This window comes from Scyliorhinus torazame, chromosome 5 (genome assembly GCF_047496885.1).
Source record: "Scyliorhinus torazame isolate Kashiwa2021f chromosome 5, sScyTor2.1, whole genome shotgun sequence".
Lineage (NCBI taxonomy): Eukaryota > Metazoa > Chordata > Chondrichthyes > Carcharhiniformes > Scyliorhinidae > Scyliorhinus > Scyliorhinus torazame.
In genome coordinates this window covers 182,286,764-182,575,121 of record NC_092711.1, presented here as the reverse complement: position 1 = coordinate 182,575,121, position 288,358 = coordinate 182,286,764, and positions in this window count along the sequence as shown.

The window sequence follows — 288,358 nt, the reverse complement described above, 5'->3', positions numbered from 1 at the left end:
TGACTGCACCCTTCTTATTCCTGATCTCTACCCATATAGCCTCACTGCCCTCTGAGGTGTCCTCTCGCTGTATAGCTGTGATACTCTCCTGAACAAGTAGCGCAACTCCGCCTCCCCTTTTACATCCCCCTCTATCCCGCCTGAAACATCTAAATCCTGGAACGTTTAGCTGCCAATCCTGCCCTTCCCTCAACCAGGTCTCTGTAATGGCAACAACATCATAGTTCCAAGTAGTAATCCAAGCTCTAAGTTCATCTGCCTTACCCGTAATGCTCCTTGCATTAAAACATATGCACTTCAGGCCACCAGACCCGCTGTGTTCAGCAACTTCTCCCCGTCTGCTCTGCCTCAGAGCCACACTGTCCATATTCCCTAGTTCTCCCTCAACGCTCTCACCTTCTGACCTATTGCTCCCGTGCCCACCCCCCTGCCATACTAGTTTAAACCCTCCCGTGTGACACTAGCAAATCTCGCGGCCAGGATATTTATGCCTCTCCGGTTTAGATGCAACCCGTCCATCTTATACAGGTCACACCTGCCCCGGAAGAGCTCCCAGTGGTCCAGATAACCGAAACCCTCCCTCCTACACCAGCTGTTTAGCCACGTGTTTGTCTGCTCTATCTTCCTATTTCTAGCCTCACTGGCACGTGGCACAGGGAGTAATCCCGAGATTACAACCCTCGAGGTCCTGTCTTTTAACTTTCTGCCTAGCTCCCTGAACTCCTGCTGCAGGACCTCATGCCTCTTCCTGCCTATGTCGTTAGTACCAATATGTACAACGACCTCTACCTGTTTGCCCTCCCCCTTCAGGATTCCCTCTACCCGTTCGGAGACATCCTGGACCCTGGCACCAGGGAGGCAACATACCATCCTGGAGTCTCTTTCGCGTCCACAAAAGCGCCTATCTGTTCCCCTGACTATAGAGTCCGCTATAACTATTACTCTTCTGCGCTTTGACCCTCCCTTCTGAACATCAGAGCCAGCCGTGGTGCCACTGCTCTGGCTGCTGCTGTTTTCCCCTGATAGGCTATCCCCCCCCGACAGTATCCAAAGGGGTATATCTGTTCGAGAGGGGGACAACCACAGGGGATTCCTGCACTGACTGCCTGCCCTTTCTGGTGGTCACCCATTTCTCTGCCTGCACCTTGGATGTGACCACACTTACATAACTGCGATCTATGACGCTTTCCGCCACCTGCATGCTCCTAAGTGCATCCAATTGCTGCTCCAACCGAACCATGCGGTCTGTGAGGAGCTGCAGTTGGGTGCACTTTCTGCAGATGAAGCCATCCAGGACGCTGGAAGCCTCCCGGACCTGCCACATCTCACAGTCAGAGCACAGCACCCCTCTAACTGACATTGCGTCAATTAATTAAAATTAAAATTTGTCTTTTTTTTTTATAAATACTTTTTTTTTTTAAATTACAAAGTTACTGTCAACTATCTGTTTCCTAGCACTAGATTTCTAATAGAAATGCGATAGCTAACTATAATATCCTCCGATCTCTGGCTTAGATATCCTCTAAATTATAATTAAGTTATTATGTTTAATTAGTTCCCAAATAGTCAAAAAAATTTAGGTTAGAATCCCAACCAGCCACTCAGGTCACAGCTTTTCTGTCCCCCCCGACACACACAATTTGAAAAAAGGTATAAAAGTAAAAATCACTTGCTTACCTTCTGAGATGTTCTCAGGTTCTCTCGCTGACAGAGACTGCTCCTCCACCTCCAATCCTTGGCCTGCACAATGCTAATAATATATAATATAATATGGCACTTACCTTACACCAATGGGTCTTATTATTAGGTTAGAGGAGGAGGGTGGGTGGGAGACACTACACGTGTAGTGTCTCGGGTTTCCTCTCCACCAGAATTTATTGGGGGGGGGGGGGGGGGGGGGGGGGACTTGCCAGAGGTCGAACTTCCGGTTCCCGCCGAAATCCAATGGGCTGCTCCTGTAAAGGTAAGAGCTTTTAAACTAACTACTCACCTCCCAGAAGGCCCCTGCGCACCGCTGCCGCCGAAATCCAAAGGGCTGCTCCTGTAAAGGTAAGGTTTTTAAACTCACTACTCACCTCCAAGAAGGCCCCTGCGCACCGCTGCCGCCGAAATCCAATGGGCTGCTCCTGTAAAGGTAAGAGCTTTTAAACTAACTACTCACCTCCCAGAAGGCCCCTGCGCACCGCTGCCGCCGAAATCCAAAGGGCTGCTCCTGTAAAGGTAAGGTTTTTAAACTCACTACTCACCTCCAAGAAGGCCCCTGCGCACCGCTGCCGCCGAAATCCAATGGGACCAAGTCTAGTGAATTTTGGTAAATTATCACTAGTGCATTTGCAATTTCCCTAGCCATCTCTTTTAGCACTCTGGGATGCATTCCATCAGGGCCAGGAGACTTGTCTACGTTTAGCCCCATTAGCTTGCCCATCACTACTTCCTTAGTGATAACAATCCCCTCAAGGTCCTCACCTGTCATAGCCTCATTTCCATCAGTCAATGGCATGTTATTTGTGTCTGCCACTGTGAAGACCGACCCAAAAAACCTGTTCAGTTCCTCAGCCATTTCCTCATCTCTCATTATTAAATCTCGCTTCTCATCCTCTAAAGGACCAATATTTACCTTAGCCACTCTTTTTTGTTTTATATATTTGCGGAAACGTTTACTATCTGTTTTTATATTCTGAGCAAGTTTGCCCTCATAATCTATCTTACTCTTCTTTATAGCTTTTTTAGTAGCTTTCTGTGCTCCCTAAAGATTTCCTAGTCCTCTAGTCGCCCATTAATCTTTGCTACTTTGTATGCTTTTTCCTTCAATTTGATACTCTCCCTTATTTCCTTAGATATACACGGTCGATTTTCCCTCTTTCTACCGTCCTTCCTTTTTGTTGGTATAAACCTTTGCTGAGCACTGTGAAAAATCGCTTGGAAGGTTCTCTACTGTTCCTCAACTGTTTCACCATAAAGTCTTTGCTCCCAGTCTACCTTAGCTAGTTCTTCTCTCATCCCATTGTAATCTCCTTTGTTTCAGCACAAAACACTAGTGCTTAATTTTACCTTCTCACCCTCCATCTGTATTTTAAATTCCTCCATATTGTGATCGCTCCTTCCGAGAGGATCCCAACTATGAGATCCTGAATCCATCCTGTCTCATTACGCAGGACAAGCTCTCCGACCGCTTGTTCCCTCGTAGGTTCCATTACATACTGTTCTAGGAAACTATCGCGGATACATTCTGTAAACTCCTCCTCAAGGCTGCCTTGAACGACCTGGTTAAACCAATCGACATGTAGATAAAAATCCCCCATGATAACTGCTGTACCATTTCTACTGTGTGGAACTATGTGGAATGTTCTCATGAGAAGGTGGCGGGATATCCCATGGTGAGGGGCGCAATCAGATTGACGGTGGAGCAACGATTGGTGAAATGGCATCGCCCTGCGCAGTAATAATTCGGCCATTCTGTGAACTTTGCTCAGCAGCAATGCACAGAGTTAAGGGTAAACCATGTGCATGGCAAAAAATGTGCCTGGCGTTTCCTGCTGGGATCTCTCTTGGCGTCTCAATCGTTAGCCCTATTCATTCGCGGCTGAGATGCTGATATTGCAAATATAAGTTGCATGTGAAGCATAATAGATGGAAATGTAAAAATGGGAATAAATGGCAGCAGATTAATTAAATGGGAAAAACTTGGACAAAAGATGATCGAATTGGAAAAACATGGCATTATCCGCGTTGTGCCTGAATATGATGGAGTAGCCTTAATTTCATTTTTACAATGCTCTTTTTGCTGTCTAATTAGCTTTGTTATGTATGTACGCACAACACCTGAGAAAGATAAACGGTTCCTGCACAGAAAGAGACTCCTCGGCCCTTCACGTCTGCACTGCCCGCTGCATTCAGTTCATCGAGTCTCATTCACCCATACCTTTCCCTTTCGCAAATATATATTTTCACATCAGCTGATAATCTAATGTTGTTTTGAAAGCCGCTACAAAGCCTGCCACCACCACAATCTCATACAGAGAATAACATAGAGAAGTGATTTGTCCTCTCTTGACCATTGCTTCACTTGTCTACAGCATTAAATCGGTCTCCTCTACTGTTCAATCGTTCTGCTGAGGGCAGCAGGTTCTCCCGCTCTGCTCTGCACAGACCTGTACTGAATTGATAACCTATTTCAAATATTCCCTCAACCATTTCATCACGATGACCTAACGGCAGTTTCTCCAATATTGCCTCGTACCTGAAGTCACTTGTTTGTGGAGACATTTTTCGCAATCTTTCCAATGCCCATTCAACAGCTATCAACACCAATAAAAAACGGATGTCCAGATATAGATAATATTACTTCATTATTGTGCAGCCAAAACATTGAATGCATTTGAAAAGTATGCAAATGTTAAATTACATTTCGATTATTGAGAATATATTTCTTTCGACCGAGGTGTCTTTCCCGTCTAACCGCCACCTCCGCATTATTATATCAGCTCTTGTCTCTTCACGCCCAGATAATCGCCTCAGGACCAGAAAATGAATGTCCATACATTTTGTTCAATGTGATGACATTGTTGTGGTTCAAGAATGTAATTTATCTATCCTTCTCTTTAATGCAGCAAATTTAGTCGCGATTGTGATCCTGTCCAGAGGAAAATGCGGGCTGTCGGTATGTATCACTCGATACCTTGTCTCCATGGCAGTGACGGGTCTCCTTATTTTCACAGCTGTGATATTAAATCGCATTAGTGGCATTTATTTTCATGGCAGCTTCTTGTCCATCACGCCTGTGTGTAGCCTGAGCATTGCGCTAACTTACGCTGCCAGAGTGAGTTCCGTCTGGTTAACAGTCACTTTTACGTTTGATCGATTTGTGGCCATATGCTGCCAGATGCTGAAAATAAAGTACTGTTAGGAGCAAACGGCGTCTGTGGTGATACGGACTGTCTGCACACTGGGCTGTTTAACCAATATCCCCTGGTACTTTATACAAGTGCCTATTTACATAGTTGACAATGTCCCCTGGTATTGCAGACTGAAGGACATCCGTTATACTTCACTCTTTTGGACAGTATATGACTGGTTCGACCGTATTTTGACCCCGTGTGCTCCGTTCACTCTTATTCTTCTGCTGAACGCTCTGATCGTCAGGCATATTCTAGCAGCCAGTCGAGCCTGGACGACACTCCGTTCAGAAAGCAACAGGGAAAAGCAGAGTGACATAGAGATGGAAAATCGGAGAAAGTCCACCGTTTTACTCTTCACCATCTCTGGAAGTTTCATTGTGCTTTGGATGACGTATGTTGTACAGTTCGTATATGTGAGAATTACAAATGATTATAACATCAAAAGCTTCAATGATCCCAAATTTATTCTCCAGGAGTCCGGAAACATGTTTCAACTCCTTATTCCATTTATTTATGCAGCAATTCAGAAGAAATTCAGAGAGGAGTTGCAAAATGCTTTCGAATATTCCATTATTAAATTAATTATACAGAAGAAATAACACAGTCCAAGAGTTCAACTTCTTCTTTAAAACTAATAATTGACTCATGTCTTCACAGCAAAGGAAAGAAAAATGATTAGTCTGTAATTCATTTCAATTACTGTGAATTTTTCCCAAATGTAACCACACCATATAAAAGTGTTAAATTAAGAAACTATGACTGGATTCATATTTTATGTTTTATTTATATTCACCAGGTGATCACAACTTTCTCATATCGGGCATACAATGACCACAATTCACCAACAAGTGATTTTCATGTCTAAGTTGAAGACGGATGGCCCATTGGAGATACAAATGTCACATTTCTGACAGGTCACTCCACACTGCCAGTGATGGAAATGTCTCAATACATTGACAATATCCTTCATGTGGGAATGATTTTAACACCAACATTTGCTGAGAGATCAACATCAATTTCACAGTCATTGAACAGGAATATTGGCTTTGGGTTTTCCTGCTTTTATAAAAATGTATTTCCTGAATGTGGATCGGGTGGAGGTGTGGGTTGAAGTAGGGTGCTCTTTTCAAGAGCCTGTGCAGACTAGATGGACCGAATGGCCTCCTTCTGCACTGTAAATTCTGTGATTCTATGAACTTTCCCTATATTAACTGGGACTCACTTAGTGCTAGGGGGTGGATCGGGCAGAGCCTGAAAGGAGATTCCAGGAGGGCTGTTTGAAAAAGTATGTAGATAGTCCAACTAGAGACGGCGACGTCCTGGACCTGGTACTGGGGAATGAGCCCGGCCAGGTGGTCGATATTTCAGTAGGAGGCACTTCGGGAACAGTGACCACAATTCAGTAAGCTTTCATGTGCTGATGGATAAAGACAAGCGTGGCCCTCAGGTGAAGGTGCTGAATAGGGGGAAGGTTGATTGCAACAATATTAGGCAGGAACTGAAGAATGTAAATTGGGGGCAGAATGTTTGAAAGCAAACAAACATCTAGCATGTGGAAAGCTTACAAATGTAAGTTGATAGGAATTCAGGACCGGTGAGTTCCTGTAACAGTGAAGGATAAGCATGACAAATTTAGGGAACATTGCTTAAGGAGAGATATTGTGAGCCTAGTCAAAAAGTAAAAGGAAACAATTGTCAAAGCTAGGACGCTGGGAATACACAAAGCAACTGTGGAATTGAGGAAAGTATAAACAACTTAAGCAACGTGTCAGGAGGGCTAAAGGGCTTCACTAAAAGTAATTGTCCAGCAAGATTAAGGAAAATCCCAAGGTTTTTAACACATATAGAAAGAGAAAGATGGTAGCCAGGTGGAGGGTTGGCCCACTCAAGGACAGGGGAGGGAATCTATGCGTGGAACCAGAGGACACGGGCGAGGTATTAAATTAATACTTTGCGACAGTATTCATCAAAGAGAAGGACTTGGTGGATGATTAGGCTGGGGAAGGGTATGAAGATAATTTGGGTCATCTTGAGATCAAAGAGGAGGAGGCATTGTGGCCTTGAAAAAATGGAGATAGACACGTTTCCCTGGGGCCCTTTGGGATATACCCCAGAATACAGAAAGAGGCAAGAGATAAATTGCTGGACCCTTGAGGGAAATGTTTGTATCCTGACTGGCTACAGGGGAGGTCCCAGAGGATTTGAGAATAGCCAATGCTGTTCCTTTGTTTAAGAAGGGTAACAAAGATAATCCTGACGATTACAGGCCGGTTAGTCCTACGTCAGTGGTAGGGGCATTATTAGAGATCATTCTTCGAGACAGGATTTACTCCCATTTGGAAATAAGTGGACGTATTGGCGGGAGACAACATGTTTATGTGAAGGGGAGGTCGTGTTTGACTAACTTCATCGAGTTTTTCGAGGAATTAACGAATGTGATTGGTGAGGGTCGGGCAGTAGATGTGGTCTACGTGGATTTCAGTAAGGTATTTGACAAGGTCCCTCGTGGCAGACTGGTACAGAAGGTGAATTCACACGGTATCAGAGGTGAGCTGGCAATATGGATACGAACTGATATGGTTATAGATTACAGAGGGTAGCAGTGGAGGGTGCGTTTCTGAATGGAAGGCTGTGACTAGTGGCGTTCCACAGGAATCAGTTGTGGGATCTTTGCTGTTTCTAATATAACTAAACGATTTGGAAGAAAATGTAACTGGTTTGATTTGTACATTTGTGGACGGCACAATGTCTGGTGGAATTGCGGAAAACAATGAGGACCGTCAGAGGATTTAGCTGGATATAGATCAATTGGAGACGTGGGCGGAGAGGTGGCAAATGGAGTTTCATCCAGACAAGTGTGACGTAATCCATTTGGAAAGTTTAACAGAGATGGGAAATATGCAGAAAATGGCAGAACCTTCAAGAGTATTGATAGGCAACGGGTTCTGGGTGTACAGCTATACAGGTCACTGAAAGTGGTTACGACGCAGGTGGAAAGAGTAGTCAAGACGGTATGCAGCATGCTGGCCTTTATCAGCCGTGGCATTGAGTTTAAAAATTGGCAAGTCATGTTGCAGCTTTATAGAACCTTAGTTCGGCTGCACTTTGGATAGAGTGTTCAATTCTGTTCCTCACACTACCAGAACGATGTAGGGGCTTTGGAGAGGGTCCCAAAAAAATTTACTAGGATTTTGCCTGGTATGTAGGGCATTAGCTATGAGGAGAGGTTGGAGTAATTTGATTTGTTCTCACTGGAGCTTGAGGGGCGACCTGATAGAAATGTAGAAGATTATGTGGGGCATGTGCAGAATGGATACTCAGAAGCTTTTTCCCAGGGTGGAAGAACAAATTACTAGGGGGCATGGGTTTTAGGTTGGAGGGGCAAGGTTTAAAGGAGATGTACGAGGCACTCCTTTTACACAGACGGTATTGGGAGCCTGGAACTGACTGCCGGGAGAGCTAATAAAGCAGATACGATGGTGACATCAAAGGGGCGTCTTGACACAGACATGAATAGGATGGGAGTAGAGGGATATCGTGTCCAGAAGAGTAGGGCTTTTTAGTTCGGACGGGCAGAATGATCGGTGCAGGTTTGGAGTGCCGAAGGGCCAGTTCCTGTGCTGTACCGTTCTTTGTTCTTTGTATACGAATGTGTCGGACCCTCTGCTGAGTCTGTCATGCCGATGTGAGAGGACACACCCATGATTAGTGATAGAGGTGTCTGGGACATTGTCTGTATGGTATGATGCTGTGAGTGTGACCATGTCAGGCTGTTGCTTGACTGGTCTGTGAGACACCTCTCCCACGTTTGACACAATCTCCAGACGTTAGTAAGGAGGACCGTGCAGGGTCGACAGGGCTGAGTTTGCCGTTGTCGTTTCCGGGCCCAGTTTCATTCATTTTTCGTGTGTTTGTAGCGGTTGAATACAACTGAGTAGCTTTTTGGACCATTTGAAAGGGTAAGTAAGAGCAACCACATTGCAGCGGATCTGGGGTCACAAGGGGGCCAGACCAGACAAGGTAAGTATGGCAGATTTCCTTCCCGAAATACATTAGTGAACCAGATGGGTTTTTACGATGTTCGATAATGATTTCATGCTCATCTTTCGACTTTTAACCCCAGATATTTTGTTGCATTTTAATTGCACCAACTGCCGTGGTAGGATTCTTAACCGGTTCCCTGGACCATCACCCTGGGTCTCTGTATTGCGAGTACAGCGACAATGCCAGTACGCCAACGAATCCCCCGAACAGCATCGACTCAAATTCAATTCTACTTGACCTGTCAAGTACCCTGTGAACAAAGAACGTTTGATTTATTTTCCTCTCCACGCGTCAGTTCGCAGATCTTACTGAAATCTTATTGCATGTGATTATCGTGATGCACCGTCTTCAAAGTCGTTTAAGCCCGCGGTTCCACGGTCCATTATTCCGATACCTTTTTGCAGCAGAGTTCATGGTTCATGAGTGAGATAATTTTGGCACGAATAAAGTCTGCTTGATTGAGAATATTTCTGAATGTTCAAGGTCTGTACAATGGACGTTGGACAGTCTGATTAATTTGCAATGGGAGAAACTTCAGATTGAAGGAGAGAAAGGGAATGCTTTGTTGACTGAATAAAAGTATTGGGAAGGTGGGGGGATTCGTTCAGAGTGGGTAAATTTAAGGTTGCTCTCCGCTGGAACATTTTGATGCGGTTTGGATTGTTATTGTGCAAAAGCGCAAAGGGGCCATTGCATGTTATTTTCGGACCTAAACGTGTTTCATCCATGTTCATCTTGACCAGAAAAGTAAAATTTCGAAAAAAAAGGTAAAAGATTGGAAGGAAGTTTAACATTCCTGCAATTTTGTTGATATTCGTTTGTTATTTTTCTTTAATTAAGATGGCTAATCCACATGCCCGGCACCCCTTTACGTTGTGGGTCTGAGATCCACGCAGGCAGGGGCAAACTCTCCTCGGTCAGTGATCCGGAGCCGCGTTTGAACCCGACTTCTTAGCACTGTGCGTCAACAGTGCAAACCACTGCGCAACCGTAACGTCCCGGAAAACGGGATACTGTCAACAGTCCGCAAAGATCGATTACTGACCAGACAATTCAGGACCGTCCGTTTCGATGCTGGTACTGTGACTAGAGACAAAAATCACAGGTGCGAACGGTTGGCTGCTTGGTTAAACAGCATGTCGCTCAGGACACTTGCGATAAACTAGAGACCGCACTGAAAGAGCCCGCCTTTGCAAAATGCAAATAATCGTCTTGCAATACCTTCACTCATGACCGATTTTAGCTAGTCAAGACCTCAAAGTGATTCATTAACCTTTGTCAGATGCGATATTCACACATTTTACCACCTGCTCTATCTCTCTCTCACGCTCCATAAATGAATGTAAACAAATTTTGCGTCTGTTTGTGGTACCCGGGAAGTACGGTGCCGCGAATCTCACTTAATTTCAACGCCTCTGCCACTCCAATTCAACTTCCCCACCAATAAACACTCTTTTAACCCTTCGTCACAATATTGGGCAGAGATTTGTTAGTCTCCTCCGAGTCAGGTAATCGAAAGATACGAGAGGGACCGCTCGTACGTCCGCCGAAAGCAGATTCGCCAAAGACAGAACAAAGCACAATGGATCTGTTTATCTTATGGACACACAATTCTTTTACACAAACGTACTTATAGCGGTTTCTTGCAAATGGTCCAACAGCAGCAACTCTATAAGCAAATCGGCTGGAGTGTCAAACCATAAAACAATTCACAGCAATACCCGCAACTCTTAGGCACATCCCCCATTGCTACATCCGCCCAGCTCACCAGATGTACTCAACGCACATTGAACCTTGCCCTCCCTCTCACACGGACAGTTCTCAATGACTCCGCACCTTAGATAGTGCTCAACTCGACCCGAACCGCCACCCCCCCCCCCCCCCGCCTCCGTCCTACACACACACAAATAACGGTCGTCCCACACTCCCCTGCCGCATTATGTTAATCCCCAACCCTTACCTTCGGGCATCTTTAATACCCTTCCAGATATTGTCTCCCAACGCACCATCTTGAATACTTGGCTCCTATCCAGGTAAGGGCGAATTCGGCAGCAATATCCGGTGTGAGTGGCGGATTCGTTTGAACATCTTTGCTGTTTGAGAGGGCAGGAATGGAGGTGAGCATTCCCGCCGGGTGCGGGAGACCGGATAACAATATTCACACATTTTGTGAAAAAACTATTATGCGTTCCCCAGTTTAGAACGCTAATCGACCCTTGTTTGCGGTGTGAATTGATGAAATGTACGACGTGATCCTCAACATGACATTTAGTGGGTACCCAAATTATGTGCTTGGTCTTCTGTCTCGCAAGTTATTTTTAAAAATAGAAACAGCGAATTCCTGGAATGCAGAAGGAGGTCATTCGAGCCAACAAGTCTGCACCGACTCTATGAAAGAGAACCCTATCAAGGCCCACTCCACAACCCGACCCCCGATGCCCATAACCCACCTAAAGTTTGGACATTAAGGGCAATTTAGCATGGCCAATCCACATAACCACACATCTGTGGACTGGGACGAAACCAAGCATCCAGAAGAAACTTATGCAAGCACGCAGAGAAGGTTCCAACCCCACACAGATAATGACAAGCGCCGACATTCAGCGAGGTTCTCTGGCGCTGTGAAGCATCAGCGCTTAACACAGTGCCACCCAAAGAGTGGGTCAACTGCTAGTTATCCTCACATGATCAATTCTAATGTTCCATCGTGCTGGGCTGGGAACTATCTGACAAAATGATGTAAATCGCTGACTTCGAATGGTTTTGCCAGTTTTAAACCGATGGTCACCCTGAAAGAGTTAGAAGTTACCAAAAAAGCCTAATTCCAGAGTAACTATTTAGAAAACCGGACACAGCCTCCCACGGCACAATCCCCAGAACGCACCCAGCGGATACCGCACGACGCCCCATCGGTTCTGCTCGACCAACCCCACAAGACCCGGGTCGGGGGGGGGGGGGGGCCGCAGCACTCAGCCAGAACTGACCCCACCACACATTCCAACACCCTTTCCCGGCCTAATATCCCTCCCTCGCCCACACCCTCTCCACGCTCTTCCGAACATCCTCCCGGTTAGCCTTGCTCCCTCTTGCTCCTCCCGGCGCCCTTGCCGGTCAGACTCCTGCATGATCCGACAGTGTCGCAACCAGAAACCCTGCAACTCGACCGCAACTTAATTTCCCAAAGACCTTCCTATCCGTCGCCTCGACCTCCGCCATCATCATGTATGAGAAACCCCGCTCCAACCACACACACCTTAAAACAGAAGGCACTCACTTCCCGACCGAGCCTGAACGCCCCTCAGGCCCGACCACGCCCTTTCAGAGCTGAACCCCTCCCCTCCGGTCAGGTCCACCTCCCCAAACCTCCACTTCAGTACAACGCCCCCCCCCCTTTGTTCTGACCCGACGCTCCCACCGCCCGAACTGACCTCCCCCTCCCCCCACCTCCAGTCTGACCCTACCTCCTTACCTCAGGAACAATACGATACCCCTAGCTTCTGGACCAATACCTTCCCGCCCCCTCTCACCTCTGGTCCAACACAGCACTCCGCTCTAAGACCCCCTCTGATACAACTCCCCCAACCGCCTTCATCTCCGACAGGACGTTCTCCCCTGCGGCCTGAACAGGCCTCCCACTTGTCCTAGCCGACTTTCCGAACGAGCCGTCCGTCCTTAAGTCCACACCCACCTCCTCCCTCGCGGCCTTCCACATTGTCAGAATCACTTATATTAGAAACTTAGCTTTTTTCCTTTAGATTGTCCCTTTAAGCATGTCCTTTTCGACAGCCAGTGTCGTAAAAATGCTGCATCCCTTCCTTCTCTGTGTTCATTACTGAACGGCTATACAGCCGAGGAGCTGATTCGCTGCTCTCTCACCAGCCTGGGGAAGGTGGCGTGAGACAGGCTCTTTGAAGTTACAGCGAAGGAAAGTCCCTCCAGATCGATAATCCACCCGTCATTGCCAGACTGAGGAAATTATCAAGCTTTTAGTGGCAGTCATGTCAATTTGTGTAACTGACATGATTTTACCCTCCCTCTCTTAAGGTATTAAGCCAGGAAGGGCTTTGGCGATCGTAGCCTTTTGCATTCATCCATGGTTATGCTGTGCACGTGGCTTGCCCTTGTCTGCTGAAGATGATAGACCAGGAAATTCCCCCACTCTTATCACCGGTCTTTGACCTCACATGAAACATCTATAGAATGATAATCAACCTTGCTAATTCCACGCTGTGAAAGTACGTCCGGGGGCATCCATTCTAGGGTTTGGAATGGGAGCCTTCATTTCAGGCTCAGTGGCGGGACGCTAAGTTTGCGCGAGAAATCCGATGGCCCATAACTTCCTGCTAGCAACGGGAATCCATGGGCAACATTTGTAAAGCGAAATCTGCACAATGGCCTTCCCTCCGATGATGCCTGCAACCTTTCTTTCCCGTGACAGCCTCGGACCTCCAATAGCTCTGTCTGCGCAGGCGCCAGCGTGCGCAGAAGAAGAGCAGCCACGCCCCCTTATGACTGGGACAACTGGGAACCTAATTGACAGCAGGAATTTCAAGTACAGATTTAGTTAGAAAATAAAATCTAACGTTTTTGACATGTGTTCCAAAGGTACGTAGACGTTTTTAATAGATATTTTGCTTTCTTTTAAACAGGAATTACTTTTGTTACTGGTTCTTTTAAAATAGTTTTTAGTTTTGATTTTGTATGATTAAACATTATTATTTCTAAGTAAGCATATGTATGGAGCGCAATTGTCCGTTTCTGAGATTAAGTGCTGACGCCACCGCACAACATATGGACTTCCAAAACTTGTGCCCCACCACGACCGATTCTGCTACTTTTGAGGGGTTAGCAGCGGTGCTATGTGGAACACAATCGATTCGAAAGAGAAATGCTGCGCGACTGACAAGTTGCAACGACATACACACACATCACTCCCCACAAACACAATCCCAGCCAACAAGACGGCAGTAAAGAGAGTGGCACCTAGTTTTGCCGGCGCCGAGCTGGAGGCGCTCCTGGACGCCGTGGAGGAGAGGAGGGTGACCCGTACCCCGACTCAGGAAGGAGGCTGCCAGCTGACCGCGTTCGTCGTGCCTGGGCGCAGTTGAGCGAGGCAGTCAGCACCACCAGCAGTACCTCCGGGCCGGACATCAATGCCGGAACAAACTTCATAAGCTCCTCAGAGCGGCCTGGGTGAGTAGGCAGCACGTGTCCCTGGCACTAACCCGCGTCCCAGACACACCCATAACCCTACACGCCCCAACCCGGAGGTGGGTGAACCCCACCCTGCACCACATGCTGGCACACGTACCGGTTGCCATGGCCGGGTGACCTGGCCACTGAGACGGCCACCTAACGTTGGGCTTCATGCGTCAGACTGTCTTATACTGTCATCTTCAGTTTCTGCGCCCCCATCCTCGAAAACTCTGCGCACAACCGCTGGGAGGGAGCAGACAGGAGGGGACAACAGCACGTGCCCGTCACTGTGGTCGAACAGAGGGCCCTCGACATGGTCGACGGTCTGGAGGTAAGGGAGGTCACCGAGGTCGAGATCGGCCACAGGCGAGGAAGTGAGACCCCACTGAGCTGTGGTTTCCCAGGTCACGTGTGTTCCAGCGTACGCAGAAGAAGAGCAGCCACGCCCCTTATTTTAAAAGAATCAGCAACAATAGTAATTCCTGTTTAAAAGAAAACACAACAATTGTTAAAACGTCTGCATGCCTTTCGATCACCTGTCAAAAACGTTATATTTTGTTTTCTAACTAAATCTGTACTTGAAATGCCTGCTGTCAAAGAGGTTCCCAGTTATCAGCCCCGCACCCAACACCATCCACACACCATGCTCACCCCACATCACCATCACCCCCACACCACCCACGCACTTACCCCATATCACCATCACCCTACCACAAACCGCATTCGCACACTCACCCTATCATCACCTTCAACCCAACACCACATTCACCCCCACATCACCCTCACCCTACCATCCCACTGCCTGCCCTACGCTACCTTCACCCCCATATCACACCCAAACCACTAACCGAAACTCCAGCCACAAGCCATCTCCTACTCGCCCCGACCCGTGGTCTAATCATGCGTCTTGTCTTGTGTCATACAGGACCTGCTGGAGATGGGGCGTATCCATATGGCGTCCCCGACCCAACCACTGCCACAGCCGGAGCCCCCCGTGAGCCGGTAGGTTACGCAGCTGAGCCATCGGGCCACGCTTGCTTGGGCCACTGCCCCTTTGATTGCACCCAAACCATCCAGGAATACCGACGAAAGTGTGGTCATATCTCCTTCAGGACCAGCTGGGTGAATAAGGCACATGAACTGCCAATTTAGTCATTGGTGACGTAACCAGTCACGTGCCAGCATGCTCGTAGCTCTCCCGTGGACCACCACCAAAGGAGGACGTGCACATTGTTGATTATATTCGACCAGAAACATACATTGACAGATACATAGAAAATTCGAGCAGGAGATGGCCATTCGTCCCTTCGCGTCTGCTCCGCCATTTACTATGGCCAGGGCTGAACATCAAGGTTCAAGACCCTGATCCTACCGACCCCATATCACTTTATCGATTCAATCCACGTACTATATCGAATTGCTTCCTGAAATTGCGTAACGTTTGGCCTGAACTACATTTTGCAGTGGTAAATTCCACTCATTCACCTCTCTCTGGTGAAAATATTTCTCCTCAACTCAGTCCTGAAAAGTTTTCCCATTATTCTCAAACTATGACACCTTCTTCTGGACTCCCCCACCATAGGGAGCATTCTTTCTGAATTTACGCTGTCTAATCCTGTTAGAATGTTGTAAATTTCCATGAGAACTCATCTCACTCTTCTAACCTGCAATCAATAAAACCCTACCAACTGAGTCTCTCCTCAAATGACAGTCCGTCATGCAATGAATCAACATGGGAAACCTTCGCTGCTCTCCTTCTATAGCAAGAACACCCGTCCTCTGATAAGAACACCGAAACTGCACTCAATACTCCAGGTGTGGCCGTACCAATGCCATATACAATTGCAGTAAAACATCTCTATTCCTCTACTCAATTCCTCTCGCTCCGAAGACCAAACTAACAGTTGCCCTCTGTGGAAGGGAAATTAATGAGTTGCCAACTTAGAAGCATGCTGGGAAATGCTTGACTAGGTTTAACACTGCTTTTGAACGAAAATAAGTAGGTCAGGTAATGTAAATAAAATGCTGCTTAATATTTTGGTCTCGGCCTTATTATGAAAGCCCCTTGTCCTCCGAAAGATAACAAAATGTGTACTGGCGTTATTTTTAGCCAAGGGCAAGAACATACGTACTACATATTTCATCTTACGTACTTTCCAAGGTCTATTTAATATGAACGTGGCTGTTTACTTGAAGCTGTTATTTCAGACTATGAAGGTATGCTTTCTTCGGGCGAATCTCAGAGTACTGTGGAATGGCTACTTAACCAGACAGGCCTCTCCGCAAATATATTTGTGACAAATAAATATCTTTGAACGAAACTCGAAGAATTTGTCTTTATTATAATTTCCACGACACACTCTTTACTGCCTGCTGTAGCTACGCACTTACTTTCAGGCAAATACACGGGAGCACCAAAGTGTCTCGGAATATCCATCTATCTCAATGTACACCCGTTCAATAAGAATCTGACATCTATTGTTGCGACTGAAGCGGATACCCTCACATTTACCCATAGTATACAGCATATGTCATGCATATGCCTACTCACTAAGCTTGTACAAATCCCGCTGAAGCATCTCTGCACCTTCCTCACAACTCACCCTCGCACCCATCTTCGTGTCATGTGCAAATTTGGAGATAATACATTTAGTTCCCTCATTCAAGTCATTAATATGTAATGCGAACAGGAAGGTCAGAGCACAGATCCCTGTGGCACCCTACTAGCCACTCCCTGTCAATCAGAAAAAGACGCATTAATTCCAAATTTTTGCTTCCTGTCTGTTAACCAGCTTTCTTTCCATCTCAAGATGACGAATGTGATATAAAATAGTTACTTTAGAGATATTAGTTAATGTAATGTAGAGGTAGGCCAGTTTAATTCTGGTGAGTTCACAGACAAAGGATTTCAGGCCGCATGGAAAAGCAGGAAGAGGTGTGTCCACCAAAGCAGGAGAAAAGGATGCTGAGTAATAGGGGCCAGAGGAAGGGATTGGAAGTGAGCCAATCAGAATAGATCAAACAGGTCAGGAGGGATATAGGATGGCCTATGGGCGTCGAGTATGTGAAACTTGATGCCATTTGAATGTATCAGTACAGAGTCCTTTGTCTTATATCCTCACTTGATTCCAGAAGTCCATGGAGCAGAATGTGCTTCATGCTCCTAGGAATTGAGGAAAGCTTGCAAGCTGAATAAAATAACTAATGCTGTACCTGCAAATCCATCTCGACTTTTATTGAGGCCAGACTGACGGGTAAAGAAACTTGGGATTCAACATTTGGTGCCGAAAACCCGGGATTTCTCAAGGCGGTTCTGACCAACTGCGAAATCAGAATTAGACTGATTATGAACAGGAGGATGGGTAAAGAGGGCCCACAAGGCAGAACTGGAAAATGACTACGCATTGATTTTTCCCCTCTTCTTATCGTCTGATTAGTCTGGTCACTCGCGGTTGGTACGGAAAGATCGTCTCGACGAAATCAAAGGTCAGTCTGGGGATTAGCAATTTAATTGATGGGATTTCATATTGTTAATTCGGCTTGGGTTAGGTTATGGAGTTGATGAGACATTTGAAATTGAAAATGGTTCAACTCCATGTGTGAGTTCTGATTCGGCTTGGGTTAGGTTATGGAGTTGATGAGGCATTTGAAATTGAAAATGGTTCAACTCCATGTGTGAGTTCTGATTCGGCTTGGGTTAGGTTATGGAGTTGATGGGACATTTGAAATTGAAAATGGTTCAACTCTATGTGTGAGTATTTTAAATATATAGTTGATTAAGCTAAAATTGTACCCTTGGACTGTGGTGGCGAAGGGCGCAGTTCTGAGGACTAGTTGAGATTGTGGGGAATGCTGCATATTGGTTGAAGCAGAAGTCTCTCAAAGGGTTAACAGCAGCAGCCTGTAGTGTAATCGGATACCTTTCCTTTGAGTCAGTGAACTCCAGCAAAATTACGTTTTGAATTAATTAAAGGAAACCAGTGGGTTTCTCCACCTCTTTGATAAAAGTTATTATTTTCGAAAGCAATTGATTGAAATTGCCAGAATCTTAAGTTTTACTTACTTGAAATAATGTTTATCTCATTTTATCTGGAGATTAATAGAAACTTAAAGAAGATCACGGACACCATTTTAAAAAGTGTAAATCTGGAGATGATAGTTGACTGTGCCAACATTGTTGTGAATGTAAGAAAAACTTGTTAAAAGAAAAATTGTTAAGATAAAGAATTAATTAAGTTGTAAATGTTATACAAGTTTGTGTTAAGCAAATCGTAAATTTAGTTCTGAGTTGAGATCAGAGCTAAGCTTGCAAGTTGCAGTAATTCAATTTCAATTTTCAAACATTTTTAAGTTTAAAAAAAAACACTGTTAGAACCTTTTCAATCGCTTTGCCAAAAAAAACGCGCAAGTAGAGACAGGAAAGACGCGGGTCAAACAAGAGATGAGCTACGTAGTTCAATGGCTGGCCTTGAATTGACAGAAAATGATAAATTCAATAATTTAGAAAATGTTCACTAAAAGTTCCGACTGCACCTGTAGCATTGTCTGCACTAATTCCAGAACCACCAGAGTATAATAATTGATATCCAGTCACTGCTCCAGATTCCAATTATGCCAGTAACTCAAGCCCTTTTGGGTGATAGTATGGGTCCTGATTCACCATCTTCACGATCAGTAGAGAAAGAGGAGCTCTGTTTCGCAAGCCCAGTTAGCTCTAGGACCAGATCTCGGACAGCGAGAGAGGGGTTTGATCCTCACCAGAAACAATTAAGTATACCACCTAAGTCTCTCCAAACTAAGGAGAAACCACAAGGTTCTGGAACAAAGGAAGCTGCAACAGATGATTTTGAAGAGAAAGAACTCCCCCTAGTGACAGGGAGAGACGTTGAAGTCTTGGAACAACCAGGGGAAATAGCTAGAGTGCCCCCTGGTGAGATTCGGAGACTGTTGCCGATTAGGAAGATACCAAGCCCACCCAAAGGGACCCTCAGCTCCTTTTTATGGCCCACCATATGCATCAACAGCTTTACAACCGCCGCCCCCTCTGAGGGGCCATTGGTCTGCTGGGAGAAGAGGACGAGGCAGATATAGAGGGAGCAATGCATGTTTTAATTGCGGCCGTGCAGATCACTGGCAACAGGAATGCCCCTTTAAAAGACAGGCAGTAGAAGGAGATTATCCGACCCAAAGGAGGGGGTACCCACCAAGGGGAGGACAGACGAGATACACTGACTTCTCCCAGGAAAACCTTTTCCCAACACAGGATTGACTAGCTAATTTAGTCATAAGGACTCTCCAATCGGACAGGGAACCTATTATCTCTCTGCAGATAGGAGATCAACATCACCCATTTGTAATCGACACTGGAGCAGCCATGTCTTCTGTGCAATCAGAACTTCGACTACCACTATCCGACCACACGCAGCAATTGTCGGGGTTCCAAGGACAGGTGTGTGAGTATCCTATTTGTGAACCTGTGACAGTCACTTACGAGAATAAGTCTGCAGATCATCAGTTTGTGGTGACTACTGGATTGGACTGTAACTTGTTGGCCCGAGATTTACTGTGTATCTTCCAGCTACAGCTAGAGTGCGGAGACGAGGGGGTAACGGCTAAATCATGGAGGACAAGACAACAGTGCTATATTTCTATCACCCCCCCCCCCCACCCCCCCGTGGTGGACGTTAGACATTGAACATTCACTGCATCACGTTACACTGGCCTATGACAGAACCGGACAAAACAGGGAGTTGGAGGACAAATACCGGCCATTAATTGGGACCGAATGGCCAGTCAAAGTTACAGCCACAGTCACGGTAAAAGAAGGTACAGCCGATTTTGTTACAATATCACCACATTTATGGCCACAGTCAGCTTCGGCGAGCCATCATATTACACGTCAGGTCCACGACCAGTACCATGCCAGGGATCTGGGGCGAATGGTAAGGAAGGCAGTGGATCATTCGGATCCAACAGAAGTACGCACTTCAAGTCATGCCGGATGTCACTACCATGAAACATTTTGAGGTCCCTGAAAAAACTAACACTCGACTGCAGCATCACTGGGGACATGATGTGTTGGAATATGTCAATCCACAGGTCTGGGCGGAATACCCATCACAAGTGGGAAAGACAAATATTACACCTATAAAGGTAATGATTAAGGATCATGTAAAGCTACCTTCCATTCGGCAATACCCCCTGAAATCCCAAGCTGCTCTGTCAATAGATAAATTAATTCAAGAGCTGTTGCAACAGGGTATTTTGGTCCCTTGCCAATCAGAATGTAACAACCCCATACTTGCTATGCCTAAACCAGCCAAACCAGACCAGTGCCGATTAGTACAGGATTTACGTTCAATCAATGCCATCGCATAGCCGTTACATGCTCTCACCCTCCAACAGGATATTACGGTGTATAGCTCCCACTCGGTCATCGCACTACTGAGGCAACTGCAGACTCAGCATCTTACTGCAGCTCGTCAGAATAGGTATGAGGTATACCTTTTGAACAATCCACGTCTGACATTTAACCACTGTACCACTATCAATCCAGCCTGTTTTCTTAGTGGTCCCCCTGTCCATGAAGACGCACCTGGCCACGACTGTTTAGCCTTGATTCAGGAAACTACCACAATAAGGGGCGATTTGTGTGACATTTCGTCAGAACAACCTGCCATGATTATGGGTGGTCAAATATCCCACCGGGGTTTAGTTAATGACCTACTGCAGGCCCTCCTTATGCCCACGCAGATTTCCGTTATTAAATGCGCTGCCCACACAAATGGTAAGACCCCAGTTGACGTTGGTAATGAACGAGCAGATTGTGCAGCGCGGACAGCCGCGCAAATTCAGCAAGTGATGGTGCCTAAAATGTTAAGTCAGACTAAACGATCTACTATAAATATGCCTGCTTCTGACAAGTCAATGCCAACCATCCAAGACGTCATAAGGTTACAGGAGGACGCTCCTGAGAGTGATAAACAAATGTGGAAACGGTTAGGTTGTACATATGATTCTGTTTCTTCTTTATGGACCACGCCAGCACATCAGACTTGTATGTCTGATGTACTGGCTTTATGGGTCATTGAATGTGTACACTTTGCAACTCATTGTGGGGCTCGAGGGACTAGCGATTTGTTGCTGGACACTTGGTGGCACCCTAAAATGCAGGGGTTTGCCCAGAGCATCAGTTAATCGGTGTTTGATTTGTCAGCAATATAACACCGGAAAAGGTATCCCTTGTGGGAAGGGGCAAACCCCGGTGCCCAGTGGTCCCTTTGAGACGCTCCAAATGGATTACATTGAGTTGGAAAGGTGTCAATGTTATAAATATGTTTTGGTCATTGTGGACGTGTTCAGCAGATGGGTCGAGGCATATCCGACTATCGATAATAAAGCTGCAACTGTGGTTAAAGTCTTGATGTGGGAAATTATTCCCCGGTACGGTATACCAGCTCAGTTGAGTTCTGATAACGGGCCTCATTTTCTTGGACAGATTAACCTGCCTCCCTTCTCCAGTGCTATTTTACAGGTGTGGAGCATGATGGGGTGGCTACGCACCGTCTGTGTGATATTTGGCCTCACCTCGCTTGGTGTGTTATTGGCGATGGACATGGAAAAGGGGAATATTATCTATGTTTGTAACCCCAACCAATCTACAAGGATACATCACCTATGCAAAGGTGATGTTCTTCGCTGCCCCCATATACGAGGACATGGTATCGACTCATGGAAGGTCGTCAAAGTTAAGGAGAATGCAGGACTCATGAAGCAATTGCACCGGTCCCGGCGATGGGAAGGGAATATTATATGGACATTGCCTTGTTTTTGGAATACATGTAAATTTGATTTTGGATGTGTTAAGATTGGTGCAATAAAGGTAACATCAGGTCATCAGGAGAGCGTAGGAAGAGGCTATGAGAAAGAGAAAGGGACTAGAGAGAGGACGGGGCGTGTGAGAAGGGAAGTACAGCTAGAACGTAGGTTACCAGGAGATACACTTAATTTAGTTAAAGGCCAAACTGAGGAAAACCCGGGTAGTATGAATCTCTTTTACCAGATTTACCACCGCTTGTATGGCCAGGGACGGGTTGTCTGCTACCCGAACCCCGCAGCGGTGTCTAGGTTATTTTCTGTTTCACCGCTTTGGGGCACTCGCCAAACAGTGGTTCATTGTCAGCATTCCGAGCCACTGCCCGAGCAAGTCACCCTTCCTTACGATTCGGGTTCAGCACCACCGGCTATTTGCCTTCCCCTTCCTCGGGATAATTCCCATTCACAGTATGATAGGCTGCAACGGTGGAGGGTGTACATACCTAGCCACTTCACTCCCAATAGGGATTCCCGGTCGTACGAGAATTGTTTCCGCAGTGAAGGATACGGCTGTTTGCTGGTAGAGGTGGACACGAATATAACATGTCTGTTCCCCACCTGTACGGGCAGAAGGTGCCATATCACCCAGGCGTCTGGCCAATGCGTTTGTTACAACACCACTTGCGTTCCATTGAACGCCGGCCTCCAGCTCCTTTGTGGCTGGGCGAATGTCTCTCATATCACTGTTGGGACTAGGGCTTTCCGCATTGCTAGGCGGCCCGTATGGGCGTTTCAAAGCTGGATAAACTGGGCTACTGGGGGATCCTTACGCAACCGATATACTGATTGTGATGCTAGCCTGCACACGGAGCAAGGATACTACTTTTTATTTAATGGCACAGCGACCAACGTTTTGTCACCCCCATTTCCCCGCCAAATTGCTATAGGGACTCTAGTCCCTACCACAGTCCCCTGCCCTTCGGCGTGGAAGCTGCATAATCAGTTAGCACGCTGGGCAGTCTCTGCTGAATTTTGCGAGAACTGGAAAAAACCTCAGGTTCTTGCACCCAAAAGGGGCCACTCAGCCGGGTGGGGGATTCTGAGCGTATTGACACTGGGAGGTGTGGGGGGTTCCTTGGCTGTCAGCGATAGGAATTCTTTTATTTGTGGCCTTCCCATCTTGGGAAATGAAACCTTGGGAGCCCTCGGGGCAATAACCAAAGAATTGTCTCAGCTACGGTTGTTTGCAATGCAGACCGGTATGCTCTTGACTATCTTCTGGCCCGTGAGGGTGGGGTATGCGCCATAGTGCAGGGCAAGTGTATCATGGGAGTTCAGGACTTGGCCGCTAACATCACTAAATTTATGGATCACATACGGGATCACCTGGACGGAATGCAGGATCCTGGCTCTTGGGGTAACTGGGGATTTGGGGGTTGGAAGGACTGGTTGATAAATATGGCCATGTATTTAGTGGTGGCTACCGGCTGCATCTTTGTGGGCCTGGCCATCCTTAAATGTGTGATGGGTAGAATGCGGGGTGCACTGGATCAGATCAACGCCCCTAAAAACTTAACTGTTAAAATCCATGAGGGTGCAGCAGATGGGGGGGGGGGGGGGGGGGGGGGGGGGCTAAGCCAGGAATTGGAAATGCAGCGACGGATCTTTTTAGATGAGGAACCGTAGCTATGGATTGGGTAGTTCGGTTATCATGGAATGATAAAAGGAGGGAATGACGAATGTGATATAAAATAGTTACTTTAGAGATATTAGTTAATGTAATGTAGAGGTAGGCCAGTTTAATTCTGGTGAGTTCACAGACAAAGGATTTCAGACCGCATGGAAAAGCAGGAAGAGGTGTGTCCACCAAAGCAGGAGAAAAGGATGCTGAGTAATAGGGGCCAGAGGAAGGGATTGGAAGTGAGCCAATCAGAATAGATCAAACAGGTCAGGAGGAATATAGGATGGCCTATGGGCGTCGAGTATGTGAAACTTGATGCCATTTGAATGTATCAGTACAGAGACCTTTGTCTTATATCCTCACTTGATTCCAGAAGTCCATGGAGCAGAATGTGCTTCATGCTCCGAGGATTTGAGGAAAGCTTGCAAGCTGAATAAAATAACTAATGCTGTACCTGCAAATCCATCTCGACTTTTATTGAGGCCAGACTGACGGGTAAAGAAACTTGGGATTCAACAAAGACACATAGCATAATCCCATGCACTTTAACTTTGCATAGTAATCTACTGTGTGAGACCTTGTCGAAAGCCTACTGAAAGTCTAAATAAATCACATCCAGTTTTTCACCCTGGTCCGCTCTACTTGTTACATCTTCAAAGAATGCTGGTCGATTCGTCCCAAATCCATGCTGACTTTGTCTGATTACACCACTAATTTCCACAGACTGTTACGAAATCATTGATAATTGACTCCAACAGCTTCCCTATAAGCGACATTAAGCTGGCTGATCTATAGTTCCTTGTTTTCTCTCTATCCCCCTTTCTAAGTAGCGGGTTTATTTTCGATACCCTCCCGCCTGTAAAAATCATTCCAGAGTCCAATTAAATTTGCAAAATTACCATGAATGGATCTACTATTCCTACCGTCCCTTTCGTGAGGACTCTGGGATGAAGGTTATCAGGCCCTGGATATTTGTCCGGCTTCAATCCCATTAATTTCCCCTAAACAATATATTTACTCACACTAATTTTCCTCCAGATCCTCACTGAAACTTGTAGACTCATAAATTCCGGCATGTTATTCATGTCTTCCTTTTTGAAGACAGAAGCCAAGTACAAATTAAATTCTTCAGCCATTTCTTTGTTCCCTGTTGTGAATTCCGCCGTTTTTGGTTGTAAAGGCCAATATTGTTATTTTTATCAATCTTTTTATCTTGTCATATCTATAGAGACTTTACATTCAGTTTTTATGTTAGCCGCTAACTTTCTTTCAAATTGTTTTTTATCCCTCAGCCAATCCTTTGGTCCGCATTTGCTGAATTTTTCACTGTGCTCCATACTCAGGTGTATTGCTTTTTCTTGCTTATTTGTGTGCATTTTCTTTGAATTAATACTATCTCGAATTTCCCTTATCAATCGTTTCCCTTAAACAATCGTTGGACCACAAATCCCTTTCTAGACTTGCACCAAATAGGCAAAAACAAATACTGGAATTGAATGCCTGGTATTTCCAGCGGTTTCGCAATAAAAGTGGCCAACCGCGCATGTGTCCAACAAAGTCAGTTATTCAAGTCCAGACCGAACGTGGACAAACATATGGCGGTTGAGTACAGACATTGCCGCCCTGTGTCGAGTTCCACGCAGATGGGGTGTGCATTAACTTGTAGGGAGAACTGAATGGGCGTCACTCTTGGTGCAACCACGTAGTGAAAATGCTGCTCGGTGCTGTCTCGTAAGCCCTGTCACATGGGGGTCGGCGGTACAGCGGGTAGGCATACCCTCACGAGTTTACCCTTGTCCGTGCGACCCGTTGAAGTCCCCGCTCTGTGGCGATCGTACTCCTGCCCTCACGTTCAGGAGAGAAGGTCCGGTAGAGCATCGGCGCCTATTCCTGCTGTAAGTGAGCAAGAATGGCTTTTGACTTGGTGTCCCAGATTGAGCACCGACATTCATGAGAATTCCTGGACTCCTTGTCAGGAGTATTCACCGGAGATGGCTATCTCTAACGCGTGTTGCTGGTTCAAGTGGGCCTCAGGTCGTAATTTCGTCAGTACGGCCGTTTTACAGAGTCCACACACTGAGCGGTCCCGAAACATCTGAAGTAACGTTACTCCTAATTCGCATGCCTCCGCCAATTTTCGGAGGCGAGCCAGGGCGTCTTGCACTGACTGAGTTTAGGCCTGATTTGCAGTGTGAAACCGAAAGCAGCGGACAATGAGCAGCGGTATTGGGTCAAAACTTTCCCGAAGTGGACCACCAGGGCGACGAACGACTGGGTCGGATTCCGGGCGAATCTAGCTGTTTATCACACACTAGCTGGGCCCTCCACAAATCGCGAGCAACACCAAAGTGTGTCTCTCATCGCTGATAATCGCGTACGTCTTAAAAGTATAGCACATACATTCGATGAATTGTCCCAATAGTCGGCACCGATGTAAAATGGCTCCAGATTCCCGAGATGCGGCATTTCGGGGGTCAGTAGAGGGGCCTCCCGAGGTCTAGACAAGGTGGACTTGACGCGTAACAACGCTTATCGATGGTTGCTCCACTCAATCCTCGTCGCTTCAGTAAACCGGACTCATAAGTAACAGGTAGAAATTAACATGAAGAAGGCTTATTACGATACAGATCAAAACGTCTCAGATCCCCTAATTGTCTCCTTTAACACTTTCACCCAGGCCAGAGTTTTCATTGGGAGCTGGGGCTCTCACTATTAAGGGGAAGCTCCGCCCCCTCAGAGGGACAGTTCCAATTCCTGGGAAGTTTGGGAAATCGTGTGGTCCCAATCCTGGGACATCCATTGGGGTTACAACACCGGCCAACTTCACCACTGGCAACGCCAGATAGCCGTCACCCAACTCCATATGTATATATATGTGCATATTTAATCCATACCTACATGGCATACCTGCCACATAATAACACCATCGTCTGTGTCTCCATAGCTGTGTCTCTGTCACATTTATAGTCATAACGTTATGTCAAGGAGAATTCAGCTCTGTCAGAAACTTCTCAATGCCCACTGCGAAGATAATTCAAATGTCTCAAAGATGTTTGTGGAATTTATTAAACACGATTTCAGCGAGAGTGGTTTAGAGATGAGGAGACTAGCAGATGACACCGATAGAGAGCGTGAAAAAGAGTGAAAGGGAGAGACAAAGACTGGGAGGGGTACTGAGAAGCAAAGTCTGTCTAAATCTTCTGGACATGTGAGCAATTATTAGAAACCAGGCTGACGTTTTTCTCTCAATGCACAAGTTCACTTTTTCGTTCCAAAACCGGTTTTTGGTTACACTTCCGCTTGTTACGTGATCAGTAAACAACTGTCGTATTGCTGAGTTTGAATTCCTGATGTACCTCTTTCCTTTCCCAACTTCATTTTTTAAAAATTCAGCCCCTGATCTTTGTCGGTTCCGCTCGGATTTGTTCAGTTGTGAGCTCTCAGCAGTTGGGGCAAGGTTCTTTACTTAATATTCTCCCATTTCCACAATTCTTGGCATCTCAGTGAATCAAGATTTGTGCGACTATAATTGTTCGTTATTCTCATTAACTTTGTCTTGATGCTTACTTGTCATTTCATATCTCCCGAGTTCATTCAGGAAGGCACCGCGTTCTCAACCTTACTCTGGTTTGAGGTTCGGTGACGCCCAGGTTCTATCTCCACCAGTCAGCTCTGCCGGTCAAAGGGGAAAGCAGCCTACGATCATCTCGAAATGGTGACTTTACTTCTGTCTTTATTTGTCATTGAGTTGATCTTTCCAGTTGACGTCGATAGAATAGTAGTTGCCAACGGAAACATTTTATCCAATAATAACTTGATTATTTACTGGAACCAAACTAGGTCTTATTGGTTATTTCTATCAGTATAATCTCTTCCCTTTGTTCCAATTCCACCTTCCCAGGTCCATTCTTGCAACTAAATCTTGGGGTGTTGCTTTTTTACTCCGCTGAATTAAACGGTTTTAAAATAAATGTAAGAGTACCCAATTCATTTTTTCCAATTAAGTGGCAAGTTAGCATGGCCAATCAACCTACCCTGCACATCTTTTGGATTGTGGGAGGGAAACCCATGCAAACACGGAGAGAATGTGCAAACTGGACACTTACAGTGATCCAGAGCCAGGATCGAGCCTGGAATCTCGGCGCCGTGAGGCAGCAATGCTAACCAGCGCTGTCTCGCCGAATTAAACTTTAATGTTGGCCAAGAAAATGCCCTTTGCAATCTAAAGCACTGAATAGATTGTTTTTTGAGAAAATTGTCTGTTTCAGGGAAATGACGAAGGGCCGATGTGAGGTGGAATATTTTACTTATAATTTCTTGGACCTGACTAGCAAGGGAGGGATGTATGCAGAGGTGATGAATCAAAGATGCTTCGATAAAGTTCAAGGTGCCTCCCAGTACTTTAATAGCAATATTGTCAGGCATCTTCCAACTTGACTCATACAATGTACAGAAAGCCTTCTATGTTTCTGACGGCGAGTAAACTACTTCAATGTTACAAGAGGATACACGTTTACAGAAATCTGTAGTCCAATAAAGGCCTAATTTTCTTGCCTCAACCTGAAGGTATAAGATCTATTGTATTTGGCAAATTGGAAAAAAAAAATAACATTCCTGCGTTGCGAACGAAAAGGTTCGCAGTGCACAGACATGATTTATAGTTGTTTAATTTGAGGTGCAGTATTTGATCGATTGGAAAGCGATGAATTGGAATATGCTATTTGCAGGAACATCTCACCGGAAATTCCCCAAGAGACCGATATCGTTCAAGAGTTCCTGCCGCCCTGACCTTTGAAATGCATGCACAGTCCCGTTAGAGAAATCATCAAAAACAAAATGGAATATGCCATAACTTCTGATTAAATGTATGAAGACATATTCTGCCCGAGGATTATTTATTTTCTATACTGCACTGTCAACACGGGTGAGTTTCAGACGTGTTATTGTGAATTTGAGTTCTGCCTTTTCTATTGTTGCATGTCGAAATACAATAAATTGAAGGATGGAATGGTTCACCTACACCCCAAACACGTATCCTCACCCCCTCCCATAAACATAGTGTGAGTATGCGTTCGTGAGCGTGTCAATGGGAGTTTGCGTTTTGCTCTATTTATGAACTCTTTTATATCGTGATATACATTGTCACAACTTTGTCATTGAGATACAAATAGACAGCATTGCAAGCTGTGTCACGGAGGTGTAAAATTAAAACGAAATATGAGTGACTGAAGTCAATGCAAAAATGGTGAAATATGGATGTCGTTGCAGCAAAATGTGAGTTCTTTAACTAAAAATAAAATATGCAGATTCAGTCATAATGGTGACAATCTGGAAGGAATGGATGTTCAGCAATATTTAGCAGTGCGCCAAGTGGGAAATTACGGGATTATGAAACAAGACGAGTGAAGTTCATGTTACATTGACATTTCAAGACATCAGGTGGCGTATTCAAAGTTTTCAAAATAATAATGGAAACTGAGAGCATGTATCGAGAGAATATTGCTCGGCCATGGCAGAGTCTCGGACGAGGATTGTAATCGCAAATTAAAACAGTTGACTGAATTTTTTCAAGACTAAATTTGAGAAACACTTCTTCACATTATAGAAGTTTAGTACTGACTCTTTCTCCCTGTTCCCCAGTTACGCCATTCTCCAAATCTGCCTCCAATACATGTTTTCCGAGAAATTGAACATCCCCAACATTGATTGATTCACTGTTGGTGGCCATGCCCTCGCCTATCTGATGTCTAACGCTGGAAATCCTCCCGAAACCTCGAAGTGTCAACATCCCCATTTCCCCATCCAGTCCATTTCTAACATCGCTCTTTGGCTAAACAATTGGTTATTTATCCATGATTTTCGCATTAACTAAGAATCATCAGTTTCTGTGTGAGGCTCCAGTGAATATTCCTTTGACTTCAATAAATGCAAATGCTTCATAAAAAAAATTATTGTCTTGTGTGCATCCTGTCAGCTTCTGCCCATGTCCTGCACACTGCAAGTAGAAGAGAAATATTCACTCTGATCGGCTACTGTATGTCTGAAGTTTCTCAGACTCAGGTCCTGTCATTGTTAAATGGGGCTGGGGCTGTTTAGCACAGGGCGAAATCGCTGGCTTTGAAAGCAGACCAAGGCAGGCCAGCAGCACGGTTCAATTCCCGTAACAGGCTCCCCGAACAGGCGCAGGAATGTAGCGACTTGGGGCTTTTCACAGTAACTTCATTTGAAGCCTACTTGTGACAAAAAGCGATTTTCATTTCATTCATTTTTCATTTCATTTCAAATGCACTGCGCATGACCGAGAATTGTCACTCACATCTGATGACACACGTTTTCTGTGTGACTGTGTCATATCCACCCCTATACAGTCCAGGTAAAAGAGGATTATCACCCCTCATTCCTTAGTACACTTGCCATCTGGTTTCCTCTGTGAGTGCCAGCTCCAGTTTATGTTTCGTACAGTTCAGGGGAAAGAGAATCATTTCCACACCTTTCATACCCCGTTTCATGTTGCCTCCAGTGTCACCTCCTCTCCCGGTCCATCACACTTCACGTGCAGCAGAATATTCACGGCCACCTGTTACTGCACAACCCTTGTGCATCTAAGTGTCAGCTCCGTCCGGCGGTGCAAACTTCAGAATTTCACTTCAAGCTGTTTTGTTGTTTACAGCAGAGAAGGAGGCCATTCGGCCCATCGTGTCTTCACCTGTTACGAAAAGAGCTAACTAGCTAGGCCTATTCACGGTCCCTATTTCCGGAGCCTTCTAAATTAATAATTTTCAAATATATATCCAGCTTTCTATAACCTCGTATGGAATGCATCTAAGGAATCACCCTGACAACGCATTCCAAACCCCAACAATTCCCTGAGTAAATACGTTTCTCCTCATTTCACCCTTAACTCTCTTGCTGACCATCTTGGGACTGTGACCCTAGTCTCTGACATACCGACTAGTGGACCCAGAATATCCTTTGCTCTGTTATCAACGGAATGCATAATTTTGAACACCTCGTAATCTTGAACATAAATTCATCTCTTAATCTTCTCTTCCGCAAGGAGAGCAAGCCCAGGTTTACCAATCTTTCTTCGCATCTAAAGTTCATCATTCCTGGTATTCTAATAACATTCCTCTGCACGGTCTCGAGGGATTTCACATCCCTCCTGAAATAAGATACCCAGATCTGAAGACAATACTCCAGTTGTTGTCTTACCGATGATGTGTAGAGGTGTAGCATCACTACGTTGCTTTTATACTCCTTTCCTCTATTTTTCAACGCAAGGATCCAATCAGACTTCATTCCTCTGAAGTCACTCCGCGTCATCCTCACAATTCACTATTCATCCTGGCTTTGTGTCACCTGCACGTTTAGACATTTTGCCTCAACATCCATTTCTAATATGTTTAATATAAATCAGAAAAAACAAGGGATCAGCACTGAGCCCCATGGGAAAACCAATTTCAAATCGGCTCCACTGAGAGAAGTGCCCACTTATATCTACCCTCTTGACTCCTATATCTTAGCCAACTTCTAATACATGCTGCCAAGGACCCATCAATCCCAAGCAATTTTGATGTGCGAACAAACTTGCCATGTGGCAGGACAGCACGGTAGCACAAGTGACTAGTACTGTGGATTCCTAGCACCAGGGTCCCAGGTTCGATTCCCTGGGTGACTAACTGTGTGGAGTCTGCACGTTCTCCCGCGCCTGCATGGGTTTCCACCCGGTCCTACGGTTTCCTCCCACAGTCCAAAGAAGTTCAGGTTAGGCGGATGGGCCATGATAAATTGCCCTTAGTGACCAAAAGGTTTAGGAGGAGTTATTGGGTAACGGGGATAGGGTGGAAGTAAGGGCTTAAGCTGCTTGGTGCAGACTCGACGAGCTGAGTGGACTCCATCTGCACTGTATGTTCTATGTGGCAACGTGCAAGGTATCAAATGTTTTCTGAAAGTGCAAATATACAACATCCACGGCACGACCCTCACCAACTGCTTGTGTCACCTCGTCAAGTAACTCAATTAAATTTGTCAGAGATGACCGGCTCTTAAAAATGCCATGTTGGATGTCAACCATTTGCATATTTGCCCCTAAGTAACTATTTACCTCATCGCGTTTAAAGCCTCCATCTGTTTTCCCTATATCAATGTCGAGCTAATAGGTTTGTAGTTCCCTGGGATATTTGTTGCCCCGTCCTTAAACAATGGGTCACACTTCCATTCCGCGTGACTAAACCTGTACTCAGAGTGGTCTGGAAATGTTCTGTCAACGTCTCCACAATATGCTCCGTTACCCCTCTCAACAATATAGGACATCCTATCCGGGCCTATATTCCTTATTTCAGCATCAATATCCTGAGTCATCCTGGGTACTCTAGGTTTGGAAACCCCGTATATATTTCTCCTGAGTACGTACCCAGTTTCCACGCGATTCATCTCTCTTTTGAAAGTTTCCAATTTTCCATCCACCGTTTTATCCACCTAAATGCGGTTCAAATCAAACTACTCCAGTTCAACTTTTAGACCCCAAAAGTCTCCCTTTTACAGTCTGGTATCTTAACCTGTGACTGACTTTTATCCTGTTCCAACTTAATATTGAATTCTATAATGTTATGATCGCTACGTTCCACCGACTCCCCCAATTTGACATTCTCCACCTGCCCTTCTACATTTCCTCAGTCATCCAGCACAGCTTGCTCCCTGGTAGGCCTAGAAATGTACTGTACCATAAAGTTCTCATGCATACACTGCAGGAATTTCTCCCGTTCAGTGCTCCATGCTCTCCCGCTTTCGCAATCTATCTGAGGGTAATTGAAATCCTGAACTATAACAACCCTACACGTTCTTCAAGATTACATAATGTGCCGACAAATGCTCCCTTCCAATCCCTCCCCACTATTTGGAAGTATATGGGAAATACCGAACAAGGCCCCTGCCCCCTTCCTGTTTCTCACCTCCTATCTTATAGATTCAAATTCACAAACAGCATCACGTTGAATGTCTCTGATACTACTTTTATCCAATAATGCTACATCTCCTCCCTTTTTACCCACGCCACTCTTCCTCCTAAAAATATTCTAACCGATGATGTTATGCATTCAGCCCTGCTCTGGCTAGAACCACATTCATGTCAATGCTACAATGTCATATGCGCCCAATGTAATGTCTGATTCCAGCTGCACAATTATGTTCACAATATTCCGTGTATTTACATACGTACAATTGAACCCTCCCCTTATCTCTTGCTTTTGAAGGCGACCACCTCTTTGTTCACTGTCAATACTCAAGCTGTCCCTCACTTCCTTTTCCCCATTCCACATCGTCTATGTTTTGCTCTTTGTGATAATTCTAAAACGAAGTCCATTTTTCATCCCGCACACCCCGCCCCCTTGTGTAACAAGTCTAAATGCACCCCCACGACACTCTTATCTCTCTCAGCGAGAAGATTAGTTACAGTTCGGCTCAGATGAAGCCCAATTCTTCGAAACAACTTTCTCTTTTTCCCAATCACCCAACCATCGAAACCCCTTCCTACGACACCATCACTAAACCCACGTAATTACCCCGCTGATCTGACTTTACCTAAATGTTGAAGTTCGTGGCACAGGTAGTGTTTAGAAATTGCTACTCTGGAGGACCTACAGTTCATCCTACTCCCTAACCCCTGAAACTGCCTCTGCAAGACCACGAAACGGTCCCTCCCTATGTTCATGGTTCCTTTGGTTGTTCACCCTCCTTTTCCAGAAGGTTCCCAGCCCATCCGTTCTGTCCCTAACCTTTGCACCGGGAAGCAACAGACAATACGGGATTCAGAATCTCGGCTGCAAACTACACTGTGTGTCCCTGAACCTATTGAGACGACCACGACTACCATCTTTCCAATCTGCCTACGTGCATTCCTCTTTTTTTCTAGAGTAACCTTATGCACCTTGGTACTATGGGGTTCCCTCAAGTCATCAATACCTGATTCAGTCGTGTTGCTCACTTCATAGCTGCTGTGCACCTTCTCTGAGGCAGTATTAATCTGAAACATGTGTAGCTAAGCTCTCTCTCTCTCTCTCTGTCTCCCCCCTCCCCCTCACTCTCTTCAGAAAATGGATTATTCACTGTTGAAATAAAAGCGACTGAGCATCACGAGTTTCCGTTGCTTGCAAAGTTACCTGGAACGCCCTTAAATTATGAAGTTATGACACGTGATTTAAATAGTCTATCGCTACTTTGTTGAGATGATATGGAGTGATATGTAGACATTTCCTGTCTATTAACTGTAGAGCGAACTGACATTCCTCATTTGCATGTCATGCCATAGAGAAGATTTTCAGCAGGCTTTCATCAGTTTTACTCAAAATTGTACCTGTTTGCTTGGTGGATTTCCTTGGTCCATTCAGATTCTCTGAAGGATCCCTGGTGTTTATTATCCATTTGTAAAATCGTCCAAACAATCTGAAATTATCCCACTCACGAACACGGTTACACTGAGGCAAGTTTGGCTCAAGCGCCTCATAATAATCGCAGGTGACGCATACTGCTGGCAGGTGTGTGTGAATGGTCAATGGTAATCCACCAATCTCATGTAGGGCTTCAAAATTTAGCTGTCTATTTCCTGTCCATCAGTTGCTTAGATGCCGCCAGTAAATATCCAAACCTCGTCAATCACAGTTGAGAAAGATGGGGACATTGGTCTTTCCGATCCCCCGTATCTGGATCACTTATTATTTTCTACACATCATTTTTGTTCTCTGAACCTCATCTTTTCCAAAGCAGAGGACTGCAATACTCCCCAAAAAAATCTTCATCACTTAAAGAACTGGTACATGGTAACCACGTTTTAGAATCTTCTCTGCACCCACGCTGGTGTGCTCATATCCTTTCTATAATGTGCGTGCCTAAACTGAACGAGTTCAAATCCGTGAACTTAAATCAGTACATATTCTGAAGGTGTGGAAAGTTACTTTTAATAACCGTCCCTCTTGAGTTAACTTTGATGATTTTCTCTCTATCAAATCTCCTTTTAGCAGTAAGGTGAATTGTCTCTACCTGCCTGTTTCTAACTTTTACCTCTCTAAACCTGCCGATTATCTCAGATATTATCAGCAAGATTCTCTTTCATGCCTTACTCGAATTCCAACGCACAATGTAGGTCATTTTATTGGTGTCTTCATCAGCACGATGACGGTCTGTGATTTGTACAAAGGGATAACAGTTTGCGTTGAATCTATATGTTTGAACCCCCAATAATTCTACTGTTACACTGATGTATTTCAATTATCCGTTCCCAGTCCACATCCGTACAGTTACTCCTCGGGCACAATATCGGTGCTTGGTGAGAGAGTAACAAAATAGCTTTATTCGAACTAACCCAGCAAAGCATGCCCATGAAAGTGTGATGGAGATGGTGTAGAGGGAGTTTTATCGAATGCTATGCAGTTGATTTCGAGGAATGTTTGCTGGAGACATTTTATGCCGAAATTAATTCTCCATCGAAACCCGTGATGCACGTGTCGTGAGAGTGTTGGTTGCAGAAACTGTAGAGGGAGATTTACTCTGTATCTTACACCATGCTATGTCTCCATTTTAGTGCTTATTCAACAGCCTTGAGCTGATTTTGTTCTCTGTCCCTAACCCCGTTCCATGCATGTACTCGGTGTGTTGAATTCGAAAAGTGTAGAGGGAGATTAACTCTGTATCTTTCCCCGTGCTGTACCTGTCCTGTGAGTTTTTGATGGGGCAACTGTAACGAGACACGTACGTCGTATATAACCCCGTGCTTGATGAGGACAAGCTAGAGGGACCTTTACTCTGTGTCTCTATAACAGACTTTCTCGCGCCCTCTCTCTGTATCTTATTTGTCTTTCTATCTCTGTGGATCACCGTCTCTCCTTTTGTGTCTCTCTCTCCGTGTCTGTCTTTGCCATTATCTATCTCAGGATCTATCAGCGACGGCGATCCGTGGGTCCTACATTTCCTCTTTAACCACCCCATCCCACGATAATTGAATTGTAGCCCCACTCCCTTGAAACCTGATTGTTAATGGCATGGTGCCTTGATGCGGGTGGTCCGATAGCCCTGTCCTAATCTGTGAGTCACGTTTCAGTTTGTGTCCTCGCTCCCTCTCTTTGATCTCGATTTCTCACCAGGTCCCTCCGTTTATGTCGACTGTGGGAATTGTAGCCCACCTTTTGACCAATCGGTGTGAAGAAGAGACATTTTGAGTATTTGCCAATGGATTGGAGGGAAGTGATGCTAGTGGATGGTTTTGTTGCCCAATTGGTGAGGCGGGCCATTTTGATGCACAATTGCCGTGTAAACCTGGAGGAGAGATACTGGGCGTTTCTTTGTCCGTTTTGTATGAAGGAAACTAGACTGCATCGGTCACAGTCACATTTCCACCCCAAATGGACAGTGGGAAGCCGATCCCACGATGGAATGTAAAATAACATGAGATGATGAAGGAAACCCAAAGTGATTTGGTTCCGAACAGAGACATATGCCACCCCAGTAGAAATTATGAATCTTTCAAAACTGTAAAGTAATCAGTTCACGCATAGATAAGTCACTTCATCCATGGCAAATACGAAATAAAATGAGAAAATCCTCGAAAAGCCTCGCTATTCTGTTCGTCTCATGATCGAGAAATTGAAGTGATGGGATGTTTCAGCACATTCTTCAACTGCTCTCTGAACTTCGTCTGAGTCACAGCATAAATCGCTGTGTTTGTGCAGCAACTCAGCAGCTGTAGCATGAAACCTATTTCCTGAACATATGACTCTAATTCAAATAATTTAATCCCCACCCACTTCATCCGCTGCCATATAGAGTAAAGCATTAACATTGACCATAACAGTATGAAATTGGCTGAAATAACATATAGTAAAATGATGGATTTTTTCCGACTCTCCATCTCTGGGTCTTTTGAATCTTGTTCACTGTTGCGTGTTCGGAGTCTCCTGCGATTTCTGCTGGTCTGTAAAATATTTCTGACAGTGAAAACATTGAGCAGCAGAATCACTAAAAATGGGACACATGGGTTTATGATATAGTGGAGGACCTGAATTGCTGCCCAGACCGGAGATTTTAGAACAGCCCATGAGAAATAACAAAACCACGGTTCGTTGTATGACAAATACCGACCTTCTAACAGAAAATACCAGAAAATGTTCTTTACAAAGCTCAACGCAGCCACTGATCCCAGAACTATGGCCGCCATTTTCTTGCTGCAGTATTTATGTTTCAGCTTCGGGCAACAAATGGCCACAAATCGATCAGAGGTGAAAGTTACCGTGAACCAGACAGAACAGTCAGTGACAGCATAAAGGACGGAGGCATGGATATTGCACACGGGAATTGACTTCCGGAAAACAAACTGTTCCTCAAAAACAATTGGAATATGTCTCAATATCAAGTCGAGGATAATGACCAGGAGATCAGCCACTGCCATGGCAACCAGGTAACGTGTGACACATTTGGAAAGACCACAGTTTTTTCCTGAGAGTATCAAAATCGTCAGTAAGTTAACTGTGAAGAAGGGGAAGAAACAAGGAAATTACAAATCATGCTGGGGGAAAAAAACGATTTTTTTTACCGACTTTCTACTTTGAAATGTGTTGCTGTATTCACTGATGCATGGAAATGTTTGGATAGACAATCATAGAGTGGCAGACAGGAGTGATTCAATAACCAAAGTTTGAAGGGATGAGGAAAGGGCGGACGCTGGAATCAGAGGTGATGTTGGAGCCGGGGTTGAATTTAGGAGCAAAGAGATGATAGGGGTGATAGAGAAGCAGGTATCATTGGAAGCTTGTCCTTTTATAAGGTCGCACCACTGTAATTTGATGTTACTTTTTTTTTTTATGACCTGAACGCTTATTTACGCGTGCAGGATTGGGCCAGCATCCGCCACTGACATTGGCGTGATGCTGGGTGTAAAAACAACCAAGCAAAAAGAACACAAGGTAACAGATGGATAAAGCAAAACGTGGGGAGTGCCCCAAAACAGCGAGTAGAGCACAGCCCAAAAAGAACGATAAAAGGAACAAAAACTTATCAAAAACCCGTCCAATTAAAGTGTGAAAATCGGGGTCGATAAGGCAATCCAACCCCTGCGGTGCCCACCGAGCACAGCATGTTTCGAGTGTGCCCGTGGACACCGCATTTCCCCTCTCCAGGGACACTCGGCCGCGAATAAGACCGCGGAAGAGGGCAGTCAGTCGGGCCGAACGACCCCGTAGGTCGCCCGCTCCCTGGACCTACTAATGGCAAGTCTGGCCAGGTCCAGGAGCAGGTTCACGAGAAGACCCTTCGCTTTCCTCGCTCCCTCTGCACCGGGTGCCCGTAGATCAGGAGCGTGTGGCTGAAGTGCAAAGAAAACCTCAACAACAACGTCGTCAAGAAAGCAAAAACGGAATGCAGTCTAGGACAAACAACATAAACGTGCTTCACGGTCTCCACCAGGCCGCAAAAGAAGCAGGTCTCTGGCAGAGCCCTGAAGTGGTGAACCTTGCGATTGCACGGCACTGCCATGTGCAACACCCTCCACCTCAGATCCCCGAATTTTATGGGGAGGACACCTCCGTAGAGGGACCCGCCACTAGGGACCTCCGCCGCCGGATGGCAACGAGGCACGCCAAGGCGTGTCCTGACGGCGGGCGAGGCAAAGGAGGTGGAAGGTGTGCAACTGCAGGTCGTACAGGAAACCCCTGCTCTTGTTGTGATGAAGGTGCGATATATTTTTTGATAAATTTGAAGTTCCCAAGTTTTCATCTTTCCAATTAATGGGCAGTTTAGCGTGGCTGTGGGAGTGAGGCGTTTGGAGACACGGTGATAATGTGCAAACTTGACATGGACAGTGACCCTGGGCCCCGATCGAATCCCGGTGTTCAGCGCAGTGAAGCAGCAGTGCTAAACACTGCGTCGGCGTGTCGCCCTGGAGCTGAAGGTGTAATAGACAAACGGGAGACGCATGGCATATTCTACCTTCCACACTTCTCTATTAACGGAAACAAGAGGCATTTCTGAAAATAAGAGTTACATCCCTCTCGTGCTGTATATCTAAAGAGCAGATACTAAAGAGACGAGACTTTAAATTCCAAAAGCAAATGAAAGAATTAGCATACATATTGCTTTCCCTGAAATGGAAAACAAAAACAGATACTCATTGCTCAAACATACCAACATACATATTAGTAAGCATGAAATCCAGAACGTTTACTTGAACTCATATTACTCGCAGTGTGAGACGGTTGGATAGTGGTTAGCATTCTTGCCTCACAACGGCGGGGACCCGCCTTCAAATCAGTCCTCGGGTGACTGACTGTGTGGAGTTTGTACATTCTCCCCGTGACTGCGCTGGGTTCCTTCGGGTGCTTCGGTTTTCTTCAACACGTGAAAATGTGTGCAGATAGATTGATTGGCCATGATCAATTGCCTCTAAGTGGATAGAGCGTGGTAGTGGGCCAAGACTTTCGGGGGGCAGGTGAACACTCGCTGGAACAAATGCCCTCCTTTTGCTTCGTAGTGATTCTATTCTATTCGATTCTATTTGACAGATCACTTCTTATGATCTTATGATGGTGCGTAAACCTTTGCGGATTGATGGAATCGCTCCTCCTTTTTCCTAATGAGATGAGGTTGGGAATGTAATTTTTTAGATGAAATAATGATGGAGCCTTCCAGTGAAGAAATGTAACAGCAGGCAAAATGATACACCCTCTTTCTGCATGAGATGATTCTAAACACATTTATTTTATTGCTGGCCACCATTGTTTCCCTCAGAGCTTCAAACTCTTTAGTCAACTAACCTCCAGATGTTAAGCACTTGTAAATGCAACATTTCTGTTATAGAATGTTTGAAAACCGTCGGTTTTATCGTGTTGTTTGCCTCATTAGCAATCCCCGTGTCCTGTCTTAAGGGAGTCGAATTTCTCTAGCCTACACTGTAATATCACCGTCGTGAACAACGTCACAATCCCTCCTCCATTAACCCAACAACTTTCAGGGGAACATGTGATGACTATGGCCAGGCTATCGTGTAAGAGGGCCGGGATTTATTTTGTCAACCAAGTGGGAAACGATAAAGCCGAATTGATGCTTCACCCAGTGCAAACGCCAGGCATACAGACACTGAATGTCAAATTGTGTACACATCCAAAAGGAAACATGAAACAGCATAGTTCCCTTCATGTGGGGCTGACCCATACATACGCATGCAATAAGACTGGCACTCTGCATATGCGCACTGTCTCTGTGGCGAGACAGTGCATAGGACACCACCTCCAGTTTCGCACTGACACTCCCTCCATATACATACAAAAAATACGCTTACACACATAATCTCAGTATATGCACATTCTCCTCGATACAGTAGACTGGACGCTTATCTTAGATGTGGAAAAGTCATTCCAACAGTGTGGGAAAGGATACCATCCCCCCACGACCACCACCCCCTCACCCCGCCACAAATGCAATCTAACGCAGGCATCAGCTCGAGGGCACACATCGCTTGCCCGGTCCTAGTGTAAGTTTGTGAGCATAAGTATGACAGGGAAAGGTCTAATACGTGTTGCGATGTCAGCCATGGACCGTATAGCATTGGGTCACGTCAAGTTGATTGAGGTTGGGGTGTGGGAGCTCACAAGAATTTCATTGGAATAGTCAAGTCTACACGTAACAAATGCGATGAGGAGTGTTCCCGAAGCCGGCGTGCTAAGGCATGGAGATGTTATGGTGATCAAAATACGTGGGCTAAATGGCGTTGTGAATTTATGTTACAAAGTCTTTAGCAGTCTAATTCAGTTGAGGCAATTATCAGGAAGAGGTATAGAGTTCACAACTGGGGAACGAAGCTTAAAGAGGGTACGTAAACCAATGGCTTCAGTTATATAATATTCAATGGTATAGGAACGGATTATTGGATTTGGAGTTGGTGAATGCTGAGAGGCAATAACAACTAGATGGTCCAAATAGAGGTTTGTGAAATAGAGACTTGAGAATGTACGCAGAAGACTCTTATCAGAGAACATAGAAGATTGATAGTACAGCACAGAACAGGCCCTTCGGACCACGATGCTGTGCCAAACTTTTGTCCTAGATTAAGTACAAATTGATCTACACCCCATCATTCTACCGTAATCCATGAACCTATCCAATAGCCGCTTAAGGTTCTCTAATGCTTCCGACTCAACGCCTTCCACAGGCAGTGCATTCCATGCCCCACTACTCTCTGGGTAAATAACCTACCTCTGACATCCCCCCTATACCTTCCATCATTCACCTTAAGTTTCTGTCCCCTTGTAATGGTATGTTCTACATGGGGAAAATGTATCTGACTGTCTACTCTATCTATTCCCCTGATCATCCTATAAACCTCTATCAAGTCTCCCCTCATCCTTCTCCGTTCTAATGAGAAAAGGCCGAGCACCCTCAACCTTTCCTCGTAAGACCTACTCCCCATTCCGGCCAACAGCCTGGTAAATCCCCTTTGCACCTTTTCCAAAGCTTCCACATCCTTCCTAAAATGAGGCGACCAGAACTGCACACAGCACTCCAAATGTGGCCTTACCAAGGTTTTGGACAGCTGCATCATCACCTCACGGCTCTTAAATGCAATCCCTCTGCTAATGAACGCTAGCACACCATAGGACTTCTTCACACCTCGATCCACTTGAGGGGCAACTTTCAAAGATCTATGAACATAGACCCAAGATCTCTCTGCTCCTCCACATTGCCAAGAACCCTACCGTTAACCCTGTATGCCGCATTCATATTTGTCCTTCCAAAATGGACAACCTCACACTTTTCAGGGTTAAACTCCATCTGCCACTTCTCAGCCCAGCTCTGCATCTTATCTATGTCACTTTGCAGCCGGCAACAGCCCTACTCACTATCCACAACTCCACCAATCTTCATACCATCTGCAATTTACTGGTCAATCCTTCAACTCCTTTATCCAAGTCATGAATGATAATCACACACAGCAGACGACCCAGAACTGATCGCTGCAGTACGCCACTGGCAAATGGGCTCCAGGCTGAATATTTGCCATCCACCACCACTCTCTGACTTCTATCGGTTAGCCAGTTCCTTATCCAACTGGCCAATTTTCTCACTATCCCATGCCTCCTTATATTCTGCATAAGCCTACCATGGGGAACTTTATCAAATGACGTACTGAAATCCATGTACACTACATCCACAGCTATACCTACATCCACGTGCTTGGTCACCTCCTCAAAGAGTTCAATAAGACTCGTGAGGCAATACCTACCCCTCACAAATCCGTGCTGACTCTCCCTAATCAAGCAGTGTCTTTCCAGATACTCAGAAATCCTATCTCTCAGTACCCTTTCCATTACTTTGTCTACCACCGAAGTAAGACTAACTGGTCTGTAATTCCCAGGATTATCCCTGTTTACATTTTTGACCAGTGGCACGACATTCGCCACTCTCCAATCCCCTGGTACCACCCCTGTTGACAGTGAGGACGAAAAGATCATTGCCAACGGCTCTGCAATTTCATCTCTTGCTTCCCAAAGAATGCTTGGATATATGCCATCAGGCCCGGGGGACTTGTCTATCCTCAAGTTTATAAAAATGCCCAACACATCTTCCTTCCTAACAAGTATCGCCTCGAGCTTACCAATCTGTTTCACGCTGTCCTTTCCAACAAAATGGCCTCTCTCATTCGAAAATACTGCAGAAAAGTACTCGTTCAAGACCTCTCCTATCTCTTCAGATACAATACATAATCTCCCGCTACTGTCCTTGATCGGACCTACCCTCGCTTTAGTGATTCTCATATTTCTCACATCTGTGTAAAAGGCCTTGGGGTTTTCCTTGATCCTACCCGCCAAAGATTTTTCACGCCCTCTCTTAGCACTTTCTTAAGTTCCCTCCTGGCTATCTTGTATCCCTCCAGCGCCCTGTCTGATCCTTGTTTCCTCAGCCTTACATAAGTTTCCTTCTTCCTCGAACAAAACATTCAACCTCTCGTCAACCATGGTCCCCTCACTCGACCATAAGAGAACAGAGCAGGTTGCCAAAGCTTTCAATGGTGTACATGGAAGGCTGGACGTGCACGTGCAAACAGAGCACAGAGTTCAGATGAAAGGAAGTTATGCAGAACATGTGTAAACGTTTAGATTTATCCAACTTGGAGCATTGTGCCTAACGTTTAGCTCTTTCCGTGAGGGATGATGTGAAGAGTTTAGAGATGCTCCAGAATTAGTAGCATACTAATGTTCCAGCGAGCAGACATTCTATGGTGAGCTGAATAGATTTGGAAGCTGGACCTCTTTTTAATGAACAGAGAAAATGAAGAGGTGAGAAGGTAAATAGGTTATTTGATAATGGTGTTTACCAGAAAGCAGGGTAAGACAAATTAAATTGGGAGGAATAGTTTCCAATGGCTGAAGCGTCAATAAGCAGGGCACAAATACATTATTTGTACATTACTTCACGGGACATTGACGTCAGGTGGCCAGGCCTATATTTCTTGGCCATTCTAATTTTCCTTGATAATATGGTCTGTTTCTTCCTTCATGTGCAGCGGGCACAGATTGAAACCGATTGCCATAAGAAACAAAGATTCAGAGTGATTTGTTTGCATTTCGAATGTACTGTCTCATGGGATGGTGGATATGAATTCCATCGTACATTGTACAGTGGAAATTGATTAGTGTGAAAGCGAGCAACACAGGGCTACGGGAAATGTGCAGAGTTTGGGATAGGTGTTATAGACCACGAGGGCAAACACAGATTTGATGGACGGAAATAAATCCATGGGTTCTGTTCTATTGGTTACTTCTACTTATTTTATTTCCTGTCCTACCTTTCGCAGATTGTAAATCCTTTTAAAATGTTATTGTTGTATTTTCACGTAACTGACGTTTACCAAAATCGAACCACATCGGATGATAGCTGGAATGGAAGTATGGATTAGAATTTAATGTTGTGACTGAAGGCTGATAACAGTGATCAACGTTTGTTATTAGTTGACGAAGAAATGTCCGGAGGTTTAGGCACGTGGGGGAGGTTAACCTGGATTATTATTTGTATTACCCATTTTATGATAGGTATTAATGCAATGGGATCATGAACAAAGAGGTAATGTAGAGATTTTAGATGTGCGAAAGTCAAAAATGACAATAGAAAGACCTCCCGAAGTCTAGACAAGGTGGACCTGACGCGTAACAACGCTATCGATGGTTGTTCCACTCAATCCTCGTCGCTTCAGTAAGCCGGACGCATAAATAACAGATAGAAATTAACAAGAAGACGGTTGATTACGATACAGATCAAAACGTGTCTCCTTTCCGACTTTCACCCAGGCCAGAATTTTCATTGGGAGCTGGGGCTCTCACTGTTAAGGGGAAGCTCCGCCCCCTTCGAGGGACAGTTCCAGTTCCTGGGAAGTTCTGGGAAATCGTGTGGTCCTAATCCTGGGATCTCCATTGGGGTTACAACACCGGCCAACTTCACCACTGGCAACTCCAGATGGCCGCCACCCAACTCCATATGTATACATATGTGCATACTTAATCCATACCTACATGGCATACCTGCCATATAATAACACCATCGTCTGTGTCTCCATAACTGTGGCTCTGACACATTTATAGTCATAACGTTATGTCAACGAGAATTCAGCTCTGTCAGCAACTTTTCAATTCCCACTGCGAAGATACTTCTCATGTCTCAAAGATGTTTGTGGAATTTTGTAAACACGATCCCAGCTAGAGTGGTGTAGAGATGAGGAGACAAGCAGATGACACAGATAGAGAGCGTGAAAAAGAGTGAAATAGAGAGACAAAGACTGGGAGAGGTACTGAGAAGCAAAGTCTGTCTAAATCCTCTGGACGTAGGTGACGTTTTTCTCTCAATGCACAAGTTCACTTTTTGGTTCCAAAACCGTTTTTTGGTTACACTTCCGCTTGTTACGTGATCAGTAAACAACTGTATTGCTGAGTTTGAATTTCAGATGTACCTCTTTCCTTTCCCAACATCATTTTTTTAAAAATTCAGCCCCTGAACTTTGTTGGTTCCGCTCGGATCTGTCCAGCTTTGAGCTCTCAGCAGTTGGGGCAAGCTTCGTTACTTAACATCCTCCCATTTCCACAATTCTTGGCATCTCAGTGAATCAAGATTTGTGCGATTATAATTGTTCGTTATTCTCATTAACTTTGTCTTGAGGCTTATTTGTCATTTCATATCGCCTGAGTTCATTCATGAAGGCCCCGCGTTCTCAACCTTACTCTAGTTTGAGGTTTGGTGATCCCCAGTTTCAATCTCCACCAGTCAGATCTCCCAAAGGGGAAAGCAGCCTACGATCATCTACGAAATGGCGACTTTACTTCTGTGTTTATTTGTCATTGAGTTGATCTTTCCAGTTGACGTCGATAGAATAGTAGTTGCCAACGGAAAACATTTGATCCAATAATAACTTGATTATTTACTGAAACAAATCGAGATCTTATTGGTTAATTCTATCAGCATAATCTCTTCCCTTCGTTCCAATTCCACCTTCCCAGGTCCATTCCTTGCAACTAAATCTTGGGGTGTTGCATTTTTACTCCGCCGAATTAAACGATTTAAATAAAAACTTAAGAATACCCAATTAATTTTTCCAATTAAGTGGCAATTTAGCATGGCCAATCCACCTACCCTGCACATCTTTTGGGTTGTGGGAGCGAAACCCATGCAAACATGGCGAGAATGTGCAAACTTCACACGTACGGTGATCCAGAGCCAGGATCGAGCCTGGAATCTCGGCGCCGTGAGGCAGCAATGCTCACCAGTGCGCCAGCGTGCTTGCTCGCCGAATTGAACGTTAATGTTGGCCAAGGGATTGCCCTTTGCAATCCAAAACATTTAATAGATGTTTTTTTGAGAAAATTGTCTGTTTCAGTGAAATGACGCAGGGCCGATGTGAGGTGGAATATTTTACTTGTTATTTCTGGGACCTGACTAGAAAGGCAGGGATGTATGCAGAGATGATGAATCAAAGATACTTCGATAAAGTTCAAGATGCCTCGTAGTACTTTAACAGCAATATTGTCAGATATCTTCCAACTTGACCCATACAATGTACATTAAGCCTTCTATGTTTCTGACGGCGAGTAAACTACTTCAATGTTACAAGAGGATACACGTTTACAGAAATCTGTAATCCAAAAAAGGCCTAATTTTCTTGCCTCAAACTGAAGGTATATGATCTATTGTATTTGGCAATTTTGAAAAAAGAACTAACATTCCTGCGTTGCAAACGAAAAGGTTCGCAGTGCACAGACATGATGTATAGTTGTTTAATTTGAGGTGCACGATTTTATCGATTAAAAAAGCGATAATTGGAATATGCTATTTGCAGTAGCAACACACTGGAAATTCGCCAAGAGAATGATATCGCTCAAGAGTTCCTGCCGCTCTGAGTCTTGAAATGCACGCACAATTCCGTTAGAGAAATCATCAAATACAGAATGGAATATGCCAGAACTTCTGATAAAATGAATGAAGACATATTCTGCCCGAGGATATACATATTTTCTATATTGCACTGGAAACACGGGTGAGTTTCAGACGTGTTATTGTGAATTTGAATTCTGTCTTTTCTATTATTGCATGTCGACAAATAATAAATTGAAGGATGGAATGGTTCACCTACGCCCCAAACACAACTCCTCACTGCCTCCCGTAAAACTGATGTGAGTACGCTTACGTGAGCGTGTCAATGGGAGTTTGCGTTTTGCTCTATTTATGAACTCTTTTATATCGTGATGTACATTGTCACAACTTTGTCATTGAGATACAGCTAGACAGCATTGCCAGCTGTGTCACGGAGGTGTAAGATTAAAACGAAATTTGAGTGTCTGAAATCAATGGAAAAATGGTGAAATATGGATGTCGTTGCAGCAAAATGTGAGTTCTTTAACTAAAAATAAAATATGCAGATTCAGTCATAATGGTGACAATCTGGAAGTAATGGATGTTCAACAATATCTCGCGGTGCGCCAAGTGGGAAATTGCGGGATTATGAAACAAGAGGAGTGACATTTTAAGACAGCAGGTGGTGTATTCAAAGTTTTCAAAATAATAATGGAAACTGAGAGCACGTATCGAGAGAATATTGCTCGGCCATGGCAGAGTCTCGGACTAGGGTTGGAATCGCAAATTAAAACAGTGGACTGAATTTTTTCAAGACTAAATTTAAGAAACGCTTCTTGACATTGTAGACGTTTAGTACTGACTCTGTCTCCCTATTCCCCAGTTACGCCATTCTCCAAACCTGCCTCCAATACATGTTTTCCTTTCATTCCGAGAAATTAAATATCCCCAATATTGATTGATTCATGGTTGGTGGCCATGCCCTCGCCGATCTGATGTCTAACGCTGGAAATCCTCCCGAAACCTCAAAGTGTCAACAATATGGCTGTTTAGCACAGGGCTAAATCACTGGCTTTGAAGGCAGGCCAGCAGCATGGTTCAATTCCAGTACCAGCCTCCCCGAACAGGCGCCGGAATGTGGTGACCAGGGGCTTTTCACAGTAACTTCATTTGAAGCCTACTTGTGACAATAAGCGATTTTCATTTTTTTCTTTCATCCCGTTTCCCCACCCAGAACACTTCTAAAATCGCTCTTTGGCTAAACAATTGGTTATTTATCCATGATTTTAGCATTAGCTAAGAATCATCCGTTTCTGTGTGAGGCACCAGTGAACATTCCTTAGACTTCATAAATGCAAAAGCTTCATTAAAAAAATTGTTGCCTTGTGTGCATCCTGTCAACTTCTGCCCATGTCCTGCACACTGCAAGTAGAAGAGCAATATTCACTCTGATCGGCTACTGTATGTCTGAGGTTTCTCAGACTCAGCTCCTATCCATGTTAAATACACTGCGCATTACGGAGAATTGTCACTCCCATCTGATAACACACGTTGTCTGTCTGACTTTGTCATGTCCACCCCTATACAGTCCAGGTAAAAGAGGATTGTCACCCCGGATTTCTTAGTACACTTGCCACCTGGTTTCCTGTGTTAGTGCCAGCTCCAGTTAATGTTTCGTACAGTCCAGGGGAAAGAGAATAATTTCCCCACCTTTCATACCCCGTTTCTTGTTGCCTCCAGTGTCATCTCCTCTCCCGGTCCATCACACTTCACGTGAAACAGAATATTCACTGCCACCTGTTACTGCACATCCCTTGTGCATCTAAGTGTCAGCTCCGTCCGTCGGTGCAAACTTCTGAATTTCACTTCAAGCTGTTTTGTTGTTTGCAGCATAGAAGGGGGCCATTCGGCTCATCGTGTCTTCACCTGATACGAAAAGAGCTAACTAGCTAGGCCCATTCACGGTCCCTATTTCCGTAGCCCTCTAAATTAATAAGTTTCAAATATATATCCAGCTTTATAAAACATCGTATGGAATGCGTCTCAGCCAATCACCCTGACAACGCATTCCAAACCCCAACAAATCCCTGAGTAAATATGTTTCTCCTCATCTCACCCTTAACTCTTTGCTGACCATCTTGGAACTGTGACCCGTAGTCTCTGACATACCGACTAGTGGAAGCAAAATATCCTTTGTTCTGTTATCAAAGGTATTCATAATATTGAACACCTCGTAATCTTGAACATAAATGCATCGCTTAATCTTCTTTGCACCAAGGTGAGAAAGCCCAAGTTTACCAATCCTTCTTCGCATCTGAAGTTCATCATTCCTGGTATTCTAATAAAATTCCTCTGCATGCACCCACGGATTTCTCATCCTTCCTTAAATAAGATACCCAGATCTGAACACAATACTCCAGTTGTTGTCTTACCGATGATGTGTAGAGGTGTAGCATCACTACCTTGCTTTTATACTCCTTGCCTCTATTTATAAACGCAAGGATCCTATAAGACTTATTTCCTCTGAAGTCACCCAGCGTCATCCTCACAATTCACTATTCTTCCTAGCTTAGTGTCACCTGCACGTTTAGACATTTTGCCTCAACATCCATTTCTAATATGTTTAATATAAATCAGAAAAAACAAGGGATCAGCACTGAGCCCCCTGGGAAAACCAATTTCAAATCGGCTCCACTTTGAGACATGGCCACTTGTATCTACCCTCTTGACTCCTACATCTTAGCCAACTTCTAATACATGCTGCCGAGGACCCATCAATCCCACACAATTTGGATATGCGAACAAACCTGCCATGTGGCAGGACAGCACGGTAGCACAAGTGACTAGGACTGTGGCTTCCCAGCACTAGGGTCCCAGGTTCGATTCCCTGGGTCACTAACTGTGTGGAGTCTGCACGTGCTCCCCGTACCTGCATGGGTTTCCTTCGGGTGCTGCGGTTTACTCCCACAGTCCAAAGAAGTGCAGGTTAGGTGGATTGGCCATGATAAATGTCCCTTAGTGACGAAAAGGTTTAGGAGGGGTTATTGCGTTCCGGGGATAGGGTGGAAGTAAGGGCTTAAGTGGGTTGGTGCAGACTCGACGGGCTGAGTGGACTCCTTCTGCACTGTATGTTCTATGTGGCAACGTGGCAACGTATAAAATGTTTTCTGAAAGTGCAAGTATACAACATCCCCGGCACGACCCTCACCAACTGCTTGTGTCACCTCGTCAAGTAACTCAATTAAATTTGCCAGAGATGACCTGCTCTTAAAAAAACCATGTTGGATGTCAAGCATTAGCATATTTACCCCAAGTAACTATTTATCTCATCCCGTTTAAAGCCTCCATCTGTTTTCCCTGTATCTATGTCGAGCTAATAGGTTTGTAGTTCCCTGGGATATTCTTTGCCCCTTCCTTAAACAAAGAGTCACACATGCAATCTTCCATTCCCCGCGACTAAACCTGTACTCAGAGTGGCCTGGAAATGTTTTATCAACGTCTCCACAATATGCTCCTTTACCCGTCTCAGCAATATACGACATCCTATCCGGGCCTGTATTCCTTATTTCATCATCAATATCCTGAGTCATCCAGGGTACTCTAGGTTTGGAAACCCCGTATTTATTTCTCATCGGTACGTACCTAGTTTGCACGCGATTCAACTCTCTTCTGAAAGTTGCTAATTTTCCATCCACCGTTTTATCCACCTAAATGCGCTTCAAATCAAACTACTCCAGTTCAACTTTTAGACCCCAAAAGGTTCCCTTTTCCAGTCTGGTATCTTAACCCGTGACTGACTTTTATCCTGTTCCAACTTAATATTGAATTCTATAATGTTATGATCGCTACGTTCCACCGACTCCCCCAATTTGACATTCTCCACCTGCCATTCTACATTTCCTCAGACCACATCCAGCACAGCTTGCTCCCTGGTAGGACTAGAAATGCACTGTACCATAGATTTCTCATGCATAGACTGCAGGAATTTCTACCGTTCAGTGCTCCATGCTCTCCTCCTTTCGTAATCTATCTGAGGGTAATAGAAATCCTGAACTACAACAACCCTACACGATCTTCAAGATTACATAATGTTCCGACAAATGCTCCCTTCCAAACCCTCCCCACTATTTGGACGTACAAGAGAAACACCAAACAAGGCCCCTACCCCCTTCCTGTTTCTCACCTCCAATCTTATCGATTCAAATTCACAAACTGCATCGTGTTGAGGGTCTCTGATACTACTTTTATCCAAGAATGCTACTTCGCCTCCCTTTTTGCCCACCCTACTCTTCCTCCTAAAAATATTCTAACCGATGATGTTCTACAGTCAATCCTGCTCTGGCTAGAGCCACATTCATGTCAATGCTACAATGTCATATGCCCCCAATGCAATGTCTGATTCCAGCTGCACAATTATGTTCACAATATTCCGTGTATTTACATACATACAATTTAACGCTGCCCTTATCTCTTGCTTTTGGAGGCGACCACCTCTTTGTTCACTGGCAACACTAAAGTTGTCCCTCACTACCTTTTCCCCATTCCACATCTTCTCTGTTTTGACCTTTGTGATACTTCTATAACGAAGTCCATTTGTCATCCCGCAGCCACCCCCCCCCCCCACCCCATTGTGTAACATGTTTAAATGCACCCCCCACGACACTGTTATCTCTCTCAGCGAGAAGATTGGTTACATTTCGGTTCAGATGAAGCCCAATTCTTCGAAACAACTTTCTCTTTTTCACAATCACCCAACGATCGACGCCCCTTCCCACGACACCATCACTATACCCACGCAATTATCCCGCTGACCTGACTGTGCCTAAATGGTAAAGTTCGTGGCACAGGTACAGTTTAGAGATTGCTACTCTGGAGGCCCTACATTTCATCCTATTCCCTAACTCCTGAAACTGGCCCTGCAACACCATGAAACTGTCCCTCTCTATGTTCATGGTTCCTTTGGTTGTTCACCCTCCTTTTCCAGAAGGTTACCCAGCCCATCCGTTGTGTCCCGAACCTTTGCACCGGGAAGCAACAGATAATACGGGATTCAGAATCTCGGCTGCAAACTACATTATCTATCCCTCAAACTATTGAGTCGACCTCGACTACCATCTTTCTAATCTGCCTACCAGCCCTCCACTCTTTTTCTAGAGTAACCTTATGCACCTTGGTACTATGGGGTTCCCTCAAGTCATCAATACCTGATTCAGTCGTGTTGCTCACTTCATCGCTGCTGTGCAACTTCTCTGAGGCAGTATTATTCTGAAACATGTGCAGCAAAGCTCTCTCTCTCTCTCTTTCTCTCTCCCCCCCCCCCCCCCCACCCCTCTCTCTCTCTTCAGAAAATGGACTATTCACTGTTGAAATAAAAGCGGCTGAGCATCACGAGTTCCCGTTGCTTGTAAAGTTACCTGGAACGCCCTAAAGTTATGAAGTTATGACACGTGATTTAAATAGTCTAGCTCTACGTTGTTGAGATGATATGGAGTGATATGTAAACATTTCCTGTCTCTTAAGGGCAGAGCGAACTGACATTTCTCTTTTGCATGTCATGCCATAGAGAAGATTTTCAGCAGGCTTTCATCAGTTTTACTCAAAATTGCACCTGTTTGCTTGTTCGATTTCCTTGGTCCATTCAGATTCTCTGAAGGATCCCTGGTGTTTCTTATCCATTTGTAAAATCGCCCAAACAATCTGAAATTATCCCACTCACGAACACGGTTTCCGGTTACACTGAGGCAAGTTTGTCTGAAGCGCCTCATAACACACGTAGGTGACTCTTGATGCTGACAGGTGTGTGTGAATCGTCAATGGTAATCCACCAATCTCATGTAGAGCTTCAACTTGTAGCTGTCTATTTCCTGTCCATCAGTTGCTTGGATGCCGCCGGTAAATATCCAAACCTCGCAAATCACAATTGAGAAAGATGGGGCCAATGATCTTTCCGATACCCCGTATCTCGATCACTTATTATTTTCGACACATCATTTTTGTTCTCTGAATCACATCTTTTCCAAAGCAGAGGATTGCAACACTCCCCAAAAAATCTTCATCACTTAAAGAACTGGTACATGGTAACCACGTTTCAGAATCTTCTCTGCACCCACGCTGGTGTACTAATATCCTTTCTATAATGTACGTGCCTAAACTGAACGAGTTCAATTCCGTGAGCTTCAATCAGTACATATTCTGAAGGTCTGGAACGTTACTTTTAATAACCGTCCGTCTTGAGTTACCTTTGATGATTTTCTCTCTATCAAATCTCCTTTTAGCAGTAAGGTGAATTGTCTCTACCTGCCTGTTTCTAACTTAGCGTAAACTAAATAGTGGGAGGCTGCGGTGTTTAGTTGAATGGAGCTTTAGAAAATCAAACTTAAAAGAGAAGGTAGAAGTGTTGGCGAATGAGGAGGACTTGAAACTAGTTAAAAGAGACGAGAGCTCAGAAGAGATTAGTAAAGTTTCCAGACTATAATAGAACAGAGAGTATAGAAGGTGGAAGGAATCTAACCTCTGGCAGAGCAAAAAAGGTGACAAATGTGAGAAAGGAGGTGGTCAATGCAGGACGGAGGGTGTTGTATCACAATGTGTGCACCATACGGAACAAGATAAATGAGCTTGTTGCCTACATTGAAATTGTCAGGTTCGATGTTGTGGACATCAGAGCGACGTGGCTGCAAGGGAATCAGGGCTGAAATCGGAATATCCAAGGATATGGTCCTATCGAAAGGACAGGCAGATGGGAAAAGGGGGCGGCGTTGCATTGTTAATAAGGAATTAAGTTAAATCGATAGCAAGGTGCTACATGGAATCAGAAGGCATTGAATCTGTGCGGGTAGAGTTGAGGAAACGCTAAGGTAAAAAGATCCTGATGGGAGTTATGTACAGGCCCCCGAGCAATCGATAGGATGTGGTGCAGAAAATTAATCAGGAGATAGCAAAGGCATATAAAAAAGGCAATGTCACAATAATCATGGGGGACTTCAATATGCAGGTGGACTGGGAAAATTAGGTTGGCAGTGGATCCAAGAAATGAAATTTGTGGAATGTCTAATAGATGTTTTTTTTGAGAATCTTATGAAGGGCCGACTAGGTAACAGAGCTCTAGATTTGGTGATGAGTTATAAGGCAGACTTGATTAGGGAACTTAAGGCGAAGGAACCTGTAGGCGTAGTGACCACAGGATGATAGGAAGAAGCGAGAATCAGATGTAACGGTTACAGTTCAACAAAAGTAACTATAAAGACATGCGGGAGAATCTGGCGAGAGCTGATTGAAAGGGGAGCCCAGCAGGGAATACAGTGGAACAGCAATGGCAGGAGTGGTTTGCCGTTATTCGGAAGGCACAACAGAAATGCATCCCAAGGAGATGGAACCATGCTGAAGGGTGAGGGGGGATGCGGCATCCATGGCTGACGAGGGAACGACAGCATAAAAGCAAAGGAAAGCATAAAAATTGGCGAGGAGTATTGAGAAGACAGAGGATTGGGAAGCTTTTAAAAGCGAGCAGAGGACAGCTAAAAAGCAATAACGGGACAAAGATGAAATTTGAGTGAAAGCTAGCTAGTAATATTAAAGAGATAGGAAGCTTTTTTCTAAATATAAAGGTAAGAGAGAGTTCAGAATAGGCATTGCACCATTGTAAAATTAGACTGGAGAAGTGATCATAGTAAACAAAGAAATGGCAGAGGAACTGAATGGTTACTTTGCATCAGTTTTCACGGTGGAAGATACCAGTGAGATACCAGAGCTCCAGAAGAATCACGGGGCAGAGGGAAGTGTAGTGGTCATTATTAAGAATAAGGTTTTGGGGGAACTGAAAGGTCTGAAGGTGGATAAATGAACTGGACCAGATGGACTACATCTCAGGATTCTTAAATTGTGGATGCATTGGTGGTGATGTTTCATGAATCGCTGGAGGCAGGGGGGATCCCACAGGACCGGAATGCACCACTGCTGCTTAGAAGGGAGGAGGGCAGAAGATGGGGTATTATAGGGTGGTTAGCCTGACGTCGGTTATTGGTGAGATTTTAGACTTCATTATTAAAGATAAGCTTGTGGAGTACTTTGAAGTGCATGATTACCGCATGGTAGTTTGCAGCATGAAGGAAGAAATAATATGAGCGATAACCGGTGATTTTAATTTACATATCGACTGCAAAAGCCAAATGTGCAAAGGTGGACGAGATAAGGAGTTCTGAGAATATTTTCAGGGTATCTTAGACAAACATTCTGGAGGCAAGCGAGAGCAGGCAACATGTGGCTATGGGTTGTGATTCAATTTTCCCACCGGCAGCGCACACTCGCGCACGTGTTTCCAAAGCTTCCTAAATTCAGCGGCAGTCCGATTAGATTAGAAATTGGCTGAACAAACGCCATTATTCACAAAGGGATGAAGACGGAAAAATGGAAACGACTTGGCAGTTAGTTTAACATCACAAATAGCAAAATGGCTAGAAGCTATTATTAAATAAGTTATTGCAGGGTGCTTGAATAAGTTAACGTTAACCAAGTAGAGTAAATTATTTCGTGAAAGATATATGCTACTTAACCAACTTCTTTAATACATAATGTACTGTGCTGGCTTTAATACATAATGTGCTGGCTCGGCCACCATTTATTTCCCAGACCTTTTTGCCAATGTGAGCACATTGGTGAGCAGTCATCTTGAATCGCTACAGTATCTGAGGTGTAGGTATAGCCGTAGTTTTCCTAGGGATCGAATTCCATGATTTTCATCCAGCCACAGCGAAGAAACGGAGTTGTATTTTGAAAGCAGGATGATGGATTATTTGGAGCTGAACCTCCAGATGCCGGTGTTACCGTTTATCCGCTGTCATTATCCTTTTAAACGGTAGCAGTCCAGGTCTTGCGCATCTTGTAAATGGGACACACTGAAGCCACAGTCCGTCAGTGGTGGAGAAAGTAAAGGTTTGAGGATGCAGTCGCAAGCAGGTCGGCCGCATTGTATTGGATGGTGCCGAGATTTTTCAGTTTTGTGGGAGGTCTTCTTACCCAGGGAAGTGGAGCATATTCCATCATAGTTGTAACTTGAGCCTTATATATGGTGAACAGACTTTGGTTGGGCAGGGATTACGTTGTTCGCTGAAGTATTCGCCGTCTTTGATCTGTTATTGTGGCTCCAACCTTTATACGGCAGGTTCACTTCAGTTTTAGGTCGACGGTAACCGCCAGGACATTGATATTAGACCTTTCAGAAATGGCAATGCTTTTGAATGTGACGGCGTGAAGGGTAGATTTTTTTTTCTGTTGCTGCAGAATTTTTTTGTTTAGAATCTTTATTCTCACAAGTAGGCTGACATTAACGCTGCAATGAAGTTACTGTGAACATCCCCTAGTTGCCACATTCCGGCGTCTTTTCGGGTACACGGAGTGCGATTTCAGAATGTCCAAATTACCTAACAGCAAGTCTTTCTGGACTTGCTGGAGGAAACCGGAGGAAACCCACGTAGACACAAGCAGAAGGTGCATACTCCGAGCAGACAGGGGTCCAAGCCTGGAATTGAACCTGGGACCTTGGTGCTGTGAAGAAACAATGCTAACCACGATGCATTGACAGGAATTTGTGTGGTGAGAATGTTACTTGCTAATTCTCGACTCAAGCTCGTACAGTGTCCAGGGCATTGTGCTGCTTATGGATGTGGACTGCTTCACTATCTCAGGAGTCACAAACGGTATTGATTAATGTGCAGGCTTGAGGTTACTAACTGATCACCAATGATTTTATTAAATGGTGAAACAAGCTTGAGGGGATGAATGACCTACTCCTAATCTTTGTTAATACGTGTTCATGTCCGTTCCTTTGGATGGCGTTCACAGATCAGCTACAAAATCAAAGCATGGCACTAATTTATGTTTATGTACCAGTGTCCTAAGAGGTGATTAGTTCACCCTGCTGAGACAAACATCGGGCACGAGGTCCACGTAACTGTATGGAGCTGTCTGGGAGATTTTACGCAGACTGTTGTTGACCCTTGCAAGGAACTGGTTGCCCGAATGGTAAGTGACGGATTGTACTCCATTCTCATTGGCACGGCATTTCTCTGGTGCGACGATGACTGCAGGTCTTTGTTCAGAAAGACACAGAGCTCAGAGACGGTCTCTCTGAAGAATCAGAGACTTCTCCTGCACGATGCTGAAATCATGTACATATAAATGACTCTGTCTCCGCACATGTTTTAAGATGGCTGCTGCTTGAGTCTTTACTCGTATGCAACCGTCAATCAGGCAAATGTTGATCTCTCTGCAACAGTTGCTGAAAATTCTATAACGTAGAATTGGCAATGGTGTTTTACGCATAAATGGAGAGAGAGTGATAAAGTGTACCTGACTGCTGAATTCGTGAATGTTCTGTTTCTGGCAGCTTTGTGACTGGCGGTGGCCAGACTCTTGGGTCTCCACGCCCCCTCGCAAAGACGGAGTGTTCTTGCCTCAATCAAGTGCTGACTTTTGAAAGATTAGGAAGCGAGGGGTGGATATTAGAGTGTTTCAGTATGCAATTCCTTAACTCGACTCGACCGGCTGGATGCATTCCGGACTGGACGAAGGAATCGGGTTCTCAGGATCCTTCTGAATCATGCACGAGCAAAGTATATATTGTGGATCGGAACATTGGTCGTCCATTTGCGTTATTATGGCGACTCTTTCTTCAGTGGATATGCGTGTGGGATTCGAAGAAATAACCTCTCCTGATCCTCTTCCCGCCCATGGAAAAAATGTGTGGGCCCATTTGTCTACCAGATATTCGGATCTGCAAATAAAAAAGGGTGTTCTGGTAACTCTGGACGCTATCACTGGCGTGAGGGCAATACTACCTGACGTTGGGGCACATAAGACCTTGGAAGATGACAGGGCAAGACGGGAAAGCTGATACAAACATAAATGGTGCCCTTGGCTTTACAGGAAGTCATAAAGGAGCAGAATTTATTGAACATTTCAATTTCTTCATAAGAAATTATATAACATCACAGGGATAGTGTCCAATTCTAATCACCACACCAGGGCAAAATTACAATAACTGAATGAAGATATAAAGATCATTACGTGCAAGGGTTCGCGGAATCGTGAAGTTCAGTTAGATGGAGAGATCGAAATGTTTATAACTTTCTCTTTATACATAAAGAGTAAGAGCAGATTAGATCTCGAAGATCAATTTCATGAAATGCTTTCAGGGAGTAATTATGATGAAACTGGTTCAAGTGTGTTAAATATCAGGAATACGACGATACATATTTAAGGCCTTTGACTAAGATCGATATGTCAAATGAGGAGAATCATCTTTGTTACGTCCTACAATTTGCATTGTGAAGACATGTTGGAAGCAGTTAAATAGTATGCTTCAAAATGCATCCATCAAGTACTTGAAATGGAAACGTGTACGTGTCTGGGAATGAGGTGGGAATTTCAATGTATTGGTTCGAATTAAAACGCTTTGATGAAGAGGTAACAATAACACAATCGCCTTCGTGTTTTAACCCTACTGTGTGGCTGTGCAGATTAGTCTGAAAGACATGCTTCGGCATTTGTCAAGTGGCAGAAAGGAAACTGGATTATGAATAAATCATTGGGCATTATTAATGTAATATCAATTAAAAGTTGGCAAATGGTACATAACTAGACATCGAGAGATAGAGAGAGGGAGAGTGTTAGACGCAGAGTGATAGTCAGAAAGGAACATCAAGACAAATATTTTTTTCATGTGTAGGGGGTACCACTTCTGACCTCGGAGTGCACATACCTCCACGCTGTCTCATTATTTCACGAATTGTACCTGTCACCCAGCATCACTGATGCTCAGCAAGTGGGCCACCTTAGTATTAGGCTGACTGGTGTTTGAACCTGCATACAGCTCTTAGAGACAACCAGCGCCTCTGAAAGGAAAGCTGCACTAAATCACAGGAGACATGATAAATTTTATATTGCTGAGGAGAGAAGATTCTCATTTCACAGATGTCGTACTAGAGACAACAGGCGTGGAAGTTCTCAGACGACGAGAGTGAATGTTCATGTGGGGAAAGGGTGTTCTAGATCTGCAAGGAATACACTACAAAGGGAATGGGAGCTGTTCAACGGGGGGGGGGGGTTAAACATAGAACGTCTGACCCTAAGGAGCTGTCAGTAGAACTAGAAGAACATAAGAACTAGGAGCAGGAGTAGGCCATCTGGTCCTTCGAGCCTGCTCCGCCATTCAATGAGATCATGGCTAATGTTTTGTGGACTCAGCTCCACTTTCCTGCACGAACACCATAACCCTTTATTCCTTTATTCTTCAAAAGACTAACTATCTTTATTTTGAAAATATTTAATGAAGGCAACGGCTTCACTGGGCAGGGAACCAGGAGAAACTGCTCTCCCACGAGTGGGAAATGCCGAATGTCTGACCTTACAATAATAATCGCTTATTGTCACAAATTGGCTTCAATGAAGTAACTGTGAAAAGCCCCTAAAGTCTCATGTGTAAGAACAACAAAGAGCGAAGACAAATTACAGCACAGGAACAGGCACTTCGGCCCTCCAAGCCTGCGCTGATCCAGATCCTCCATCTAAAACTGTTGCCTATTGTCTAAGGATCTGTATCCCTCTGCTCCCTGCCCATTCATGTATCTGCGTAGATACATATTAAATGATGCTATCGTGCCCACCTCTACCACCTCCGCCGGCAATGCGTTCCAGGCACCCACCACCCTCTGCGTAAAGAACTTTCCCCGCATATCTCCCTTAAACCTTTCCCTCTCACCTTGAACTCGTGACCCCTAGTAATTGAGTCCCCCACTCTGGGAAAAAGCTTCTTGCTATCCACCCTGTCTGTACCTCTCATGATTTTGTCGACCTTAATGAGGTCCCCCCTCAATCTCCGTCTTTCTAATGAAAATAATCCTAATCTACTCAACCTCTCTTCATAGTTAGCGCCCTCCATACCAGGCAACATCCTGGTGAACCAACTCTGCACCTTCTCCAAAGCATCCACATCCTTTAGGAATTTTGTGGCGACCAGAACTGTATGCAGTATTCCAAATGTGGCCGTCCAATGTTTATACAACTGTAATATGACCTGCCAACTCTTGTACTCAATACCCCTTCCGATGAAGGAAAGCATGCCGTATGCCTACTTCACCACTCTGTCGACCTGCGCAGCCACCTTCAGGGTACAATGGACCTGAACAGCCAGATCTCTCTGTACATCAATTTTCCCCAGGGCTTTTTCATTTAACGAATAGTTCGCTCTAGAACTGGAACTTCCAAAATACATCACCTCGCATTTGCCCGGATTGAACCCCATCTGCCATTTCTCCGCCCAACTCACCAATCTATCCATATTCTGCTCTATTCTCTGACAGTCCCCTTCACTATCTGCTACTCCACCAATCTTAGTGTCATCTGCAAACTTGCTAATCAGACCACCTATACCTTCCTCCAGATCATTTATGTATATCACAAACAACAGCACGGATCTCTGTGGAACACCACTGGTCACAGCTCTCCATTTTGAGAAACTCCCTTCCACTACTACTCTCTGTCTGCCCAGCCAGTTCTTTATCCATCTAGCTAGTACACCCTGGACCCCATGAGACTTCACTTTTTCCATCAGCCTACCATGGGTAACCTTATCAAATGCATTACTGAAGTGCATGGATATGACATCTACAGCCCTTCCCTCATCAATCAACTGCGTAACTTCCACAAAGAATTCTATTAAGTTGGTAAGACATGACCTTCCCTGCACAAAACCATGTTGCCTATCACTGATAAGCCCATTTTCCTCCAAATGGGAATAGACCCTATCTCTCAGTATCTTCTCCAGCAGCCTCCCTACCACTGACATTAGGCGCACCGGTCTACAATTACCTGGATTATCCCTGCTACCCTTCTTAAACAAGGGGACAACATTAGCAATTCTCCAGTCCTCCGGTATCTCACTCGTGTTCAAGGGCGCTGCAAAGATATCTGTTAAGGCCTCAGCTATTTCCTCAGTCACTTCCCTCAGTAACCTGGATAGTTCACATCCGGACCTGGGGACTTGTCCACCTGAATGCCTTTTAGAATACCCAACACATCCTCCCTCCTTATGCCGACTTGACCTAGAGTAATCAAACAACTATCCCTAACCTCAACATCCGTCATGTCCCTCTCCTCGGTGAATACCGATACAAAATACTCGTTAAGAATCTCACCCATTTTCTCTTACTCCACGCATAACTTTCCTCCTTTGTCATTGAGTGGGCCAACCCTTTCTCTAGTTACCCTCTTGCTCCTTATATATGAATACAAGGCTTTGGGATTTTCCTTAACCCTGGTTCCTAAAGATATTTCATGACCCCTTTTAGCCCTCTTGATACCTCGTTTCAGATTGGTCCGACATTCCCGATATTCTTACAAAACGTCGCCTGTCTTCAGTCGCCTAGACCTTCTGTATGCTTCCTTTTTCCTCTTAGCTAGTCTCACAATTTCACCTGTCATCCATGGTTCCTTAACCTTGCCATTTATATCCCTCGTTTTCACAGGGACATGTCTGTCCTGCACTCTAACCAACCTCTCTTTAAAAGCCTCCCCCATATCAAATGTGGATTTACCTTCAAACAGCTGCGCCCAATCCACATTCCCCAGCTCCTGCCGAATTTTGGTATAGTTGGCCTTCCCCCAATTTAGCACTCTTCCTTTAGGGCCACTCTCGTCTTTGTCCATGAGTATTCTAAAACTTACGGAATTGTGATCACTATTCCCAAAGTAATCCCCGACTGAAACCTCAATCACCTGGCCGGGCTCATTCCCCAACACCAGGTCCAGTATGGCCCCTTCCCGAGTTGGACTATTTCCATACTGCTCTCGAAAACCCTCCTGCATGCTCCTTACAAATTCTGCTCCATCTAGGCCTCTGACACTAAGTGTATCCCAGTCAACGTTGGGAAAATTAAATTGCTCCTACATCTTTCCATAATCTGTTTACATATTTGTATCTCTATCTCACGCTCACTGTTGGGAGGTCTGTAGTCCATCCCCAACATTGTTACCGCACCCTTCCTATTTCTGAGCACTGCCCCCATGGACTCACTGCTCGAGTCCTCCATAGTGCCCTCCTTCAGCACAGCTCTGACATCCTATCTGACAAGTAATGCAACCCCTCCACCCCTTTTACCTCCCTCTCTATCCCGCCTGAAGCATCGATATGCAGGGATATTTAGTTGCCAATCATGCCCTTCCCTCAACCAAGTCTCAGGAATAGCAACAACATCATACTCCCAGGTACTAATCCAAGCCCTAAGTTAATCTGCCTTAACTACTACACTTATTTCATTAAAAGAAATGCACCTCAGACCACCAGTCCTTTGCGTTCATCATCTGCTCGCTGCCTACTCTTCCCCTTAGTCACGGTGAATTCATGACCTAGTTCCTCACAGGCTTTAGTTACTACCTCCTTACTTTCCACTAACCTCCTCATTTGGTTCCCATCCCCCTGCCACATTAGTTTAAACCCTCCCCAACAGCGTTAGCAAAAGCAGCCCGAAGGACATTCATTGGTTCCAGTCCGGCCCAGGTGTAGACCGTCCAATTTGTAGTCGACCCACCTTCCCCAGAACCGGTCCCAATGTTCCAAAAATCTGAAGCCCTCCCCCCTACACCATCTCTCAAGCCGCGCATTCATCCTGCCGATTCTTTCATTTCTGCTCTGACTACCACGTGGCACTGGTAGCAATCCTGAGATTTCTACCTCTGAGGACTTCTTAACTTGGCTCCTAACTCTCTAAATACTGCTTGTCGGGCCTCATCCCCTATTTTACCTATCTCATTGGTGCCTATATGCACCACGACAACTGGCAGTTCACCCTCACCCTTCAGAATGTTCTGCAGCCGATGTGAGACATCCCTGACTCGTGCAAATGGAGGCAACATACCATTCGGGAATCTCGTTTTCGACTACAGAACCGCCTATATACTCCACTTTCAATTGAATCCCTAATGACTATAGCCCTTCCACTCTCTTTCCCGACCTTCTTTACAGCAGAGCCAGCCACCGTGCCATGAATCTGGCTACTGCTGCCTTCCCCTGGTGAGCCATCGCCCCCAACAGTATCCAAAACGGTATACCTGTTTTGGAGGGAGATGCCCGCAGGGGACACATGCACTGCCTTCCTGCTTTTTATCTGCCTTTTGGTCACTCATTCCCTTTCTCCCTCAGAAATCCTAATCTGTGGTGTGACCAGTTCGCTAAACGTGCTATCCACGACCTCCTCGGCATCGCGGATGCTTCAAAGTGAGTCCATCCGCAGTTCCAGAGCCTTCATGCGGTCTACCATGAGCTGCAGCTGGACACACTTTCCGCAGGTGAAGGAGCCAGGGACATCAGCCACGTCCCTGAGCTCACATATTGAGCACGAGGAGCATAACACGGGTCTGAGATCTGCCATTTTTAATCTTAAGCTTAACTTAGTCCAACTATAATATCAAATAATAGATAAATGAAAAAGGGAGAAAAAAAAAAGAAAAATTGTTACCAAAATCACGATTAAAAAAAGAATAGAAATAGAAAAACTTTACCTTATCAACACACCTCAGGGAAAAGAAATACTACTTACCAGTCACCAGCCAATCACTTACCTGCTGGCTGTGACGTCACGGTTCAATTTCTTTCTAGCTCCACCTGCCTTAGAGTCTCTCTCTTGATCTTAACTCGGCTGGGATCGTTACAGTGATTGTTTTTTTGGTTAGAGGAGGAGGTGGGTAGGGAAACACTGAAGAAGTGTTTGGGGTCTAACTGTCACTTGCCAACAGTTCCTCCACAAACCACCCCCTGAATATAGTGACCGCAATGCACTGATGCAAAATTTCCCCGCAACAGCCAATAGGCGGCTCCGCTCTGCTGGATGCTTGCCTTCACTTGAACACGGAGGGTCTCTTGCTCAGGTACACCTTCTGGATACAGTGGCCGCAATGCACCGATGGAAATGTTCACCGCAACAACCAATCAGCGTCTCCGCTCTGCTGCCCTCTGCTGGATCTCTGTAGGTAATTAAACGATGTCACTCGCCAAATAAGTTGTTGTCTTTCACCAAAACAAAAAGGAATGATAGTCGTTTTGAAATTTTGATGAAATACCTCTCGACAAACACTGCAAATGAGCGGGACAAATTAATTCAGTCTAAAGATGTGTAGGGTACGGGAATTGGTCATTCAAAATTGCCTTAATGTCTAAAGATGCAGTGACTGCACGGTGGCGCAGTTGTTAGCCCTTGTGCCTACGGCGCTGAGGAACTGAATTCGATCCTGGCCCTGGAGCACTGTCCGTGTGGAGTTTGCGCATTCTCCACGTGCCTGCGTTTCTTTCACCCCACAAGCCAAAGATGTGCAGGTTAGTTGGAGTGGCGACGCGAAATTGACCCTTAATTGAAAAAAAAAAATAAGTGTCTAAAGTTGGCCATGGCCAACATGCAGTGTCACGTGTATAGAGTAGTGAGTGGGTCTAGGTAGCGTGATCTTTTGGAGGATATGTGCAGATTCCGTCAGTCAAATGGCCTCCTTCTGCATTGTGTCAATTATACATTCAGTCAGTTTTCCATGTTGTAAGCAGAGTGTCGAGTTACTTTCAAGATTATTCCTCAACAAAGACAGAAAAACGGTAAAATTTAAGGCGACAGAGGCTGGTTTAGCTCAGTGGGCTAGACATCTGGTTTGTGATGCATAGCAAAGCCAGCAGCACGGTTCAATTCCCGTACCAGCTGAGAATTCTGAATTATCGCTCCATGTTCCAGAACAGGCGCCGGAATGTGGTGACTAGGGGCTTTTCAGAGGAACGTCATTGCAATGTTAATCATTCTCTTGTAATATCTTTTTGAAAATCGAAATCGTTTTTGCTGAATTACGTGGAATCAAAAATGTCTGCCTTTTAGAATTGATTGGCTTAAGGTTTGAATGTAATTTATAATTTGATAATGTTTAAATGTCATTTATAATAATTATGTTCAAGATGTACTCTGTACTCGGCTTAAAAAAATTACCTGAATGAATTCAACAAAGGAAGCTGTAGTCTCAAGTATGTATTAGCTTGAGGACTCACAACTCTCGAGTTTCTCGTTAGATTCCTGAGAGATGGGATCGGTAAATGTTCGCTGAAAACATACTTCAATTTATGTCCCATCCTAAGATACATTGTTTAAACTGGAGAGCCCTGAAAGAGGACTTTTTACATTTGAGCAGTCAGTCTAAATCGGTTTCCTTTAATGTTCAAACATTTCTTGTCGTTATGATTCCAAGCCAGCAAGACGTTCGAGGGAATACGCTAACGTTGTCGGAGAAAGGGGCAGGGGGTCCTGGGGCGTGGTGGGTGCGGGGCTGGGGGGGGGGGGGGGGTCTAGTGAGGGCGGCTTAGGGAGCAGGTCCAGAGTTGAAAAAGAATAAAGAGTCGGGGTAGCAGTTTGGGAGTGATGGTGGATTGAGGAGTATTCGGAGCAGAGGGGTTTGAAGGGATACGGAACGAGAGCAAAGGAGGAAACTGTAGGAAAGAAAGAGGAACGATGCAAATCAAATGGGTAACCATGGCACTTCGTCTAAAACCCACCACCATTACAGGCTTGTACAGCGTCAAATCGGTGTTTGCTGCGTTTTTGTGCACCAATAATTTGCACCAGGCCAGGGGAAAGTTCATATCGTTTGACAGCTCCATGCAGAGTGGGTTCACGAGCGACACGGTGGCGCAGTGTTTAGTACTGCTGCCTCATGGTGCTCAGGGTCCGGGTCCGGGCCCCGGGTCACCCTCCGTTCTCCCCTTGTCTGTGTGGGTCTCACTCCCACAGCCGAAAGACATGTGCGGGCAGGTGGATTGGCCACGCCAAACTGCCCCTAAACTGGAAAGGAAGAATTGGGTATTCTAAATTTACGGGGAAAAAAGTAGAATCACAAAAAATGTATTGTTATTTTTTTCCAATTAAGGGTCAATTTAGCGTGGCCAATTAATCCCGCCTGCACATCTTTGGGTTGTGGAGTGGGACACAAGTAGAAACCGGGAGAATGTGCAAACTGCACATGGAAAGTGACCCGGACCGGTCCTCGGCTCCCTAAAGCACAAATGAGCTCTGATACACGTTACTCAGATGGGAAAGTTCATGGCACTTGTGAAACTGATCAATAACGCAATGGCATCACTAACGGACCCACGATACGGTGGATTTTTAAAATCACTTCCACGACAGCACAGGTTGGAACCATGCGACATCCAATTTGCTCCATTGGAAGCCCAGACTGCGGGCATGATGACTATATTTCTTTCCATTCAAGTTCAGAATGTGTCCATCATTGCTGTGTATATCAGTGCTTAAAGAGACATGCAGATTGTATCAACAGTTCAACAATTTGTGCACCAGCAGAATACGGGGATTGTTGACGTTTTGCCCCGTGGGAGGAAAACCATGGAACACGAAAATACTTTCCTCTCTCACGATGATGCCATGCGCACTCTCTTAATTCAGCTTCCATTACGTAGTGCCCTTGCAGATACCCATCTGTCAGTCCAGACTGGAGCTGGCAATGTCGAGGTGGCAGAATACCAATATGATCCCCGAAACCACGCAGAGCCTCGAAGGTGTCCGGTAAGCACATTTGTAGTCTGCCCTTTCCGTCTCCTTTCACCTATCATGCTGCCGCTGCTGGACAAGAACAGCAGCAGAGCACGAGGCAAGTTACGGTCACGCATTAGGCAGGCAAGGGAATAGAGAGGGAGAAACGTTGAATTATGTTTGTGTGAGTGGATGTTTCTTTGGATACCTCTGTTAATGTATATATTTTGTTGTTTCTCGTTTAATTACAGAATAATTGTCCATTGGAATGTTCGATGGACGTCTCAGATGGTTGTAAAGTGGTCAATAGATATCTATGTTGGGAAAGAAATGTTGTTGCCTTGGAAGTAACGTCTTCACAGGCATCCTCCGACATCTTGTCCGGGTCGAAAACGTCAATGAACCATGTTCCCCGTTTCCCCCTCCTCCGAAAGTCTCCTCTAGATTTTTGGCGACAATGTATGTGTCCTCCTGACGGTAATGACATGACAGGTGCAGCGGCACACCATAGAGTTAAACATCTGATTCTACCAGTACCGGAAGCTACATTCCGAATCAGAATGTTTCTGCTTCACAACTATGGCCTTCCTGCAAGTATCCTGATGGTTTCATTGCTATTCATATGCAAACTGTGGTACCAGTCTTCTTTCACAAGTTGCTTGTCCATTCAGGCTCAAAGGTTCTGAGAATGGCTGAACGCTTTAGCATGAATTTATCATACCTTCTGCAGGACAGTGAACATTCACAAACACGATGCATTCCGCTTGGTCACACAGCAACGGCAGACTAATGGAGTCTGTCCCTATCCCCGGGAATACCTGGGCGACTCTGAGCCACATAAAGTATTGGGAAAACCTCTATATGCATCCGCGCCATTAATTTTCAAATAACAGACGTATGTCAATAACCCCGAAATTCTCATTTGATAACGAATCGTTTTTTATAATACCAGCGTGTGTCCCTCCCATGGCGGAACACAAATTCAACCGGGAGTGACTACAGAAGAATTCAGTGGACAAACACAACCAAAGTTTCAAAGACACATGGAAAAGCTTCTGAAGCACTCGTTCCTACAAGGAGAAAAGCAGTTGTGGTACCGTTAGCAGGACCCACACCACTTTAAGGTTGACGAACATCAAATCAGCGGCCACTCTTGTAGTCCAGAGCCTGAACCCAAACCCCTGAAGACAAAACAGAATTAACTTTCAAAAACGAACTGTATAAATATTTAATGGAGTGTAATTACGAAGTAGAAAGGTCATGAGATTTTACGAGGATGGGCTCCATTTAAGGGGCGCGGCGAAAATCGAGACACTATCGCGTCAGAAATCATCCCACGTTCAAAAGAGGCGCACAAGTTTTAAATAGTCTCGATTGTGAAGATTGTGGACTATTAGTTTCAGCGTAAAATACTGACCAGATTAAGGGCTAGAGTCAGCAGGCAGTGAACAGAATTTATGAGCAAAGCTGACGACACTGGCGTCCATAAGGCAGCAATGAAAATAATTATGGACCGTAGCCAATATAGAGACAGAAAGCCCACTGGAGGTAAAAGTTAGAGAGTGAATTATATTTAAAAATAACAGTCAGCAGTACGTTTTCGAGTTCATAACTGGATACAGCGCAACAACGGAAACAATGCCAGCAGCAAACAGAGTATGGTAAATGACAAGAACAGTAATGCAATTAAATCTAGTTACTCTAATTCAGAACTGGATAGAGAGACTTACCCGGGATACCAACAATAGCCAGGATGGGATAGTAAAAATATTGAATAACGCGAAGTGCGTATTCAACACGGTCTGCTAACGTTAACCACCAATAATCTGCAGTAATACGCTCAAACCAATAGGACAAACTCCTCTCCATTGTTGTAACATTCGAATCTATTGTCCTCAGATTTTGATCCATTATTCGAACATTCCAATCTGTCGTTCTCACATTATGATAAGTTGCCGTTTCGTTCCAATCTATTGTACCCATTTTCTGAACCATTGTTGAAATATTCCAATCTACTGTTCTCATATTTTGATCCGTTGTTGAAACAGTCAAATCTCTTGCACTCAGGTTCTGATAAATAGCTGTAACGTTCCAATCTATTGCTCTGTCATTCTGATCCATTGTTGGAACTTTTCAATCTCTTGTTCTCAGATTCTGAGCACTCCACTCCCCTCTCCCTCTGGAGCCGGTGATCCCTGTCAGTGATGAGGTGACGCTCTACTCCAGCAGATAGCACATTGAAAGGAATCTCTTATTAATAGAGGAGGGAAACCCTCCAGTGACATAGTCGAAATCCATGGAGACAGACATTAATTACAGTACCTGAACAAACAAAGCCAGTACACGCTTTGTAATCCAAAGCTTTGTACTTTGGACCACTCCTATCCTTGTCCACCAGCACCAAACTAGTATGGTTTCTCAACAAAGGAGAACAATTCCCCGGTCTGGATTGGAAGCCTAAGGATATCTGAGGACAGAAGTGGTGGACTTAGCGGATGGAAAGACCATAATACATCATTCATCCTTTGCTATCGGAGTGGTGGCTAAATACTGAAGCTTTGTAAATGTTACAGTCCGAAATAAAACAGAGAAGTGTGAACCATGAACAATAGTTCATTCAGCATTTTTCGGTGATGAGGAAATTTCCAGAAGTCATAATCCATAATCGGAATCTTTTCTGCATGTCGAAAAAATGGATTTCTAGCACAGAGGAAGCATATATTGGTTCACAAAATAAAACTAAGGAACCATTTGATGAAGGCAGCGAAAATCATTTGATGAACACAGTGGAGGTTTTGTTCTGTCTGAGATCAAATGCCATTTAATGGGCTTGTGGCAGAAAAGGATTCCCATGGATTACAGTTAATGGCAATGTGGGTGTGCTGTCAATTCAGAGGCAGAAATCAGGGAGAAGTGATGAACAATTTTTATTCAGACTGTATAGGAATATTACGGAATATGTCCAATAGATGACCGCACTTTTCTGATCTAATTGGAGTTGTTTTGAACCCAAAGACGGGAATTGCATTGGTTGACTTTGAAATGTAATTTGGAAATGTAAAAGACAGTGTGAATATCAGTGCAATTTGTGAGGGCACCGACTAGTGTCACGCGGGAGAGTTTAAACTAGTATGGTAGGGGGTTGGGCACGTGAGCAATAGGTCAGAAGGTGAGAGCATTGAGGGAGAACTAGGGAATAGGGACAGTATGGCTCTGAGGCAGAGCAGCCAGGGTGAAGTTGCTGAACACAGCGGGTCTGGTGGCCTGAAGTGCATATGTTTCAACACAAGAGGTATTACGGGTAAGGCAGATGAACTTGGAGCTGGATTAGTACTTGGAAATATGATGTTGTTGCCATTACAGAGACCTGGTTGAGGGAAGGGCAGGATTGGCAGCGAAACGTTCCAGGATTTAGATGTTTCCGGCGGGATAGAGGGGGATGTAAAAGGGGTGGCGGAGTTGCGCTACTGGTTAGAGAGAATATCATAGCTGTACTACGGGAGGACACCTCAGAGGGCAGTGAGGCTACATGGGTAGAGATCAGGAATAAGAAGGGTGCAGTCACAATGTTGGGGGTTTACTACAGGCCTCCCAACAGCCAGCGGGAGATAGAGGAGCAGATAGGTAGACAGATTTTGGAAAAGAGTAAAAACAACAGGGTTGTAGTGATGGGAGACTTCAACTTCCCCAATATTGACTGGGACTCACCTAGTGCCAGGGGCTTAGGCGGGGCAGAGTTTGTAAGAAGCATCCAGGAGGGCTTCTTTAAAAGAATATGTAGACAGTCCAACTAGGAAAGGGGCTGTACTGGGCCTGGTATTGGGGAATGAGCCCGGCCAGGTGATAGAAGTCTCAGTAGGAGAGCATTTCGGGAACAGTGACCACAATTCAGTAAGTTTTAAAGTGCTGGTGGACAAGGATGGGAGTGGTCCAAGGGTGAATGTGCTAAATTGGGGGAAGGCTAATTATAACAATATTAGGCGGGAACTGAAGAACCTAGATTGGGGGCGGATGTTTGAGGGTAAATCAACATCTGCCATGTGGGAGGCTTTCAAGTGTCAGTTGAAAGGAATTCAGGACCTGCATGTTCCTGTGACGAAGAAGGATGAATACGGCAATTTTCGGGAACATTGGATAATATTGTAGGCCTCGTCAAAAAGAAAAAGGAGGCATTTGTCAGGGCTAAAAGGCTGGGAACAGACGAAGCCTGTGTGGAATATAAGGAAAGTAGGCAGGAACTGAAGCAAGGAGTCAGAAGGGCGAGAAGGGGTCACGAAAAGTCATTGGCAAATAGAGTTAAGGAAAATCCTAAGGCTTTTTACACGTACATAAAAAGCAAGAGGATATCCAGTTAAAGGGTTGGCCCACTGAAGGTTAGGCAAGGGAATCAATGTGTGGAGCCAGAAGAAATGGGCGAGGTACTAAATGAATACTTTGCATCAGTATTCACCAAAGAGAAGGAATTGGTAGATGTTGAGTCTGGAGAAGGGGGTGTAGATAGCCTGGGTCACATTGAGATCCAAAAAGACGAGGTGTTGGGCGTCTTGAAAAATATTAAGGTAGATAAGTCCCCAGGGCCTGATGGGATCTACCCTAGAATACTGAAGGAGGCTAGAGAGGAAATTGCTGAGGCCTTGACAGAAATCTTTGGATCCTCACTGTCTTCGGGTGATGTCCCGGTGGACTGGAGAATAGCCAATGTTGTTCCTCTGTTTAAGAAGGGTAGCAAGGATAATCCAGGGAACTACAGGCCGGTGAGCCTTACGTCAGTGGTAGGGAAATTACTGGAGAGAATTCTTCGAGACAGGGTCTACTCCCATTTGGAAGCAAATGGACGTATCAGTGAGAGGCAGCATGGTTTTGTGAAGGGGAGATCGTGTCTCACTAACTTGATAGAGTTTTTCGAGGAGGTCACAAAGATGATTGATGCAGGTAGGGCAGTGGATGTGTCTATATGGACTTCAGTAAGGCCTTTGACAAGGTCCCTCATGGTAGACTAGTACAAAAGGTGAAGTCACAGGGGATCAAGGGTGAGCTGGCAAGGTGCATGCAGAACTGGCTCGGTCATAGAAGGCAGAAGGTAGCAAAAGAACGATGCTTTTCTAATTGGAGGGCTGTGACTAGTGGTGTTCCGCAGGGATCAGTGCTGGGACCTTTGCTGTTTGTAGTATATATAAATGAGTTGGAGGAAAATGTAACTGGTCTGATTAGTAAGTTTGCAGACGACACAAAGGTTGGTGAAATTGCGGGTAGCGAAGAGGACTGTCAGAGGATACAGCAGGATTTAGATTGTTTGGAGACTTGGGCGGAGAGATGGCAGATGGGGTTTAATCCGGACAAATGTGAGGTAATGCATTTTGGAAGGTCTAATGCAGGCAGGGAATATACAGTGACTGGTAGAACCCTCAAGAGTATTGAACGTCAGAGAGATCTAGGTGTACAGGTCCACAGGTCACTGAAATGGGCAACACAAGTGGAGAAGGTAGTCAAGGAGGCAAACAGCATGCTTGCCTTCATTGGCCGGGCATTGAGTATAAGAATTGGCAAGTCATGTTGCAGCTGTATAGAACCTTAGATAGGCCACACTTGGAGGATAGTGTTCAATCTGGTCACCATACTACCAGAAGGATGTGGAGGCTTTCGAGAGGCTTCAGGCGAGATTTACCAGAATGGTGCCTAGTATGGAGGGCATTAGCTATGAGGAGCGGTTGACTAAACTCGGTCTGTTCTCACTGGAACGACGGTGGTTGAGGGGCGACCTGATAAAGGTCTGCCAATTTATGAGGGTCATAAACAGAGTATAGTCAGAGGCTTTTCCCCAGGGTAGAGGGGTCAATTACTAGGGGGCATAGGTTTAAGATGCGAGGGGCAAGGTTTAGAATAGATGTAAGAGGCATGTCTTTTACACAGAGGGTAGTGGGTGCCTGGAACTCGCTACCGGAGGAGGTAGTGAAAGCAGGGACGATAGTGACATTTAAGGGGCATCTTGACAAATACATGAATGGAGTGGGAATCGAGGGATACGGACCCAGGAAGTGTAGAAGATTGTAGTTTCGTCGGGCAGCATGCTCGGCACGGGCTTGGAGGGCCGAAGGGCCTGTTCCTGTGCTGTACTTTTCTTTGTTGTTTTGTTCTTTGACAGGTATTTGAAACGACCAGATATGTGGGAAATACAATGTCGTGCAAATGAATGTGCTGCAGACTATTTTAAACGTGGTTCCCGAAAAAGAGGCGCTGCAAGGCTTTGAAAGAGCCAAAAAAAATGACAGTGTTTAAAAAACCCAGAAGACATTTATGTAAATAAACAGAGATATAGCTGGGAAAGAAAGAATATCGTGTTCATGTATCAAAATTAGTGATTAGTCCTCAGCAGGCGAATTGTACATAATTCTGGATACTATATTTGTGTCATGATCTTGCAGGAGGTGAAGTTGAGATTCATGGGAATGAAGATGGGACTGAGGGATTGCATTCAGACATATGGACTGGAGAAGGTGGGATTGTTTTTCGTAGAGCAGATCGGGAAGAGAGGAGGTTACCAGGGATAATCAAAATCATGTGTTGCTTGAGTAAATATGTAGTAACTGGGTTCAGCACAAAATAGTCAAACGAAGACAGACCAGGGAGAATGCTGATGATGAATATAGGGCCGGGGAAGACATAACTTATGAAGTGATGCCGGAAGGAAGGTGACAATGAGGTGAGGCCAGAAAGATAGCGCTGATGAAGGTAGGCTGGCGAGGATTTTTTCAAATGAAGATAGACCATAGAATCATAGAGGTTTACAGCATGGAAACAGGCCCTTCGGCCCAACCAGTCCATGCCGCCCAGTTTTTACCATTAAGCTAGTCCCAGTTGCCCGCACTTGGCCCATAACCCTCTATACCCATCTTACCCATGAGGTATCTAAATGCTTTTTAAAAGACACAATTGTACCCGCCTCTACTACTACCTCTGGCAACCCATTCCAGACACTCACTACCCTCTGAGTAAAGACATTGTCCCTCTGGGCCCTGCTGACTCTCTCCCCTCTCACCTTAAAACCTATGCCCTCTAGTTTTAGACTCCCCTACCTTTGGGAAAAGATGTTGACTATCTGCCTTATCTATGTCCCTCATTATTTTCTAGACCTCTATAAGATCACCCGTAAGCCTCCTACGCTCCAGGGAAAAAAGTCCCAGTCTATCCAGCCTCTCCTTATAACTCAAACCATCAAGTCCCGGCAACATCCTAGTAAATCTTTTCTGCACTCTTTCTAGTTTAATAATATCCTTTCTATAATAGGGTGACCAGAACTGCACACAGTATTCCAAGTGTGGCCGTACCAATGTCTTGTACAACTTCAACAAGACGTCCCAACTCCTGTATTCAATGTTCTGACCAATGAAACCAAGCATGTCGAATGCCTTCTTCACCACCCTGTCCACCTGCGACTCCACCTTCAAGGAGCTATGAACCTGTACTCCTAGATCTCTTTGTTCTATAACTCTCCCCAACGCCATACCATTAACTGAGTAGGTCCTGGCCTGATTCGATCTGCCAAAATGCATCACCTCACATTTATCTAAATTAAACTCCATCTGCCATTCGTCGGCCCACTGGCTTAATTGATCAAGATCCCGTTGCAATCCTAGATAACCTTCTTCACTATCCACTGTGCCACCAATCTTGGTGTCATCTGCAAACTTACTAACCATGCCTCCTAAATTCTCATCCAAATCATCAATATAAATCACAAATAACAGTGGACCCAGCACCGATCCCTCAGGCACACCACTGGTCACAGGCCTCCAGTTTGAAAAACAACCCTCTACAACCACCCTCTGTCTTCTGTCGTCCAGCCAATTTTGAATCCAATTGGCAACCTCACCCTGGATCCCGTGAGCTTTAACCTTCTGCAACAACCTACCATGCGGTACATTGTCAAAGGCTTTGCTAAAGTCCATGTAGACAACGTCTACTGCACTGCCCTCATCTACCTTCTTGGTCACCCCCTCAAAAAACTCAATCAAATTTGTGAGACATGATTTTCCACGCACAAAGCCATGCTGCCTGCCCCGAATCAGTCCTTGCCTCTCTAAATGCTTGTAGATCCTGTCTCTCAGAATACCTTCTAGCAATTTTTTTTTAAATAAATATTTTATTGAAAATCTTTGGTCAACCAACACAGTACATTGTGCATCCTTTACACAATATTATAACAACACAAATAACAATGACCTATTTTATAAACAAAAAATGAATAAATAATAAATAACAAAAATGAAAACTAACCCTAATTGGCAACTGCCTTATCACAAGTAACACACTCCAAAAATATAATTTAACAGTCCAAAATATAATTATCTGTCGCAACGACCTATACATATTATACAGTATATATTAACAACCCTGAGAGTCCTTCTGGTTCCTCCTCTCTCCCCCCTTCCCCCCCCCCTACCCCCCCCCCCCCCCACCCCCCCCCCCCCCGATCCTGGGCTGCTGCTGCTGCCTTCTTTTTTCCATTCCATCTATCTTTCTGCGAGGTATTCGACGAACGGTTGCCACCGCCTGGTGAACCCTTGAGCCGACTCCCTTAGAACGAACTTAATCCGCTCTAGCTTTATAAACCCTGCCATGTCATTTATCCAGGTCTCCACCCCCGGGGGCTTGGCTTCTTTCCACATTAACAATATCCTGCGCCGGGCTACTAGGGACGCAAAGGCCAAAACATCGGCCTCTCTCGCCTCCTGCACTCCCGGCTCTTGTGCAACCCCAAATATAGCCAACCCCCAGCTTGGTCCTTCTAGCAATTTACTTACTATAGACGTTAGGCTCACCGGTCTGTAGTTCCAAGGCTTTTCCCTGCTGCCCTTCTTAAACAAGGGCACAACATTCGCCACTCTCCAATCTTCAGGCACCTCACCTGTGGCTGCCGATGATTCAAATATCTTTGTTAGGGGACCCGCAATTTCCTCCCTAGCCTCCCACAATATCCTGGGATACATTTCATCAGGTCCCGGGGATTTATCTACCTTGATGCGCTTTAAGACTTCCAGCACCTCCTCCTCTGTAATATGCACACTTCTCAAGACATCACTATTTATTTCCCTTAGTTTCCTAACATCCATGCCTTTCTCCAACGTGAATACCGATGAGAAAAATTCATTCAGGATCTCACCCAACTCTTGTGGCTCTGCACATAGATGTCCTTGTTGATCGTTAAGAGGCCCTACTCTGTTCCTAGTTACTCTTTTCCCCTTTATGTATCTGTAGAATCTCTTTGGATTCTCCTTTGCATTATTTGCCAAAGCAATTTCATGTCACCTTTTTGCCCTCCTGATTCCCCTCTTAACTCTATTTCGACAATCTCTATACTCTTCAAGGGATCCACTTGATCCCAGTTGTTTATGAACGTCATATGCCTCCTTCTTCTTTTTGACCAGAGTCTCAATATCTCGAGTCATCCAGGGTTCCCTACTTCTACCAGCCTTGCCCTTCACTATAAAGGGAATGTGCTTATCCTGCACCCTGGTTAATACATTTTTAAAAGCCTCCCATTTACTAGCCGTCCCTTTGCCTGCCAACAGTCTCCCCCAATCTACCTCTGAAAGTTCCTGCCTGATACCATCAAAATTTGCCTTGCCCCAATTAAGAATTTTAACTCTTGGGCCAGACCTATCATTCTCCATAGCTATCTTAAAACTAATGGAGTATTGGTCACTTGTCCCAAAGTGATCCCTCACTAACACTTCTGTCACTTGCCCTTCCTTATTTCCCAAGACGAGGTCAAGTTTTGCCCCCTCTCTAGTCGGTCCATCCACATACTGAATGATAAATTCCTCCTGAATACACTCAACAAATTTCCCTCCATCCAAGCCCCTAATGCTATGGCTGTCCCAGTCAATGTTGGGAAAGTTAAAGTCCCCTACTATTACCACCCTATTTTTCTTGCGGCTATCTGTAATGTCCTTCCATATTTGCTCCTCAATTTCCCGCTGACTATTTGGGGGCCTGTACTACAGTCCTATCAAGGTGATCTCTCCCTTCTTATTTTTCAGTTCCACCCATATAGACTCAGTGGGCGAACCCTCGGATATATCCCCTCTAAGTACTGCCGTAATGTTCTCCCTAATCAAAAACGCCACTCCCCCTCCTCTCTTACCTCCTGTTCTATCCTTTCTATAACATCTGGTCCCCGGAACATTGAGCTGCCAGTCCTGCCCCTCCCTTAGCCATGTTTCAGTCATAGCTATAATATCCCAGTCCCATGTGCCCATCCATGCCCTGAGTTCATCCGCTTTGCCCGTCAGGCCCCTTGCATTGAAATACATGCTGTTTAATGTCGACTTTCCTTGCTCTCTGCCCTGCTTTCTCTGGTCATGCTTTACACACTCTCCCTTCCTGCCTTTTGTTTCCGTCCCCACTGACTTCCTACATCGGTTCCCACCCCCCTGCCACATTAGTTTAAACCCTCCCCAACTGCACTAGCAAACACACCCCCGAGAACATTGGTTCCGGTCCCACCCAGATGCAGACCGTCCGATTTGTACAGGCCCCACCTCCCCCAGAACCGGTCCCAATGTCCCAGGAATTTGAAACCCTCCCTCTTGCACCACCTCTCAAGCCACGTATTCATCCTAGCTATCCTGTCATTCCTACTCTGACTATCACGTGGCACTGGTAGCAATCCTGAGATTACTACCTTTGAGGTCCTACATTTTAGTTTAACTCCTAACTCCCTAAATTCAGCTTGTAGGACCTCATCCCGTTTTTTACCTATATCGTTGGTGCCTATATGCACCACGGCAGCTGGCTGTTCACCCTCCCCCTCCAGAATGCCCTGCAGCCGCTCCGAGACATCCTTGACCCTTGCACCAGGGAGGCAACATACCAACCTGGATTCTCGTTTGCGTCCGCAGAAACGCCTGTCTATTCCCCTTACAATTGAATCCCCTATCACTATAGCTCTGCCACTCTTTTTCCCGCCCTTCTGTGCAGCAGAGCCAGCCACGGTGCCATGAACCTGGCTTCTGCCACCTTCCCCTGGTGAGCCATCTCCCCCAACAGTTTCCAAAACGGTAAATTTGTTTTGGAGGGAGATGACCGCAGGGGATCCCTGCACTGCCTTCCTACTCTTCCTCTGTCTGTTGGTCACCCATTCCCTATCTGCCTCAGTAATTTTAATCTGCGGTGTGACCAACTCACTGAATGTGCTATCCACAACTTCCTCAGCATCGCGGATGCTCCAAAGTGAATCCATCCGCAGCTCCAGAGCCGTCAAGCGGTCTAACAGGAGCTGCAGTTGGACACACTTCTTGCAGATGAAGGAGTCAGGGACACCAGAAGGGTCCCTGACTTGCCACATCTCACAAGAGGAGCATGACTGTTCTTCAGTTCCCGCCTAATATTGTTATAATTAGCCTTCCCCCAATTTAGCACATTCATCCTCGGACCACTCTTATCCTTGTCCACCAGTACTTTAAAACTTACTGAATTGTGGTCACTGTTACCGAAATGCTCCCCTACTGAAACATCTACCACCAGGCCGGGCTCATTCCCCAATATCAGGTCCAGTACCGCCCCTTCCCTAGTTGGACTGTCTACATATTGTTTTAAGAAGCCCTCCTGGATGCTCCTTACAAACTCCGCCCCGTCTAAGCCCCTGGCACTAGGTGAGTCCCAGTCAATATTGGGGAAGTTGAAGTCTCCCATCACCACAACCCTATTGTTTTTACTCTTTTCCAAAATCTGTCTACCTATCTGCTCCTCTATCTCCCGCTGGCTGTTGGGAGGCCTGTAGTATACCCCCAACATTGTGACTGCACCCTTCTTATTCCTGATTTCTACCCATATAGCCTCACTGCCCTCTGAGGTGTCCTCTCGCAGTACAGCTGTGATATTCTCCCGAACAAGTAGCGCAACTCCACCTCCCCTTTTACATCCCCCTCTATCCCGCCTGAAACATCTAAATCCTGGAACGTTTAGCTGCCAATCCTGCCCTTCCCTCAACCAGGTCTTTGTAATGGCAACAACATCATAGTTCCAAGTACTAATCCAAGCTCTAAGTTCATCTGCCTTACCCGTAATACTCCTTGCATTAAAACATATGCACTTCAGGCCACCAGACCCGCTGTGTTCAGCAACTTCTCCCTGTCTGCTATGCCTCAGAGCCACACTGTCCCTATTCCCTAGTTCTCCCTCAATGCTCTCACCTTCTGACCTATTGCTCCCGTGCCCACCCCCCTGCCATACTAGTTTAAACCCTCCCGTGTGACACTAGCAAACCTCGCGGCAGGATATTTATGCCTCTCCGGTTTAGATGCAACCCGCCCGTCTTATACAGGTCACACCTGCCCCGGAAGTGCTCCCAGTGGTCCAGATAATGGAAACCCTCCCTCCTACACCAGCTGTATAGCCACGTGTTTAGCTGCTCTATCTTCCTATTTCTAGCCTCACTGGAACGTGGCACAGGGAGTAATCCCGAGATTACAACCCTCGAGGTCCTGTCTTTTAACTTTCTGCCTCGGTCCCTGAACTCCTGCTGCAGAACCTCATGCCCCTTCCTGCCTATGTCGTTAGTACCAATATGTACAACGACCTCTGCCTGTTTGCCCTCCCCCTTCAGGATGCCCTCTACCCGTTCGGAGACATCCTGGACCCTGACACCAGGGAGGCAACATACCATCCTGGAGTCTCTTTCACGTCCACAGAAGCGCCTATCTGTGCCCCTGACTATAGAGTTCCCTATTACTATTACTCTTCTGCGCTTTGACCCTCCCTTCTGAACATCAGAGCCAGCCATGGTGCCACTGCACTGGCTGCTGCTGTTTTCCCCTGATAGGCTATCCCCCCGCCCCCCCCCCCCCCCCGACAGTATCCAAAGGGGTATATCTGTTCGAGAGGGGGACAACCAGGATTCCTGCACTGACTGCCTGCCCTTTCTGGTGGTCACCCATTTCTCTGCCTGCACCTTGGGTGTGCCCACATTTACATAACTGCGATCTATGACGCTTTCCGCCACCTGCATGCTCCTAAGTGCATCCAATTGCTGCTCCAACCGAACCATGCGGTCTGTGAGGAGCTCCAGTTGGGTGCACTTTCTGCAGATGAAGCCATCCGGGACGGTGGAAGCCTCCCGGAGCTGCCACATCTCACAGTCAGAGCACAGCACCCCTCTAACTGACATTGCGTCAATTAATTAAAATTAAAATTTGTCTGTTTGTTTTAAAAAAAAATTTTTAATTTCAAAGTTACTGTCAACTATCTGTTTCCTAGCACTAGATTTCTAATAGAAATGCGATAGCTAACTATAGTACTCTCCGATCTCTGGCTTAGATATCCCTCTAAATTATAATTAAGTTATTATGTTTAATTAGTTACCAAATACTAGCCACAGCTTTTATGTGATGTCACTTCAGTTTCCCCCCGACACACACAATTTGAAAAAAGGTATAAAAGTAAAAATAAGTAAAAATCACTTACTTACCTTCTTACCTTCTGAGTGTCTTAGATGTTCTCAGGTTCTCTCGCTGACAGAGACTGCTCCTCCACCTCCGAACCTTGACCTGCACAATGCTAATAATATAATAATATAATATGGCACTAACCTCACACCAATGGGTCTTATTATTAGGTTAGAGGAGGGGGGCGGGTGTTTGAGGGCAAATCAACATCTGACATGTGGGAGGCTTTCAAGTGGCAGTTGAAAGGAATACAGGACCGGCATGTTCCTGTGAGGAAGAAAGATAAATACGGCAAATTTCGGGAACCTTGGATGACGAGTGATATTGTACGCCTCGTCAAAAAGAAAAAGGAGGCATTTGTCAGGGCTAAAAGGCTGGGAACAGACGAAGCCTGCGTGGAATATAAGGAAAGTAGGAATGAACTTAAGCAAGGAGTCAGGAGGGCTAGAAGGGGACACGAAAAGTCATTGGCAAATAGGGTTAAGGAAAATCCCAAGGCTTTTTACACGTACATAAAAAGCAAGAGGGTAGCCAGGGAAAGGGTTGGCCCACTGAAGGATAGGCAAGGGAATCTATGTGTGGAGCCAGAGGAAATGGGCGAGGTACTAAATGAATACTTTGCATCAGTATTCACCAAAGAGAAGGAATTGGTAGGTGTTGAGTCTGGAGAAGGGGGTGTAGATAGCCTGGGTCACATTGTGATCCAAAAAGACGAGGTGTTGGGTGTCTTAAAAAATATTAAGGTAGATAAGTCCCCAGGGTCTGATGGGATCTACCCCAGAATACTGAAGGAGGCTGGGGAGGAAATTGCTCAGGCCTTGACAGAGATCTTTGGATCCTCGCTGTCTTCAGGGATGTCCCGGAGGACTGGAGAATAGCCAATGTTGTTCCTCTGTTTAAGAAGGGTAGCAAAGATAATCCCGGGAACTAAAGGCCGGTGAGCCTTACTTCAGTGGTAGGGAAATTACTGGAGAGAATTCTTCGAGACAGGATCTACTCCCATTTGGAAGCAAATGGACGTATTAGTGAGAGGCAGCACGGTTTTGTGAGGGGGAGGTCGTGTCTCACTAACTTGATAGAGTTTTTCGAGGAGGTCACTAAGATGATTGATGCAGGTAGGGCAGTAGATGTTGTCTATATGGACTTCAGTAAGGCCTTTGACAAGGTCCCTCATGGTAGACTATTACAAAAGGTGAAGTCACACGGGATCAGGGGAGAGCTGGCAAGGTGGATACAGAACTGGCTAGGCCATAGAAGGCAGAGAGTAGCAATGGAGGGATGCTTTTCTAATTGGAGGGCTGTGACCAGTGGTGTTCCACAGGGATCAGTGCTGGGACCTTTGCTCTTTGTAGTATATATAAATGATTTGGAGGAAAATGTAACTGGTCTGATTAGTAAGTTTGCAGTCGACACAAAGGTTGGTGGAATTGCGGATAGCGATGAGGACTGTCGGAGGATACAGCAGGATTTAGATTGTCTGGAGACTTGGACGGAAAGATGGCAGATGGAGTTTAATCCGGACAAATGTGAGGTAATGCATTTTGGAAGGTCTAATGCAGGTAGGGAACATGCAGTGAATGGTAGAACCCTCAAGAGTATTGAAAGTCAAAGAGATCTAGGAGTACAGGTCCACAGGTCATTGAAAGGGGCATCACAGGTGGAAAAGGTAGTCAAGAAGGTATACGGCATGCTTGCCTTCATTGGCCGGGGCATTGAGTATAAGAATTGGCAAGTCATGTTGCAGCTGTATAGAACCTTAGTTAGGCCACACTTGGAGTATAGTGTTCAATTCTGGTCGCCACACTACCAGAAGGATGTGGAGGCTTTAGAGAGGGTGCAGAAGAGATTTACCAGAATGTTGCCTGGTATGGAGGGCATTAGCTATGAGGAGCGGTTGAATAAACTCAGTTTGTTCTCACTGGAACGAAGGAGGTTGAGGGCAGACCTGATAGAGGTATACAAAATTATGAGGGGCATAGACAGAGTGGATAGTCAGAGGCTTTTCCCCTGGGTAGAGGGGTCAATTATTAGGGGGCATAGGTTGAAGGTGAGAGGGGCAAGGTTTAGAGTAGATGTACGAGGCAAGTTTTTTACGCAGAGGGTAGTGGGTGCCTGGAACTCGCTACCGGAGGAGGTAGTGGAAGCAGGGACGATAGGGACATTTAAGGGGCATCTTGACAAATATATGAATAGGATGGGAATAGAAGGATAAGGACCCAGGAAGTGTAGAAGATTGTAGTTTAGTCGGGCAGCATGGTCGGCACGGGAATGGAGGGCCGAAGGGCCTGTTCCTGTGCTGTACATTTCTTTGTTCTTTGTTGACACGGGTCTGAGCTCTCCTGCCATGACTTAAACCTGAAGTTAAATTTGAACTATACTACACAGCTAAGAGAAAGTCAAAGAGAGAAAAATCACTTACCAGTCACAAGCCAATCACTTACCTGCTGGCTGTGATGTAATTGCTCCCGAGACTCCCTCACAGGTCTGCTTCTCTGCACCTCCTTAAGATGAGCACCAAATTCCCTTAACTAGTTAATTAGTTTACTTAATTAATTGGATTTTATTTATTTTTGGAAACTCAACCCCAAACACCAAACTCCAAAAAACACAGCCCTCACTCCCCTCTTACCCGAACTCAGCCTTACCCAAACTCAGATACACTCTGTTTGCTTCCAGCACTCTGTTTCGAAAGGCACTTCAGCCACACCTTTTGTATCCTTCCTGATTTACAGTCAGCCAATAGGCCTGCTCCCTAAACTGATCTCCCGAATCTAACAGCTGACCTGCAAGGTAAGGACGTTTTTAAACAGTACTTACCTCTCCCAGGCCGCGAACTTTTAAACTCTCCGCTCTGACTCGCAGCTCCCGCGCTTTTTCAATCTCCCTCGCTGTTTCCAAAGTCCCGGCTCTCTCTCTCTCGCTCCCAGCTGACCTGCAAGGTAAGGAGGTTGTTAAGCAGTCAAGTTTAGACCAGTTAAGTTTTGTTACTTTATTCATCCAAGGGATGTGGGCCATCCCTGAGGACAATGTAGAGTCAACCACATTACTGTGGGCCTGGGGTCACATGTAGGCCAGACGAGGACGACAGGTTTCCTTCCCTAAACGAAACCTTTACTCACCTAAGGAAAGGAAACGAGTGAACCAGATGGGCTTTCAAGACTATCGACCATGCTTTATGTTCATATTTGAATTCCAGATGTATTTAATTCAAATTCACCACCTGGCATGGGGGGGGGGGGGGGGGGGGGGGGGGGGGGGGGGGGGGGGGGGGGGGGGGGATTGAACCCAGGTCCTCAGAGCATGACTCTGGGTCTCTGGGCTACAAGGTCAGCGACAATACCACTACGCCATTGCCTCCCCGGAGCAATTATGCCAATAGGCCGGGGAGGTTGTTGATGATGAAGTGTGGCTGGGGAGGCTAGACCTGATGGAGAGGCCCGGGAGGATGACACTAATGAGCTGAGATCGGGGATCATGGTGCAGACGAATATTGGCCTGGGTGGTTGGTTCTCTTGCATCGAATTCCGCGGAGGATTTTGCCCATTGAAAGAGGCTTTGAAGGTGCCGATGAAGATTGGCGTGCGTGGATGGAGCTGAAGAGTCGAATCATTCAGAGGGTTGTACTGATGGAAAGAGGCCTCGGAAGGGGGCGTGCACTAGTGACGATCCTCAACTGCAATGTCAAGCCTCCTGTCCCATTCACAACCAGTCAGGGGATGCGGAGTTCTCCAGATCGCAAAGATGTTACTCACGATTCGGAAATGGAATATTCCCTGAAATTGAAACAATCGCTGGTCGGGAGGGAGCCCAATTCTACTGACCAGATCGATGGCCTCTGTGAATTGGACAATTACGGAGTTGCTCAACTCACCCGTTAAAATTCTTCTTCCGCGATATCTGCCAAATCAGTCGAAAATTAGACAAACGACTTGAGATCATGTCAAATTCCGAGTCACTTTGTCCATGGGACTGACCAAAGAGTATCCATTTCATTTGATCGACAGGATGCAGCAGAAAAACACAGTCACCAGAAATGCTGGTGGATCTGCTTTATGTAGGCCCATGAGGCGATCACCTTTAATGACTGCTCATGGCACCTTATGGGCCACAGTTATCAATTTATACAGCCAGACTTTGAAGAATTGGAACCAGATGCTGATAATAATATGGAGGCAGTAGGCTGAAGGCAAATCACCCTGAGATTTTTGAGGACCCAGGAAAACTTAAGGATGAAGGGTAAATGTCTGAAAAGTGGTAAGCAAACCAATCCCTCATATTGTGAACAGGAATGGGCGGGGATGGTCAGCATCTGAATCCTACAACTAGGTGGAAAGCGTCACGTGAAATGGACATGCTAGAAGACCATTGCAACAACAGAGAACAAAGCCTGACCATGACTCTGATCCTGGGTGCCTGTACAAACTTCAGTACAGCAACCAAGTGAAACGAAGCGTCACTGCAGTTTAGGAGACCTGAAAGAGACAGCAATACAGTAAGAGTTCTCCCATGGAGAAGGAAGCGGGAAGGGAGGTGGTGGAAGCAGGGACGATAGTGACGCTTCAGGGGCATCTTGACAAATACATGAACAGGGTGAAAAAAGGGGGATACGGACCCCGGATGTGTAGAAGATTTTAGTTGAGACGGGCAGCATGGCCGGCGCAGGCTTGGAGGGCCGAAGAGCCTGTTCCTGTGCTCTACCTTTTGTTTCTTCTTTGTTCCTTGTAGCTGGGACTTGCTCCAGAATAAAGTCCCAGTAGAGGCGAAGAGGTCGACCAGAAAGTGATCCCCAAAAGCAATGAGCCGAGACAATGATAGGGTAGTTAAATCCGTCATGCTAATTAATATTCAACGAAGGGAGAAGGACAACAGTCACTGAAATAAGACAGGGTTGTAAGCGGCCGTCTTGACGCTAAGTGGACTTTTAAAAAGCCATGAAGATCCGAGGAGGCAGCTGAGCGTCGGTAAATAATTAATGAGGGACCTAGGAGCTATGGTGCCCTGATTGTCCCAGTCAAGGGTCGGAGATAGTGCTTAGAAAGTGAAGCTTGCGTGTGCCCAGAGATCAAGGGAAATCTAATCGTGGAAGATGTGAAATATACCTAGATTTGTATATTTGAGACTGTCCGAGTGGGCGAGACATAAGGATAGAATTCAAAGGAAGAACTTCAAATTTGGTGATTGAATACCCTCGTGTGGAAGAAAAAGCTTCAGTGAGGCTGCTTGTCTCACAATGTCACAAACGTCTCGGCACATTATCGATAAATCCATGGAACCTGTTTTGCTAGTTTCTGCCATTTACTTTGGAGTCTGGTGTGCCGGACTACAGATCACCTCTTAGTTCACATGTATCTCATTCATACACTGGATGTTAGAGCATAACATAGATGTTGTAAAGTGATTCATTTTTCCATACTTATAAGCACATGTAATGATGGGGTTTAAGAGTAGTGAATATTTGACTCATGTTTTGTTGTTTGCACTGAGTTATTTTCGAACCTTGTGTTTTCTGTAAAAGAATCAACTTTACTTGTTTATTAAATACGTTTATAGTTTTGCTAAAATATCATCAACAGACGCCTCTGAATTTGTTCTTCAGCCTTCCTCCACTTCTTATAATGAAAAAATATAACTATCTGAAACGGAAAAAACAGCCCTTTAATTCGGAGATAGAAATGTCCGATGCAACACGGTCATCTTCAGTGATCACAGGTACAGTTAAACAAATTAATTGCGAGTGTTGTTTAGTCGACTTCAGCGAAGATGTTTTCCGTTCGGCCTAAAAATACAAAGTGTTGGACAACCTCCTCAGGCCTGGTTGCATAGGTTGTAGGAATTGAAAGATACGTGAATCATTTCCTAGATCCCGTATATATTCCACAAAGCTAAAAACAGATATCGAGAATATGCTGAAATATATTCTTATTTAAATATAAGTTTAGACTAACTAATTGTTTCTTTTCAATTAACAGTGAAGGGCTGCATTGTAATATCTGCCGATTCCCTTCGTTAACTTAGTTGAATAGTTCATAATAAACAATAATGTCACAGGCATGCTCATATGCGGAAATTAGTTTTGCTCCTCGAACTTTGAAACACTTTTCAAGAAATGCCCATGTCGTACTACGTCCATTTTCAATCAAACACGCACACACACAAAACACACGCACTCACTCAAACACTGAAACAAAGACATGGACATACACTCACAAGATACACTCGCTCTACAAACGCCAAATACACACACATTCAAACACAAAAAAACATGCACACACAAGCATACACAAACACACGTAAAGAGAAACAAGCACACAAACACACATACACAGGAACATATTGTTGAACAACTTATTTGCAGTATGGACACATGGTACTCTTTACTTTCTATAATTGCCAGATATTCTGGACAACCCTTCCTTGATGCCGTATCGTTTTAGTGCAGTTCCACTGATCCCCAATGCATCCAATTCGTTTGCATTGAAAACGCAACCGATGTCCCTATTTGTCACACAAAATAAGAACCTGGAGCTCATGAGCAGGATACCATTTAATGTTGTCTATGAAAAAACGCTCAGTGTTAACATGCAATTAACTGCATATTACGACCAGGATCGAGAGATACACAGTTCAATTCATAACTTTGGAACTTTCTGCCATAGATACTCCTGATTTATCACAAGGTGGACTGTTACAGTCCTCAACACTGATGAATAATCAATATTATTGGTTGAAGAACCTCGCGATTTCTTCCTCTGCTCCGACACAATCCAGATCCAAGACAGCGCACTGAATGAGACCAATCCTCCCAAAAAAACATGAAACATCCTGGCAGCAGCAAAATTAATAATTGCTAAATTCCAAACCTAGTGGTTCAGTTAGTTTTAATTGTTTTGCATAACGGAAAATAATTCAATGAATCTGCGGGGTTGCTCATTGCAATATAGCTTGTCCACAGGCTATATTTCACCGTTGCCATGAATGCTGATCAGCGTGCTCCAATCCACGCTGATATATTTTGTCCAACAGGGAAGGCCGCAAAGAAATGGATGTGTGCGATATTTTATCCCTGGTTATCGTTCAGGAGGAAGACAACAAGTTGTTGTTTATTTAGTTGAAATGTAGAGCAGCTGAACAATGTTTCCCAATTATCTCCAAAACAGAATAGGGAATTGAAAGGTAGAGAAGTGTAAATGCTGAATGGACGGGATCAGTTTTATCCCCGTAGGAGTTACTGGGGCGAAATTTTCCGGTATCGGCGCGACGTGCGCCGGCCAGCGCCCAAAACAGCGCAAATCAGTCGGGCATCGCGCCGCCCCAAAGGTGCGGAATCCTCCGCATCTTGGGGGGCCGAGACACAGGGCGGGATTCACCGACCCGGCTGGGGGCTGGCGTGAATCCTGCCCCCGCCGGTTGCTGAATTCTCCGGCACCGGATATTCGGCCGGGGTGAGAATCCGGTGCGGACCTAGCCCCTCAAGGTGAGGCCTTGGCCCCTAAACGTGCGGAGAAATCCGCACCATTGGGGCGGTCCGACGCCGGAGTGGTTCACGCCACTCCATTCCGCCGGGACCCCCGCCCTGCTGGGTAGGGGAGAATCCCGCCCCATATTCTCCGGGGCCACTGCGATGCTCTGCCTCCCCTGGGGTGAATTTCCCGACAACGAGGTTCATTTCTGTTTTTATAAATACATTAAACTGGGACCGTGGCTGCTGAGGGAGAAAGAGGGGATACGGAAAGGTTTCAACATCGCCATTGTTTGCGGACAGTTGTGCCGCTGGGTAGAAGGCTTCTGCTAGGGCCGAGTGGAGTAGCGGGGGTGGGCAGGAGGTGGGCTGTGAGGTCGAGGTGGACGGGGATGGAGCACCATTGCAGTTGCCTGCAAGGCAGCCATGCAACTGCACACGTCGTTGACTGCCCATTGATAATTTAGTGTCACAGATCATATGGGTGTGTCCCCCAAGGCGCCGTCTTTGTTGCCCTCTGACCCCCATGGCCAGGAGCCCTTGTCACGAAGGGTGCAAACTAATTACCACTTAGCTGCATGTGTCCAACTATATGAAACTGTGCGTTTTGTGTTTCTCCACCACAGTGAAAGTGGCACACAGCCGACAAGAGACGACTTAAGCTGGAGAACAGCCAGACCTGCGTCCCCTCACTGCAGCTGAGTAGTGGTCCTTATCGGTGGGCCCTTGAAGAACGCGGTCAGGGAGGCAGAGGTCGGCATCAGGTGAGTAGGCGAGATGCCGCAGAGCTGCTGTTCCTCATTGCATGTGTCACCACACGTACCCCCACATCCACCACCACCTCTCCAACCCCCTACCCACACCACCCACTCACCCAGCACCGCCACCCCAGCACCTTCTCCACGCACACAACAGCCTCCACGGTCCGTAACGCCACCACTATCACCCACACCACCCATACCACCCCCTCAATCTCCCGTACGGCCCACTCTTCCACCAGCACCACCCCCAAACACTAACCCCCCCCCCCCCCCCCCCCAAAACGGCACCTTCAGCCGAACCCGCCCCCAATCCGCGTACCAATCGTGCATCTCGCTTGTGTGTTGCATGAACAACTGGCAATGAGGCCAGCCCTTCTCCTGTCCCCTGCCACGTATCCCAACCACAACACCAGGAGGAGATCAGCGAATGGTAGGAAAACATGAACACGGACTGGAGCCCTCCACCTGCAGTCCGAAATACCCGAGAGCACCAGTCCGGGGACGAGCTAGACTTCCCGTCACAGCTGTTTCCAACACCCTCCACCATCTCAGAGATGCTCACCTCTGTTGCGCATGTTAGTGAGCACGCTCCTGGGGTCCTATCTAGTGGGCAGTACACACGCGCTGCGGTAGAGCAGGCGGAAGTAGAAACATCCAAGGGGCTGGACGGTCGGATTGTGGCAGGACCTAGGGACTAGAGGCTCTCTGGGCGGGTTTCCAGCACCTTGGAAGGGCAGTCGAATCGAAAGTGGAGATACAGTCTCAGAGCCATTGACTACATGAGGTGGTATTGACAACCTTCCAGTACATGCAAGTGCAGTTGGAGCAGTCGAACCGTCTGCCAGAGCAGGAGATGGTTCCGACCATGTGTGCCACCCAGGTCAAAAACGCATAGGTTTCATCCGCGGTGGAGGCCTTGGGAGCTAAGGTTTCCACCACGGGTCAGGACGACCAAGGCCTGGGGCACTCTCTTTACATTTGAAAACCAGACCCTTCGATAATGGAGCTGCTGCCCCACTCAGTGTCCTATCAGAATACGTCCGGTTGTAGGTTTGCTTTTTTTATATAACTCCAGAGGCAGAATGACGGCTATCTGACTTTCTGTACCTCGCTGATTCCAGTCCTAATATGAGATGGAACATTCACATGCCAGATTCCATTAAAGAGTAGGGCTATGCTCTATCACAACCCGATATGAAACAGTTAATGGAAAAATAAAGCTCCATCTACAGTCAATTATCAAACACATCCGGCAGGGCGTCACAGAGTAACTAGGAGACATCAGAAAGCACAAATTCTGAGAATTATTTCTGGAGACTGGAATACAGCACACCATCAAGCACACATTTCTGGGATTATTTGAAATAACTAGGCCTACCTATTGCATCTGTTAACACAAATCAGACAAAGTATGTCCACAGTGTGAAGATTATCTGAAGAGCAAACTCTGAGAATGCTCTCACCAGTTGTCCTTCCAGACACTATCCACATTGGTGTAAACCCATACCGACACTTTCCGTAACAATTTATGTCACACTCGACTAATCCTGCGTCGCTGTCTCCTATTTCTCTGACGAATATTCAGTTTTCTAATTGCTCAATTCTCTCTAAGACAATCTCCCTGAATGTTACTCCAGGGATCATCCTCCCCTGCTTCATTCCATCCTATACAATCCCTTTGAACTCTTAACATAACTCCAGTGATAGTTTCCCCTGCTCTAATCACTCTGATGCCATTTCCAGAACCACCCCCGGAATTCTCGCCCCTACTCCATTCCCTCTGATACCATCCCGCTGAACTCTCTGAACAGTCCACCAGGACTCCTCTGTCCTGGCTCCATTTCCTCTGATGTATTCTCACTGAAATAACTAAGCATCGTCCCAGGGGTCCGCTCTTCCTGTTTCATTCTCCTGAAATCACTGAACATCTTCCGATGGCTCCACTAGTGATTGTCATTCCGAAAGTGTTGACATCCCCTCTACCGTTTTACCAGATACCTTCGGAATATTAATTCGTAGCTTTGAGGAAGCAAGCAGGGAACAAACACGCAGGAATTTACATATTTTTCTCCAAACACGTGTTTTGTGTTAACTCTACCGTGCTGCATTCCAGTTGGCACCATCACATCCAATTAGACATCTCTTGTCAATTAATTAGGGCACTTGGTTGATGCACTACAGATAATTGCTTTCATTCAAATTTGGAATTGTTTCGATGCTGTCAGAATTAGTGCACCACTGAAAGCTTCGACATCATTTCTCTTATTTTCGGATATACTCTTGTGCGGCATGCCAAAGTTACTATGTATAGAAAAAGGAGAAGAGTAGCTAAAATAAAAGATAGACTCACAAAATTACAGACCAGTTCTGGTGCAGAGAAATGCTATTCGGCCCATCGTCTCTACCAGCCCCTCACCTATCTCCAAACGAGGATTATCACTGAATGACATCCCCTGCCTTTCCCACATACCCTTGCACATTGTTTGTGTTCACATATTCAGCGAATTATCTCTTGAATGTATCGACTAAAGCTACCTCCACTAGACCACTAGGCAATGCAGTCCAATCTGAATCACTCTCTGTGTGAAAAGGTATTTATTTTCGGATGCCACATTTGCTGATTTTGCAAATAACATTAGACCTGTGCCGTCACGTTCAAGATAATTTTGAGATCGGGAACGGTTTCTTCCAACTACCCTGTCTAGCTCCCACATAATTTTAAAAACTTCTGTCCAATCTCTACTCCAAGGAGAGCAGTCCCATCTCTCCAGACTATCCTTATGACTGAAGTTTCCAATTTCTGGAATCAGTTTTGCAAACAGCTTCTGCATTCACCAATGCATTCACATCCTTCCGATAATGTAGCGCCCAGAACTGCACACAATATTCCAGATGAGGGATAAACACTGTTTTATGTCAGTTCAGCATAACCCCCTTGCTCTTGTAGTCCATTTCCTCTTTTACTAAAGCCCAGGATACTATATACGTTATTAACCGGTCTCTCCATGTGTCTTGCCACGTTTAAAGGCCCGTAAAGACCAGGCCCTTCTGCTCATGCATCTGAAGAGATTTATCTCTTATTTTAGATTGTTTCTTCATGTCCTGACAACTAAAATGAATCACCTCACAACTCTTAGTGTTGAACTTCATTTGCCATCTCTTTGCTCACTCCCCAAAAGTTTCCATATCATTTAGAAGTTCGAGTCTGTCCTCGCAGTTTGGAATACTATCAAGCTTCGTATCATCCATAAACGAGGAATTTCCCACTGCAGAACAAGATCTCGCTACTGTACAATTTATTCCATGAGCTCTAAATTTTCAGAAAAGCCTGAGGCGGGGATTTCCGTCCTGTGATACCAGAATTGCGAACAACGATTGGGTGGAGAATCACGCGTGAAGCGCAAATCATGGCCAGTGCCAGATGCCCGTCAGAATGGCATGATCCAGCGCCTCGACAGCAGTATCAATGCATTCTACTCTGCAGGTACAGGAAGCACCATTGGCATATCACTTTCGAGCCTGGCCCAGTATTCTTCGGGGCCTCCGCGATGCTATGCCTCCACCAGGAGGAAATACAGATGGTGTATTTCACTTATGGTTATTTAAATCGGAAAAAAGGTACCGTGGATAGTGAGGGAGAGAGAGTGGGTCGGACATAGAGAGGCGCGACCGAGGGCCGCACGCAGGACTGGGTCGGGAAGGGGATCTCTGCCAGGGGCAGACTGATTATCGCGGGGTGACGGAGGTGACCAGCGGTTGGGCCGTGGGGTGGGGTGACCCCATCGAGATCGGGGTTCCAAGGCACAGACCAACACTGCTGCAGCCTGCATGGCAGCCGTGTTGATGTGCTCGCCGGTGATTGCCCAACGTGGCCCGTGGTTGTGCAGCGTGACACCGGCCGTATGGTCTCCCCACCCCTCCACCCCGCACTCCGTCCCCTTCCGCCTCACGAATTCAACCTAGCATTCCCCCCAACGGAGGGTGAACCGCCGTGTGGGTATCACGCCATCAACCGAAGGAAAACGCTCATGGTCGCCCCTACAGGAAAGTGTTCAACTGGGCCACGTAGCGTAACAATGGTACGGGTAGGGCCAGCCATACCCTGCTGGCTGGGACGTAAGACAGTGAGGAGTGTGAGCCGGCTGCCCAATAGTCCGAGCAGGAAGAGAAGGGAGGAGGAAGTGGGAAGGCGGTACCACATGATGTCTCATGTCTACCGGCGGCGACTGTCATTCAGGACCTACCAGACCGGGATTGCCGTTGAAGCCTCCGACTTAGCACACACCATATAGCGTATCTGCAGGAGCATGGCGCACCTGGCATTGCAGGGTATGGGGGAGGGCACCCACACCCGGTGGCAGACAAGGTGCTGGTCTAACTGAAACTTGATACAACGGTGTCCTGCCAGGCGCTGAGAGGGGACCCGTCTGGAATCTCAATACCTCGGTGCACAGTTACATCTACACCGTCACTATGGTCCTATAAGCCCCGTCAGCGCAATATATTAAATTACATGTGGACCGAGTCCACCAAAATGCCAGGTCAGTGGAATTCGCCTTCATCGCTGGGATGCCCCAGGTGCAGGGATTGACCGACTTGATTCAAGTCACCTGAGAGCACTGGCCCACGTTTCTTTCCTCCTGGCACACTCGATGATTCCTGGCGCCTGCGAGCTGCACCACAAGCTGAGGGATTGGCTATTGTGCGACACAGGTTATCCTCTGTGGTCATGGCTGATGACGCCTATTTGAAGGCCAGAGACGAAAGCGGAGGCCCGACACAACGCCGTCCATGCCGCGACCATGGATATAATCCAGCGGTGCTTCAGCCTGGACCGCTCTCGAAGGGCACTCTAGCATAGTGCTAGGAGAGTCTCCCACATCCTGGTGGTTTGCTGTATTACTGCATAGAGGGACGACGTGCTGGAGCTGGCGAATGAATTCCAGGCCTTGTCCGACGAGGAGTATGCGGGGAAGGGCAAAAATGAAGAAAGGAAAAAATTGAGAAGTACCGATGTTGATAGGGACGTGGGCCTCCTTGTTAGTGGGTCACTGAAAGCTAGCAAGCAGATGTTGCATACAATTTGGAAGGCAATCCGTATGCTGGGCTTTATTGCGACGGGGTTTGAGTGCAGGAGTAAGAAAGGATATCTCTTTGAAGATATATTAATTCTTGGTGTAACCACAACTGAAGTATTGAGTCCAGTTTTGCTCCCTTATCTATGTAGGGTATTAAATACCACTGAGAGAGAGCTGCGGAGGTTCACCAGATTAATATCTGGAGGTCTGGTTTGTTTTATGATCAGAGATTAAGGGAAGGAGATTGAATGGCCTAGAGTTTCGATGAATGAGTTGTGACTTCACAGAAACTTCTAAAATTCTTGCATGATGTGACAAGCTGGGGACACTGACAAATGGTCGCCCCCGGCTGGGGAGATAAAGGTACGGGGTATAATCTCATTTAAGATTGATGTGTGAGGGTGTTTATTCAGTCAAGCGACTGGTGAATCTTTAAAATTATTCCCGCGAGGGGACACTGGTAGCTGAATCATCAAGTATGTTCATGACAGAAATCCATGACAGAAATATTTCTCGATTCTAATAACATCCAGAGATTAGGGAGAGTATGCAAGAAATTGCATTGGACTGGATTATCAGGCGTCATCGAATTAGCTGAGTCGGCTCAAATGTTCAAATGGCCTGGTTACGTTTTGTTCCTAATTTAGATGGTTCCAACCGAGTTTCAACAGGAATCAACAATGTGCAGAAAAGGTAATTCTTCCAATCTAGTACATTCTCGTTGTTGCTCTTCGCCTACGATTCCAAAGTCTTCTGAGTTACTGTCTTAGATGTTTCACAATCGTAACTGACGCCCTGATATCCTGACATCCTTTCTGATAATTCGACACACCCAGATTAACAAATTTGGCTCATCCCGCCGACTCGTTGTACCTCTATTCTTGGTGCCCATGTTGCTGTAGTGCATAGCAGGGACTGTCTCCGAATTGTTACTTACTTACTGCATGATATTTTGAAGAACAATGAATACCAAAAAATCGTAGACTGGACTGACTCACTTGTTGGACTACTAGCAGGTGTCGAACTGGGCAGAAAGATAAATCTTAGATTATATAATCTGCAGTGCATAAGGAGGCCATTCGGCCCATCTAGTCTACACCGGCCCTTTAAAAGAGCACCACAGTAAAGCTCACACCTCCACCCTATCCCAGTAACTCCATCAATTATGTTTTGTACACTCAGGGTAATTTAGCATGGCCAATGCACCTAACCTGCACATCTTTGGACTGTGCGAGGAAACCGGAGCGCCCAGAGGAAATGCAGGCAAAAAAGGGAAGAATGTGCAGACTACTCACAGACGGTGACCCAAGCAACAGTTTGAACCACGGTTGTGCCGTACCATCTGTTTAATCGGAATATATTCTAAATAAGCAGAATGTCCTTAATTACTGACTCTATGAGCAATCGTTGAGAGAGTGGAAAGTGTTTGCAATTCTCTACCTTAGTTCGCTTGGATGCTCAGTACATATTTCTAGATACAACGGCAACCCTGGACAGGTTGATAGCGACCGAAATGGCAATGATGCATGAACGCCAGGATCTGTTTTAATGTCAGTAGAAGTTCGAAGAGAGGAATGACCCACACCTGGTCCTGTGTCCTACAACCAACGGTCCTCATTTTGCTAAACCGTGGCGTCATAAAAACAAGGATGTACTGAACAGGTAATGGTACTTCGAGCAGCATACGGAAAATATTGGAAGACACGATAGAGCATGGAATTAATATCCTGGCCATTGCGATTCTCTTTTCTCGCCGGTGAGGCACCCACGCTGCCGTTTTCCCTGAGGCGTGGGGTGGGTAAAATGGGGAATCCCATTGACAAGTTGCAGTGCTAGAGAATGCCATATAATCACGCAGCATGTGTGCAATAATTAAAATACCGCAACTGGAGTTGATTTTGCAATTGTTTTTATCGCCCTTCCACAGAAAGTGTCCTCCTCCTTGACTGGATTGCGTCAGAAAACAATATATACATTCGCTGCACTGTTTCAAGTGGAGGAGGGATTTTCATCTTGTTTGAATAGACTGCGCAAATATGCCCTGGCATTCAAAAGAACGGAAGAGATATGATGAGGAGGAAAGGTGGGTACTCGGCGAAACCTTGATGTCCTTCTGAATCAGTTGCAGAAAGTACGTGTGCAACTTCAGCAAGCACCAACGAAAGCAAATGATAAGTTGGCCTTCATAGGCAGAAGATTGAGGCGATGAAACGGGAAAAGAACAAAGAACAAAAGAACAAAGAAAAATGCAGCACAGGAACCGGCGCTTCAGCCCTCCACGCCTGTACCAGTCATGACCCCAACCTTTGCCAAAACCCTGAGCACTTGCATGTGCCGTATCCCTCTATACCCATCCTATCAATCTGTTTGTCAAGATGCCTTTTGAACACCGTTAATGTACATGCTTCCACAACCTCCTCGAGCAATGCGTTCCAGGCACTCACCACGCTCTGCATAAAAGAACCTGCCTCACACACCTCCTCTAAACATTTCACATGGACCTTAAAGCTATGCCCCTTCGTGACTCATCTCTCCACTCTGGGAAAGAGTGCTTGCCGATTCACTTTATCCATGTTGCTCATAATCTTGCAGAGCTCTATCAGGTCACCCCCCAACCTTCGTCTTTCTCATGAAAACTCTCCGAGGGTATTCAGCTTCTCCACATGTTTAAGAACCTACAGACCAGGCAACAACCTGCTAAACCTCCTCTGCACTCTCTCCAAAGTCTCCACATCCTTTTGGTAGTGTGGCGACCAGAATTGAGCACAATATTCCAAGTGTGGCCTGACCAAGGTTCTATGCAACTGCAGCCTGACTTGCCATTTTTGATACTCGATGCCCCGTCCAATGAAGGCAAGCATTCTGTATGCTTTCTTGACTACCTTATCCACTTGTATTGTCACCTTCAAGGATCTGTGGACCTGCACGCCTCGATCTCGCTGAGGTTTACCATATTGAGTATATTTCCCCTCTATGCTGGACGTGCCAAAATGCATTACGTCACATTTGTCCGGATTAAATTCCATTTGACATTTCCCTGCCCAGTATCCAACCTATCTATGTCCTGCTGTATCCTCTGACAATCCTCAACGTCATCTGCCACTCCATCAAATTTCGTGTCAACCGAAAACTTGCTTATCAAACCAACTACATTTCCCTCCAAATCATTTGAGTTTACTGCACACATCAGACGCCCCAGCACAGATCTTGGTGGAAAACCACTATTCACAACTTTCCATTGAGAAAAGCACCCTTCTACTGCTACCGTATGCCTTCTTTGACGTACCAGTTCTGTATCCATCTTACTACCACACCGATGACCCCGTGTCACTTCACCTTTTGCACCAGTCTGATATAAGGCACCTTGTCAAAGGCTTTACTGAAGTCCATGTAAACAACATCCACTGCCCTGCCTTCATCAATCATCTTTGTCACCTCCTCAAAAAACTCGACGGTGTTAGTGAGGCACGACCTCCCCTTCACAAAACCATGCTGTCTACCGCTAATGAGTCCATTTGTTTCGAAATGGGTATGAATCATGTCCCTGTGAATTCTTTCCAATGTATGGCTCACCGGGCTATAGTTTTCAGGATTATCCCTGCTACATTTCTTAAACAGCGGGACCCCGTTAGCTACTCTCCAGTCCTCTGGGATCTCAACTGTAGCCAATGAGGCTTCAGTAAATGGCAAATCTTCAGACAAAGATGTCAGTAAATGCGCGAGCAATTTTCGTCCTTGCTTCCCTCAGTATTCTGGGATAAATCCCATCCGTCCCAGGAGACTTATCTACCACAATATATTTTGAAAGACCTATTACCTCCTCCCTTTTGATGTTCATATGATTCAGACTGTCCACACACCCTACCCAAGAATCATCTTCCACACAGTTCCTTTCTTTGGTGCACACTGATGCTAATTACATCTTTATTACCTCGCCTATTTACTCTGGCTCAACACATAGATTACCCTGACTGTCCTTAAATGATCCAATCCTATCGCTGGCCACCCTCCTGCCTTTTCATATCAATAAAAAGCTTTGGGATTCACCTTAATCCTATTTGCCAAGGGTTTCCTTGACCCCCCCCCCTCCCTCCTAGCCCTCCTAACTTCCCGCTTAAGTACCTTCCTACTTTCTCTCTACCCTCAGGGGTTTCGATTGTCCCGACCCTTCTAGTCCGTCCACAAGTCTCCTTTTTCTTTTTTTCGAAGTTCACAATATTCGTCGTTTTCCAAGGCTCCCTAAACTTCCCATACCTACCCTTCGTTCTCGCAGGAACGTGACTTTCCTCAATCATAATAAACTGCAGCTTGAAAGACTACCACATGTCCGGTGTTGATTTACTATCCAACAGCCGCACCCAATCCGAATTCTTCAATTCCTGTCTAGTGTTATCGTTATTTGCCTTTCCACAGTTTAGCACCTTAACGCGACTGTTACCCTCGCCCCTGTCCAAAAATACCCTAAAACGTACGGAATTGTGGTCAATACTCCCAAAATATTCCCCGACTGAAACGTCAACCATGTATCCAGATTCATTCCACAATATCAGATCCAGCATTGCCCCTTCCCCAGATTGACTCTCTACATATAGCATCAAGAAGCCGTCTGCAGATAACAGGAAGACAGATTACTACCCCAATGGTTATAAATTTGCAGAGGGAGTATGCAGCGGGACATGGGTGTTCTTGTGCACCAGTCGCTAAAGGTAAGCAGGAAGATGCAGCAGGCGGTAAAGAAGGCTAATGGAATGTTGGCCTTCATTGCGAGAGGTTTCGAGTAGAAGCAGGGTTGTGCTGCTGCAATTATACAGGGCCTTGGTGAGCCCACACCTGGAGTATTGGGTGCAGTTTTGGTCTCCTTCTCTGAGAAAGGATGTTCTTGCTCTCGAGGGTGTGCAGCGAAGGTTTACCAGACTGATTCCAGGGATGGCAGGCTCTAAGGGCTAAAAGGCCTCCTCCTGCTCCTATCTTCTATGTACCTATGTATGTATCTTACAAACTCTGCACGATACAAGCCCCTAGGGTGTCCCAGCCAATATAAGGGAAACTAAAATCCCCTGTTACAACAATGTTACTTTTGCAACTACACAACATCTCTCTACCTATCTGCTTCTCTATATCGCGCTGGGTGTTGAGGGCCCTGTAATAAACCCCCAACATTGTGATTTACCCAAGCTTCTTCCTGAGCTCCACCCAGATTGCCTCATTGTATGAGCCGCCTGAGGTGTCCTCAAGCAGCATGACTTAACAGCCTGATTCGCGGGAATGTGGGATTGTAATATGAGTAAAGTCTGTTCAGGTTATAGTTATTGGAGTTTAAAAGAGTGAAGGTTTCTCATAGAAACTTATACAATTCCAACAGGATTAGGCAGGATAGATTCGGAAAGACTTTTCTCAATGTTGGGAGAGTCCAGAACTCGGGGTCATGTTTTGCGAATAACGGATAAACCTTTTCGGACTCAGATGAGGAGATACTTTTTCACGCAGAGAGTGGTGAATCTGTGGAATTCATTACAACAGAAAGTAGTTTAGGCCAAAACATTGTGTGATTTCAAGAAGAAATTAGATAAAGCTCATGGGACTAAATATCTCAAAGGATATGGGGATTAGGCAGCATTAGGGTACTATATTTGTTGATCAGCCATGATCATAATGAATGGCAGATCAGGCTCGACTAGTCGAATGTTCTGCTTCTATATTCTATGTATGTTTCTGTATATACAATCCACTACGCCATTCACTCTGCCTATGGTTGATCTTGGGCAATAGCACCACTCACTGTACACCTTCAAAAACAATCTCTCCCTAAATTATGGTCAACACTGGACCAACCTAAAGCTTCTGGTGTATTATTTAATTTGAACCACGCTTTGCGTGAAGATATTCATGCTTTTCCGGGTGCATAATATTCTACCTCTTATCCTGACACCAATCGCCCGTGTACAATATGGCCGCAGTCAACGGAAACCACTCCTCAGTTTCAATTCCGCCATGCCTGCTCAGACTCCATTGCATTTTGCCATGTTAGGGAGCTCTAAATTATCCATCACCTGCTGTGGACTGAGAGGCATTCTCTGGCCTGAGAACCCCTGTCACATTGTCTGCAAAGGAAGAACATTTGTTGTGAAGAATCTGGAATTTCGAACCGTTGCTCTATTTCAGACCTTCCTTTTCCGGCTGTACGATTCCGCTTGGCACTTGCCACATTTAACCCATCGACCTATAACGACTATCTCCTAAAAGCCAGTTTGAAATGTCCACATATTCATGATTCACTTGAAAGTTTCCTTGCAGCGAGGTTTGTACTGCGGAAATGTCAATTTCCTATTGGCATACACAAACAGGCCAGTTCACCGCCCAGAATTTCCTTGGGTAAAAGCCGGGAATCTAAATGCCAGGTTTGCACAGATATCGTTGTTTTATGGATGGGGGATGTTGGTGGAATTAGCATGCTTCAGTACACCTGAATTGGTGATCTTGTCCTTCCAATAGATACAGAGGGTATGCCTCAGGATTACACCGTGCTAGCGGTTTTTAGCTTTTTTTCTCCTGCCAAGCATATTTTGTTCAGGCATTGCCACATCATTAAGTACTGTGAAGATGGTGGTGTGGTAGATTCAGATTAGGTGTTCTCTGTAAAGTTGCCATTGTTTCAGACTGACTTACTCATCCTAGACTTAACATCCTAAATTTTTATGATGTCGAAATTGGTATCGGCATCAAATAACAGATTGTTGGTAACCATGGAGTCTGGATACTTCGGTAAGGTGACGGGACAATAATGTATGAGCGTTTCCCAACTCAAGTTCGAATCCTGTCGAATTTGAGTAGTAAACGTTGTTTGCGGGAGAGTCACGGGCCTTATTTCACTGCTACCCAGCCGCGTGTCTCTCGGAGTGGCGCCGATTACTGGCAGCAGGAGCCTATCCTCCCGCCTGTTGACAATGGGCTGCCCCATTAAACCACCACCAGTGGCTGAATGGTCAATCGCAATTAGTGGCCATTTTAGGTCGCGGTGTATATTTCATCGCCCCTGTCTCATTCATTTTCGTAACTGAAATTAATAACTGCAAACATAGACATTATAAACAGACATTAATCCCATGGACCCTGCTCAGTCATTTGATAATATCATGGTTGATCTGAATGTAACCTCAACGTCCCTGAATACAATGCTAACCGATTCAACCTCTGCTCGCCATTCCAGGAATCAGTCTGGTAAACTTTCGCTGCACTCTCACTGGAGCAAAGACATCTTACCTTAGATAAGGAGACCAAAATTGCAAACAATGTTCCAGGAGTGTCTCAAAAAGGCCCTGTATAATTGCTGCACGACATACCTGCGTCTATACTTGAATCCGATCGCAATGAAGACCAGCATACCATTGCCTTATTTACTGCCTGCTGTACCTGCATACTTATCTTCAGTGACTGGTGTACGAGGATATCCAGGTCTCGTTGCACGTCCGCTCCCCTAATTTATGACCATTCATATAGTAGTCTGCCTTCTCGTTTTTGCTACCAAACAGGATAACCTCGCATACTGCATCTGCCATTCATTCGCCCATTCACGCAACTTATCCAAAATAACCTTGAAGGAATTCTGCATCCTCCAAACATCCCATCTCCCAAGCAACTTGCTGACATCTGCAAATTTGGAAATATTACGTTTTACTCCTACATTTAAATCATTAATGTATATCATGAGGAGCTGCGGTTGTAGCATCAATCACTCCGGTTCTGCAGTAGTCACTGCCTGCCAAATTGCAAAAACCTCACTAATTCCGACTCTTTGTCGCCTGTCTGCCAACTAAATTCTATCCATGTCAGTACACAACCACGAATCCCGTATGCTTTTATTTTGCATTGCAATATCTTATGCAGAACTTCGTCAGATATTTCTGAAAGTCCAAGTATACCACATTCAGCTACACGTGTCACTATGACCACGGCTCAAACTTGCAAACTCCAGTAAATACTGGCCAAACATGTCCACACGTTTCACGGGACAAGACATCTTTCCCGGAATGAGTCAACTTCACCTCCTCTGAACAGCTTCTAAGACAAGTATCTAATTTCATAATTAAGGGGATTAAAACTATACACAGCGTTCCAAATGTGGTTTCACAAAAGTGTTGATCCTCTGTACTTGAATATGAATTTTCTGTCGCCATAAGCGGAAACATTCTATTTGGCTCACTCAAAAATTCCTATACCCGGCTACTGACTTGTTCTTGATTCATTTATGACGACAGTCACATCCTTGTGTACATTAGCGTTCCACAGGTTGTCGTCGGGTAACTAATATGTCTGTCAACTGTTTGTGCCATGTGGATGTGACTATAATTTCCCCCATCACCATCCATGTGCCACATTGCTCCCAGTCATTTAATTTATTTATATCCCTTTGGAGACCACATATATCATCTTTCAAATCCTGACATCCTTTTTGCGTCATTAGTAAATGCATCAATTATAGTTTATATCTTTACATCCAAGACATTAATATACGTTGTAAATAGGTGGGGCCTCAACATTGCTAAATCTAGCCTGAGAACTAATCAGTTCTCCGTTCATCCAATCTGTTGCCGCCGCCCCCGCCCCCCTCCCCCCTCCTCCTCCTCCTCCCCCCCCCCCCCCCCCCTCCAGCCCCACACACACACACACCTCCCCACACACACATAAAAACATACGATCACATCTATGGAGTCATGATTTTGTTCAATGAACGTTGATTTCCTCATTGTAAATTCCGTCCTTCAACTCTAATTGAAACTCTTCAACATGCTCACCCTTTTCCGGGTTAAATGTTGTTTCCTCTCAGAAATTAAATGAACACAAAATCATGTTGCCTCTTCCTCGTGGCATTGTGGTTTCCAAGTGAATTCGTTTAACCTCTTTAATAGCAGATTCCGCATTTTGCAATAACTGATGATAGCTCACGGTATACGAACTGGGCTGATTCCTGTCTCCTTCCTTTCCTGAATTGAGAAGTTACATTCACCATTTTCGTATCTGATGGGAGCTATCCAGAATGTAGGATTTTTGTAAAAATAAAACCAAATACACCCCTTATTATATCATTTTCTCAGTAACATTTCTGTGGCGACTGAAATGATTTTAAATCCTCCCTTTTACTTTGACGTTTTCAGTGATTTTTCATTGGTTTTTATTCTGAAGCGAAATCTACCATAACTGCTGAGAGTCTCTGCCATTTCCTTTCTTCCCTTTGTTAGTTCCATATCATCAACTTGTAGGGGACCAATCTTTATTTTAGCTACTAATTTCGTTATAATATACCAGTAAAGATTTTTACTACTTCTATTTGTTCTTCCTACAGTTTTAATCTCTTAATTCTAAATGTTGCCAATTTCTTACTGATTGTCACCTATAGATGATTTTACTATTTTCCCTTATTATCCGACTTACCATTGTACACCTTTTCTTTTCAATTTCATATCGTCGTTCCAAACAAAGAACAAAGAACAAAGAAATGTACAGCACAGGAACAGGCCCTTCGGCCCTCCAAGCCCGTGCCGACCATACTACCCGACTAAACTACAATCTTCTACACTTCCTGGGTCCGTATCCTTCTATTCCCATCCTATTCATATATTTGTCAAGATGCCCCTTAAATGTCCCTATCGTCCCTGCCTCCACTACCTCCTCCGGTAGTGAGTTCCAGGCACCCACTACCCTCTGCGTAAAAAACTTGCCTCGTACATCTACTCTAAACTTTGCCCCTCTCACCTTAAACCTATGCCCCCTAGTAATTGACCCCTCTACCCTGGGGAAAAGCCTCTGACTATCCACTCTGTCTATGCCCCTCATAATTTTGTATACCTCTATCAGGTCGCCCCTCAACCTCCTTCGTTCCAGTGAGAACAAACCGAGTTTATTCAATCGCTCCTCATAGCTTATGCCCTCCATACCAGGCAACATTCTGGTAAATCTCTTCTGCACCCTCTCTAAAGCCTCCACATCCTTCTGGTAGTGTGGCGACCAGAATTGTCCTTAGTTAGTTCAGAACGTTGCATCCTTTTATTTGAGTCCTTCCTTGTCAATGGAAGGTATCTATGTTACCGATCATGAAATACCTCGTTAATTATCTTCCCCACTGTACTACCTTTTAATTGGTCTCCCACTCCATTACAAACAACGTATTCATTACATTTTCATTATATTTACGCAATTATATATCACTCACTTTCGTGCAGTTTCTCGCTCCCATTATGAATATGAAGTGTTACAGCGTTATGATTAATTTCGTCTGGATGATACCTGCATTATAAGGTATTTCATAGCATTGTAGACCACATATTTTCTAAGTAAATATGCACAAAGCGGATTAACATTGGATGTGAATTTTGCAATTAATTTGACAGTATTTTTGACCACTCTATGAGAGCACCAAAAGGAACAGATGGAGAAATACCGACAAAGAAGAGAGGGAGGAGAGCTAGGTGGAACTGGGAAAACTAATATGTCAGGTGTCCCAGGCAAAATAAACTGCATTGATAGGTCGCATCTGCATGCCTCTGGCCATGCTCTTATTGGCGGAGCTATCTCGAGGTAAGGTATACGTTCTTCAATATTAAAGCAAGCTTAAACTCGGGTATCGTGGTTGTCTTAATGCAGCGGGACATGCTGGACTTCCTTAAGAATCTAACAGAAAATGGCAGCACTGACCACATTACACTGCCTGACAGCGCCAGGAAATCGGGTTCAATTCCGACCTCAGGTCAGTGTCTCCGTGTGGATTTCTTCTGGTTGCACCGGTTTCCTCCCAGACGCAATGATGTGCGATTTAGGTGATCAGTCATGCAAAATTACCCTTAAGTCTCCAAAGGTCAAGTCGGACTATTGGATAGGGCGGGGGATGAGGTCTCCGGAGCGTGATCTTCCGGAACAAAGGTGCAGACTCGATGTATGGAATAGATTCATTCTATAGTGTCAGAATTAAATGATTCTCTCAGACCATCCTGGTGGGGAGTGGAGACGTTTAGTATTTGGATATCTACTTTGATGCGGTGAGGTTCATAGAATCATAGAATTTACAGTACAGAAGGAGGCCATTCGGCCCATAGAGTCTGCACCTGCTCTTGGAAAGAGCACCCTACACAGGCCACGATCAGGAAGTTAAAAACTGTAAAGTGGCGAGTAGAATTTGAAGAGTCAAGAATTGATGGAGGAAGGGATTGAATGTAACACCTGCAGGAAGACATGCGTGTTGAACCTGCTATTACCTCACACCAGTAAGAATCAAGTCCTGCACTAATTCAAATTCCGGTGCTGATATGGCTGTCTGCGAGATTACTGATGTGTTGCTTCACGCAATGCAAATTTTCTGGACTGATCACGTGCACCATAGGTATGACATGTCCAAGTCCACAACACACCGTCGCAATTCTGACCTGGATCTATCCATGCGGAAATTAGTCGTGATGAAGTAGAACACACGTAATGAATGCAGTAACCCTGAGCTGACAAGCGTCTTGCCGTCATGAATACACTCAAAGAACAAAGAACAAAGAAATATACAGCACAGGAACAGGCCCTTCGGCCCTCCAGGCCCGTGCCGACCATGCTGCCCGACTAAACTACAATCTTCTACACTTCCTGGGTACGTATCCCTCTATTCCCATCCTATTCATGTATTTGTGAAGATGCCCCTTAAATGTCACTAATGTCCCTGATTCCACCACCTCCTCCGGTACCGGTTCCAGACACCCACTACCCTCTGTGTAAAAAATTTGCCTCGTACGTCTACTCTAAACCCTGCCCCTCTCACCTTAAACCTATGCCCCCAAGTAATTGACCCCTCTACCCTGGGGAAAAGCCTCTGACTATCCACTCTGTCTATGCCCCTCATAATTTTGTAGACCTCTATCAGGTCGCCCCTCAACCACCGTCGTTCCAGTGAGAACAAACCAAGTTTATTCAACCGCTCCTCATAGATAATGCCCTCCATACCAGGCAAGATTCTGGTAAACTCTTCTGCACCCTCTCGAAAGCCTCCACATCCTTCTGGTAGTGTGGAGACCAGAATTGAACACTATACGCCAAGTGTGGCCTAACTAAGATCCTATACAGCTGCAACATGACTTGCCAATTCTTATACTCAATGCCCCGGCCAATGAAGGCAAGCATGCCGTATGCCTTCTTAACTACCTTCTCCACCTGTGTTGCCCCTTTCAGTGACCTGTACTCCTAGATCTCTCTGACTTTCAATACTCTTGAGGGTTCTACCATTCACTGTATATTCCCTACCTGCATTAGACATTCCAAAATGCATTACCTCACATTTGTCCGGATTAAACTCCATCTGCCAACTCTCCGCCCAAGTCTCCAAACAATTTAAATCCTGTTGTATCCTCTGACAGTCTTCATCGCTATCCGCAATTCCACCAACCTTTGTGTCGTCTGCAAACTTACTAATCAGACCAGTTACATTTTCCTCCAAATCATTTATATATACTACAAACAGCAAACGTCCCAGCAGTGATCCCTGCGGAACACCACTGGTCACAGCACTCCAATTAGAAAAGCATCCTTCCATTGCTACTCTCTGCCTTCTATGACCTAGCCAGTTCTGTATCCACCTTGCCAGCTCACCCCTGATCCCGTGTGACTTCACCTTTTGTACTAGTCTACCATGAGGGGCCTTGTCCAAGGCCTTACTGAAGTCCATATCGACAACATCCACTGCCCTACCTGCATCAATCACCTTTGTGACCTCCTCGAAAAACTCTATCAAGTTAGTGAGACACGGCCACCCTTTCACAAAACCATGCTGCCTCTCACTAATACGTCCACTTGCTTCCAAATGGGAGAAGATCCTGTCTCGCAGAATTCTCTCCAGTAATTTCCCCACCACTGAAGTAAGGCTCACCGGCCTGTAGTTCCCTGGATTATCCTTGCTACCCTTCTTAAACAGAGGAACAACATTGGCTATTCTCCAGTCCTCCGGGACATCGCCTGAAGACAGTGAGGATCCAAAGATTTCGGTCAAGGCCTCCGCAATTTCCTCTCCAACCTCCTTCAGTATTCTGGGGTAGATCTCATCAGGCCCTGGGGACTTATCTACCTTAATATTTTTTAAGACGCCCAACGCTTCGTCTTTTTGGATCGCAATGTGACCCAGGCTGTCTACACACCCTTTTCCAGGCTTATCATCTACCAATTCCTTCTCTTTGGTGAAGACTGATGCAAAGTATTCATTTAGTACCTCGCCCATTTCCTCTGGCACCACACATAGATTCCCTTGCCTATCCTTCAGTGAGCCAACCCTTTCCCTGGCTACCCTCTTTCTTTTTATGTACGCGTAAAAAGCCTTGGGATTTTCCTTAACCCTATTTGCCAATGACTTTTCGTGACCCCTTCTAGCCCTCCTGACTCATTGCTTAAGTTCCTTCCTACTTTCCTTATATTCCACACAAGCTTCGTCTGTTCCCAGCCTTTTAGCCCTGACAAATGCCTCCTTTTTCTTTTTCACGAGGCCTACAATATCTCTCGTTATCCAAGTTTCCCGAAAATTGCCGTATTTATCCTTCTTCCTCACAGGAACATGCCGGTCCTGAATTCCTTTCAACTGACACTTGAAAGCCTCCCACATGTCAGATGTTAATTTGCCCTCAAACATCCACCATCAATCTAGGTTCTTCAGTTCCCGCCTAATATTGTTATAATTAGCCTTCCCCCAATTTAGCACATTCATCCTAGAACCACTCTTATGCTTGTCCACCAGCACTTTAAAACTTACTGAATTGTGGTCACTGTTCCCGAAATGCTCCACTACTGAAACTTCTACCACCTGGCCGGGCTCATTCCCCAGTATCAGGTCCAGTACCGCCCCTTCCCTAGTTGAACTGTCTACATATTGTTTTAAGAAGCCCTCCTGGATGCTCCTTACAAACTCTGCCCCGTAAAATAACCCTGGCACTAAGTGAGCTTCAATCAATATTGGGGAAGTTGAAGTCTCCGATCACCACAACCCTGTTGTTTTTACTGTTTTCCAAAATCTGTCTACCTATCTGCTCCTCTATCTCCCGCTGGCTGTTGGGAGCCCTGTAGTAAACCCCCAACATTGTGACTACACCCTTCCTATTCCTGATCTCTACCCATATAGCCTCACTGCCCTCTGAGGTGTCCTCCCATAGTACAGCTGTGATATTCTCCCTAACCAGTTGCGCAACTCCGCCACCCCTTTAACACCCCCCCTCTATCCCGCCTGAAACATCTAAATCCTGGAACGTTTAGCTGCCAATCCTGCCCTTCCCTCAACCAGGTCTCTGTAATGGCAACAACATCATAGTTCCAAGTACTAATCCAAGCTCTAAGTTCATCTGCCTTACCCGTAATACTTCTTGCATTAAAACATATGCACTTCAGACCACCAGACCCGCTGTGTTCAGCAACTTCTCCCTGTCTGCTCTGCCTCAGAGCCACACTGTCCCTATTACCTAGTTCTCCCTCAATACTCTCACCTTCTGACCTATTGCTCCTTTGCCCACCCCGCTGCCATACTAGTTTAAACCCTCCCGTGTGACACTAGCAAACCTCACGGCCAGGATATTTATGCCTCTCCAGTTTAGATGCAACCCGTCCTTATATAGGTCACACCTGCCCCGGAAGAGCTCCCAGATAACGGAATCCCTCCCTCCTTCGCCAGCTGTTTAGCCACGTGTTTCGCTGCTCTATCTTCCTATTTCTAGCCTCACTGGCACGTGGCACAGGGAGTAATGTCGAGATTACAACCCTAGAGGTCCTGTCTTTTAACATTCTGCCTAGCTCCCTGAACTCCTGCTGCAGTGCCCCATGCCCCTTCCTGCCTATGTCGTTAGTACCAATCTGTACAACAACCTCTGCCTGTTTGCCCTCCCCCTTCAGGATGCCCTCTACCCGTTCGGAGACATCCTGGACCCTGGCACCAAGGAGGCAACATACCATCCTGGAGTCTCTTTCACGTCCACAGAAGCGCCTATCTGTGCCCCTGACTATAGAGTGCCCTATTACTATTGCTCTTCTGCGCTTTGACCCTCCCTTCTGGACACCAGAGCCAGCCGTGGTGCCACTGCTCTGGCTGCTGCTGTTTTCCCCTGATAGGCCATCCCCCCCCCCCCCCCCGACAGTATCCAAAGGGGTATACCTGTTCGAGAGGGGGGCAACCACAGGGGACTCCTGCACTGACTGCCTGCCCTTTCTGGTGGTCACCCATTTATCTGCCTACACCTTGGGTGTGACCACGTTTATATAACTGCGATCTATGACGTTTTCCGCCTCCGGCATGCTCCTAAGTGCATCCAATTGCCGCTCCAACCTAACCATGCGGTCTGTGAGGAGCTCCAGTTGGGTATACTTTCTGCAGATGCAACTGACCAGACCGAATTTAACCTTGCTGATGGAAACATAACTCAGACATGATGGGACCATGAATGAATGAATCTGGTTCTATGGTGCAGTGGGATTATTGCCCTTGTCATCAAAAAGGATTAAAGCAAGTATGGCATAAAGGAGCCCAAGCAACACTAGAGCCAATGTGAGTCCGACAGGAAAAACTCTCCACGGGTTGTGACTCCACAAACTAAAATGGTTGTGGTGGTTGGATCCACTCGGCGCCAGGACATCACTGCAGAAATCCCGCACGGTATTGTCCTAGGGCCAACCATCTTCAGAAACCTCCTTTCATCATAATGCCAGAAGTGATGTCTACTGATGACTGCACAATGTCCTGTAGTATGTGCGGCTCCTCGTTACTCATCAGACACTGAAGCAAGCAGCGCATGTACAATTGTCGCATAACATGGCCAATATCCAGCATTGGAGTCATAAGTGGCTTGTAACAGCTGTGTCACACAAGTGCCAGGTAATAACAATCTGCAGCAATAGAGTATTGTATCATTCCTTGATAATCAATGGTAGCGCCATCGCTGAGACCACACTATGAGCATTTTGAAGGTTTACGTTTACCAGAAACAGAACTTGGCTGGACACATAAATACTGTGGTAGCAGAGCAGGTCAAAGGCTAGGAATCCTTCGGCAAGTAATTCGCCACATGAGTCGCCAAAGCATCAGTCCGGAATGTAATGAATCACTCTGACTTTCCTGATGGAAAGCTCCAACAACACTCAAAAAGCTGGACACCATCCCTAACAAAGATTCCAGGCCTATTATTATCCCCTCCACAAACATTCACTCCCTCCAGCGGCAGCTGTGTGCCACGTCTCCAAAATGCACTGCAGGAACTGAGCAAGATTCCTCCGGCAGCACTTTCCAAACCCCCGACCACGACCATCTAGAAAGACAAGGCCGGCAGATACAAGGGAGCAACGCGACCTAGAGGTTCTCCTCCTAACTTGAAAATCTATCTAATTGCCTTCATTTTTGCGTGGTCAAAACAGCCCCCTCAAACCCCCACCCCCGGAAGCTGTGTGTGTTTGCCTACACCTCAGGGACAGGAACTGTTCATCAACACCATTTTCAAGGGCAACAACGTATGGAAAATACATGTTAGCCCAGCCAGCTACTTCCACGGGTTGTAAAATAATACAAGTACATTTGAAAAATATGGAAATGAAACAGCCAATCGGAAAGTGTGTGAAGGACTAACAATCAACGAAACTAGGCCTGTTTACACTGAATTTTTCCAATCCTCAACAGGACATTTGAACACAGATTGCACATTTACAGAATTGGAAAGTTCATCCGTAATGTCCACATGCTGTAAGGGAAATCTTCAGCGTGAACATTCATCCACAATTGATGGACAAATCCTGATTCATGCAATCTGAAGAATTGGGACTGTGATCGCCAATGGCAGCCATAGATAACTGAACTTGTCCAAATAAAATACATCAGCTGTTGCAGTAAAGCGTGTGGACAGCTTCAGTGATGTTCGAGGCACTTTGCACCGTATGGGTGATCACTCGAACATGATAATGATTGAAAGTGTGATCGTGTCTCTGTTTTCGCAGATATTGTTGGACGTCCCGGCGTGGTAAGTAGTGGGCAGAATTTTGTTGGCCTGACGCCGATATCCAGGCACATATTATTTTCCATTTGCAAAAAAGTAACTGGGTGCATGAAGCATAAACATGAAAACCAACTAATTAACTCCCTGGAGCCTGTCATTGAGTATAAATATGACTAATTCTCAGTCACTGCACAACTGGTCCAGAGCTCCTTAAAGAAATGCACGGAATATCAACAGGCCTGGTGTTTGCCATTTACTATCCCGTTCTTGCAGCGATCGGGGTTCCAGGTAAAACATTGTGCTTAGTTGGTACGTGCATGAATCATTGCTTAGCTGTATCAGTTTTCCAATTTTAGCAGTAGCGTTTCTTCACGTTAACAAGATCGGTTCTCTTATTGATTTGGATTCATTTGTTCCGTGAGTTTAATTACCACATTTTTACAGGGTATCTTGTTTTCATATCAACAGCAACAAATCTCCATTTATCATTAAAATTGATGCGTATGCTTATATAAATGTATGCTCTTAATGTTATAATTTCTGCCGTTTAACTTTTTGTTATTTCACCCCTTTATTAACATAGTGACTTCTTATTGCCTGCACGATGTTTTGCCTCTAACTAGATATTATGTCCAGTGACAGGTCGTTCAATCCTATTACTTGCGTAGATAGACGTTGGCATGTGGACAGCACGGTAGCATAAGTGGAAAGCACTGTGGTTTCAAAGCGTCAGGGTCCCAGGTTCGATTCCCCCTGGGTCACTGTCCGTGTGGAGTCTGCACGTTCTTCTCGTCTGTGCGTGGGTTTCCTCTAGGTGCTCCGGTTTCCTCCCATAGTCCAAGGATGTGCAGGTTAGGTGGATTGGCCATGATAAATTGTCCTTAGTGACCAAAAAGGTTAGGAGGGGCTAATGGGTTACGGGGATAGGGTGGAAGTGAGGTCTCAAGTGTGTCGGTGCAGACTCGATAGGCCGAATGGCCTCCTTCTGCACTGTATGTTCTATAAACGAAATTAATAGCATGAATTGCTATTCTGTTATAAAACTACAAATGTAATTCTGTTTGCTATCAAAAATGCTACCGTGTGTGAATTAACAAATTGTAACTGTGGTGTAAATGCAGTCTGGTGTTTTATTTCCACTACTCTTGCATTTGAATTGTAACTATGTTACAAGTGAAGTTCCATCATGTCATTGTCATTTTTGCTGTGGGTCAATTATCACGTCGTCTTTGCGCTGGATATGAAGTGGGGGAATAAATAACAGGTTCAGTGTCATTTGGAGTAATGCGAGCTTATCTACTTTGGTGGCAAAAAACGGGAAAGTGAACTATCCTTGAATGGCCATACGTTTGGAGATGGTAATGTGTACTGATATCTGGTTGTCCTCATAGACCAGTCACTGAAGGTGCGCATGTAGATGCAGCAAGAGGGAAAGGATGCAAATGGTATGTTGGCCTTCATAGCGAGAAGGCTTCGAGGACAGGAGGTAATTGCTTCAATTACCCAGGGCATTGGTGAGGCCAAACCTGGAATACTGTGCGGGCGTATGGTGTCCTTATCTGAGGACTGATTTCCTTGTTCTACAGGGAGTGCAGCAAATGTTTACCAGATTTATTCATGGGATGACAGGACGACCTATGTGGAGTGATTTTATTCGTTGCATTTCAGAGGAATGAGTGGGGTTCACATAGAAATCCCGGACTTTGCAACAGGAAGCGACAGGGTAGATGCAAGAAGGATTTTTCCGATGTTGAGGATGTCAAGAACCGGGGGTAACCATCTGACATAACGGGGCGGACCATTTAGGACACCCAGAGTGTGGTGAGGCTTTAGAATTCGTTCCAACAAAGTGCAGTTGAGGCTCAAAATTGTATGTTTTCAAGAAGCAGTTAATATGTAACACTTGGGGCGAATGTTATAAAATGATACGGGAGGCGGGGGGGGGGGGGGGCAGGCGGTATTTAGGCTATTGGGTTGGATAATCAGCCATGATCGGAATGAATAGTGGAACAATTTTGGAGGGGCTCTTCCTGCTCGGGCTTTCTATGTATTGTGCAATTGACTTGGATATTGATGGAATATTGCTCATTAACGTCTCGTGGATTCAGACGGGGAATCACTGACTAGTTCCCGCCTGACATTAATTAATTAATACTTTGACGGAATGTTCATCAGCACCGAAGGGTTCACGGATATCTTAGCAATGTTATGGTACCTCCTTAATTGATTATTTATTTGCTTCAATTTTCGTACATGGATTTGCCTACATGATTTTTTTTTCTTGGGGATTCAGTGCTTTCTTCGTTGATTAGATGTATTTTTGGTTTATGCTTTTCTTTCTTAGTTTGGAATAGATCATTTTGGATCACTGTGCCATTTAGTTGCTTTATTTTAAAACCATAATACAATTGTCAGATTAGGAAACAGTTGTCCCTAGCGTAGGAGATAGGTTTCATAGAATCCGTATACTGCAGAATGAAACCATTCGGCCCATCGAGTTTGCACCTACCCTCCGAAAGGGCACCCGGCATAGGTCCATTCCCCCGCCGGATCCCTTTGAAAACGAACGGGAATTTTAGCATGGCCAATCCACCTAATCTTCACATCTTTGGATTTTGCGAGGAAACGAGAGCACCGGGAGCAAGCACGCGGAGACACGGGGAGAACGTGAAATCTCCACAAAGACCGTCCCCACAGTCGAAATCGGACCTGGATAATTTGCACGGTGAAACAGCAGTGCCAAGCACAGTGTCACTGTGCCACTCTTACACCACGACTTAAACTGATATTTTTAAACTTTAAAATTCATCCAAGCTCCTGTAAAGTGGATAATTATGTCGGGAGTCCAAACAGTAACGTTTCTATGTTCGCTCTTCTCTCCCTCCCCCTCTCTCTATTACAGCGAACTTGGTAGTGATTGTGATCCTGTCGCGAAGAAGGTGCGGCCTCTCCAAATGTATCACCTATTACCTGGTATCCATGGCTGTGACTGATCTCTTGGTCATGGTCACGGTAGTAATATTGAATCGGATTGCCGGGATTTATTTCCGATTGAGTTTCTTGTCAATTACACCAGTTTGCAGTGTTCGTTCTGCCTTAAATTTCGCAGCGATTGACAGCTCGGTCTGGTTAACAGTCGATTTCACTTTTGATCGATTTGTTGCCATTTCTTCCCAGAAACTGAAAATAAAGTATTGTACCGTGAAGACTGCAGCACGGGTAATTGGAGTAGTGTCGACATTGGCCTGCTTAAAAAATATCTCGACATATTTTGCTTACGAACCAATGTACATACTTAATAATGTACCCTGGTTCTGCGGCTTAAAAGTAGTATATTATACAACACCAGAATGGATCACTTATGATTGGATTCGAGCCATCTTAACCCCTTACATTCCATTCATCCTGATTTTACTGCTTAATGTCCTGACCGTCAGACATATTTTATCAGCCAATAGAGCCCGCAGGAGACTCCGGGACCAGAGTAATGGAGAGAATCAGATTGATCCAGAGATGGAGAAGCGGAAAAAGTCCATTGTTTTACTCTTCGCCATATCGGGCAGCTTCATCCTGTTATATTTGGTATATTTTGTAACGATTCTCTACGTCCGAATTGCAAAAGTACCTTATTCCTCAGGTTCAGATGTCAGTAATTTCACATTTATTCTCCAACAAAGCGGGTATATGCTTCAGTTATTGAGTTCCTGCATCAACCCGTTCATATATGCAGGGACCCAGAGTAAAATAAGAGCTGAATTGAAGAATGGGATGAAGTATCCACTGGACCTGTTTGTGAAAATATTTAAATTTTGCAAATAGAATAATCCAACATGAACTGATCTTTATATCACAGTATAGCATAGCCTTGTTTATGCATCATGTGGTCCCGATTCCACAGTGTCCTGACTTTTAAATGCTTAGGCAATGGTTGAATGTAAGAATGTGCAATAAATGCTGCATCCCAACAGAAATCAGTTTCGTAAAATGTAATAAAAATCATTTCCAATAAAATAATATAAATCAGTTTTGTACACTGTTCTCAATTACCTTCCAGTTATTTTGCCAGTGTTTATTCAAAACTCCCCACTAACATCTCAAGACAATTAGCGACTGGCAATAAGTTATGGGCTAGCCAGCATTGTCCATATCACATAAATGAATAAAAGACCGTTTGTACATTTCCATTAGCACCGAGGGTGCGATGTACAAAGTCAAACCTTTGAATCAGGAGATGGTGATTAGGGCCGGATTTTTAAATGGAATTCTAATCTCGTGGGATATGAGCATTTCTGGCAAAGTGTGTCCATCCCCAATCCTATTCTCGCGCCAGACTCCTGACTCACTCACGGACTGGACAGACTCCAATACTGTCGACCGGTGTGTCAAATGTTCATACACCTCGAGCAACAGCATCTTGAGCTGCAGATGTGCTAATCACTCCAGATTCATGTCATCACTCTGAAGCTGAACTTTACCCTGCATTTCCACATGCGGGTGGCCGTTATGGTCACTGTCTCTGAAAGCTGCTCCAGTGTATCTGCGCTGTCCTTGCCCTGTGGCAGCCGTCTTTGTGCTTCCATTCCATGACTCATCAATTTGGATCTGCGGTATTAGAACGGCTGGGGGAATTAGTTGCCATCGACACCGGAGATAAATGTCTCCACCTAAGAGTAGAAGGGGTGCTACGCAGGCTCGATAGCTTTTGGCCTATGTTTATACTCAGCCAGAGAGGGACGAATGACAAGAGAGCAGCAATTTCATCTGAATACTCATCGTGTGGAGCTTTCTCGGTCCGCTGGTGCACTCATGCACATTAGGCTTTGTGCTTCACACAGTCTTCCCGTCCCAACCCATTCGATGAGTTACATGATTGTCATTCCACACCCGACTTCTCTTTATAATTTATCAGCTATCCTCCATGTCCACGAGCTCCAGCAACTCCTCAACCTGATTCATTGCAGCACAAATTTGGGGGTGGCCGTGGATCTCAATCGGCCTTGATTTATTGGCCTCTCTATTGTGTAATAGCTGTCGTATATTGAGGGAACGTAGATGTCCATGATTTCACATGGTACGGACACCTGGTCAGCTCTCAATAGTGGCGAAGAGACAATCGAACCAGATGCCATCATTTGTTTTACAGTTTTAAGACGATGTGGCAAGATCGATTTCTTCCAGAAGTGATGATAGAACAAATAGGGCTTCTCTATTTTTACAAACAACTTCATTATAATGAAACAAATAAAACAGTATTTAAATCGTTAAACTGTAAACCTATCCGTAACAAATTACATGCAGTTCCTTAACTATAACAGAAGTCTGAAGACCTGCACATCCAGACATAGGAACAGCTTCTTCCCCACAGCTTCAAGACGCCTCAACGACTCCCCCTCGGACTGATCTGTTCCCTGTAAGAACACTATTCAGGACGCCCTATGCTGCTCTTGCTCATGTATTTGCTTTGCTTGGCCCTTTGTTCCGCACTGTAACTAATCACTGTTTGTCGATGTACCATTTGTCAATGTTCTTTGTTGATTATTCTTTTGTCTACTATGTACGTACTGTGTACGTTCCCTCGGCCGCAGAAAAATACCTTTCACTGGACATCGGTACATGTGACAATAAATCAAATCAATTAATCTTTCCGATTAAACAACACTGTAACAGAACACAAAGTGAAATGCTGGAAAATCTCAGCATTTGACAAAGCTTTGACAAAGGGTCACCTGGACTCGAAACGTTAGCTCTTTTCTCTTCCCACAGTTGCTGCCAGACCTGCTGAGATTTTCCACCATTTTCTCTTTGGTTTCTGATTCCAGCATCTGCAGTAATTTCCTTTTATCCACGGTAATAGAACATTCAGCATTCATGCCACTTTCATCGGAAGTCAAAGGCAGTACTTGCATTAATAATGCATTTTACATTCAGATAGTTACATTCGTTCTGAACCCTTTTTGCAAAGCATGTCTTGGTGGCAACTTTCAGGATCTTATCGTTCGATTTACAAAGCATTATCTCCTGTAACTGCGCACAAAAGTATTCCTTCTCTCCATTTCTCAGGTCGACCCATTATCGATGATGCAAAATACCCAGGCTATTCATATGCAACTATCTTCAAGTTGACGGATAAAGAGGCCATCAGAATCTTTAACGGGCTAATTATTGGTCAGACAGGAGTATTCCGAAGAATAATGGTACCCGAGCAATCTGTTTATTCCCGCTAACGTTTTACAGTCTTCATGGGACAATGCAACTCAGCCAGGTGTGTATATATTCCTCTGGAACTGTTCTAGCGGGCTTTCCTTGCGCTCAGTCTGTTTAACCCCTAAATTGCCCGATAATTGAGGTCTAATTTCTGAACCCAAGTTCCTAATGTCTCCACCTTGTGGCACATATCAACAACAACAAACAGGACTTCCACGATGGTGGCACATAAACTTCCCTAATGGGGCAACGCGGTGCCCCAATGGTTATCATTTCTGCCTCACGGTGCCGAGGTCCCAGGTTCTATCCCGGCTCTGGGTCACTGTCCATCTGGAGTTTGCACATTCTCCCAGTGTTTGCGTGGGTTTCACCCGTACAACACAAAGATGTGCAGGGTAGGTAGATTGGTCACGCTAAATTGCCACTTAATTTGAAAAAATGAATTGGGTACTCTCAATTTATTTAAAAAATAAAATAAACGTTCTTCACGGAGTCAAATTCTTGGCTATTGCATACAGCCATTCAATACTGACAATGCAAGAGTCACTGATGCCTATGCAATGCCTTCCCTCAGAGGTTTGTAAAACGTAAGTGTTCAATGCTGATGCCTGGGAATCTCTTGGGTTCGTACTCTCTTCAAATAAATGTATTCAATGCACTGAGCTTTTCATTGCAATGATCATTCTCCTTGCCATGATAACTCTTATTGATCCTCACTCAGTCTGCAGCTGTGATGGTATATAGAAACAACACCAAGTCGCGCATCTTCTTCGCTGCAGCGATCCAGTGATGCATACTTCGCTGTCAAATATCATGAGTTCGTCCATCTGAGCCCTTACAGTCTGGAGTAAAACATGGAGCCAGACATCAGTGAGCCTCCTGTCATACCGGTGTCCTTCGTTGCAGCATTCGACTTTCTGTCTGTAGAAGCAATGATGGCTCAGTATTCGAGTATGGCAGCAGACGTGCCTCCACACGTACTCCCTTTCGGCTGCAACTCTCAACTTACCGCTACAATACCTCTACACTTTAAAGTAAGTAGACTCCCTGTTCAGTTGTGTGGCTGCACCACACTACAGTTAGCTGTAAATGAAGGCCGCATGATGACGCAATGGTTAGCACTGCTGCTTCACAGCGCTCAGGACCCCGGTTCAAACTAGGACTGGGTTGCTGTCAGGGTGGAGTTTGCAGATTCTCCCCATTCTGCGTGGTCTCAACCCCACAACACAATAGTTGTGCAGGGGAGGTAAATCGGCCACGCTCAATTGCCCCTTAATTGAAAACAAACGAATTGGGTACTTGAAAATAAAAAATAAATTGTAAATGTTTTCAACAACAAAGTATGTCACAAGGGCTGGGTTTTCAATGGGCCATGGGATCTGGAAATGGTGTGGCTGCGCTTTGACAATTATGGTGCCTGAAGGTGTCTCCGGCTCCCGATGCCTCTGAGATGGTAAAAACAATTCCTGGCAGATGGTGGGAGACATCCGGACTGTGGATCCACTTGCCAAATCCCGATGCAATTCAAGACGAACTACAATTTAAACCGGAGATGGAGAATTGTGAGTTCAAGTTAATTCAATTATCCTTTAGGAATAGATTCAAAAACCACACCAGGCTGGTTGCCAACACGTGAGTCAACACAGTGGCAAGATTATTTCCCTATCCGCTGTTCATGGAGGAATTTACCACGTCTGCCAACTGCTGAGTTCTTAATTGAGCACGGTGGACACGTTGACCTTCCGTTAGTGTGTGTAGGAGTTATTTAACGCATTCCACATTCTACACCCACCTTCAGAGTCACACCGGCGATTAGCTGTTCACCTGTTGCAACTGCAGTCATATCTTCCACTTACCAATTTATCAATATGAAATGAAATGAAATGAAAATCGCTTATTGTCACACGTAGGCTTCAAACGAAGTTACTGTTAAAAGCCCCTAGTCGCCACATTCCAGATGGATGAGCGGCAATTGACCTGACGTGTCTCTGGCCAGGTTCTTTCCAACAGCCGCTGTGTTCTCTTGTATCCATTGAGGTGAGAGCTCAGGGAACTACGTGATGTTTGTCTGGGATTTCAAGCAGTTGACAGAATTCGTAGAACTGTCTTTTACCTATTTGAGTACAGTAAAGATTACATGGGCTCTCTATAGCTGCTGAATGATCGTCCTCCTAAAACGCCTGTTTGTTGTTTTTTTTATTCGTTCATGGGGCATGGGCGTCGCAGCCTGTGTCAGGATTTGTTGCCTCGCCCTAATTGCCTTCAAGGAGGGCGTTAATAGTCAACCAGATTGCTGTGGATGTGGAATCACATGTAGTCCAGACCAGGTAAGGATGGTAGATCTCCTTCCCTAAAGGACATTAGTGAACCAGATGGATTTTTATGAAACTCGACAGTGGTTCCATGGTTATCAATAGACTTTTAATTCCAGATATTTATTGAATTCAAATTGCACCATCACAGTGGCGGGATTTGATCCTGGGTCTCCAGAGCATTGTTCAGGGTCTCTGGTTTACTCGTCCAGTGACAATACCACTAAGCAACCGCTCCCCCAAACGTCACACTTAAAGAGTGATGTCACTTTCATTGCCCTTAACCTCATGCGTTGTTGTCCAACCTCTGGTTGCACTGCTCCTCTCGCCTTGTTGATGCTCCTCTCATCGATAGAATTTCATAGAATTTACAGTGCAGAAGGAGGCCATTCGGCCCATCGAGTCTGCACCGGCTCTTGGAAAGAGCACCCTACCGAAGCCCACACCTCCACCCTATCCCCATAACCCCTTAACCCAGTAACCACACCCAACACTAAGGGCAATTTTGGACACTAAGGACAATTTAACATGGCCAATCCACCTAACCTGCACATCTTTGGACTGTGGGAGGAAACCGGAGCACCCGGAGGAAACCCACGCACACACGGGGAGGACGTGCAGACTCCGCACAGACAGTGACCCAAGCCAGGAATCGAACCTGGGACCCTGGAGCTGTGAAGCAATTGTGCTATCCACTATGCTACACTCTCGCCACGCTGTTATAATTCTCGCCCCTAGTGGCGCTGGTCCTCTCGCATCAATATCGCTCCCCTTGCTCCATTGTTGATCCTCTTGAACCACTGCTGTTCCTCTCGCTCTGCTTGTGCAACTCCTTTCGCCTCGCTGCTGCTCCTCTCACCCCAGTGCTGCTCCATTCGCCCCGTCCTGTGCAAATCCTGGTCTTCAGTCGTCTTGATTGCCCTGCCACTGGGCCTAGACCTCACCCCGCTGCCACGGTGCGGTGGTTGATATTCAATGGCCACCACACGTGAAAATGATCCACGCACAGGCATCTTCCCTCCGGACGCCACTCCTATCTCCCAAATGAATTTCGGCACCTGGCACATCAAGAACCTTATGGAAAACCTGAACGTCGCACTATCATAGCCCAGGAACCCCGACGACACAACATTGATTTTCCTACCCTGAGCGAGACACAGGAGAAGACCAGTTTAAATAACAAGGTGACGGATACACCTTCTTCTGGGAAGGCAAATCAGTAGAAGCTGCAGTCAACTCTGGGGTAAACTTGGCCGAAAAACGAAGTGGTTGGACATCTGAATGCACCCTCCCTCCGGGGCAAACGAACGGCTCATGACCCTCCGTCTCACCATGGCCCAGAAGTAGCACATCACAGCCATCTGTATCTCAGTCCCAAACCCGGAAACAATGGACGAGACAAAAGAGGAATTCTACTCCAGGATCGGCCAATCGCTGTCCCGCTTTCTAAAGCGAGACAATCTGATTTTCCTTGGTGACTTCAATGCTAGAGTCAGGATGGAAGCAAAGATTTGGAAGGATGTGTTAGGCAGGGCAGGTATGGGAGAAGCAAACGCCAACGGAGTCCACCTCCTGAGAAAATGTTTGGAACAAGAACTGGTCATCACAAACACCTTGTTCCGCCTGTGCGACAAGCATAAGACCTGCTGGCAACATCCCAGCTCCAACGACTAGCACCTAATAGACCATATCATTGTCCGAGCAAATTGATCGCAAAGGCGTCTACATCACATGCGCCATAAGTCCAGCTACCTACTGATGGACTGGTTTTGCACAGAGCTAAATCGCTGGGTTTTAAAGCAGACCAAGGCAAGCCAGCAGCACGGTCCAATTTCCGTGCCAGTCTCCCTGAACAGGCGCTGGAATGTGGCGACTAGTGGCTTTTCACAGTAACTTCATTTGAAGCCTACTTGTGACAACAAGTGATTTTCATTTCATTTCATTTCATGGACTGACCATCGACTACTCCGCACTACCATGTCCATTACCTACACCCAAAAGCGGCACAGGCAGAAACAAGCTCTGCCACAGAATACTCAATCGAAGGCAGAGAGGTAGTCAACGCACAATGGAGACAGCACTTCGAGGATCTCCTCAAACAAGATGGAGCGTTCGACACAAGTTCCTTTAGCATGATCCCACAACATGCTACCGGGCCTCTTCGGCGCGTTCCCAGATCGCTGTAAGGACAAAAATGCCTTCCAGCAACTGAATAACAACAAGGCACGGCGCAGTTGGAACCGCGCTGAGGTACTAAAATGCGGCGGTGAGACACTCTTGACAAGAATCTATAACCTCACCGCTCATGTTTGGATGAAAGAAAGAATGCCGGACGATCTCAGAGATGCCTTAATTACGTAATTCTTCATGAAAGGAGAACGATCCAATTACGACAATTACAGGGGGATCTCCGTCCTCTCCTCCACGGGAAAGGTCATTGCGACAAAACTCCTTAACTCCCTCCTTTCAGTGGCTGAAGAGTTACACCCTGAGTCTCAGTGCACACTCTGCAAATCAAGAGGATCAATGGACATGGTCGCCAGCGCGCGACAAATTCAGGATATATGCAGGGGGCAGCATCAATCTCTTGGTACATGACCTTCTTTGATGCCGCAAAAGGCTTCAGCTCTGTCAATCGTGAGAGAGTGTTGAACATCCTCCTCAGATCCGGCTGCCAACAGAAATTCGTCACCATATTACCCCTGTTCCACGATGGCATGTAAGCCGTGCGCCTCACAAGCAGAAGCAACATAGACCAAATACTGTGCATACTGCTGTCAAAACCGGCTGCATTATCGCGCCAACACGTTTCTCCATTATCCCCCCAGAAACACTTCAAACCCCACCCTCAAGCTCCGCGCTGGAGTGGAGTTAACCTGCCGGACAAGCACGGAGCTGTTCAACCACAGCCGACTCCAGGCTAGAACCAAGAGCACCCAGCATCTGTCACCGAGCTGAAGTATGCAGATGACGTCTATGTGTGCGCGCAAATTTCCGAGGCCGAGCTACAAACCATTGTTGACACATTCACCAAGGCATAAGAGAGAATGGGCTTCAGGCTAAACATATGGGAAAAACAAGGTTAATCACCAGCCCAGTGTGGCCCCACAAGACTGTCCCCCCCCGCCCCGCCCCCGTTCATCAAGCTCCATGGTGAACTCTTGGAAAATGTAGGTCATTTCCAATACCTCCGGCTCCTTCTTTCAGTGCAAACAGACATTGACGACGAAATCCAACATCGACTCCAAGTTCCAATGTGGTTTCGGATGTCTGAGGAACAGAGTGTTCGAAGACCGAGGCCTCAAACCTAGCAGCAAACACCTGATCTACAGAGCAGCCGTGGACCCCGCCCTTCTGTATGCCTCAGAAACATGGACAATGTACAGTAAATGGCCCGTATATATATTAAATTGATCTTTATATATATATTTCGTTTTTTAGAGTTGCAATTATATTTTTGTATGTTGTATTGATGAATATATGTATGGAATGACCTGGCACTGGTCTGTACGCAGAATAGTAATTTCACTCTGTCTTGGTAGATGTGACAGATTTTATCCATAAACAATAAACAGACACCTCAACTCAATGGAGATATACCACCAACGTTAACTCCGAAAAAGTCTGCAAATCAACTGACAGGATCAGCGTACCAACATGAGTGCCCTCTCCTCGGCCAACATCAACAGCATCGAGCATTGGACACGCTCGACCAGCTGTGATGGGCAGGCCACATTGTCAACATGCCGAACACAAGATTCCAAAACAAGTGCTCCACTCCGAGCTCCGCAATAGTAGGTTATCACTAAGAGGGCAGACGAAACGCTACCAGGACACCCTGAACGCGTCCCTAAATAAATGGAACATCCCCATCGGCAAGTGGGAATAATTTGCCTCAAAATTCACAACCTGGTGAAGTAGCATCCGCAAAGGCGCCGATCCCCTCGAGATTCGTAAGCTAGAGCAGGCGGAGAACAAGTGTAAACAGCAGATCGGGAGCGCTGTATCTAGAGAATCCCGCCCACCCACCTCATCAAATATCACCTGCCAAACCTGTGGCACTGTCTGCGGATCGAGGATTAGACTATTATGCCACCGCAGGACCAACCTCCCTGGCGTGGAATTAGTCATTTTGGACGCTGAGGGACTGCACAAGACATGGATAGCTGCTGAAATACCAACACAGCCATATTATAGGAAGATAATTCACCTGTTCCATCGACACGATGACTCCAGGATGACTCAAAGAGAGTAGGTGAGCAGTAATATAGAGTTCGTGAATGTCCCAGGGTCAAAATTATGTGGGATACAAATTCCAGCTTTGTAGTGATTTAGACTGACAGTTTGTGCAACTTTTTCCATAGTGGGCTGAACGGAATTAACAATTGGTTCGGCATTGTCAATTCAAAGGCCTGAAAGATAACTTGCACTAACTCCCTGTCAAAGGGGCGCAGTACTGTAACAGATTGAACAGTGAAAACAATGCTACTGATTCTGGAATAAACCTGAATTGGCATCATGGCCATTACAACAACAAGAAGAAAAAACAAAGATACATAAGGCAAGCACCAGAAAGAAGAGGAATTGACTGTGTGGCATTGAACTTAGTCTGGAAAAGCAACTGTACTTTAAATGGTTTGTGAGTGAGCACGTATAAAGTTATTGCAATGTTCCTGTTCGATGGTGGGAATCTCACATTTTGCAATGCTATGAAAACTAAACTTAAAACTGTTGCTCCGTCGTATTGCTTTACATTGATATCTCTGCACTAACATTAGACTTTTAACGGAGCTATCCAGCCAGAAAATGTAACTAATTAAGAACCAATATATGCTGTAAAGCAAATCAGTAAATTAAACAAAGTGTTAGGTAGAATAATTGATAATGTAACATTGTTGTTCAGGATGGCATAGCGTTTGAAAGGGTCATTTGACCGTTTGTGAGTTTGATTCATTAATGTTGAATTGAACAAGGGGCAGGACGGTGGCCCAGTGGTTAGCACTGCTGCCTTATGGCGCCAAGATCCCAAGTTCGATCCTGGCACTAGGTCACTGTCCGTGTGGAGTTTTCACATTCTCCCCTTGTATGTTTGGGTGTTGCCCCCACAACCCAAAGATGTGCAGGGTAGGTAAACTGGCCAGGCTGGAATTGCTGCTTAATTGGAAAAAATGAATTGGGCTCTCTAATTTTTTTGAAAATGTTGAATTGGACATATGGGTGCATTTCTATCCCGCTGGCCATCGTAAGTGAAAACAGATTTACTCCACATAAACGTGAGCTGAATGACGCGAAAAAGCTGCGGCTGCACAAATAATGACAATGCACAGTGATGACGCCACGTGTTCCGAGAGCTCATCCTATTCCCCTCCTCCTCACATCCTGTCAGGGTTGTTGTTATGCACGTTTGGTGTACTACGCATTTCTATAGGCTGTCAAATATCGCGACAATATTTATTACTGCTTCTCTGTCGGCGTGGAAATGTAGGTGTTGGCCTGTTTGTTGACGTCTGTTGTCTGTCTGTGCATTGTGTTCTTATGTGAATAGAGACCAGGGGCATTGTGTTGAAAGTAGAAAATGTTTGAAATCACAGTTATTCAAGAGGTGATATAAGCCAAACGATTCTACCTCTGTCATTAAATAAAATAACCTTAACTGTACAAAGAAAGAAAAGTAAAATAACTCGTAATCCCTCTCTTATCCACCCACATTACAATTGTTGGAAATAAACATGAGCAGACAGGCAAACTTTGCTCAAACATGTTACATGGTAAATGACAGAGACGCCTCAGACAGAATCCAAGAACCTCTCTACAGCCATTGCAGACCTCAGTGTCCACTGAGAATCTCCAAATCTCATCAACCCTCTGTCTACCTAATTGAGGATTGCATCTCTTCACCTTCAAAGATCTAACCACAGAATTCCCGCAAAAGCCGCTAAGAATGATTCTGCCACAAAACAAGTGTCGATCGCGAGCGGATGGTTCAAGCTATTCTCCTGAAAATGTGTCCGACCGGAACCAATACGGAACCGGCGACATCCTTATCGCTCAGGAACTGCCTCCAGTTACTTTTGCAATTCCAACTCTCTCACAGTCTCTCACTTCACTAATCTAGCGCTGCCATTGAGTTTCTCTAACTCCTTACATCGGACTGCAACGAATTATGATTATCTTCCGTTGCTTTTCTGAGCTCTAACCCGCTCCAATACGGAACCGGCGACATCCTTATCGCTCAGGAACTCTTCGAAGCAGTAACTGCACCGAGTGTTTGCAGGGCTTCACTGTGAAATGGAAAGCACACGTGATTCAAACTGCGACTAACAGCTGCAACGATGGTGTGCAGGAATTATTTGAATCTAAGTGCCCGAAACCTACAAAAACTATTTCGGTATAGCATCCTTTCCTGATGCAGAACTTCCCTTCGATAGCCAACGGTGGATGGGAAATTAATGTGAGGATTAGTTGCCAGCTCAGAGAATGCATTAATATTAGTTGCTATATTATTAGTTGCTTTGACAAAGCACTTGCTAAAGCATGATGGGATTGTTTGTTTGTATTTTAACCCGGTTTTTAGCAAGAATGCGGGTTAGAATGCTGGATTTGACCAAAATGATGCTGACTTGTTGTGCTTGCGAGGGACAACAACCACGTATTAGAGTTGATTTTAGCCAAGCGCAAGAACCACGTACTACGTAACTCATCTTATGTACTTTCCCACTGTTTGTTTAGTATAAACATGGCCAACCAGATGCTGTTTATTTCAGGCTATAAAGATATGGTTCCTTCTGTGTAATCTCACAGTGCTTTGGAATGGCTATTTAGTTACTGCAGCCTCTCCACGATGTCGTGCTAATAAAATCATAAAACGAAGCTGGAAGCCTCTGTCTAATTATTATTTCCACGACAATTTGGGGTAGTTTTGCAGGATCCCTAATTTAATGGGTTCCGAACCGATGGACTCTCTAGACAGGACTCTCTCAGCTAAAAGAAAGAGAGCCAATACCTATGCATCACAGCTAAAATGGAGACGGCGCCCGGCAGCATTCATGACCAGCCGGTGACTGATTCTAGGATGAGTTATCTTAATTGATATATTAATGATAATTGCATTGAAAGAAAAAGGTGCCATTTAGAAAGCACAGTGAAAGTGCTAAAATTATAAGACAGATTTGGGGGGTGGGGGGGAGGGGGGGGGGGTTCGCGCAAGGAAAACACCGGTGAGCGTTCTTTCTCATATTTCTGAAGATTTTCCGCGGTTGTTGTGGTTGTTACATATATGTTCTGAAGTATCTTTGCAGGAAACAAGATCGATGGACAACATACTCGGGCGCCCCCTCAACAGGTCGTTCCGAAGCCTCGCTAGAAACATCCGGAACGAGAAAAAAGGTGAACTCTAGAAAGAAGACAGATAAGGGAGTCAGAAAACGGAAAAGAAGGCAAAATCAATCATAAAGCAACCGAATAAGGTAGGAGATCATAGGAAACTAAATGAGAGAACAGTGAAGTGAGTGAAAAGGGCTGGAAAGCTCCATAAGCTTTTTTCTGAAATATCTGGGAATGGCAGATTCCTCTAGTGACCCCCTCCCAATAAAACATAAAGGTACAAAAGTAAATAGAAGATTAAGGTTAGAAACGTAACTAATGGGTTCATGTCTAAAATGAAATTCAGATTATTTCAATTTTGCAAGGTCGGATTTGAGTTTGAGATTAAGCCACTCAAGTCGTCCAGGCCAGTGCCTCCAGAAAAACTCGGCAGTAATCCAATTCAATTGAGTAAAACGAACAAGAAAGAGATTGGAGTAAAATAAATAAAAGTTTCATGATGAAGGCGAATGGGAGATCTTGTTTAGCGTTTTAATCATGCGATTGTGAAATTGCTGTCTCCTTCAGAATCTGTAGCCGTGAGAAAAGACTAATGGTTAACTGTGGTACTTGTGAGCTGTGAGAATCTGTGTGTTTTGTTTGTTTTATGTGGATGTTCTAAGGGCGTTTACCTAATTAATTTTGGTCAAAGCACTGAAGTGCTAGATTCCTTGGTTTGTGAGTGCGGTGATATTTGTGTGTCGTCTAATTTTGTGATTTCGAGATCATAGTTTAAGTGGTTTGTGTCAACATTTAAGTTTATAAAAAAACTTTTAAAATTCCTAGTTTGATATCTCTCAAGCACTGAAATATCGGAAATTTAAATCAGTTTAAAGGCGAGAGATTCACGCAGAATAAAAGTAATTGAACAATATAAGTGTTTAGATTATGTGAAGGGACGTAAATGGCATTCCAAGTTCTCCGCCCACTCTCCACCCCTTTGGGTTCTATAGGAAAGTTAACCATTTCAGCAGACAGTTTATCTGTTCTAAATTGTCAAACAAAATATGTCTCTAAGAATAGCTACTGCCTATAAAATCAATCATTGGAAATTGACTCAAATGAAAATACTCTTATGATGCATCTTGGCCAGCGTTGGTGGATTGCAGTCCAACCCGGCATAAATGGGAACTGGGCTGCCGATAAGGATCACCTGAATGAAGAAAATGAGTCCCTTCATCACTGGTTAGCAAATAGAGGGAAAGAAGCTGTCATGAAAGGGGCCAAGAAGCATAGTGACATAAAGGAAGTGACTCGGTGTTTGCAGAAAAGGGGCTAGAGAATTCTCGAGATTTAAAACTGTTGGGAAGAACATGCTGGTATTTCATTGGATGAAAATGGACCATTAGCTTTCCAGACATTATTTCAAAAACAGCGCCCCTTCCCATAATAGGCAGGCAGACACTCTGCAAATTAGGAGCGGTAATTCTTTGCACAAATTAGGAAATGTTCATGGAACTACCTCCAATACGAACTCATAAGTTGCTAAATTTAACAACTTCTGATGCTGCGCCTGATCAATCTGTGCCTTTGTTGAACTGTTGGCAGCTGAACGTTAACACTTATAGTAAAACTGTTAAGAAACTGCAGGAGATTAAAGGGGCAGAGGGGGTGATGGAGAGGCGTTACAGGGAGGTAGTCACACCCAAGTTTCAGGACAAAAGTAGCTGGGTTGCAGTCAGAGGAAGGAAAAGGAACAGACAGTGCAGGGATCCGCTGTGGCTCTTCCACTTGTAAACAAGTATATCGTTTTGGATGCTGTTTTTTTGGGGGGGATGCTACCAGGGGAAGGCCATAGCATCCAGGTCTCTGGGGCAGAGCCTGGCTCTGTGGCTCAGAAGGGAAGGCGGAGAACAGTAACGCGGCAGTGATAGGAGACTCAGTAGTTAGGGGAACGGATAGAAGATCCTCTGGTCGCGATTTAGACTCACGGAAGGCATGTTGCCTCGGGTTGCAGGGTCAGAGATGCCTCTCATCGAGTCTACAGAATTCTTAAGGGGAGGGCGACCAACCAGAATTCGTGGTCCACATTGGCACGAACGACATTGCTAAGAAAAGGGATGAGGATCTAAAACGTGATTTTCGGGATTTCGGTTGGAAGCTAAAGAGCAGGACGAGCAGAAAAGTACTAGTGAGGCAAGGAACAGAGAGCAAGTGCAGCTGAACAAGGGCGGTACGGTAGCATGGTGGTTAGCACAATTGCTTCACAACTCCAGGGTCCCAGATTCGATTCCCGCCTTGGGTCACTGTCTGTACGGAGTCTGCACGTTCTCCCCGTGTGCGTGGGTTTCCTCCGGGTGCTCCGGTTTCCTCCCACAGTCCAAAAATGTGCAGGTTAGGTGGATTGGCCATGCTAAATTGTTCTTAGTGTTGGGTGGTGTTACTGGGTTATGGGGATTGGGTGGAGGTGTGGGCTTGGGTGGGGTGTTCTTCCAAAGAGCCAGTGCAGACTCGATTGGCCGAATGGCCTCCTTCTGCACTGTAAATTCGATGAAATTCTATGAACACGTCACTACAGGGGCTGGTGCAAGAGGGAAGGCTTCAGATATGTAGATCATTGGGATGCTTTCTGGGGAAGGCTAGAACTGTACATGAGGGACGGTTTGCACCTGACCCGGAAGGGCACCAATATCCTGGGCGGGAAGTTTGTTAGATCTCGTCGGGAGGTGTCAAACTGGTTTGACAGTGGGATGGGATCCAGAGCTACGGATCTGAGGATAGGGTAGCTGGTGAACGAGCATAAATAGTATGCAGTGAGTCTGTAAGGAAGGGTTGACCGTTGATAGGGCAAAGATTCAGTCAGTGGGATGGATTAAAGTGTGTCTGCTTCAATGCAAGGAGTATGAGGAATAAGGAAGATGAACTTAGAGCATGGATCAGTACTTGGAACTACTATGTTGTGGCCATTACGGAGTCACGGATTTCACAGGGGCAGGGATGGTTGTTGCATGTTTCGGGGTTTAGATGTTTTAACACGGATAGGGAGAGAGCTAAACGAGGAGGGGGAGTGGTATTGTTAATTAGAGAGTCCATCATAGTTGCAGTAAAGGAGACCGTCGAGGAGGAATTGTCTATAGAGTCAGTCTGGATGGAAGTCAGAAACAAGAAAGGAGCAGTCACTTTATTGGGAGTTTTCTATAGACCTCCCAGTAGTAGCAGAGAGACAGAGGAAGAGATTCGACGGCAGATCGTGGAAAGGTGCAGAAGTAACAGAGTTGTTGGTATGGGTGACTTCAACTTCCCGAGTATTGACTGGAACCTCCTCAGTGCAAATGGTTTAGACGGAGCAGATTTTATCAGGTGTGTCCAGGAAGGATTCCTGTCTCAATATGTAGATAGGCCGACCAGGGGGGAGGCCATATTGGACTTGGTGGTCGGCAACGAACTAGGACAGGTGTCAGATGTATCGGTGGGAGAGCATTTCGGTGACAGTGACCACAACTCCTTGACCTTTACCATAGCCATGAGAGAGATAGGAACACACAGTGTGGGAAGGTATTTAATTGGGGGACGGGAAATTATACTGCCATTAGACAGGAGCTGAGGAGCATAAAGTGGGAACAATTGTTCTTGGGGAAATGAACAACAGTAATGTGGGGGTTGTTTAAGGAGCACTTGCTGCGAGTGCCGGACAGTTTTGTCCTACTTATTCGAGAAAGGAATGGTAAGGTGAAGGAGGATTGGATGACAAGAGAAGTGGAGCTTCTGGTCAAGAGGAAGGAGGAAGCTTGCGTATGGTTGAGGAAGCAATGGTCTGGCACGGCTCTAGAGAGTTACAAGGTAGCCAGCAAGGAAATCAAAAATGGACTGAGGAGAGCTAGAATAGGGCATAAAAAAGTCCTGGCGGGAAGGTGTAGGGAAACGCCAAGGCGTTCTACACTTATGTGAGAAATAAGAGGATGATCAGAATGAGAGTAGGGCCGATCAGGGATAGTAGAGGGAACTTGTACCTAGAGTCTGAGGAAGTAGGAGAGGCCTTAAGTGAATATTTTGCTTCAGTATTCACTAGAGAGAGGGACCTTGTTGCTCATGAGAACTGTGCGAACCACGTTAATAGACTCGAACAGGTTGTTATTGAGAAGAAGAATGTGTTGGAAATGTTAAAAAGCATCAGGGTAGATAAGTCCCCTGGGCCTGACGGGATATACCCAAGGTTACTATGGGAAGCGAGGGAGGAGATTGCTGCGCCGTTGCCGATGATCTTTGCGTCCTCACTCTCCACTGGAGTAGTACCGGACGATTGGAGGGAGGCGAATGCTGTTCCCCTGGTCAAGAAAGGGAATAAGGAAATCCCTGAGAATCCCTGGGAATAGGGAAATCCCTGAGAATCACCACCACTTACGTCTGTGGTGAGAAAATATTGGAAAGGATTCTGAGAGATAGGATTTATGATTATTTAGAAAAACATAGTTTGATTAAAGATAGTCAGCGTGGCTTTGTGAGGGGCAGGTCATGCCTCACAAGCTTCATTGAATTCTTTGAGGGTGTGACGAGACACATTGATGAAAGTCGGGCAGTGGATGTGGTGTATATGGATTTCAGGAAGGCATTTGATAAGGTTCCACATGGTAGGCTCATTCAGAAAGTTAGGGGGCATGGGATACAGGGAAATTTGGCTGTCTGGATACAGAATTGGCTGGCCGAAGAAGACAGCGAGTGGTAGTGGATGGAAAGTATTCCGCCTGGAGGTCGGTGACTACTAGTTGTGTCCCGCAACGTTCTGTTATGGGACCTCGGCTCTTTGTGTGTTTTATACATGACTTGGATCAGGAAGTGGAAGGGTGGGTGAGTAAGTTTGCCGATGACACGAAGGTTGGGGGAGTTTAACATAATGTTGAGTGTTGTTGCAGATTACAACAGGACAGTGGCAGGATGCAGAGCTGAGCTGAGAAGTGGCAGATGGACTTCAACCTTGATAAATGTGAACTGATTAATTTAGGAAGGTCGAATGTGAATGCTGAATACAGGGTTAAAAGCAGGATTCATGGAAGTGTGGAGGAACAGGGGGATCTTGGGGTCCACGTACATAGATCCCTCAAAGTTGCCACCCAGGTTGACAGGGTCGTTAAGAAGGCATATCATGTGCTGGCTTTCATTCACAGGGGGATTGAGTTTCGGAGCCGCGAGGGTTTGCTGCAGCTTTATAAAACCCTAGTTAGACCACACTTGGAATCTTGTGTCCAGTTCTGGTCGCCTCATTATGGGAAGGATGTGGATGCTTACAGAGGTTACAGAGGAGATTTACCAGGATTCTGCCTGGACTGGAGGGCATGTCTTATTAAGAAAGTACGAAGTCTTACAACACCAGGTTAAAGTCCAACAGGTTTGTTTCGATGTCACTAGCTTTCGGAGCGCTGCTCCTTCCTCAGGTGAATGAAGAGGTCTGTTCCAGAAACACATATATAGACAAATTCAAAGATGCCAAACAATGCTTGGAATGCGAGCATTAGCAGGTGATTAAATCTTTACAGATCCAGAGATGGGGTAACCCCAGGTTAAAGAAGTGTGAATTGTCTCAAGCCAGGACAGTTGGTAGGATTTCGCAGGCCAGATGGTGGGGGATGAATGTAATGTGACATGAATCCCAGGTCCCGGTTGAGGCCGCACTCATGTGTGCGGAACTTGGCTATAAGTTTCTGCTCGGCGATTCTGCGTTGTCGCGGGTCCTGAAGGCCGCCTTGGAGAATGCTTACCCGGAGATCAGAGGCTGAATGCCCTTGACTGCTGAAGTGTTCCCCGGCTGGAAGGGAACATTCCTGCCTGGTGATTGTTGCGCGATGTCCGTTCATTCGTTGTCGCAGCGTCTGCATGGTCTCGCCAATGTACCACGCTTCGGGACATCCTTTCCTGCAGCGTATGAGGTAGACAACGTTGGCCGAGTCGCACGAGTATGTACCGCGTACCTGGTGGGTGGTGTTCTCACGTGTAATAGTGGTATCCATGTCGATGATCTGGCATGTCTTGCAGAGATTGCCATGACAGGGTTGTGCGGTGTCGTGGTCACTGTTCTGAAGACTGGGTAGTTTGCTGCAAACAATGGTTCGTTTGAGGTTGCGCGGTTGTTTGAAGGCAAGTAGTGGGGGTGTGGGGATGACCTTGGCAAGATGTTCATCGTCATCAATGACGTGTTGAAGGCTGTGAAGAAGATGACGTAGTTTCTCCGCTCCGGGGAAGTACTGGACGACGAAGGGTATTCTGTCGGTTGTGTCCTATGTTTGTCTTCTGAGGAGGTCGGTCCGGTTTTTCGCTGTGGCGCGTTGGAACTGTCGATCGATGAGTCGAGTGCCATATCCGGTTCGTACGAGGGCATCTTTCAACGTCTGTAGATGTCTGTTACGCTCCTCCTCGTCTGAGCAGATCCTGTGTATACGGAGCGCTTGTCCATAGGGGATGGCTTCTTTAATGTGTTTAGGGTGGAAGCTGGAGAAGTGGAGCATCATGAGGTTATCCGTGGGTTTGCGGTAAAGCGAAGTTCTGAGGTGACCGTCCTTGATGGAGACGAGTGTGTCCAAGAATGCAACTGATTTTGGAGAGTAGTCCATGGTGAGTCTGATGGTTGGATGGAACTTATTAATGTCATCGTGTAGTCGTTTCAGTGATTCTTCGCCGTGGGTCCAAAGGAAAAAAATGTTATCGATGTATCTGGTGTATAACATCGGTTGAAGGTCCTGTGCGGTGAGTAGGTCCTGTTCAAACTTGTGCATGAGGATGTTGGCGTATTGGGGTGCGAATTTGGTCCCCATGGCTGTTCCGTGCGTCTGGATGAAGAACTTGTTGTCGAAGGTGAAGACGTTGTGATCCAGAATGAAGCGGATGAGTTGCAGAATTGCGTCTGGAGATTGGCAGTTGTCGGTGTTGAGTACTGAGGCTGTTGCAGCAATGCCGTCGTCATGGGGGATGCTGGTGTAGAGTGCCGAGACGTCCATTGTGACGAGGAATGTTCCTGGTTCAACTGGTCCATGGGTGCTGAGTTTCTGTAGGAAGTCCGTCGTGTCGCGACAGAAGCTGGGTGTACCTTGTACGATGGGTTTCAAGATGCCCTCGATGTAGCCAGAGAGGTTCTCACACAGGGTCCCATTGCCTGAAACGATTGGGCGGCCTGGTGTGTTGGCCTTATGTATTTTTGGGAGGCAGTAGAGATCTCCAATGCGGGGAGTACGTGGGATGAGAGCACGTAGGGTGCTCTGAAGATCTGGATCCAAGGTCTTGATCAGTCTGTTAAGTTGGCGGATGTGTTCCTTGGTCGGATCTGCGGGTAACTGTCTGTAGTGTTCTTGGTTGTTCAGTTGTCGGTATACTTATTTGCAGTAGTCCGTTCTGTTCAGTACGACAGTGGCCCCCCCTTTGTCTGCTGGTTTGATGACGATGCTGTGGTTAGTCTTGAGAGCGCGGATGGCATTGCGTTGTGCTTGGGTGACGTTCGGGGTTGTCTTGTGAATGCGACTGATGAATCTGGCATTGACGCGACTCCTGACGGCTTGAGCATACATGTCTAGTCTAAGGCAGCGGCCTTCCGGAGGGGTCCAATTCGACTCTTTCCTCTTCGGTTGCCGCACCGCAGATCTCTCGGTCTGCTGTTCCGGTTCATTGGTAGTCTGCTTGGGTTCGCTGTTGGCCTCTTGGGGTCTGTGGAAGAATTCCCGGAGCCTCATTCGCCTGATGAATTCCTCCGTGTCTGCCGCGAGACTGATGGGGTCCATTTTGGTGGTGGTGCAGAAATTAAGCCCTCTGCTGAGGACTTCGATTTCATCTGGTTGAAGGGTGTAGTCTGACAAGTTGACAATAGATTTCCCTGTATTGTTTTCTACTGTGACACCGGGCGGCCTTCAGGACCCACGACAACGCAGAATCGCCGAGCAGAAACTTATAGCCAAGTTCCGCACACATGAGTGCGGCCTCAACCAGGACCTGGGATTCATGTCACATTACATTCATCCCCCACCATCTGGCCTGCGAAATCCTACCAACTGTCCTGGCTTGAGACAATTCACACTTCTTTAACCTGGGGTTACCCCATCTCTGGATCTGTAAAGATTTAATCACCTGCTAATGCTCGCATTCCAAGCATTGTTTGGCATCTTTGAATTTGTCTATATATGTGTTTCTGGAACAGACCTCTTCATTCACCTGAGGAAGGAGCAGCGCTCCGAAAGCTAGTGACATCGAAACAAACCTGTTGGACTTTAACCTGGTGTTGTAAGACTTCGTACTGTGCTCACCCCAGTCCAACGCCGGCATCTCCACATCATTATTAAGAAAGGTTGAGGGAGCTAGGGCTTTTCACAACAGAGCGAAAAAGGAAGAGAGGTGAGTTGATAGAGGTGTACAATCTGATGAGAGGCATGGATATAGTGGATAGCCAGCGGCAATTCCCAGGGTGGAAATGGCTGTCACGAGGGGATACAATATTAAGGTGATTGGAGGAAGACATAGGGGAGATGTCAGAGGTAGGTTCTTTACACAGAGAGTGGTGTGTGTGTGGAATGCACTGACAGCAGAGGTGGTGGAGTCAGTCATTAGGGACATTTAAGCGACTCTTAGACAAGCACATGGACAGCAGTAAATTGAAGGGGTGTAGGTTAGGTTGATCTTAGATTAGGATAAATGGTCGGCACAATATCGTGGGCTGAAGGGCCTGTACTGTGCTGTCCTGTTCTATGCACAATGTAATTGGGGAAGGGGAAATTATACTGCTATTAGACTGGAGCTGATGAGCATAAGTTGGGGACAGATGTTCTCAGGGAAATGCACAACAGTATTGTGGGGGTTGTTTAAGGAGCACTTGCTGCGAGTGCCGGACAGTTTTGTCCCACTGACATAAGGAAAGAATGGAAAGGTGAAGGAGCCTTAGATGACAAGATAAGTGAGCTTCTAGTCAAGAGGAAGAAGGAAGCTTACGTAAGGTTGAGGAAACAAGTACCTGGCACGGCCCTTAGAGGGTTACAATGTAGCCAGGAAGGAACTCAAAAATTGACTTCGGAGAGCTAGAAAGGAGTACAAAAAAGCCCTGGCGGGAAGGATTCGGGAAAACCCCAAGTCAAAAGATGTGCAGGTTTGGTCCATTGGCCTTAAATTCACTAAATTTCCCTTCGTGACAAATAAGGTGAAGTAAGATTACTGGGTTACGGGCATTGAGTGGAGCTGTGGGGCGTAAGTGGGGTGCTCTTTCCACGGGCCGGTGCAGACTCGATGGGCCGAATGGCCCGCTTCTGCGCTGTAAGTTCTATGTTCTATGTTCTAAGGCGTTCGACACTTATGTGAGAAATAAGAGGGTGATCAGAGTGAGAGTAGGGCCCACCGAGGATAGTGGAGGGAACTAGTGCCCAGGGTCTGAGGACGTAGGTGAGGCGTTAAATGAATATTTGATTCAGTATTCACTAGAGAGAGGGACCTTGTTTCTCATGAGAACAGCGTGAACCAGGTTAATAAACTCGAACAGGTTGATATTAAGCAGGAGGATGTGCTGGAAAGTTTGAAAAACATCAGGAAAAATAAGTCCACTGGGCCAGACGGGATATTCCCACGGTTTCTACGGGAAGCAAGAGAGGAGATTGCTGTGCCGTTGGTGATGATCTTTGCGTCCTCACTCTCCACTGGAGTAGTACCGGATGGTTAGAGTGAGACGAATGTTGTTACCCCTGTTCAAAAAACGGAATATGGAAATTCCTGGGTATGACAGACCAGTCAGTCTTACGACTGTGGTGAGCAAAATACTGGAAAGGATTCTGAGAGATAGGATTTATGATTATTTAGAAAAATATTGTTTGATTAGAGATAGTCAGCATAGCTATGTGAGGGGTAGGTAATGCCTCACAAGCCTCATTGAATTCTTTGAGAATGTGATGAGACACATTGATGAAATTCGCGCAGTAGATGTGGTGTATATAGATTTGACTAAGGCATTTGATAAGGTTCCCCATGGTAAGCTCATTCAGAACGTTAGAAGGCATGGGATACAGGGAAATCTGGCTGTCTGGATATATAATTGGTTGGCCGAAAGAGGACAGCGAGTGGTAGCAGATGGAAAGTATTCCGCCTGGAGATCGGTGATCCGCAGGGATCTCTTATGGGACCTTTGCTCTTTGTGGTTTTTATAAATGACTTGGATGAGGAAGTGGAACGGGTGGGTTAGTAAGTTTGCCAATGACACGAGGGTTGGTGCAGTTGTAGATAATGTCCTGGGCTGTTACAGGTGGCAATAGGGCATTGAAAGGATGCAGAGCTGGGCAGAGAAGCGGTAGGTGGCGTTTCATCCTTGATAAATGTGAAGTGATTCATTTTGGAAGGTCGAATTTGAATGCTGAATACAGGGTAAAAGGCAGGATTTTAGAAGTGTGGGGGAACAGAGGGATCTTGGGGTACACATACATATAACCCTCAAAGTTGCCACCCAGGTTGACAGGGTTGCTAAGAAGGCGGATGGTGCGTTGGCTCTCAGTAACATGGGGATTGAGTTCAAGAGCCGCGAGGTTTTGCTGCAGTTTATGAAACGCTGGTTAGACAACACTTGGAATATTGTGTCCAGTTCTGGTCGCCTCATTATAGGAAGGATCTGGATGTTTTGGAGAGGATGCAGCTCAGATTTACCAGGAGGCTGCCTGGACAGGAGGGCATGTCGTATGAAAAAAGGGTGGGGGAGCTTGGCCTTTTCTCACTGGAGCGAAGAAGGAAGAGAGGTGACTTGACAGGGGTGTACAAGGTGATGAGAGGCATCGATAGAACGGATAGCCAGAGAATTTTCCCCAGGACAGAAATGGCTGTCATGAGGGGACATAATTTTAAGGTAATTGGAGGAAAGTATGGCGGAGATGCCAGAGGTCGGTTCTTTACACAGAGAGTGGTGGGTGTGTGGAATGCACTGCCAGCAGAGATAATGGTGTCCTAGTCATTCGGGACATTAAAACGACGCGTGCACATGCACATGGACGGCAGTAAATTGAAGGAGTGTCGGTTCGGTTGATCTTAGATTCGGAAAAGTGGTTGGCCCTATATCGCGGGCTGAAGGGCCTGTACTGTGCTGCACTGTTTTATGTTTTATGTTCTAAGTCCGACAAAAGGTTAATGGTCCTTGGGCACAACTGTTAAAACACCTGAAAGAGTCCAGCCGAGAAAATATTGTGACTCATTGCACATCTTAGTCTGCTCATAAGGGCGAGCAAGCATACAACGAACAAGTGCAAAGCAGACTTCATTGGAAGTCACTCCCTATTTATTTTTCGGTGTTGTGGGATTAGGAATGTTAGTACAATTAATCCATAGTCAGAGGGAACTGTTTAGTATGGGTTTGATTTCAGACCCATTGGCCGCTAAGGCAAAGCAAATAGGAGAAATGATCAAAGAAGCCAAAGGCAAAAAAGTAGCCCATGAGATTTGTATTGAAATAGATCGAAGAAAATGCCTGATAGAATGTTATCGGAATCGAGAGGGCCGAGTGACCTGGAAAGAGCAATGGGCCGCTATATTTGAAAGACAACAGCCACCCCGGTAGAACCGCCATTTTTCCCTTCAGCCCTGGCCCAGGTACCGGCACATTACTGGGCCAACGTAAAATTCATGCCGGAAATGTACATTCTGCCCCAGCACGTTGGGTGCAGTTACAGAAGAACGTTGCCATGCCCTGCTTAAAACAATACAGGTTGGCGCCGGAAGCAGAAAAAGGAATAGAGGGAGTGATCAATGCACTATGACAGCAAGGGATATTGAAGAAAACACAAAGCTCCTGTAATACCCCTAGACTCTCCATTCCAAAATTAGGAAGACCCAACAAGTGGCGATTTGTGCAAGACCTCAGAGCCATTAATGTAATCGTCATCCCTAATGCTCCAGTGGTGCCTGACACAAATGTCATTTTGTCATCTATACCACGAACAGCGGATACTTTCTCCGTCATAGACTTTTTCTCCATAACCTTGCACCCAGACTGTCACTTGGAATCAACAGTACACTCGGACACGCCAACCACAAGGCTATACAGAAAGCCCAGTAATGTATGCTGCAGCAGTTAAACAAAACTTGGACGAATGCCAGTTATCTGAAGGCTCAACACTCCTGCAATTTGCTGACGATTTATTGATAGCCTCAGAGGTGTGAATACTTTGTCAACAGGATACCGTTCTGTTATTATCACATCTGGCCGATAGGGGGCATAGAGTCTCAATGCAAAATGAAACCAACTACACCTACAAGAGAGCACCAGCTGTCAACCCAGCTACATAGAACATAGAACATAGACAATACAGCACAGAACAGGCCTTTCGGCCCACAATGTTGTGCCGAACCTTTGTTCTAGATTAATCACAGATTACCATTGAATTTACAGTGCAGAAGGAGGCCATTCGGCCCTTTGAGTCTGCACCGGCTTCTGAAAAGAGCACCCTACCCAAACTCAACACCTCCACCCAACAGCAAGGGCAATTTTGGACATTAAGGGCAATTATCATTGGCCAATTCACCTAACCTGCACATCTTTGGACTGTGGGAGGAAACCGGAGCACCCGGAGGAAACCCACGCAGACACGGGAAGGACGTGCAGACTCGCACAGACAGTGACCCAAGCCGGAATCGAACCTGGGACCCTGGAGCTGTGAAGCATTGTGCTATCCACAATGCTACCGTGCTGCCCTTAAGAACAAATAAATCTACACTATATAATTTTACCGTAATCCATGTACCTATCCAATAGCTGCTTGAAGGTCCCTAATTTTTCCGACTCAACTACTTCCACAGGCAGTGCATTCCATGCCCCACTACTCTCTGGGTAAAGAACCTACCTCTGATATACCTCCTATATCTTCCACCTTTCACCTTAAATTTATGTCCCCTTGTAATGGTTTGTTCCACCCGGGGAAAAAGTCTCTGACTGTCTACTCTATCTATTCCCCTGATCATCTTATAAACCTCTATCAAGTCGCCCCTCATCCTTCTCCGTTCTAATGAGAAAAGGCCTAGCACCCTCAACCTTTCCTCGTAAGACCTACTCTCCATTCCAGGCAACATCCTGGTAAACCTTCTTTGCACCTTTTCCAAAGCTTCCACATCCTTCCTAAAATGAGGCGACCAGAACTGTACACAGTACTCCAAATGTGGCCTTACCAAAGTTTTGTACAGCTGCATCATCACCTCACGGCTCTTAAATTCAATCCCTCTGTTAATGAACGCGAGCACACCATAGGCCTTCTTCACAGCTCTATCCACTTGAGTGGAAACTTTCAAAGATGTATGAACATAGACCCCAAGATCTCTCTGCTCCTCCACATTGCCAAGAACTCGACCGTTAACCCTGTATTCCGCATTCATATTTGTCCTTCCAAAATGGACAACCTCACACTTTTCAGGGTTAAACTCCATCTGCCATTTCTCAGCCCAGCTCTGCATCCTATCTATGTCTGTTTGCAGCCGACAACAGCCCTCCTCACTATCCACAACTCCACCAATCTTCGTATCGTCTGCAAATTTACTGACCCACCCTTCAACTCCCTCATCCAAGTCATTAATGAAAATCACAAACAGCAGAGGACCCAGAACTGATCCCTGCGGTACGCCACTGGTAACTGGGATCCGGGCTGAATATTTACCATCCACCACCACTCTCTGACTTCTATCGGTTAGCCAGTTCGTTATCCAACTGGTCAAATTTCCCACTATCCCATGCCTCCTTACTATCTGCATAAGCCTACCAGGGGGAACCTTATCAAATGCCTTACCAAAATCCATGTACACTACATCCACTGCTTTACCTTCATCCACATGCTTGGTCACCTCCTCAAAGAATTCAATAAGACTTGTAAGGCAAGACCTACCCCTCACAAATCCGTGCTGACTATCCCTAATCAAGAAGTGTATTTCCAGATGCTCAGAAATCCTATCCTTCAGTACCCTTTCCATTACTTTGCCTACCACCGAAGTAAGACTAACTGGCCTGTAATTACCAGGGTTATTCCTAGTCCCTTTTTTGAACAGGGGCACGACATTCGCCACTCTCCAATCCCCTGGTACCACCCCTGTTGACAGTGAAGACGAAAAGATCATTGCCAACGGCTCTGCAATTTCATCTCTTGCTTCCCATAGAATCCTTGGATATATCCCGTCAGGCCCGGGGGACTTGTCTATCCTCAAGTTTTTCAAAATGCCCAACACACCTTCCTTCCTAACAAGTATTTCCTCGAGCTTACCAATCTGTTTCACACTGTCCTCCCCAACAATATCGCCCCTCTCATTTGTAAATACAGAAGAAAAGTACTCGTTCAAGACCTCTCCTATCTCTTCAGACTCAATACACAATCTCCCGCTGCTGTCCTTGATCGGACCTACCCTCGCTCTAGTCATTCTCATATTTCTCACATATGTGTAAAAGGCCTTGGGGTTTTCCTTGATCCTACACGCCAAAGATTGTTCATGCCCTCTCTTAGCTCTCCTAATCCCTTTCTTCAGTTCCCTCCTGGCTATCTTGTATCCCTCCAATGCCCTGTCTGAACCTTGTTTCCTCAGCCTTACATAAGTCTCCTTTTTCCTCTTAACAAGACATTCAACCTCACTTGTCAACCATGGTTCCCTCACTCGACCATCTCTTCCCTGCCTGACAGGGACATACATGTCAAGGACACGTAGCACCTGTTCCTTGAACAAGTTCCACATTTCACTTGTGTCCTTCCCTGACAGCCTATGTTCCCAACTTATGCACTTCAATTCTTGTCTGACAACATCGTATTTACCCTTCCCCCAATTGTAAACCTTGCCCTGTTGCACGTACCTATCCCTCTCCATTACTAAAGTGAAAGTCACAGAATTGTGGTCACTATCTCCAAAATGCTCCCCCACTGACAAATCTATCACTTGCCCTGGTTCATTACCCAGTACTAAATCCAATATTGCCCCGCCTCTGGTCGGACAATCTACATACTGTGTTAGAAAAGCTTCCTGGACACACTGCACAAACACCACCCCATCCAAACTATTTGATCTAAAGAGTTTCCACTCAATATTTGGGAAGTTAAAGTCGCCCATGACTACTACCCTATGACTTCTGCACCTTTCCAAAATCTGTTTCCCAATCTGTTCCTCAACATCTCTGCTGCTATTGGGGGGCCTATAGAAAACTCCTAACAAGGTGACTGCTCCTTTCCTATTTCTGACTTCAACCCATACTACCTCAATAGGGTGATACTCCTCGAACTGCCTTTCTGCAGCTGTTATACTATCTCTAATTAATAATGCCACCCCCAGCCTCTTTTATCACCCTCCCTAATCTTATTGAAACATCTATAACCAGGGACCTCCAACAACCATTTCTGCCCCTCTTCTATCCAAGTTTCCGTGATGGCCACCACATCGTAGTCCCAAGTACCGATCCATGCCTTAAGTTCACCCACCTTATTCCTGATGCTTCTTGCGTTGAAGTATACACACTTCAACCCATCTCCGTGCCTGCAAGTACTCTCCTTTGTCAGTGTTCCCTTCCCCACTGCCTCACTACATGCTTTGGCGTCCTGAATATCGGCTACCTTAGTTGCTGGACTACAAATCCGGTTCCCATTCCCCTGCCAAATTAGTTTAAACCCTCCCGAAGAGTACTAGAAAACCTCCCTCCCAGGATATTGGTGCCCCTCTGGTACAGATGCAACCCGTCCTGCTTGTACAGGTCCCACCTTCCCCAGAATGCGCTCCAATTATCCAAATACCTGAAGCCCTCCCTCCTACACCATTCCTGCAGCCACGTGTTCAACTGCACTCTCTCCCTATTCCGAGCCTCGCTATCACGTGGCACCGGCAACAAACCAGAGATGACAACTCTGTCTGTCCTGGCTTTTAACTTCCAGCCTAACTCCCTAAACTTGTTTATTACCTCCACACCCCTTTTCCTACCTATGTCATTGGTACCAACGTTCTTGTTCGCGGTCTCAGAAACAGAACATCTGTTTTGATCAGGACTGTTTACAATTGCTTAACACCACCACGACTCCTTGACCTTATTTACTGGATCACCCACTAATAAATCGAACATTATCTTCTTCACTGATGGGTCACCACATCGACCAAATAATATGCTCCACCTAGCCGGCTATGCAATAGTAACTCCTTTCGAGGAAGTGGAAGCTTTTGCTCTGCATTCGGGTACGTCTGCACAAGCGGCCGAGTTCTTTGCTCTTACTAGAGCATGTATTCTAGTTAAAAACAAAACTGTCAATATTTATACTGATTCTCGACATGCTTTCGGGGTAGTACATGATTTTGGCGAATTATGGAAAAACAGGGGATTCATAACTTCCTCAGGCCAACCTATTAAACATGGCAAATTGGTTATAAATTTACTTGATGCTGTTCAGCTGCCCAGTAAGATGGCGGTTTTATAGTGCGAAGCACATACTACTGCCGATGATGAAGTCTCCTGCGATAATTGAATTGCTGAAAAATTGCAAAATATTGGCTCTCAAACAACAGCCACAACTGCAAGCTGCTGCAGTTGAACTTCATCTGCCATAACAGAACCACAGTTAAAACAGGCACAGGGCCAAGCCTTCCAACAAGAGGTTTGTTCTTGGCTAAAAGCGGGTTGCTTATTAAAACAAACATTAAATCTGGATCCACCCAGATATCCGTGTAGTATGCCCCAGAAATCTGTTCTTGCCGCTGTGTGGCCTTGCCTATGGGCAGGGTCCTGTGGGTAAAGGAGGGAGGAAAAGGAAGGATGACACATGCCATATGTCAACAACGGTACGCACCAGGTATTGCTGTAACAATTGAAAAGGTAGCCCGCACATGTATGATTTGTCAGAAGAATAAACGAGGTAAAGCACACGCTGTCTTTGATCATCTCTCACAGACCGCTATGCCTTTTGAAAAAAATTGCAAAAAGATTTTGTACTCCTGCCGATGGCTAAAGGATCCAAATATATGCTCGTGGTCGTGGACATTTTTTCACGATGGGAAGAAGCACTTCCAACCAAAATCATGATGCCAGAACAGTGGTAAATATTCTGTCAAAGAAATAATACCTAGGTTCATTGTGCTGGGGACAGCACGGTAGCACAGTGGTTAGCATAGGTGGTTCCGAGCTCTCGGGTCCCAGGTTCGATTCCCGGCTTGGCTTACTGTCTATGCGGAGGCTGCATGTTCTTCCCGTGTCTGCGCCCGTTTCCTCCGGGTGCTCCGGTTTCCTCCCACAGTCCAAAGATTTGCAGGTTAGGTGGTTTGGCCATGATAAATTGTCCTTAGTGTCCATGAAGGTTAGGTGGGGTTACTGGGTTTCGGGCATAGTGTGGAGGCGGAGGCTTGGGTGCTCTTTCCAAGAGCCGGTGCAGACTCGATGGGACAAATGGCCTCCTTCTGCACTGTAAATTCTATGATGGATGTATGATGAGATTTCCAATACGAATGAGTATTCACAGTGACAGAGGAACTCATTCCACTAGCAAATTGACCATAGCACTAACAGAAGCGATGGGATTTGATCGGAAATTCCATATACCATATCAGCCACAAACCACAGGAATGGTGGAAAGGGCGAATAGAATAATTAAAACTGCAGCAACACAAGTATACCAACAAAATGTGCTGACATGGCCAGATGACATACTCATATGCCCTGAGAAATCAGAATAATCACAACACGGGATTAACCCCGTATGAGATATTAATGAGACGCACTATGACAACTGGAACAAAATCCTCACTCACTCCAGGGGCAGTTGCCTTAATTTGGACATATGAGGCAAGACTAAAATATGCTCAAGCCATGTGCGAAACCGCTGGAAAAATACATGAAAAAGTACGACAGGCTCAGGTGCAACCAAAAGAGGGAAATACACACGCCTTTAAACCTGGAGATCAAGTATATGTGACAGCATTAAACAAATATTATTTTTCTCGTAGGTGGAAAGAACCCGAACAAGTGCTGCTAACGACCCGAACAGACATTAAAATAAAGGAAAAGTCAGATTGAATTCACGCAACATGGTATGAATGACATCATACGGAACTTTGAGAGTACTAGCGAATCGCTGACCTGAAGGGAATGAAGGCACTACCGTTCTTATCATAGATTATCATAGAATGTACAGTGCAGAAGGAGGCCATTCAGCCCATCGAGTCTGCACCGGCTCTTGGAAAGAGCCCCCTACCCAAGGTCAACACCTCCACCCTAGCTCCACAACCCAGCAACCCCACCCAACACTAAGGGCAATTTTGGACACTAAGGGCAATTTATCACGGCCAATCCACCTAACCTGCACATCTTTGGACTGTGGGAGGAAACCGAAGCACCCGGAGGAAACCCACGCACACACGGGGAGGACGTGCAGACTCCGCACAGACAGTGACCCAAGCCGGAATCGAACCTGGGACCCTGGAGCTGTGAAGCAATTGTGCTATCCACAATGCTACCGTGCTGCCCTTTATGTATTATCATAATCACACAAACTTCGTGTGGAAAGTAAACTGAATGCTAACACCTCAATACACCGTGTGCCTCAGCCGTATGCGGAGAGGGTAAATAAATCCAGATGTTGGGTTTGCATGCAAATTCACAACTGCTCGAGGGAGGGCATCCCTGTGCGACCTATCGCATTTACCAGTAATGAGATAGCAGAATGGGCCCTCAGAAGAAGTAGTACAGGACGTGGTGAAGATACACAGGATATGTTAGATTGGAGATCAGCTGGATACGATATGAATAGGTTTGAGGGATGGTGGCGGCTGTGGTTTAATGTAACACGTCAACCTCCCTGTTTCAGCCTTCCAAGTTACACTGGAGTCCCAAAAGGAAGTATATGCTTTAAGAAACATAAAACATATGGGACTCATCCAGTAGGCACGAGTCAGTGTAATCAGACCTTGAATTGGCTATCCGCCATGTTCCACCTTACAGCTGAAGGACTATTAATCATTGATTGGTCAGCGGTGAAAACTAAACTAGTGGAGGGTCCTGGGAAGGGGATCAAATTAGAATAATGATGACTGATACTAAAGGAAACCTAACCGCATATAACGGCATGCATTTTAGCTGTGGCTGTAAGGCATATCCTTGGTTATCAGAGAATTGGGAAGGCTACTGTTATTCGGGATACGTAGTCCCTTACGTGCATCATGTCCAGCAATTACAGGATTTATCCCCATCACAGGGCGAAACGAAGTGTTATGACATGGGCACAAATGCTGGGAATAATGGTACCACCGTTAGGTGTGGGAGCTAATACATACGAACTACGTGAACTACGGGATATCCTAGTGCAGGTAGCAAATGGTACCACAGAGGCTGTTAAACACATAGTAACTGAGATTGTTGCTGTAAGAGCGGTTGCCCTGCAGAACAAAATGACCCTCGATTTCTTATCAACTGAAAAAGGTACGTGTGACCTTATTGGAAGTGAATGTTGCAAATACATGCCAGATAATTCCGAAAAAAATGATAATCTGTTGGATCGCATTCGTAAAGAAGTAACAAGATTACATGAAGATGACGGATGGGACAATTGTTTTGGGTCGTTAGGATCGTTAGGATAGAAGATTGTGTTCTGGATTATAATCGCCATTACTATCTTAATTGTCGTATGGTTACTGTTTCAATGGTGCACAGGGTATTGTACTAAAATGGGAACAACCCTGGCCGCATTGACTCCTTGGTACCAGCCTTATAACACGCAGGGAACTATCATACGTCTCTTGCCCTTACATTATAAACCACCCTTCTCTACGGAGGACACGAAAAGGTACTAAAAGGTATTGATCAAAAGATTAACACGGAGGGATTTGTGGAAGGGAAATTAATGTGAGCATTAGTTGCCCGCTTAGAAAATACATTCATATTAGTTGCTATTTAAGAAAAAGCACTTGCTAAAGCATGATGGAATTGATTAACTATATTCTAACACTCATTTTAGCAAGAATACTGATTCGAAACAGCTTGTTGGATTTGGCCAAAATTATGCTGGCTAGTTGTTCTTGCGAAGAACAACAAATACGTACTAGAGTTGTTTTTAGCCAAGGGCAAGAACTGCATACTATATACCTCATCGTACGTACTTTCCCAAAGTTTATTAATATAAACACTGCCAGCCGTAACGATTTGATTTCTTCTGTGTAATCTAGAGCCCCATGGAATGGCTATTTAGCTACTACAGCCTCTCCGCGATATGGCGTTAATAAAATCCGTAAATGAAGCTCGAAGCCTCTGTCTAATTATTATTTCCACGACACCAACAAATCAGAGAATGTTTTATTGAGCTCCACTCATGTCCATGGCACCGGAGACTTTCAGTATTCACTGAATGTGTTTGAACCAATTCACCTCAACCTTGCAAAATAATGCCTCCATCTGGACTCCACTACGTTGCAACAATGTGGCATCAACTCTCCATTTCGTCAGCTATGTAAGTGCGCCACTGTTTCGTTGCTCCACCCGTTGTACTCTGACTATATTAATAAAACTTGGAAAGCTTCCGAACTGCTATTTCGTGAGAGGTATTCGCAGTATTTACAACTTAAATTTTATCCATTGCAACATTATGCTTCACAGAACTAAACATTCCGTTTATAATATGAACATGAAACCTGAATTAGTTATTCGTCATCGTGTCTGCCTTTGGGTGCAAGGTCCGCTAGATTTATGCAGCAACTCAAAACTGGAGATAATTGAGGATTTTTGGCCATCAGTTGTAGAATAATTACATTCTAAAACAATATGTGAAATGATGGCGGGTCATATCCCCTGTTCCATCAATCCTATGAAGGGACGTGATCAACACTGGCTCAATGAAAAACTCAGGAGTGAATGTCAGTAACAGAACCAGGTATATATAAATGAGATATCAACCTGGAAAAGCTGCACACGACTATATGAACGACAGAGTGGAAGCCGCATATGATAGATAGAGCCACCTGGTCTGAAAATCATCGACGAAATATAAGCTCTGCGATCCTGCCACATACAATGGTAAATGCTGGTGGAAGCACCGGAATTATCCCCATCCTCAGTGGTGAGGGTGACCAAGAAACAGTACAAAACACAAGGTTGAAGCATTTACAACTATCTTCCGTCAAATGTTCCATGTTGGATGGTCGATCTCGGTCTCCGACTGACGTCCCATAATGAATGCTTCATCAACCAATCCTATTCCCGCCACGTGATGCAAAGAAGCGGCTCTGGAAACGGCAATATGCAATGACAACGGGGCTTCACAGACTTTCTGCAGTTGTACTGAAGAGTTGACCTCCAGAATATGCCGTGTCTCAAACGAAACTGTTACAGTACTGGCATCTACGCGGAAATATTGAAAATGAACCAGTTACGTCCTTTCCACAGAAAGCATGGCAAATCGAACACGAGCAACTCCAGGCACAGTAGACTGCACTACATCATCAATAATATTTTGAACTATGTATTTAACTATTGGTATAACCCCGCATGGGACTCATCTACCTGGGGATAATTGTTCCCGAGTGTAAATTAACCAGCACTGGAATAAGAGGTCAGCTGTTGTAGCATCTGATAAAAAGGAGTGAGGACCTGGAGGTGTGTCACTGGGTCCTGTGGAAATACTGGTGTACGGCTGTATAAACGTCTTTCTTATAAGCTCTTCGGACTCCCCTTTGCCGTTTACTTCACTATCAAACGGTACTTTTACACCAATTACCTACTCATTGATGCTTCGTGTAGCTTACACCATGGCCACCCATCTTCTGACGTAATTAAAGCCTTTGCGCCAATATGGACAAAAGAGTTGAACTTGTGATGTGAGTTGTGAATGAGTTCTCTTGTCATATTGATAGAGGGAACCATCCAAGGGCTGCAGAAAAACTGGAGTTAATAGCAATGCAGGGGGAAACACTCCATTTCATGTGGTCATAAGTAAAATAAGCTGGCTGTGATTCGTGGAGACCAATCTTATTAACAGCGATCCATAGCTGCAGGAGTTCTTCTTTGTCGCGTCCTTGGCACAAGCATTGTCAGTTATTTCATCAATGATCTTCCCTCCATCCTGTGATCAGAAGTACGGATGTTCACTGAATTTTCAACAATGCTCTTCACCATTCATGATTGCTCAGTTAGAGAAACATTCTAAATCCATATTCAACCGGTGCTGGACAATAATTACAGTAAGAAGTCTTACAACACGAGGTTAAAGTTCAACAGGTTTGTTTCGATGTCACTAGCTTTAGGAGCGCTGCTCCTTCCTCAGGTGAATGAAGAGGTATGCTCCAGAAACATATATATAGACAGATTCAAAGATGCCAGACAATGCTTGGAATGCGAGCATTAGCAGGTGATTAAATCTTTACAGATCCACAGATGGGGTAACCCCAGGTTAAAGAGGTGTGAATTGTGTCAAGCCAGGACGGTTGATAGGATTTCGCAGGCCAGATGGTGGGGGATGAATGTAATGCAACATGAATCCCAGGTCCCGGTTGAGGTCGCACTCATGTGTGCGGAACCTGGCTATAAGCTTCTGCTCGGCGATTCTGCATTGTTGCGCGTCCTGAAGGCCGCCTTGGAGAACGCTTACCCGGAGATCAGAGGCTGAATGCTCTTGGCTGCTGAAGTGTTCCCCGACTGGAAGGGAATATTCCTGCCTGCTGATTGTCGCGCGATGTCCGTTCATTCGTTGTCGCAGTGTCTGCATGGTCTCGCCAATGTACCACGCTTCGGGACATCGTTTCCTGCAGCGTATGAGGCAGACAACATTGGCAGAGACGCACGAGTATGTACCGCGTACCTGGTGGGTGGTGTTCCCAGGTGTAATGGTGGTATCCATGTCGATGATCTGGCACGTCTTGCAGAGATTGCCATGGCAGGGTTGTGTGGTGTTGTGGTCACTGTTCTGAAGGCAGGGTAGTTTGCTGCAAACAATGGTTTGTTTGAGGTTGCGCGGTTGTTTGAAGACAAGTAGTGGGGGTGTGGGGATGACCTTGGCAAGATGTTCATCTTCATCGATGACGTGTTGAAGGCTGTGAAGAAGATGTCGTAGTTTCTCCGCTCCGGGAAAGTACTGGACGACGAAGGGTATTCTGTCGGTTGTGTCCCATGTTTGTCTTCTGAGGAGGTCGGTGCGGTTTTTTGCTGTGGCGCGTTGGAACTTAAAGATCGATGAGTCGAACGCCATATCTAGTTCGTACGAGTCGGGGAACACCTCAGCAGTCAAGGGCATTCAGCCTCTGATCTCCGGGTAAGCGTTCTCCAAGGCAGCCTTCAGGTCGCGCAACAACGCAGAATCGCCGCGCAGAAACTTATAGCCAAGTTCTGCACACATGAGTGCGGCCTCAACCGGGACCTGGGATTCATGTCGCATTACATTCATCCCCCACCATCTGCCCTGCGAAATCCAACCAACTGTCCTGGCTTGACACAATTCACACCTCTTTAACCTGGGGTTACACCCATCTCTGGATCTGTAAAGATTTAATCACCTGCTAATGCTCGCATTCCAAGCATTGTCTGGCATCTTTGAATCTGTCTATATATATGTTCCTGGAGCATACCTCTTCATTCACCTGAGGAAGGAGCAGCGCTCCGAAAGCTAGTGACATCGAAGCAAACCTGTTGGACTTTAACCTGGTGTTGTAAGACTTCTTACTGTGCTCACCCCAGTCTAACGCCGGCATCTCCACATCATGGACAATAATTAGGTTTGCACTGATAAATTGAGGTAACATTCGCACCCAAGGAAAGCCCATCTCTAACAGGAGAGAGTCTAACCATTTTTCCTTGTCATTCTATGGCATTACCATTGTCGAGTTCGCCACCATCTAGGTTCTGAGTGTTGCTGTTGACCAGAAATGGAACTGGACAACCCATATAGTCATACAGCCATTGACTGTTAGGCAATGTATTACCTCTTGAGCAACTGAAGGGAATTATGTAAATGCAAGCCTTGCAGTCAGCCTCTGTAAATGAACAGAGAAATGCAATTGTGATAAATATCAGCACCATCCAGACTTTAGCAGTCTCTGTCTCAACAAGTGTGTCTCTAATCTGCTTAAGATTCATTGTGATTTTTTTTGTCCGTGTCACTCTGTCGCGATCCCTAACTGTGTTCCTCTCACTCGCTCCTTTGACCTCGCATTTATCTTTCTGTTGTGATGGAATTCTCCTTCTGAACGGGTTCGCAAAGTCAGGATTCGTTCAAGCTCGATTATTGCTCGGGTTCTTTTTTAAAGATCACAGATGCACAATACATTAGCCCACATTCAATAAAGTGATGCCGAACTCTTTCACCTGTAATTCTGGGTCCAGTTCTCGCTTGAACAAACAACTCTTTTCACGAGGTAAATTAAAGCTACGTGCATTCATGTTAAAAAAAATTCATCGACAAACGGACGGGTAATAATATGCAAGTAGACAATGTGGCTCTGTGTTTTTTGTGTGAAATCTGTTAAAGAACTACAACACCTAAATTGTACTGGGGACTTTCTTGCAAGCGGGTTGGACAACAAGAGTAAGGGTTTTTTTCTACAGGAGGAAAGGAGTACATTCACCTTAAACTGATGCAACCGAGGCTCAGCAGAATAATTATAACATAGGGAAGGCAACTGGTCCCATTGAGTCCATACTGACCGTTTATGGATCAGTCTGTTCAACTTCATTTCCTTCCTCTATCCCTGTTACTCTGGAAGTGGATGTTCCACAAATCTCCATCTCCACTTATTTTTCTTCTCCTTTTTTTAGTTCCTTCTTCTTTTTCATCCACTCTTCTTCTGTTTCTACTTCGAAGTGGGCTAAACAGTGGACTAAACAGGTGGCTTGTAATTCAGAACAAGGCAGCACGCGGGTTCAATTCCCGTATCTGCCTCCCCGAAAAGTGCCGGAATGTGGCGACTGGGGGCTTCATTGTAACTTCATTGAAGCCGACTTGTGACAATAAGCGATTATTATTATTCTGTTTCTAATTCCTCTGCATCTATTTGTATTTGCTCTTCGTTTATTTTCTTCGACTTCTTCTCCATTCGCACTTCTTTTATTGCCTCTTCACGTTACTTTTCACTTCTTATCTTCCATTAATTCTCCTTGCTCACGTCTTATCCTTTTTCTTCTACTTTATGTCTGCATTATCCCCATTATATTGTTGCCCTATTCTTCGTTTATTCGGCCTTATTCTTCCAAAAGCGCTATGTACAAGCCTCTCTCCACCACAAAGTACCATATGATCTTAAACTGTTCTCTCCTTCTTCGTCCTCGTTTTAAGTCGGGATTAGTCAGCTTAACAGTTGACCTTGATCTTCAACTCCACTTTTCCAGCAACCCTTCGAGTCTTTTAACTCGCATACAGAAAAAAAATATGTCCTTACCAGCCTGAAATATTACAATTGGTGCATGGAAAATTCTCTCGTGCAGAGATTTCCAAAGACAAACAATCGTTGAGAGAAGAGAAGTTGGTTGTTTTTCCGTGTCCCAAGTGGAAGCATACCTGTGCTGAGATTGCGTCCATGTGTTCTCGATTTTGAAGTCAACAAAATCTACAAATTCTTGTCGAATTCCTTCAGAATTTTGCATGTTTCATTGGCATCATAGAATCATGCAATCATTGCAGTGCAGAACGAGACCATCAGCCCATCTGGTCTGCACTGATCCTCTGAAAGAGCACCTTACATATGTCCATTACCCCGTCCTATCCCCGTAACCCCACCGAGCGTTTAGACACAATGAAGCAGTGCAGCATTGCCAACCCACATCTTTGAAATATGGGAGGAAACCGGAGCACACAGAGGAAACCAACGCAGACCCAGAGAGAACGTTCAAACTCCACACAGGCAGCCACACACAGTCAGAATCGAACTCGGGTCCCTGGAGTTGTCAAGTAGCAGTGATAACCAATTTGCCACAGTGCTGGACGCCATTACTGTGATCATTCCATTTATCAGAGGAGAGAGGACATATTTCCTCAACCACTCATCAGATAACAATCGTCGAAACGCAGGGAAGCAGTCTCTCGAATCTGCGCTGGAAATCGTCCAATATAATTGGCGCTTTTTCTCTCCCTCTTCAGTTACAATGCTTTCAGGCGGGCCTTAGGGACAATGAAGCTATAGTTTCTCTGTCGTGGGGGAGTCTTTGTTATTTTTCTTGATGGTCCGTTCATTCAGTTTCTTGGACCACGTTACAAAGGTGGTTATTTTCCCAACCAGCTTTTGTTGCCATCATTCTTTCCCATCAGCATCAGCCTTGCGTATTTCCTCGAGAACACCAACTGGAGTTTTTTCTTGGTCTTCGTCAGCAGCGTAACTTTGGTCTCAACTTTTACTGACATCTCGGCAATTGTGCTTGGAGTTGTCTAAAATATTTAATAGAATATAATATAATTCCTACACTGCAGAATTAAGGCATTCGTCCCATCGAGTCTGCACCGACGCTCTGGAAGATATCGTACCGAGGTCTCCTCCCGCCCTATCCTCAAAGCTCCATCACGTCACCTAACCTGCTCATCTTGGCACAAGGGACAGCTTTGCATGGTCAATTCGCCTGACCTGCACATTCCTGGACTATGGGAGAACATCGGAGTACCCGGAGGAAACTCACGGCAGCTGGGGGGGGGGGGGGGAGTGAAAACTTCACACAAGGCTGGAATTGAACACGGGTCCCTGCCAAAGTGCCGCCACAAAACCTGCGAAATGACCTGCGAAACTTAGGAAACGACAACAAAGCGCGCGCCCGGTATTTGGGCTGAGGATCTCTGGCAAGCTGACTGATTGTAATACCGAAAACGAGAATTATATCGCGAAACCAACGACACCCACTTCATCATTCACCTCAAAACGATAATACTGCAGCTCGAGACACCTCTGCATCTGCTTCCTTGATTATGCAACACTCACTAAGGGGAACAGCTGTTCCCCATCCATCGTGTCTATGCCCCACAGAATCTTGCACACCTCGATCAGTTCGTCCCTCCGTCTTCTCTGCTGCAGCGAAAACAACCCAAGCCTAAACAACCTCACTTCATAACTAAAATGTTCCATCCCAGGCAACATCCTGGTGAATCGCGTCTGCACCTGTTCCAGTGCAATTACATCCTTCCTCTCATGTGGTCACCAGGACTGCACACAGTACTTCAGCTGTCGCCTCAGCAATGTTCTATATGACTCCAACATGACTTCCTTGCTTTGTTTTTGTATTTAGTTTAGAATACACAATACATTTTTGCCAATTAATGGGCAATAGTAGCGTGGCCAATCCACCCACCCTGCACATCGTTTGGGTTGTGGGGCAAAAAACCACGGGAACACGTAGAGAATGTGCAAACTCCATCCGGACAGTGATCCAGAGCCGGGATCTAACCTGGGATATCGGCGCCGTGAGGCAGCAATGCTAACCAGTGCGCCACTGTGCGACCCCGACTCCCTTGCTTTTGTAATCTAAGCCAAGATTGATAAAAGCAGTGTTCCATATGTCTTTTTCACCACCCTATTAACCTGCCCTTCTGCCTTCAGAAGTCCATGGACAAACACGTCAAGGTCTCTTTGTTCCTCGGGACTTCCCCGCGTGGTGCCATTCATTGAATAGTTCCTTGTCAAATTGCTCCTTCCAAAGTGTAACACCTCACACTTCTCAGGATTAAATTCCATCTGCCACTTTTCTGCCCAGTTGACAATCCCGTCTCTATCTTCCTGTAACCCAAGACTCTCAGCCACACGATTAACCACCCGGCCTATCTTTATGTCACCCGCAAGTGGAATGATCCTACCCTCCCCCCATTCCCCCCCCACCCCGCCCCCCGCCCCCCCCCCCCCATCCCCACATGGTCACCTAAGTCATTTAGATAAATGACGAATAGTAGGAGACCTATCACAGATCCCTGTGGTACGCAAGTCCACACTTGCTTCCAGTCACTAAAGCAGCCGTCTGCCATCACCCTCTATTTCTTTCAACTCAGCCAGCTTTGAATCCACATGATCAAGTTCCCCTGTATCCAATGTGCATTTGGGTTCTTTGCAAGTCTCCCATGTGGAACATTGTCAAAGGTTTTGCTGAAATCCATGTCAACTACATCAACTGCACTACCCTCAACTACACACTTAGTCACGTGCTCAAAAACAAATACAAAATCTGTTAGGCATGACTTCTCTCTCACAAAGCCGTGTTGGCTATTCCTGATCAACTCTTGTCTCTCCAAGTGGAGATGGATTATATCCTTCAGAATTTTCTCCATTAGTTTTCCCACCACTGATGTGAGACTCACTGGCCTGTAGTTACCTGGCTTATCCCTACAGCCTTTCTTAAGTAGTGGGACCACATTCGCGGCTGTCCAGACGTCTGGCACCTCTCCCGTGGCGTGAGAATATTAAAAATTTAGAACAGGGCCCCTGTAACCTCTTCGTACGCCTCCCACAGCAACCTGGGACACTATTTGTCCGGACCTGGATTTTTCTCCTTTTTTATGTTTGCCAGCTCCTTCAATACCTTGTCCCTTCAGGTGACAACTTGCTCAATTCTCTCACCGTCTCTCTCCCGGACTTCGATAACTGCATCCTCATTCTCTTAAGTGAAGTCTAAAGTTAAATATTCATTTAACACCCTACCACTGCCCTCCGGCTCCAGCCATACGCCCGACGTTTCCCTAGTTATCCTGTTTCCATTGACATATTTATGGAACATCTTGGGATTTCCCCTACTTTTACTAGCTAAAGATTTATCATATCCCCTCTTTGCTCGCCAAATTGCTTTCTTAATCTCTATCCTGCACACCCTGTACTTCACTAATGCATCTGTCGATTTGCTCCCCATGTACTTATTTCAAGCGTCTCTCCTCCTTCTCATTGTATCATGAATATCTCTGATCACCCATGGTTCTCTAGGCGTGTAGACCCTTCCTATTACCCTAGAGGGAATATGTTGGGCCTTTACACTCCTTTTTCTCTTTTAATACTCCCACTGCACTTCTGTAGATCTCCCCACCAGAAATGAGTTCCAATCTACCTCGGCCAAATCCTGCCGTATTATATTAAAGTCTGCTCTCCCCAATCCAAACCCTTTTTCAGAAATTTGTCCATGTCCATAACAAACTTAACTGGCACCATGTCCTGGTCTCTATCACTGAAATGCTCCCCACATCACATCAATCACCTGTCCGGCTTCATTCCCAAAAATTAAGTCCAGCACTGCAGCATTCCTAATTGGATCCTCTACATATTGAGCTGAAAAGTACTCTTGTATACAGTTTACGAATTATGCTCCGTCTAACCCCTAACACAATGAGTGTTCTAGTTAATGTTGGGCAAGTTGAACTCACCCACTAATTAATCATAATCTTTATTGTCACAAGTAGGCTTACATTGCAGTGAGGTTACTGAGGAGAGCCCCTAGTCGCCACATTTCGCGCCTGTTCAGGTACACAGAAGGACAATTAAGAATGCCCAAATTACGTTAAAGCACGTCTTTCGGAACCTGTGGGAGGAAACCGGAGCACCCAGAGTAAACACACGCAGGCACGGGGAGAACGTGCAGACTCCGCATAGACAGTGACCCAGCAAGAAATCGAACCTGGGATCCTGGCGCTGTAACGCCACAGTGCTAACTAGTGTGCTACCGTGCTGGCCACTAGAATTACTCTATTATTATTTTTAAACACTTCTGCAAATTGTTTTGTTTGCTTAATATAGATTAATCAGTTTAAACCCTAAGTAAATATACTTCGCCTGGAATCCTCCGTAAACGTAGGCAAAGCAATCAATTTATGTCAGGTCGTCTCGCAACCTTTCCCTTCCCAGTGAAAAATAAAATATACTGTTTAATGTTTTCTGTCTGCTCCTGTTCGTAAGCGTCTAATTTCCTATAAAAGTTTTTGGCGATCATAAGTGGTCCTGTTCATTAAAAACCTTACAGCAGTCGAAACAATTCCAATGTTCGCGCAATTTCACTTCCGTGAATCTTATTTTTTACAAATGCATTATCCAAATGAATCCATCGATCGCCACGACTCGGTCTCTCTGCATTTCATTGTTGCCCTTTGAAACTTCCATTCATGTTCCAGATGCTAAACTGTGCCCATCTAAAAAATTAGATACAACCTTGTCTTGCAAATATTTGACCTGTTATTGTTCTCTGCACTGATGTCATATGCATTCATGCGTTTAATCTGAGGTACTTTAGCTCCATTTCCTCGTGGAATTGATACGCATTGGCGCACACAGACATATTACCGGAAAGTGACAGAGACTTCACTATTTGTCGACAATCAAGGAAATTGCGTTATCACCAATTTGGATAATCTTTGATGCTTTTAAGTGGTATATTTTAAGACACCTGTATGTGGAAGAAAATTAAAGCAAATTAAAATGTTTTGACGGAACGCCAATGCTGCAATCTAATGAGAGGTTGGCAAATGTTCTGATTCAGAAGATACCAAAATCCGATATTAATGATTAATGCTTAATATGGAATATTTATTTCTACAAAGATAAACATCTCAGTGTTGCTTGATGCAGGTTCAGTAGATGTAACCCTGAAGTTTCATATTATTGTCAGCTGTATTGATACAAAATCATAGGATAATAATAATCTTTTTATTGTCACAAATAGGCTTACATTAACACTGCAATGAAGATACAATGAAGATACAAAGGGGAAAGCAGCCTACGGTCATCTGGGACGATGGCGACTTTACCTTAAAAATGTCCATATTAGTGGAGTAAAACTTTGTTCTCCGGATAGGGATGTTTGAGTTGGTTATGATTCAGCAGAATAAAGCTGCAATTGACCAATTGAAGACCAAAATGAGAAAAGACGTGGAATACAGCAGAAAATAAAGGGTTACGGACGGCATGATGACATCGTGGTTCACATTGATGGCTCAGCGCCTGGGCCCAGGCTTGAATACCGGCCTTGGGTGACTGCGTTGAGTTTGCACGATCACCCCGTGTTTGTCTCGGTTTCCTCTTCGGAATCCCGTTTCGCCTCATCGTCCAAAGATGTGCTTGTCAGGTGAATTGTCCATGCTAAATTTTCCCTTAGTGTCAGGGATGTGAGGGTTCTGTGGGGCCACAGGCTTGCAGGGGCAGGGAGGGAGCCTGGTAGGGTGCTTTTTCAGAGTGTCAGTGCAGACTCGATAGGCCTAATGGCCACCTTCAGCACTGTAGGGATTATATGATTTGATTTGATTTATTGTCACATGTACCGAAGTGCAGTGAAAAGTATTTTTCCTTCTCAACCACATTTATTCAGTCGCTCTGGTTCTTGATCCTTCCACAACTCCAAGCGATTCTCCCCAACCGTCTTTGTCAAGATCCCTAATGATTTTGAACAACTCCACCTATGCTCTCTCTTCACCAAGAGGGAAAAAAGGAACGAATCCATCTAATTCAAATCATTGAAGTTACTAATCCCAGGAAACATTATAATGGAACTTTAACGCACCCTGTAGAATTATACTGCACATTTCTTAATCGAAAAAGCCCCGAATTGGACAGTGCTCACGCTGAGGCCCAAGTTGTATTTCAAGAGTGTTTAACATCTCTTCAGCACTTTCGATCTTATCTTGATATCCCTTCTTATGAGACACGGGACATAGTCTGCTTTGTTTATTGTTCAAGTGTTTGGAAACGGAGACCATCAAATCCGGAAGTAATCAGATTCAAAGGGCTCAGCTCTTGGATTCTGAAAATAATTGCAACATCTTATACTGTTCATCCGGTGTAAATGAATCGTTGCAACACCATGTGTTTTCACTCTCTCTAGCACCAAGGTAAAATGGCAGCTGTGATCACCACCAATAAGGTGCATTTCAGTAAAACTTTCACAGGATTGTATCACGAGACTGATAATCATCTAATGCTGTGTGTATAGGTACAAATCGCACTACGGATCAAGGCACAGCTCTATCACTCAGCTCCCACCCCACTGCCCACCAAAGGTAGCCAATTATTAGTTGATCAAGGGTACAGGTTCGATTTACTCAAAAGCATCTCTTCCAGTGATTCCGTCGTAACATCGAAATTAGCCATCCATTGTTTTATATTGTCCATTTTCAACATCAAATTTACACCCTCATCTCCTTTTCATAAAATCCAAATGCAAGTACTATTAAGACATTGCCTTGATACAACATCTACCTCTGAGCACCAGTGATTTAAATAGAGAATTGTAACTAATAGTAAAGCTAGAACTGCATGTAACAGTTCCCATTTATCTTTCCCCCTTCCCTGTTATCATTTACTAAATAAACCAGATCGGCTGGAAACTTCACATACCTGCTGTTTTTGCCTGTACATCAACCACTCCACTTTTAAACTGTGAATTTTATGTAACGCTGTCTTTCAAAGTAAAAACTCATTGAAAAACATTGTGACACCTCTCCCCAACAAACATTCTTTTTTGGAAATCTTTTTATTGGCATTTCTCATATTTATAAACAGTTGTTGTATATAAACAATATATTTTTCTTGCCCGCGCTAATTTACTTTATTGTACAGAGAGGTTTATTTTGTCCTTCATTTAACTGAATCTATGTACATTTCGTTACCCTCTGGGTCGGTCTATAGTTCCAACCCTCCCCCCCGCCCCCCCCCCCCCCCCCCCGCCTTCCCCATCGTCCCTCCCACTTTTCGGTTCACTGGGAATGCCTCTCTGTTGTCCAGGCTACGTTTGTAGCCCGAGAAGTTCCCAGACTCTTTCAATATTTGCAGTATTGCCTTCAGTCCCTCCTGTGGCTTCGAGATATAGAGGAGCAGGTCACCTGCACAGATGAAACTCTGTGCTCTCTGTCTCCACTGTGGATTCCCTTCCAGCTTTTGGTCCCGCAGGGCTATCGCCAGGGTGTTGATCGCAAAGCAGAACAAGAGTGGGGGCAAGGGGCAGCCCTGTCTTGTTCCTCTCTGTAGCTGGAAGTATTCAGAGCTGGTGGTGTTAGTTCGGATACTCGCTTTGTGAGCGTTGTACAGGAGCTTCACACAGCTGGTGAACCCACTTCTAGCCCAACCATTCCAGTACTTCGAGGAGGTGGTTCCATTCAACTCTGTCGCAGGCATTTTCTGCGTCCAGATAGATGATCACCTCGGACGTTCTCTCCCCAGTGGGGTTCTTGAGTACATTCAGCAGCTGCCTGATGTCAGCTGTGAGCTGCCTATCCTTGACAAAGCCCGTTTGGTCCTCTGCAACCACCTCTGGTACGCAGCCCTCCAGCCTTTTGGCCAGGACCTTTGCGAGTATTTTCGCATCCACGCTCAGCAGTGAAATGGGTCTGTATGATCCACATACCGTCAGGTCTTCATATTTTTGGGGTATCAGTGTAATTGTGGCCTGCACTAGCGTGGGGTCAGGATACCCCCTGCTAGTGAGTCCGCAACATGTCCCTTGAGTGTGCGGTAAGGACTGGAGCAAATTCTTTGTGTAAGTCCGCTGGAAACCCGTCGGATCCTAGTGCCTTCCCCGTCTGCATGGAGCTGATGCTCTTTATGATTTTTCCCACGTCTATTGGTATGTCCAGCTCCCCCTATCTGTCTTCTCCCACAACTGGTTTTCCAGTCCATCTAGGAACGTCATCCCCGTGTCCCCATTGTACACCCCGGTAGAAGGTCTCAAATGCCCGTTTGACCCCCTTTGGTTCTGTTACCAGTCTGCCTCTGCTATCCTTTATCTGCGCTATTTCCATCGTCTCAAGAGGTAACGGTCAGTTTGTCAGTTACAGAATGACTCGTCAATTAATCGGAACATTGCAGATGTGTTAGTAGGTCAGTTAGAGAATGACTCGCCACTAACCGTACTTATCAGGTCATTGCAGAATTAGATTGCCGTGGTAAGTGAGCTAGTATCGAATGACTCAGCAGTCCACACTATTGCAGGCATAAGCTAATAATTAAACATAATAAAATAAATAGATTAAATGAATAACCTCTAATGTAAATTTAGTCCCTTCCCCATTTTTTTCAATCTACCAAACTCATCTTATTGTCTTTGTTTGCGGTCTGTCCTCCGCTCCTTGTTCCAATGTTCCCTTTCTTTTCCGTCCCTGTGGCTTTCATTGCGGTTGCGGCAGTTCCTTCCCCAGTTTTTTCAATCTACCAAACTCATCAGCTTCCACTGGGACGTTAAAATGCAGCTCTTTCCCCTTAAATGTTAACCAGTCTTGCCATGAATAACACCCCAAATCGCACCTTGTCTTTGTAGAGCACCGATTTTGCCCTGTTGAACTCAGCCCTTCCTTTGGACAGGACCACCCCAATGTCCTGATACACCCTGACGTTCTTCCCTTCCCATGTGCTTAATCTGGTCTGTAAGTCCCACTTAGGATTTTCTCCAGGCCTTGGAACCGGTGCAGCTTTGCAATAATCGCTCTGGGCTGGTCGCCGGCTTTGGGCTTGGGTCGGAACGACCTGTGCACTCTGTCTGTTTCTGTGGGGTTTAGAAATCCCTCCCTCCCATTAGCTTGCCCAGAATTTGGGCGATGTAGCCTGTTGGGTCGCTGCCCTCTCTCCCCACTGGCAGACCCAGCATTCTAATGTTCGGCCGTCTGGACCTATTTTCCTGGTCCCCCATTTTCCCTCTTAGGCTGCCGTCGGACATTACCAACCTTTTCACGCCGTCTTCCAGAGCTACCACCCTGTCGCTCTGCTCGAAGGCGGCTCTCCTCAACTCCTGAATCCTTTTCTCCTGCGCCTCCACTTTCCTTCGATGGTCTCCTGCATTTTGTGCGTTGTCTCCGCCAGCACCTCCTTCATCATTGTGTGGATCTCCGTCCTTAGCGCCTCCTTTATGGCACTTAGCTCCTTTTTTAGGACGTTTCTCCACTCTTCCCCCTGTGCCAAGGGGGGGGGGGGTGATGCTGCTCGCTGCGTCGTGCAACCGCTCCGCTGTGTGGTCCGCCATCCTGTTACCTTCCAGGCTCGCCCGAACCTCCGTCTCGTCTCGTGGGGCAGCCTGCCTGCGCGTCCGCCGCTCCTGCGCTTTTCGCTCGCTGATGCTGCTCCTTGCGTCTCGCTGTCCCTTCACTTTGGGATTTTTCTTTCTTCCAGCCATATGTCTGTCTCTCTCTCTACGCCTCTGCTCCTTACCCTGAGGTTGCTCTCCCTTCCCCCGCTCGTCTGCTCTCGCTGGGTCTGGTCTGCCTCAGGTTTCAGGTTTGGGATTCTTTATCTGTCCGATTTTGTTTTTGTTTGTGGTTGGTTCCCTTCCTTTTTTTGTTTCTCCTTCTCAATCCCCTGCCCTCTCGCCGGTCAGGAGGGTCGAGAAAGATGTTTCTAGTCTGGTCGGGAGTCCCCCTTTGTGTCGTCGCTCACCTCGTGGTCGCCACCCCTCCCCAACAAACATGAAGGAAAGAACCATTATCGTTGCAGACAATCTCTTTAACAACGTAGATTGCACGTTACCCAGGTCCACACTGACTCGAGGATTGTTTTAAAAAAGCATCTGTCCACAAACCATGCTGAACAAAACCTTACTGCCCATCTGGCACCTGGATCTGGCCACATTGAAAATAAACATGTAGAAATGGCCCTGACCACATTTAATTCAACGCTAAAGGTCATTTGTGTGTATGATAGCATGTTTGAATATATCAACCCATAATGAATGGATGCACACTGATCGGAGACTGTACACACATAACGTAACTATAGTGAACGAGACCAGAGTTCAGTGAATTCACACGGGCAAACGGGACATGTCGAGAGCGAATGCTCTCCTTCTCACACTGAACGTAACTGTGCGTTGATACATTTGTTCACGGTGACCTGGATCTGCCACACCGACGTTTCCGTAGATATCCTGGCAATATCTTCATTGAATGAAGCACTTCAACCAACAAATATAACGGTATTCCACTGGACGTGTCGACAATGAGTTCTGTTAAAATGCACCACTTTGCGACTGATTACTGACCACGCTGACTCAATAATGATCATGACTGAGAACTTGACAGAGCTTTCTTTAAAAAATGCCTTCTTCACCACGCTCAGGACTGAATCCATTTGCTTTCGTCTAAACCCAAAATCCAGACAATTACGAATTTTCATAAATAAATGTAACTAGGGTCACTGTGTATTTCGCTTTTTATCTGTGTTAGACTCCGTTAAAAAATATATTCCACTGAAACACAAACAACAGCCGAGCGAGAGCTGTACAAATCTGTTTATTAAAATCAATTTAAAAATTAGAAGTCCCAAAGCAACTAATTATCTCCAGAGAGCCTGACATGAGGTACACATGTGAACATTTTCACTAAATTTCAGAACGCAGAGTTTCTAACAGAAATGCACAGAGTACCGACAGGTCCGCTTTTTGCAATTTACTACCCCGTTATTGGAGCTATCGGGGTTCCAGGTAAATCATTGTACTCGATCAGTAGCTGCGTGAAATTTTGTTTTCCTTTAACTTGCCAAGTGAGCCTGTGCTGTATCTTCATGATATGCATACTCTTTTTCCTTTCAATGGAACATATGCTTTTCTTTCCATTATGATTTCTGTCCTTTAACTGGTATAATGTCAGATATCTAAAACATAACCATGTTTCCACATTAACGCTATTTATTGGCCATTTGAAGATTGTACTTCTGTCCATTTACTTCTTTTTATTAATGGTCTATTTCCTCCATTAACGATGGCATTTGTTCCCGTTTAGAGCTTTGTTTTCCAACATTGCCTGCACAATGTATCTGATTTAATTTTGGATTCTGTTTCTGTCACTGATACCGTCCCATCGCATTAATTCACAAATTCGTCCCAATTACACGGACCACCACAATAAGTAAATGTAAGTCGATCTGTAATTGACAGGGTCACAGGTAATGAATTATCACAACGCTATCATACTGTTAATTACGTTTAATGAGTTAATGGCGCTCTTCCTGAGAGCCAGTTATCACGCGTCTTTCGTATTGCTTCTGGCAGTCAAAACACACTGCACCCACAGGGCAGACGTGGATCTATTTTGCAGTTTCCACGTTCCTGTGGATAAGAATCATATTCTTATGGCGATGTATATGTCGTTCTATTCTGCCGTTCAGGTCTACACTGATGGAACAATTCCCAAAAGCGATTAATTGATTAATAGGTTTGAACAATTTTAAGATTCCGGAGTGAATTAACTGAATTATTTTATTTAGAAAACATTGGTAGGCACTGAATTACTGCAAGGAAGTGTTGCATTGCGGAAGGTTTTTTCTCCAAAATAGAACTCATCATTTGCCAGTTCCAACAATACAAATCAACGGTGAAAAACCCAGTGACTATCAGCTGAATAGCTGAGAATTACAAATGCGGCCTACCCATTCACCAAAATGTTACTAGGGCACGGTGGCACACTATTCAGCAGTGCTGCCTCACAACGCCAGGGACCCAGCTTGAATAATGACCTTAGGTCACTGTATGCAGCTTGCACGTTCTCCCGGTGCCTGCGTGGTTTCTTCCGATTGCATCGGTTTCCTCAAACATACCTAAGATATGCAGGTTAGGTAGATTGATCATGCTTCGTGTTCAGGCATGCGCAGGTTAGTTTGGATAATGGGGATAGGATGCGGGAGTAGGCAGAAGCTCTTTCAGAGAGTTGGTGCAGACTCAGTGGCCAACTTGCCCAGTACTACACAATTAGAATTATATGTAATTTCATCTGTAAAGACAGAGAAACGGCAAGTGTCCAATCCGTCTCTTCTGTTTGATACGACGTAGGAGTTGAATGTTAGGTTTTCCAAAAGTTACTTGGTTTAAAATAATTGGTTGGAAGATGCTAGCTTGATCCTCAGAGAAAACTAATTCATTCTCCTATTCATTTTCACAGTCTCTTTTCGTTGTCTCTTTCTTATTTACCCGCATCAGTGTGTTCTCTCAATGTTACTTGCACTGTCACTTCCTTACTTGACGTGCGTATTTTGGTTTCAATGTGTCTTCTAACCGTGTTATTATTCGTTTGGACAGGTTAATGGCTTTCACAATTCTTGGCCTTTGATTTGCTCTATTTTCATTGGGATGATCATTTTGAACTAACAAATAATTCTGGCCAGCTAAGGGTTGACTTGCAAATCTCTCTTCCCTCTCTCCATGGTGCTAATTGTCACAATCTTAGGCAGTTTAATCCTGTTATTCTTGTCATATTTTATACCAATCCTTTGTGTCTGGATTGCAGATGTTATTTATGGATCGTTATCTGACTTCAGTTCTGACGAAGAGGCATAATGGACTCCAAAATTTAACTCTGTCTCTCTCTCACGGTTGCTGGGCCTGCAGAATTCTCCCAGCATTTTTTCAAATTTGGGGTCTTCCCGATCTGCAGTGTTTTTCTTTTATTCTGATATGAATGATTCCACGTTTATCCTGTTCCAAAACAGAGTTATTATACAGCATCTTTCTTTATGCTGTGACGATAGGAGCATCGTTAAACGACAGGGGCGAAATGCTCATTGAGCCTATTTGTTCAGCCAATTAAAGCTTCAAACTGGAAATTTCGTTATGAGCAGTCATGAACATATACATGGGCAGAATCCTGTTGACAGAGCAACTTGGGCACTTTGGAGGATTGGAGTGTGTTTGGCTGGGTTAGTTAGTTGCATTAGTTGTGTAGCTTCAAAATGGTACCAACTGCAAGGGATTCATTCGCTGTTGCTGCTGGGGTAAATTCGGTACATTCCTCCACAGACGATGTGCTGTGGAGATTGTGATGCTCTTGGCTTGATCCGCCATCAGGTAGAGAACTCACAATGGACATTCCGTGCATAGGTTTTAATGTATTTACCCAACCCTGTGTTCCTGCTTTTATTTTACTATCGTGTTTTATATTCTTATATTCTTGACGTGCCTAATTTATAACACCGATGATTATTTAATTCTTGAAAACTATTGTCTAAAATTTAAACAAATATTTGCTGCTCAAGATCATACCTCAAATTAATCAATTTCACAAATAATAAAGTAAAGTCGATTGTGGTTGAGTCAACCAAATACATTCTGACCCTACTCCCTCCTTAATAAATATTATCTGTCTCTCTCCCTATCTTTCTGTCATTGCAGTTAACTTGTCGGTGATTGTGATACTATCTCGAAGAACATGCGGTCTCTCCAGATGCATCATTTATTATTTGGTGTCCATGGCAGTGCCGGATCTCCTGGTCATGGTCACTGCTGTCATGTTAAGCCGGGTTGCTGGAATTTATTTTCCATTCAGTTTCTTGTCCATCACACCAGTGTGCAGTCTCCGGGCTGCCTTAATCTACGCAGCCATTGATTGTTCTGTCTGATTAACGGTTGCTTTCACCTTTGATCGATTTGTGGCCATTTGTTGTCAGGAGCTGAAAATAATATTCTGCACTGAGAGAAAAGCAAGGCTAGTAATTGGGACGGTGGCAATACTAAGCTGCTTAAAAAGTCCCATCATGTATTTTATAACCGAACCAAAGTATCTAGTTGACAATGTGCCCTGGTTCTGCAAGGTAAAATCAATATTTTACACGTCCCTTGCATGGGTCGCATATGATTGGATTCGTTCCATATTAACACCTTGTTTCCCATTCATTCTGATTTTGTTGCTCAATGCTCTGGCCGTCAGACACATTATAGGGGCAAATAGAGCCCGCAAGAGACTCCGGGCCAAGAGCAATGGAGAGAATGAGTGTGATCCAGAGATGGTGAAGCGGAGAAAGTCCATGGTTTTACTCTTCACCATCTCAGGCAGTTTTATTCTGTTATATTTGCTGTTCTTTAGAACGATATTGTATGTCCGAATTGCGAATCTTACGTATTCTGCAGTTTCCGATTTCAGTGATTCCACATTTATGCTTCAGCAAATCGGATACATGCTTCAGTTATTGAGTTCCTGCATTAACCCCTTTGTTTATGCTGGGACCCAGAGTAAAATCAGAGCAGAGTTAATGAATGGGGTGAAATATCCCCTGAGCCTATTTGATAAAATATTAAAATTTAAATATAGAAACACCTAACATAAACTGTACATTTTATTCCAAATGAAAAGATATAATAAATTCCCCAATTTTGTTCTGTTGTCCATGCAATGCGCAGCCCCATATATACGTTCACTTTGTTTAAATTGAAGAATATATAGCGAAAGCTCCGTTCATGCTCAATTCAATCTGGGAATTTGTTAGATGTCAACTCCCGTTCACCCACCCATAGTTACTGCCGCGCAATTGTTCCATCAGCCTCGGGAGCGGAATTTGGAATAAGCACCTGATGAGCCATGCAGGCATGAGTTAACTTTTTCCTTCGTATGACTAAATATGTTGTTGTTTTAAATTATAGTAACATTAATATTGTTTTTATTCTGAAAATTATGTATTGTTATTATTCCGTGCTGTGCATACATCTCTGGAAAGTTCAGCACTTTTGCCAAAGCCTAATTTACCTTCTCAACCTAGCGTGCTCTCGGCAATCATGGACTGGAATGACTTCTCCATCGTCCACACATAGGCCACAGTTCCGCTTAAACCTGTACAGATGTTCTCCGAATTCCCCCTGCTGTTCCAACTTTTGCCGCCTTGTCGATAACTCCAAATGTACTTTATCAGCCTAAGGTTGAGCACTGCCGGGCTCTCTCACTGTCTTCCAACTGACGGTGACCCCAAATCCCCAGCATTGGCCAGCTGCTTGGCTGAATATAAGCACTCTCGCATGCGAACCCTCTCCAGCTAACCGCCACCGACCCCCCCCCCCCCCCCCCCCAAAAAAAAGGTAGTGGATTCGAGGAAATTATATGACTAGCACACGCTAAGAACTCTCCCTCACTTCCTCAGGGGGGAGGGCTGTAGCAGAGGCTCGGTATCTGGCGGCTGTTCATGTTTTCAGAGCTCAGCGATGTGAATTTGACTATTTCTGCTGTACACACACGATCACTATGCTTTTTGCTATTCAGAGAGAGCCTGTCTTCCATCTAACAGCTATCAATCTTATGTCTCCATTCTCACCTTACTATGAGTCATTTACAATAATTTCTCTGCGCAAGCCACCGCTTACTTCGCAGCTGTTGCTTTTGTCGTGTCTGCCACGCCGACTCCAGTTCCTATCCTTTTCCATGCTTTGTGAGTTCTATTCTCCTGAAAACCCATACATTTAATTTTTGACTTCCCTAGCAAAGAAATGCCAGATGACAATACCAGTGACAGCAGATGTCACAGGTATGGCACCTGCATGCAGTAATCTGCTCACGAATTTGCAGAAGTCACCACTGACTCTCTCGTTTCTGCTACAGGCCAACACTTCTCAGAAAACTAATGCTGATATTTTGGAAACATCCAATTCAATAGCCCCTCATGTTTAATCTAATCTGAGGTTGACGTCTTAATATTATCCAGTCACCTTGCAAAACCCTTCATCTTTTAATTTTTCAGCCAGCTACATAGGGTCACCGCACACCGGAATGTGACAAGAGGGTCCATTATTTGAGGAGGACTGCAAATGAAAAACATGATGGCTTGGGAATTGACATTTTATAGCTTGCACCTATTTGTTGTGATGTAAGTTCAAAGCAATGATATGCGTGACGTTAAAACATTACAATCTGTAAAAGCCTAAATCCATGATCCTTGTGAAGAATCGAAATTATTCTGAAATTAAACTACACTCTCATTGGTGTGGCCGAAACCGCAATGATAATAACGAATAAAAATGGATAGACAGACCGATATAGTTACTGGATAAACAGACAGACAGTTAAATAGATGGATAGATAGATATATAGGTGGACAGGCAGATAGGCAGATAGGTAGATAGATGGATAGATAGATAGATAGATAGATAGATAGATAGATAGATAGACAGACAGGCAGACAGACAGACAGATAGATAGATAGATAGATAGATAGATAGATAGATAGATAGATAGATAGATAGATAGATAGATAGATAGATAGATAGATAGATAGATAGATAGATAGATAGATAGATAGATGGATAGGTACATGGATAGATAGATAGACAGATATAAAAACATATAGACAGACAGGCAGAGAGAGAGAGGCATACCGACAGATGGACAGACGAATAGAGCCAGGTAGAGAGAATATAGCTCATCACTCTGCCATTGAAGGCGTTTGGGGAATTCGCGAGTTGGCACCATTTGTGAAATGCGATTTCATTTACTCGAGAAGGATCTACAGCAAAAGGCTGCCTCTAATCACACTCCCGACTTTAGTCACAAAGCAAAAAATATGGCCGTTCAGAAGTGTGATTTTTTTGTATCGTTGTGCCTCTGTGCAGTTCTCCGTCTTTTAAATTAAGTGATGCAGTCTCAACAGACAATTTATTGGAAATCTAAATGCGGCTCCAACTCTCATCGATTAACTCAAAGTTGGAGTAAACAGCCATTGAGTCAGCGATTTTGTAATTTATCATGACAGGACGCATGCAGGAGGAATATAACATGTGGCCTGATTGATTTTGAAATGTCAAGTTTAAAATCTCGATCTATGTGGCGGTTTTCAGTGTTTATGAATGGCTTGGCATGTTTGACAATTAAATATGAACTGCGCGGCTTGGGAAAAAGGGGAAGGTAGCGGCACTGGAGACAACTGGCATAGTGTGGCTATTAATTATGGCCAGCTCTTGATATTCCTTCAATGTTGTCAGTGTGTTTGCATTCGTAACTCATGCTTTGCCAAAATCAACCAAATCTGTGGCAGTGTTTATCTCACTTTGTCATGTTCCCTTTATCACTGAATTGAATAAAATATCCATGGACTGATACATGGTGTTGTTATGTATCTAATGTGGGTGATTTGCTTGCATGTATATTTGCCTATATGTACGATTGTATTGTTTGTGTAAGTGTGTGAGTGTGGAGATTAGTGCCTGTTTTGTTTGTCAGTATGTTTCTCAATTTACATATCTTTCTGACCGTGTCCCTGGTTGTCTCGGACACTGCCTCTTCTAAATCCACATCAGTTTACTCTGAATCCTCAGATCGAAATAGATAGGGGTCTTAAAAATAGATCTTCATTCTACCTCGATATTTAAGGCGATCAATCACATAATTAACGAGTTACCAATGCTTCTTTTAAGGCACCACCTTGTGGATTGTATTATTCTTTCAGGCAGAATTTGTTTTTCGTGGAAACGAGGCCACTGCTTGTGAACAGGAAGGCACAATCTTTATTGGATCTGTTCGTGCTTTATCCAAGGGTTTCCTGAAGCCGTTCGAGATTGGCCAACCCTCGCATTAAAGCCCCCAAGAAGGATGATCTTTTCTTCTTAAGGGTGTAGCCACCTGGGTTGGCCATTTCCCGACTTAAAATGGAGAACCCCAAAGACTGAAGGGAAATTCAGCCACACAGGCAAAATTGAGCAAGTTTATAATAAATGTGCTTTGATTTGAATCTTACTAATTGGTGTGTTGAGTTATTGATCATTACTTGAACTTCAACCTCGTGGCGGTATCATGAAGATACCTGGCGACCCCAGAGCAAAGGTTAAACAAACAGTGCAAATTACGAATTAAGAGCCAACCAAAAGTTAGCAACAAGGGGTAACAGTAAAGAATTTAAAAACAGCGACAGCTGAGAGTCAGAGCGGAGATTTATAAAGGGCAGGAGCTGAGAGTCAAAGCGGAGATTTAAAAAGATTGGGAGCTGAGTGGATCTCTTTGAGTCGCGAGCCGAGTTTGAAAAACAATCCATGAGTGACGTCATAGTAAAACGGTAAATTGATTGGCTGGTCACACTGCTAATTGCATCACTTATTCTAAAAAAAGGCAAAAAGAGAATTATTTTACGGATTAGGAATACTAAAACAAGAGGGAAATGAAAAAATGCAAATTGAATCTAATTAAACAAAACATAGACAGATGTAAGGCCAAGTGATCTGTTGTTCATGTATGATGTGAGAGCAGGTGGACCTCATTGTGGTTCTCAATGGCCACATCTGTCGTAAGTTTTGCTTGTTGGAGGAACTCTGGCTTACAATTGATGAGCTGGATTCTGAGCTTCAGATGCTGTGCCATATCAGAAAGGGGAGAGGTATCCGGACATTGTGCCTGAGGAGGCAGTCACACTCCTTACACGAACTAACTTGAATTCGACCAGTGGTCAGGGAGAGGAGGTTGTGGCGGCGAGTGAGGGAGGTAGAGGATTCCATGAGGAAGCGTTGTCGGAGCCTCAGCCCTTGACCTTGTCCAACAGGTTTGAGATTCTTGCTCCCTTTGTGGACAGGAATGAGGACTTCAGGGAGGATGAGCAATTTGACCGCAACGGCATGGTTCAGAGAGCCGTTCAAATGGGTGTGGGTTTGGGGGGGGGGGGGGGGGCAAGAAGAGAGAAAATAAATGTAGTCGTAATTGTGGTAATATAGTTAGGGGAATAGGCATTGTTCCCTGTGACCAGGATCGAGAGTCAAGAAGACTGTGTTGCCTGCTTGGTGCTCGGGTTTGGAATATCTCACCTGGGCTCCAGAGGAACTTGTCAGGGAGGGTAAACGACCAACATAGAAAATACGGTGCAAAAGGAGTCCATTCGGCCCATCGAGTCTGCACCGATCCACTTAAGGCCTCACTTCCATCTTATCCCGTAACCCAATAACCCCTCCGAACCCTTTTGGACACTAAGGGCAATTTAGCATGTCCAATCCATGTAACCTGTTCGTCGTTGGACTGTGGGAAGACACTCGTGCACCCGGAAGAAACCCATGCAGACACGGGGAGAACGTGCAGACTCCGCTCAGGCAATGACCAAACGGAGAACTGAACCTGGGACTCCGGCGCTGTGAAGCAACAGTGCTAATCACTGTGCTACGGTACTGCCCATCTAGTTCTTGCAGTCTACGTAGGTACCAACGATATAGTTAGAACAAGAATATAATTTCTGTTGTAGGAATATAAGCCTCTAGGGGATGAACTGGTTTAGCACAATGTTAAATCGCTGGCTTTGGAAGCAGACCAAGGCAGGCCAGCAGCATGGTTTAATTCCCGTGCCAGCCTCCCCGAACAGGCGCCGGAATGTGGCGACGAGGGGCTTTTCACAGTAACTTCATTTGAAGCCTACTTGTGACAATAAGCGATTTTCATTTTCAATTAAAAAACAATAGCAAAAAGGTTATAATCTCTGGATTACTACCTTTTCCACGAACTAATTGGCACAGGGCCAATAAGATTAAAGCGGTAAATTCCTGGCTCAAAGGTTGGTGTGGGAGAAATGGATTTAAATTCATGGGACATTGGCACCAGTACAGGGAAATGCTTTTCCGATGGAATGGTCTTCACGTGAATCAAACTGGGACCAGAGTGCTGGCGAATGGTACTACCAGAGCTGTAGATAGGGATTTAAACTGTAGTGGTGGGGAGGATTCAGTTGTGTGGAAAATTAGAAAACCAAAGTCAAAGGTGAAGTGAGAGTGCAGGTTAATCATGAGGACTTCAAAACAAGTTAAAGGGGCCGAAAGGTCAGAAGTGGTGAGTAAAGTTTCCAAAACACGTAATAAAGCAGAGAATATAGAAAGCGACAGGAATCCAAATTCACGCACAGCAAAAGAGGGGACAACAATGTGAAAAAGCGGGGGGGCGGGGGGGGGGGCAGCCATCACAGGGCTGTGATGTTGTGCCTAAATGCGCGCAATTTATGAAACAAGATAAATAAGCTTGCTGCACACAGTGACATTGGCCTGTACGATGGTGTGGGCAACACAGAGACGTGGCTGCAAAGGGATCTAAATATCCAAAGGTATGTATCAAAAGGACAGGCAGATGGGCAGAGAGGGCGGAATTGCACTGTTCGTCAGAAATGAAATGAAATCGATAGCAAGAAGGATATAGGGCTGGAAGACATCGAATGTGTCTGGGTAGAGTTGAGGAATATCAAAGGAAAACATATCCTGATTAGAGGCGTATACAGGCACCCGAGCACTGATCATGAGATCGAAAATGCACAGAAAAGGGGAATAATACAGTAATTATGGGGGACTTCAATATACAGATGGACTGCGAAATTAAGGTTGGTAGCAGGTCCCAAGAAAATGAATTTGTGGAATGTCTATGAGAGGGAATTGTTTTGAACAGCTTGTGGTACAGGCCACTAGGGAGCAAGGAATTCTGGATTTAATGACGTATAATGAGGCATACCTGAACAGGGAACTTAAGGTAAAGAAACCCTTATCGGGCAGTGACCACAATACGAAAGAATTCACCCTGCAGTTTGAGACGGAGAAGCTGGCATCAGGTGTAATGGTTTTATATTTGAAAAAAGGTAACTACAAAGACATGAGGGAGGAACTTCCCACAGTTAATTTGAAGGAGTCACTGGCAGGGAAAATAGTTGAACAGCAATGGCTGTTTTGGGGTCACTTGGGAGACACAGCAGACATTAATTCCAAGGAGGAGGAAGCAAGCACAGGGGAGGATAAGGTAGCCATGGCTGAGAAAGGAAGGCAATGCGAGTAGAAAAGGAAAGGAAAAAGATATACAATGTGGCGAGGATGAGTGGGAAGCCAGATAATTGGGAAGCCTTTAAAAGCAACCAAAGGACAACTACAAAAGCAGTAAGCGGGGAGAAGATGAAGTATAATTGTAAGCTAGTTAATAATATAAAAGAAGATTGCAAGGAAATTGTTCTATATATATATAAGGTAAAAGAGAGACAGGAACGAATATTGGACCCCTTGAAAATGAGGCTGGAGGAGTAGGAATAGGGAACAAAGAAATGGCAGAGAAACTGAATAAGACTTTGCATCAGTCTTCACTGTGGAAGACATCAGGGGCATAACAGAACTTCAAGAAGGTCAGGGGACAGATGTGAGTGAAGTCACCATCAATAAGGAGAATATGCTGGGGAAAGTGAAATGTCTAAATGTGGATAAATCACCCCGATCGGATCGACTGCACCCCAGGTTTCTGATGGAGATAGGCGGGGGGTGGGGGCGTTCTGAAGGCTTTAGCGATGACCTCTCAGGACTCACTAGAGGCAGGGAGGGTACCTGATGATTCCAAAATGGCTCATGTAACACGCCCGTTTAAGAAAGGAGGGAGGCAGAAGACGGAAATTGTAGGCTGTTAACCTATCTTCCGTTGTTGGTAAGATTTTAGAGTCTATTACTAAGGCCAAGATTGCGGAGTACTTAAAAGTGCATGGTAAAATAGGACTGACTCTACACGGATTCCTCAAGTGGAGGTCATGCCTGATCATTCTGTTAGCATTCTTTGAGGTCATATCGAGGAAGTTAGACGACGGAGAACCAGTGGACGTGATCTATTTGGATTTGCAGAAGTCGTTTGTCAGGGTGCCATAAAGGAGGCTGACAAATAAGATAATACCCCATGGTGTTAGGAACAAAATACCGGCATGGATACAGGATTGGCTGACTGGCAGAAGGCAGAGAGTTGGGATAAGGGGGTCATTTTCAGGATGACATCCGGGGACTCCTGGTATTCCCGCGGGGTCAGTGTTGGGACCACAGCTAGTCACACTGTGCATAAATTATCTGGAACAAGGAACTGAGAGCATTGCTGATATGTTCGCAGGTGATGCAAAGATGATTAGAGGGACAGTTCTGTTGAGGAAGCAGAGAGACGGCAGAAGGACGTGAAAAGGCTAGGAGAGTGGCAATGAGGTGGCTGATAGAATACAATGTAGTAAAGTGTGAGGTTGTACACTTTGTGGGAAGAAAGAGGCGTGGTCTGTTTTCTAAACGGGAAAAGACTTCGGAGATCAGATGCACAAAGGAATTTAGGAATCCTAGATCAGTATTCTCTGAAGGTTAACATGCAGGTTATGGGAGCAGGTAGCGTAGTGGTAATGTCATTGGACACGTAATCCAGATACCCAGGATAATGCTCTGGGGTCCCAGGTTCGAATACCACCGTGCCAGATGGTAAAATATGAATTCAATAAAAATCTGGAATTAGAGTTTCAACGATAACCATGAAACCATCTCCGATTGCTGAGAAAGCCATCTGGTTCCGGGAAGGAAATCTGAAACAGTAATGTTTCATGGAATGTTTTCTGCTATCCTTAGCGGGTCCGGCCTTCGTGTGATTCCAGATCCACACAGCGATGCAGTTGACTCTTAACTACCCGCCACTGAAATGGTCTCGGAAAACTCTCACTTCAAGAGCAATTAGGGTGGAACAGCACATGCCGGGCCAACCATTGACGCCCACATCCCAAACAACTAATCAAAAAAACAGCAAGTTAAAAAAAAAGTTCGCTTCCATTTAAGAAGGCAAATACAATGTTATCATTCATGTCGATAGGGACATTATACAAGAGCAGCAATATACTTTTGAGGCTGTATAAGGCTCTTGTCAGACATCATTTGGAATATTGTGAGCCGTTTTCTGCCCCGTTGAATGTACGGCCCCTGGGGATGGTCCACAGAAAGCTCACAAGAGTGATCCCCAGAATAACGGTTTTGTCACATGATGAGCGGTTGAGTCTGTACTCGATAGGAGTTGGGAAGGGTGAGCGGGGATTTCATTGAAACTTACAGAATGCCACGACGCCGAGATAGAAGGAACGTGGAGAGGATATTTCCACGAGGAGGAGAAACTGGAAACCGAGTACACCGCCTCAGACTGAAGCGACAATCGTTAAAGTCAGAGATGAGGAGGAATTTCTTCAGCCAGAGAGTAGTGAATCTGTGGGACTCATTGCCGATGTGGAGACCAAGTCACAGCGTGTCTTCAAGACAGAGACAGATAGCATTTTGATTAATAAGGGGATCATGGGTTATTGGGAGAAGATAGGAGAATGAGAAACATATCAGCCATGACTGAAACGCACAGCAGTCTTGATGGGCCGAAAGGTCAAATTCCGCTCCTATGTCTTCTGGTCTTATGGTCTTATCGATGTCAGATTGGACCATTTCCTCTCCATTGGAATCAAAGGATGGGGCATAGGATCTGATCACGGTGGCAAATGGATCAGGCTCAGCCGTAGGTGAAATCACACGAAACTTACATTTGCATCATGTGGGACTTCGGGCAGTGCATTCAAGATCGTTTTTCAATTCCAAAACCAACTCGATGGACATGAGTGTCGCTGTCAGCCTTTAATTTCCATTAGAAGGTTAATCCCGCTGATTGTTCCTTCGCCAGCTCTTCCACCAATTTACAGTCTCTGCAGCTCTTGATTTTGGGTTGCCTTTCCGGTTGGTCAGCTTTACGCCTGCCCACCAGAGGTGGAACATTCCAAGGCGCAGAATTTAAAATAATCTTAATGGTTTATCTTAATCTAAATATCATTCTAGTCATCAAAGGATTTCCGGAGTTCCCATTTATGAATATATAATTTGACTTTCCCTTGACTTATTCTGTAAAAGTAACACATTTTAAAGTAACCTGCCAAACGTTGATATATGTTACGGAGATCCACTCTGACTCAATTTAAGTTCCTCTGCGCCAACTAATTATAATTATCCTGAACTTCCCCATGTTCCCGTCTATGGACAACTTAAACCTATTAACAAAATTATCATTGTCTCCGAAATGCCTCCAGCGCTCAGAGCCTGCGCAGACCAGCTGGCGAGTGTATTCGCAGATACCTTCAACACCTCATTCCTCCGCTCTGAGGTCCCCACCTCCTTCAAGAAGACCACCATAGTACCAGGACCAACGCAGAACAAGATGGTGCAACTAAGTTGAACAATGACTACCAACTGGTGGCCCTGATGTCTGCTTTCATGAAATGTTTCGAGCGGCTAGTCATGAGACGGATCAACGCCAGCCTCCCAGATGGTCTCGATCCACTGCAGTTTGCCTATCACAGCAACCGGTTCACAGCAGATGCTATCTCCCTGGCTCTACAATCAACACTCGAACACCTCGATAACAAGGACACCTACGTAAGACTGATGTTCAGAGACTACAGATCTGCCTTCAACACCATTATCCCGACCAGACTAATAACCAAACTCTGCAATCTTTGACTTGAGCCCTCCCTGTGCAGCTAGATACTTGACTTCCTCAGCAACAGACCGTAATCTGTCAGGATAGGCAACAGCACCTCCTCCACAATAGTCCTCGACTCCGGGGCCCCGCAAGGATGTGTGCTTAGTCCTCTACTATACTCCCGATGCACACATGACTGTGCGGCAAGATTTAACTCCAACTCAATTTATAAATTTGCAGATGACACGACTGTAGTGGGCTGTATCGCAAACAAAAACGAATCAGACTACAGACGGGAGATAAATCATTTGGTTGCATGGTGTAACGAAAACAGCCTCTGTCTAAATGTCGGAAATTCCAAGGAACTGATCATCGACTTCAGGAAGCATAGCACGACTCACACTCCCGTTTGCATCAATGGCTCCGAAGTGGAGGTGGTCGATAGGTTTAAGTTCCTGGCAGTCGCCATCACCAACAATCTGTCCTGGTCCACTCACGTTGATGCAACAGTCAAGAAAGCCCATCAAAGTCTCTACTTCCTGCGGAAGTTAAAGAAATTCGGCATGTCTGTATCGATTGTCACAGACTTCTACAGATGTGCCATGGAGAGTATCCTATCCGGCTGCATCACAGCTTGGTATGGCAACTGCTCGGTCCAAGATCGCAAGAAACTGCAGACTGTGGTGAACTTATCCCAACGCATCACACAAGCTTGCCACTCTCACATTGATTCTGTATACCAGGGTAACCAGGGTCCCAGGTTCGATTCCCTGGTGACTAACTGTGTGCAGTCTGGACGTTCCCCAGCCTCTGCATGGGTTTCCTCCGGGTGCTACGGTTACCTCCCACAGTCCAAAGAAGTGCAGGTTAGGTGGATTGGCCGTGATAAATTTCCCTTAGTGACCAAAAGGTTTAGGAGGGGTTATTGGGTTACGGGGATAGGGTGGAAGTAAGGGCTTAAGTGGGTTGGTGCAGACTCGACGGGCTGAGTGGACTCCTTCTGCACTGTATGTTCTATGTTCTATGTGGCAACGTGGCAACGTATAAAATGTTTTCTGAAAGTGCAAATATACAACATCCACGGCACGACCCTCATCAACTGCTTGTGTCACCTCGTCAAGTAACTCAATTAAATTTGTCAAAGGTGACCTGCTCTTAAAAAAGCCATGTTGGATGTCAAGGATGAGCATATCTTCCCCGAAGTAACTATTTATCTCATCCCGTTTCAAGCCTCCATCTGTTTTCCCTATATCGATGTCGAGCTACTAGGTTTGCAGTTCCCTGTGATATTCTTTGCCCTTCCTTAAACAATGGGTCACACGTGCAATCTTCCATTCCCCGCGACTAAACCTGTACTCAGAGTGGCCTGGAAATGTTCTGTCAACGTCTCCACAATATGCTCCGTTACCCCTCTCAGCAATATAGGACATCCTATCCGGGCCTGTATTCCTTATTTCATCATCAATATCCTGAGTCATCCATGGTACTCTAGATTTGGAGACCCCGTATTTATTTCTCATGGGTACGTACCTAGTTTGCACGCGAGTCATCTCTCCTTTGAAAGTTTCCAATTTTCCATCCACCGTTTTATCCACCTAAATGCGGTTCAAATCAAACTACTCCAGTTCAACTTTTAGACCCCAAAGGTTTCCCTTTTCCAGTCTGGTATCGTAACCCGTGACTGACTTTTATCCTGTTCCAACTTAATATTGAATTTTATAATGTTATGATCGCTACGTTCCACCGACTCCCCCAATTTGACATTCTCCACCTGCCCTTCTACATTTCTTCAGACCACATCCAGCGCAGCTTGCTCCCTGGTAGGACTAGAAATGTACGGTACCATAAAGTTCTCATGCATACACTGCAGGAATTTCTCCCGTTCAGTGCTCCATGCTCTCCCCCTTTTGCAATCCATCTGAGGGTAATTGAAATCCTGAACTACAACAACCCTACACGTTCTTCAAGATTACATAATGTGCCGACAAATGCTCCCTTCCAATCCCTCCCCACTATTTGGAAGTAAATGGGAAATACCAAACAAGGCCCTTGCCCCCCTTCCTGTTTCTCACCTCCAATCTTATAGATTGAAATTCACAAACTGCATCGCGTTGAAGGTCTCTGATACTACTTTTATCCAAGAATGCTACATCTCCTCCCTTTTTACCCACCCTACTCTTCCTCCTAAAAATATTCTAACCGAAGAGGCATTCAGTTCAGCTCTGGCTGGAGCCACATTCATGTCAATGCGACAATGTCATATACCCCCAATGCAATGTCTGATTCCAGCTGCACAATTATGTTCACAATATTCCGTGTATTTATATACGTACAATTTAACCCCGCCCTTATCTCTTGCTTTTGGAGGCGACCACCTCTTTGTTCACTGTCAACACTCAAGCTGTCCCTCACTTCCTTTTCCCCATTACACATCCTCTATGTTTTTTCCTTTGTGATACTTCTAAAACGAAGTCCATTTGTCATCCCGCCCCCCTCCCCCGCTTGTGTAACAAGTTTAAATGCAACCCCACGACACAGATATCTCTCTCAGCGAGACGATTGGTTACATTTCGGCTCAGAGGGACAACAATTTTCTCTTTTTCCCACTCACCCAACGATCGAAACTCCTTCCTCCGACACCATCACAAAACCCACGCAATTGCCCCGCTGATCTGACTGTGCCTAAATGATGAAGTTCGTGGCACAGGTAGTGTTTAGAGATTGCTACTCTGGAGGTCCTACATGTCATCCTACTCCCAACTCCTGAAACTGCCCCTGCAAGACCATGAAACTGTCGCTCCCTATGTTCATGGTTCCTCTGGTTGTTCACCCTCCTTTTAGAGAAGGTTGCCCAGCCCATCCGCTATATCCCGAATCTTTGCACTGGGAAGCAACAGATAATACGGGATTCAGAATATCGGCTGCAAACTACACTGTCTATCCCTAAAACTATTTAGTCGACCACGAGTACCATCTTTCTAATCTGCCTACAGCCTTCCTCTCTTTTTCTAGAGTAACCTTATGCACCTTGGTACTATGGCGTTCCCTCAAGTCATCAATACCTGATTCAGTCGTGTTGCTCACTTCATAGCTGCTGTGCAACTTCTCTGAGGCAGTATTATTCTGGAACATGTGCAGCAAACCTCTCTCTCTCTCTCTCTTCCCCCCCCCCCCCCCCCCCCCGCCCTCTCTCTCTCTCTTCAGGAAATTGATTATTCACTGTTGAAATAAAAGCGACTGAGCATCACGAGTTCCCTTTGCTTGTAAAGTTACCTGGAACGCCCTTAAGTTATAAAGTTATGACACGTGATGTAAATAGTCTAGCTCTACGTTGTTGAGATGATACGGAGTGATATGTAGATATTTCCTGTCTCTTAAGGGCAGAGGGAACTGACATTCCCTATTTGCTTGCCATGCCATAGCGAACATTTTCAGCAGGCTTTCATCAGTTTTACTCAAATTTGTACCTGTTTGCTTATTGGATTTCCTTGGTCCATTCAGGTTGAATGAAGGATCCATGGTGTTTATTATCCATTTGTAAAATCGTCCAAACAATCTGAAATTATCCCACTCACGAACACGGTTTCCGGTTAAACTGAGGCAAGTTTGTCTGAAGCGCCTCATAATAAAGGCAGGTGACTCTTGATGCTGACAGGAGTGTGTGAATGGCCAATGGTAATCCACCAATCTCATGGAGAGCTTCAACTTTTAGCTGTCTATTTCCTGTCCATCAGTTGCTTTGATGCCGCCAGTAAATATCCAAACCTCGCCAATCACAGTTGAGAAAGATGGGGACAGTGGTCTTTCCGATCCCCCGTATCTGGATCACTTATTATTTTCTACACATCATTTTTGTTCTCTGAACCTCATCTTTTCCAAAGCAGAGGACTGCAATACTCCCCCAAAAAATCTTCATCACTTAAAGAACTGGTACATGGTAACCACTTTTTAGAATCTTCTTTGCACCCACGCTGGTGTGCTCATATCCTTTCTATAATGTGCGTGCCTAAACTGAACGAGTTCAAATCCGTGAACTTAAATCACTACATATTCTGAAGGTCGGGAACGTTACTTTTAATAACCGTCCCTCTTGAGTTAACTTTGATGATTTTCTCTCTATCAAATCTCCTTTTAGCAGCAAGGTGAATTGTCTCTACCTGCCTGTTTCTAACTTTTACCTCTCTAAACCTGCCGATTATCTCAGACATTATCAGCAAGATTCTCTTTCATGCCTTACTCGAATTCCAACGCACAATGTAGGTCATTTTATTGGTGTCTTCATCAGCACGATGACGGTCTGTGATTTGTGCAAAGGGATAACAGTTTGCGTTGAATCTATATGTTTGAAACCCCAATAATTCTGCTGTTACACTGATGTAATTCAATTATCCGTTCCCAGTCCACATCCGTACAGTTACTCCTCGGGCACAATATCGGTGCTTGGTGGGAGAGTATAAAAATAGCTTTATTCGAACAAACCCAGCAAGGCATGCCCATGAAAGTGTGATGGAGATGGTGTAGAGGGAGGTTTATCGAATGCTATGCAGTTGATTTCGAGGAATGTTTGCTGGAGACATTTTATGCCGAAATTAATTCTCCATCGAAACCCGTGATGCACGTGTCGTGAGAGTGTTGGTTGCAGAAACTGTAGAGTGAGAATTACTCTTTATCTTACACCATGCTATATCTCCATTTTAGTGCTTATTCAACAGCCTTGAGCTGATTTTGTTCTCTGTCCCTAACCCGTTCCATGCATGTACTCGGTGTGTTGAATTCGAAAAGTGTAGAGGGAGATTAACTCTGTATCTTTCCCCGTGCTGTACCTGTCCTGTGAGTTTTTGATGGGGCAACTGTAAGGAGACACGTACGTCGTATGTAACCCCGTGCTTGATGAGGACAAGCTAGAGGGACCTTTACTCTGTATCTCTATAACAGACTCTCTCGCGCCCTCTCTCTGTATCTTATATGTCTTTCTATCTCTGTGGATCACTGTCTCTCCTTTTGTGTCTCTCTCTCCGTGTCTGTCTTTGCCATTATCTATCTCAGGATCTATCAGCGACGGCGATCCGTGGGTCCTACATTTCCTCTTTAACCACCCCATCCCACGATAATTGAATTGTAGCCCCACTCCCTTGAAACCTGATTGTTAATGGCATGGTGCCTTGATGCGGGTGGTCCGATAGCCCTGTCCTAATCTGTGAGTCACGTTTCAGTTTGTGTCCTCACTCCCTCTCTTTGATCGCGATTTCTCACCAGCTCCCTCCGTTTATGTCGACTGTGGGAATTGTAGCCCAGCTTTTGACCAATCGGTGTGAAGAAGAGACATTTTGAGTATTTGCCAATGGATTGGAGGGAAGTGATGCTAGTGGATGGTTTTGTTGCCCAATTGGTGAGGCGGACCATTTTGATGTACAATTGCCGTGTAAACCTGGAGGAGAGATACTGGGTGTTTCTTTGTCCGTTTTGTATGAAGGAAACTAGACTGCATCGGTCACAGTCACATTTCCACCCCAAATGGACAGTGGGAAGCCGATCCCACGATGGAATGTAAAATAACATGAGATGATGAAGGAGACCCAAAGTGATTGGGTTCCGAACAGAGACATATGCCACCCCAGTAGAAATTATGAATCTTTCAAAACTGTAAAGTAATCAGTTCACGCATAGATAAGTCACTTCATCCATGGCAAATACGAAATAAAATGAGAAAATCCTCGAAAAGCCTTGCTATTCTGTTCGTCTCATGATCGAGAAAATGAAGTGATGGGATGTTTCAGCACATTCTTCAACTGCTCTCTGAACTTCGTCTGAGTCACAGCATAAATCGCTGTGTTTGTGCAGCAACTCAGCAGCTGTAGCATGAAACCTATTTCCTGAACATATGACTCTAATTCAAATAATTTAATCCCCACCCACTTCATCCGCTGCCATATAGAGTAAAGCATTAACATTGACCATAACAGTATGAAATTGGCTGAAATAACATATAGTAAAATGATGGATTTTTTCCGACTCTCCATCTCTGGGTCTTTTGAATCTTGTTCACTGTTGCGTGTTCGGAGTCTCCTGCGATTTCTGCTGGTCTGTAAAATATTTCTGACAGTGAAAACATTGAGCAGCAGAATCACTAAAAATGGGACACATGGGTTTATGATATAGTGGAGGACCTGAATTGCTGCCCAGACCGGAGATTTTAGAACAGCCCATGAGAAATAACAAAACCACGGTTCGTTGTATGACAAATACCGACCTTCTAACAGAAAATACCAGAAAATGTTCTTTACAAAGCTCAACGCAGCCACTGATCCCAGAACTATGGTCGCCATTTTCTTGCTGCAGTATTTATGTTTCAGCTTCGGGCAACAAATGGCCACAAATCGATCAGAGGTGAAAGTTACCGTGAACCAGACAGAACAGTCAGTGACAGCATAAAGGACGGAGGCATGGATATTGCACACGGGAATTGACTTCCGGAAAACAAACTGTTCCTCAAAAACAATTGGAATATGTCTCAATATCAAGTCGAGGATAATGACCAGGAGATCAGCCACTGCCATGGCAACCAGGTAACGTGTGACACATTTGGAAAGACCACAGTTTTTTCCTGAGAGTATCAAAATCGTCAGTAAGTTAACTGTGAAGAAGGGGAAGAAACAAGGAAATTACAAATCATGCTGGGGGAAAAAAAACGATTTTTTTACAGACATTCTATTTTGAAATGTGTTGCTGTATTCACTGATGCATGGAAATGTTTGGATAGACAATCATAGAGTGGCAGACAGGAGTGATTCAATAACCAAAGTTTGAAGGGATGAGGAAAGGGCGGACGCTGGAATCAGAGGTGATGTTGGAGCCGGGGTTGACTTTAGGAGCAAAGAGATGATAGGGGTGATAGAGAAGCAGGGATCATTGGAAGCTTGTCCTTTTATAAGGTCGCACCATTGTAATTTGATGTTACTTTTTTTTTTATGACCTGAACGCTTATTGACGCGTGCAGGATTGGGCCAGCATCCGCCACTGACATTGGCGTGATGCTGGGTGTAAAAACAACCAAGCAAAAAGAACACAAGGTAACAGATGGATAAAGAAAAACGTGGGGAGTGCCCCAAAACAGCGAGTAGAGCACAGCCCAAAAAGAACGATAAAAGGAACAAAAAACTTATCAAAAACCCGTCCAATTAAAGTGTAAAAATCGGGGTCGATAAGGCAATCCAACCCCTGCGGTGCCCACCGAGCACAGCATGTTTCGAGTGTGCCCGTGGACACCGCATGTCCCCTCTCCAGGGACACCCGGCCACGAATAAGACCGCGGAAGAGGGCAGTCAGTCGGGCCGAACGACCCCGTAGGTCGCCCGCTCCCTGGACCTACTAATGGCAAGTCTGGCCAGGTCCAGGAGCAGGTTCACGAGAAGACCCTTCGCTTTCCTCGCTCCCTCTGCACCGGATGCCTGTAGATCAGGAGCGTGTGGCTGAAGTCCAAAGAAAACCTCAACAACAACGTCGTCAAGAAAGCAAAAACGGAATGCAGTCTAGGACAAACAACATAAACGTGCTTCACGGTCTCCACCAGGCCGCAAAAGAAGCAGGTCTCTGGCAGAGCCCTGAAGTGGTGAACCTTGCGATTGCACGGCACTGCCATGTGCAACACCCTCCACCTCAGATCCCCGAATTTTATGGGGAGGACACCTCCGTAGAGGGACCAGCCACCAGGGACCTCCGCCGCCGGATAGCAACGAGGCACGCCAAGGCGTGTCCTGACGGCGGGCGAGGCAAAGGAGGTGGAAAGTGTGCAACTGCAGGTAGTACAGGAAACCCCTGCTCTTGTTGTGATGAAGGTGCGATATAGTTTTTGATAAATTTGAAGTTCCCAAGTTTTCATCGTTCCAATTAATGGGCAGTTTAGCGTGGCTGTAGGAGTGAGGCGTTTGGAGACACGGTGATAATGTTCAAACTTGACATGGACAGTGACCCTGGGCCCCGATCGAATCCCGGTGTTCAGCGCAGTGAAGCAGCAGTGCTAAACACTGCGTCGGCGTGTCGCCCTGGAGCTGAAGGTGTAATAGACAAACGGGAGACGCATGGCATATTCTACCTTCCACACTTCTCTATTAACGGAAACAAGAGGCATTTCTGAAAATAAGAGTTACATCCCTCTCGTGCTGTATATCTAAAGAGCAGATACTAAAGAGACGAGACTTTAAATTCCAAAAGCAAATGAAAGAATTAGCATACATATTGCTTTCCCTGAAATGGAAAACAAAAACAGATACTTATTACTCAAACATACCAACATACATATTAGTAAGCATGAAATCCAGAACGTTTACTTGAACTCATATTACTCGCAGTGTGAGACGGTTGGATAGTGGTTAGCATTCTTGCCTCACAACGGCGGGGACCCGCCTTCAAATCAGTCCTCGGGTGACTGACTGTGTGGAGTTTGTACATTCTCCCCGTGACTGCGCTGGGTTCCTTCGGGTGCTTCGGTTTTCTTCAACACGTGAAAATGTGTGCAGATAGATTGATTGGCCATGATCAATTGCCTCGAAGTGGATAGAGCGTGGTAGTGGGCCAAGACTTTCGGGGGGCAGGTGAACACTCGCTGGAACAAATGCCCTCCTTTTGCTTCGTAGTGATTCTATTCTATTCGATTCTATTTGACAGATCACTTCTTATGATCTTATGATGGTGCGTAAACCTTTGCGGATTGATGGAATCGCTCCTCCTTTTTCCTAATGAGATGAGGTTGGGAATATAATTTTTTAGATGAAATAATGATGGAGCCTTGCAGTGAAGAAATGTAACAGCAGGCAAAATGATACACCCTCTTTCTGCATGAGATGATTCTAAACACATTTCTTTTTTTGCTGGCCACCATTGTTTCCCTCAGAGCTTCAACCTCTTTACTCAACTAACCTCCAGATGTTAAGCACTTGTAAATGCAACATTTCTGTTATAGAATGTTTGAAAACCGTCGGTTTTATCGTGTTGTTTACCTCATTAGCAATCCCCGTGTCCTGTCTTAAGGGAGTCGAATTTCTCTAGCTTACACTGTAATATCACCGTCGTGAACAACGTCACAATCCCTCCTCCATTAACCCAACAACTTTCAGGGGAACATGTGATGACTATGGCCAGGCTATCGTGTAAGAGGGCCGGGATTTATTTTGTCAACCAAGTGGGGAACGATAAAGCCGAATTGATGCTTCACCCAGTGAAAACGCCAGGCATACAGACACTGAATGTCAAATTGTGTACACATCCAAAAGGAAACATGAAACAGCATAGTTCCCTTCATGTGGGGCTGACCCATACATACGCATGCAATAAGACTGGCACTCTGCATATGCGCACTGTCTCTGTGGCGAGACAGTGCATAGGACACCACCTCCAGTTTCGCACTGACACTCCCTCCATATACATACAAAAAATACGCTTACACACATAATCTCAGTATATGCACATTCTCCTCGATACAGTAGACTGGACGCTTATCTTAGATGTGGAAAAGTCATTCCAACAGTGTGGGAAAGGATACCATCCCCCCACAACCACCACCCCCTCACCCCGCCACAAATGCAATCTAATGCAGGCATCAGCTCGAGGGCACACATCGCTTGCCCGGTCCTAGTGTAAGTTTGTGAACATAAGTATGACAGGGAAAGGTCTAATACTTGTTGCGATGTCAGCCATGGACCGTATCGCATTGGGTCACGTCAAGTTGATTGAGGTTGGGGTGTGGGAGCTCACAAGAATTTCATTGGAATAGTCAAGTCTACACGTAACAAATGCGATGAGGAGTGTTCCCGAAGCCGGCGTGCTAAGGCATGGAGATGTTATGGTGATCAAAATACGTGGGCTAAATGGCGTTGTGAATTTATGTTACAAAGTCTTTAGCAGTCTAATTCAGTAGAGGCAATTATCAGGAAGAGGTATAGAGTTCACAACTGGGGAACGAAGTTTAAAGAGGGTACGTAAACCAATGGCTTCAGTTATATAATATTCAATGGTATAGGAACGGATTATTGGATTTGGAGTTGGTGAATGCTGAGAGGCAATAACAACTAGATGGTCCAAATAGAGGTTTGTGAAATAGAGACTTGAGAACGTATTAGAAGACTCTTATCAGAGAACATAGAAGATTGATAATACAGCACAGAACAGGCCCTTCGGCCCACGATGCTGTGCCAAACTTTTGTCCTAGATTAAGAACAAATTGATCTACACCCCATCATTCTACCGTAATCCATGAACCTATCCAATAGCCGCTTAAAGTCCTCTAATGCTTCCGACTCAACTCCTTCCACAGGCAGTGCATTCCATGCCCCACTACTCTCTGGGTAAATAACCTACCTCTGACATCCCCCCTATATCTTCCACCATTCGCCTTAAGTTTCTGTCCCCTTGTAATGGTATGTTCTACATGGGGAAAATGTCTCTGACTGTCTACTCTATCTATTCCCCTGATCATCCTATAAACCTCTATCAAGTCTCCCCTCATCCTTCTCCGTTCTAATGAGAAAAGGCCGAGCACCCTCAACCTTTCCTCGTAAGACCTACGCCCCATTCCAGCCAACAGCCTGGTAAATCCCCTTTGCACCTTTTCCAAAGCTTCCACATCCTTCCTAAAATGAGGCGACCAGAACTGCACACAGCACTCCAAATGTGGCCTTACCAAGGTTTTGTACATCTGCATCATCACCTCAAGGCTCTTAAATGCAATCCCTCTGCTAATGAACGCTAGCACACCATAGGACTTCTTCACACCTCTATCCACTTGAGTGGCAACTTTCAAAGATCTATGAACATAGACCCAAGATCTCTCTGCTCCTCCACATTGCCAAGAACCCTACCGTTAACCCTGTATGCCGCATTCATATTTGACCTTCCAAAATGGACAACCTCACACTTTTCAGGGTTAAACTCCATCTGCCACTTCTCAGCCCAGCTCTGCATCTTATCTATGTCACTTTGCAGCCGGCAACAGCCCTACTCACTATCCACAACTCCACCAATCTTCACACCGTCTGCAAATTTACTGGTCAATCCTTCAACTCCTTTATCCAAGTCATGAATGATAATCACACACAGCAGACGACCCAGAACTGATCGCTGCAGTACGCCACTGGCAAATGGGCTCCAGGCTGAATATTTGCCATCCACCACCACTCTCTGACTTCTATCGGTTAGCCAGTTCCTTATCCAACTGGCCAATTTTCTCACTATCCCATGCCTCCTTATTTTCTGCATAAGCCTACCATGGGGAACTTTATCAAATGCCGTACTGAAATCCATGTACACTACATCCACAGCTATACCTACATCCACGTGCTTGGTCACCTCCTCAAAGAGTTCAATAAGACTCGTGAGGCAATACCTACCCCTCACAAATCCGTGCTGACTCTCCCTAATCAAGCAGTGTCTTTCCAGAAACTCAGAAATCTTATCTCTCAGTACCCTTTCCATTACTTTGTCTACCACCGAAGTAAGACTAACTGGTCTGTAATTCCCAGGATTATCCCTGTTTACATTTTTGAACAGTGGCACGACATTCGCCACTCTCCAATCCCCTGGTACCACCCCTGTTGACAGTGAGGACGACAAGATCATTGCCAACGGCTCTGCAATTTCATCTCTTGCTTCCCAAAGAATGCTTGGATATATGCCGTCAGGCCCGGGGGACTTGTCTATCCTCAAGTTTATAAAAATGCTCAACACATCTTCCTTCCTAACAAGTATCGCCTCGAGCTCACCAATCTGTTTCACGCTGTCCTTTCCAACAAAATGGCCTCTCTCATTCGAAAATACTGAAGAAAAGTACTCGTTCAAGACCTCTCCTATCTCTTCAGATACAATACATAATCTCTCGCTACTGTCCTTGATCGGACCTACCCTCGCTTTAGTGATTCTCATATTTCTCACATCTGTGTTAAAGGCCTTGGGGTTTTCCTTGATCCTACCCGCCAAGATTTTTCACGCCCTCTCTTAGCACTTTCTTAAGTTCCCTCCTGGCTATCTTGTATCCCTCCAGTGCCCTGTCTGATCCTTGTTTCCTCAGCCTTACATAAGTTTCCTTCTTCCTCGAACAAAACATTCAACCTCTCGTCAACCATGGTCCCCTCACTCGACCATAAGAGAACAGAGCAGGTTGCCAAAGCTTTCAATGGTGTACATGGAAGGCTGGACGTGCACGTGCAAACAGAGCACAGAGTTCAGATGAAAGGAAGTTAATGCGAACAAGTGTAAACGTTTAGATTTATCCAACTTGGAGCATTGTGCCTAACGTTTAGCTCTTTCCGTGAGGGATGATGTGAAGAGTTTAGAGATGCTCCAGAATTAGTAGCATACTAATGTTCCAGCGAGCAGACATTCTATGGTGAGCTGAATAGATTTGGAAGCTGGACCTCTTTTTAATGAACAGAGAAAATGAAGAGGTGAGAAGGTAAATAGGTTATTTGATAATGGTGTTTACCAGAAAGCAGGGTAAGACAAATTAAATTGGGAGGAATAGTTTCCAATGGCTGAAGCGTCAATAAGCAGGGGACAAATACTTTATTTGTACATTACTTCACGGGACATTGATGTCAGGTGGCCAGGCCTATATTTCTTGGCCATTCTAATTTTCCTTGATAATATGGTCTGTTTCTTCCTTCATGTGCAGCGGGCACAGATTGAAACCGATTGCCATAAGAAACAAAGATTCCGAGTGATTTGTTTGCATTTCGAATGTACTGTCTCATGGGATGGCGGATATGAATTCCATCGTACATTGTACAGTGGAAATTGATTAGTGTGAAAGCGAGCAACACAGGGCTACGGGAAATGTGCAGACTTTGGGATAGGTGTTATAGACCACGAGGGCAAACACAGATTTGATGGACGGAATTAATCCATGGGTTCTGTTCTATTGGTTACTTCTACTTATTTTATTTCCTGTCCTACCTTTCGCAGATTGTAAATCCTTTTAAAATGTTATTGTTGTATTTTCACGTAACTGACGTTTACCAAAATCGAACCACATCGGATGATAGCTGGAATGGAAGTATGGATTAGAATTTAATGTTGTGACTGAAGGCTGATAACAGTGATCAACGTTTGTTATTAGTTGACGAAGAAATGTCCGGAGGTTTAGGCACGTGGAGGAGGTTAACCTGGATTATTATTTGCATTACCCATTTTATGATAGGTATTAATGCAATGGGATCATGAACAAAGAGGTAATGTAGAGATTTTAGATGTGCGAAAGTCAGAAATGACAATAGAAAGACCTCCCGAAGTCTAGACAAGGTGGACCTGACGCGTAACAACGCTATCGATGGTTGTTCCACTCAATCCTCGTCGCTTCAGTAAGCCGGACGCATAAATAACAGATAGAAATTAACAAGAAGAAGGTTTATTACGATACAGATCAAAACGTGTCTCCTTTCCGACTTTCACCCAGGCCAGAATTTTTATTGGGAGCTGGTGCTCTCACTGTTAAGGGGAAGCTCCGCACCCTTCGAGGGACAGTTCCAGTTCCTGGGAAGTTCTGGGAAATCGCGTGGTCCTAATCCTGGGATCTCCATTGGGGTTACAACACCGGCCAGCTTCACCACTGGCAACTCCAGATGGCCGCCACCCAACTCCATATGTATACATATGTGCATACTTAATCCATACCTACATGGCATACCTGCCATATAATAACACCATCGTCTGTGTCTCCATAACTGTGGCTCTGACACATTTATAGTCATAACGTTATGTCAACGAGAATTCAGCTCTGTCAGCAACTTTTCAATTCCCACTGCGAAGATACTTCTCATGTCTCAAAGATGTTTGTGGAATTTTGTAAACACGATCCCAGCTAGAGTGGTGTAGAGATGAGGAGACAAGCAGGTGACACAGATAGAGAGCGTGAAAAAGAGTGAAATAGAGAGACAAAGACTGGGAGAGGTACTGAGAAGCAAAGTCTGTCTAAATCCTCTGGACGTAGGTGACGTTTTTCTCTCAATGCACAAGTTCACTTTTTAGTTCCAAAACCGTTTTTTGGTTACACTTCCGCTTGTTACGTGATCAGTAAACAACTGTATTGCTGAGTTTGAATTTCAGATGTACCTCTTTCCTTTCCCAACATCATTTTTTAAAAATTCAGCCCCTGAACTTTGTCGGTTCCGCTCGGATCTGTCCAGCTTTGAGCTCTCAGCAGTTGGGGCAAGCTTCGTTACTTAACATCCTCCCATTTCCACAATTCTTGGCATCTCAGTGAATCAAGATTTGTGCGATTATAATTGTTCGTTATTCTCATTAACTTTGTCTTGAGGCTTATTTGTCATTTCATAACGCCTGAGTTCATTCATGAAGGCCCCGCGTTCTCAACCTTACTCTAGTTTGAGGTTTGGTGATCCCCAGTTTCAATCTCCACCAGTCAGCTCTCCCAAAGGGGAAAGCAGCCTACGATCATCTACGAAATGGCGACTTTACTTCTGTGTTTATTTGTCATTGAGTTGATCTTTCCAGTTGACGTCGATAGAATAGTAGTTGCCAACGGAAAACATTTGATCCAATAATAACTTGATTATTTACTGAAACAAATCGAGATCTTATTGGTTAATTCTATCAGAATAATCTCTTCCCTTTGTTCCAATTCCACCTTCCCAGGTCCATTCCTTGCAACTAAATCTTGGGGTGTTGCATTTTTACTCCGCCGAATTAAACGATTAAAAAAATAACTTAAGAATACCCAATTCATTTTTCCAATTAAGTGGCAATTTAGCATGGCCAATCCACCTACCCTGCACATCTTTTGGGTTGTGGGAGCGAAACCCATGCAAACATGGCGAAAATGTGCAAACTTCACACGTACGGTGATCCAGAGCCAGGATCGAGCCTGGAATCTCGGCGCCGTGAGGCAGCAATGCTCACCAGTGCGCCAGCGTGCTTGCTCGCCGAATTGAACTTTAATGTTGGCCAAGGGATTGCCCTTTGCAATCCAAAACATTTAATAGATTGTTTTTTGAGAAAATTGTCTGTTTCAGTGAAATGACGCAGGGCCGATGTGAGGTGGAATATTTTACTTGTTATTTCTGGGACCTGACTAGAAAGGGTGGGATGTATGCAGAGATGATGAATCAAAGATACTTCGATAAAGTTCAAGATGCCTCGTAGTACTTTAACAGCAATATTGTCAGATATCTTCCAACTTGACCCATACAATGTACATTAAGCCTTCTATGTTTCTGACGGCGAGTAAACTACTTCAATATTACAAGAGGATACACGTTTACAGAAATCTGTAATCCAAAAAAGGCCTAATTTTCTTGCCTCAAACTGAAGGTATATGATCTATTGTATTTGGCAATTTGGAAAAAAGAACTAACATTCCTGCGTTGCAAACGAAAAGGTTCGCAGTGCACAGACATGATGTATAGTTGTTTAATTTGAGGTGCACGATTTTATCGATTAAAAAAGCGATAATTGGAATATGCTATTTGCAGTAGCAACACACTGGAAATTCGCCAAGAGAATGATATCGCTCAAGAGTTCCTGCCGCTCTGACTCTTGAAATGCACGCACAATTCCGTTAGAGAAATCATCAAATACAGAATGGAATATGCCAGAACTTCTGATAAAATGAATGAAGACATATTCTGCCCGAGGATATACATATTTTCTATATTGCACTGGAAACACGGGTGAGTTTCAGACGTGTTATTGTGAATTTGAATTCTGTCTTTTCTATTATTGCATGTCGACAAATAATAAATTGAAGGATGGAATGGTTCACCTACGCCCCAAACACAACTCCTCACTGCCTCCCGTAAAACTGATGTGAGTACGCTTACGTGAGCGTGTCAATGGGAGTTTGCGTTTTGCTCTATTTATGAACTCTTTTATATCGTGATGTACATTGTCACAACTTTGTCATTGAGATACAGCTAGACAGCATTGCCAGCTGTGTCACGGAGGTGTAAGATTAAAACGAAATTTGAGTGTCTGAAATCAATGGAAAAATGGTGAAATATGGATGTCGTTGCAGCAAAATGTGAGTTCTTTAACTAAAAATAAAATATGCAGATTCAGTCATAATGGTGACAATCTGGAAGTAATGGATGTTCAACAATATCTCGCGGTGCGCCAAGTGGGAAATTGCGGGATTATGAAACAAGAGGAGTGACATTTTAAGACAGCAGGTGGTGTATTCAAAGTTTTCAAAATAATAATGGAAACTGAGAGCACGTATCGAGAGAATATTGCTCGGCCATGGCAGAGTCTCGGACTAGGATTGGAATCGCAAATTAAAACAGTGGACTGAATTTTTTCAAGACTAAATTTAAGAAACGCTTCTTGACATTGTAGCCGTTTAGCACTGACTCTGTCTCCCTATTCCCCAGTTACGCCATTCTCCAAACCTGCCTCCAATACATGTTTTCCTTTCATTCCGAGAAATTAAATATCCCCAATATTGATTGATTCATGGTTGGTGGCCATGCCCTCGCCTATCTGATGTCTAACGCTGGAAATCCTCCCGAAACCTCAAAGTGTCAACAATATGGCTGTTTAGCACAGGGCTAAATCACTGGCTTTGAAGGCAGGCCAGCAGCATGGTTCAATTCCAGTACCAGCCTCCCCGAACAGGCGCCGGAATGTGGTGACCAGGGGCTTTTCACAGTAACTTCATTTGAAGCCTACTTGTGACAATAAGCGATTTTCATTTTTTTCTTTCATCCCGTTTCCCCACCCAGAACACTTCTAAAATCGCTCTTTGGCTAAACAATTGGTTATTTATCCATGATTTTAGCATTAGCTAAGAATCATCCGTTTCTGTGTGAGGCACCAGTGAACATTCCTTAGACTTCATAAATGCAAAAGCTTCATTAAAAAAATTGTTGCCTTGTGTGCATCCTGTCAACTTCTGCCCATGTCCTGCACACTGCAAGTAGAAGAGCAATATTCACTCTGATCAGCTACTGTATGTCTGAAGTTTCTCAGACTCAGCTCCTATCCATGTTAAATACACTGCGCATTACGGAGAATTGTCACTCCCATCTGATAACACACGTTGTCTGTCTGACTTTGTCATGTCCACCCCTATACAGTCCAGGTAAAAGAGGATTGTCACCCCGGATTTCTTAGTACACTTGCCATCTGGTTTCCTGTGTTAGTGCCAGCTCCAGTTAATGTTTCGTACAGTCCAGGGGAAAGAGAATCATTTCCCCACCTTTCATACCCCGTTTCTTGTTGCCTCCAGTGTCATCTCCTCTCCCGGTCCATCACACTTCACGTGAAACAGAATATTCACTGCCACCTGTTACTGCACATCCCTTGTGCATCTAAGTGTCAGCTCCGTCCGTCGGTGCAAACTTCTGAATTTCACTTCAAGCTGTTTTGTTGTTTGCAGCATAGAAGGGGGCCATTCGGCTCATCGTGTCTTCACCTGATACGAAAAGAGCTAACTAGCTAGGCCCATTCACGGTCCCTATTTCCGTAGCCCTCTAAATTAATAAGTTTCAAATATATATCCAGCTTTATAAAACATCGTATGGAATGCATCTCAGCCAATCACCCTGACAACGCATTCCAAACCCCAACAAATCCCTGAGTAAATATGTTTCTCCTCATCTCACCCTTAACTCTTTGCTGACCATCTTGGAACTGTGACCCGTAGTCTCTGACATACCGACTAGTGGAAGCAACATATCCTTTGTTCTGTTATCAAAGGTATTCATAATATTGAACACCTCGTAATCTTGAACATAAATGCACCTCTTAATCTTCTTTGCACCAAGGTGAGAAAGCCCAAGTTTACCAATCCTTCTTCGCATCTGAAGTTCATCATTCCTGGTATTCTAATAAAATTCCTCTGCACGCACCCACGGATTTCACATCCTTCCTTAAATAAGATACCCAGATCTGAACACAATACTCCAGTTGTTGTCTTACCGATGATGTGTAGAGGTGTAGCATCACTACCTTGCTTTTATACTCCTTGCCTCTATTTATAAACGCAAGGATCCTATCAGACTTATTTCCTCTGAAGTCACCCAGCGTCATCCTCACAATTCACTATTCTTCCTAGCTCAGTGTCACCTGCACGTTTAGACATTTTGCCTCAACATCCATTTCTAATATGTTTAATATAAATCAGAAAAAACAAGGGATCAGCACTGAGCCCCCTGGGAAAACCAATTTCAAATCGGCTCCACTTTGAGACATGGCCACTTGTATCTACCCTCTTGACTCCTACATCTTAGCCAACTTCTAATACATGCTGCCGAGGACCCATCAATCCCAAACCAATTTTGATATGCGAACAAACCTGCCATGTGGCAGGACAGCACGGTAGCACAAGTGACTAGGACTGTGGCTTCCCAGCACTAGGGTCCCAGGTTCGATTCCCTGGGTCACTAACTGTGTGGAGTCTGCACGTGCTCCCCGTACCTGCATGGGTTTCCTTCGGGTGCTGCGGTTTACTCCCACAGTCCAAAGAAGTGCAGGTTAGGTGGATTGGCCATGATAAATGTCCCTTAGTGACGAAAAGGTTTAGGAGGGGTTATTGCGTTCCGGGGATAGGGTGGAAGTAAGGGCTTAAGTGGGTTGGTGCAGACTCGACGGGCTGAGTGGACTCCTTCTGCTCTGTATGTTCTATGTGGCAACGTGGCAACGTATCAAATGTTTTCTGAAAGTGCAAATATACAACATCCCCGGCACGACCCTCACCAACTGCTTGTGTCACCTCGTCAAGTAACTCAATTAAATTTGCCAGAGATGACCTGCTCTTAAAAAAACCATGTTGGATGTCAAGCATTAGCATATTTACCCCAAGTAACTATTTATCTCATCCCGTTTAAAGCCTCCATCTGTTTTCCCTGTATCTATGTCGAGCTAATAGGTTTGTAGTTCCCTGGGATATTCTTTGCCACTTCCTTAAACAAAGAGTCACACATGCAATCTTCCATTCCCCGCGACTAAACCTGTACTCAGAGTGGCCTGGAAATGTTTTATCAACGTCTCCACAATATGCTCCTTTACCCGTCTCAGCAATATACGACATCCTATCCGGGCCTGTATTCCTTATTTCATCATCAATATCCTGAGTCATCCAGGGTACTCTAGGTTTGGAAACCCCGTATTTATTTCTCATCGGTACGTACCTAGTTTGCACGCGATTCAACTCCCTTTTGAAAGTTGCTAATTTTCCATCCACCGTTTTATCCACCTAAATGCGCTTCAAATCAAACTACTCCAGTTCAACTTTTAGACCCCAAAAGGTTCCCTTTTCCAGTCTGGTATCTTAACCCGTGACTGACTTTTATCCTGTTCCAACTTAATATTGAATTCTATAATGTTATGATCGCTACGTTCCACCGACTCCCCCAATTTGACATTCTCCACCTGCCATTCTACATTTCCTCAGACCACATCCAGCACAGCTTGCTCCCTGGTAGGACTAGAAATGCACTGTACCATAGATTTCTCATGCATAGACTGCAGGAATTTCTACCGTTCAGTGCTCCATGCTCTCCTCCTTTCGTAATCTATCTGAGCGTAATAGAAATCCTGAACTACAACAACCCTACACGATCTTCAAGATTACTTAATGTGCCGACAAATGCTCCCTTCCAATCCCTCCCCACTATTTGGACGTACATGGGAAACACCAAACAAGGCCCCTGCCCCCTTCCTGTTTCTCACCTCCAATCTTATCGATTCAAATTCACAAACTGCATCGTGTTGAGGGTCTCTGATACTACTTTTATCCAAGAATGCTACTTCGCCTCCCTTTTTGCCCACCCTACTCTTCCTCCTAAAAATATTCTAACCGATGATGTTCTACAGTCAATCCTGCTCTGGCTCGAGCCACATTCATGTCAATGCTACAATGTCATATGCCCCCAATGCAATGTCTGATTCCAGCTGCACAATTATGTTCACAATATTCCGTGTATTTACATACATACAATTTAACCCTGCCCTTATCTCTTGCTTTTGGAGGCGACCACCTCTTTGTTCACTGTCAATACTCAAGCTGTCCCTCACTTCCTTTTCCCCATTCCACATCTTCTCTGTTTTGCCCTTTGTGATACTTCTCTAGCGAAGTCCATTTGTCATCCCGCAGCCACCCCCACCCCCCCCCCCACCTCCTTGTGTAACATGTTTAAATGCACCCCCACGACACCGTTATCTCTCTCAGCGAGAAGATTGGTTACATTTCGGTTCAGATGAAGCCCAATTCTTCGAAACAACTTTCTCTTTTTCACAATCACCCAACGATCGACGCCCCTTCCTACGACACCATCACTATACCCACGCAATTATCCCGCTGACCTGGCTATGCCTAAATGGTAAAGTTCGTGGCACAGGTACTGTTTAGAGATTGCTACTCTGGAGGCCCTACATTTCATCCTATTCCCTAACTCCTGAAACTGGCCCTGCAACACCATGAAACTGTCCCTCTCTATGTTCATGGTTCCTTTGGTTGTTCACCCTCCTTTTCCAGAAGGTTACCCAGCCCATCCGTTGTGTCCCGAACCTTTGCACCGGGAAGCAACAGATAATACGGGATTCAGAATCTCGGCTGCAAACTACACTATCTATCCCTCAAACTATTGAGTCGACCTCGACTACCATATTTCTAATCTGCCTACCAGCCCTCCACTCTTTTTCTAGAGTAACCTTATGCACCTTGGTACTATGGGGTTCCCTCAAGTCATCAATACCTGATTCAGCCGTGTTGCTCACTTCATAGCTGCTGTGCAACTTCTCTGAGGCAGTATTATTCTGAAACATGTGCAGCAAAGCTCTCGCTCTCTCTCTCTCTCTCTCCCCCCCCCCCCCCACCCCTCTCTCTCTCTTCAGAAAATGGACTATTCACTGTTGAAATAAAAGCGGCTGAGCATCACGAGTTCCCGTTGCTTGTAAAGTTACCTGGAACGCCCAAAAGTTATGAAGTTATGACACGTGATTTAAATAGTCTAGCTCTACGTTGTTGAGATGATATGGAGTGATATGTAAACATTTCCTGTCTCTTAAGGGCAGAGCGAACTGACATTCCACTTTTGCATGTCATGCCATAGAGACGATTTTCAGCAGGCTTTCATCAGTTTTACTCAAAATTGCACCTGTTTGCTTGTTCGATTTCCTTGGTCCATTCAGATTCTCTGAAGGATCCCTGGTGTTTCTTATCCATTTGTAAAATCGTCCAAACAATCTGAAATTATCCCACTCACGAACACGGTTTCCGGTTACACTGAGGCAAGTTTGTCTGAAGCGCCTCATAACACACGTAGGTGACTCTTGATGCTGACAGGTGTGTGTGAATCGTCAATGGTAATCCACCAATCTCATGTAGAGCTTCAACTTGTAGCTGTCTATTTCCTGTCCATCAGTTGCTTAGATGCCGCCGGTAAATATCCAAACCTCGCAAATCACAATTGAGAAAGATGGGGCCAATGATCTTTCCGATACCCCGTATCTCGATCACTTATTATTTTCGACACATCATTTTTGTTCTCTGAACCACATCTTTTCCAAAGCAGAGGATTGCAACACTCCCCAAAAAATCTTCATCACTTAAAGAACTGGTACATGGTAACCACGTTTCAGAATCTTCTCTGCACCCACGCTGGTGTACTAATATCCTTTCTATAATGTGCGTGCCTAAACTGAACGAGTTCAATTCCGTGAACTTCAATCAGTACAAATTCTGAAGGTCTGGAACGTTACTTTTAATAACCGTCCGTTTTGAGTTACCTTTGATGATTTTCTCTCTATCAAATCTCCTTTTAGCAGTAAGGTGAATTGTCTCTACCTGCCTGTTTCTAACTTAGCGTAAACTAAATAGTGGGAGGCTGCGGTGTTTAGTTGAATGGAGCTTTAGAAAATCAAACTTAAAAGAGAAGGTAGAAGTGTTGGCGAATGAGGAGGACTTGAAACTAGTTAAAAGAGACGAGAGCTCAGAAGAGATTAGTAAAGTTTCCAGACTATAATAGAACAGAGAGTATAGAAGGTGGCAGGAATCTAACCTCTGGCAGAGCAAAAAAGGTGACAAATGTGAGAAAGGAGGTGGTCAATGCAGGACGGAGGGTGTTGTATTACAATGTGTGCACCATACGGAACAAGATAAATGAGCTTGTTGCCTACATTGAAATTGTCAGGTTCGATGTTGTGGACATCAGAGCGACGTGGCTGCAAGGGAATCAGGGCTGAAATCGGAATATCCAAGGATATGGTCCTATCGAAAGGACAGGCAGATGGGAAAAGGGGGCGGCGTTGCATTGTTAATAAGGAATTAAGTTAAATCGATAGCAAGGTGCTACATAGAATCAGAAGGCATTGAATCTGTGCGGGTAGAGTTGAGGAAACGCTAAGGTAAAAAGATCCTGATGGGAGTTATGTACAGGCCCCCGAGCAATCGATAGGATGTGGTGCAGAACATTAATCAGGAGATAGCAAAGGCATATAAAAAAGGCAATGTCACAATAATCATGGGGGACTTCAATATGCAGGTGGACTGGGAAAATTAGGTTGGCAGTGGATCCAAGAAATGAAATTTGTGGAATGTCTAATAGATGTTTTTTTTGAGAATCTTATGAAGGGCCGACTAGGTAACAGAGCTCTAGATTTGGCGATGAGTTATAAGGCAGACTTGATTAGGGAACTTAAGGCGAAGGAACCCGTAGGCGTAGTGACCACAGGATGATAGGAAGAAGCGAGAATCAGATGTAACGGCATTACAGTTCAACAAAAGTAACTATAAAGACATGCGGGAGAATCTGGCGAGAGCTGATTGAAAGGGGAGCCCAGCAGGGAATACAGTGGAACAGCAATGGCAGGAGTGGTTTGCCGTTATTCGGAAGGCACAACAGAAATGCATCCCAAGGAGATGGAACCATGCTGTAGGGTGAGGGGGGATGCGGCATCCATGGCTGACGAGGGAACGACAGCATAAAAGCAAAGGAAAGCATAAAAATTGGCGAGGAGTATTGAGAAGACAGAGGATTGGGAAGCCTTTAAAAGCGAGCAGAAGACAGCTAAAAAGCAATAAAGGGACAAAGATGAAAGTTGAGTGAAAGCTAGCTAGTAATATAAAAGAGATAGGAAGCTTTTTTCTAAATATAAAGGTAAGAGAGAGTTCAGAATAGGCATTGCACCATTGTAAAATTAGACTGGAGAAGTGATCATAGTAAACAAAGAAATGGCAGTGGAACTGAATGGTTACTTTGCATCAGTTTTCACGGTGGAAGATACCAGTGAGATACCAGAGCTCCAGAAGAATCACGGGGCAGAGGGAAGTGTAGTGGGCATTATTAAGAATAAGGTTTTGGGGGAACTGAAAGGTCTGAAGGTGGATAAATTAACTGGACCAGATGGACTACATCTCAGGATTCTTAAATTGTGGATGCATTGGTGGTGATGTTTCATGAATCGCTGGAGACAGGGGGGATCCCACAGGACCGGAATGCACCACTGCTGCTTAGAAGGGAGGAGGGCAGAAGATGGGGTATTATAGGGTGGTTAGCCTGACGTCGGTTATTGGTGAGATTTTAGACTTCATTATTAAAGATAAGCTTGTGGAGTACTTTGAAGTGCATGATTACCGCATGGTAGTTTGCAGCATGAAGGAAGAAATAATATGAGCGATAACCGGTGATTTTAATTTACATATCGACTGCAAAAGCCAAATGTGCAAAGGTGGACGAGATAAGGAGTTCTGAGAATATTTTCAGGGTATCTTAGACAAACATTCTGGAGGCAAGCGAGAGCAGGCAACATGTGGCTATGGGTTGTGATTCAATTTTCCCACCGGCAGCGCACACTCGCGCACGTGTTTCCAAAGCTTCCTAAATTCAGCGGCAGTCCGATTAGATTAGAAATTGGCTGAACAAACGCCATTATTCACAAAGGGATGAAGACAGAAAAATGGAAACGACTTGGCAGTTAGTTTAACATCACAAATAGCAGAATGGCTAGAAGCTATTATTAAATAAGTTATTGCAGGGTGCTTGAATAAGTTAACGTTAACCAAGTAGAGTAAATTATTTCGTGAAAGATATATGCTACTTAACCAACTTCTTTAATACATAATGTACTGTGCTGGCTTTAATACATAATGTGCTGGCTCGGCCACCATTTATTTCCCAGACCTTTTTGCCAATGTGAGCACATTGGTGAGCAGTCATCTTGAATCGCTACAGTATCTGAGGTGTAGGTATAGCCGTAGTTTTCCTAGGGATCGAATTCCATGATTTTCATCCAGCCACAGCGAAGAAACGGAGTTGTATTTTGAAAGCAGGATGATGGATTATTTGGAGCTGAACCTCCAGATGCCGGTGTTACCGTTTATCCGCTGTCATTATCCTTTTAAACGGTAGCAGTCCAGGTCTTGTGCATCTTGTAAATGGGACACACTGAAGCCACAGTCCGTCAGTGGTGGGGAAAGTAAAGGTTTGAGGATGCAGTCGCAAGCAGGTCGGCCGCATTGTATTGGATGGTGCCGAGATTTTTCAGTTTTGTGGGAGGTCTTCTTACCCAGGGAAGTGGAGCATGGCACTAATTTATGTTTATGTACCAGTATCCTAAGAGGTGATTAGTTCACCCTGCTGAGACAAGCATCGGGCACGAGGTCCACGTAACTGTATGGAGCTGTCTGGGAGATTTTACGCAGACTGTTGTTGACCCTTGCAAGGAACTGGTTGCCCTAATGGTAAGTGACGGATTGTACTCCATTCTCATTGGCACGGCATTTCTCTGGTGCGACGATGACTGCAGGTCTTTGTTCAGAAAGACACAGAGCTCAGAGACGGTCTCTCTGAAGAATCACAGACTTCTCCTGCACGATGCTGAAATCATGTACATACAAATGACTCTGTTTCCGCACATGTTTTAAGATGGCTGCTGCTTGAGTCTTTCCTCGTATGCAACCGTCAATCAGGCAAATGTTGATCTCTCTGCAACAGTTGCTGAAAATTCTATAACTTAGAATTGGCAATGGTGTTTCACACATAAATGGAGAGAGAATGATAAAGTGTACCTGACTGCTGAATTCGTGAATGTTCTGTTTCTGGCAGCTTTGTGACTGGCGGTGGCCAGACCCTTGGGTCTCCACGCCCCCTCGCAAAGACGGAGTGTTCTTGCCTCAATCAAGTGCTGACTTTTGAAAGATTAGGAAGCGAGGGGTGGATATTAGAGTGTTTCAGTATGCAATTCCTTAACTCGTCTCGACCGGCTGGATGAATTCCGGACTGGACGAAGGAATCGGGTTCTCAGGATCCTTCTGAATCATGCACGAGCAAAGTATATATTGTGGATCGGAACATTGGTCGTCCATTTGCGTTATTATGGCGACTCTTTCTTCAGTGGATATGCGTGTGGGATTCGAAGAAATAACCTCTCCTGATCCTCTTCCCGCCCATGGAAAAAATGTGTGGGCCCATTTGTCTACCAGATATTCGGATCTGCAAATAAAAAAAGGGTGTTCTGGTAACTCTGGACGCTATCACTGGTGTGAGGGCAATGCTACCTGACGTTGGGGCACATAAGACCTTGGAAGATGACAAGCCAAGACGGGAAAGCTGATACAAACATAAATGGTGCCCTTGGCTTTACAGGAAGTCATAAAGGAGCAGAATTTATTGAACATTTCAATTTCTTCATAAGAAATTATATAACATCACAGGGATAGTGTCCAATTCTAATCACCACACCAGGGCAAAATTACAATAACTGAATGAAGATATAAAGATCATTACGTGCAAGGATTCGCGGAATCGTGAACTTCAGTTAGATGGAGAGATCGAAATGTTTATAACTTTCTCTTTATACATAAAGAGTAAGAGCAGATTAGATCTCGAAGATCAATTTCATGAAATGCTTTCAGGGAGTAATTATGATGAAACTGGTTCAAGTGTGTTAAATATCAGGAATACGACGATACATATTTAAGGCCTTTGACTAAGATCGATATGTCAAATGAGGAGAATCATCTTTGTTACGTCCTACAATTTGCATTGTGAAGACATGTTGGAAGCAGTTAAATAGTATGCTTCAAAATGCATCCATCAAGTACTTGAAATGGAAACGTGTACGTGTCTGGGAATGAGGTGGGAATTTCAATGTATTGGTTCGAATTAAAACGCTTTGATGAAGAGGTAACAATAACACAATCGCCTTCGTGTTTTAACCCTACTGTGTGGCTGTGCAGATTAGTCTGAAAGACATGCTTCGGCATTTGTCAAGTGGCAGAAAGGAAACTGGATTATGAATAAATCATTGGGCATTATTAATGTAATATCAATTAAAAGTTGGCAAATGGTACATAACTAGACATCGAGAGATAGAGAGAGGGAGAGTGTTAGACGCAGAGTGATAGTCAGAAAGGAACATCAAGACAAATATTTTTTTCATGTGTAGGGGGTACCACTTCTGATCTCGGAGTGCACATACCTCCACGCTGTCTCATTATTTCACGAATTGTACCTGTCACCCAGCATCACTGATGCTCAGCAAGTGGGCCACCTTAGTATTAGGCTGACTGGTGTTTGAACCTGCATACAGCTCTTAGAGACAACCAGCGCCTCTGAAAGGAAAGCTGCACTAAATCACAGGAGACATGATAAATTTTATATTGCTGAGGAGAGAAGATTCTCATTTCACAGATGTCGTACTAGAGACAACAGGCGTGGAAGTTCTCAGACGACGAGAGTGAATGTTCATGTGGGGAAAGGGTGTTCTAGATCTGCAAGGAATACACTACAAAGGGAATGGGAGCTGTTCAACGGGGGGTTAAACATAGAACGTCTGACCCTAAGGAGCTATCAGTAGAACTAGAAGAACATAAGAACTAGGAGCAGGTGTAGGCCATCTGGTCCTTCGAGCCTGCTCCGTCATTCAATGAGATCATGGCTAATGTTTTGTGGACTCAGCTCCACTTTCCTGCACGAACACCATAACCCTTTATTCCTTTATTCTTCAAAACACTACCTATCTTTATTTTGAAAACATTTAATGAAGGCGCCGCAACGGCTTCACTGGGCAGGGAACCAGGAGAAACTGCTCTCCCACGAGTGGGAAATGCCTAATGTCTGACCTTACAATAATAATCGCTTATTGTCACAAATTGGCTTCAATGAAGTTACTGTGAAAAGCCCCTAAAGTCTCATGTGTAAGAACAACAAAGAACGAAGACAAATTACAGCACAGGAACAGGCACTTCGGCCCTCCAAGCCTACGCTGATCCAGATCCTCCATCTAAAACTGTCGCCTATTGTCTAAGGATCTGTATCCCTCTGTTCCCTGCCCATTCATGTATCTGCGTAGATACATATTAAATGACGCTATCGTGCCCACCTCTACCACCTCCGCCGGCAATGCGTTCCAGGCACCCACCACCCTCTGCGTAAAGAACTTCCCACGCATATTTCCCTTAAACCTTTCCCTCTCACCTTGAACTCGTGACCCCTAGTAATTGAGTCCCCCACTCTGGGAAAAAGCTTCTTGCTATCCACCCTGTCTATACCTCTCATGATTTTGTCGACCTTAATGAGCCCCCCCCCCCCCTCAAACTCCGTCTTTATAATGAAAGTAATCCTAATCTACTCAACCTCTCTTCATAGTTAGCGCCCTCCATACCAGGCAACATCCTGGTGAACCAACTCTGCACCTTCTCCAAAGCATCCACATCCTTTAGGTAATGTGGCGACCAGTACTGTATGCAGTATTCCACATGTGGCCGACCAATGTTTATACAACTGTAATATGACCTGCCAACTCTTGTACTCAATACCCCTTCCGATGAAGGAAAGCATGCCGTATGCCTACTTCACCACTCTGTCGACCTGCGCAGCCACCTTCAGGGTACAATGGACATGAACAGCCAGATCTCTCTGTACATCAATTTTCCCCGGGGCTTTTTCATTTAACGTATAGTTCGCTCTAGAAATGGAACTTCCAAAATACATCACCTCGCATTTGCCCGGATTGAACCCCATCTGCCATTTCTCCGCCGAACTCACCAATCTATCCATATTCTGCTCTATTCTCTGACAGTCCCCTTCACTATCTGCTACTCCACCAATCTTAGTGTCATCTGCAAACTTGCTAATCAGACCACCTATACCTTCCTCCAGATCATTTATGTATATCACAAACAACAGCACGGATCTCTGTGGAACACCACTGGTCACAGCTCTCCATTTTGAGATACTCCCTTCCACTACTACTCTCTGTCTGCCCAGCCAGTTCTTTATCCATCTAGCTAGTACACCCTGGACCCCATGAGACTTCACTTTTTCCATCAGCCTACCATGGGTAACCTTATCAAATGCATTACTGAAGTGCATGGATATGACATCTACAGCCCTTCCCTCATCAATCAACTGCGTAACTTCCACAAAGAATTCTATTAAGTTGGTAAGACATGACCTTCCCTGCACAAAACCATGTTGCCTATCACTGATAAGCCCATTTTCCTCCAAATGGGAATAGACCCTATCCCTCAGTATCTTCTCCAGCAGCCTCCCTACCACTGACATTAGGCGCACCGGTCTACAATTACCTGGATTATCCCTGCTACCCTTCTTAAACAAGGGGACAACATTAGCAATTCTCCAGTCCTCCGGTATCTCACTCGTGTTCAAGGGCGTTGCAAAGATATCTGTTAAGGCCTCAGCTATTTCCTCAGTCACTTCCCTCAGTAACCTGGATAGTTCACATCCGGACCTGGGGACTTGTCCACCTGAATGCCTTTTAGAATACCCAGCACATCCTCCCTCCTTATGCCGACTTGACCTAGAGTAATCAAACAACTATCCATAACCTCAACATCCGTCATGTCCCTCTCCTCGGTGAATACCGATACAAAATTCTCGTTAAGAATCTCACCCATTTTCTCTTACTCCACGCATAACTTTCCTCCTTTGTCATTGAGTGGGCCAACCCTTTCTCTAGTTACCCTCTTGCTCCTTATATATGAATACAAGGCTTTGGGATTTTCCTTAACCCTGGTTCCTAAAGATATTTCATGACCCCTTTTAGCCCTCTTGATACCTCGTTTCAGATTAGTCCGACATTCCCCATATTCTTACAAAACGTCGCCTGTCTTCAGTCGCCTAGACCTTCTGTATGCTTCCTTTTTCCTCTTAGCTAGTCTCACAATTTCACCTGTCATACATGGTTCCTTAACCTTGCCATTTATATCCCTCGTTATCACAGGGACATGTCTGTCCTGCACTCTAACCAACCTCTCTTTAAAAGCCTCCCACATATCAAATGTGGATTTACCTTCAAACAGCTGCGCCCAACCCACATTCCCCAGCTCCTGCCGAATTTTGGTATAGTTGGCCTTCCCCCAATTTAGCACTCTTCCTTTAGGACCACTCTCGTCTTTGTCCATGAGTATTCTAAAACTTACGGAATTGTGATCACTATTCCCAAAGTAATCCCCGACTGAAACCTCAACCACCTGGCCGGGCTCATTCCCCAACACCAGGTCCAGTATGGCCCCTTCCCGAGTTGGACTATTTACATACTGCTCTCGAAAACCCTCCTGCATGCCCCTTACAAATTCTGCTCCATCTAGGCCTCTGACACTAAGTGTATCCCAGTCAACGTTGGGAAAATTAAATTGCTCCTACATCTTTCCATAATCTGTTTACATATTTGTACCTCTATCTCACGCTCACTGTTGGGAGGTCCATCCCCAACATTGTTACCGCACCCTTCATATTTCTGAGCACTGCCCCCATGGACTCACTGCTCGAGTCCTCCATAGTGCCCTCCTTCAGCACAGATCTGACATCCTATCTGACAAGTAATGCAACCCCTCCACCCCTGTTACCTCCCTCTCTATCCCGCCTGAAGCATCGATATGCAGGAATATTTAGTTGCCAATCATGCCCTTCCCTCAACCAAGTCTCAGGAATAGCAACAACATCATACTCCCAGGTACTAATCCAAGCCCTAAGTTAATCTGCCTTAACTACTACACTTATTTCATTAAAAGAAATGCACCTCAGACCACCAGTCCTTTGCGTTCATCATCTGCTCGCTGCCTACTCTTCCCCTTAGTCACGGTGAATTCATGACCTAGTTCCTCACAGGCTTTAGTTACTGCCTCCTTACTTTCCACTAACCTCCTCATTTGGTTCCCATTCCCCTGCCACATTAGTTTAAACCCTCCCCAACAGCGTTAGCAAAAGCAGCCCGAAGGACATTCATTGGTTCCAGTCCGGCCCAGGTGTAGACCGTCCAATTTGTAGTCGACTCACCTTCCCCAGAACCGGTCCCAATGTCCCAAAAACCTGAAGCCCTCCCCCCTACACCATCTCTCAAGCCGCGCATTCATCCTGCCGATTCTTTCATTTCTGCTCTGACTACCACGTGGCACTGGTAGCAATCCTGAGATTACTACCTCTGAGGACTTCTTAACTTGGCTCCTAACTCTCTAAATACTGCTTGTCGGGCCTCATCCCCTTTTTTACCTATCTCATTGGTGCCAATATGCACCACGACAACTGGCAGTTCACCCTCACCCTTCAGAATGTTCTGCAGCCGATGTGAGACATCCCTGACCCGTGCACATGGAGGCAACATACCATTCGGGAGTCTCGTTTTCGACTACAGAACCGCCTATATACTCCCCTTTCAATTGAATCCCCAATGACTATAGCCCTTCCACTCTCTTTCCCGACCTTCTGTACACCAGAGCCAGCCACCGTGCCATGAATCTGGCTACTGCTGCCTTCCCCTGGTGAGCCATCGCCCCCAACAGTATCCAAAACGGTATACCTGTTTTGGAGGGAGATGCCCGCAGGGGACACATGCACTGCCTTCCTGCTTTTTATCTGCCTTTTAGTCACTCATTCCCTTTCTCCCTCAGCAATCCTAATCTGTGGTGTGACCAGTTCGCTAAACGTGCTATCCACGACCTCCTCACCATCGCGGATGCTTCAAAGTGAGTCCATCCGCAGTTCCAGAGCCTTCATGCGGTCTACCATGAGCTGCAGCTGGACACACTTTCCGCAGGTGAAGGAGCCAGGGACATCAGCCACGTCCCTGAACTCACATATTGAGCACGAGGAGCATAACACGGGTCTGAGATCTCCTGCCATTTTTTATCTTAAGCTTAATTTAGTCCAACTATAATATCAAATAATAGATAAATGAAAAAGGGAGAAAAAAAAGAAAAATTGTTACCAAAATCACGATTAAAAAAAGAATACAAATAGAAAAACTTTACCTTATCAACACACCTAGGGAAAAGAAATACTACTTACCAGTCACCAGCCAATCACTTACCTGCTGGCTGTGACGTCACGGTTCAACTTCTTTGTAGCTCCACCTGCCTTAGAATCTCTCTCTTGATCTTAACTCGGCTGGGATCGTTACAGTGATTGTTTTTTTGGTTAGAGGAGGAGGTGGGTAGGGAAACACTGAAGAAGTGTTTGGGGTCTAACTGTCACTTGACAACAGCTCCTCCACAAACCACCTCCTGAATATAGTGACTGCAATGCACTGATGCAAATTTTCCCCGCAACAGCCAATCAGCGGCTCCGCTCTGCTGGATGCTTGCCTTCACTTGAACACGGAGGGTCTCTTGCTCAGGTACACCTTCTGGATACAGTGGCCGCAATGCACCGATGGAAATGTTCCCCGCAACAACCAATCAGCGGCTCCGCTCTGCTGCCCTCTGCTGGATCTCTGTATGTAATTAAACGATGCCACTCGCCAAATAAGTTGTTGTCTTTCACCAAAACAAAAAGGAATGACAGTCGTTTTGAAATTTTGATGAAACACCTCTCGACAAACACTGGAAATGAGCGGGACAAATTAATTCAGTCTAAAGATGTGTAGGTTACGGGAATTGGTCATTCAAACTTGCCGTAATGTCTAAAGATGCAGTGACTGCACGGTGGCGCAGTTGTTAGCCCTTGTGCCTACGGCGCTGAGGAACTGAGTTCGATCCTGGCCCTGGAGCACTGTCCGTGTGGAGTTTGCGCATTCTCCACGTGCCTGCGTGGCTTTCACCCCACAAGCCAAAGATGTGCAGGTTAGTTGGAGTGGCGACGCGAAATTGACCCTTAATTGAAAAAAAAAAATAAGTGTCTAAAGTTGGCCATGGCCAACATGCAGTGTCACGTGTATAGAGGAGGGAGTGGGTCGAGGTAGCGTGATCTTTTGGAGGATATGTGCAGATTCCGTCAGTCGAATGGCCTCCTTCTGCATTGTGTCAATTATACATTCAGTCAGTTTTCCATGTTGTAAGCAGAGTGTCGAGTTACTTTCAAGATTATTCCTCAACAAAGACAGAAAAACGGTAAAATTTAAGGCGACAGAGGCTGGTTTAGCTCAGTGGGCTAGACATCTGGTTTGTGATGCAGAGCAAAGCTAGCAGCACGGTTCAATTCCCGTACCAGCTGAGAATTCTGAATTATCGCTCCATGTTCCAGAACAGGCGCCGGAATGTGGCGACTAGGGGCTTTTCAGAGGAACGTCATTGCAATGTTAATCATTCTCTTGTAATATCTATTTGAAAATCGAAATCGTTTTTGCTGAATTACGTGGAATCAAAAATGTCTGCCTTTTAGAATTGATTGGCATAAGGTTTGAATGTAATTTATAATTTGATAATGTTTAAATGTCATTTATAATAATTATGTTCAAGATGTACTCTGTACTCGGCTTAAAAAAATGACCTGAATGAATTCAACAAAGGAAGCTGTAGTCTCAAGTATGTATTAGCTTGAGGACTCACAACTCTCGAGTTTCTCGTTAGATTCCTGAGAGATGGGATCGGTAAATGTTCGCTGAAAACATACTTCAATTTATGTCCCATCCTAAGATACATTGTTTAAACTGGAGAGCCCTGAAAGAGGACTTTTTACATTTGAGCAGTCAGTCTAAATCGGTTTCCTTTAATGTTCAAACATTCCTTGTCGTTATGATTCTAAGCCAGCAAGACGTTCGAGGGAATACGCTAACGTTGTCGGAGAAAGGGGCAGGGGGTCCTGGGGTGTGGTGGGTGCGGGGCTGGGGGGGTAGTGAGGGCGGCTTAGGGAGCAGGTCCAGAGTTGAAAAAGAATAAAGAGTCGGGGTAGCAGTTTGGGAGTGATGGTGGATTGAGGAGTATTCGGAGCAGAGGGGTTTGAAGGGATACGGGACGAGAGCAAAGGAGGAAACTGTAGGAAAGAAAGAGGAACGATGCAGCTCAAATGGGTAACCATGGCACTTCGTCTAAAACCCACCACCATTACAGGCTTGTACAGCGTCGAATCGGTGTTTGCTGCGTTTTTGTGCACCAATAATTTGCACCAGGCCAGGGGAAAGTTCATATCGTTTGACAGCTCCATGCAGAGTGGGTTCACGAGCGACACGGTGGCGCAGTGTTTAGTACTGCTGCCTCATGGTGCTCAGGGTCTGGGTTCAATCCGGGCCCCGGGTCACCCTCCGTTCTCCCCTTGTCTGTGTGGGTCTCACTCCCACAGCCGAAAGACATGTGCGGGCAGGTGGATTGGCCACGCCAAACTGCCCCTAAACTGGAAAGGAAGAATTGGGTATTCTAAATTTACGGGGAAAAAAGTAGAATCACAAAAAATGTATTGTTATTTTTTTCCAATTAAGGGTCAATTTAGCGTGGCCAATTAATCCCGCCTGCACATCTTTGGGTTGTGGAGTGGGACACAAGTAGAAACCGGGAAAATGTGCAAACTGCACATGGAAAGTGACCCGGACCGGTCCTCGGCTCCCTAAAGCACAAATGAGCTCTGATACACGTTACTCAGATGCGAAAGTTCATGGCACTTGTGAAACTGATCAATAACTCAATGGCATCACTAACGGACCCACGATACGGTGGATTTTTTTAATCACTTCCACGACAGCACAGGTTGGAACCATGCGACATCCAATTTGCTTCATTGGAAGCCCAGACTGCGGGCATGATGACTATATTTCTTTCCATTCAAGTTCAGAATGTGTCCATCATTGCTGTGTATATCAGTGCTTAAAGAGACATGCAGATTGTATCAACAGTTCAACAATTTGTGCACCAGCAGAATACGGGGATTGTTGACGTTTTGCCCCATGGGAGGAAAACCATGGAACACGAAAATACTTTCCTCTCTCACGATGATGGCATGCGCACTCTCTTAATTCAGCTTCCATTACGTAGTGCCCTTGCAGATACCCATCTGTCAGTCCAGACTGGAGCTGGCAATGTCGAGGTGGCAGAATACCAATATGATCCCTGAAACCACGCAGAGCCGCCTCGAAGGTGTCCGGTAAGCACATTTGTAGTCTGCCCTTTCCGTCTCCTTTCACCTATCATGCTGCCGCTGCTGGACAAGAACAGCAGCAGAGCACGAGGCAAGTTACGGTCACGCATTAGGCAGGCAAGGGAATAGAGAGCGAGAAACGTTGAATTATGTTTGTATGAGTGGATGTTTCTTTGGAGACCTCTGTTAATGTATATATTTTGTTGTTTCTCGTTTAATTACAGAATAATTGTCCATTGGAATGTTCGATGGACGTCTCAGATGGTTGTAAAGTGGTCAATAGATATCTATGTTGGGAAAGAAATGTTGTTGCCTTGGAAGTAACGTCTTCACAGGCACCCTCCGACATCTTGTCCTGGTCGAAAACGTCAATGAACCATGTTCCCCGTTTCCCCCTCCTCCGAAAGTCTCCTCGAGATTCCTGGGGACAATGTATGTGTCCTCCTGACGGTAATGACATGACAGGTGCAGCGGCACACCATAGAGTTAAACATCTGATTCTACCAGTACCGGAAGCTACATTCCGAATCAGAAATGTTTCTGCTTCACAACTATGGCCTTCCTGCAAGTGTCCTGATGGTTTCATTGCTATTCATATGCAAACTGTGGTACCAGTCTTCTTTCGCAAGTTGCTTGTCCATTCAGGCTCAAAGGTTCTGAGAATGGCTGAACGCTTTAGCATGAATTTATCATACCTTCTGCACGACAGTGAACATTCACAAACACGATGCATTCCGCTTGGTCACACAGCAACGGCAGACTAATGGAGTCTGTCCCTATCCCCGGGAATACCTGGGCGACTCTGAGCCACATAAAGTATTGGGAAAACCTCTATATGCATCCGCGCCATTAATTTTCAAATAACAGACGTATGTCAATAACCCCGAAATTCTCATTTGATAACGAATCGTTTTTTATAATACCAGCGTGTGTCCCTCCCATGGCGGAACACAAATTCAACCGGGAGTGACTACAGAAGAATTCAGTGGACAAACACAACGAAAGTTTCAAAGACACATGGAAAAGCTTCTGAAGCACTCGTTCCTACAAGGAGAAAAGCAGTTGTGGTACCGTTAGCAGGACCCACACCACTTTATGGTTGACGAACTTCAAATCAGCGGCGACTCTTGTAGTCCAGAGCCTGAACCCAAACCCCTGAAGACAAAACAGAATTAACTTTCAAAAACGAACTGTATAAATATTTAATGGAGTGTAATTACGAAGTAGAAAGGCCAGGAGATTTTACGAGGATGGGCTCCATTTAAGGGGCGCGGCGAAAATCGAGACACTATCGCGTCAGAAATCATCCCACGTTCAAAAGAGGCGCACAAGTTTTAAATAGTCTCGATTGTGAAGATTGGGGACTATTAGTTTCAGCGTAAAATACTGACCAGATTAAGGGCTAGAGTCAGCAGGCAGTGAACAGAATTTATGAGCAAAGCTGACGCCACTGGCGTCCATAAGACAGCAATGAAAATAATTATGGACCGTAGCCAACATAGAGACAGAAAGCCCACTGGAGGTAAAAGTTAGAGAGTGAATTATATTTAAAAATAACAGTCAGCAGTACGTTTTCGAGTTCATAACTGGATACAGCGCAACAACGGAAACAATGCCAGCAGCAAACAGAGTATGGTAAATGACAAGAACAGTAATGCAATTAAATCTAGTTACTCTAATTCAGAACTGGATAGAGAGACTTACCCGGGATACCAACAATAGCCAGGATGGGATAGTAAAAATATTGAATAACGCGAAGTGCGTATTCAACACGGTCTGCTAACGTTAACCACCAATAATCTGCAGTAATACGCTCAAACCAATAGGACAAACTCCTCTCCATTGTTGTAACATTCGAATCTATTGTCCTCAGATGTTGATCCATTATTCGAACATTCCAATCTGTCGTTCTCACATTATGATAAGTTGCCGTTTCGTTCCAATCTATTGTACCCATTTTCTGAACCATTGTTGAAATATTCCAATCTACTGTTCTCATATTTTGATCCGTTGTTGAAACAGTCAAATCTCTTGCACTCAGGTTCTGATAAATAGCTGTAACGTTCCAATCTATTGCTCTGTCATTCTGATTCATTGTTGGAACTTTTCAATCTCTTGTTCTCAGATTCTGAGCACTCCACTCCCCTCTCCCTCTGGAGCCGGTGAGCCCTGTCAGTGATGAGGTGACGCTCTACTCCAGCAGATAGCACATTGAAAGGAATCTCTTATTAATAGAGGAGGGAAACCCTCCAGTGACATAGTCGAAATCCATGGAGACAGACATTAATTACAGTACCTGAACAAACAAAGCCAGTACACGCTTTGTAATCCAAAGCTTTGTACTTTGGACCACTCCTATCCTTGTCCACCAGCACCAAACTAGTATGGTTTCTCAACAAAGGAGAACAATTCCCCTGTCTGGATTGGAAGCCGAAGGATATCTGAGGACAGAAGTGGTGGACTTAGCGGATGGAAAGACCATAATACATCATTCATCCTTTGCTATCGGAGTGGTGGCTAAATACTGAAGCTTTGTAAATGTTACAGTCCGAAATAAAACAGAGAAGTGTGAACCATGAACAATAGTTCATTCAGCATTTTTCGGTGATGAGAAAATTTCCAGAAGTCATAATCCATAATCGGAATCTTTTCTGCATGTCGAAAAAATGGATTTCTAGCACAGAGGAAGCATATATTGGTTCACAAAATAAAACTAAGGAACCATTTGATGAAGGCAGCGAAAATCATTTGATGAACACAGTGGAGGTTTTGTTCTGTCTGAGATCAAATGCCATTTAATGGGCTTGTGGCAGAAAAGGATTCCCATGGATTACAGTTAATGGCAATGTGGGTGTGCTGTCAATTCAGAGGCAGAAATCAGGGAGAAGTGATGAACAATTTTTATTCAGACTGTATAGGAATATTACGGAATATGTCCAATAGATGACCGCACTTTTCTGATCTAATTGGAGTTGTTTTGAACCCAAAGACGGGAATTGCATTGGTTGACTTTGAGATGTAATTTGGAAATGTAAAAGACAGTGTGAATATCAGTGCAATTTGTGAGGGCACCGACTAGTGTCACGCGGGAGAGTTTAAACTAGTATGGTAGGGGGGTGGGCACGGGAGCAATAGGTCAGAAGGTGAGAGCATTGAGGGAGAACTAGGGAATAGGGACAGTATGGCTCTGAGGCAGAGCAGCCAGGGTGAAGTTGCTGAACACAGCGGGTCTGGTGGCCTGAAGTGCATATGTTTCAACACAAGAGGTATTACGGGTAAGGCAGATGGACTTGGAGCTGGATTAGTACTTGGAAATATGATGTTGTTGCCATTACAGAGACCTGGTTGAGGGAAGGGCAGGATTGGCAGCGAAACGTTCCAGGATTTAGATGTTTCCGGCGGGATAGAGGGGGATGTTAAAGGGGTGGCGGAGTTGCGCTACTGGTTAGAGAAAATATCATAGCTGTACTACGGGAGGACACCTCAGAGGGCAGTGAGGCTACATGGGTAGAGATCAGGAATAAGAAGGGTGCAGTCACAATGTTGGGGGTTTACTACAGGCCTCTCAACAGCCAGCGGGAGATAGAGGAGCAGATAGGTAGACAGATTTTGGAAAAGAGTAAAAACAACAGGGTTGTAGTGATGGGAGACTTCAACTTCCCCAATATTGACTGGGACTCACCTGGTGCCAGGGGCTTAGGCGGGGCAGAGTTTGTAAGAAGCATACAGGAGGGCTTCTTTAAAACAATATGTAGACAGTCGAACTAGGAAAGGGGCTGTACTGGACCTGGTATTGGGGAATGAGCCCGGGCAGGTGATAGAAGTCTCAGTAGGAGAGCATTTCGGGAACAGTGACCACAATTCAGTAAGTTTTAAAGTGCTGGTGGACAAGGATAGGAGTGGTCCAAGGGTGAATGTGCTAAATTGGGGGAAGGCTAATTATAACAATATTAGGCGGGAACTGAAGAACCTAGATTGGGGGCGGATGTTTGAGGGTAAATCAACATCTGCCATGTGGGTGGCTTTCAAGTGTCAGTTGAAAGGAATTCAGGACCTGCATGTTCCTGTGAGGAAGAAGGATAAATGCGGCAATTTTCGGGAACATTGGATAATATTGTAGGCCTCGTCAAAAAGAAAAAGGAGGCATTTGTCAGGGCTAAAAGGCTGGGAACAGACGAAGCCTGTGTGGAATATAAGGAAAGTAGGCAGGAACTTAAGCAAGGAGTCAGAAGGGCGAGAAGGGGTCACGAAAAGTCATTGGCAAATAGGGTTAAGGAAAATCCTAAGGCTTTTTACACGTACATAAAAAGCAAGAGGATATCCAGGTAAGGGGTAGGCCCACTGAAGGTGAGACAAGGGAATCTATGTGTGGAGCCAGAAGAAATGGGCGAGGTACTAAATGAATACTTTGCATCAGTATTCACCAAAGAGAAGGAATTGGTAGATGTTGAGTCTGGAGAAGGGTGTGTCGATAGCCTGGGACACATTGAGATCCAAAAAGACGAGGTGTTGGGCGTCTTGAAAAATATTAAGGTAGATAAGTCCCCAGGGCCTGATGGGATCTACCCTAGAATACTGAAGGAGGCTAGAGAGGAAATTGCTGAGGCCTTGACAGAAATCTTTGGATCCTCACTGTCTTCGGGTGATGTCCCGGAGGACAGCCAATGTTGTTCCTCTGTTTAAGAAGGGTAGCAAGGATAATCCAGGGAACTACAGGCCGGTGAGCCTTACGTCAGTGGTAGGGAAATTACTGGAGAGAATTCTTCGAGACAGGGTCTACTCCCATTTGGAAGCAAATGGACGTATCAGTAAGAGGCAGCATGGTTTTGTGAAGGGGAGATCGTGTCTCACTAACTTGATAGAGTTTTTCGAGGAGGTCACAAAGATGATTGATGCAGGTAGGGCAGTGGATGTGTCTATATGGACTTCAGTAAGGCCTTTGACAAGGTCCCTCATGGTAGACTAGTACAAAAGGTGAAGTCACAGGGGATCAAGGGTGAGCTGGCAAGGTGGATGCAGAACTGGCTCGGTCATAGAAGGCAGAAGGTAGCAATAGAACGATGCTTTTCTAATTGGAGGGCTGTGACTAGTGGTGTTCCGCAGGGATCAGTGCTGGGACCTTTGCTGTTTGTAGTATATATAAAAGGTGAAGTCACAGGGGATCAAGGGTGAGCTGGCAAGGTGGATGCAGAACTGGCTCGGTCATAGAAGGCAGAAGGCAGCAAAAGAACGGTGCTTTTCTAATTGGAGGGCTGTGACTAGTGGTGTTCCGCAGGGATCAGTGCTGGGACCTTTGCTGTTTGTAGTATATATAAATGATTTGGAGGAAAATGTAACTGGTCTGATTAGTAAGTTTGCAGACGACACAATGGTTGGTGAAATTGCGGGTAGCGATGAGGACTGTCAGAGGATAAAGCAGGATTTAGATTGTTTGGAGACTTGGGCGGAGAGATGGCAGATGGGGTTTAATCCAGACAAATGTGAGATAATGCATTTTGGAAGGTCTAATGCAGGCAGGCAATATACAGTGACTGGTAGAACCCTCAAGAGTATTGAACGTCAGAGAGATCTAGGTGTACAGGTCCACAGGTCACTGAAAGGGGCAACACAGGTGGAGAAGGTAGTCAAGGAGGCAAACGGCATGCTTGCCTTCATTGGCCGGGCATTGAGTATAAGAATTGGCAAGTCATGTTGCAGCTGTATAGAACCTTAGTTAGGCCACACTTGGAGGATAGTGTTCAATCTGGTCACCACACTACCAGAAGGATGTGGAGGCTTTAGAGAGGCTTCAGGAGAGATTTACCTGAATGTTGCCTAGTATGGAGGGCATTAGCTATGAGGAGCGGTTGACTAAACTCGGTCTGTTCTCACTGGAACGACGGTGGTTGAGGGGCGACCTGATAAAGGTCTGCCAATTTATGAGGGGCATAAACAGAATATAGTTAGAGGCTTTTCCCCAGGGTAGAGGGGTCAATTACTAGGGGGCATAGGTTTAAGATGCGAGGGGCAAGGTTTAGAATAGATGTAAGAAGCATGTCTTTTACACAGAGGGTAGTGGGTGCCTGGAACTCGCTACCGGAGGAGGTAGTGAAAGCAGGGACGATAGTGACATTTAAGGGGCATCTTGACAAATACATGAATGGAGTGGGAATCGAGGGATACGGACCCAGGAAGTGTAGAAGATTGTAGTTTCGTCGGGCAGCATGGTCGGCACGGGCTTGGAGGGCCGAAGGGCCTGTTCCTGTGCTGTACTTTTCTTTGTTGTTTTGTTCTTTGACAGGTATTCGAAACGATCAGATATGTGGGAAATACAATGTCGTGCAAATGAATGTCTTCCCCGGCCCTATATTCCTATTTTAAACGTGGTTCCCGAAAAAGAGGCGCTGCAAGGCTTTGAAAGAGCCAAAAAAAATGACAGTGTTTAAAAAACCCAGAAGACATTTATATAAATAAACAGAGATATTGCTGGGAAAGAAAGAATATCGTGTTCATGTTTCAAAATTAGTGGTTAGTCCTCAGCAGGCGAATTGTACATAATTCTGGATACTATGTTTGTGTCATGATCTTGCAGGAGGTGAAGTTGAGATTCATGGGAATGAGGATGTGGCTGAGGGATTGCATTCAGACATATGGACTGGAGAAGGTGGGATTGTTTTTCGTAGAGCAGATCAGGAAGAGAGGAGGTTACCAGGGATAATCAAAATCATGTGTTGCTTGAGTAAATATGTAGTAACTGGGTTCAGCACAATATAGTCAAACGAAGACAGACCAGGGAGAATGCTGCTGATGAATATAGGGCCGGGGAAGACATAACTTATGAAGTGATGCCGGAAGGAAGGTGACAATGAGGTGAGACCAGAAAGATAGCGCCGATGAAGGTAGGCTGGCGAGGATTTTTTCAAATGAAGATAGACCATAGAAACATAGAATCATAGAGGTTTACAGCATGGAAACAGGCCCTTCGGCCCAACCAGTCCATGCCGCCCAGTTTTTACCATTAAGCTAGTCCCAGTTGCCCGCACTTGGCCCCTAACCCTCTCTACCCATCTTACCCATGTAACTATCTAAATGCTTTTTAAAAGACACAATCGTACCCGCCTCTACTACTACCTCTTGCAGCCCATTCCAGACACTCACTACCCTCTGAGTGAAGACATTGTCCCTCTGGGCCCTGCTGACTCTCTCCCCTCTCACCTTAAAACCCATGCCCTCTAGTTTTAGACTCCCCTACCTTTGGGAAAAGATGTTGACGATCTACCTTATCTATGTCCCTCATTATTTTATAGACCTCTATAAGATCACCCCTAAGCCTCCTACGCTCCAGGGAAAAAAGTCCCAGTCTATCCAGCCTCTCCGTATAACTCAAACCCTCAAGTCCCGGCAACATCCTAGTAAATCTTTTCTGCACTCTTTCTAGTTTAATAATATCCTTTCTATAATAGGGTGACCAGAACTGCACACAGTATTCCAAGTGTGGCCGTACCAATGTCTTGTACAACTTCAACAAGACGTCCCAACACCTGTATTCAATGTTCTTACCAATGAAACCAAGCATGTCGAATGCCTTCTTCACCACCCTGTCCACCTGCGACTCCACCTTCAAGGAGCTATGAACCTGTACTCCTAGATCGCTTTGTTCTATAACTCTCCCCAACGCCATACCATTAACTGAGTAGGTCCTGGCCTGATTCGATCTGCCAAAATGCATCACCTCACATTTATCTAAATTAAACTCCATCTGCCATTCGTCGGCCCACTGGCTTAATTGATCAAGATCCCGTTGCAATCCTAGATAACCTTCTTCACTATCCACTGTGCTACCAATCTTGGTGTCATCTGCAAACTTACTAACCATGCCTCCTATATTCTCATCCAAATCATCAATATAAATCACAAATAACAGTGGACCCAGCACCGATCCCTCAGGCACACCACTGGTCACAGGCCTCCAGTTTGAAAAACAACCCTCTACAACCACCCTCTATCTTCTGTCGTCCAGCCAATTTTGAATCCAATTGGCAACCTCACCCTGGATCCCGTGAGCTTTAACCTTCTGCAACAACCTACCATGCGTTACCTTGTCAAAGGCTTTGCTAAAGTCCATGTAGACAACGTCTACTGCACTGCCCTCATCTACCTTCTTGGTCACCCCCTCAAAAAACTCAATCAAATTTGTGAGACATGATTTTCCACGCACAAAGCCATGCTGACTGCCTCGAATCAGTCCTTGCCTCTCTAAATGCTTGTAGATCCTGTCTCTCAGAATACCTTCTAGCAAATTTTTTTTTAAATAAATATTTGATTGAAAATTTTTGGTCAACCAACACAGTACATTGTGCATCCTTTACACAATATTATAACAACACAAATAACAATGACCTATTTTATAATCAAAAAATGAATAAATAATAAATAACAAAAATGAAAACTAACCCTAATTGGCAACTGCCTTATCACAAGTAACACTCTCCAAAAATATAATTTAACAGTCCAAAATATAATTATCTGTCGCAACGACCTATACATATTATACAGTATATATTAACAACCCTGAGAGTCCTTCTGGTTCCTCCTCTCTCCCCCCCTTCCCCCCCCCCCCCTACCCCCCCCCCCCCGATCCTGGGCTGCTGCTGCTGCCTTCTTTTTTCCATTCCATCTATCTTTCTGCGAGGTATTCGATGAACGGTTGCCACCGCCTGGTGAACCCTTGAGCCGACCCCCTTAGAACGAACTTAATCCGCTCTAGCTTTATAAACCCTGCCATGTCATTTATCCAGGTCTCCACCCCCGGGGGCTTGGCTTCTTTCCACATTAACAATATCCTGCGCCGGGCTACTAGGGACGCAAAGGCCAAAACATCGGCCTCTCTCGACTCCTGCACTCCCGGCTCTTGTGCAACCCCAAATATAGCCAACCCCCACCTTGGTCCTTCTAGCAATTTACCTACTACAGACGTTAGGCTCACCGGTCTGTAGTTCCCAGGCTTTTCCCTGCTGCCCTTCTTAAACAAGGGCACAACATTCGCGACTCTCCAATCTTCAGGCACCTCACCTGTGGCTGCCGATGATTCAAATATCTCTGTTAGGGGACCCGCAATTTCCTCCCTAGCCTCCCACAATATCCTGGGATACATTTCATCAGGTCCCGGGGATTTATCTACCTTGATGCGCTTTAAGACTTCTAGCACCTCCTCCTCTGTAATATGCACACTTCTCAAGACATCACTATTTATTTCCCTTAGTTTCCTAACATCCATGCCTTTCTCCAACGTGAATACCGATGAGAAATATTCATTCAGGATCTCACCTAACTCTTGTGGCTCTGCACAGAGATGTCCTTGTTGATCCTTAAGAGGCCCTACTCTGTCCCTAGTTACTCTTTTCCCCTTTATGTATCTGTAGAATCTCTTTGGATTCTCCTTTGCATTATTTGCCAAAGCAATTTCATGTCACCTTTTTGCCCTCCTGATTTCCCTCTTAACTCTATTTCGACAATCTCTATACTCTTCAAGGGATCCACTTGGTCCCAGTTGTTTATGAACGTCACATGCCTCCTTCTTCTTTTTGACCAGAGTCTCAATATCTCGAGTCATCCAGGGTTCCCTACTTCTACCAGCCTTGCCCTTCACTCTAAAGGGAATGTGTTTATCCTGCACCCTGGTTAACACATTTTTAAAAGCCTCCCATTTACCAGCCGTCCCTTTGCCTGCCAACAGTCTCCCCCAATCTACCTCTGAAAGTTCCTGCCTGATACCATCAAAATTTTCCTTGCCCCAATTACGAATTTTAACTCTTGGGCCAGACCTATCATTCTCCATAGCTATCTTAAAACTAATGGAGTTATGGTCACTTGTCCCAAAGTGATCCCTCACTAACACTTCTGTCACTTGCCCTTCCTTATTTCCCAAGACGAGGTCAAGTTTTGCCCCCTCTCTAGTCGGTCCATCCACATACTGAATATGAAATTCCTCCTGAATACACTCAACAAATGTCCCTCCATCCAAGCCCCTAATGCTATGGCTGTCCTAGTCAATGTTGGGAAAGTTAAAGTCCCCTACTATTACCACCCTATTTTTCTTGCGGCTATCTGTAATCTCCTTACATATTTGCTCCTCAATTTCCCGCTGACTATTTGGGGGCCTGTACTACAGTCCTATCAAGGTGATCTCTCCCTTCTTATTTTTCAGTTCCACCCATATAGACTCAGTGGGCGAACCCTCGGATATATCCCCTCTAAGCACTGCCGTAATGTTCTCCCTAATCAAAAACGCCACTCCCCCTCCTCTCTTACCTCCTGTTCTATCCTTTCTATAACATCTGTACCCCGGAACATTGAGCTACCAGTCCTGCCCCTCCCTTAGCCATGTTTCAGTCATAGCTATAATATCCCAGTCCCATGTGCCCATCCATGCCCTGAGTTCATCCGCTTTGCCCGTCAGGCCCCTTGCATTGAAATACATGCTGTTTAATGTCGACTTTCCTTGCTCTCTGCCCTGCTTTCTCTGGTCATGCTTTACACACTCTCCCTTCCTGCCTTTTGTTTCCGTCCCCACTGACTTCCTACATCGGTTCCCACCACCCTGCCACATTAGTTTAAACCCTCCCCAACTGCACTAGCAAACACACCCCCGAGAACATTGGTTCCGGTCCCACCCAGATGCTGACCGTCCGATTTGTACAGGTCCCACCTCCCCCAGAACCGGTCCCAATGTCCCAGGAATTTGAAACCCTCCCTCTTGCACCACCTCTCAAGCCACGTATTCATCCTAGCTACCCTGTCATTCCTACTCTGACTATCACGTGGCACTGGTAGCAATCCTGAGATTACTACCTTTGAGGTCCTACTTTTTAGTTTAACTCCTAACTCCCTAAATTCAGCTTGTAGGACCTCATCCCGTTTTTTACATATATCGTTGGTGCCTATATGCACCACGACAGCTGGCTGTTCACCCTCCCCCTCCAGAATGCCCTGCAGCCGCTCCGAGACATCCTTGACCCTTGCACCAGGGAGGCAACATACCAACCTGGATTCTCGTTTGCGTCCGCAGAAACGCCTGTCTATTCCCGTTACAATTGAATCCCCTATCACTATAGCTCTGCCACTCTTTTTCCCGCCCTTCTGTGCAGCAGAGCCAGCCACGGTTCCATGAACCTGGCTGCTGCCACCTTCCCCTGGTGAGCCATCTCCCCCAACAGTTTCCAAAACGGTAAATTTGTTTTGGAGGGAGATGACCGCAGGGGATCCCTGCACTGCCTTCCTACTCTTCCTCTGTCTGTTGGTCACCCATTCCCTATCTGCCTCAGTAATTTTAATCTGCGGTGTGACCAACTCACTGAATGTGCTATCCACAACTTCCTCAGCATCGCGGATGCTCCAAAGTGAATCCATCCGCAGCTCCAGAGCCGTCAAGCGGTCTAACAGGAGCTGCAGTTGGACACACTTCTTGCAGATGAAGGAGTCAGGGACACCAGAAGGGTCCCTGACTTGCCACATCTCTCAAGAGGAGCATGACTGTTCTTCAGTTCCCGCCTAATATTGTTATAATTAGCCTTCCCCCAATTTAGCACATTCATCCTCGGACCACTCTTATCCTTGTCCACCAGTACTTTAAAACTTACTGAATTGTGGTCACTGTTACCGAAATGCTCCCCTACTGAAACATCTACCACCAGGCCGGGTTCATTCCCCAATACCAGGTCCAGTACCGCCCCTTCCCTAGTTGGACTGTCTACATATTGTTTTAAGAAGCCCTCCTGGATGCTCCTTACAAACTCCGCCCCGTCTAAGCCCCTGGCACTAAGTGAGTCCCAGTCAATATTGGGGAAGTTGAAGTCTCCGATCACCACAACCCTGTTGTTTTTACTCTTTTCCAAAATCTGTCTACCTATCTGCTCCTCTATCTCCCGCTGGCTGTTGGGAGGCCTGTAGTAAACCCCCAACATTGTGACTGCACCCTTCTTATTCCTGATCTCTACCCATATAGCCACACTGCCCTCTGAGGTGTCCTCCCGCAGTACAGCTGTGATATTCTCCCGAACCAGTAGCGCAACTCCGCCTCCCCTTTTACATCCCCCTTTATCCCGCCTGAAACATCTAAATCCTGGAACGTTTAGCTGCCAATCCTGCCCTTCCCTCAACCAGGTCTCTGTAATGGCAACAACATCATAGTTCCAAGTACTAATCCAAGCTCTAAGTTCATCTGCCTTACCCGTAATACTCCTTGCATTAAAACATATGCACTTCAGGCCACCAGACCCGCTGTGTTCAGCAACTTCTCCCTCTCTACTATGCCTCAGAGCCACACTGTCACTATACCCTAGTTCTCCCTCAAAGCTCTCACCTTCTGACCTATTGCTCCCGTGCCCACCCCCCTGCCATACTAGTTTAAACCCTCCCGTGTGATACTAGCAAACCTCGCGGCCAGGATATTTATGCCTCTCCGGTTTAGATGCAACCCGCCCGTCTTATACAGGTCACACCTGCCCCGGAAGCGCTCCCAGTGGTCCAGATAACGGATATCCTCCCTCCTTCGCCAGCTGTTTAGCCACGTGTTTCGCTGCTCTATCTTCCTATTTCTAGCCTCACTGGCACGTGGCACAGGGAGTAATCTCGAGATTACAACCCTAGAGGTCCTGTCTTTTAACATTCTGCCTAGCTCCCTGAACCCCTGCTGCAGGACCTCATGCCCCTTCCTGCCTATGTCGTTCGTACCAATCTGTACAACGACCTCTGCCTGTTTGCCCTCCCCCTTCAGGATGCCCTCTACCAGTTCGGAGACATCCTGGGCCCAGGCACCAAGGAGGCAACATACCATCCTGGAGTCTGTTTCACGTCCACAGAAGCGCCTATCTGTGCCCCTGACTATAGAGTCCCCTATTACTATTGCTCTTCTGCGCTTTGACCCTCCCTTCTGGACACCAGAGCCAGCCGTGGTGCCACTGCTCTGGCTGCTGCTGTTTTCCCCTGATAGGCCATCCCCCTCCCCCCCCCCCCGACAGTATCCAAAGGGGTATACCTGTTCGAGAGGGGGGCAACCACAGGGGACTCCTGCACTGACTGCCTGCCCTTTCTGGTGGTCACCCATTTATCTGCCTACACCTTGGGTGTGACCACGTTTATATAACTGCGATCTATGACGTTTTCCGCCACCTGCATGCTCCTAAGTGCATCCAATTGCCGCTCCAACCTAACCATGCGGTCTGTGAGGAGCTCCAGTTGGGTATACTTTCTGCAGATGCAACTGACCAGACCGAATTTAACCTTGCTGATGGAAACATAACTCAGACATGATGGGACCATGAATGAATGAATCTGGTTCTATGGTGCAGTGGGATTATTGCCCTTGTCATCAAAAAGGATTAAAGCAAGTATGGCATAAAGGAGCCTAAGCAAAACTAGAGCCAATGTGAGTCCGACAGGAAAAACTCTCCACTGGTTGTGACTCCACAAACTAAAATGGTTGTGGTGGTTGGATCCACTCGGCGCCAGGACATCACTGCAGGAATCCCGCACGGTATTGTCCTAGGCCCAACCATCTTCAGAAACCGCTTTTCATCATAATGCCAGAAGTGATGTCTACTGATGACTGCACAATGTCCTGTAGTATGTGCGGCTCCTCGTGACTCATCAGACACTGAAGCAAGCAGCGCATGTACAATTGTCGCATAACATGGCCAATATCCAGCATTGGAGTCATAAGTGGCTTGTAACAGCTGTGTCACACAAGTGCCAGGTAATAACAATCTGCAGCAATAGAGTATTGTATCATTCCTTGATAATCAATGGTAGCACCATCGCTGAGACCACACTATGAGCATTTTGAAGGTTTACGTTTACCAGAAACAGAACTTGGCTGGACACATAAATACTGTGGTAGCAGAGCAGGTCAAAGGCTAGGAATCCTTCGGCAAGTAATTCGCCACATGAGTCGCCAAAGCATCAGTCCGGAATGTAATGAATCACTCTGACTTTCCTGATGGAAAGCTCCAACAACACTCAAAAAGCTGGACACCATCCCGAACAAAGATTCCAGGCCTATTATTATCCCCTCCACAAACATTCACTCCCTCCAGCGGCAGCTGTGTGTCACGTCTCCAAAATGCACTGCAGGAACTGAGCAAGATTCCTCCGGCAGCACTTTCCAAACCCCCGACCACGACCATCTAGAAAGACAAGGCCGGCAGATACAAGGGAGCAACACGACCTAGAGGTTCTCCTCCTTGAAAATCTATTTAATTTCCTTCATTTTTGCGTGGTCAAAACAGCCCCCTCAAACCCCCACCCCCGGAAGCTGTGTGTGTTTGCCTACACCTCAGGGACAGGAACTGTTCATCAACACCATTTTCAAGGGCAACAACGTATGGAAAATACATGTTAGCCCAGCCAGCTACTTCCACGGGTTGTAAAATAATACAAGTACATTTGAAAAATATGGAAATGAAACAGCCAATCGGAAAGTGGGTGAAGGACTAACAATCAACGAAACTAGGCCTGTTTACACTGAATTTTTCCAATCCTCAACAGGACATTTGAACACAGATTGCACATTTACAGAATTGGAAAGTTCATCCGTAATGTCCACATGCTGCAAGGGAAATCTTCAGCGTGAACATTCATCCACAATTGATGGACAAATCCTGATTCATGCAATCTGAAGAATTGGGACTGTGATCGCCAATGGCAGCCATAGATAACTGAACTTGTCCAAATAAAATACATCAGCTGTTGCAGTAAAGCGTGTGGACAGCTTCAGTGATGTTCGAGGCACTTTGCACCGTATGGGTGATCACTCGAACATGATAATGATTGAAAGTGTGATCGTGTCTCTGTTTTCGCAGATATTGTTGGACGTCCCGGCGTGGTAAGTAGTGGGCAGAATTTTGTTGGCCTGACGCCGATATCCAGGCACATATTATTTTCCATTTGCAAAAAAGTACCTGGGTGCATGAAGCATAAACATGAAAACCAACTAATTAACTCCCTGGAGCCTGTCATTGAGTATAAATATGACTAATTCTCAGTCACTGCACAACTGGTCCAGAGCTCCTTAAAGAAATGCACGGAATATCAACAGGCCTGGTGTTTGCCATTTACTATCCCGTTCTTGCAGCGATCGGGGTTCCAGGTAAAACATTGTGCTTAGTTGGTACGTGCATGAATCATTGCTTAGCTGTATCAGTTTTCCAATTTTAGCAGTAGCGTTTCTTCACGTTAACAAGATCGGTTCTCTTATTGATTTGGATTCATTTGTTCCGTGAGTTTAATTACCACATTTTTACAGGGTATCTTGTTTTCATATCAACAGCAACAAATCTCCATTTATCATTAAAATTGATGCGTATGCTTATATAAATGTATGCTCTTAATGTTATAATTTCTGCCGTTTAACTTTTTGTTATTTCACCCCTTTATTAACATAGTGTCTTCTTATTGCCTGCACGATGTTTTGCCTCTAACTAGATATTATGTCCAGTGACAGGTCGTTCAATCCTATTACATGCGTAGATAGACGTTGGCATGTGGACAGCACGGTAGCATAAGTGGAAAGCACTGTGGTTTCAAAGCGTCAGGGTCCCAGGTTCGATTCCCCGCTGGGTCACTGTCCGTGTGGAGTCTGCACGTTCTTCTCCTCTGTGCGTGGGTTTCCTCTAGGTGCTCCGGTTTCCTCCCGTAGTCCAAGGATGTGCAGGTTAGGTGGATTGGCCATGATAAATTGTCCTTAGTGACCAAAAAGGTTAGGAGGGGCTAATGGGTTACGGGGATAGGGTGGAAGTGAGGTCTCAAGTGTGTGGGTGCAGACTCGATAGGCCGAATGGCCTCCTTCTGCACTGTATGTTCTATAAACGAAATTAATAGCATGAATTGCTATTCTGTTATAAAACTACAAATGCTACCGTGTGTGAATTAACAAATTGTAACTGTGGTGTAAATGCAGTCTGGTGTTTTATTTCCGGGGGGGCAGGTGGTATTTAGGCTATTGGGTTGGATAATCAGCCATGATCGGAATGAATAGTGGAACAATTTTGGAGGGGCTCTTCCTGCTCGGGCTTTCTATGTATTGTGCAATTGACTTGGATATTGATGGAATATTGCTCATTAACGTCTCGTGGATTCAGACGGGGAATCACTGACTAGTTCCCGCCTGACATTAATTAATTAATACTTTGACGGAATGTTCATCAGCTCCGAAGGGTTCACGGATATCTTACCAATGTTATGGTACCTCCTTAATTGATTATTGTTATTTGCATTTGAATTGTAACTATGTTACAAGTGAAGTTCCATCATGTCATTGTCATTTTTGCTGTGGGTCAATTATCACGTCGTCTTTGCGCTGGATATGAAGTGGGGGAATAAATAACAGGTTCAGTGTCATTTGGAGTAATGCGAGCTTATCTACTTTGGTGGCAAAAAACGGGAAAGTGAACTATCCTTGAATGGCCATACGTTTGGAGATGGAAATGTGTACTGATATCTGGTTGTCCTCATAGACCAGTCACTGAAGGTGCGCATGCAGATGCAGCAAGAGGGAAAAGATGCAAATGGTATGTTGGCCTTCATAGCGAGAGGCTTCGAGGACAGGAGCGCGGATATCTTGCTTCAATTACCCAGGGCATTGGTGAGGCCAAACCTGGAATACTGTGCGGGCGTATGGTGTCGTTATCTGAGGACGGATTTCCTTGTTCTACAGGGAGTGCAGCAAATGTTTACCAGATTTATTCATGGGATGACAGGACGACCTATGTGGAGTGATTTTATTCGTTGCATTTCAGAGGAATGAGTGGGGTTCACATAGAAATCCCGGACTTTGCAACAGGAAGCGACAGGGTAGATGCAAGAAGGATTTTTCCGATGTTGAGGATGTCAAGAACCGGGGGTAACCATCTGACATAACGGGGCGGACCATTTAGGACACCCAGAGTGTGGTGAGGCTTTAGAATTCGTTCCAACAAAGTGCAGTTGAGGCTCAAAATTGTATGTTTTCAAAAAGCAGTTAATATGTAACACTTGGGGCGAATGTTATAAAATGATACGGAAGGGGGGGCGGGGGGGGGGGGGGTGGGGGCAGGTGGTATTTAGGCTATTGGGTTGGATAATCAGCCATGATCGGAATGAATAGTGGAACAATTTTGGAGGGGCTCTTCCTGCTCGGGCTTTCTATGTATTGTGCAATTGACTTGGATATTGATGGAATATTGCTCATTAACGTCTCGTGGATTCAGACGGGGAATCACTGACTAGTTCCCGCCTGACATTAATTAATTAATACTTTGACGGAATGTTCATCAGCACCGAAGGGTTCACGGATATCTTAGCAATGTTATGGTACCTCCTTAATTGATTATTGTTATTTGCCTCGTCTCACATAATTTCTGCTGTCAGTTTCTTAATACTCACTGTTTTAGAGGCAGGTTCCGCACTTCAAAACGCGCTTCTGTTGATAGTCCTAAATTGATGATTGCAGCGAACTGGAATTAGTACTTATGCTATCAGTCAACAACGTTTTTGAGAGTTCCAATCTTCACGGTTTCTCTCATTTAATTGAAGCCCATGTCTGCTGATATTTTTCGCATCAAAATTACGAGATTTCCATGTCAAGTAATCACTAACCGGAAAGCTAATTATAATTGCCTGCCGCGCAATGTAGCTAGGAGGGAATGTTTCCGTATGGAAGTATCTTTCTCGGAAGGGAACCTCATCTGTTGCCAGTTCCATGGGCTCAGATTGAAATTGAAATTTCCCATTGCGTCCAGTTGATAACATGCTCCACAGGGTCAGGGGAAATCTAATTTCCCATGAATGTCCCTTTATTTCGATTTAGTTGTCACCGAGTTGACTGCCGAATTTTCCAAGAAAGAATATGTTTGCAATAATTTATGGAAATGAGTTCGTTATGTACTGAATGAAATGTGAGCCGTGCTCTTGTCAGTTACCGCACTTACTTATTTATTTGCTTCAATTTTCGTACATGGATTTGCCTACATGATTTTTTTTTCCTTGGGGATTCAGTGCTTTCTTCGTTGATTAGATGTATTTTTGGTTTATGCTTTTCTTTCTTAGTTTGGAATAGATTATTTTGGATCACTGTGCCATTTAGTTGCTTTATTTTAAAACCATAATACAATTGTCAGATTAGGAAACAGTTGTCCCTAGCGTAGGGGATAGGTTTCATAGAATCCGTATACTGCAGAATGAAACCATTCGGCCCATCGAGTTTGCACCTACCCTCCGAAAGGGCACCCGGCATAGGTCCATTCCCCCGCCGGATCCCTTTGAATACGAACGGGAATTTTAGCATGGCCAATCCACCTAATCTTCACATCTTTGGATTTTGCGAGGAAACGAGAGCACCGGGAGCAAGCACGCGGAGACACGGGGAGAACGTGAAAGCTCCACAAAGACCGTTCCCAAAGTCGAAATCGGACCTGGATAATTTGCACGGTGAAACAGCAGTGCCAAGCACAGTGTCACTGTGCCACTCTTACACCACGACTTAAACTGATATTTTTAAACTTTAAAATTCATCCAAACTCCTGTAAAGTGGATAATTATGTCGGGAGTCCAAACAGTAACGTTTCTATGTTCGCTCTTCTCTCCCTCCCCCTCTCTCTATTACAGCGAACTTGGTAGTGATTGTGATCCTGTCGCGAAGAAGGTGCGGCCTCTCCAAATGTATCACCTATTACCTGGTATCCATGGCTGTGACTGATCTCTTGGTCATGGTCACGGTAGTAATATTGAATCGGATTGCCGGGATTTATTTCCGATTGAGTTTCTTGTCAATTACACCAGTTTGCAGTGTTCGTTCTGCCTTAAATTTCGCAGCGATTGACAGCTCGGTCTGGTTAACAGTCGCTTTCACTTTTGATCGATTTGTTGCCATTTCTTCCCAGAAACTGAAAATAAAGTATTGTACCGTGAAGACTGCAGCACGGGTAATTGGAGTAGTGTCGACATTGGCCTGCTTAAAAAATATCTCGACATATTTTGCTTACGAACCAATGTACATACTTAATAATGTACCCTGGTTCTGCGGCTTAAAAGTAGTATATTATACAACACCAGAATGGATCACTTATGATTGGATTCGAGCCATCTTAACCCCTTACATTCCATTCATCCTGATTTTACTGCTTAATGTCCTGACCGTCAGACATATTTTATCAGCCAATAGAGCCCGCAGGAGACTCCGGGACCAGAGTAATGGAGAGAATCAGATTGATCCAGAGATGGAGAAGCGGAAAAAGTCCATTGTTTTACTCTTCGCCATATCGGGCAGCTTCATCCTGTTATATTTGGTATATTTTGTAACGATTCTCTACGTCCGAATTGCAAAAGTACCTTATTCCTCAGGTTCAGATGTCAGTAATTTCACATTTATTCTCCAACAAAGCGGGTATATGCTTCAGTTATTGAGTTCCTGCATCAACCCGTTCATATATGCAGGGACCCAGAGTAAAATAAGAGCTGAATTGAAGAATGGGATGAAGTATCCACTGGACCTGTTTGTGAAAATATTTAAATTTTGCAAATAGAATAATCCAACATGAACTGATCTTTATATCACAGTATACCATAGTCTTGTTTATGCATCATGTGGTCCCGATTCCACAGTATCCTGACTTTTAAATGCTTAGGCAATGGTTGAATGTAAGAATGTGCAATAAATGCTGCATCCCAACAGAAATCAGTTTCGTAAAATGTAATAAAAATCATTTCCAATAAAATAATATAAATCAGTTTTGTACACTGTTCTCAATTACCTTCCAGTTATTTTGCCAGTGTTTATTCAAAACTCCCCACTAACATCTCAAGACAATTAGCGACTGGCAATAAATTATGGGCTAGCCAGCTTTGCCCATATCACATAAATGAATAAAAGACCGTTTGTACATTTCCATTAGCACCGAGGGTGCGATGTACAAAGTCAAACCTTTGAATCAGGAGATGGTGATTAGGGCCGGATTTTTAAATGGAATTCTAATCTCGTGGGATATGAGCATTTCTGGCAAAGTGTGTCCATCCCCAATCCTATTCTCGCGCCAGACTCCTGACTCACTCACGGACTGGACAGACTCCAATACTGTCGACCGGTGTGTCAAATGTTCATACACCTCGAGCAACAGCATCTTGAGCTGCAGATGTGCTAATCACTCCAGATTCATGTCATCACTCTGAAGCTGAACTTTACCCTGCATTTCCACATGCGGGTGGCCGTTATGGTCACTGTCTCTGAAAGCTGCTCCAGTGTATCTGCGCTGTCCTTGCCCTGTGGCAGCCGTCTTTGTGCTTCCATTCCATGACTCATCAATTTGGATCTGCGGTATTAGAACGGCTGGGGGAATTAGTTGCCATCGACACCGGAGATAAATGTCTCCACCTAAGAGTAGAAGGGGTGCTACGCAGGCTCGATAGCTTTTGGTCTATGTTTATACTCAGCCAGAGAGGGACGAATGACAAGAGAGCAGCAATTTCATCTGAATACTCATCATGTGGAGCTTTCTCGGTCCGCTGGTGCACTCATGAACATTAGGTTTTGTGCTTCACACAGTCTTCCCGTCCCAAACCATTCGATGAGTTACATGATTGTCATTCCACACCCGTCTTCTCTTTATAATTTATCAGCTATCCTCCATGTCCACCAGCTCCAGCAACTCCTCAACCTGATTCATTGCAGCACAAATTTGGGGGTGGCCGTGGATCTCAATCGGCCTTGATTTATTGGCCTCTCTATTGTGTAATAGCTGTCGTATATTGAGGGAACGTAGATGTCCATGATTTCACATGGTACGGACACATGGTCAGCTCTCAACAGTGGCGAAGAGACAATCGAACCAGATGCCATCATTTGTTTTACAGTTTTAAGACGATGTGGCAAGATCGATTTCTTCCAGAAGTGATGATAGAACAAATAGGGCTTCTCTATTTTTACAAACAACTTCATTATAATCAAACAAATAAAACAGTATTTAAATCGTTAAACTGTAAACCTATCCGTAACAAATTACATGCAGTTTCTTAACTATAACAGAAGTCTGAAGACCTGCACATCCAGACGTAGGAACAGCTTCTTCCCCACAGCTTCAAGACGCCTCAACGACTCCCCCTCGGATTGATCTGTTCCCTGTAAGAACACTATTCAGGACGCCCTATGCTGCTCTTGCTCATGTATTTGCTTTGCTTGGCCCCTTGTTCCGCACTGTAACTAATCACTGTTTGTCGATGTACCATTTGTCAATGTTCTTTGTTGATTATTCTTTTGTCTACTATGTACGTACTGTGTAGGTTCCCTTGGCCGCAGAAAAATACCTTTCACTGTACATCGGTACATGTGACAATAAATCAAATCAATTAATCTTTCCGATTAAACAACACTGTAACAGAACACAAAGTGAAATGCTGGAAAATCTCAGCATTTGACAAAGCTTTGACAAAGGGTCACCTGGACTCGAAACGTTAGCTCTTTTCTCGTCCCACAGTTGCTGCCAGACCTGCTGAGATTTTCCACCATTTTCTCTTTGGTTTCTGATTCCAGCATCTGCAGTAATTTCCTTTTATCCACGGTAATAGAACATTCAGCTTTCATGCCACTTTCATCGGAAGTCAAAGGCAGTACTTGCATTAATAATGCATTTTACATTCAGATAGTTACATTCGTTCTGAACCCTTTTCGCAAAGCATGTCTTGGTGGCAACTTTCAGGATCTTATCGTTCGATTTACAAAGCATTATCTCCTGTAACTGCGCACAAAAGTATTCCTTCTCTCCATTTCTCAGGTCGACCCATTGTCGATGATGCAAAATACCCAGGCTATTCATATGCAACTATCTTCAAGTTGACGGATAAAGAGGCCATCAGAATCTTTAACGGGTTAATTATTGGTCAGACAGGAGTATTCCGAAGAATAATGGTACTCGAGCAATCTGTTTATTCCCGCTAACGTTTTACAGTCTTCATGGGACAATGTAACTCAGCCAGGTGTGTACATATTCCTCTGGAACTGTTCTAGCGGGCTTTCCTTGCGCTCAGTCTGTTTAACCCCTAAATTGCCCGATAATTGAGGTCTAATTTCTGAACCCAAGTTCCTAATGTCTCCACCTTGTGGCACATATCAACAACAACAAACAGGACTTCCACGATGGTGGCACATAAACTTCCCTTATGGGGCAGCGCGGTGCCCCAATGGTTATCATTTCTGCCTCACGGTGCCGAGGTCCCAGGTTCTATCCCGGCTCTGGGTCACTGTCCATCTGGAGTTTCCACGTTCTCCCAGTGTTTGCGTGGGTTTCACCCGTACAACACAAAGATGTGCAGGGTAGGTAGATTGGTCACGCTAAATTGCCACTTAATTTGAAAAAATGAATTGGGTACTCTCAATTTATTAAAAAAAATAAAATAAACGTTCTTCACGGAGTCAAATTCTTGGCTATTGCATACAGCCAGTCAATACTGACAATGCAAGAGTCACTGATGCCTATGCAATGCCTTCCCTCAGAGGTTTGTAAAACTTAAGTGTTCAATGCTGATGCCTGGGAATCTCTTGGGTTCGTACTCTCTTCAAATAAATGTATTCAATGCACTGAGCTTTTCATTGCAATGATCATTCTCCTTGCCATGATAACTCTTATTGATCCTCACTCAGTCTGCAGCTGTGATGGTATATAGGAACAACACCAAGTCGCGCATCTTCTTCGCTGCAGCGATCCAGCGATGCATACATTCGCTGTCAAATATCATGAGTTCGTCCATCTGAGCCCTTACAGTCTGGAGTGAAACATGGAGCCAGACAACAGTGAGCCTCCTGTCATACCGGTGTCCTTCGTTGCAGCATTCGACTTTCTGTCTGTAGGAGCAATGATGGCTCAGTATTAGAGTATGGCAGCAGACGTGCCTCCACACGTACTCCCTTTCGGCTGCAACTCTCAACTTACCGCTACAATACCTCTACACTTTAAAGTAAGTAGACTCCCTGTTCAGTTGTGTGGCTGCACCACACTACAGTTAGCTGTAAATGAAGGCCGCATGATGACGCAATGGTTAGCACTGCTGCTTCACAGCGCTCAGAACCCCGGTTCAAACTAGGACTGGGTTGCTGTCAGGGTGGAGTTTGCAGATTCTCCACATTCTGCGTGGTCTCAACCCCACAACACAACAGTTATGCAGGGGAGGTAAATCGGCCACGCTCAATTGCCCCTTAATTGAAAACAAACGAATTGGGTACTTGAAAATAAAAAATAAATTGTAAATGTTTTCAATAACAAAGTATGTCACAAGGGCTGGGTTTTCAATGGGCCATGGGATCTGGAAATGGTGTGGCTGCGCTTTGACAATTATGGTGCCTAAAGGTGTCTCCGGCTCCCGATGCCTCTGAGACAGTAAAAACAATTCCTGGCAGATGGTGGGAGACATCCGGACTGTGGATCCACTTGCCAAATCCCGATGCAATTCAAGACGAACTACAATTTAAACCGGAGATGGAGAATTGTGAGTTCAAGTTAATTCAATTATCCTTTAGGAATAGATTCAAAAACCACACCAGGCTGGTTGCCAACACGTGAGTCAACACAGTGGCAAGATTATTTCCCTATCCGCTGTTCATGGAGGAATTTACCACGTCTGCCAACTGCTGAGTTCTTAATTGAGCACGGTGGACACGTTGACCTTCCGTTAGTGTGTGTAGGAGTTATTTAACGCATTCCACATTCTACACCCACCTTCAGAGTCACACCGGCGATTAGCTGTTCACCTGTTGCAACTGCAGTCATATCTTCCACTTACCAATTTATCAATATGAAATGAAATTAAATGAAAATCGCTTATTGTCACAAGCAGGCTTCAAACGAAGCTACTGTTAAAAGCCCCTAGTCGCCACATTCCAGATGGATGAGCGGCAATTGACCTGACCTGTCTCTGGCCAGGTTCTTTCCAACAGCCGCTGTGTTCTCTTGTATCCATTGAGGTGAGAGCTCAGGGAACTACGTGATGTTTGTCTGGGATTTCAAGCAGTTGACAGAATTCGTAGAACTGTCTTTTACCTATTTGAGTACAGTAAAGATTACATGGGCTCTCTATAGCTGCTGAATGATCGTCCTCCTAAAACGCCTGTTTGTTGTTTTTTTTATTCGTTCATGGGGCATGGGCGTCGCAGCCTGTGTCAGGATTTGTTGCCTCGCCCTAATTGCCTTCAAGGAGGGCGTTAATAGTCAACCAGATTGCTGTGGATGTGGAATCACATGTAGTCCAGACCAGGTAAGGATGGTAGATCTCCTTCCCTAAAGGACATTAGTGAACCAGATGGATTTTTATGAAACTCGACAGTGGTTCCATGGTTATCAATAGACTTTTAATTCCAGATATTTATTGAATTCAAATTGCACCATCACAGTGGCGGGATTTGATCCTGGGTCTCCAGAGCATTATTCAGGGTCTCTGGTTTACTCGTCCAGTGACAATACCACTAAGCAACCGCTCCCCCAAACGTCACACTTAAAGAGTGATGTCACTTTCATTGCCCTTAACCTCATGCGTTGTTGTCCAACCTCTGGTTGCACTGCTCCTCTCGCCTTGTTGCTGCTCCTCTCATAGATAGAATTTCATAGAATTTACAGTGCAGAAGGAGGCCATTCGGCCCATCGAGTCTGCACCGGCTCTTGGAAAGAGCACCCTACCGAAGCCCACACCTCCACCCTATCCCCATAACCCCTTAACCCAGTAACCACACCCAACACTAAGGGCAATTTTGGACACTAAGGACAATTTAACATGGCCAATCCACCTAACCTGCACATCTTTGGACTGTGGGAGGAAACCGGAGCACCCGTAGGAAACCCACGCACACACGGGGAGGACGTGCAGACTCCGCACAGACAGTGACCCAAGCCAGGAATCGAACCTGGGACCCTGGAGCTGTGAAGCAATTGTGCTATCCACTATGCTACACTCTCGCCACGCTTTTATAATTCTCGCCCCTAGTGGCGCTGCTCCTCTCGCATCAATATCACTCCCCTTGCCCCATTGTTGATCCTCTTGAACCACTGCTGTTCCTCTCGCTCTGCTTGTGCAACTCCTTTCGCCTCGCTGCTGCTCCTCTCACCCCAGCGCTGCTCCATTCGCCCCGTCCTGTGCAAATCCTGGTCTTCAGTCGTCTTGATTGCCCTGCCACTGGGCCGAGACCTCACCCCGCTGCCACGGTGCGGTGGTTGATAGTCAATGGCCACCACACGTGAAAATGATCCACGCACAGGCATCTTCCCTCCGGACGCCACTCCTATCTCCCAAATGAATTTCGGCACCTGGCACATCAAGAACCTGATGGAAAACCTGAACGTCGCACTATCATAGCCCAGGAACCCCGACGACACAACATTGATTTTCCTACCCTGAGCGAGACACAGGAGACCAGTTTAAATAACAAGGTGACGGATACACCTTCTTCTGGGAAGGCAAATCAGTAGAAGCTGCAGTCAACTCTGGGGTAAACTTGGCCGAAAAAACGAAGTGGTTGGACATCTGAATGCACCCTCCCTCCGGGGCAAACGAACGGCTCATGACCCTCCGTCTCACCATGGCCCAGAAGTAGCACATCACAGCCATCTGTATCTCAGTCCCAAACCCGGAAACAATGGACGAGACAAAAGAGGAATTCTACTCCAGGATCGGCCAATCGCTGTCCCGCTTTCTAAAGCGAGACAATCTGATTTTCCTTGGTGACTTCAATGCTAGAGTCGGGATGGAAGCAAAGATTTGGAAGGATGTGTTAGGCAGGGCAGGTATGGGAGAAGCAAACGCCAACGGAGTCCACCTCCTGAGAAAATGTTTGGAACAAGAACTGGTCATCACAAACACCTTGTTCCGCCTGTGCGACAAGCATAAGACCTGCTGGCAACATCCCAGCTCCAACGACTAGCACCGAATAGACGATATCATTGTCCGAGCAAATTGATCGCAAAGGCGTCTACATCACATGCGCCATAAGTCCAGCTACCTACTGATGGACTGGTTTTGCACAGAGCTAAATCGCTGGGTTTTAAAGCAGACCAAGGCAAGCCAGCAGCACGGTCCAATTTCCGTGCCAGTCTCCCTGAACAGGCGCTGGAATGTGGCGACTAGTGGCTTTTCACAGTAACTTCATTTGAAGCCTACTTGTGACAACAAGCGATTTTCATTTCATTTCATTTCATGGACCGACCATCGACTACTCCGCACTACCATGTCCATTACCTAGACCCAAAAGCGGCACAGGCAGAAACAAGCTCTGCCACAGAATACTCAATCGAAGGCAGAGAGGTAGTCAACGCACAATGGAGACAGCACTTCGAGGATCTCCTCAAACAAGATGGAGCGTTCGACACAAGTTCCTTTAGCATGATCCCACAACATGCTACCGGGCCTCTTCGGCGCGTTCCCAGATCGCTGTAAGGACAAAAATGCCTTCCAGCAACTGAATAACAACAAGGCACGGCGCAGTTGGAACCGCGCTGAGGTACTAAAATGCGGCGGTGAGACACTCTTGACAAGAATCTATAACCTCACCGCTCATGTTTGGATGAAAGAAAGAATGCCGGACGATTTCAGAGATGCCTTAATTGCGTAATTCTTCATGAAAGGAGAACGATCCGATTACGACAATTACAGGGGGATCTCCGTCCTCTCCTCCACGGGAAAGGTCATTGCGACAAAACTCCTTAACTCCCTCCTTTCAGTGGCTGAAGAGTTACACCCTGAGTCTCAGTGCACACTCTGCAAATCAAGAGGATCAATGGACATGGTCGCCAGCGCGCGACAAATTCAGGATATATGCAGGGGGCAGCATCAATCTCTTGGTACATGACCTTCTTTGATGCCGCAAAAGGCTTCAGCTCTGTCAATCGTGAGAGAGTGTTGAACATCCTCCTCAGATCCGGCTGCCAACAGAAATTCGTCACCATATTACCCCTGTTCCACGATGGCATGTAAGCCGTGCGCCTCACAAGCAGAAGCAACATAGACCAAATACTGTGCATACTGCTGTCAAAACCGGCTGCATTATCGCGCCAACACGTTTCTCCATTATCCCCCCAGAAACACTTCAAACCCCACCCTCAAGCTCCGCGCTGGAGTGGAGTTAACCTGCCGGACAAGCACGGAGCTGTTCAACCACAGCCGACTCCAGGCTAGAACCAAGAGCACCCAGCATCTGTCATCGAGCTGAAGTATGCAGATGACGTCCGTGTGTGCGCGCAAATTTCCGAGGCCGAGCTACAAACCATTGTTGACACATTCACCAAGGCATAAGAGAGAATGGGCTTCAGGCTAAACATATGGGAAAAACAAGGTTAATCACCAGCCCAGTGTGGCCCCACAAGACTGTCCCCCCCCCCCCCCCCCCCGTTCATCAAGCTCCATGGTGAACTCTTGGAAAATGTAGGTCAGTTCCAATACCTCCGGCTCCTTCTTTCAGTGCAAACAGACATTGACGACGAAATCCAACATCGACTCCAAGTTCCAGTGTGGTTTCGGATGTCTGAGGAACAGAGTGTTCGAAGACCGAGGCCTCAAACCTAGCAGCAAACACCTGATCTACAGAGCAGCCGTGGACCCCGCCCTTCTGTATGCCTCAGAAACATGGACAATGTACAGTAAATGGCCCGTATATATATTAAATTGATCTTTATATATATATTTCGTTTTTTAGAGTTGCAATTATATTTTTGTATGTTGTATTGATGAATATATGTATGGAGTGACCTGGCACTGGTCTGTACGCAGAATAGTAATTTCACTCTGTCTTGGTAGATGTGACAGATTTTATCCATAAACAATAAACAGACACCTCAACTCAATGGAGATATACCACCAAAGTTAACTCCGAAAAAGTCTGCAAATCAACTGACAGGATCAGCGTACCAACATGAGTGCCCTCTCCTCGGCCAACATCAACAGCATCGAGCATTGGACACGCTCGACCAGCTGTGATGGGCAGGCTACATTGTCAACATGCCCAACACAAGGTTCCAAAACAAGTGCTCCACTCCGAGCTCCGCAATAGTAGGTTATCACTAAGAGGGCAGACGAAACGCTACCAGGACACCCTGAACGCGTCCCTAAATAAATGGAACATCCCCATCGGCAAGTGGGAATCATTTGCCTCAAAATTCACAACCTGGTGAAGTAGCATCCGCAAAGGCGCCGATCCCCTCGAGATTCGTAAGCTAGAGTAGGCGGAGAACAAGTGTAAACAGCGGATCGCGAGCGCTGTATCTAGAGAATCCCGCCCACCCACCTCATCAAACATCACCTGCCAAACCTGTGGCACTGTCTGCGGATCGAGGATTAGACTATTCTGCCACCGCAGAACCAACCTCCCTGGCGTGGAATAAGTCATTTTGGACGCTGAGGAACTGCACAAGACATGGATAGCTGCTGAAATACCAACACAGCCATATTATAGGAAGACAATTCACCTGTTCCATCGACACAATGACTCCAGGATGACTCAAAGAGAGTAGGTGCGCAGGAATATAGAGTTCGTGAATGTCCCAGGGTCAAAATTATGTGAGATACAAATTCCAGCTTTGTAGTGATTTAGACTGACAGTTTGTGCAACTTTTTCCATAGTGGGCTGAACGGAATTAACAATTGGTTCGGCATTGTCAATTCAAAGGCCTGAAAGATAACTTGCACTAACTCCCTGACAAAGGGGCGCAGTACTGTAACAGATTGAACAGTGAAAACAATGCTACTGATTCTGGAATAAACCTGAATTGGCATCATGGCCATTACAACAACAAGAAGAAAAAACAAAGATACATAAGGCAAGCACCAGAAAGAAGAGGAATTGACTGCGTGGCATTGAACTTAGTCTGGAAAAGCAACTGTACTTTAAATGGTTTGTGAGTGAGCACGTATAAAGTTATTGCAATGTTCCTGTTCGATGGTGGGAATCTCACATTTTGCAATACTATGAAAACTAAACTTAAAACTGTTGCTCCGTCGTATTGCTTTACATTGATATCTCTGCACTAATATTGGACTTTTAACGGAGTTATCCAGCCAGAAAATGTAACTAATTGAGAACCAATATATGCTGGAAAGCAAATCAGTAAATTAAACAAAGTGTTAGGTAGAATAATTGATAATGTAACATTGTTGTTCAGGATGGCATAGCGTTTGAAAGGGTAATTTGACCGTTTGTGAGTTTGATTCATTAATGTTGAATTGAACAAGGGGCAGGACGGTGGCCCAGTGGTTAGCACTGCTGCCTTATGGAGCCAAGATCCCAAGTTCGATCCTGGCACTAGGTCACTGTCCGTGTGGAGTTTTCACATTCTCCCCTTGCATGTTTAGGTGTTGCCCCCACAACCCAAAGATGTGCAGGGCAGGTAAACTGGCCAGGCTGGAATTGCTGCTTAATTGGAAAAAATGAATTGGGCTCTCTAATTTTTTTGAAAATGTTGAATTGGACATAAGGGTGCATTTCTATCCCGCTGGCCATCGTAAGTGAAAACAGATTTACTCCACATAAACGTGAGCTGAATGACGCGAAAAAGCTGCGGCTGCACAAATAATGACAATGCACAGTGATGACGCCACGTGTTCCGAGAGCTCATCCTATTCCCCTCCTCCTCACATCCTGTCAGGGTTGTTGTTATGAACGTTTGGTGTACTACGCATTTCTATAGGCTGTCAAATATCGCGACAATATTTATTACTGCTTCTCTATCGGCGTGGAAATGTAGGTGTTGGCCTGTTTGTTGACGTCTGTTGTCTGTCTGTGCATTGTGTTCTTATGTGAATAGAGGCCAGGGGCATTGTGTTGAAAGTAGAAAATGTTTGAAATCACAGATATTCAAGAGGTGATATAAGCCAAACGATTCTACCTCTGTCATTAAATAAAATAACCTTTACTATACAAAGAAAGAAAAGTAAAATAACTCGTAATCCCTCTCTTATACACCCGCATTACAATTGTTGGAAATAAACATGATCAGACAGGCAAACTTTGCTCAAACATGTTACATGTTTGAGAGACGCCTCCGACAGAATCCAAGAACCTCTCTACAGCCATTGCAGACCTCAGTGTCCACTGAGAATCTCCAAATCTCATCAAACCTCTGTCCACCTAATTGAGGATTGCATCTCTTCACCTTCAAAGATCTAACCACAGAATTCCCGCAAAAGCCGATAAGAATGATTCTGCCACAAAACAAGTGTCGATCGCGAGCGGATGGTTCAAGCTATTCTCCTGAGAATGTGTCCGACCGGAACCAAGACGGAACCGGCGACATCCTTATCGCTCAGGAACTGCCTCCAGTTACTTTTGCAATTCCAACTCTCTAACAGTCTCTCACTTCACTAATCTAGCGCTGCCATTGAGTTTCTCTAACTCCTTACATCGGACTGCAACGAATTATGATTATCTTCCGTTGCTTTTCTGAGCTCTAACCCGCTCCAATACGGAACCGGCGACATCCTTATCGCTCAGGAACTCTTCGAAGCAGTAACTGCACCGAGTATTTGCAGTGCTTCACTGTGAAATGGAAAGCACACGTGGTTCAAACTGCGACTAACAGCTGCAACGATGGTGTGCAGGAATTATTTGAATCTAAGTGCCCGAAACCTACAAAAACTATTTCGGTATAGCATCCTTTCCTGATGCAGAACTTCCTTTCGATAGCCAACGGTGGATGGGAAATTAATGTGAGGATTAGTTGCCAGCTCAGAGAATACATTAATATTAGTTGCTATATTATTAGTTGCTTTGATAAAGCACTTGCTAAAGCATGATGGGATTGTTTGACTATATTTTAACCCGGTTTTTAGCAAGAATACGGGTTAGAATGCTGGATTTGACCAACATAATGCTGACTTGTTGTGCTTGCGAGGGACAACAACCACGTATTAGAGTTGATTTTAGCCAAGCGCAAGAACTACGTACTATGTAACTCATCTTATGCACTTTCCCAATGTTTGTTTAGTATAAACATGGCCAACCAGATGCTGTTTATTTCAGGCTATAAAGATATGGTTCCTTCTGTGTAATCTCACAGTGCTTTGGAATGGCTATTTAGCTACTGCAGGCTCTCCACGATGTCGTGCTAATAAAATCATAAAACGAAGCTGGAAACCTTTGTCTAATTATTATTTCCACGACAATTTGGGGTAGTTTTGCAGGATCCCTAATTTAATGAGATCCGAACCGATGGACTCTCTCGACAGGACTCTCTCAGCTAAAAGAAAGAGAGCCAATACCTATGCATCACAGCTAAAATGGAGACGGCGCCCGGCAGCATTCATTACCAGCCGGTGACTGATTCTAGGATGAGTTATCTTAATTGATATAGTAATGATAATTGCATTGAAAGAAAAAGGTGCCATTTAGAAAGCACAGTGAAAGTGCTAAAATTATAAGACAGACTTGGGGGGGGGGGGGGTCGCGCAAGGAAAACACTGGTGCGCGCTCTTTCTCAGATTTCTCAAGATTTGCCGCGGTTGTTGTGGTTGTTACATATATGTTCTGAAGTATCTTTGCAGGAAACAAGATCGATGGACAACATACTCGGGCGCCCCCTCAACAGATCGTTCCGAAGCCTCGCTAGAAACATCCGGAACGAGAAAAAAGGTGAACTCTAGAAGGAAGACAGATAAGGGAGTCAGAAAACGGAAAAGAAGGCAAAATCAATCATAAAGCAACCGAATAAGGTAGGAGATCATAGGAAACTAAATGAGAGAACAGTGAAGTGAGTGAAACGGGCTGGAAAGCTCAATAAGCTTTTTTCTGAAATATCTGGGAATGGCAGATTCCTCTAGTGACCCCCTCCCAATAAAAAATAAAGGTACAAAAGTAAAAAGAAGATTAAGGTTAGAAACGTGACTAATGGGTTCATGTCTAAAATGAAATTCAGATTATTTCAATTTTGCAAGGTCGGATTTGAGTTTGAGATTAAGCCACTCAAGTCGTCCAGGCCAGTGCCTCCAGAAAAACTCGGCAGTAATCCAATTCAATTGAGTAAAAAGAACAAGAAAGAGATTGGAGTAAAATAAATAAAAGTCTCATGATGAAGGCGAATGGGAGATCTTGTTTAGCATTTTAATCATGCGATTGTGAAATTGCTGTCTCCTTAAGAATCTGTAGCCATGAGAAAAGACTAACGGTTAACTGTGATATTTGCGAGCTGTGAGAATCTGTGTTTTGTTTGTTTTATGTGGATGTTCAAAGTACGGTTACCTAATTAATTTTGGTCAAAGCACTGAAGTGCTAGGTTCCTTGGTTTGTGAGTGCGGTGATATTTGTGTGTCGTCTAATTTTGTGATTTCGAGATCATAGTTTAAGTGATGATGTGGAGATGCCGGCGTTGGACTGGGGTGAGCACAGTACGAAGTCTTATAACACCAGGTTAAAGTCCAACAGGTTTGTTTCGATGTCACTAGCTTTCAGAGCGCTGCTCCTTCCTCAGGTGAATGAAGAGGTATGTTCCAGAAACACATATATAGACAAATTCAAAGATGCCAAACAATGCTAGGAATGCGACCATTAGCAGGTGATTAAATCTTTACAGATCCAGAGATGGGGTAACCCCAGGCTAAAGAGGTGTGAATTGTATCAAGCCAGGACAGTTGGTAGGATTTCGCAGGCCATGCAGACGCTGCAACAACGAATGAACGGCCATCGCGCAACAATCACCAGGCAGGAATGTTCCCTTCCAGTCGGGGAACACTTCAGCAGTCAAGGGCATTCAGCCTCTGATCTCCGGGTAAGCGTTCTCCAAGGCGGCCTTCAGGACGCGCGACAACGCAGAATCGCCGAGCAGAAACTTATAGCCAAGTTCCGCACACATGAGTGCGGCCTCAACCGGGACCTGGGATTAATGTCGCATTACATTCATCCCCCACCATCCCCCACCATTGGACTTGGTGGTCGGCAACGAACTAGGACCGGTGTCAGATGTATCGGTGGGAGAGCATTTCGGTGACAGTGACCACAACTCCTTGACCTTTACCATAGCCATGAGAGAGATAGGAACACACAGTGTGGGAAGGTATTTAATTGGGGGGCGGGAAATTATACTGCCATTAGACAGGAGATGAGGAGCATAAAGTGGGAACAATTGTTCTTGGGGAAATGAACAACAGTAATGTGGGGGTTGTTGAAGGTGCACTTGCTGCGAGTGCCGGATAGTTTTGTCCTACTTATTCGAGAAAGGAATGGTAAGGTGAAGGAGGATTGGATGACAAGAGAAGTGGAGCTTCTAGTCAAGAGGAAGAAGGAAGCTTGTGTATGGTTGAGGAAGCAATGATCTGGCACGGTCCTAGAGAGTTACAAGGTAGCCAGCAAGGAAATCAAAAATGGACTGAGGAGAGCTAGAATAGGGCATAAAAAAGTCCTGGCGGGAAGGTGTAGGGAAACGCCAAGGCGTTCTACACTTATGTGAGAAATAAGAGGATGATCAGAATGAGAGTAGGGCCGATCAGGGATAGTAGAGGGAACTTGTACCTAGAGTCTGAGGAAGTAGGGGAGGCCCTAAGTGAATATTTTGCTTCAGTATTCACTAGAGAGAGGGACCTTGTTGCTCATGAGAACTGTGCGAACCACGTTAATAGACTCGAACAGGTTGTTATTGAGAAGAAGAATGTGTTGGAAATGTTAAAAGGCATCAGGGTAGATAAGTCCACTGGGCCTGACGGGATATACCCATATGGGAAGCGAGGGAGGAGATTGCTGCGCCGTTGGCGATGATCTATGCGTCCTCACTCTCCACTGGAGTAGTACCGGACGATTGGAGGGAGGCGAATGCTGTTCCCCTGGTCAAGAAAGGGAATAAGGAAATCCCTGAGAATCCCTGGGAATAGGGAAAATCCCTGAGAATCACCACCACTTACGTCTGTGGTGAGAATATATTGGAAAGGATTCTGAGAGATAGGATTTAAGATTATTTAGAAAAACATAGTTTGATTAAAGATAGTCAGCGTGGCTTTGTAAGGGGCAGGTCGTGCCTCACAAGCTTCATTGAATTCTTTGAGGATGTGACGAGACACATTGATAAAAGTCGGGCAGTGGATATGGTGTATATGGATTTCAGTAAGGCATTTGATAAGGTTGCCCATGGTAGGCTCATTCAGAAAGATAGGGGGCATGGGATACAGGGAAATTTGGCTGTCTGGATACAGAATTGGCTGGCCGAAGAAGACAGCGAGTGGTAGTGGATGGAAAGTATTCCGCCTGGAGGTCGGTGACTAGTGGTGTCCCGCAACGTTCTGTTATGGGACTTCGGCTCTTTGTGTTTTTTATACATGACTTGGATCAGGAAGTGGAAGGATGGGTGAGTAAGTTTGCCGATGACACGAAGGTTGGGGGAGTTTAACATAGTGTTGAGTGTTGTTGCAGATTACAACAGGACAGTGGCAGGATGCAGAGCTGAGCTGAGAAGTGGCAGATGGACTTCAACCTTGATAAATGTGAACTGATTCATTTAGGAAGGTCGAATGTGAATGCTGAATACAGGGTGAAAGGCAGGATTCATGGAAGTGTGGAGGGACAGGGGGATCTTGGGGTCCACGTACATAGATCCCTCAAAGTTGCCACCCAGGTTGATAGGGTCGTTAAGAAGGCATATCATGTGCTGGCTTTCATTAACAGGGGGATTGAGTTTCGGAGCCGCGAGGGTTTGCTGCAGCTTTATAAAACCCTAGTTAGACCACACTTGGAATCTTGTGTCCAGTTCTGGTCGCCTCATTATAGGAAGGATGTGGATGCATATAGAGGTTACAGAGGAGATTTACCAGGATTCTGCCTGGACTGGAGGGCATGTCTTATTATGAAAGGTTGAGGGAGCTAGGTCTTTTCTCAACAGAGCGAAAAAGGAAGAGAGGTGAGTCGATAGAGGTGTACAATGTGATGAGAGGCATGGAAATAGTGGATAGACAGAGGCAATTCCCAGGGTGGAAATGGCTGTCACGGGGGGATACAATATTAAGGTGATTGGAGGAAGATATAGAGGAGATGTCAGAGGTAGGTTCTTTACACAGAGAGTGGTGGGTGTGTGGAATGCACTGACAGCAGAGGTGGTGGAGTCAGTCATTAGGGACATTTAAGCGACTCTTAGACAAGCACATGGACAGCAGTAAATTGTAGGGGTGTAGGTTAGGTTGATCTTAGATTAGGATAAATGGTCGGCACAATATCGTGGGCTGAAGGGCCTGTACTGTGCTGTCCTGTTCTATGCTCAATGCAATTGGGGAAGGGGAAATTATACTGCTATTAGACTGGAGCTGATGAACATAAGTTGGGGACAGATGTTCTCAGGGAAATGCACAACAGTATTGTGGGGGTTGTTTAAGGAGCACTTGCTGCGAGTGCCGGACAGTTTTGTCCCACTGTCATAAGGAAAGAATGGAAAGGTGAAGGAGCCTTAGATGACAAGATAAGTGAGCTTCTAGTCAAGAGGAAGAAGGGAGCTTACGTGAGGTTGAGGAAACAAGTACCTGGCACGGCCCTAGAGGGTTACAATGTAGCCAGGAAGGAACTCAAAAATTGACTTCGGAGAGCTAGAAAAGAGTATAAAAAAGCCCTGGCGGGAAGGATTCGGGAAAACCCCAAGTCAAAAGATGTGCAGGTTTGGTCCATTGGCCTTAAATTCGCTAAATTTCCCTTCGTGACAAATAAGGTGAAGTAGGATTACTGGGTTGCGGGCATTGAGTGGAGCTGTGGGGCGTAAGTGGGGTGCTCTTTCCACGGGCCGGTGCAGACTCGATGGGCCGAATGGCCCGCTTCTGCGCTGTAAGTTCTATGTTCTAAGGCGTTATACACTTATGTGAGAAATAAGAGGGTGATCAGAGTGAGAGTAGGGCCCACCGAGGATAGTGGAGGGTACTAGTGCCCAGGGTCTGAGGACATAGGTGAGGCGTTAAATGAATATTTGATTCAGTATTCACTAGAGAGAGGGACCTTGTTTCTCATGAGAACAGCGTGAACCAGGTTAATAAACTCGAACAGGTTGATATTAAGCAGGAGGATGTGCTGGAAAGTTTGTAAAACATCAGGAAAAATAAGTCCACTGGGCCAGACGGGATATTCCCACGGTTTCTGCGGGAAGCAAGAGAGGAGATTGCTGCGCCGTTGGAGATGATCTTTGCGTCCTCACACTCCACTGGAGTAGTACCGGATGGTTAGAGTGAGACGAATGTTGTTACCCCTGTTCAAAAAAGGGAATATGGAAATTTCTGGGTATGACAGACCAGTCAGTCTTACGACTGTGGTGAGCAAAATACTGGAAAGGATTCTGAGAGATAGGATTCATGATTATTTAGAAAAACATTGTTTGATTAAAGATAGTCAGCATGGCTTTGTGAGGGGTAGGTAATGCCTCACAAGCCTCATTGAATTCTTTGAGAATGTGATGAGACACATTGATGAAATTCGCGCAGTGGATGTGGTGTATATAGATTTGACTAAGGCATTTGATAAGGTTCCCCATGGTAGGCTCATTCAGAACGTTAGAAGGCATGGGATACAGGGAAATCTGGCTGTCTGGATATATAATTGGTTGGCCGAAAGAGGACAGCGAGTGGTAGCAGATGGAAAGTATTCCGCCTGGAGGTCGGTGATCCGCAGGGATCTCTTCTGGGACCTTTGCTCTTTGTGTTTTTTATAAATGACTTGGATGAGGAAGTGGAACGGGTGGGTTAGTAAGTTTGCCAATGACACGAGGGTTGGTGCAGTTGTAGATAATGTCCTGGGCTGTTACAGGTTGCAATAGGGCATTGACAGGATGCAGAGCTGGGCTGAGAAGCGGTAGGTGGCGTTTCATCCTTGATAAATGTGAAGTGATTCATTTTGGAAGGTCGAATTTGAATGCTGAATACAGGGTAAAAGGCAGGATTTTAGAAGTGTGGGGGAACAGAGGGATCTTGGGGTACACATACATAGAACCCTCAAAGTTGCCACCCAGGTTGACATGGTGGCTAAGAAGGCGTATGGTGCGTTGGCTCTCAGTACCATGGGGATTGAGTTCAAGAGCCGCGAGGTTTTGCTGCAGCTTTATGAAACACTTAGACAACACTTGGAATATTGTGTCCAGTTCTGGTCGCCTCATTATAGGAAGGATCTGGATGTTTTGGAGAGGATGCAGCTCAGATTTACCGGGATGCTGCCTGGACTGGAGGGCATGTCGTATGAAAAAAGGTTGAGGGAGCTTGGGCTTTTCTCACTGGAGCGAAGAAGGAAGAGAGGTGACTTGACAGGGGTGTACAAGGTGATGAGAGGCATCGATATAACGGATAGCCAGAGAATTTCCCCCAGGACAGAAATGGCTGTCACGAGGGGACATCATTTTAAGGTAATTGGAGGAAAGTATGGGGGAGATGCCAGAGGTCGGTTCTTTACACAGCGAGTGGTGGGTGGGTGGAATGCACTGCCAGCAGAGATAATGGTGTCATAGTCATTCGGGACATTGAAACGACGCGTGCACATGCACATGGACGGTAGTAAATTTAAGGAGTGTCGGTTCGGTTGATCTTAAATTCGGAAAAGTGGTTGGCCCTATATCGCGGGCTGAAGGGCCTGACTGTGCTGCACTGTTTCATGTTCTATGTTCTAAGTCCTACAAAAGGTTAATGACCCTTGGGCACAACTGTTAAAACACCTGAAAGAGTCCAGCCGAGAAAATATAGTGACTCATTGCACATCTTAGTCTGCTCGTAAGGGCGAGCAAGCATACAACGAACAAGTGCAATGTCACTTGGGAAAGCAGACTTCATTGGAAGTCACTCCCTATTTATTTTTCGGTGTTGTGGGATTAGGAATGTTAGTACAATTAATCCATAGTCAGAGGGAACTGTTTAGGATGGGTTTGATTTCAGACCCATTTAACATTGGCCGCTAAGGCAAAGCAAATAGGAGAAATGATCAAAGAAGCCAAAGGCAAAAAAGTAGCCTATGAGATTTGTATTGAAATAGATCGAAGAAAATGCCTGATAGAATGTTATCGTAATCGGGAGGGCCGAGTGACCTGGAAAGAGCAATGGGCCGCTATATTTGAAAGACAACAGCCACCCCGATAGAACCGCCATTTTTCCCTTCAGCCCTGGCCCAGGTACCGGCACATTACTGGGCCAACGTAAAATTCATGCCGGAAATGTACATTCTGCCCCAGCGGGTTTGGTTCAGTTACAGAAGAACGTTGCCATGCCCTGCTTAAAACAATACAGGTTGGCGCCGGAAGCAGAAAAAGGAATAGAGGGAGTGATCAATGCACTATGACAGCAAGGGATATTGAAGAAAACACAAAGCTCCTGTAATACCCCTAGACTCTCCATTCCAAAATTTGGAAGACCCAACAAGTGGCGGTTTGTGCAAGACCACAGAGCCATTAATGTGATCGTCATCCCTAATGCTCCATTGGTGCCTGACACAAATGTCATTTTGTCATCTATACCACGAACAGCGGATACTTTCTCCGTCATAGACTTTTTCTCCATAACCTTGCATCCAGACTGTCACTTGGAATCAACAGTACACTCGGACGCGCCAACCACAAGGCTATACAGAAAGCCTAGTAATGTATGCTGCAGCAGTTAAACAAAACTTGGACGAATGCCAGTTATCTGAAGGCTCAACACTCCTGCAATTTGCTGACGATTTATTGATAGCCTCAGAGGTGTGAGTACTTTGTCAACAGGATACCGTTCTGTTATTATCACATCTGGCAGATCGGGGGCATAGAGTCTCAATGCAAAATGAAACCAACTACACCACAAGAAAGCACTAGCTGTCAACCCAGCTACGTTCTTGTTCGCGGTCTCAGAAACAGAACATCTGTTTTGATCAGGACTGTTTACAATTGCTTAACACCACCACAACTCCTTGACCTTATTTACTGGATCACCCACTAATAAATCGAACATTATCTTCTTCACTGATGGGTCACCACATCGACCAAATAATATGCTCCACCTAGCCGGCTATGCAATAGTAACTCCTTTCGAGGAAGTGGAAGCTTTTGCTCTGCATTCGGGTACGTCTGCACAAGCGGCCGAGTTCTTTGCTCTTACTAGAGCATGTATTCTAGTTAAAAACAAAACTGTCAATATTTATACTGATTCTCGACATGCTTTCGGGGTAGTACATGATTTTGGCGAATTATGGAAAAACAGGGGATTCATAACTTCCTCCGGCCAACCTATTAAACATGGTAAATTGGTTATAAATTTACTTGATACTGTTCAGCTGCCCAGTAAGATAGCGGCTTTATAGTGCGAAGCACATACTACTGCCGATGATGAAGTCTCCTGCGGTAATTGAATTGCTGAAAAATTGCAAAATATTGGCTCTCAAACAACAGCCACAACTGCAAGCTGCTGCAGTTGAACTTCATCTGCCATAACAGAACCACAGTTAAAACAGGCACAGGGCCAAGCCTTCCAACAAGAGGTTTGTTCTTGGCTAAAAGCGGGTTGCTTATCAAAACAAACATTAAATCTGGATCCACCCAGTTATCCGTGTAGTATGCCCCAGAAATCTGTTCTTGCCACTGTGTGGCCTTGCCTATGGGCAGGGTCATGTGGGTAAAGGAGGGAGGTAAAGGAGGGATGACACATGCCATATGTCAACAACGGTACGCACCAGGTATTGCTGTAACAATTGGAAAGGTAGCCCGCACATGTATGATTTGTCAGAAGAATAAACGGGGTAAAGCACCCACTGTCTTTGATCATCTCTCACAGCCCGAAATGCCTTTTGAAAAAAATTGCAGAAAGATTTTGTTCTCATGCCGATGGCTAAAGGATCCAAATATATGCTCGTGTCGTGGACATTTTTTCACGACGGGAAGAGGCACTTCCAACCAAAATCATGATGCCAGAACAGTGGTAAATATTCTGTCAAAAGAAATAATACCTAGGTTCATTGTGCTGGGGACAGCACGGTAGCACAGTGGTTAGCATAGGTGGTTCCCAGATCTAGGGTGCCAAGTTCGATTCCCGGCTTGGCTTACTGTCTATGCGGAGGCTGCATGTTCTTCCCGTGTCTGCGCCCGTTTCCTCCGGGTGCTCCGGTTTCCTCCCACAGTCCAAAGATTTGCAGGTTAGGTGCATTGGCCATGATAAATTGTCCTTCGTGTCCATGAAGGTTAGGTGGGGTTACTGGGTTTCGGGCATAGGGTGGAGGCGGAGGCTTGGGTGCTCTTTCCAAGAGCCGGTGCAGACTCGATGGGACAAATGGCCTCCTTCTGCACTGTAAATTCTATGATGGATGTATGATGAGATTTCAAATACGAATGAGTATTCACAGTGACAGAGGAACTCATTCCACTAGCAAATTGACCATAGCACTAACAGAAGCGATGGGATTTGATCGGAAATTCCATATACCATATCAGCCACAAACCACAGGAATGGTGGAAAGGGCGAATAGAATAATTAAAACTGCAGTAACAAAAGTGTGCCAACAAAATGTGCTGACATGGCCAGATGCCATACTCATATGCCCTGAGAAATCAGAATCACAACACGGGATTAACCCCGTATGAGATATTAATGAGACGCACCATGACAACTGGAACAAAATCCTCACTCACTCCAGGGGCAGTCGCCTTAATTTGGACATATGAGGCAAGACTAAAATATGCTCAAGCCATGTGCGAAACCGCTGGAAAAATACATGAAAAGGTACGACAGGCTCAAGTGCAAACAAAAGAGGGAAATACACACGCCTTTAAACCTGGAGATCAAGCATATGTGACAGCATTAAACAAATATTATTTTTCTCGTAGGTGGAAAGAACCCGAACAAGTGCTGCTAACGACCCGAACAGACATTAAAATAAAGGAAAAGCCAGATTGAATCCACGCAACATGGTATTAATGACATCATACGGAACTTTGAGAGTACTAGCGAATCGCTGACCTGAAGGGAATGAAGGCACTACCGTTCTTATGTATTATCATATCATACAAACTTCGTGTGGGAAGTAAACTGAATGCTAACACCTCAATACACCTTGCGTCTCAGCCGTACGCCGAAAGGGTAAATAAATCCAGATGTTGGGTTTGCATGCAAATTCACAACTGCTCGAGGGAGGGCATCCCTGTGCGACCTATCGCATTTACCAGTAACGAGATAGCAGAATGGGCCCTCAGAAGAAATAGTACAGGACGTGGTGAAGATACACACGATATGTTAGATTGGAGATCAGCTGGATACGATATGAATAGGTTTGAGGGATGGTGGTGGCTGTGGTTTAATGTAACACGTCAACCTCCCTGTTTCAGCCTTCCAAGTTACACTGGAGTCCCAAAAGGAAGTATATGCTTCCCAAAACGAAGTATAAAACATATGGGACTCATCCAGTAGGCACGAGTCAGTGTAATCAGACCTTGAATTGGGTTTCCCCCATGTTCCACCTTACAGCTGAAGGACTATTAATCATTGATTGGTCAGCGTTAAAAACTAAACTAGTGGAGGGTCCTGGGAAGGGGATCAAATTAGAATAATGATGACTGATACTAAAGGAAACCTAACCGCATATAACGGCACGCATTTTAGCTGTGGCTGTAAGGCGTATCCTTGGTTATCAGAGAATTGGGAAGGCTCCTGTTATTCGGGATACGTAGTCCCTTACGTGCATCATGTCCAGTAATTACAGGATCATCCCCATCACAGGACGAAACGAAGTGTTATGACATGGGCACAAATGCTGGGAATAATGGTACCACCGTTAGGTGTGGGAGCTAATACATACGAACTACGTGAACTACGGGATATCCTAGTGCAGGTAGCAAATGGTACCACAGAGGCTGGTAAACACATAGTAACTGAGATGGTTGCTATAAGAGCGGTTGCCCTGCAGAACAAAATGACGCTCGATTTCTTATCAACTGAAAAAGGTACGTGTGACGTTATTGGAAGTGAATGTTGCAAATACATGCCAGATAATTCAGAAAAAAATGATAATCTGTTGGATCGCATTCGTAAAGAAGTAACAAGATTACATGAAGATGACGGATGGGACAATTGTTTTGGGTCGTTAGGATCGTTAGGACAGAAGATTGTGTTCTGGATTATAATCGCCATTACAATCTTAATTGTCGTATGGTTACTGTTTAAATGGTGCGCAGGGTATTGTACGAACATGGGAACAACCCTGGCCGCATTGACTCCTTGGTACCAGCCTTATAACACGCAGGGAACTATCATACGTCTCTTGCCCTTACATTATAAACCACCCTTCTCTACGGAGGACACGAAAAGGTACTAAAAGGTATTGATCAAAAGATTAACACGGAGGGATTTGTGGAAGGAAAATTAATGTGAGCATTAGTTGCCCGCTTAGAAAATACATTCATATTAGTTGCTATTTAAGAAAAAGCACTTGCTAAAGCATGATGGGATTGATTAACTATATTCTAACACTGATTTTAGCAAGAATACTGATTCGAAACAGATTGTTGGATTTGGCCAAAATTATGCTGGCTAGTTGTTCTTGCGAAGAACAACAAATACGTACTAGAGTTGTTTTTAGCCAAGGGCAAGAACTACATACTATATACTTATCGTACGTACTTTCCCAAAGTTTATTAATATAAACACTGCCAGCCGTAACGATTTGATTTCTTCTGTGTAATCTAGAGCCCCGTGGAATGGCTATTTAGCTACTACGGCCTCTCCGCGATATGGCGTTAATAAAATCCGTAAACGAAGCTCGAAGCCTCTTCTAATTATTATTTCCACGACACCAACAAATCAGAGAATGTTTTATTGAGCTCCACTCATGTCCATGGCACCGGAGACTTTCAGTATTCACTGAATGTGTTTGAATTAATTCACCTCAATCTTGCAAAATAATGCCTCCATCTGGACTCCACTACGTTGCAACAATGTGGGCATCAACTCTCCATTTCGTCAGCTATGTAAGTGCACCACTGTTTCGTTGCTCCACCCGTTGTACTCTGACTATATTAATAAAACTTGGAAAGCTTCCGAACTGCTATTTCGTGAGATGTATTCGCAGTATTTACAACTTAAATTTTATCCATTGCAACATTATGCTTCACAGAACTAAATATTTCGTTTATAATATGAACATGAAACCTGAATTAGTTATTCGTCATCGTGTCTGCCTTTGTGTGACACTGCCTGCGTTGGGTGCAAGGTCCGCTAGATTTATGCAGCAACTCAAAACTGGGGATAATTGAGGATTTTCGGCCATCAGTTGTAGAATTATTACATTCTAAAACAATATGTGAAATGATGGCGGGTCATATCCCCTGTTCCATCAATCCTATGAAGGGACGTGATCAACACTGGCTCAATGAAAAACTCAGGAGTGAATGTCAGTAACAGCACCAGGTATATATAAATGAGATGTCAACCTGGGAAAGCTGCACACTACTATATGAACGACAGAGTGGAAGCCGCATATGATAGATAGAGCCACCTGGTCTGAAAATCATCGACGAAATATAAGCTCTGCGATCCTGCCACATCCAATGGTAAATGCTGGTGGAAGCACCGGAATTAACCCCATCCTCAGTGGTGAGGGTGACCAAGAAACAGCGCAAAACACAAGGTTGAAGCATTTACAACTATCTTCCGTCAAATGTTCCATGTTGGATGATCGATCTCGGTCTCCGACTGACGTCCCATAATGAATGCTTCATCAACCAATCCTATTCCCGCCACGTGATGCAAAGAAGCGGCTCTGGAAACGGCAATCTGCAATGACAACGGGACTTCACAGACTTTCTGCAGTTGTACTGAAGAGTTGACCTCCAGCATATGCCGTGTCTCAAACGAAACTGTTACAGTACTGGCATCTACGCGGAAATATTGAAAATGAACCAGTTACGTCCTTTCCACAGAAAGCATGGCAAATCAAACACGAGCAACTCCAGGCACAGTAGACTGCACTACATCATCATAATATTTTGAACTATGTATTTAACTATTGGTATAACCCCGCATGGGACTCATCTACCTGGGGATAATTGTTCCCGAGTGTAAATTAACCAGCACTGGAATAAGAGGTCAGCTGTTGTAGCATCTGATAAAAAGGAGTGAGGACCTGGAGGTGTGTCACTGGGTCCTGTGGAAATACTGGTGTACGGCTGTACAAACGTCTTTCTTATAAGCTCTTCGGACTCCCCTTTGCCGTTTACTTCACTCTCATACGGTACTTTTACACCAATTACCTACTCATTGATGCTTAGTGTAGCTTACACCATGGCCACCCATCTTCTGACGTAATTAAAGCCTTTGCGCCAATATGGACAAAAGAGTTGAACTTGTGATGTGAGTTGTGAATGAGTTCTCTTGTCATATTGATAGAGGGAACCATCCAAGGGCTGCAGAAAAACTGGAGTTAATAGCAATGCAGGGGGAAACACTCCATTTCATGTGGTCATAAGTAAAATAAGCTGGTTGTGATTCGTGGAGACCAATCTTATTAACAGCGATCCATAGCTGCATGAGTTCTTCTTTGTCGCGTCCTTGGCACAAACATTGTCAGTTACTTCATCAATGATCTTCCCTCCATCGTGTGATCAGAAGTACGGATGTTCACTGAATTTTCAACAATGCTCTTCACCATTCATGATTGCTCAGCTAGAGAAACATTCTAAATCCATATTCAACCGGTGCTGGACAATAAATACAGTAAGAAGTCTTACAACACGAGGTTAAAGTCCAACAGGTTTGTTTCGATGTCACTAGCTTTAGGAGCGCTGCTCCTTCCTCAGGTGAATGAAGAGGTATGCTCCAGAAACATATATATAGACAGATTCAAAGATGCCAGACAATGCTTGGAATGCGAGCATTAGCAGGTGATTAAATCTTTACAGATCCACAGATGGGGTAACCCCAGGTTAAAGAGGTGTGAATTGTGTCAAGCCAGGACAGGTGGTAGGATTTCGCAGGCCAGATGGTGGGGGATGAATGTAATGCGACATGAATCCCAGGTCCCGGTTGAGGCTGCACTCATGTGTGCGGAACCTGGCTATAAGCTTCTGCTCGGCGATTCTGCATTGTTGCGCGTCCTGAAGGCCGCCTTGGAGAACGCTTACCCGGAGATCAGAGGCTGAATGCTCTTGACTGCTGAAGTGTTCCCCGACTCGTATGAACTAGATATGGCGCTCGACTCATCGATCGACAGTTCCCGGAGCGGAGAAACTACAACATCTTCTTCACAGTGTAGGCTTCCTTGCTTTGTTTTAGTATTTAGTTTAGAATACACAATTCATTTTTGCCAATTAATGGGCAATTGTAGCGTGGCTAATCCACCCACCCTGCACATCGTTTGGGTTGTGGGGCCAAAAACCACGGGAACACGTAGAGAATGTGCAAACTCCATCTGGACAGTGACCCAGAGCCGGGACCGAACCTGGGATGTCGGCGCCGTGAGGCAGCAATGCTAACCAGTGCGCCACTGTGCTGCCCCGACTTCCTTGCTTTTGTAATCTAAGCCAAGATTGATAAAAGCAGTGTTCCATATGTCTTTTTCACCACCCTATTAACCTGCCCTTCTGCCTTCAGAAGTCCATGGACAAACACGTCAAGGTCTCTTTGTTCCTCGGGACTTCCCCGCGTGGTGCCATTCATTGAATATTTCCTTGTCAAATTGCTCCTTCCAAAGTGTAACACCTCACACTTCTCAGGATTAAATTCCACCTGCCACTTTTCTGCCCAGTTGACAATCCCGTCTCTATCTTCCTGTAACCCAAGACTCTCAGCCACACGATTAACCACCCGGCCTATCTTTATGTCACCCGCAAGTGGAATGATCCTACCCTCCCCCCCCCCTCCTCCCCGCCCCCCCCCCCGCGCCCCCCCCCCCCATCCCCACATAGTCACCTAAGTCATTTATATAAATGACGAATAGTAGGAGACCTATCACAGATCCCTGTGGTACGCAAATCCACACTTGCTTCCAGTCACTAAAGCAGCCGTCTGCCATCACCCTCTATTTCTTTCAACTCAGCCAGCTTTGAGTCCACATGATCAAGTTCCACTGTATCCAATGTGCAGTTGGGTTCTTTGCAAGTCTCCCATGTGGAACATTGTCAAAGGCTTTGCTGAAATCCATGTCAACTACATCAACTGCACTACCCTCAACTACACATTAGTCACGTGCTCAAAAACAAATGCAAAATTTGTTAGGCATGACTTCTCTCTCACAAAGCCGTGTTGACTATTCCTGATCAACTCTTGTCTCTCCAAGTGGAGATAGATTATATCCTTCAGAATTTTCTCCATTAGTTTTCCCACCACTGATGTGAGACTCACTGGCCTGTAGTTAGCTGGCTTATCCCTACAGCCTTTCTTAAGTAGTGGGACCACATTCGCGGTTGTCCAGACGTCTGGCACCTCTCCCGTGGCGTGAGAATATTAAAAATTTAGAACAGGGCCCCTGTAACCTCTTCGTACGCCTCCCACAGCAACCTGGGACACTATTTGTCCAGACCTGGATTTTTCTCCTTTTTTATGTTTGCCAGCTCCTTCAATACCTTGTCCCTTCAGGTGACAACTTGCTCAATTCTCTCACCGTTTCTCTCCCGGACTTCGATAACTGCATCCTCATTCTCTTAAGTGAAGTCTAAAGTTAAATATTCATTTAACACCCGACCACTGCCCTCCGGCTCCAGCCATACGCCCGACGTTTCCCTAGTTATCCTGTTTCCATTGACATACTTATGGAACATCTTGGGATTTCCCCTACTTTTACTAGCTAAAGATTTATCATATCCCCTCTTGGCTCGCCAAATTGCTTTCATAATCTCTATCCTGCACATCCTGTACTTCACTAATGCATCTGTTGATTTGCTCCCCATGTACTTATTTCAAGCGTCTCTCCTCCTTCTCATTGTATCATGAATATCTCTGATCACCCATGGTTCTCTAGGCGTGTCGATCCTTCCTATTACCCTAGAGGGAATATGTTGGGCCTTTACACTCCTTTTTCTCTTTTAATACTCCCACTGCACTTCTGTAGATCTCCCCACCAGAAATGAGTTCCAATCTACCTCGGCCAAATCCTGCCGTATTATATTAAAGTCTGCTCTCCCCAATCCAAACCCTTTTTCAGAAATTTGTCCATGTCCATAACAAACTTAACTGGCACCATGTCCTGGTCTCTATCACTGAAATGCTCCCAACATCACATCAATCACCTGTCCGGCTTCATTCCCAAAAATTAAGTCCAGCACTGCAGCATTCCTAATTGGATCCTCTACATGTTGAGCTGAAAAGTACTCTTGTATACAGTTTACGAATTATGCTCCGTCTAACCCCTAACACAATGAGTGTTCTAGTTAATGTTGCGCAAGTTGAACTCACCCACTAATTAATCATAATCTTTATTGTCACAAGTAGGCTTACATTGCAGTGAGGTTACTGTGGAGAGCCCCTAGTCGCCACATTTCGCGCCTGTTCAGGTACACAGAAGGACAATTAAGAATGCCCAAATTACGTTAAAGCACGTCTTTCGGAACCTGTGGGAGGAAACCGGAGCACCCAGAGTAAACACACGCAGGCACGGGGAGAACGTGCAGACTCCGCATAGACAGTGACCCAGCAAGAAATCGAACCTGGGATCCTGGCGCTGTGACGCCACAGTGCTAACTAGTGTGCTACCGTGCTGGCCACTAGAATTACTCTATTATTATTTTTTAACACTTCTGCAAATTGTTTTGTTTGCTTAATATAGATTAATCAGTTTAAACCCTAAGTAAATATACTTCGCCTGGAATCCTCCGTAAACGTAGGCAAAGCATTCAATTTATGTCAGGTCGTCTCGCAACCTTTCCCGGATCAAGGCACAACTCTATCACTCAGCTCCCACCCCACTGCCCACCAAAGGTAGCCAATTATTAGTTGATCAAGGGTACAGGTTCGATTTACTCAAAAGCATCTCTTCCAGTGATTCCGTCATAACATCGAAAATAGCCATGCATTGTTTTATATTGTCCATTTTCAACATCAAATTTACACCCTCATCTCCTTTTCATAAAATCCAAATGCAAGTACTATTAAGACATTGCCTTGATACAACATCTACCTCTGAGCACCAGTGATTTAAATAGAGAATTGTAACTAATAGTAAAGCTAGAACTGCATGTAACAGTTCCCATTTATCTTTCCCCCTTCCCTGTTATCATTTACTAAATAAACCAGATCGGCTGGAAACTTCACATACCTGCTGTTTTTACCTGTGCATCAACGACTCCACTTTTAAACTGTGAATTTTAGATAACGCCGTCTTTCAAAGTAAAAACTCATTGAAAAACATTGTGTCACCTCTCCCCAACAAACATTCTTTTTTGGAAATCTTTTTATTGGCATTTCTCATATTTATAAACAGTTGTTGTATATAAACAATATATTTTTCTTGCCCGCGCTAATTTACTTTATTGTACAGAGAGGTTTATTTTGTCCTTCATTTAACTGAATCTATGTACATTTCGTTCCCCTCTGGGTCGGTCTATAGTTCCAACCCCCACCCCCCCGCTCCCCACCCCCCCCCCCCCCCCCCCCGCCTTCCGCATCGTCCCTCCCACTTTTGGGTTCACTGGGAATGCCTCTCTGTTGTCCAGGTTACGTTTGTAGCCCGAGAAGTTTCCAGAGTCTTTCAATATTTGCAGTATTGCCTTCAGTCCCTCCTGTGGCTTCGAGATATAGAGGAGCAGGTCACCTGCACAGATGAAACTCTGTGCTCTCTGTCTCCTCTCTGGATTCCCTTCCAGCTTTTGGTCCCGCAGGGCTATCGCCAGGGTGTTGATCGCTAACCAGAACAAGAGTGGGGGCAAGGGGCAGCCCTGTCTTGTTCCTCTCTGTAGCTGGAAGTATTCAGAGCTGGTGGTGTTAGTTCGGATACTCGCTTTGTGAGCGTTGTACAGGAGCTTCACACAGTTGGTGAACCCACTTCTAGCCCAACCATTCCAGTACCTCGAGGAGGTGGTTCCATTCAACTCTGTCGCAGGCATTTTCTGCGTCCAGATAGATGATCACCTCTGGCGTTCTCTCCCCGGTGGGGTTCATGAGTACATTCAGCAGCCGCCTGATGTCAGCTGTGAGCTGCCTATCCTTGACAAAGCCCGTTTGGTGCTCTGCGATCACCTCTTGTACGCAGCCCTCCAGCCTTTTGGCCAGGACCTTTGCGAGTATTTTCGCATCCACGCTCAGCAGTGAAATGGGTCTGTATGATCCACATACCGTCAGGTCTTCATATTTTTGGGGTATCTGTGTAATTGTGGCCTGCACGAGCGTGGGGTCAGGATGCCCCCTGCTAGTGAGTCCGCAACATGTCCCTTGAGTGTGGGGCAAGGACTGGAGCAAATTCTTTGTGTAAGTCCGCTGGAAACCCGTCAGATCCTGGTGCCTTCCCCGTCTGCATGGAGCTGATGCTCTTTATGATTTTTCCCAGGTCTATTGGTATGTCCAGCTCCCCCCATCTGTCTTCTCTGGAACTGGTAGTTCCAGTCCGTCTAGGAACGTCATCCCCGTGTCCCCATTGTACACCCCGGTAGAAGGTCTCAAATGCCCGTTTGACCCCCTTTGGTTCTGTTACCAGTCTGCCTCTGCTATCCTTTATCTGCGCTATTTCCATCGTGGCTGCCTGATTTCTCAGCTGGTGAGCCAATTGATGCCCAGCCTTCTCTCCGTGTTCGTAAATGGTCCCTCGTGTCTGGCGGAGTTGGTACACTGTTTTCCGATTGGGTAGCAGTTTAATGTCCATTTGCAGCGTTTCCCTCTGCGCCAGCAGCCCGACGGTCGCGGCCTCGGACTATTTTCTGACGACTTCCAGAATGGAGTTCATCAGTTGTTGACTGGCCACCCTATTTTCCCTATCTCTGCTTGCCTTGTAGGCTATGATCTCTCCTCTAATCACGGACTTCAATGCATCCCAAGACTAGGCCATTGAAACAACCTGTGTTGGTTGCTCCTAACGTAGTCGCCTGTGGCCCGTGATATTTTTGGGCAGACGACTTTGTCGGCCAGGAGGTCCGTGTCGAGCCTCAACGTGGGGCGCTGGGCCCGGTCGGTCTCCAACCTCACGTCCATTTAGTGTGGAACGTGGACGGAGATAACGATCGCGGAGTATTCCGTCCCCGTGATCCCTGGAAGCACCGAATTCTCCACTGCATAAAAGTCAATATGGATGTATACCTTGTGTACTTGTGAAAAGTTTGCGAATTGCTCTTCTCCCGGGTGCAGGAACCTTCATGGGCCCGCCAACTCCATCTGCTCCATGAAAGCTCTTAACTCCCTAGCCATGCCAGTCTTTTTCTCTGTTCTGGGGGTTGATCGGTCGGTCAGTGGGCCCTGCATGCAGTTAAAGTCGCCCCCCATAATAGGTCGGTGTGTGTCAAGGTCGGGGATTTCCGCCATGGTCTTCTTTAGGAATTCTATGCCGTGCCAGTTGGGAGCGTACACCTTTACCAGTACGACCGGTGCCCCTTCCAGGACACCGCTGACCATGATGTACCATCCCCCTGGGTCTGTAACTGTCTTGGTTTCCCGAAACCTCGTCCTCTTATTAATTAGTATTGCTACCCCCCCTAGCCCTCGTCCCGTAGCATGAGTGGTACGTCTGTATGACACAGCCCTTCCTTACCAGCAGTCGATCCTTCTCCCTCAGGTGCGTCTCTTGTAGCTAGATTATGTCTGCTGTTAGGCTTCTTAGGTGGGCGAAGACCGTGGATCTTTTCACTGGGCCATTGAAAGCCCTTACATTCCAGGTAACAATTATGGTTGGGGAGGGGGGGGGGGGGGGGAAGTGATCACCACAGGACCTGCGGGATCACCCATACTTACCAAGTGTACGCGCCCCTGCACTTCGGGGTTTCCCTGTGTTAGGGGGCCGTCTAAAATGGCCAGGGTCGCTGCTCCCACCATTCGGTCGGGACCTGCACTCCGGGGTTTCGCTTTGGCCAGGGGGGCACCCAACATGGCCGCCAGCTATGTGTACGCCACATGGGTGCGCCGCTGCCCCCCGGGGTCTCCCTTCGCCATGATGCCCTCCTGAGTGACTGCTTGCGGCGCCATCTTGGTTCCTCGCCATGCTCCATGCCCGCCGAGGGCTGTGTCTGTATTGCTTTTCTATCTCACCCTTCTCTTTGCTTGTCTTTTGTTCTGCGCTCTCCCCCCCCCCCCCCCTCGACTCCTCACCGCCCCCGTCCCTCTGGCCCACCCCTATGTTCTTCCCCCTTCTGCCCCCCGCACCCCCTTGTGCCAGGCGCTTCCTCTCCCCTGAGAGGCGAGTCGCGGCCCTCCTTCGTTCCTGCCCTCCCGTGCTGGCCCTCCTCGCTAGTACAATGGTCCTCTTCCCAGTATTTGCCCAGCTCTGACCCTGTTTATCCACTCCTATTGGCCCTTGTCTCTTCTTCCTGACCGCTTTTCTCACCCACATTTGCCTCGCTCCACTCTTCCCATTGCATTGAGAGAGGAGACAAGTCAGGAAACAAGGCAGCATAGTCCCTCACTGAAGTGGTAAGTATCTTATTCACACCAAAGAGTTGAGTCAATTCAATTTATTGGCAAAAGCTTTTGGGAGAAAGCGAGGCACTCCGCAGTGCTCGTGGTCACCTTCTCAATTGCACAATGGCAGTTAGCCTCTTTTATACATGTACACTTGGGTAGTTCCTAATTAGCTTGGGGTGGTTACATACACGACCAATTAGGCCCCCCTAGCAACAATCAGCTTCCAATCACATTCCTCTGAGACCATCCGTTAAAAATCGTGTAACTCCTTGTTCACAATTACAAGGATAACAGGTGTCTCAATAGGTAACGGTCAGTTTGTCAGTTACAGAATGACTCGTCAATTAATCGGAACATTGCAGATGTGTTAGTAGGTCAGTTAGAGAATGACTCGCCACTAACCGTACTTATCAGGTCATTGCAGAATTAGATTGCCGTGGTAAGTGAGCTAGTATCGAATGACTCAGCAGTCCACACTATTGCAGGCATAAGCTAATAATTAAACATAATAAAATAAATAGATTAAATGAATAACCTCTAATGTAAATTTCCCTTAACAGCGCAAAATATAAAACACATGTGCACAGTTCATGATCTTATTGTCTTTGTTTGCGGTCTGTCCTCCGCTCCTTGTTCCAATGTTCCCTTTCTTTTCCGTCCCTGTGGCTTTCATTGCGGTTGCTGAAGTTCCTTCCCCAGTTTTTTTCAATCTACCAAACTCATCAGCTTCCAGTGGGACGTTAAAATGCAGCTCTTTCCCCTTAAATGTTAACCAGTCTTGCCATGAATAACACCCCAAATCGCACCTTGTTTTTGTAGAGTACCGATTTTGCCCTGTTGAACTCAGCCCTTCCTTTGGGCAGGACCACCCCAATGTCCTGATACACCCTGACATTCTTCCCTTCCCATGTGCTTGATCTGGTCTGCAAGTCCCACTTAGGATTTTCTCCAGGCCTTGGAACCGGTGCAGCTTTGCAATAATCGCTCTGGGCTGGTCGCCGGCTTTGGGCTTCGGTCGGAACGACCTGTGCACTCTGTCTATTTCTGTGGGGTTTAGAAATCCCTCCCTCCCATTAGCTTGCCCAGAATTTGGGCGATGTAGCCTGTTGGGTCGCTGCCCTCTCTCCCCACTGGCAGACACAGCATTCTAATGTTCGGCCGTCTGGACCTATTTTCCTGGTCCCCCATTTTCCCTCTTAGGCTGCCGTCGGACATTACCAACCTTTTCACGCCGTCTTCCAGAGCTACCACCCTGTCGCTCTGCTCGAAGGCGGCTCTCCTCAACTCCTAAATCCTTTTCTCCTGCGCCTCCACTTTCCTTCGATGGTCTCCTGCATTTTGTGCGTTGTCTCCGCCAGCACCTCCTTCATCATTGTGTGGATCTCCGTCCTTAGCGCCTCCTTTATGGCACTTAGCTCCTTTGTTAGGACGTTTCTCCACTCTTCCCCCTGTGCCAAGGGGGGGGGGGGGTGATGCTGCTCGCTGCGTCCTGCAAACGCTCCGCTGTGTGGTCCGCCATCCTCTTCCCTTCCAGGCTCGCCCGAACCTCCGTCTTGTCTCGTGGGGCAGCCTGCCTGCGTGTCCGCCGCTCCCGCGCTTTTCGCTCGCTGATGCTGCTCCTTGCGTCTCGCTGTCCCTTCACTTTGGGATTTTTCTTTCTTCCAGCCATATGTCTCTCGCTTTCCACGCCTCCGCTCCTTACCCTGAGGTTGCTCTCCCTTCCCCCGCTCCTCTGCTCTCGCTGGGTCTGGTCTGCCTCTGGTTTCAGGTTTGGGATTCTTTATCTGTCCGATTTTGTTTTGTTTGTGGTTGGTTCCATTCCTTTTTTTGTTTCTCCTTCTCATTCCCCTGCCCTCTCGCCGGTCAGGAGGGTCGAGAAAGATGTTTCTAGTCTGGTCGGGAGTCCCCCTTTGTGTCGTCGCTCACCTCGTGGTCGCCACCCCTCCCCAACAAACATGAAGGAAAGAACCATTATCGTTGCAGACAATCTCTTTAACAACGTAGATTGCACGTTACCCAGGTCCACACTGACTCGAGGATTGTTTTAAAAAAGCATCTGTCCACAAACCATGCTGAACAAAACCTTACTGCCCATCTGGCACCTGGATCTGGCCACATTGAAAATAAACATGTAGAAATGGCCCTGACCACATTTAATTCAACGCTAAAGGTCATTTGTGTGTATGATAGCATGTTTGAATATATCAACCCATAATGAATGGATGCACACTGATCGGAGACTGTACACACATAACGTAACTATAGTGAACTAGACCAGAGTTCAGTGAATTTACACGGGCAAACGGGACATGTCGAGAGCGAATGCTCTCCTTCTCACACGAACGTAACTGTGCGTTGATACATTTGTTCACGGTGACCTGGATCTGCCAACACCGACGTTTCCGTAGATATCCTGGCAATATCTTCATTGAATGAAGCACTTCAACCAACAAATATAACGGTATTCCACTGGACGTGTCGACAATGAGTTATGTTAAAATGCACCACTTTGCGACTGATTACTGACCACGCTGGCTCAATAATTATCATGACTGAGAACTTGACAGAGCTTTCTTTAAAAAATGCCTTCTTCACCACGCTCAGGACTGAATCCATTTGCTTTCGTCTAAACCCAAAATCCAGACAAATACGAATTTTCATAAATAAATGTAACTCGGGTCACTGTGTATTTCGCTTTTTATCTGTGTTAGACTCCGTTAAAAAATATATTCCACTGAAACACAAACAACAGCCGAGCGAGAGCTGTACAAATCTGTTTATTAAAATCAATTAAAAAATTAGAAGTCCCAAAGCAACTAATTATCTCCAGAGAGCCTGACATGAGGTATACATGTGAACATTTTCACTAAATTTCAGAACGCACTCAGAGTTTCTGGCAGAAATGCACAGAGTACCGACAGGTCCGCTTTTTGCAATTTACTACCCCGTTATTGGAGCTATCGGGGTTCCAGGTAAATCATTGTACTCGATCAGTAGCTGCGAGAAATGTTGTTTTCCTTTCACTTGCCAAGTGAGCCTGTGCTGTATCTTCATGATATGGATACTCTTTCTCCTTTCAATGGAACATATGTTTTTCTTTCCATTATGATTTCTGTCTTTTAACTGGTATAATGTCAGATATCTAAAACATAACCATGTGTCCACATTAACGCTATTTATTGGCCATTTTAAGATTGTACTTCTGTCCATTTACTTCTTTTTATTAATGGTCTATTTCCTCCATTAACGATGGCATTTGTTCCCGTTTAGAGCTTTGTTTTCCAACATTACCTGCACAATGTCTCTGATTTAATTTTGGATTCTGTTTCTGTCACTGATACCATCCCATCGCATTAATTCACAAATTCGTCCCAATTACACGGACCACCACAATAAGTAAATGTAAGTCGATTCTGTAATTGACAGGGTCACAGCTAATGAATTATCACAACGCTATCATACTGTTAATTAAGTTTAATGAGTTAATGGCGCTCTTCCTGAGAGCCAGTTATCACGCGTCTTTCGTATTGCTTCTGGCAGTCAACTAACACACTGCAACCACGGGGCAGACGTGGATCTATTTTGCCGTTTCCATGTTCCTGTGGATAAGAATCATATTCTTATGGCGATGTATATGTCGTTCTATTCTGCCGCTCAGGTCTACACTGACGGAACAATTCCCAAAAGCGATTAATTGATTAATAGGTTTGAACAATTTTAAGATTCCGGAGTGAATTAACTGAATTATTTTATTTAGAAGACATTGGTAGGCACTGAATTACTGCAAGGAAGTGTTGCATTGCGGAAGGTTTTTTCTCCAAAATAGAACTCATCATCTGCCAGTTCCAACAATACAAATCAACGGTGAAAATCCCAGTGACTATCAGCTGAATAGCTCAGAATTACAAATGCGTCCTACCCATTAACCAAAATGTTACTAGGGCACCGTGGCACACTATTCAGCATTAGACCATAAGACCATAAGACATAGGAGCGGAAGTAAGGCCATTCGGCCCATCGAGTCCACTCCGCCATTCAATCATGGCTGATTTCAACTCCATTTACCTGCTCTCTCTCCATAGCCCTTAATTCCTCGAGAAATCAAGAATTTATCAACTTCTGTCTTAAAGACACTCAACGTCCCGGCCTCCACCGCCCTCTGTGGCAATTAATTCCACAGACCCACCACTCTCTGGCTGAAGAAATTTCTCCTCATCTCTGTTCTAAAGTGACTCCCTTTTATTCTATGGCTGTGCCCCCGGGTCCTAGTCTCCCCTGTTAATGGAAACAACTTCCCTACATCCACCCTATCTAAGCCATTCATTATCTTGTAAGTTTCTATTAGATCTCCCCTCAACCTCCGAAACTCCAATGAATATAATCCCAGGATCCTCAGACGTTCATCGTATGTTATGCCTACCATTCCTGGGATCATCCGTGTGAATCTCCGCTGGACCCGCTCCAGTGCCAGTGTGTCCTTCCTGAGGTGTGTGGCCCAATATTGCTCACAGTATTCTAAATGGGGCCTAACTAATGCTTTATAAAACTTCAGAAGTACATCCCTGCTTCACAACGCCAGGGACCCAGCTTGAATAATGACCTTAGGTCACTGTGTGCAGCTTGCACGTTCTCCCGGTGCCTGCGTGGTTTCTTCCGATTGCATCGGTTTCCTCAAACATACCTAAGATATGCAGGTTAGGTAGATTGATCATGCTTCGTGTTCAGGCATGCGCAGGTTAGTTTGGATAATGGGGATAGGATGCGTAAGTAGGCGGAAGCTCTTTCAGAGAGTTGGTGCAGACTCAGTGGCCAAATTGCCCAGTACTACACCATTAGAATTATATGTAATTTCATCTGTAAAGACAGAGAAACGGCAAGTGTCCAATCAGTCTCTTCTGTTTGATACGACGTAGGAGTTGAATGTTAGGTTTTCCAAAAGTTACTTGGTTTAAAATAATTGGTTGGAAGATGCTAGCTTGATCCTCAGAGAAAACTAATTTATTCTCCTATTCATTTCCACAGTCTCTTCTCGTTGTCTCTTTCTTATTTACCCGCATCAGTGTGTTCTCTCAATGTTACTTGCACTGTCACTTCCTTACTTGACGTGCATATTTTGGTTTCAATGTGTCTTCTAACCGTCTTATTATTCGTTTGGACAGGTTAATGGCTTTCACAATTCTTGGCCTTTGATTTGCTCTATTTTCATTGGGATGGTCATTTTGAAGTAACAAATAATTCTGGACAGCTAAGGATTGACTTGCAAATCTCTCTTCCCTCTCTCCATGGTGCTAATTGCCACAATCTCAGGCAGTTTAATCCTGTTATTCTGGTCATTTTATACCAATCCTTTGTGTCTGGAATGCAGATGTTATTCATGGATCGTTATCTGATTTCAGTTCTGACGAAGAGGCATAATGGACTCCAATATTTAACTCTGTCTCTCTCTCATGGTTGCTGGGCCTGCAGAATTCTCCCAGCATTTTTTCAAATTTGGGGTCTTCCCGATCTGCAGTGTTTTTCTTTTATTCCGATCTGAATGATTCCGCGTTTATCCTGTTCCAAAACAGAGTAATTATACAGCATCTTTCTTTATGCTGTGACGATAGGAGCATAGTTAAACGACAGGGGCGAAATGCTCATTGAGCCTATTTGTTCAGCCAATTAAAGCTTCAAACTGGAAATTTCGTTATGAACAGTGTTCTATACATGGACAGAATCCTGTTGACAGAGCAACTTGGGCACTTTGGAGGATTGGAGTGTGTTTGGTTGGGTTAGTTAGTTGCATTAGTTGTGTAGCTTCAAAATGGTACCAACTGCAATGGATTCACTCACTGTTGCTGCTGGGGTAAATTCGGTACCTTCCTCCACAGGCGATGTGCTGTGGAGATTGCGACGCTCTTGGCTTGATCCGCCATCAGGTACAGAACTCACAATGGACATTCCGTGCATAGGTTTTAATGTACTTATCCAACCCTGTGTTCCTGCTTTTATTTTACTATCGTGTTTTATATTCTTATATTATTGACGTGCCTAATTTATAACACCGATGATTATTTAATTCTGGAAAACTATTGTCTAAAATTTAAACGAATATTTGCTGCTCAAGATCATACCTCAAATTAATCAATTTCACAAATAATAAAGTAAAGTCGATTGTGGTTGAGTCAACCAAATACATTCTGACCCTACTTCCTCCTTAATAAATATTATCTGTCTCTCTCCCTATCTTTCTGTCATTGCAGTTAACTTGTCGGTGATTGTGATACTATCTCGAAGAACATGCGGTCTCTCCAGATGCATCATTTATTATTTGGTGTCCATGGCGGTGTCGGATCTCCTGGTCATGGTCACTGCTGTCATGTTAAGCCGGGTTGCTGGAATTTATTTTCCATTCAGTTTCTTGTCCATCACACCAGTGTGCAGTCTCCGGGCTGCCTTAATCTACGCAGCCATTGATTGTTCTGTCTGGTTAACGGTTGCTTTCACCTTTGATCGATTTGTGGCCATTTGTTGTCAGGAGCTGAAAATAAGATTCTGCACTGAGAGAAAAGCAAGGCTAGTAATTGGGACGGTGGCAATACTAAGCTGCGTAAAAAGTTCCTTCATGTATTTTATAACCGAACCAAAGTATCTAGTTGACAATGTGCCCTGGTTCTGCAAGGTAAAATCAATATTTTACACGTCTCTTGCATGGGTCGCATATGATTGGATTCGTTCCATATTAACACCTTGTTTCCCATTCATTCTGATTTTGTTGCTCAATGCTCTGACCGTCAGACACATTATAGGGGCAAATAGAGCCCGCAAGAGACTCCGGGCCAAGAGCAATGGAGAGAATGAGTGTGATCCAGAGATGGAGAAGCGGAAAAAGTCCATGGTTTTACTCTTCACCATCTCAGGCAGTTTTATTCTGTTATATTTGTTGTTCTTTATAACGATATTGTATGTCCGAATTGCGAATCTTACGTATTCTGCAGTTTCCGATTTCAGTGATTCCACATTTATGCTTCAGCAAATCGGATACATGCTTCAGTTATTGAGTTCCTGCATTAACCCCTTTATTTATGCTGGGACCCAGAGTAAAATCAGAGCCGAGTTAATGAATGGGGTGAAATATCCCCTGAGCCTATTTGATAAAATATTAAAATTTAAATATAGAAACACCTAACATAAACTGTACATTTTAATCCAAATGAAATGATATAATAAATTCCCCAATTTTGTTCTGTTGTCCATGCAATGCGCAGCCCCATATATACGTTCACTTTGTTTAAATTGAAGAATATATAGCTAAAGCTCCGTTCATGCTCAATTCAATCTGGGAATTTGTTAGATGTCAACTCCCGTTCACCCATCCATAGTTACTGCCGCGCAATTGTTCCATCAGCCTCGGGAGCGGTATACGTCAGCATGGAATTTGGAATAAGCACCTGATGAGCCATGCAGGCATGAGTTAACTTTTTTCTTCGTATTACTAAATATGTTTTTGTTAGAAATTATAGTAACATTAATATTGTTTTTATTCTGACAATTATGTATTGTTATTATTCCGTGCTGTGCATACATCTCTGGAAAGTTCAGCACTTTTGCCAAAGCCTAATTTACCTTCTCAACCTAGCGTGCTCTCGGCAATCATGGACTGGAAGGACTTCTCTATCGTCCACATATAGGCCACAGTTCCGCTTAAACCTGTACAGGTGTTCTCCGAATTCCCCATGCTGTTCCAGCTTTTGCCCGCTTGTCGATAACTCCAAATGTACTTTATCAGCCTAAGGTTGAGCACTGCCGGGCTCTCTCACTGACTTCCAACTGACGGTGACCCCAAATCCCCAGCATTGGCCAACTGCTTGTATGAATATAAGCACTCTCGCATGCGAACCCTCTCCAGCTAACCACCACCACCCCCACCACCACCCCCCCCCCCAAAAAAAAAGGTAGTGGATTCGAGGAAATTATATGACGAGCACCCGCTGAGAACTCTCCCTCACTTCCTCAGGGGGGAGTGCTGCAGCAGAGGCTCGGTATCTGGCGGCTGTTCATGTTTTCAGAGCACAGCGATGTGAATTTGACTATTTATGCTGTACACACACGATCACTATGCTTTTTGCTATTCAGAGAGAGTCTGTCTTCCATCTATCAGCTATCACTCTTATGTCTCCATTCTCATCTTACTATGAGTCATTTACAATAATTTATCTGCGCAAGCCATCGCTTACTTCGCAGCTGTTGCTTTTGTCGTGTCTGCCACGCCGACTCCAGTTCCTATCCTTTTCCATGCTTTGTGAGTTCTATTCTCCTGAAAACCCATACATTTAATTTTTGACTTGCCGAGCAAAGAAATGCCAGATGACAATACCAGTGCCAGCAGATGTCACAGGTATGACACCTGTATGCAGTAATCTGCTGAGGAATTTGCAGAAGTCACCACTGACTCTCTCGTTTCTGCTACAGGCCAACACTTCTCGGAAAACTAATGCTGATATTTTGGAAACATCCAATGCAATAGCCCCTCATGTTTAATCTAATCTGAGGTTGCCGTCTTAATATTATCCAGTCACCTTGCAAAACCCTTCATCTTTTAATTTTTCAGCCAGCTACATAGGGTCACCGCACACCGGAATGTGACAAGAGGGTCCATTATTTGAGGAGGACTGCAAATGAAAAACATGACGGCTTGGGAATTGACATTTTATAGCTTGCCCCTCTTTGTTGTGTTGTAAGTTCAAAGCAATGATATGCGTGAATTTAAAACATTACAATCTGTAAAAGCCTAAATCCATGATCCTTGTGAAGAATCGAAATGATTCTGAAATTAAACTACATTCTCATCGGTGTGGCCGAAACCGCAATGATAATAACGAATAAAAATGGATAGACAGACCGATATAGTTACTGGATAAACAGACAGACAGTTAAATAGATATATAGGTGGACAGGCAGATAGGTAGATAGATGGATAGATAGATAGATAGATAGATAGATAGATAGATAGATAGATAGATAGATAGATAGATAGATAGATAGATAGATAGATAGATAGATAGATAGATAGACAGATAGATGGATAGATAGATAGACAGATATACAAACATACAGACAGACAGGCACAGAGAGAGAGGCATACCGACAGATGGACAGACGAATAGAGCCAGGTAGAGAGAATATAGCTCATCACTCTGCCATTGAAGGCGTTTGGGGAATTCGCGAGTTGGCACCATTTGTGAAATGCGATTTCATTTACTCGAGAAGGATCTACAGCAAAAGGCTGCCTCTAATCACACTCCCGACTTTAGTCACAAAGCAAAAAATATGGCCGTTCAGAAGTGTGATTTTTTTTTGTATCGTTGTGCCTCTGTGCAGTTCTCCGTCTTTAAAATTAAGTGATGCCATCTCAACAGACAATTTATTGGAAATCTAAATGCGGCTCCAACTCTCATCGATTAACTCAAAGTTGGAGTACACAACCGTTGAGTCAGCGATTTTGTAATTTATCATGACAGGGCGCATGCAGGAGGAATATAACATGTGGCCTGATTGATTTTGAAATGTCAAGTTTAAAATCTCGATCTATGTGGCGGTTTTCAGTGTTTATGAATGGCTTGGCATGTTTGACAATTAAATATGAACTGCGCGGCTTGGGAAAAAGGGGTAGGTAGCGGCACTGGAGACAACTGGCATCATGTGGCTATTAATTATGGCCAGCTCTTGATATTCCTTCAATGTTGTCAGTGTGTTTGCATTCGTAACTCATGCTTTGCCAAAATCAACCAAATCTGTGGCAGTGTTTATCTCACTTTGTCATGTTCTCTTTATGACTGAATTGAATAAAATATACATGGACTAATACATGGTGTTGTTATGTACCTAATGTGGGTGATTTGCTTGCATGTATATTTGCCTATATGTACGATTGTGATGTTTGTGTAAGTGTGTGAGTGTGGAGATTAGTGCCTGTTTTGTTTGTCAGTATGTTTCTCAATTTACATATCTTTCTGACCGTGTCCCTGGTTATCTCAGACACTGCCTCTTCTAAATCCACATCAGTTTACTCTGAATCCTCAGATCGAAATAGATAGGGGTCTTAAAATAGATCTTCATTCTACCTCGATATTTAAGGCGATCAATCACATAATTAACGAGTTGCCAATGCTTCTTTTAAGGCGCCACCTTGTGGATTGTATTATTCTTTCAGGCAGAAATTGTTTTTCGTGGAAACGAGGCCACTGCTTGTGAATAGGAAGGCACAATCTTTATTGGATCTGTGCGTGCTTTATCCAAGGGTTTCCTGAAGCCGTTCGAGATTGGCCAACCCTCGCATTAAAGCCCCCAAGAAGGATGATCTTTTCTTCTTAAGGGTGTAGCCACCTGGGTTGGCCATTTCCCGACTTAAAATGGAGAACCCTAAAGACTGAAGGGAAATTCAGCCACACAGGCAAAATTGAGCAAGTTTATAATAAATGTGCTTTGATTTGAATCTTACTAATTGGTGTGTTGAGTTATTGATCATTACTTGAACTTGAACCTCGTGGCGGTATCATGAAGATACCTGGCGACCCCAGAGCAAAGGTTAAACAAACAGTGCAAATTACGAATTAAGAGCCAACCAAAAGTTAGCAACAAGGGATAACAGTAAAGAATTTAAAAACAGCGACAGCTGAGAGTCAGAGCGGAGATTTATAAAGGGCAGGAGCTGAGAGTCAAAGCGGAGATTTAAAAAGATTGGGAGCTGAGTGGATCTCTTTGAGTCGCGAGCCGAGTTTGAAAAACAATCCATGAGTGACGTCATAGTAAAACGGTAAATTGATTGGCTGGTCACACTGCTAATTGCATCACTTATTCTAAAAAAAGTCAAAAAGAGAATTATTTTACGGATTAGGAATACTAAAACAAGAGGGAAATAAAAAAAGGCAAATTGAATCTAATTAAACAAAACATAGACAGATGTAAGGCCAAGTGATCTGTTGTTCATGTATGATGTGAGAGCAGGTGGACCTCATTGTGGTTCTCAATGGCCACATCTGTCGTAAGTGTTGCTTGTTGGAGGAACTCTGGCTTACAATTGATGAGCTGGATTCTGAGCTTCGGACGCTGTGCCACATCAGAAAGGGGAGAGGTATCCGGACATTGTGCCTGAGGAGGCAGTCACACTCCTTAAACGAACTAACTTGAATTCGACCAGTGGTCAGGGAGAGGAGGGTGTGGCGGCGAGTGAGGCAGGTAGAGGATTCCAGGATGGAGCGTTGTCGGAGCCTCAGCCCTTGACCTTGTCCAACAGGTTTGAGATTCTTGCTCCCTTTGTGGACAGGAATGAGGACTTCAGGGAGGTTGAGCAATTTGACCGCAACGGCATGGTACAGAGAGCCGTTCAAATGGGTGGGGGGTTGGGTTGGGGGGGGGGTGGTTTGGGGGGAGGGCAAGAAGAGAGAAAATAAATGTCGTCGTAATTGTGGTAATATATTTAGGGGAATAGGCATTGTTCCCTGTGACCAGGATCGAGAGTCAAGAAGACTGTGTTGCCTGCTTGGTGCTCGGGTTTGGAATATCTCACCTGGGCTCCAGAGGAACTTGTCAGGGAGGGTAAACGACCAACGTAGAAAATACGGTGCAAAAGTAGGCCATTCGGCCTATCGTGTCTGCACCGATCCACTTAAGGCCTCACTTCCATCTTATCCCGTAACCCAATAACCCCTCCGAACCCTTTTGGACACTAAGGGCAATTTAGCATGTCCAATCCATGTAACCTGCTCGTCGTTGGACTGTGGGAAGACACTGGTGCACCCGGAAGAAACCCATGCAGACACGGGGAGAACGTGCAGACTCCGCTCAGGCAATGACCAAATGGAGAACTGAACCTGGGACTCCGGCGCTGTGAAGCAACAGTGCTAATCACTGTGCTACCGTACTGCCCATCTAGTTCTTGCAGTCTACGTAGGTACCAACGATATAGTTAGAACAAGAATATAATTTCTGTTGTAGGAATATAAGCATCTAGGGGATAAATTGGTTTAGCACAAGGTTAAATCGCTGGCTTTGAAAGCAGACCAAGGCAGGCCAGCAGCACGGTTTAATTCCCGTGCCAGCCTCCCCGAACAGGCGCCGGAATGTGGCGACTAGGGGCTTTTCACAGTAACTTCATTTGAAGCCTACTTGTGACAATAAGCGATATTCATTTTCAATTAAAAAACAATAGCAAAAAGGTTATAATCTCTGGATTACTACCTTTTCCACGAACTAATTGGCACAGGGCCAATAAGATTAAAGCGGTAAATTCCTGGCTCAAAGGTTGGTGTGGGAGAAATGGATTTAAATTCATGGGACATTGGCACCAGTACAGGGAAATGCTTTTCCGATGGAATGGTCTTCACGTGAATCAAACTGGGACCAGAGTGCTGGCGAATGGTATTACCAGAGCTGTAGATAGGGATTTAAACTGTAGTGGTGGGGAGGATTCAGTTGTGTGGAAAATTAGAAAACCAAAGTCAAAGGTGAAGTGAGAGTGCAGGTTAATCATGAGGGCGTCAAAACAAGTTAAAGGGGCCGAAAGGTCAGAAGTGGTGAGTAAAGTTTCCAAAACACGTAATAAAGCAGAGAATATAGAAAGCGACAGGAATCCAAATTCAGGCACAGCAAAAGAGGGGACAACAATGTGAAAAAGGGGGGGAGCCATCACAGGGCTGTGATGTTGTGCCTAAATGCGCGCAATTTATGAAACAAGATAAATAAGCTTGCTGCACACAGTGAAATTGGCCTGTACGATGGTGTGGGCAACACAGAGACGTGGCTGCAAAGGGATCTAAATATCCAAAGGTATGTATCAAAAGGACAGGCAGATGGGCAGAGAGGGCGGAATTGCACTGTTCGTCAGAAATTAAATGAAATCGATAGCAAGAAGGATATAGGGCTGGAAGACATCGAATGTGTCTGGGTAGAGTTGAGGAATATCAAAGGAAAACATATCCTGATTAGAGGCGTATACAGGCACCCGAGCACTGATCATGAGATAGAAAATACACAGAAAAGGGGAATAATACAGTAATTATGGGGGACTTCAATATACAGATGGACTGCGAAATTAAGGTTGGTAGCAGGTCCCAAGAAAATGAATTTGTGGAATGTCTATGAGAGGGAATTGTTTTGAACAGCTTGTGGTACAGGCCACTAGGGAGCAAGGAATTCTGGATTTAATGACGTATAATGAGGCATACCTGAACAGGGAACTTAAGGTAAAGAAACCCTTATCGGGCAGTGACCACAATACGAGAGAATTCACCCTGCAGTTTGAGACGGAGAAGCTGGCATCAGGTGTAATGGTTTTATATTTGAAAAAAGGTAACTACAGAGACATGAGGGAGGAACTTCCCACAGTTAATTTGAAGGAGACACTGCCAGGGAAAATAGTTGAACAGCAATGGCTGTTTTGGGGTCACTTGGGAGACACGGCAGACATTAATTCCAAGGAGGAGGAAGCAAGCACAGGGGAGGATAAGGTAGCCATGGCTGAGAAAGGAAGGCAATGCGAGTAGAAAAGGAAAGGAAAAAGATATACAATGCGGCGAGGATGAGTGGGAAGCCAGATAATTGGGAAGCCTTTAAAAGCAACCAAAGGACAACTACAAAAGCAGTAAGCGGGGAGAAGATGAAGTATAATTGTAAGCTAGTTAATAATATAAAAGAAGATTGCAAGGAATTTTTTCTATATATATATAAGGTAAAAGAGAGACAGGAACGAATATTGGACCCCTTGAAAATGAGGCTGGAGAAGTAGGAATAGGGAACAAAGAAATGGCAGAGAAACTGAATAAGACTTTGCATCAGTCTTCACTGTGGAAGACATCAGGGGCATAACAGAACTTCAAGAAGGTCAGGGGACAGATGTGAGTGAAGTCACCGTCAATAAGGAGAATATGCTGGGGAAAGTGAAATGTCTAAATGTGGATAAATCACCCCGATCGGATCGACTGCACCCCAGGTTTCTGATGGAGATAGGCGGGGAGGTGGGGGCGTTCTGAAGGCTTTAGCGATGACCTCTCAGGACTCACTAGAGGCAGGGAGGGTACCTGATGATTCCAAAATGGCTCATGTAACACGCCCGTTTAAGAAAGGAGGGAGGCAGAAGACGGAAATTGTAGGCTGTTAACCTATCTTCCGTTGTTGGTAAGATTTTAGAGTCTATTACTAAGGCCAAGATTGCGGAGTACTTAAAAGTGCATGGTAAAATAGGACTGACTCTACACGGATTCCTCAAGTGGAGGTCATGCCTGATCATTCTGTTAGCATTCTTTGAGGTCATATCGAGGAAGTTAGACGACGGAGAACCAGTGGACGTGATCTATTTGGATTTGCAGAAGTCGTTTGTCAGGGTGCCATAAAGGAGGCTGACAAATAAGATAATACCCCATGGTGTTAGGAACAAAGTACCGGCATGGATACAGGATTGGCTGACTGGCAGAAGGCAGAGTTGGGATAAGGGGGTCATTTTCAGGATGACATCCGGGGACTCCTGGTATTCCCGCGGGGTCAGTGTTGGGACCAAAGCTAGTCACACTGTGCATAAATTATCTGGAACAAGGAACTGAGAGCATTGCTGATATGTTCGCAGGTGACGCAAAGATGATTAGAGGGACAGTTCTGTTGAGGAAGCAGAGTGATGGCAGAAGGACGTGAAAAGGCTCGGAGAGTGGCAATGAGGTGGCTGATAGAATACAATGGAGTAAAGTGTGAGGTTGTACACTTTGTGGGAAGAAAGAGGCGTGGTCTGTTTTCTAAACGGGAAAAGACTTCGGAGATCAGATGCACAAAGGAATTTAGGAATCCTAGTTCAGTATTCTCTGAAGGTTAACATGTAGGTTATGGGAGCAGGTAGCGTAGTGGTAATGTCATTGGACACGTAATCCAGATACCCAGGATAATGCTCTGGGGTCCCAGGTTCGAATACCACCGTGCCAGATGGTAAAATATGAATTCAATAAAAATCTGGAATTAGAGTTCCAACGATAACCATGAAACCATCTCCGATTGCTGAGAAAGCCATCTGGTTCCATGAAGGAAATCTGAAACAGTAATGTTTCATGGAATGTTTTCTGCTATCCTTAGCGGGTCCGGCCTACGTGTGATTCCAGATCCACACAGCGATGCAGTTGACTCTTAACTACCCGCCACTGAAATGGTCTCGGAAACCTCTCACTTCAAGAGCAATTAGGGTGGAACAGCACATGCCAGGCCAACCATTGACGCCCACATCCCAAACAACAAATCAAAAAAACAGCAAGTTAAAAAAAAAGTTCGCTTCCATTTAAGAAGGCAAATACAATGTTATCATTCATGTCGATAGGGACATTATACAAGAGCAGCAATATACTTTTGAGGCTGTATAAGGCTCTTGTCAGACATCATTTGGAATATTGTGAGCCGTTTTCTGCCCCGTTGGATGTACGGCCCCTGGGGAAGGTCCACAGAAAGCTCACAAGAGTGATCCCCAGAATAACGATTTTGTCATATGATGAGCGGTTGAGTCTGTACTCGATAGGAGTTGGGAAGGGTGAGCGGGGATTTCATTGAAACTTACAGAATGCCACGACGCCGAGATAGAAGGAACGTGGAGAGGATATTTCCACGAGGAGGAGAATCTGGAAACCGAGTACACCGCCTCAGACTGAAGCGACAATCGTTAAAGTCAGAGATGAGGAGGAATTTCTTCAGCCAGAGAGTAGTGAATCTGTGGGACTCATTGCCGATGTGGAGACCAAGTCACAGCGTGTCTTCAAGACAGAGACAGATAGCATCTTGATTAATAAGGGGATCATGGGTTATTGGGAGAAGATAGGAGAATGAGAAACATATCAGCCATGACTGAAACGTACAGCGGTCTTGATGGGCCGAAAGGTCAAATTCCGCTCCTATGTCTTCTGGTCTTATGGTCTTATCGATGTCAGATTGGACCATTTCCTCTCCATTGGAGTCAAAGGATGGGGCATAGGATCTGATCACGGTGGCAAATGGATTAGGCTCAGCCGTAGGTGAAATCACACGAAACTTACATTTGCATCATTTGGGACTTCTGGCAGTGCATTCAAGATCGTTTTTCAATTCCAAAACCAACTCGATGGACATGAGTGTCGCTGTCAGCCTTTAATTTCCATTAGAAGGTTAATCCCGCTGATTGTTCCTTCGCCAGCTCTTCCACCAATTTACAGTCTCTGCAGCTCTTGATTTTGGGTTGCCTTTCCGGTTGGTCAGCTTTACGCCTGCCCATCAGAGGTGGAACATTCCAAGGCGCAGAATTTAAAATAATCTTAATGGTTTATCTTAATCTAAATATCATTCTAGTCATCAAAGGATTTCCGGAGTTCCCATTTATGAATATATAATTTGACTTTCCCTTGACTTATTCTGTAAAAGTAACACATTTTAAAGTAACCTGCCAAACGTTGATATATGTTACGGAGATCCACTCTGACTCAATTTAAGTTCCTCTGCGCCAACTAATTATAATTATCCTGAACTTCCCCATGTTCCCGTCCATGGACAACTTAAACCTATTAACAAAATTATCATTGTCTCCGAAATGCCTCCAGCGCTCAGAGCCTGCGCAGACCAGCTGGCGAGTGTATTCGCAGATACCTTCAACACCTCATTCCTCCGCTCTGAGGTCCCCACCTCCTTCAAGAAGACCACCATAGTACCAGGACCAAAGCAGAACAAGATGGTGCAACAAAGTTGAACAATGACTACCGACTGGTGGCCCTGATGTCTGCTTTCATGAAATGTTTCGAGCGGCTAGCCATGAGACGGATCAACACCAGCCTCCCAGATGGTCTCGATACACTGCAGTTTGCCTATCACAGCAACCGGTTCACAGCAGATGCTATCTCCCTGGCTCGACACTCAACACTCGAACACCTCGAGAACAAGGACACCTACGTAAGACTGCTGTTCATAGACTACAGATCTGCATTCAACACCATTATCCCGACCAGACTAATAACCAAACTCTGCAATCTTTGACTTGACCCCTCCCTGTGCAGCTAGATACTTGACTTCCTCACCAACAGACCGTAATCTGTCAGGATAGGCAACAGCACCTCCTCCACAATAGTCCTCGACACCGGGGCCCCGCACGGATGTGTACTCAGTCCTCTACTGTACTCCCGATGCACACATGACTGTGCGGCAAGATTTAACTCCAACTCAATTTATAAATTTGCAGATGACACGACTGTAGTGGGCTGTATCGCAAACAAAAACGAATCAGACTACAGACGGGAGATAAATCATTTGGTTGCATGGTGTAACGAAAACAGCCTCTGTCTAAATGTCGGAAATTCCAAGGAACTGATCATGGACTTCAGGAAGCATAGCACGACTCACACTCCCGTTTGCATCAATGGCTCCGAAGTGGAGGTGGTCGATAGCTTTAAGTTCCTGGCAGTCGCCATCACCAACAGTCTGTCCTGGTCCACTCACGTTGATGCAGCAGTCAGGAAATCCCATCAAAGTCTCTACTTCCTGCGGAAGTTAAAGAAATTCGGCATGTCTGTATCGACTGTCACAAACTTCTACAGACGTGCCATGGAGAGTATCCTATCCGGCTGCATCACAGCTTGGTATGGCAACTGCTCGGTCCAAGATCGCAAGAAACTGCAGACTGTGGTGAACTTATCCCAACGCATCACACAAGCTTGCCACTCTCACATTGATTCTGTATACACTTCCCGCTGCCTCAGGCAGGCAGACAGCATTACCAGAGACCCGTCTCACCCAGGCATTGTCTTCTTCCGGACCCTTCCATCAGGCATAAGGTACAGAGGTCTGAAGACCCGCACATCCAGACATAGGAATAGTTTCTTCCCCACAGCTGCAACGACGCCCACTCGGACTGATCTGTTACTTGTAAGAACACTATTTCCGATGCCCAGTGCTGCTCTTTGTCATGTATTTGCTTTGTTTAGCCCCTTGTTCCGCACTTTAACCAATCACTGCTTGTCGATGTACCATTTGTCAATGTACTCTGTTGATTATTCTTCTTTTTGTCTATTACGTACGCACTGGCCGTAGAAAAATACTTTTCACTGTACTTCGCTACATGTGACAATAAATCAAATCAAAAAAATGTTGTCTCACTTTACCTATTTGGCCTACCTCATTCCCAAGGAACAGTTCCAGTATTGACTTATTTCCAGTTGGCCGGAAACACAGCCTCGGAGATATATCCCGCACATGTAATTCTGCGCCAGTCTATTTTCTCTTAATCAAAGTCCGCTTCATAATGACTCCAGAATGCTTCCACTTGTCTTTAATTTCATGGCAAGTTTATTATTCACCCACTTCTAATTAGATTATGGCGGTATGCTGCATCGGGAAATGCATTTTCTTTGTTCTATAGCTCTGCTAAAATGAATTCTCTCCTCCACAGATCCCAGACGTTCTTTCGGTATTAGTGAAATGTTCTCCTGAATCAATAGCACACCTACAAAGAAAACTCCCTATTTTCTTCCTTTGTTATATTTCCTGAACATCTTTTTCCAGGATCAATGAATAAGGGCCTGAACATTATATTTTCACATGATAATCGGCGCCTGTAACTCCCAGACTTTACTTACCCCTCAAGGTGCATTCAAAAACATGTGGAAACCCAGTTGTGGACTTTACTCACTTGTCCCTATCTCTAAAGCGATCCTAACACGTACCGTTTCAATTTATAGTGGGACATGGTTTATCCTGTATCATGTATATCTTAGTATTACTCTCTGTTGTTAATTATTTTCTTTTTAAAATATTTTTATTTCGAGATTTTTAATATTGTAAAACACAATATAGATTAATCTGCACAACCCAAATGCAATCTACAAAGACCAAATATTAAATATAACCCCCAAGTTCAATACCTCCTTATCAACACCACCCACCAACCCCACCCCCACCCCCACCATCACCACCTCCACCACGACCATCCGCCTCTCCCATCCCCTTTTTCTGTCTAAAATGCATGTTTTTGTTTTTGTTTCATTTTCATACACAGCAAGTTCGTATAGGGACACATCTTTTATAAAATGATCAATGAATCCTAGTGGGCCGCACGTATTTACAAGCTTTCAATTGGGGTGTGGTCCGCTTATGTGCCTCCGTATTCTCCCTCCCGTCGCTATCCCCTCTACTATCCCACCCTCCCGCTCGTGCCTCCATTTCGTTGGTGCTGGCGTTATCTCTGTTCTCCCATCCCCTTTCCTCTATTCGATGTTGGCTACAAAGCGTTACTGGAGCAGGTTGGTGAATGGCCTCCATGTCTTGTAGAAGCCCTCCTCCGACCACGGGATGGCGAATTTGATTTTCTTGAGTTGCAGAAATTCCGACAGGTCGGTCAGCCAATCTGCAGATTTGGTGGTACTGTTGATCGCCAGCCAAGCAGGATTCTTCGACTGGAGATTTGGGTTGCAAAGGCTAGGGCGTCGCCGCCCCCTCCCCATATTGAATTCTGGTTGGCCTGATACCCTGAAGACTGCCACTTCTGGACACGGTTATTCCCTCACCCCCACAAAGTTGGACATTGCCTCGATGACGTCTGTCCACAACCTGACCTGCCTGAGGCATGCCCAGAATATTTGGTTGTGTTTGGTCAGGCCTCCTGGCACGGTTCAGATTTGTCCTCCACCTCCGAGAAGAACCTGCTCATTCGGGTATCTGGTTAGAGGCGCTCTGTGCACGACCTTTAGTTGCATTAGACATAGCCTTGCCTAGACGAGGGTGGAGTTGACCCGGTTCATCGCTTCGCCCCAGTGTCCCCACCCTATTTCGATCCCTAACTGTTCCTTCCATTTTTCACTTGTCTCTTTCAGTGAGTGCGGCCCTTTCCAGACTCTCGCTCATACAGGTCCCTACCGTCCACCCCCCCCCCCCCCCACCCACCCCACCCCACCCCTCCTAAGTCGCCCGTGTCCAACAGTTCTTCTAATATTGTGTGTCCTGGTGTCCGTGGGTATCTCGTCGTTTCCTTACAGAGAATGTTATTGACTTGTATGTGTCGTACGCCGTTCCCCCTGCTCAGTTGAACCATCTCCGTCAGTTCTTCCCGCGTTGTCAGCCAGTGGTCCGTGTCGACGTCACGAACTGTCAGTGTCCCCCGCGTCCTGTCCCCGCCTTTTAAAGGTGGCCTCTATTTTGGCTGGCGTGTGTCTGCGGTTGTTGCATTTGTGGACATTTTGGTCAGACAAAAGTGTTGTCTTAGTTGGTTCAACATCCGGAGTGTGGCGATTACCATTGGATTTGTTGAGTGCTTGGCTGATGAGGATGGGAGCGCTGCTGTTGTCAGGGCCTGGAGGGACATCCCGATGCAGGAGCTTGTTTCCTTTCTTACACATATGCTTCTGGCACCTTTACCCATCCCCTCACGCTGTCTGCTGTGGCTGTTCAGTGTCAGTATTGCTGGTTTTGAAGGGTCTGGCCTCCCATGCTTCTCGTTCTTTACTAGACATTTTGGGGGATTCTTATATCCCCGCCTCCTCCTTTCACACACTGACCCAACACGCGCAAACGCCATGGTCATTTTGACTGTTGTGTTAAGGAAACCCTTGGGGATGTCCATCGATATGGATCTGAACAGGAAGATGAATCTGGGAAGTACGTTCATCATGATCGTTTCCACCCTCCTCGACAGGGAGAGTGCGAGAATGGACTCCCTCTGCACGTCCTTTTTTACTTCCTCCAACAGACTTGCCAGATTCCATTTGTGGATCCATGGCCAGTCGTGAGCATTCTAGATCTCCCAGCTAGCGGAATTTGCTTCGGGCTTGTTCAAATGGCAGGACCTCCACCTGTGTCTCTCTTCCTTGCAGGTTCACCGGAAGATTTCACTTTTGCTCAAGTTGCGTTTTTAGCACGAGAAGGCTGCAAACTCTTTCAGGAGCGCCATGGTCCTTCCCATGCTGTTTTGGAGGTCTGTGACGTAGAGGAGCAGGTCGACTGCATAGACAAAGACTCTGTGCCCTCTGCCTCCTCTCCATTACCCGTTCCAGTTTTTCGCTGCAGTGTGATCGCTAGTGGTTCGATTGTTTGGGCAAATAGCAGCGTGGTTCGCCGTCAGCCCTGCCTTAGCCTCTGTACAGCTGGACGTATTTAGAACTGGTGGTGGCGCTGTGCAGAAGTTGTACCAACGCTGTGAAACCTATTCGAAGCCCGAACCACTCCACTACCTGTATGAGGTATTTTCATTCTACCCTGACGAAGGTCTTTTCTGCATCCCGGGAGATGACCACCTCTGGTGTTCTCTCATCAGAAAGTGCCATTAGCACGATTAGCAGGCGCCTGATGTTGGAAGTTAGCTGCCCACACTTAATAAAGCCCGTTTGGTCCTCCGCGATCCTGCATGTGGAGTCGGTTTGTGTATAAGCCGAGGATTTCCGCTGTGACCTTCGTTATAAAGTCCGTGCCATCCCAGCTGGGAGCGTACACCATAACAAGGACCACTGGTGCACCTTCCAGGGCACTGCTGACCATGCTGTACTGTCCCTCTGGGGCATAACTGTCCTCATCGCTTTAAACAATGTCATCTCATTAAGCACTATGACCAGCCCTTAGCTCTCGTCCCGTAGCATGAATGGTACGCCTGTCCCACCCATCCCTGCCTTCCCCGCAGTCGGTCCTTCTCCCTCAGGTCTGTCTCTTGGAGAAACAGTATGTTGGCTTTCATACTTTTCACGTGGGCGAAGACTCTTGATATTTTCACTGGGCCGATAAATCTCCTGACATTGCAGATGATTATTCTCTTGGGCTTTTTTGTCCACCCCCCACCCCAACGGGACCAACGATAGCAACATTGTGGATGCGCTCCTGCATTTTGTGGTTTCCCTTTGTTGGGGACCCATCCAAAATGGCCACAGTTACAGTACTCAATATGAGACCGGGCCCCTGCGTCCAGGCGTGGCCATTTGTCCAGGGACCACCTAACATGGCCGCCAACTGTGTTTACGTCATGTAAATACGTACTCGGAGGGGATACGGCATTGTCCCTCGATAAGTAAACCAGAAACCCAGGAGAATGCTCTAGAGACCTGGGTTCGAATCCCGCCAATGCATTTAGTGAAATATGAATTGCACAATAACTTGGAATTAAAAGTCTAATGACACCATGAAACCATTGTCGGTTGGTTGTACTAATGTCCTTTAGGAAAGGAAATTTGCCGTCCTTACCTGGTCTGGCCGACATGTGAATTCAGACCCAGAGCAATGCGGTTGGCTCTTAATTGCTCCCTCAAGGGCAATTAGGAGCCGGCAATAAATACTGGCCCAGCCAGCGAAGCCCACATCTCAAGAACGAATAACACATGTGAGTTAGCCCGTGCTCTCCAGGAATTCCCTTTGCTTGGGAATCCTTCAAAGTGGTTTCTTGTGATACCATCTTGTCCCCTGTTGCCATCTGCAGCCTGTTGTAGCTAGCCTAGAACCATGATCGTTCCTTCATCCCGTTGTTCTCCCTATGGTTTAGCACTCTTCCCCTTCTCTACCACCTCCCACTATTATCTACCCCCTCCCTCTCTGCCACTCTGCCTGCCACCTCTCCTGTGGTGTTGACATCCCCTCCCCCGTCACCAGGCGCTTGCTCCTCCATGAACAGCGCAGTATGTGGATTATATAAACGGAACAGTGGCTGACTATATTAATAACGCAGTGTGTAGATTATATAAACAAGGCATTGTATGGATTATAAAAACAGAGCAGTGTATGGATTATGCAAATAGCAAAGTGTGTGAGTTGTAGTAGCAGTGAAAGATGTATATTAGTAGAACAGTGTGTGGATTACATTAACAGACAGTGTATGGATTATATAAAGAGAGCAGTGTGTGGGTTATATAAACAGTGTAGTGATTGGATTATATAAATAGAACATAGTGTGGATTGCATTAGCATCGGCGTGCAAGCAGAACATGGACTCTGATAAATTAATCTAGTTTTTGTTTTATTTATTTCTGTCCTTTCGTTCGTGTATGGAAGAGTGCAGTTTATGGATAATCACGAGGGCAAATTCAGGCCTTCTCTGGTTAATGTGGTCCATAGTCTACATAAACAAAGTGCCTTGATGGTCAGACGACGACAGACAATCTGCACGATACCCCCCTGATCGACTTTGAGCATTTCACACCTCATGCCTCCTATCTTCCTTGTGCAGATACATAGTATACATGGAACATACAGTGTAGAAGGAGGCCGTTCGGCCCATCGAGTCTGCACCGACCCACTTAAGCCCTCAATTCCATCCTTTCCCCGTAACCCAATACCCCTCCTAACCTTTTTGGTCACGGTGGCAATTTATCATGGCCACTCCACCTAACTTTGGACTATGGGAGGAAACCGGAGAACCCGGAGGAAACCCACGCAGACACGGGGAAATGTGCAGACTCCACACACACAGTGACCCAGTGGGGAATCGAACCTGGGACACTGGAACTGTGAAGCGACAGGACTATCCACTTCTGCTACCGTGCTGCCTTATTCAATTTTAAGCTGGCGGTTACAGGAAGACTTCACAATAGGAAGAGAAATGCGTTGGAAGGTGTTAGGTTATTGTTCGTGGAAGTGTGGTGGTGCTGTTTGGAATGGACTGCAGACGGGTAACTGAGGCGAAAGAAGGGTAGAAAACAGCCTTGGAAAGAAGGACATTTCGCAGGCCTTTGGGAGCTCTCAAAGGGACTGTTGAAATTAAATAAGGTAGCTCACCAAGACTCGTTCGACTGCACCTTCAAAGTACGCGACATTTTCTACTTGCGAGGGATAGGGCAGCAGAAAAACCGCCAGCAAGTTTTCCCCCTTGCTGAAAATGCTGACGAGGAACTAAATCACCATTCATTCATTGGAGCGGGGTAAAACTCTGGAACTACCTTCCTAACAATAGTTTAGATATTCCTCTCCGCTGCATGTAGGTTGCTTCCTGCCACTTTATCCAGCAGAAATAGTGATAACACTAAATGGTGTCTGGACGGGAACGCTCACATCCCATGAAATAATTACATACATGCATCTAATCTGAACAGGTTTTGAGTCGACTGCAGATTCTGAGAAACCTACATCTATAATTCGTGAAGACATTTTCTTTCTTTGGTGGCATTTGAGGATCGTTTGAGGACTCTGTGTCTGTACTGGTTGGAGTTTAGAAGGATGAGAGGAGATCTTATTGAAACTTGCAAGGTTCTGCGTGGCCTGGATAGAGGATGTTTCCACTTGTAGGAAAACCTAGAACCAGAGGACACCATCTCGGACTAAAGGGACGATCCTTTAAAACAGAGATGAGGAGGAATTTCTTCAGCCACAGGGTGGTGAACCTGTGGAACTCTCTGTCGCAGAAGGCTATGGAGGCCAATTCACTGACTGTCTTTAAGACAGAGTTAGCTGGTTCTTCATTAATAAGGGGATCAGCGGTTATGGGGAGAAGGTAAGAGAATGGATATGGAAAAATATCAGCCATGATTGAATGGCAGAGCAGACTCGATGGGCCAAGTGGCTTAATTCTGCTCCTATGTCTTATGGTCTTATGACATCATGTTGGAAGTTCCGCCCATTGGGTTCCGTTCGGTGTGCGCTTTCTCCTCTAAACGGCTTATAATTCATATTAAATCATGTCGCTGCGGATGATGGAATCTGAAACAAACATAAAATGCTGGAAAATTTCTGCAGGTTTCACAGTATCTGTCGAGAGAGAACGGAGCTAAAACTTCGAGTCTGGCTGTTCTCAAGGGAATACTGATTTTTGGTGGACTTGCAATGACGAGTACAATAGTTAACTGCCAATGATAGTTAACTGCCAAGCTCTATTTAAATTTGTATCAGGTGCGTGAACAACAATTGTTCATGCCATTGACCCTAAGAATGCACCAGAAAACGGCCGTTACGTATTTTGATTTCGTTAAAGCTGGCGGAATATGTGCACATGTTCTTTTTGGCTGCATCAATCGGACCCGCTGTATTGATACAAACAGCTTTATTATGCGTGCGTACACCACTCTGGGAGCCGAGCTGATAATTTTAAATTGCTTCTCAGAATAATTCTTAGCACACTCAGGATTGTTCAGCAAACGTTATCTCATCGCAAAATCTATTGTGGGACACTATGCTTTGTGTGCTCCATGACATCGCTTCTATCAGAGTCCACTTGTCAATGAATTAGCACTCTCGTGTCATAAAATGTAATTTGTTGTTATCGTTCCATTTGGTGTTCTTGCGAATTAACCCTAATTAATGAATTCAAGACGCAAAGCTTTGTCAACATTTGTCGTTTTCAGGACTGCTCATCAGACTTTTGGAAAAACACCTGATAATCGTCAGTGTTTAGGCATATCGAGCAAGCAGTACTATTTAAGCAAAGTCAAAAAAGCAGTGTTTGAAAACAAATATCATAAGAACGCATGATCCCAGATACATTCAAATCAAAAGTCACTACAAACCGCCAGTGTGCGCATTATTTTCACAGTAAGTTACAATAAACAAAAGTAAAGGAATATCCTTTTGGTTTGTATTTTCAAGTGGCCTGGCCTTCGTTGCCTCGGCGATAATTAGTTCCATTGCAAATTGCCTTGAGAACTTGATGCTGAATAGTATTTTTCTTTTTTTTATATTTTATTGAAGGTTTCATATTTAACAAACGCGAACGCAACTACAACATAACAACTGCGTTGACCGCCCAGTCACACATGAGGAAATTCGGTAGTACTAGACCGCCCCCCCCCCCCCCCCCCCCCCACGGTCTTCCCTTCTGGCCCACACCCTGCGAATTCTCGGCACCCTACCAGCCCATACAAAGGAATTCACTAACTTGTTCATTCTGACAAAGAACGATTTAGCAAGAAAAACTGGAAGACATTGCAATAAAAACAGAAACCTCGGCAGAATGTTCCCTTTTAATGATTTGAACTCTGCCTGCCAGCGATAGCAGAAGACTACTGCAACTCTGCAAATCCAGTCTCACCTTACAAAACAAACTTATAACGTTTACCTTATGACGCCTATGCCAATCATATGTCACCTGAATGTCCTGACACTGAAAGCTGCCTCTGGTCCGGTATGAGGGTAACGCCCCTAGATTGGCTCCCATCCCTGGGGGATTAACTGGGAAGTAATCACTTTTCCCCAGATTTAACCTATAGCCCACAAAGGAGCCCAGACTGATTAGCAGTCTCCTAATCTCATCTACAGAGGGGGACTAGATCTGTAACATACTGGAACAGATCATCAGCATTAAGTAAGAGCCTCGGCACACTTCTCCCCCTCCCCGATTAACCCCACTCCATTCCCCGAAAGCCGTCAATGCCATCGCCAGAGGTCCTATCGTCAGAGCGAAAAGGAACAGCGACAATGGGCATCCCAATCTTGCACCCCTGCTCAGAGGAAAGTATCCAATGTTGTCGCATTGGAAAGAACGCTAGCCTTGGAGTTCGTAGACAGCAACTGTAGCCATGAAATAGAATTCTGCCCGAAGCCAACCCTCCCAAGTACCTCAATGAGGTATTTCCATTCAATTCTGTCGAATACTTTCTCTGCATCCATAGCTATAATCAGCTCTGGCTCTGGGGCCAAAGACGGCTAGAGGCTAGAAAACCCTTGAGAAATACTAACATCGTCCCAATTAGTGACATATACAATCACCATGACTTCCAGAGTACCTGCCAAGGATCCACTCGCTATTACGTACCTACCGTTAGGGGTCAGCCACAATCCGATAGTCAAAAAAGGCACTCGTTTATTAATCAAAATCTCTATGGCCCGGGCTCTACAATCGTAGCCCTGGTGGGGCGCGTGCCCGACGCATTCCTTCTGGATTCTGGAGTCTGGCCTAGTCCCTCACTCGCAAATGGGTCTCCTGAAGAAACACCCCATCAACGTTTAAGTTCTGTAGATGGGAAAAGCCTCTTGGTCTGTTCACTGGGCCACCCATTCCCCTTACGTTCCAGGTGTCCGGGCGAAATAAGGGTTTCCCAACCCCCGCCCCCCCTTCCCGAGTCAGCCATTTTCACCACCAGGAATAAGAAAGTAAACCTGAAAGAGGTCTCGATGAAAGGACCCCCATAGAAGACAGCCACGTCTGCACGCAGAAAATTACAAAGAACATTCCAGAACAACGATCAGCCAGCTAACCCCGCCTCCAGCCACCCACCCCATTCTTTCCAAATACCCGAACTTGAACCTGATCCACAGTTTCAGCTCCCCCCGCCGTAACCCGGACACCAAGCACATCAAACCAGTTAGTACTCGTTATACGGCTGCACCTCCGCTCTCTACCTCACTCCCGTTCGCCAGCATAATACGCCGCAAGAGAGGTAGCTCCCATTAGTACAATAAAAGGGTCAAGATCATTGCCCAATATGAGAATAAACTATTTATAGAAAGAGAAATACAATGATCCATCAAATATACAATGTATAGGTTTCTCCTTATTCCTTCAACTAGAGAAAACAAACTTCGACCACCGATGATTAGGAACTATATACAATAATACAGTAAATCCCACAACCACACTCAGCCCGCAATTTCATCAAGACATTTCAGATAAAGATATTCCACATATTAACCTTTCGTTTAATTGGCCCTTAGTCCATGTTTGTTGGTCAACTCCTCCATCTCTTCAGGTATCTCAAAAAGGAGTAATTGGCTTTGTGCGGGACCCGCAGCCTCGACGGGCAAACCAATCCGAAATGATGCCCTCCTTGTTGAACACTGCTTTATCTTGTTAAAGGCCGTCTACTTCATCGCCAGCTCTACACCCACATATTGATACACTCGTGCAGTGCTTCCTTCCCATT